Source organism: Ascaphus truei, chromosome 11 (assembly GCF_040206685.1).
Source record: "Ascaphus truei isolate aAscTru1 chromosome 11, aAscTru1.hap1, whole genome shotgun sequence".
In the NCBI taxonomy this organism is placed as follows: Eukaryota; Metazoa; Chordata; class Amphibia; order Anura; family Ascaphidae; genus Ascaphus; species Ascaphus truei.
In genome coordinates this window covers 25,021,378-25,309,735 of record NC_134493.1, presented here as the reverse complement: position 1 = coordinate 25,309,735, position 288,358 = coordinate 25,021,378, and the positions used below count along the sequence as shown (strand labels likewise).

The following is a 288,358-nucleotide window of genomic DNA, read 5'->3' as shown; positions in this document are numbered from 1 at the left end:
GGCCATTTGGAATTTTCCACAGATTTAGTTCCCTTCAAAGGAGTCATTGTCTTGAAAAATTACCATCCTGTAACGCCCAACGTCTCCATCATATCACCCATTTTCCTGAGATTCTGTAGAATAACTTTTAAGGCTTTTACATGTTAAGCTGTATGCTATTTCCACTCCTATGTCCCACTGGAGTTGTGACCGGTCGCTGAACATAGGTAAGGTCTCACCAATGATATGCGAAACCAATGCCATGAGTGACAACACTACCGCCTCAATTCTGCTGGTAATAGATCTCCGTAAACAACCTAAAATCCTACTCACGCTATTGCCTTAATACATTACTTGGGCATTTTATCATCAGATAGGATCCTTGGGTTTTTATCCTTGTTAGTATTTGTCAAAACTGTACCTTGCACCAAAAAAAAAAAAAAAAGGTGTGTGCGCTGAGCAGCACATTTTAAGTGAAACGTCGTTGTCTTTGGTCACTGTTTTGTCACAGACATTGTATTTGTGATGGTGATATTTTTAATTAAAATTCAAAACACAAGGTCAGTAGCAAAACGCAAAGAAGTTTGACTTAGAACGCGCATGCTCGGCACACACCTCTGTTTTAGCTATTTGCACTTATATAGTTATACTAACGGTCTCTGTGTGTGTGTCTCTCCCAAGCGCAGAGCCCGGCCGCCACTGCGCATGCGCGACAGAGCCAATGTAACCTCCCCCGCAGCAGCAGAATGGACATCAGTTTGAAACTCTTACATCAATATGTAGTATAATCCTCTTGTATCATTCAAGAACATGCAAAGAAAAAGGCTCTCATAGTGTAGTATGTTTCCAAGATGTATTGTATCACAACATATAAATGTTAATACACTTACATTTTAGACATGAGAACCGGGTATTGTACGAAATCAGGCGGGTGTTTGGCGTCTCGGTCTCCAGCGTGCGTCTCTGCTCCGAATCCCCACGTCACTTCCGGTGACGGCTCGAGTATGGGCGGAAGCGGGTCCCGTTCGCCAGCACTCCCCGTTCCGTAGTCAGCCTTGACGGGACAGATTCAACGCGTTTCGCTCGTGGCTTCTTCAGGAATCGTATCCTGTCTATCACTCAACTTTATATTTATAGGCTAATAGCTCTTAACTAAGATAGGCATCTGATTGGACATTACTCTGAGCCAAAGTCATGAATACGTAATGCTCATCCACAAAATACATGCCTTAATTATATGTCACTCAATACATAGCGACACTCCAAAAATTGAAAAAATTAAATTGCAAACTCAATGGGGCAGGGACTTATTGTGCCTACAAAATTCTATGTATGTACACTGTCAGTGCTACATAGAAAATATATATATATATTATTAAAGCATAATGATGCCATGACAGAAAACAAACTCCTTCAAGTAACCTCCATTTATTTAAATCTTACCTGAACCCCAGAGCTTACCGGTCATCCCGCAATGTACAGAAACCCCCTTCTTTCAGACATATTTGTAGTATTTACGAGCCGCTATTTGACAAACGAATACGGCAGTGGATTACAAACATGACCACCAGAGTCACCAAGAGCGATCTATACAGTGGCGAGAAAAAGTTTGTGAACCCCTTAGGATTCTCATGTACTGTATTTCAAACCTAAAATGTTATTAGATCCTAATAATAGATAAAGACAACCTGAACAGATGACATCAAAAACATGATACTTTTCAAACATTTATTTATCCACAAATGATTCAACATTCAATATCCATTGGTGAAAAAGTATGTGAACCTTTAGATTCAGTACCTAGTGGCGCCCCCATGAGCAGCAATGACTTCAACCAAGCGTTTCCTGTAACTGCTGGTCTCACATCTGCAAGGAGGAATGGGACAATATTTCTCAATACAGAACTGCTTCAACTCCGTGACATTTGAGGGCTTCCTTGCATGGACAGCTCACTTCAGGTCCTGCCACAACATTTCAATGGGGTATAGGTCCGAACTTTGACTAGGCTATTCTAAACACAGAATTTCTTCTTCTGCAGCCATTCTTTTGTAGATCTGCTTGTATGCTTAGGATCATTGTCTTGCTGCATGACCCACTTTTGCTTCAGCTCACTGACGGATGGACTGACATTCTCCTCTAGAATCTTCTGATACAATGCAGAATTCATAGTTTGGTCTCATTTGAAATAAATTATCAAAAATAATTCATTTTAGAAAGGCAGATTTTAGTAAACGAAGGAAGAATCTACAAAGAATAAATAAGGACGAAGTTCTTGCAGAGAAAAATACAGAAGATAAATGGGCAGTCTAAAATATTGTTAGAGAAGTACATCTATCAGTGTTTACCCTTTGGTAATAAATATAGTAGTAAGTCTAAACCAATGTGGCTAAATAAATAGGTAGGGGAAGGAATGGAAAGGAAGAGGCAGGCGTTTCAGAATAAGGAATGTAATAAAGGGGCATTCAGATTAGCAAAAAAAGGTAAAACTAAAAAAGGATATAAAAAGAAAGCCCTAAAAGTTCTTTAATTATACCAACAACAAAAACATAAGAAGAGAGACTATGGGGCCCTTTTAGTGTGAGGTGGGCAGGCAAATTAATGGAAATAAGAAGATGGTGGAGGTATTAAATACATTTTGCACCATGAGGAAGCCACAACCTCAATATTAACAAACATTTCATTAACAGAGGAAGAATGATAAAATGATAAACATGATAAAATGAAAGTAAATAAAGTACCTGGCTCCGTTGGCGTACATCCAATGGTTCTTAAAGAGCCAAGTTCATTAATGGCCCAACCATTACATTTAATATTCAAGGACTCCATTTCCACAGGCTCAGTACCACAAGATTGGCATAAATCAGACGTGGTGCCCATATTTAAAAAGCGAGCTAGATCACAACCAGGGAATTCTAGACCTGTAAGTTGCACATCAATAGTGGGGAAGCTACTTGAAGGTTATTAAGTGATAATATTCACGAATAACTATTGGATAACAAAATTAGTAGTAATAGTAATTGTAATAGTAAGCATGTATTTATGACCACATAAGCTTTTTTGAGGAGGCAAATAGGAATTTAGACCAGGGTAATGCAGTGCCATGCAAGAGGTTATTGTACAAAATAACAAATTTGTCTGGGTAAAAAATATTTACACCTGATAGAAAACACATTATTATTATTTATTAACACATTTATACCGGGATCATATGATTGAGCAAAGGAGGTAAAATAAATTGTAATTTGTTTCACGAAAAGACACAATGTTCCACAATTACAGTCAAAATACACTTATTGGGACGGGGCAAATGAAATAATCTCTAAAATAAAATCTGTAGGAGTAATTTCCCAGGAGCAGGAATTACTCGTGAAATCCTTGGTCCGTTCTCAAATCTGCCGCTGCTGTAATGGCACTGGGAATCTTGATGAAACTTAAGATGAATCGGATTCCCGATGGGCTGCAGGAGTTCTTATAGGGTTCAGAACGCTATACCGAACAAGTGCAGCCAATCTCTCCGTGGGAATATCGTTTCCCACCTATCCCGGAGTTGCCAATACTTCACAAACTTGGCAGAAGTGGCTTCCTATTCTGCTATGGGCATGCGCCAACCTAGCACCTTTGCCTCTTAGCATATGGGACCCAACCCCTTTACCTGGCGACAGTAAGTCTGGCCTGGGCAACCATTTGCCAACGGTCAGGACTTCACATTAGGATGGGGGTACTTGGGCTACCCCTCCCAACCTGACACCTCAGAGACACTGAGCCCTTTCAATTGCGGACTCTTGCAGACATTGTGGCATTAAGCCAGCGGGATGCCTTAGAAGTCCGGAGCTGCACATCCTCAGCTCATTTACAGTGAGTCACTACACGCATACTAAGTGGGGTGCTATAATAAATTAGTGTTTCCCTGTCTCGAGAGTCCTGAAAGAAAGTCCAATTATTCCTATCATGTTTAATACACTAATTTAGGGGGACTTTCATTCAATTTTTATGAAACGTTATAAAAATTGAGTTAGGGTCGTTTTATATGTTTCTACCTGAACTACAGTATGCACACGGCCAATTTCAGAGCACTAGGAGCTTCCTAACAGAAGTTAGCAAAAAAGCCGCTTTTTATTCTCCAAGCGCTGGACTTGGAAACATTTTCACTCTCGCCACCTTATACCTGGTGGGAGAGACTCCGAACACATATACTGGGTTCTGGGGGTTTGGGCATATACCGGGGGACCCTTGAATGTGATTTATCCCCCTGCCCCGTCTTACTGTTCTTGACTGTGCTGAAGCAGGGAGACCTGGCGGTGAGCCGCCTAACTGCTTCCTAGGGAGGATTTTGTCCGGTGGTCTGTGTCTTCCTGTCCCCAGGAATCTGGAAGGATTCCGGGGTACTTTGCCAGGATAGCCAGCAACTCTGGTCCCCTTCTTCCCAAACACACCCTGACAACATCATACCGTAAAATCCTCCCTGAAACTCACGCCCTGCGAATCTCCACTGGTTGGCACTCGGGGTACAGTAAAACACACATCTTTTATTACAATGCAGTTCACATGCCATAGCTGGGTTGAGGAGCTGACATTTCAAACTCCCCAATATGGCTCAGGGGCACCCAGCCAGGAATAATACCTTTATTATTGGCCATGGTACCCCCTCACCATCACACTGACTTATGAGCGAAGGCTAGGTAAATTATATTTATTTACATTAGAAAAAACGGCGTCCAAGCGGGGATATCAAAACTATTTATAAATATATTCAGAGTCAATAAAAGGAATTTAAGCGAACTATTCATCCCAAGGACAGTACAAATGAAACAGGGTAGGCAATCCCTTAAGGTTGGAGGAAAGGAGATTTCACCAGCAATAAATGAAAAGATTCTTTAAAGTAAGGGCAGTTACAATATGGAACTCATTACCCATGGAGACTGTGATGGCAAATACATTAGATATCTTTAAGAAAAGGTTATACCTCTTTTTAGAGAAGGTATACAGTACCACATTTTTCGTTTTTGCCTTCCTCTAGATCAAAATACTGTATAGACAAATATAGGATAACCATCTATCGTCTAAATTTAACTTAGGTTGTACTCGACAGAAATGTCTTTTCTCAACGTCATCTACTATGTAAGTATATACTGTATGTAAGTATGTAAGTATATATGTAAGTATGTAAGTATGTAAGTATATATGCAAGTATGTAAGTATATATGTAAGTATGTAAGTATATATGTAAGTATGTAAGTATATATGCAAGTATGTAAGTATATATGTAAGTATATGTAAGAAGGTGTTTGCTAGGATTTGTGCTCTTATTGCTAAATAAACATAGAACAGAAAAAGCGCTACTTGCCAGTATTAAGATAAACTTTTGCTGGATGATGTGAAGTGTGAAAGTCTGTCACACACACAACCACGTGGAGTGGAGACTCCAGTCCAGCAGTGTTTTCCTTTCATGTGGTGCATGCAATATCATTGCCATTCACACCCCAGCATGCTTAACTTGCCATTTTAGATGTGTTGTGTATTTCCCACGCAGGGGAATGGTGACTTGTAATGAAACTATGTATAGGAAATGTGAACCAATTTACCCAATTACACTTATATACCTCCCTTTCCAATGTAATGGCTCAAATACGTGAAATCTATAATTAGATTAATTTTTTTTTAGCACTTGTATAATAATGATACCGGAACCTTCTCTGAGAGAGAAAGAAAAAAAAGGTGCAGTGCGTGTGTGGGAAGCGCCTCAAAAATGAATAGGCCACTATATAAAGCAAGACTCAGAATGACTATAGGTCTCCACCTACCTAATGCAAACTGTAAATGCAGAACAGACAAAAAGAACAATGACGCTCCAAACCATAGAAGGGTTTGTCATTTTACTGCGATAGTGCCGATCAGTACCGAAACTCCCATCGCAGTCAATGGGAGTTTGTCTGCTTTAGTGTCCCGACTGGAATTATCGCAGTTCAATGAATAACTGCCCATGACTGACCTACTACGACCTACAGCATTTCAAATACAAAGAATTCTGTGGGCGACCTTTGAAATGGGATTATAATGCAAGTTTGAGCCACTTTTCCTTCGTGCAATAAGTAGCGCGACCCCCACACACCTTGAAGCGATGGCAAAACGAAGGCCAATAACGCATCTGTATCACAAAGACCGTCAAAATTGCGTCACTGGGCAAATTGCATCTATATGTCCCTCGTTTATATACTCCTCTTAGTTGAGGGATAGTACTCTAATGAGTGTGCAGTATGTCAACAGTGCGCCGTATATCACCCATATCCGAGTTGCCTCATGCTCCGTCCTCAAGCTCCACGAAAAAAGCCGGCTGACGTCATCGGTCTGCGCGTCGCCTAACACCCGACGATCGTTTCACGCCTCATGGCGCTTCTTCTAGGGGGGAGGAGTGTAACGTATCTCCTCTATGGTGTGTATTTATACACCTCCTGGGGGCGGTTCAAGGGGCGTTTTAGTATGAACGTGAAGACCCTATTAGGTAGTCCGCCTCAGTTTAATTAAACTGATTTGGTGGCTATTGATTGTGTAGCCAAATTATGTAATTTTTTGTTTTGTGTTTTAACCTCCTGGTACCCATATGGTTGAAAATATATATATAACCACACTCAGAGTTATATTTTAGTTGAGTGCAAACCTACGAGAAGATATTTAACCTACATAATGAAAGGCATCTGGTGTTCACTAGTCTCAACTTTTTGGCAATAGAATTGCCATGTATGAACATAGTCTGTATGTATAAAATGTAAATGTTAGGTTTAATGTAGATAAGATTTCCACTTACCCGTAGTTACAAAACAGAAACTTTAATTCAAGCTTCCCTTCATTCAATTTCATGGAAGAAAGTGACCTTTTCCTACCAAATCACTCTAAAGAGAAACTGGCCACATCTTGGCTAGTTTGCATGCAGATGCCAACGGGTGGAGTAGTCTTTAGGGCCTGCAAACCCCCACACACATATCACCATTCAACACTACATAATGCCCAAGTAAATACTGTAGGTTGCCCATTAAAAAAAACTTTGCAATGACTTTTTTTTCTCAATTCGATTTCCACAGCTTCATTTCTTCTTGCTGTATTGTAAAATGCTATTTGTAACCTTTTGCTTCTTTTCTCTAATCTGTTCATCATTTCACGCCAAACCCTTTCTTTACATCCTCTCTGCAGTTTTGGTTTGAACATCTGCAATTTGTGCTAGTAAGTCAATGCAATACCAGTAATTCTTCTTCATGTTACGGGAAGGAGAAAGTAGGTTAAAAGACTGACAGAGCCCTAGGCAGGTGTAATCGAACCACATCTGTATTGCGCAGGAACTAAATGGGAACCTCGCTCACCCAACAGGAAGGAAGATGAACCCTCAGTGACTGCTGCTATATAAACATAAGCTTTTATTTATATACTGGCACCCTACAAAGAATGAATAGTGGTCATTTTGAAGGGCACAGTTTCACACGATCCGCATGCAGCAATGACATGGCATTCAGTCACACGGATGCTGATGTTTAAGTGTAATCCTTAGCCTTCTTTTTCTTGACTTAAATTATAGGTCCGGGTAACCTACTGTATTCACTAGCCAGAAAAAAGATGTAAGAACAGTTGATAAACTTCCAGGAAACGTGCACTGCAGTTTGTGGTCTTCTGAGAACTGTTTACCACAAGGTAAAACTTGCATTGTATTTTATCAGCTCAGAGGAACTGCACTGCTTCTGGTCCTTTAGAAGAAGTGGAGTCCTTTCACAAGTTTGGGCGAGACGAATTACGAAGTTGTTTCTACAGAATTATACTAGGCAGGAAGCACATGATATGAGGGTGGGAGAAGCACATAGCACACTCTGTTCCTGCCACTTAGAAATCACCAGCCCAGATAATGTTAACATAGCATGTTCTTCATTTATCAATAGATCCCTGAACTGGAGAGTCGTGACTGTGATGCACATATTTTTATAAAGGGAGAGAGCAGTGAAACCAGCGCTAATGCAATATAATAAAACTGTGACAATATAAATGACAGAAGTAAATACAATAAACTTTAAACTTAAAGTTGGGGCTGCCTAAGGAAAATAGGGTTTACACAGACCGATACAGATTAATGTCAGGAGCCAAAGAAAATGGGTGTTTTTTTCTTTGGCTCCTGACATTAATCATCTACCCCCGGTTGCACGCTGTCCCTATCAGACCTGCCTCTCAGCTCTCCGAGCTACACTGCCTGTGACGTCACCGGCACATCACACGACCCGCTGGTCTGTGTGTACGGCGTCGCCGACTCTCCCAGCGGAGTGGAGACCTGGTTCCTTTCACCTACCTTGAAGGTTTGCGTGTATGGCAGCAGTGATCGTCCTGGCAGTGTGGATCCTCAGAGTTCGTGTGGTTCCATCTCCTTGCAGAGGCTCCGGTCTGACTTCCAGGACAGTTGTTCTAAGGGTCTTTTTTATTCAGCTTTGCTGCAAGTAGGATTTTAATTTTACCCCTACCGGATGATTTAGCTTTATTGGCGTCTCTAGCCCAATGGACATGTGTTTATTGTTTTATTTATATTTTATACAATTGCATTAAATTTGTAATTTATCTTTTTGCCAATCTTTTCAGTGTTTTGTTTTTAGATTTTTTGTTTTGTTATTTGAGTTGCACTATGATCTTTCTCTTTTGTGTATTTTTGTTTTTGTCTTACATGTTTGTGTGTCTTTCTATGAGGCTTCATTGAAGATTCCACTCAGGATTGCCTGCCACTCGTATTAGACTATACAATTAGTTGGACTTATATATATATATATTTTTTTCTGGAGGCGCCGGTTATTTATATTCTTTGCACATATTTTTATACTACTTCAAATGTTAACAATAGTGTGGTGAACCACCAGTCTGACTTAGCTTGGTATGTATTTGTGTGTGATTGTGTTATTGCGATTGTGTGTGATTACCTGTACACATGTGCGAGTGTGATTAATTATATGCACACACACACACGTGCATATAATAACAAACACATATGCACGTGTATATGTACATGTAACACACACACACACACACACACACACACACACTAAGGTGTGTTATAACAAATATACTGTATAAAGTGATGTGACCAGTGAAAAGATATAGCTATAGATATATAAAACTTGGAAGCGTGCCAAGAATGTATACACAGGGAAACAGATTGTAAGTGATTGAATAGTGTGTGTAAAGATAATAACATACTGTATATTGTATTGCCTATAGATGGGGATACTTGTATACCAATAGGGAAGATGCACAAAAGGGAGATACACCGCGTGCGCGCTCTCTCGCTTTCTCCTTTATGTCCTCAATATCCGTTGCTCATCTCATTCCTTTGCCAGAGTCGTTATTAAAGTTCTCATTTGTATCCTTAATTTCCCCTTCAGATGAGGAATGCTCAATCCGAAAAAAAAAAAGCATCCTGAACATCTAAGGCTGCGCTTATAGTGCCGGCGACGGCAGGCTGCGGTCACTGGCAAAATCAAACTGACTTTACTTCCAGCGATCGCGAACAAGCCATCGCTCCGCTTCTACTATAAGCGCACGCCACGGCAGCAATACATTTGTTTTGCCGCGACGTTGCGACACCGGCACTCTAAGCGCAGCCTAAATCACTCGAAGAGGACATGGAAAGTTTCAACCCTCTTTGCCTCAATTCCGGCTGCTTCGAAGGTCTCCGTTACAGAACTTTTAAACCATGAAAAGAGCGTATTCATTTGGGATGGAGCTTCTTCTGAAGCACTATTTTTCACACATTCGGGACACGCTTTCATAGAGGAATTAGGGGGCAATTTCCTATTACAAAGTGCACAAGATGCTGTGCAATGTTTTGTCTTAGCTACAGCTTGTATGGGCTTAGTAGCCACTGAATCAGTAGCCCCATACTTCATTTTGTGCTCAAGGGAGACACCTGGAGCAGACATAATAAAGCAGGTAGATACACACTGACCGGTTTTCCTACTGGAAGACAATGGATCAACAATACCTTTAAAAATCAGCAGACCGGGAGGGTTTGGCTTTATCTTGGTGCCATCCCCTGTCAACCAAGCCCCCGGGAGGGGGAGGAAACTACGACAATTCCTATGCTGCCAAAAACAGACCTACCAGCACACCCTGCAACTGTGAGGAAGCCACCTCCGGGTTGGCTAAGCAGAAGCCCCAGCCTCAGACTGCTGTGGTGACCCGCAGGAGAGGACACCTTTCCGCCATGAACGCGGCAGTGTTCCCCTGGCTAGCAGCTATAAGTGTGCTGCTCCGGGGCACTCCAGGTCAAACCGCAGCGAAGTAGCTGTATAAGCGGCTGGTTAAATATATATCTGGCATCCGAGAGCATCCATGTTACCCGGAGGCAGGGACGACCAAAAATAACTGGAGGTGTTAGAGTAGAACAAGCCTTTTTAAAAATGTGTGGGTTGGGCCTACCTCGAAGTAGGAGGGGATAAACTCACATTGGTGTGCATGGTCATGGTAAAGCTAGAGAATTTTTACTTGCCGATAAATTCATTGTCAGTCTCTCCATGACACTGCATCACCATAGATTACCAAGCCACTCCAAGTCAGAGGGGAATCGCAGTGGCTGGGCAGTTACATGGCGGTAACTTGCGGTCCGAGTCCCTGCCAAAGTGCGCCACAGGTTGCCCAAAACAAAACAAAAAACAAACCTGAAATTAAAAAAATCACAACATAGGGGAGAGTACCGCCAGCTTGGTAGGACACAAAACTGAAGAAATGGGATAGAGGCACCTTATGTGGTCTGATTCAATCAGCCGACTCATGTTCTACCCCAGGCTGGGTGTGGCCTAAACCCAATGGTGATGCAAACCTTGAGCTGAGGTGGCTCCTAAAGACATGGTCAAGTCAAAAACGTCTGGAAAATGCAGTCAAAGTCATACATTGAATATAACAATCTGCAAGTGGTAATAGTCAGTCCATAATCATATGAGTATGCATAGCATCAGAGTCAAAAACAAACATATCTATCTAGAATCAGGGTGTCCTGCCAAGCACTCCCACACGTTTTGACCCTTGTCTTCAATAACGCCAGAGCTTGGTAGGACACAAGACTAAGGAAATGGGAGAAAGGAGACACCTTATGTGGTCTGATCCAATCAGCCGACTCGTGTCCTACCTCTGGCTGGACGTGGCCTAATACCCAATGGTGATGTACTGTCATGGAGACCAAATAGAAGTATGTATCCGACGCTCACTGAAATCTGTGCCCTTCATGTGAACAACTGGAAACTCACCATTGTCGTGCCCTGCCCCTCTCCATTTATTACCAGTCCCGCATGCACTCTTTCTCTCATCTCACTACTGACCATCATGCAACTAATTTACTCTGACTTCTTCCACAACTGGAGAGTATTTTTTTTATTTTCTTGTAAGTCCCTCTTAGAACCAAAAACGAACCAATGGCATTGAACTGGTAGAGAGGGTTGAATAGTGTTTTTTATCAAATCAAACAACTATAAAGTGGTTTGATGCTCCAAATCTGGGATGCCGTGATAATTATAAATGTTCTCCTCTCTAGACCTGTCCTTACTGCCCTATAAGTCCCCATTTAATATTTAATTGTAAAGTTGTTCCTACAAGGGCTACAGGAAAGCAAGACAAGGCAGAAAGCCAAAACTGGATGGAGGTTTTGGCAGAGATTCTCTTGCAAACCAGGATTCTTTGACTGAACACTGCTTCAAAACGGCAGTCCGTCCTGGGACCAATGTGAACGAATAGCAGCAGCATGTTTAACCCCTAGGAGTGCCACAGTCCCTCCGGCACATCGCGATCACATGATTGCAGAGTCACTCAGGGCAAATGAAAAAGGAGTCCTCTTCTGGCCTAGTCTGAGTGCTGAATGCAGTTTCCATTTTAAAAAGCTAGTCGAGAGCCAATCACGTAACCACTAGGTCATGGGGTCCCTGGAATGCCAGACCCCATGATGAGGTGCTTTGGTCGAGGGGAACTCAATGGGTTGAAGGAGAAAGGCACGCACTTTTTTTTTATAGGTTTGAAGCAGGGGGTCTCCAGAGCTGAACCCCATTAATTTCAGATCCAGGGACCTACTACTTCCCGAGATACAGACCTCCAAAGGGGGTGCCGGTATGTCGGAAAACTTTAAACCCGAGCCTGATGTCACGGCTTCCTATTGGCCCGCAAGGCGCAGGAGCTTTGCAACTCCATCATTGCGTGAACCCTGCTAGCCAAGCGGGGTCTGTATCTCCGGGAAGCTAAAGGCTAAACGCTCCAAATGTATTTATTTATTTTATGTCGCATACCTCTGTAATAGGCTGTGTGTAGATGAAGAACTTAAGCTTTTAATGTTCTCAGGGTAAATCACATGGCTTGGAGGGTTTTCACAATTTTAAAGTAATCTTTTAGCGATAACATTCCATCGATGGGGAAAAAAATGACATGCAGATTTGGCAATCTTTGTTGCACTAATGATAGCATCACAATCAGTTTACAAGCAGCGAAATATAAAAAAATGTAAAAAAGTAACAAGCCTATATTGGGCAGATTACACGTTTCTAAGGAAACCCCATTAATGGGGGAACCCCCCTTAAGTTATTTTATCACTTTAAATATGGAAGGATGAGCATGAACTGGACTGAAATGACTGCCCGACTGTACACGTTTGCAGAGATAGTGTCAGGACTTGCAGAGAGAGAGGGCAAACCTTGATGTGGTCTGCAAGCTTTCAAATGCTTTGGCCAAAGAATTTAACCAAGTGACCCTCACTTATCTGTTTTTCTCATAAGTATTTAACTATGCGCTTTTGTCATGTTGGGTGTAGCATTGGGGCTTTCTGTATTTTGCTTGAATGTTTAATTTGAAATAACACATGTTTACATTTAATCAACAAATGCCCCAGCACTCACAGCTAAACCATTTTGCAAGCAAAACGTTAGTCACTGCTTACCAAATCTTACATCTTAGATGTAGGTGGCCTCTTATAACCACAGTGACAGCAACAGAGATCTTGATCACGAGTCTTTGAAAGGGAGCAATGACTAGTGAGTAATTCCATCGAATTACAAATCACTGAAAATGATATTACAATGAACTAAAGATTCTTGGTAAAGTTCAACCGTTCATGTAAGCTTACACAATTATACCCTGTGTCACGAGACCGTCGCAACTCTTACGGCTAAGGCCGTGATTATACCGAAAAATGTGCGCGGCGTCGTATGGAGCAGCGCCAAAACAACAAGCACAACTACAATTAAAGTGCTCATACCACTGGCGACATCCCCCGTGCGCCGTACTGCAAAGCGGACAGCCGGGGAAGAGACTTCCAAATTTGTTTTTCTCTGGCGACGGCAGTGTCACGTGAACGGTTCAGCCAATGAGGGCAAACTGCTCACAGCCACGCCTAAAACATCAACATCTACTGAGTCCTATGGCATCAGGTGAGGCATGTGCCTAATAGTAACAAGCAATATGTAGTGAATCAGACTCTGTGCAATTTGCGAATAACCATTGACAACACATAAGGGAACATATAAAGCAGTAAAATCAGTGTGGCTCTGATGAGGAAATGGATGCTTCCAATAAAAAAAATCCAAATTGTTACACTAGTAGTATTGGTGCAACAGCCAGCCTAAGGCTGAGTCCCCAGTCTTCACTGTGGCACGTGCGCCCGGCGGGGCGGCGGTGCGTGCACAGCGCTACACCGCGATCTGCGGTCTGGGGGGAGAGGGAAGGTTTGCGACGGGAGGGGGCGTGCCTGTAGGTTTGCGGGGGCGTGGCCATGACATCCCGTGGCTGGTTCGCCCTTATTGGCCGAACCGCCGGTGGGGGCGTGGCCACGCCCCTGTCGCAGATGTCGAGGTCAAATTCTCCTGCCTCCCTGAAAACCTGTCGTGCACGGCTGGGGAAAGGTGCGCGACAAGGTAGGGACTGGGACCGGCCGGACTGTGGGGGCGTGCCTTGATAGCGCACGCCGAGCCGTGCGCTGTGGCGGTGACTGGGACCGCAGCCTGAGCCACAGTACATGCAGGCACATTTGTAATTACAATGGCAGTACTACTTAGCTGAGGCTGGAATACGAGAGAGTGTCCCCGTGTAGACTGAGGTCACTGTGCCCACGTACCCAACGTACGTTTCGCTGGGGCAGCTGTGTCAAGGGTGTAATTAGGTCAGGGAGTACTGATTGTTGCAGCCCATTGCTATCACTCATAATAGGGTGCATCGGTTGTACATATTTCATTAGTCTGTCAGTGCTTTGTTGGCTATACCTGATCCCCCCCTATTGATAGGGAAGCACAAGAGAGGGTTTTTCTTCCTTACTCTTAATATTAGGCACATACTGTACTACATCTATTATCTTAGGGTACTTTAGCAGACCAGTATAGCCCATAGACACCACTCCAATTAGCTTCATTCTACTCTAGGGTTTTCTAATTGGCTGTTGTCATGGACACTCTAACTACAGGTTTGCCCACTCGGCTATCAAAACCGATTTATGATGCTCTGATCATCCGATTCCCATAGGGTGAACACCTTATATTTTAATATAAAAACATTGCAGCTTCATTTTTTTTCTTCCAATTAAGAGTATTAACAATAAGGTTTAGAGTTATCCTATGATAGCATAATTGGAAGCTTCCACTACCCAACTTCTGCAATAGACAGTGTCCTTTCTAATAACAAGTATACACAACAGAAATCTTTTTAGAGCAAACTGCTACAAACAAGTGGACAACAGTTCAAAAAGGTTATTATAATAATCAAGCTTCTAACAGCAGTAAATAAAATATGATTTAGCTACAGACTTGCTGTCCCTGGGGCCTCTGCCACGTGCGGTCGCAGCCCCTGAAGGAGTAACGCTGCAGGGGGTCCCATTCAGAACTGAATATAGAACTGCGGGACCCTGCATCATTATGCGAGTCCTTTGCATTTATAGCCGTACAAACGTAAGCAAGGTTCTGATCCCTTAGATTGCACACGCCATCTTTCTTCTGGACACAAGGATGTGTTTGTATCCTCACTACTGCATGTGGGATCTTTCCAGTTAGGCGTGTTGATGGGGGCATCAACCTGCTCAAGAACACTATACCAGTTACCTGAAAGGTACCATGCATTGAGTAGATCAAGTGGTGTTAACATGATCTAATCTAAGTTCTCTGAGCATCGCACCCATTTGTTGATCATGGTCCCATTCAGAAGCATGGAGCACCGGCAGCTCCATCACGGCAGACACTGTCTGCAGTCCCGTGGACTTTTGCTTGTACGGCCACGGCGCCGAGGGCAGTACGTTTGGGGAGTAACATTTCGGCGAGTGTGTGTTTAATTGCAACTACTTTAAGTCGAGAAGAAAAATGCTTTTCACTATAAAATGAATAAAACATTGAGGTTATTACTTACAGAACTTCTTGGGACGCTGTGTTCTACTTTAGTTGAAAACATCGAGAGGTCGCCATTTAATATTACGTCCGCCAAAGAGTTGACCAAAGGCGCATAATGTATAATTAAAAAAACCTACATGGAAGAAAGAAAGAAAGAAAGTTAGCACGTGAAAAAAAGGCAGAAAGAGCAAAACGAGTGATTCAATTATTTGTAATATTTTGCCAATATCCAAGAAAAAGTTGCACTAACCTATGACGTATGTGGAGGGTAAAGGCTTTTTAATAGGAAAAACAGTTAGGAATTGCTCAATATTACTAAAGGGCAAAGTTTGTGTTGCTGAGATCTAAAACAATAGCTATAGATCTACTTAATTTCATAGACAGTGGTTCTAAACCTTATATCCCAAAGGAATCCTAGAGACATGAAGGTCTGGGAATAGCAATTATATGCAAATATTTAGTGGGCTTGGTTATGAATGCAATACAGAGCTGTCAAGGGCTTAAAGCTGCAGTTCAGTCTTTTTTTTTTTTACTTCAATAGTTTCATGTGGGCAATCTCTAATTCTAATCGTTGCTATAGGAACAAGCATGCTTTTAAAATATAATACAAGAAAATTGGCCTTTCAAAGTTGTTTTTTTCAAAACAGAAAATGCTAAAAGTATTTTTTCTTACTACAGAACTGATTTATTAAAAAAAACCACACATGCAGGATATTGCCTGAACTGCAGCTTTAAGCATAGGACTCACACAGCCGTGACCACTGATCTGGAGTCATACAAGCATGAACAGTGGCTGTAAAAGTTTGGTGGAATTCAAGCAAAAAAAACCCAACAAAACAAATTGATGACCCTTATCCTGTTATGGAATTATTTTTTTTTTTTACATTCTGTAGATGGTGCAGTTCCATAAGACGCCTTTCGCTGGTGTCAGAAGACCACTTATGGCCCATTCAAGTGCAAGTGTCTTTACTGTGTCTAATGTAATGGAACCCCTTATGGCCCCATATCACTTGCTGGCGACACTAGTAGGATCTTACAGGTTCAATTATGCAGTGTAAGGCCGCGGCCAGGCTGGGAGCAAGCGTGCTCAGCGCCACCCTGGACGAGGCCTAAGATCAAAGATGATGGGTGGGGAGGGGGGGGGGGGGGTATTTGTGCTGTTGACAGCAGTACAGTTATTAATGATGAATCACAAGACACTGAAGCCTTGTTTATATTTCAAGTCACAAATCCAAATTAACTACTTTCTAGCTCATGAGGACAAACTAAGGACATTGCAGTAATTTTATTTTTGATTTTATTTTCTTGAGGCTTCATTTTATTTATATATATATATAAAAATAAAATAAAAAGGAAGGCTTAGGATGCCTCTAAGTGCATTTTTCAGCGGATCTATTGAAATGCCCTTAATTTGCCAGCAAGCTTTGCTTCTTCAGGGGTTTATTAGGTCAATTCGTGTATAAACTTAAATGCCTGGAGGGCGTCAGGATGATACACATTTATTTATTTTAAAGCAAAGCTCTGAATGGGACGAACTCCAAGTGCTGAAAGCCATTCCAGTAATCCAGAGATCAATAAAGCCCCATGTGTTAAGGGTTAAGGGTTAAGGCGTTAGCATGAATAATGGAAAAATATATACCTGATTTGGTGGGGAGCAGTTTATTCTTTGAAACTGTTTATTTCTACAAGGGCATTAACCTCTTATGTGGCGTAAGACTGTAGGTCCCTCAAGCACAGTAGCAGCTAAAGTGGTCTAAATTTCAAGGTCAAATTACGATAAAGGGACATCAGAAATTGTATAAATAAACTTGTTTATTTATTATTTTAACTCCTGCAATTAGATTTTGTATTTTATTTTTTTTGAGTATTAAAAAAAAAATACAAAAAGGAGGTTACATATCCTACTGCAGCCTTTTCCATGGCACGGAGGAATGCCAGCTTACATTTATTGTCTCCCCTCAAAACAGGTCTCCTGCCCGGTTTCCTCTTTGTTCACCAAAAGAAATTCAAATATTTATACTATAGGGTAGCTCAAGTGGAGTTGCTGGGGAGACTTCGCAAGCCATGTGGGTTATCATTTGACATCACCCACCGAGGTACAAAATACATACTTTGTGCAAAACCTGAAAACATCTCTAAGATAAATCAGTTCAATTGCAATGAAGGGATACATGTTTTTATTTATTTAAAAGCCCTGCTAGATTAATTGTAAATGGAGATTTAATGCAACATTGTACATTCCATTTGGGAAGTCTAGATATTGCCCAGAAAACAAACAAGTTAAAGGAGCAAGTCAAGTCATTGATTTCTCTTTTTCGGCAAAGTGTTTTTATTTTTGGTTTTTATAAAACATCCGATTGAAGCAGATGAAGCAGCTGAACCCCATTAATTTATTTCAGCTCTGGGGACACCCCGACTCCAGAGATACTTACCTCTGAAGGGACTGTCAGTATCCCGCTGCTTTTTAAAGCTACCATGTCACATCGGCCAATAGGAAGCTGCAACGATGAGGTCACGGCTTTCAATTGGCCCGCAGGGCGCGAAAGCGTTGAAAATCAGCGATTACGTGATCTATGGAAGCTGAGCAGAGTGGCTACCGGCACATACTACGGAGGTAAGTATCTCCAGGAGCAGGGGGTGCGGAAATTAAACGGGGTTCAGCTGTGGAGACCCCCTGCTCTGACACAATGTAAAGCAACAAAAAACTTAATATATACATATACCAAAAATAAATAAATCAGGGGCTTGGATTGCCGTTTTAAATGGTAGTATAGCTATACATTAAATGATATAGATATAGATATCCTACAAAGCAGCTTCTCCTCCGAGATGATTAAGATCACTATATGGATTCTTTAGTTCGTGTGATGTCCTGTCCTCCCTGGAAAATCTGTCCCGTCAGTAAAGGTATCACTATTAAGGTTTGATCAACATGACAAAGTTAGATAGGTACTCGAAAAATCAGGTAGGTGGAAAAATGTAGACGAGGCCAGAGTTTATCAAATGGGGTTATTAAAGGAATAGAAACCGTGTAATTCCAAGTAGCTATAGCCAGGTTGTTCGCTCAGATAATGCGGGTGTAAGAAAGAAGCCTATAGTCAGGTCCAACAAGACTATCAGATTACAAGCACAAGCTTCAAAATGTAACTCCTGTCCCCGAGGCCAGAGTAATACAATGAGCTCTGTGTTCTAACACTGTGGTCATCCAAATCAGGGGTGCACAATCTTTTCCCCCTGCACCCCCTGACCGCTCTCCTCCCCGGCTCCGGTGTCAAATGATGCTGCAGGGCCATGTGATGTCACGTTGCCACCGCACGCCGGGTTACCATGGAAGCCAAAGTATGTTAGTTACAGAGGCATCGCGCTGTCCATCGGCATTTAATTTAAATACCTTGGGGGAGAGCGTGGGCCCTCTGTAACTGCCGCACCCAAACAACCCCCCCACCCCCCCCCCCCCCAGAACATCTCCAGTTTGCGCATCCCTGATCCAAGTAATTAATGGTAATCCCCAAAAGCCTTCCACGTTTCACGCCGGCAGCTCTTCAACAGTCTGTGGCTTTTCTACGGCGGTCAGGAAATAGGTTTCTGTAGCAGTCTAAGATCAGTTGAAATTGTGCAATACGGGCATACCCCACATTAACATACGCAATGGGACCGGAGCATGTATGTAAAGCGAAAATGTACTTAAAGTGAAGCACGACCTTTTTTCACTTATTGATGCATGTACTGTACTGCAATCCTCATTTACGTGCATAACTGATGTAAATAACGCATTTGTAACAGGCTCTATAGACTCCCCGCTTGCGCACAGCTTCGGTACAGGTAGGGAGCCGGTATTGCTGTTCGGGACGTGCTTGCTTGAGCTGCCGTTTGCCTATTGAGCGAGATGTACTTACTCGCGAGTGTACTTAAAGTGAGTGTACTTAAACCGGGGTATGCCTGTAATAAAGGACTAGTTGAAAAGTAGGAGATACCTTTTTTAATTGGATTAATAAAATTTCTCTTGAAAGCATGTCTGAAATATATGCCCTCAGTTTAGTACTGATCATTAAAATATATTTTGCTTTTCCAAAAAAAGGTATTGCCTACTACTCACTCATTTCAGCGAAAGTGATTTTTACACCCAGTTGCACCGTTTCAAATTCACACTATACTTGCCTCCACTGCCTCCGCTGGGCAGACATGCCATGAATCCACCACCCTTTTTAACGGAGCACCACTTCCTCACATTTTTCTCGAGCCGGTCACCCTATAGTTTGAGCATGACCTCTTGTTCTAGTACTCCTCTTTCTAAAATATGCTACCCTTCTCCACCTTATTGATAACCATTTTGACATTCCTCAAGGGTAACATATCCCGCTCTTCTTTATATCCTTACACCTCAACATGCTGAATAGTATAGCTAATAAAGTATTGTAGTCTTTCAGACTATTATGGACCTTGAAATGGTTCACAATTAGGCAAGATTAAATCATAATAATAAAAAAAATAGCGTTTTTTTTTTGTTGGTTTTTTTACATTGGACGCTTTGCTCCTACTAAAAATGAAAACTAGAGATACCACTCGAAAAACAAAATTCATATACAAATCTCATTGTACACATTGGGCTAGAGTCAAACTTGTCTCAAACATTCATATCGAAACCGTATTCCTACGAAATCTTCTGGCTGGGCTCCTCCAAAACCAAACCATCTCAAACTGTTCCTTCACAAATACACAGGCGCAGATGTGGCCAACTGTATATCACTCGCATGGTTATTCAAGGAACAAACAGATCATTGACAAAACAGGGTCTTTGCCTGAAGCTGGTTTATTCCATGGCCTGCATGCACTTTGGAGAAAGTCCTTACATTATCTTTTTATACGGGGGATTTTACACTGAAGGGACATTTTAACCGTGTGTTACAACTGCATCTTCCCAGCAAATAACAGAATACATCTAACACCTTTTTAATTTAAATGTTTTTAATCTCCTTAGTTTTGTTTCCACAATGGACTGTTTTTGTGGGGTATGTACGAGGCCTTTATTTGTCCCAGGGAAAATAAAAAATGTTTATTTCTAATACGGCTATTCCAACAAGTACGGAAAAGAACGAAGCTTTAGCCAATATTAACCATGTTGCATGACTTTCTCCATCACTTCCCAAACAAGTTTTACAGGCTGTACTTTGGAATGGAACAACGGTCACAGCTTACATCCGGTCCATCATTTTTTCCAGTAACTCAATCTGTGCTTTAAAATGTAGAATATACCATGCTAAGTATATGACTTCACCCCTCCACCCACCCATCGTGTTACTCACTTTGCACTCATGTTGAACATTGCGAGTTTATTTTATTTATAAAATGTTTTACCAGGAAGTAATACACTGAGAGTTACCTCTTGTTTTTAAGTATGTCCTAGCCAGAGTTATGATGACAAATACATGGTTACATTAAGTGAGCAGGGTTATACATTATATACAAGACATTGCATGCACAGTGAGAGATAATATATATTATAGGCGTATGAAACTGTTACAGACCAGATTAAAATTAGAGACCGCTTTAGTTTAGAAAGAACTTAGACTGGTGGTGGCTGTGAGAGTCTCCGGTAGATTGTTCCAGTTGTGGGGTGCACGGCAAGAGTGGCGGCCAGAAACTTTGCTGAACTTTGGGACCATGAACAGTCTTTTGGAGTCAGATCTCAAATGATAAGTGCTGCATGTGGTAGGGGTGAGGAGCTTGTTCAGATGGATGGGTAGCTTACCCAGAAAGTATTTGAAGGCAAGACAGGAAAGATGAACTTTGCGCCTAGACTCAAGTGATGACCAATCTAATTTTTGAGCATTTCGCAGTGATGTGTGTTAGTTGCATTGGAGGACAAAGCGGCATATTGAGTTGTAGAGGGTATCAAGTTTGCCAAGTTGAGTTTGGGGTGCCGTGCTATATACTATATCCCCATAGTCTATAATTGGCATCAGAATCCGTTGTGCGATGCACTTCCTGACCAGCTGGCTTAGGGAGGATGTGTTAACTTTTACTCTCAGAACTCATGCCCAAGTAGTTGATTGCAGCTACTATATAATAACAGCACACACACATATATATATATATATATATATATATATATATATATTTTTTTTTTTAAATTAACACCAAGTCAGGCCTTGACACCTACAGTGCCTTATTAAAGACTCTTGAAGGCCTAAAATTGTCAACTCCTGCATGCACCATCAATAAATGGCACAACCTTTGCACCGAACTGGAAAGTTTAATCTACTCATTTGGACTGTGGGTCCTATCTAAGAGAGCGGCCTTCCATTTTTTTTTTTAATGCTGGTGCAATATTCTGCAGTTTGGCCATAATGCTGATGGATATGGACCTTCTCCGATGCTTATATTTTTACCCTTCATTCTAGCTCAATTTGTGTTCTGGCTACTGGATAATAGAATTACCAATAAATGTATAGCATTGACATGTCATTCTTATTATGGGCATCGTATAGAAATACAACATTATCTCACGTGTGGTAAATGAAAGGTTTAAGTACATACCTGGGACAACAGATACAGGGACACTTGAGGACTTATTCGTGGGTGGTCTTCTGGCTAAAGCAAGAAATACATACAGTATTAGAATATATAAATGATTGAGAAGTACAAAAGTAAAGAAAGCAGAGAGTTTGCACAGCACACTTGAAAACAGAAATATGCTACGTGTTTATTATTGTTATTATTAAGTCCAAGTGTAGGTCCACTAAGGAAATAAATGTCCCTACATTGGATTCCAGGTGAATTACTTTATATTAAAAGAGCAACTGTCTGCTCTTAAACTATATTCAACTTCCAGTTGCCAAACAGATCAATAATTGATGTTATTAGCCATTTGCGATTAGATCCCTGGCAAGAAGCTGTTGCCAATATTTGCCCATTATGGAAAATCTCTGGAGTAGGCCGTTTTCAGGAACAGATGTGTGAGCAACACACACACACACACACTAAAAATAGATCATTTGCAAACCTAAAACAGTATACATCTATGAATATCATTTATTCAGATAAACAAATGTTAAGCAAAATAATTATTCAGATTTGATCCTGCAGGAACAAAATTTTTATCAGAGGGGGATCTGTAAGGCCTGCTGAAGATCCATTTTGAACACAACCTTTATTTCACAGTATTAAAGCAACAATCCTCCCAAAAACCTATGTTTTTTAGTGTGACATTATTATTTGTTTTTTAATAAAATCATGATTATCTTAATCTCCAACTTCTAAGGTTACAATGTACAGTGGTAATGTTTAGACTGCACTGGGCCCAGGGGAGAGCTCTATTGTAACCTCACGAATACGTAATATTTCAAATACTTCGATCTAGGCTGAACGAGCAGCTCAGTGAGTCAAGACTGATAATGACACTGAGTGTGAAGCAGGAGAGTCTGGTTCTAAACCCGGTGTCAGCTCCTTGTGACCTTGGGCAAGTCACTTTATCTCCCTGTGCCGCAGGCACTAAAAACAGATTGTAAGCTCTACAGGACAGCAGCTCGCATCTGCAAAAATTATATGTATAGCGTGGTCAGCACAACTACTACTAAAAACAATTAGTATTCTCCCGAACATCTGGTATTCTTTTTATCTTTATTTGGAAAGGTCAAGGTTTAAGGACGTCTTAAAAAGTACAAAAATACAAATCCAAAAAGTGGCATACAAACCAGACTATAGCATGTGCCAGCAACTTACGGCACCCATATCTTAGCAAGATCCTACTCATTTCAATGTTTATTATCGTTTGCGCTACACATCGATTTTCTGCTGTGAATTCGAAGACTGTATGTGTTGGCGACAAAGGCCCAGATCGGCTAAGCTTTAGCACGCCTCTGCTCCGATTCATTGGAAATGGGAATAAAGGCGTGCCAAGGCTTAGCACCCTTCTGTGGCTCACGGTCAAAGAGTGACAATACATTGAACCACCAAGAGTGATTTGTTAAGCTAATCTCTTTCTTGATGGATGAATTAGAATGCCTCATGCCTGACAATGCCGAGTTATGTGATTACCATTACATTGTACAGATAAAATACTATTGAGGTCAACTACAAAGGAAGGAATTCAAACATCGCAAAAAGGAAATGTATTTTCGCCTTACCTGTTCTTGATTTACCAACGAATATACATAAAGAGGGAGCAGTAGTCTATTTAGCAGATGGTCTGTGAGGACATCGTTTAAGAATTCACAGTTGATGGTTAGGATATCGTTCAGGTAGTGCAAGTGATCCAGATGTTCCGTTACTAAATTGCTTAGCTTTGCCCGGTTCTTGTGCCTGGAAGAGAGCATTACGGACAATGAAACAATGAACAAGATACTGCGTTTCTATTTATTCTCTTGAATGTACTTTCGTTAAAGTGAAAAAGTTCAAGAGAACAACCCTTAAAAAACCATTTATTTTTAATTTGTTATAGATACACACTCTGTTGTCCCTCTCCTTCATATTCTATGCGAATCATGGAGATAAGACATGGAACTGAAAGAAAAAAGTCAGTATTTTTTTCAACAGTATCATTGCTCATAATGTAATTTTTTTCTTCTGCTGCAATACATTTGATGCACTAAACCGTGTTTTTTCTCTTCTGATTGCACAAGCCATGTGCCCAAGTCTGCTGCTCCACGTAACAATGGTTTTTCAGACAAAAGGTGACACATTGTGTGCTCATTTGCATGTCATTTCCCAGAATCCCTTGCTGCAGTGGGTGCACTGTATGCTGGGGATAACGGTGAAAGACAGGGTTGCAGACGTGCCTAAGGCCTGGGACATGGTGCAGGGAGCGGTGCTGGGCAGCGCTGACGCTCATGCTCAGCTGCTCACGCAGGAGATTTTTCTTGTCCCTGCATGAGCGTCAACGAGCGCGCTTGTGTGCAGGGTGGGAGCCGGGCGGGAGGCGGGCCTGGAGGCGGATCGGGAGGTGGGGCTAGGGCACCACGTCACGGCGCCGACGTCACGGGCTGCCACTGGCTTGTGGCAGTCACGTGACCGGCCCTGCGCTTGCATGAGCGGCAAAATTTAAACTTGCCTGTCGCCTGCATTTCCACATTTCGCCTGCGGAAGCGCCGTCTAAAGCCGCGCTGATAGGGATAATGTTTCCCCTCAGCGCACCTCAGCACGGTCTTATTGACCATGTCCGAGGCCTAAGACATGTGAATGTGCTCACAAGTGATCTTTTTATTTGAGAAATATCTATATCTATATCAAAACTGAAAAATTGTCTGTCTGTGGGTTGTTTCCGATTGGCCTGCGGGGTGGGGTAACGTCACAAACAGTGCTAAGCACGCCCTCACACGCTCAGCCTCCTCACACCGAGTGCCCCTCTGACCGAGAGAGACACGCCGTGCAGCCCGATAATTTACCCTCCTCAGAGATGTCTCCTCATCCGAGCCGCTCCTCACCTCAAAAGCCCCGCCGCCTCACACCCTCCACAACCGCCGCTCCTCTGCTCAAGCCCCCCCCACCCCTCACACAGCACCGCTCCTCTGCTCAAGCCCCCTCCCCCACCGCCGCTCCTCTGCTCAAGGCCCCCCCGCCTCACACACCGCCGCTCCTCTCATCAAGCCCCCCCGACTCACACCGCCACTCCTCTGCTCAAGCCCTCCCCACCCCTCACACACCACCGCTCATCAAGCCGCCCCACACACCGCCGCTCCTCTCAACAAGCTCCCCGCCCTGCCTCTCACACCGCCGCTCCTCTGATCACCCACCCAGTCACTGCCTCTCACCCAACCACCCAGTCACTGCCTCTCACCCAACCACCCAGTCACTGCCTCTCACCCAACCACCCAGTCAGTGCCTCTCACCCAACCACCCAGTCACTGCCTCTCACCCAACCACCCAGTCACTGCCTCTCACCCAACCACCCAGTCACGGCCTCTCACCCAACCATCCAGTCACGGCCTCTCACCCAACCACCCAGTCACGGCCTCTCACCCAACCACCCAGTCACGGCCTCTCACCACCCACCCAGTCACGGCCTCTCACCCACCCAGTCACTGCCTCTCACCCAACCACCCAGTCACGGCCTCTCACCCAACCACCCAGTCACGGCCTCTCACCCAACCACCCAGTCACGGCCTCTCACCCAACCACCCAGTCACGGCCTCTCACCCACCGTCACGCACCCACCCAGTCACTGCCTGCTTCCCACCCAGTCACTGCCTAACCCACACAACGCCTCCCATACCCGGGACGCATTATCCGACACCGGGACGCATTATCCGACACCGGGACGCATTATCCGACACCCGGGACGCATTATCCGACACCGGGACGCATTATCCGACACCGGGACGCATTATCCGACACCGGGACGCATTATCCGACACCGGGACGCATTATCCGACACCGGGACGCATTATCCGACACCGGGGGCGCATTATCCGACACCGGGACGCATTATCCGACACCGGGATGCATTATCCGACACCGGGACGCATTATCCGACACCGGGACGCATTATCCGACAACGGGACGCATTATCCGACACCGGGACGCATTATCCGACACCGGGACGCATTATCCGACACCGGGACGCATTATCCGACACTGGGACGCATTATCCGACACCGGGGGCGCATTATTCAACACCGGGACGCGTCCCAACACCGGGACGCATTATCCGACACCGGGACGCATTATCCGACACCGGGACGCATTATCCGACACTGGGACGCATTATCCGACACGGGGACGCATTATCCGACACCGGGGTGCATTATCCGACACCGGGGGCGCATTATTCGACACCGGGGGCGCATTATCCGACACCGGGGGCGCATTATCCGACACCGGGACGCATTATCCGACACCGGGACGCATTATCCGACACCGGGACGCATTATCCGACGTTCATTAACATGGGATTGGCATTCTGACTTTTTACTACCTGCCGGCAGTTTGCGGAACGGATTCTGTCGGATAACTGAGGACCGCCTGTACTAGAGTGACAACAAAAAAAAACACTCCCCCATTAAAAGTCCCTTAAGGATTGCAATTTGTAATTAATAGCAAAAGTAACAAAAGCCGTTAAATGTTTGCCTTTAGCATCGTTAGAATCGTTTAAGGCAGCCAATTAGATTGTTACCGTAAATTATTTACAAACTGTTGTTTTTATGTCCGGCTATGTGAGATTGCACCTTTAAGTCCCAGGACATTTTCCACTTACTCTATGATATCAAACACACCAGAAGCGGTTTCACATCCTTTCGCACTATCCTTTCCCACTCGACCGCATCGCCTATTAATTTAACCAAATTACATTCACTTTAATGGATTGTTTCAGAATATGGATTACGCTACCACTCCAATCACTCAAGCACAACAAGCAAAGTTTCAATTAGTGCATTAGAAGGCTCCGACAGAGGCCAGTGACCCTGGAGAAGCTGTGAATAATTCATGCAATCCAATTAAGAGGCAGTCATACGGTCATTCAGAATGTAAGCGTTTAAAGGCATCAGGATTAAGTACTTGTTTATAAAGTACAAAATCAACACGATGGGGGGGGGGGGGGGGTGATTTAAAACTGACTGCAAATAAAACAAAATTGAAAGCTCCCTGCATGCAGAGGGCATTTGACACGAAAGATAAACAAAGATATTCATTGATAAATTATTATAGCTCAACACTGCTGCAAAAATTCAGCAGCCTATGTACAGACTACGGTATTAATGGCCCATCTATTAGAGAACCTTATTAGCCTGCATTTTTCCAGATGCATCAATTATAAAAAGCATTCAGCTTTTATGCCTATTTATGGTTATATGGTGAAATTCACTGTAAGTAAATAGGACTGGGCAAGAATAGTGTTATGAATTGGCATACGACCTCAAAAAGTACTGCTATTAAATATGGTTAACTGTGGGTACAAATACTGTAATTCTAAGCAGTATCTCCCAGTGAAATGTTAATTGCTCACTAAATAATTTAACTGGTGTTAAAACTCAGAGCCAGAAATTTTTATAGCAATACAAATTCTGAAGTCTAAAATATATACGAGTTTGATGAAGTGTAGGAAATACAGACATTGCTATGTAAAAGTTATTTCTTAGAATAATACATTAGACATTAATATGTGCCCCCCCGCCCCCCCCCCCCCCCCCCACAAGTAAGATGATGGGCCTCTATATGAAGCTCAGCAAGACAAAAGTGATGTTGAAAAAAAAATGTGCCAACTCTACAAAGATAGAAATAAATGGAATAGAAAACAAAGTCTACCATGGCCAATAAGTATCAAACGGATGGAAACCTTTTGAATGAAATAAAACAGGAGAATGGAGATGGGATGGATCTCATTTGGAGGAAACAAGACAATATTGAAAGGGAGCCTTTTGCTGTGGCTCAAAAGGAAAGTGTTTTACTAGTAGAGTATATCCTGCAAGTGTTCACATCCGGCTAGGAAACTTGGGCCCTAAATGCATAGATAATTCACTAGCTTCAGACAAATACTGTACAGTACAGAGTTGTAGGCAGGGTATTACCTGAAGAGACAGGAAAAAGAATGTATGGGTCTGTCACAAAGGTCTGTCACATCTTTTTACACGGGTGAATAAATTTAAATAGCAGAGGGCAGGATGTATAGCAAAAAATATATATAAATAAATTTAGAAAAAGGCCATTTCTGGAAAAGTATGCTACTCTACTGGATTCCAAGGATATCAAAAGACCAAGGTGACGACCAAAAGTAAGATGGGACAATGAAATCAGAAAATGTGTGGGAGCAATATGGAAACAGAGAAGCTTGCAACCACAATACCAGGAAAAAGGGAGACCAAAAAGCGCACCAGCACAAACGGAGCAGGAAGAAACCAGGACAAAAAAATGATTAAAAGGGCACTTTAATGTGGCAAAAGACCCATCCAATACATTTCGAACGCCCTTTTAATCATTTTTTTGTCCTGGTTTCTTCCTGCTCCGTTTGTGCTGGTGCGCTTTTTGGTCTCCCTTTTCCCTGTATTGCATTGAGTAGCTGCACAGCCTGCCTGCCTGCCCTACCAGGATGTGAGTATTTGCATATTTTTCAGGGGAACCTGCCAATGAGACTGATGGTGAGTGGGTTGCACCACACACCACCTGTCTTCAGGAGGATAGTACCCATTATATGACACAATAGGTACTATATCAATTGTTAGTACCCTGGTACAGTGGTCTGGCTTATTATCATTTTGAGATATACCTGCATTTGAGCGCTTCAGCTATTTTCCATACAACCACAATACCAGCAAGATATTTAGGGAGGTCCTCATCCAACAGTGGCTCGACATGAGGATTAGATGTACAGGCATACCCCGCATTAACGTACGCAATGGGACCGAGCATGTATGTAAAGCGAAAATGTATTTAAAGTGAAGCACTACCTTTTTTCCACTTATTGAGGCATGTACTGTACTGCAATCATCATATAGATGCAGAATTGATGTAAATAACGCATGTGTAACAGGCTCTATAATCTCCCCGCTTGAGCACAGCTTCGATGCTGGTATTATTGTTCAGGACGTGCTGACAGGCGCATGCGCAAGCTGCCATTTGCCTATTGGGCGATGTGTCCTTACTCGCGAGTGTACTTAAAGTGAGTGTCCTTAAACCGGGGTATGTATGTTGAATTAGGTTATATAAAAATATCACTGTATAATACACTGATCATGGAACATACAGATGTTACTGTAAAGACGTAGAAATGTATTATGAAAGAACAGTAAGATATGCAACACCAGAAACATTTGTTGAGAGGCATAGAGGTGAGCGCGGTTTGAATACCATGTCTTTGTGACCTTGGACCATGGAGATGAGACATGGAACTGAAAGAAGAGACAGTATTTTCTGCCTTTACTTTTACCTCTATTGCCCTGTGCTTCAGGTACCAAACACTAGACTAAGGTCCATGGGCCCGAATCTATGCCTATGCACAGCACAGAATATGTAGTATTCTAACAATTGTATACAGTTTTAGATCATATACTATATGTGTAGTGAAATCAGATGTGATAAAGTAATTTAACAGTACTTACTCTTCATCAGTCTCCACACACTTATCAAGCTCGATCACGTGGATCCCAATGAACCAAACCAGGTTGGAGAAATAGGGGACAGCGGTTTTATCTCTAATATAGTGCAACATAGGTTGGTTGTCCACTAAGAAAACAAAGGAAAGGCGTTAGCAAATCAAAAACGTGACAACACAAACAGAAATCCAGCACTTTACAAAGGAAAACTATCTTTACAAACCATGCAAAAGCACAGAGTTCCACGGGGTTTATTTCACCAATTCCATTAAACTAATGGGATGTGCATTTGTGTGCATTTGTAAGGTCAGCAGCATGTTTAATGTTTACGGCTTACCCGTAAATGTCTACCAATATCTCTTCATTTTATTGGCTTCCTCCAATTAAAATGTTACGGTCACATCATTGAGACGAGGCAGCGTGTGTGCATTTTGGGAAAGTTTAACAATATTAACCAGGTAATGGGGATCTTGCAATTCAACCTTTCTGGCACCAAACATGCACATATTACAATCCAGTACACATGTGCATGTATATACACTAAATCATTTCTATTAACAGGGATTTGTGTTACCAATTTACTGCCACAAGTCATTTACAGTGTAAGGAAGACATGTATTTTACCCCTCATGAAATATTATCCAATGCTGTCTCACTGGAGGTTTTTGTTTGCTTTTCTTTGGATCAACGTAAATAGAAATATAGGGATGAGTATCTCATGCGACTAAAATGAACATGGGTTGAGCTTGTTTGACATATGGGCTATTTTCCATCCCCATTTACTATGTAAACTATATTACTTCCATGGACCAAAACAAATCTACTGAAATAGGAAAAGAGGGACAGAAGGAAGAATTATTTGTCTAGTACAGTATACAACTACTTGCTGCTCATAGACATAAGACTTCTATGTGCACAGTTGTAATTTGGAAAGGAGTAACTAAGAAAAGGTGTAAGACACAGAAAGATGAATTTATACACTGATAGGTCTTAAGCGGAGATAAATGTGCAATCTCTAATGGGTGCATCATTTAACCCAGCTATACTGTGGTTGACAAACTGAATAACTGGATCATAAACCATCTTCTCCTAGGAGTGTGTGCAGGCTGTTTTGTAATCTATTGTACCTCGTTTTCAAGCTCTACTACCTGTATCCCAATAAACCTAACTTAATTGCAGAAATAAGGGGCGGCTGTTTTATCTTAATGTATGAATATGGGCACTTCATATACAACAAAATCTTAAACCCCAATCATTTTCCCACAGCTCATGGTCTGCCACCCCCTACAGTTCTCCTCCAATTTACTTCCCAGAAAAGAGAGAAAGCTGTTCTTCCCGATAAATTATTTTGTCATAGCCTCTCCATGACAGTACATCGCCATTGGGTAATAGGACGCTCTCAGCTGGAGGTAGGACACAATCAGCTGACTGGACAGGACAGTATAATGGTGACACCTCTCTCGTATTCCTTCAATTGTACGTGTAAGCAAGCCTTTGCAATATAAAAGTATAGGAGAGAAACAAAAAGACAGAGACCCACAGACCGTAACCAATTATGCACGGTCATGGAGAAGCTACAAGAAAGACAAAAAAAATTCTCCTTTTTCTTAGGTCTCCATGACAGTGCATCCATCACATTAAGGGCATCCCAAAGCAGTCCCAAGACAAGGAGAGGTGAAGAAGATTATTGCAGAACTGCCTGAATGACTTTCCTCCTGAAGCTGGCTTACTCTAAAGACAATACATCCAATTTGTAGTGTTAATAAGTGTGTGTAGGGTGACCGCCTTTCATAACTGTTAAGATGTGGCTTGCTCTTTCAAATGTCTATGATGCCCTCATTGCCCATGTAGAGTGGGCCCTAATCGATATTGGAATGTCTTCATTCTTACTCAGATAACATTCCTGGATCGTTGTCCTAATCAACTTCTGCTGGGTTGGAATGCCGAATCCCTCCCCCACCCCCACAATTAGGTTCAGAAAGGAGAACAAACAAGCTTCTGGACTTTCATACTTTAGTTCTTTGAATATACATTTTTAGTGGTCTTGCCACATAAACCGTTTGGAACTTCCAAATGAATTTTTGGATTTGAGCAGAATTAAGGAACTATTATTTCTTGGTTTAGATGGAAACTTAAGGACGAAAAAGAACGGTTCTACTCACTATTTTATCTTTGTAAATCACAAATAAAAGGTGGATCACATGATAAAGCTCAGAGCTCGCTCACTCTCCTTTTTTTATGTAACGGCTGCTTCAAGGAGAGCCACTGCATCTCACAGGAGTTGTATTACTTAAACTGGGATGACCATACCACAACTTGACTGTTTGCTAGCTGGCCAATGGTAGCTACTACTCAATGCATTACAGGGATCAACTCAGGAGAGTGGAGATTGACAGCTCTGCCTCAGACAGGATTGCAAGAACACAGTTTATTTCTCCAGTGGATGGAAGCTACATGCAGACAAATACGCATGGGGTGAATTTGGAGGGGAATTTTATAGGCATTCAAGGCGCCTAAATATACAGTATATTTAAAAAAAAAAAAAAATCCACACACACGTAAAAGGGAAGACGCTGTCCTACCTAAACCCCTTGTTTTTACCATTAAACCAACTTCTTTGTGCTAAGGCAGGGGTCCCAAGTACCATTCCCTGTTATGACCACTTGCTGGGCGCGTGGCTGATGGTCAGACAATAGGACATAACACAGGGCTTTGAACAAGAATGTATTTAATAAACCCTTAAACATAGGTATCATTTTGGGTGTGATCCTCTAGGGGAGGATCATATACAAACACAATACAGTACAAGTCACTGCGCAGTTCTGTGCTATGGTCTATCCCAAGTTCCCACGACCCTGAGGGGCCCGTGTTTGGGTGGCAGAACAATGTTGGAGCACTTTATGATCAGTGTGATAACTGTAGCAGGCCTGTCTCTTCAGAAAAACTTCGATATCCTTTACTTGTGGTGAGGATTCCTTCTGTTGCTACTCACGCCTCCCTTAGATTGGGCGGGGTCAGCTCTGCTCCTCACTCCAAAAGGGTTCATAGGTGACCTCTTCAGCTAGCTCAGCTGAGTCGCTCACCTCAGAATCTGGTTCACAGGGTAGTCCTGAATCAGCCCGAATTCTCATCTGGTCTCGGCAGCTAGGCCAATGTGCTCTGCCAGGGGCAGTAAAAGACTCCCCTTTAAGTCCCTACCTCAAGTCAAATGTTATTGGCTGGGGGCCATGGTTATCAGAGAATCACATTCTGCACATCCTGGGCATATCACAGAGGAGCCAGCTGGGGGCAGTGTGCATCGTGGCTGTGTACTTAACTATGGGTTACGCCAATAAGCCAGGGATCAATCTCCATCGCTAGTTAAAAAAAAAAAAATACAGCTGAACCCAGTTATAACGCAGTGTTCGGGGTCCACCCGATGCGACCGCGTTATAACTGGATTGCGGGGAAAATGTCCGCAATCCGGGGTTCTGCGTCCACCAAGAACTGTACCCTGCATCCTCCAGCTCTCAGCTTGGCGCTCTCCCTCACTCCTGACATCACAGAGTTCACGGCTCAATCACGCCCCGGGGAGAGGTCAGGGGGCGGGACAGTCCACAACGATGCGCTCTGAATGTTGCTGCACACGCTGAAGCAGAGAAGGATAGGGGGGATACCAGAGGAGAGTCGCAGAGGAGGGAGGGGGGAGGCCCGCTCACCGCGGGCAGCACTAGCCCAGGTAGGAGAGGCAGTCACTGCTGTTTGTTTTGTGCTAAGGGGGGATCGTGGGGGGGGGGAGAACAGGAGCCCCACTCAGACTGCGTTATAAGCGGATCGCACTATAACGGGGTTGAGCTGTATAATTAAAAAAAAAAAAAAAAAATCTTCCCCAATGGAAGTGATGTACAGCCAATCACCACCTTGCTTGGTGGGAGGGGAAAATTTACACCCCTCTGAAGTAAAAACGTCCCCCCAATTACGACTAAACTATAGGAGGCTGGTCTCACTCCCCCTCTAATTTCGGTGCACGGCCACAATCATGCTCAATGGGACGTTGTCATCTCTATCTATTGTACAGTACCTCACCGGAATCCCAGCCGCTGCCACACATCCAACTCTTACCATGACGGAAAAACATGTGAGGATACCAGTAACAGGGGAGAGTGGGCAGGGAAAAACATGTGAGGATACCAGTAACAGGGGAGAGTGGGCAGGGAAAAAACATGTGAGGATACCAGTATCAGGGGAGAGTGGGCAGGGAAAAAACATGGGAGGATACCAGTAACAGGGGAGAGTGGGCAGGGAAAAAACATGTGAGGATACCAGTAACAGGGGAGAGTGGGCAGGGAAAAAACATGTGAGGATACCAGTAACAGGGGAGAGTGGGCAGGGAAAAAACATGTGAGGATACCAGTAACAGGGGAGAGTGGGCAGGGAAAAAACATGTGAGGATACCAGTAACAGGGGAGAGTGGGCAGGGAAAAAACATGTGAGGATACCAATAACAGGGGAGAGTGGGCAGGGAAAAAACATGTGAGGATACCAGTAACAGGTGAAAGTGGGCAGGGAAAAAACATGTGAGGATACCAGTAACAGGGGAGAGTGGGCAGGGAAAAAACATCCGTTCCCGTCAGTCTTCTGTTGAGTGGCAGTAACAGAATGGGATGACTGGGGTGGTGTACCTTCCCTAATCCCTCCCATCCCTCTGAAATGACAAGTGAAAACAGTGTGTGTCCTCCTGCTGACAGCACACAAAACAAGTTCTAAAATAAGAGAAAGCAGTCCCCTTTATGTGGTGGTGTTCAATCAGCTGATTGTGTCCTACCTCCAACTGGGAGTGGTCCACTACCATATCGTAATGCACGGTCATAGAGACGCAAGAGAAAAGATGAATCCTCAAAATACTCTTGCTCAAGATACAGTATCCTTTATTTGGACTAAATAAGATGTATTTTTATGACTTTTGGGAGTCAACCACCCCTCCTACTTCAGATTAAAAAGAAAGTGCCTGGATAACTTTCTCTTTTCCCCAGGTAAGCGGTTGACCTCGCCTTCGGCAAGTCAATAGTTGATATCCAAGTCGCAGGACAACGTGTGACTTCCTTTGGCAGGTCAAAATATTACTTCTCCCTGTGGCAGCCTTCTCCTATCATCAGTAAAAAAACAAAAAAGCCCAGAGCTACATCCAATATGACAAAAATACACAGTGAAATATCTATATATGCATCTATTGAAAAAGGGTCATTTAGTTAGACCCTTTGGCCAAAGCATTTTAAGCCTGCGAGCCACATCAAGACTTGACCAAATATCACAGGTCCTCACACTAACTGATTAAAATTCTTAGTTACCACTATAGTTAGAGGGAACATTATCACATTGGACCTGTCACAACCTTGATGTGGCTCGCAGGCTTAAAATGCTTTGGCCAAAGGGTTTAACTAAATTACCCTTTTTCAAGAGATATACAGCTCAACCCCTTTATAACGCTGTGTTTGGGGTCCAAAGAATCACATTGCGTTATAAGCGGATCGCGTTAGAAATAATGTACAATTGTATGCATTGTACAATAAAGTATTTAAGAGACGCCAATAATCGTGTTGTAAAGTATTCATAAATACGAAAATTGGGAGCCACGCTTGCATCGCGTTATCAGCGAATTCGCGTTGTAACGGATCGCGTTATAACGGGGTTGAGCTGTATAGGTATTTCACTGTGTATTTTTGTCATATTGGATGTAGCTCTGAGCTTCTTTGTTTGTTGTTGTATATATTTAGCCACGCCCAGTAGCACTCCTTTTGACACATATACACACATTTATATATTATGTGGTAATTTTGGGGGTTCATCAGAGCTTGCTGGGTATCTGTGTGTTTATTCTCCTATCATTAGGTTTGGTATGTGCCAGACTTGACGAATGAAGAATAGATGATCCCAAAATGATCAAAAACTTCAATTCAGCCAATAGAAAAGGTAGAACATTGTTTTTTTTTTTACATATTTAAACTGAACTTACAGGCTACAACATATCCACATAGGCTTACTAATTTACAAGACAAATGCATAGATAAAACTAAATTAAATTAATCAATAAACTTACATGACACTGCATTAAGGCACACGTGAATCAGCGATGAAGGGTAAAAAAAAAAAAAAAAATAGTTAAAAGGATTCAGAACTGGCATAGTAAGACATCCTTCTGAGGGTTAGAGAACTAATGCAAACATGAGAAATAACTGTGCAAGTCAAAGCGTCACAAAACGGAAAAACAGAGCGATGCGAAGATAAAAACAATGACACTTTTATACAATCCTTAGTTTGAGCACGTGTTACTTTTTATTCTGTTGACCTAGATTTTACACCATTATTATGCATCAAAAAGGATTGAAAAATCAGCTCATGCTTGATTCCCAAACCTAAAAATGAACAAGTTAAGGCATAGGGAGATGTCAAGTAAGATTAGAAATGTAGCATACCCCCTAAAGCGTCTCCGTGGGGGGAGGGGGAGAGAGAGAATGCTGCGCTATTAACCAAAATATTTAGTTTGACAAACTAAGTGGTTTAAATAAGAAGCAAGAGAGCACCATGAAAAGAACAATGCAGGATGTACTAGTACCTACAAATACTGTACATTGTACATACAACACGGCAGCTCTACTTTGCCTGTTAATTTTTACTTTACAGATACATGAAGTTATATTGCCTGCCGGCGTGGGCGCGAGGAGCTACGTCCAAACGCCTGCCAATAATTTATGTTTTGTGGGGTGATCGCAACTGACTGGCGCGTGCGACCGGAAACTGTCTGTAACTGTTTCATACGCTCATAATATATATTTTCTTTAACTGTGCACGCAATGTCTTGTATATAATGTATACCCTGTTCATTTATGTAACTGTGCTTGTAACCATGTATTTGTTTTACTCTGTGCCCAGGACATACTTGAAAACGAGAGGTAACTCTCAATGTATTACTTCCTGGTAAAATATTTTATAAATAAATAAATAAATTAGTGTTGGCCGCTATACTCTGCAGTAATGATAGGTGGCGCTTTTACATTTAATTAAATGTAACCCACCACTTATTCCCCTACAAATTCTAGAGGGCTAAAATATATTTTTAAAGTATGACTTTTTTCTTTATTAGATTACAATATTTGACAGATTAGAGATAAATAACAGACTTAGCGGAAGGAAGAAGATTGTATTATTTCGCAAAGTGTTCACGCGCAGGCGTCACGTCGTAACCTCAGTCATGATCCCAACAACGGTTAAAATAGTTGCTGCATTCTCTGCTCAGTTACTACAAAAGCAATCAGTCCTAAACACAAGCGGGATCTCCAGCTAATGCAGATCTAGTGAGGGTTAAAATCTACACAGAGCACAACAAGAAACGTCTTAAAATTACAACCATGCTTCATAAAATAACAACATATTTCATATATATTTTAATGAAATGGCGGCATGCACTGTATTATAAGTAATTCAGTTCTAAAACTAATACAGATTATATATTATAGATTATTCTACATGAAACTGGCGTCTATTTGTCACTGCAATGAAATGCAGCACTTTAGAGCGGGAGTGGCCTACTCTGGTGCTCAATGGCCACCAACAGGTTCGGTTTTAAGGATATCCATGCTTCAGCACAAGTGGCTCAATCAGTGGCTCAGTTGTTGGCTGAGCCAATTGTGCTGAAGCAGGGATATCCTCAAAACCAGACCCGTTGGTGGCCCTTGAGCACTAGAGTCGGCCGCCTCTGCTTTAGAGCAGTCCGTGCCCTTATCAGAATGCACCATCCTTTATAGTACCTGCGGAAATTACCATTATACAGGGCGAGGACGCGTTAGGAACAAAAGCACATTGCGATGGCTGTCAGGGCCACAGTAAGACAGTATGAAAGCTCCTCCGCTTCCTGCAACACGTACACGTTTCTATTGAACTTTTAGATTAAGAAAAGTTGAATCATATTAAAATGCCAGCTCCATCAAATTAGAAGCGTGAGGCTAGAATTTCTAGTCGATATACTAAAGCTTCAACCATCCCCATCCCCCCCCCCAGCACCCTTCTCCCCAAACCTCCCCCCCATATTTATATTTATTTATTTATACACACACACGATTGACACAGAGGGGGGGGGGGGGGGTGTCTTCTTGAGTGTAACTGCACTACTTTTAACTCTGAGGGTTTCCCAGTGTTCCCAAGATACTCAACAGTGGAGTTATTGGTATTACTTGGAGGTTTTTAAAAGGGCATTTAAATGGTCATCCAAAAGGAAACCGCAACCGGTGATGTTGCAGCTTCCTATAGGCTCGAGATTATGCAGCCATTGTGTTTCCAATAGAGGGAGATTTAAACCCGGTAACAAACTGCGAGGGAACTATTTTCACAGACGCCTGCTTTATTTAAACAGGCCTGACAGTGCAGGCACCAGCAGTGACAGCTACAGAACCACAGTTATCTTTAATGTAACAGCGCCATCCACTGTACCATTTTGTGATAACAGTCTAATCTCATTATCCATGGAAGATACAGACCCTCAAATGCAGTCTCGCGATGTAGAAAATAATTGAGGGTTGACATATCTAAGCGTCTAACTAAAATCTGAGATATTACTCCAATTCAGTCAACAGTGTCAGACTTTACTAGTAAAAGTTTCTCCATTACAATTTCTGCCAGCCCCCCTTCAGACAAGACACGATACCTGAACGCTTAAAATCACCATGTCTACATGAAGGTGCTTGAACCCTATGAAAAGGAAGCTGCATTTCAGCCCCCCTCCCCCCTTCATAGCAAAATCCATTTTGAGCTCACCTCTTGGGTAGTAACGAAGAGGTTCACCATATCATTGTGCATAGCAGATCACCAGTGACTACAAAGTTAAAAACCCTGTTTTCGTCAGTGCAGCAAAATAAGCTGAGCAAAACAGTCACCTGTGTGCTAGGATCCATACAGGGAGTGCTTTGCAGGGTACAGATTTTAGGGTGGTGACCTGTGCATGCACAGAAGAGAACAAGAATCCCTAGGGACGGCGCACACCTCACAAAATGATTATTAGAGTGTAAAAAGTCACTTTTATTGGTACGTGAACAGATATAATAGCCCAACACCCACGTGAACATTGAATTTAAAAGCCAAGCATCATCTTCAAGGTACTGTGTACCAGAGGATAGAGAAACCCAATATATAATATAATACATATACACGCTAAGTTATGGTGGGTAAAACAAGTGACAAAATCCCTCCACAGTAAAGCATATAGCAAATGGAAATATTACTGTATGCTCATTTGCATGTCTTAGACAGGTCTGCAACACCGCCTTTCACCATTATCATGTAGCACAAAGAATAAGCGCAAACCCAAATCACCAAAAAAGTGTGTGAAATATAATTAAAGTGTCAAATACATCTTAATATATAAAATCGAATGGTTAGTGAGGTTAGTGCTATCTGCGGTGAATCTCATTGGTCCGTGACTGTCATTGCCCAAGAGGTACGCCCGGTGAATCTCATTGGTCCAAGAGGTACGCCCCACTGTGACATCACCTCCTTCACTCTCACACACTTGCAGTCACACCACACGGCCAGAACCTCTGACGACTCCTTGGTAAGTTGACATGTCACACTCTCACCCCCCACACTCACACACAACCCCCCACACTCTCACCCCCCACACTCACACACAACCCCCCACACTCACACCCCCCACACTCACTCGCCCCCCACACTCACACACAACCCTGTACACACAGTCACCCCCTCACACTCACACTCACTCAGTGTCACTCACCCCCCACACTCACACAACCCCCCACACTCACACACAACCCTGTACACACAGTCACCCCCTCACACTCAGTGTCACTGAACACTGTACACACACCCACTGTCACACACACACTGTCACCCCACACACACTCAGTGTCACTCACCCCCCACACTCACACTCACACTCACACACACTCAGTGTCACTCACCCCCCACACTCACACACAACCCCCCACACTCACACACAACCCTGTACACACAGTCACCCCCTCACACTCAGTGTCACTTAACACTGTACACACACTCACTGTCACACACACACTGTCACCCCTGTGCACACACACACACATCTTACACACATCTTACACATTACACACATTTACAATTCTCCCTCCGCAACGACAATCGCCCATTACCTTCATTCTCCCTCCGCAACGACCCGCTCATATTACAGCGGACCTTACACCGCCCGCTCTCTGCCCACCTCATATATGGGCGCCTCTCCCTCCGCAACGAAACCGCACATATTACAGCGGCCCATTACCCTTACTAAACTGCCGCCCATTACCTTCATTCTCCCTCCGCCACGAACCGCTCATATTACAGCGCCCGTTACACCGCCCGCTCTCTGCCCACCTCATATATGCCCGCCGCCGCGCACATTACACCGCCCGCACGCGTCCATTAACTCGCGCGCACATTACACCGGCCTGTGCAAATACCCCTATAAACCGCCACCCACAACGCACTCTTTCTACATTTTTACTAATGCCCCACAAACTCTGGTACTAATTCAAATGTATTTCTCTTTCTACAATGCCGTGCACCTACGCAGTGTAAATTCTATTTGTAAAATGGCCGACACACTTAACATTCTACATCATTCACACATCAACTACATTAATTTACCAAACTTTTGCCTTTACAACTACTAAATACAAAGATTTGCCTCTACAAACACATGGACGCCGCTCACCGCCTACTCTTTATCAACTTCAATTTCTTCTCAAACTACTCACTTACAATTACAATAAATTTCTATCACTACAATGCCGTACGTTTGGCGTGCACCTACGCAGTGTCAATTAAATGTCTAAAATGGCCGACACTAATTTTCTTTTCCTATTATCCATTTATACCATCTTTTCATTTATTTTCTCTTTATTTCATAGCCGCTATAATACATTTTCTTTACACTTTGCTAATGTATTTTTTTTATCCATTCTTATAATTTAGTCCTTTATTTTTTTTTTTCCATAGCCGCTATATCATTATTTATTCCTTTCTTTATTTGTTTGCATAGCCGCTATATCATACTTTCACTTTTACTCAACTTTCCTTCATTCACACATCGCCACACATATTACATTAATACATTCAACATCATTCACACATCAACTACATACATTTAAATCTTCCAATGCCCTCCGCACGCCAATCTCTGGATGCGCTCCGCAGAAACTTTTTTTTTTCAACATTTTTTTTTTCTGCCAAAATGTAAAACTTTATTAACACAAATTTCTACAAACATTTTACATCTACCAATGACCTCCGAACGGCGCTCCGAATTTCTACAATGGCGTGCACCTACGCAGTGTCAATTCAATTTATAAAATGGCCGACACACTACATTTCTTTTACTATTATCCATTTATATTATATTTTGTTTTATTTTCTTTCTTTCATAGCCGCTATAATACTTTTTATTTACATTACCCCCGCTTTGCTAATTTTTTTTTTATCCATTCTTATAATTTCTTCCTTGCCGCTATATCATACTTTCATTTTTAATCAACTTTGATTCATTCACACATCACCACACATATTACATTCATACATTCAACATTATTCACACTTCAACTACATACATTTCAATCTTCCAATGCCCTCCGCACGCCAATCTCTGGATGCGCTCCGCACACACCACTTTCACCAACAACTCATTTCAAAATAATTTTTTTTTTTTTTTTTCTGACAACATTTTTAACTTTATTAACAAACATTTGTACAAACATTTGACATCTAACAATGCCCTCCGAACGCCAATCTCTGGATGCTCTACGCTCGCAAACTTTTATTTTAAAATATTCTTTTTATTTGTACCAACATTTTTTTCTTTATTAAATGCTCTTTTTAACTACTTTTAATAAAAATACATCATATTTACTCTTCTTTACTGCTATTTCACAACACCCACCCACACTTCCTCTTCCCACACCCCCACCCACCCTTCCTCTTCCCACCCCCACCCACCCACCCTTCCTCTTCCCACACACCCCCACCCACCCTTCCTCTTCCCACACACCCCCACCCACCCACCCTTCCTCTTCCCACACACCCCCACCCACCCTTCCTCTTCCCACACACCCCCACCCACCCTTCCTCTTCCACAACCCCACCCACCCACCCTTCCTCTTCCCACACACCCCCACCCACCCACCCTTCCTCTTCCCACACACCCCCACCCACCCACCCTTCCTCTTCCCACACACCCCCACCCACCCACCCTTCCTCTTCCCACACACCCCCACCCACCCACCCTTCCTCTTCCCACACACCCCCACCCACCCACCCTTCCTCTTCCCACACACCCCCACCCACCCACCCTTCCTCTTCCCACACACCCCCACCCACCCACCCTTCCTCTTCCCACACACCCCCACCCACCCACCCTTCCTCTTCCCACACACCCCCACCCACCCACCCTTCCTCTTCCCACACACCCCCACCCACCCACCCTTCCTCTTCCCACACACCCCCACCCACCCACCCTTCCTCTTCCCACACACCCCCACCCACCCACCCTTCCTCTTCCCACACACCCCCACCCACCCACCCTTCCTCTTCCCACACACCCCCACCCACCCACCCTTCCTCTTCCCACACACCCCCACCCACCCACCCTTCCTCTTCCCACACACCCCCACCCACCCACCCTTCCTCTTCCCACACACCCCCACCCACCCACCCTTCCTCTTCCCACACACCCCCACCCACCCACCCTTCCTCTTCCCACACACCCCCACCCACCCACCCTTCCTCTTCCCACACACCCCCACCCACCCACCCTTCCTCTTCCCACACACCCCCACCCACCCACCCTTCCTCTTCCCACACACCCCCACCCACCCACCCTTCCTCTTCCCACACACCCCCACCCACCCACCCTTCCTCTTCCCACACACCCCCACCCACCCACCCTTCCTCTTCCCACACACCCCCACCCACCCACCCTTCCTCTTCCCACACACCCCCACCCACCCACCCTTCCTCTTCCCACACACCCCCACCCACCCACCCTTCCTCTTCCCACACACCCCCACCCACCCACCCTTCCTCTTCCCACACACCCCCACCCACCCACCCTTCCTCTTCCCACACACCCCCACCCACCCACCCTTCCTCTTCCCACACACCCCCACCCACCCACCCTTCCTCTTCCCACACACCCCCACCCACCCACCCTTCCTCTTCCCACACACCCCCACCCACCCACCCTTCCTCTTCCCACACACCCCCACCCACCCACCCTTCCTCTTCCCACACACCCCCACCCACCCACCCTTCCTCTTCCCACACACCCCCACCCACCCTTCCTCTTCCCACACACCCCCACCCACCCTTCCTCTTCCCACACACCCCCACCCACCCTTCCTCTTCCCACACACCCCCACCCACCCTTCCTCTTCCCACACACCCCCACCCACCCTTCCTCTTCCCACACACCCCCACCCACCCACCCTTCCTCTTCCCACACACCCCCACCCACCCTTCCTCTTCCCACACACCCCCACCCACCCACCCTTCCTCTTCCCACACACCCCACCCACCCACCCTTCCTCTTCCCACACACCCCACCCACCCCACCCTTCCTCTTCCCACACACCCCATCCACCCACCCTTCCTCTTCCCACACACCCCACCCACCCACCCTTCCTCTTCCCACACACCCCACCCTTCCTCTTCCCACACACCCCACCCACCCACCCTTCCTCTTCCTACACACCCCACCCACCCACCCTTCCTCTTCCTACACACCCCACCCACCCACCCTTCCTCTTCCTACACACCCCACCCACCCTTCCTCTTCCCACAACCCCACCCACCCTTCCTCTTCCCACAACCCCACCCACCCTTCCTCTTCCACAACCCCACCCTTCCTCTTCCCACAACCCCACCCACCCTTCCTCTTCCCACACACCCCCACCCACCCTTCCTCTTCCCACACACCCCCACCCACCCTTCCTCTTCCCACACACCCCCACCCACCCTTCCTCTTCCCACAACCCCACCCACCCACCCTTCCTCTTCCCACACACCCCATCCACCCACCCTTCCTCTTCCCACACACCCCACCCACCCACCCTTCCTCTTCCCACACACCCCACCCTTCCTCTTCCCACACACCCCACCCACCCACCCTTCCTCTTCCTACACACCCCACCCACCCACCCTTCCTCTTCCTACACACCCCACCCACCCACCCTTCCTCTTCCTACACACCCCACCCACACCCTTCCTCTTCCCACAACCCCACCCCACCCTTCCTCTTCCCACAACCCCACCCACCCTTCCTCTTCCCACAACCCCACCCTTCCTCTTCCCACAACCCCACCCACCCTTCCTCTTCCCACACACCCCCACCCACCCTTCCTCTTCCCACACACCCCCACCCACCCTTCCTCTTCCCACACACCCCCACCCACCCTTCCTCTTCCACAACCCCACCCACCCACCCTTCCTCTTCCCACACACCCCCACCCACCCACCCTTCCTCTTCCCACACACCCCCACCCACCCACCCTTCCTCTTCCCACACACCCCCACCCACCCACCCTTCCTCTTCCCACACACCCCCACCCACCCACCCTTCCTCTTCCCACACACCCCCACCCACCCACCCTTCCTCTTCCCACACACCCCCACCCACCCACCCTTCCTCTTCCCACACACCCCCACCCACCCACCCTTCCTCTTCCCACACACCCCCACCCACCCACCCTTCCTCTTCCCACACACCCCCACCCACCCACCCTTCCTCTTCCCACACACCCCCACCCACCCACCCTTCCTCTTCCCACACACCCCCACCCACCCACCCTTCCCACACACCCCCACCCACCCACCCTTCCCACACACCCCCACCCACCCACCCTTCCTCTTCCCACACACCCCCACCCACCCACCCTTCCTCTTCCCACACACCCCCACCCACCCACCCTTCCTCTTCCCACACACCCCCACCCACCCACCCTTCCTCTTCCCACACACCCCCACCCACCCACCCTTCCTCTTCCCACACACCCCACCCACCCACCCTTCCTCTTCCCACACACCCCCACCCACCCACCCTTCCTCTTCCCACACACCCCCACCCACCCACCCTTCCTCTTCCCACACACCCCCACCCACCCACCCTTCCTCTTCCCACACACCCCCACCCACCCACCCTTCCTCTTCCCACACACCCCCACCCACCCACCCTTCCTCTTCCCACACACCCCCACCCACCCACCCTTCCTCTTCCCACACACCCCCACCCACCCACCCTTCCTCTTCCCACACACCCCCACCCACCCACCCTTCCTCTTCCCACACACCCCCACCCACCCACCTTCCTCTTCCCACACACCCCCCACCCACCCACCCTTCCTCTTCCCACACACCCCCACCCACCCACCCTTCCTCTTCCCACACACCCCCACCCACCCACCCTTCCTCTTCCCACACACCCCCACCCACCCTTCCTCTTCCCACACACTTCCTCTTCCCACACACCCCCACCCACCCTTCCTCTTCCCACACACCCCACCCACCCTTCCTCTTCCCACACACCCCCACCCACCCTTCCTCTTCCCACACACCCCCACCCACCCACCCTTCCTCTTCCCACACACCCCCACCCACCCACCCTTCCTCTTCCCACACACCCCACCCACCCACCCTTCCTCTTCCCACACACCCCACCCACCCACCCTTCCTCTTCCCACACACCCCACCCACCCTTCCTCTTCCACACACCCCACCCACCCACCCTTCCTCTTCCCACACACCCCATCCACCCACCCTTCCTCTTCCCACACACCCCACCCACCCACCCTTCCTCTTCCCACACACCCCACCCTTCCTCTTCCCACACACCCACCCACCCACCCTTCCTCTTCCTACACACCCCACCCACCCTTCCTCTTCCCACAACCCCACCCACCCTTCCTCTTCCCACAACCCCACCCACCCTTCCTCTTCCCACAACCCCACCCACCCTTCCTCTTCCCACAACCCCACCCACCTCCTCTTCCCACAACCCCACCCACCCTTCCTCTTCCCACAACCCCACCCACCCTTCCTCTTCCCACAACCCCACCCACCCACCCTTACTCTTCCCACAACCCCACCCACCCACCCTTACTCTTCCCACAACCCCACCCACCCACCCTTACTCTTCCCACAACCCCACCCACACACCCTTACTCTTCCCACAACCCCACCCACCCACCCTTCCTCTTCCCACACACCCCCACCCACCCACCCTTCCTCTTCCCACACACCCCCACCCACCCTTCCTCTTCCCACACACCCCACCCACCCACCCTTCCTCTTCCCACACACCCCCACCCACCCTTCCTCTTCCCACACACCCCCACCCACCCACCCTTCCTCTTCCCACACACCCCCACCCACCCACCCTTCCTCTTCCACACACCCCCACCCACCCACCCTTCCTCTTCCCACACACCCCACCCACCCACCCTTCCTCTTCCCACACACCCCACCCACCCACCCTTCCTCTTCCCACACACCCCACCCACCCACCCTTCCTCTTCCCACACACCCCACCCACCCTTCCTCTTCCCACACACCCCACCCACCCACCCTTCCTCTTCCCACACACCCCATCCACCCACCCTTCCTCTTCCCACACACCCCACCCACCCACCCTTCCTCTTCCCACACACCCCACCCTTCCTCTTCCCACACACCCCACCCACCCACCCTTCCTCTTCCTACACACCCCACCCACCCTTCCTCTTCCCACAACCCCACCCACCCTTCCTCTTCCCACAACCCCACCCACCCTTCCTCTTCCCACAACCCCACCCACCCTTCCTCTTCCCACAACCCCACCCACCCTTCCTCTTCCCACAACCCCACCCACCCTTCCTCTTCCCACAACCCCACCCACCCTTCCTCTTCCCACAACCCCACCCACCCACACTCTTCCCACAACCCCACCCACCCACCCTTACTCTTCCCACAACCCCACCCACCCACCCTTACTCTTCCCACAACCCCACCCACACACCCTTACTCTTCCCACAACCCCACCCACCCACCCTTCCTCTTCCCACACACCCCCACCCACCCACCCTCCTCTTCCCACACACCCCCACCCACCCTTCCTCTTCCCACACACCCCACCCACCCACCCTTCCTCTTCCCACACACCCCACCCACCCACCCTCTTCCCACACACCCCACCCACCCACCCTTCCTCTTCCCACACACCCCACCCACCCTTCCTCTTCCCACACACCCCACCCACCCACCCTTCCTCTTCCCACACACCCCACCCACCCACCCTTCCTCTTCCCACACACCCACCCACCCTCTTCCCACACACCCACCCACCCTTCCTCTTCCCACACACCCTTCCTCTTCCCACACACCACCCACCCACCCTTCCTCATTCCACACACCCCACCCACCCTTCCTCTTCCCACACACCCACCCACCCTTCCTCTTCCCACACACCCACCCAGCCCTTCCTCTTCCCACACACCCACCCTTCCTCTTCCCACAACCCCACCACCCACCCTTCCTCTTCCCACACACCCACCCACCCACCCTTCCTCTTCCCACACACCCACCCACCCATCCTCTTCCCACACACCCACCCACCCACCCTTCCTCTTCCCACACACCCACCCTTCCTCTTCCCACACACCCACCCACCCACCCTTCCTCTTCCCACACCCTTCCTCTTCCCACACACCCTTCCTCTTCCCACCCACCCACCCTTCCTCTTCCCACACACCCTTCCTCTTCCCACACACCCTTCCTCTTCCCACACACCCACCCACCCTTCCTCTTCCCACACACCCTTCCTCTTCCCACACACCCACCCACCCTTCCTCTTCCCACACACCCTTCCTCTTCCCACACACCCACCCACCCTTCCTCTTCCACACACCCACTCACCCTTCCTCTTCCCACACAGCCTTCCTCTTCCCACACACCCACCCACCCTTCCTCTTCCCACCCACCCTTCCTCTTCCCACACACCCACCCACCCTTCCTCTTCCCACCCACCCTTCCTCTTCCCACACACCCACCCACCCTTCCTCTTCCCACACACCCACCCACCCTTCCTCTTCCCACACACCCACCCTTCATTTATGTTCCCACACCCCCACCCAACCACCCTTCCTCTTCACACACCCCCACCCACCCACCCTTGCTCTTCACACACCCCCACCCACCCACCCTTGCTCTTCACACACCCCCACCCACCCACCCTTGCTCTTCACACCCCCCCACCCACCCAGCCTTACTCTTCACACCCACCCACCCTTACTCTTCCCACACCACCACCCACCCACCCTTCCTCTTCCCACCCACCCACCCTTCATTTATGTTCCCACACCCCCACCCACCCACCCTTCCTCTTCCCACACCCCCACCCACCCTTTCTCTTAGCACACCCCCACCCACACCCTTGCATTTCATAACAATCATTTATTACTATACCAATTATTATCACATGGACTCTTACATATGTTTATTACAAATGTATATACCAGTTTTTATTCTTCATCAACGACAATAAAATATTTTTACAAATTTTATATATTAATCTTTCTTTTCATTCTATTTCATTCATATACTTTTTATTACAAACATTATTTTTTATTTTATCCATTCACATTCCGGGCAACGCCGGGTCTATCAGCTAGTATAAAATAAAAATATACCACCACTAGGGAGATGCAGCTGGTATGAGGGTGTTTCCCAACACCCTTAGACAAGGTAAGAAGAACACTCCCAAACACAAGAGAGACTCATTTCAGGTACATTAAAAAAAAAGGAAAAAACACAACATAGTGCAATAAATACTGCAAACAAAAGAATAAATGCAATTTAAACTAATGAGTGCCCACTCATGTGGTAGAAGATTAATTCAGGCGTTTCCAGATTGCTGATCTGGAGCAGTGTGATAAGAACGCTCCCGAACTATATAAAAATAAAAGAAATATATATAGTGTAATACAATTTTAATAAAAACACATAAGAACATTGAGCCCATTCAACTCACATGTTCCCAAAAGGACACGAGCAATTTGACCACTCAGTCTCAGGCTGATCTCTAGCAGGGTCTGTAACTTTTGGCTTCAGAGTCTGTGTGTTCCTGCCTCTCAACCAACAGCCAGCACAGTGGAGCAGCTGACAGCATCAGGTGACGTCACGGCAGAGGGGGAGTTCTCCGTGATGCAACAGCGTCCGTTCGCAACCGCGCCTCGCAGCAGACAGGACAGATGGCTCTGTATTCTCCACGTCAAAAGGGGGACCAACCTACGCGTTTCAATCGTGATACGATCTTCAGGGGTGCTGTTGCTGTCGGATCACGGAGAACTCCCCCTCTGCCGTGACGTCACCTGATGCGCTCAGCTGTCCACTGTGCTGGCTGTTCGTTGAGAGGCAGAAACACACAGACTCTGAAGCCAAAAGCTACAGACACTGCTAGAGATCAGCCTGAGACTGCTGCAGGACCCTGAGTGGTCAAATTGCTCATGTCCTTTTGGGAACATGCGAGTTGAATGGGCTCAATGTTCGTATACAGGCATACCCCGTATTAACGTACGCAATGGGACCGGAGCATGTATGTAAAGCGAAAATGTACTTAAAGTGAAGCACTACCTTTTTCCACTTATTGATGCATGTACTGTACTGAAATCGTCATATACATGCATAACTGATGTAAATAAGGCATTTGTAACAGGCTCTATAGTCTCCCCGCTTGCGCACAGCTTCGGTACAGGTAGGGAGCCGGTATTGCTGTTCAGGACGTGCTGACAGGCGCAGGCGCGAGCTGCCGTTTGCCTATTGGGCGATATGTCCTTACTCGTGAGTGTACTTAAAGTGAGTGTCCTTAAACCGGTATATGTTTAATTAAAATTGTATTACACTATATATATTTATTTTATTTATATATAGTTCGGGAGCGTTCTTAACACACTGCTCCAGATCAGCAATCTGGAAACGCCTGAATTAATCTTCTACCACGTGAGGGGGCACTCAGTTTAAATTGCATTTATTCTTTTGTTTGCAGTATTGCACTATGTTGTGTTTTTTCCTTTTTTTATGTACCTAAGGGGCGTCTTTTGCGCTCCGGAGTGTTCTTTTCACCATTATCACCCAGCGCTTCCGCAGCAAGGGATTCTGGGAAATTACATGGAAATGCCAACACCTTTTGCTTTAAAGCCATATGACATGGTCCCCTATAAGCTTATGCTTGCTGCATTGCACAGCCTGGGTTAAGATTCAGTGGGGGAAAAAATCTCTCCACCCCCCCTTTTCTCTTCTCTCCCCTCCCTCTCCTCTTTATACTATCATCCATGCTTAATTTAATAGAGCAAAAAGATGCAAAACACAAGAAAAGTGAATAGGAGAAAGTGGCACAACTAAACCCTAACCTTTTTACTTTTTAAAGTTATTTCGACCTGATGTCTCCATGTTTCCAGGAGTTTGGAAAAAAATGTTAAAAGTGGCATTTACTGTGCTGTTGTGTAGATAAATCCTATAACGTCTATGTTGCTTTCACCAAAAAATAATAAAAACATTTGAAATAACACACACACACACACACACACACACACACACACACACACCTCTGGTAAATGGCCCTTCCAGGGTCTATAACCACTAGAGAAACCCCCAGGGGGTAATTTAGAGTGCCCTATTGGTAAGTACAGAGAGTTGATGGGGGAGGGGAGTGGAGAGAGGTGTATATGTAGTTAATATCCTCCTGATATCCCAACATCCTGTATCCCCTTAGTGATCAGACATCATGGGTATGAGGCGAGGGGGAGAGAGAGATCTGGCTGCTGCTATTTGAAGTTTACAGCTATGCAGAGCCAGCCTGGCTAAGTGTGAGGACTCTTGTAGTGAGAATAGGAGGACACGGAAAGCCCAAATACTGAGAATAGTTTCAACTATATACCTCTTATCCTGACCCCTGTGAGTCCCCGAGCGCACGTCTGAGCAGTATTTCTCACTGCCTGTAACTCTCCCTGCAACGCCCCCATAGCCCAGCATTCTGTGCAAACTCCTATCGAATTTAAACAATAGGCCTACACAGATGACTTATCACTAAGGGGATACAGGGTTTAGGATATCAGGCGAATTAATGAGAGGATATTAACTACAGATGATACACCTTTTCTCCTTCCCCTCCCCACAACTCATTGTATTTACCTATAGGGCACTCTAAATCACCCCCTGGGTGTTTCTCCACTGGTTATAGACGCTGGAATGGGCCATTCATCAGACAAGTGTGGGAAATAGATACATACATATATTTATATCCGCAGGTACACATTACATTACAGTTATACCGTGGCTTTTTAGAAACTCCATGTTGGGCTATTAGATCTGTTCACTGTGACAGTATCGCTATATACGGTCTGCGCACTTTTTTTAGCGACCAATGAGATAGTTAGTTGTCTATCCAAACCGTCCCTGTATTTTACTACAATACCAATAAAAAAGTTACTTTTTACACTCTAATAATAGTTTTGTGAGGTGTACGCCGTCCGTTGGGATTCTTGTTCTCAGTGCATGCACAGGTCAACATGTATATGATACACTCATCCCAGGCAGCACCCTCCCACATTCACTACCAAGTGGTTGAGCAGGGTTCCCTATACCCACGTTTCTGTAAAGATTTTAGGGTTTTAATCTCCAGTCAGCACCATGGACGGTAGCAATCTTGTAGGTCTTTGGTTCCCAACCTCTTTACATTGTGCACACCCCACTAGAAAATATTTGATCCCAAATTAATAAATCTTATTGCCTACTCAAATTATTTCCAACAAAACAGTATGACCGATTCCAGTCTGTATTGTGTCCTAAGCTTGTGAGGGCATGCAGACAGCATATGGGGGGGGGGGGATTATAGCTGTAAATTACAGCACGTGCTTCCAAAGTCACTCCCCACAATGCCTTGCTGCTGTGGATGCAAAGTATTGTGGAGAGCAACCTTAAAAGCTCCTGATGTCTTCCATTTTCCTGCTGCGGCCTTACCAAGTGTGCACAGGCTCAGGAACCCACCATACTGCCTGGGATAAGCCATTAGATATTTTTGGGAGACGAACCCCTTGGAGACGCCTCACAGACCCCTAGGGGTTCCCCTGTTGGGAATCACTTATGGGTGGAGTTCAGTTCCAGGCAAATTTAAAAAAAAAAAAAAACTCCCCAACATAGGGAAACCTGTTTCACGGCACTGAAAAAGGGACAGATATTCTTGTCACGAACCAAAACGTGCATGACTTAGTAACCCAAATACATGAATAGACCCCATGTATCGCCATTAATACTGTACAATATAGAACTGTATGAATATTATATGTGACTTGCCATAAAACAGAACATAACTAAAATATCTACCTGCTAGTCAGGTAATAAGTTGATTTGGATGGTAGATTGTTAAAGCAATGATGCTTACCTTGGTAAACATTCAATGTGATGGATCGCACCGCGACCCTAACCATATGCTCAGGGTGGTTAAAGAATTTGATTGCCTCAGTGTAAAGCGCAAAATCATTGGTGTGCTGAAAATGGGAGTAAAAAAAGAAAAATGGCTTTATTGACAATAAAATGTTCTGTTACCACAAAATAATAAAAGGCAAAGTCTAGTGTGAAAGCAACGTGGTGGGGTGGGGGAGAGGGGGGAGAGAAACAGAAAAGTAAAATTATATATACATATACTTATTCTACATACAGTACGCCAAAGCAGTTGATTGGGTCACAATTTCCCATCAACTTTAATGGGGAGTTTTGGCCAATAACGGCCCAATCAGCAAATATAGAAACCCCGCAGAGTCAGACACCTTTAGGTCAATTTATTGTTACGGTTTCATTTAAGGAGAACATTTTATTTTCCAATAAGGGGACTGTTTCAGGGCCTTCTCTTCAGATGCCACACGGAGCACATTTACACACTCGGACCCTCCTCTGCGCTCTGCCACGCTTGCGTATAGAACAGCGACATTTGTACATATTCACATACATGCAAAGATAAACAAAAACAGTAAAGATATACACTCAATTTGCCATCACTACAGCAGTCTCTTAGGTTACATGAAACACTGTAACGATAATCAAATAAAGACAGAAAACACATTATCAGAATATCCTGTATTACACATGTAACGTGTTACTGCCCTCTCATGGTAGAAATAGGTACACCTGTACCCAAAGATTTGTTAAGTTAATTTAATACAGTAATGTTAAAGGAACTCACTGAATTGAGGATAATATTGTAATTTGTGTATAGTTGACCGTGTCAGATTACAGTAGTGTGGTATAGACAGGCACTTCTATGTACATTATGATTCACTGACAATTTCCCGAAACTCAGTCCTGGGTAATGAAAGAAAGTATATTATATAGGGCTAAAGACTGGGCCGCTGTCAGGGGGAGGAAGAGCAGCGATAAGTCTTTATGGCACAGCGGCTGAGGGGGGCCAGGCTGACCGATACCAGAAGTTGGGCTTGTTTATATCAGAATACGGGAGGAACTTCCATGACTAGCCAGCTGGGACCCACTCTGCCTGCACCCACCCCCTCAACAACCTGGCCACGCCCGTGCCCCAACAGTCAGAACCCTGCCTGCATGCACCCCCCACCACACTCAAAATCCTGATAAACCCCCCTCCCCCCCCCCACAACCTGTCTGCACCCCCACCACGGCAACCTGTCTGCACCCAGTCTCCCCGCTCAACAACTTGCACGCACCCCCCGCCCCCTCCACACTAACAAAGTCCGCCCTTGTTTACAATTGTCCCCGTACTCGTTTATCGGAGCTGAATAAAGAGAAAAAGGGTACAATATTATGGTTAGCACAAAGACAAGAACAGAAATGTAAAACCAATAGTTGTCTCAATAGACTCAGTTGGAGAATGGGGAGGGTGGGGACCGGGGAAGGGGAGGGACTGGGGAGCGATAGATGTGAATGAAAATATAATGTTAACACTCACACGGCCATGTGTGAGCGACAGCCCATAAATGGATGTGTCTCCTCTGCAATCTTCTTTTCCTTTGCTCCTCCGACCAAGACCGTTATATTCTTTATCGTGGCGGAGTTGCTGGATCTGTGCTGGTAAAGATAAAGAATACAACGGTCTCGGTCGGAGGAGAAAAGGAGAAGAAGACTCTGCAGAGGAGACACATCCATTTATGGGCCGTCGCTCACACATGGCCGTGTGAGTGTTAACATTATATTTTCATTCACATCTATCGCTCCCCAGTCCCTCCCCTTCCCCGGTCCCCACCCTCCCCATTCTCCAACTGAGTCTATTGAGACAACTATTGGTTTTACATTTCTGTTCTTATCTTTGCGCTCAGTCAGTAACTCAGCAGCTACCATGTATTCTTATATTACAATGGTAACTAGTGTTAGTGTTATACCGAGTCCTAAATTATACCGGGTACCCGGGCAAAATGAGATTTTGCCGGGATGGGTACTGTGTACCCGGCCGGATAGCATGAACTTACCTGCAGCGGAGGGTGAGGAAGACCTTTGCAGAGGACCGCAGCGACATTGTGAGAGCAGCAGCAGCAGCAGCAGCAGCAGACGTCCTGGTGTCGGTGGCAGCAGCCGACGTCCTGGTGTCGGTGGCAGCAGTGGAACACAGCCCAGCTGATGCCGGTGGGAGCCGGGGAACCATGTTACCGGAGCGGTCCTATTGGACAGCCGGAACGATCCTGCTCTTGTCACATGGTTCCCTAGCTCCCACCCGCATAATCTGTGCTGTGTTGCACTGCTCCCACCGGCTCTGCAAGGATGTCTTCTGCTGCTGCTCCCACGACGTCACCGGTGACCTCTGCAGCGGTCTTCCTCACCCTCCGCTGCCAACAAGCCTTCACCTGCTCCGAAACTACCCGGCGCCGGTTCCAGCCCCCTGCTGCGGGGTCCGGGAACATCACTAATGGTAACATTATCTAATCTTACAGTTAACAGCACAAACCGCTGGGAGTATTAGCAACAAATTATCACAAACAGGAAAGTCGTGCGAAGATCTTTTGCGCTGCTTGGGAGAAATACCTGCTATGGAAATCAAAAGGATGTTTTAAAACTCATTCAAAAATGGCATTAAGAGTTGAAAAAATTAAAAAAAAAAAAAAATCTAATATTACAGAACAGATTTTTTTAACCCCATATAAGATTCCACATGTTTTGCCGCTTTAAACCATAGATTTATAGCCTATAGCAGAGGTGGGCGGGGGGGCGCGGTGGTTGCAGAAGTGGGCAGGGGGGGGGAACGCGGCGGTTGCAGAGGTGGGCGGGGGGGCGCGGCGGTTGCAGAGGTGGGCGGGGGGGCGCGGCGGTTGCAGAGGTGGGCGGGGGGGCGCGGCGGTTGCAGAGGTGGGCGGGGGGGCGCGGCGGTTGCAGAGGTGGGCGGGGGGGCGCGGTGGTTGCAGAGGTGGGCGGGGGGGGCGCGGCGGTTGCAGAGGTGGGCGGGGGGGCGCGGTGGTTGCAGAAGTGGACAGGGGGGGGAACGCGGCGGTTGCAGAGGTGGGCGGGGGGCGCGGCGGTTGCAGAGGTGGGCGGGGGGGCGCGGCGGTTGCAGAGGTGGGCGGGGGGGCGCGGCGGTTGCAGAGGTGGGCGGGGGGGCGCGGCGGTTGCAGAGGTGGGCGGGGGGGCGCGGCGGTTGCAGAGGTGGGCGGGGGGGCGCGGCGGTTGCAGAGGTGGGCGGGGGGGCGCGGTGGTTGCAGAAGTGGGCAGGGGGGGGGGAACGCGGCGGTTGCAGAGGTGGGCGGGGGGGCGCGGCGGTTGCAGAGGTGGGCGGGGGGGGGGCGGCGGTTGCAGAGGTGGGCGGGGGGGCGCGGTGGTTGCAGAAGTGGGCAGGGGGGGGGGCGCGGCGGTTGCAGAGGTGGGCGGGGGGGGGGCGCGGCGGTTGCAGAGGTGGGCGGGGGGGCGCGGCGGTTGCAGAGGTGGGCGGGGGGGCGCGGTGGTTGCAGAAGTGGGCAGGGGGGGGGCGCGGCGGTTGCAGAGGTGGGCGGGGGGGCGCGGCGGTTGCAGAGGTGGGCGCGCGGCGGTTGCAGAGGTGGGCGGGGGGGCGCGGCGGTTGCAGAGGTGGGCGGGGGGGGGCGCGGCGGTTGCAGAGGTGGGCGGGGGGGGGGGCGCGGCGGTTACAGAGGTGGGCGGGGGGGCGCGGCGGTTGCAGAGGTGGGCGGGGGGGCGCGGCGGTTGCAGAGGTGGGCGGGGGGGGGGCGCGGCGGTTGCAGAGGTGGGCGGGGGGGGGGCGCGGCGGTTGCAGAGGTGGGCGGGGGGGGGCGCGGCGGTTGCAGAGGTGGGCGGGGGGGCGCGGCGGTTGCAGAGGTGGGCGGGGGGGCGCGGCGGTTGCAGAGGTGGGCAGGGGGGGGGCGCGGCGGTTGCAGAGGTGGGCGCGCGGCGGTTGCAGAGGTGGGCGGGGGGGGCGCGGCGGTTGCAGAGGTGGGCGGGGGGGCGCGGTGGTTGCAGAAGTGGGCAGGGGGGGGGCGCGGCGGTTGCAGAGGTGGGCGCGCGGCGGTTGCAGAGGTGGGCGGGGGGGGCGCGGCGGTTGCAGAGGTGGGCGGGGGGGCGCGGCGGTTGCAGAGGTGGGCGGGGGGGGCGCGGCGGTTGCAGAGGTGGGCGGGGGGGCGCGGCGGTTGCAGAGGTGGGCGGGGGGGCGCGGCGGTTGCAGAGGTGGGCGGGGGGGCGCGGCGGTTGCAGAGGTGGGCGGGGGGGCGCGGCGGTTGCAGAGGTGGGCGGGGGGGCGCGGCGGTTGCAGAGGTGGGCGGGGGGGCGCGGCGGTTGCAGAGGTGGGCGGGGGGGCGCGGCGGTTGCAGAGGTGGGCGGGGGGGCGCGGCGGTTGCAGAGGTGGGCGGGCGGGGGGCGCGGCGGTTGCAGAGGTGGGCGGGGGGGCGCGGCGGTTGCAGAGGTGGGCGGGGGGCGCGGCGGTTGCAGAGGTGGGCGGGGGGGCGCGGCGTTTGCAGAGGTGGGCGGGGGGGCGCGGCGGTTGCAGAGGTGGGCGGGGGGGGGGCGCGGCGGTTGCAGAGGTGGGCGGGGGGGCGCGGCGGTTGCAGAGGTGGGCGGGGGGGGGCGCGGCGGTTGCAGAGGTGGGCGGGGGGCGCGGCGGTTGCAGAGGTGGGCGGGGGGGCGCGGCGGTTGCAGAGGTGGGCGGGGGGGCGCGGCGGTTGCAGAGGTGGGCGGGGGGGCGCGGCGGTTGCAGAGGTGGGCGGGGGGGGGCGCGGCGGTTGCAGAGGTGGGCGGGGGGGCGCGGCGGTTGCAGAGGTGGGCGGGGGGGGCGCGGCGGTTGCAGAGGTGGGCGGGGGGGGCGCGGCGGTTGCAGAGGTGGGCGGGGGGCGCGGCGGTTGCAGAGGTGGGCGGGGGGGGCGCGGCGGTTGCAGAGGTGGGCGGGGGGGCGCGGCGGTTGCAGAGGTGGGCGGGAGGGGGCGCGGCGGTTGCAGAGGTGGGCGGGGGGGCGCGGCGGTTGCAGAGGTGGGCGGGGGGGCGCGGCGGTTGCAGAGGTGGGCGGGGGGGCGCGGCGGTTGCAGAGGTGGGCGGGGGGGGCGCGGCGGTTGCAGAGGTGGGCGGGGGGGGGGGGCGCGGCGGTTGCAGAGGTGGGCGGGGGGCGCGGCGGTTGCAGAGGTGGGCGGGGGGGCGCGGCGGTTGCAGAGGTGGGCGGGGGGGCGCGGCGGTTGCAGAGGTGGGCGGGGGGGCGCGGCGGTTGCAGAGGTGGGCGGGGGGGGGGGCGCGGCGGTTGCAGAGGTGGGCGGGGGGCGCGGCGGTTGCAGAGGTGGGCGGGGGGCGCGGCGGTTGCAGAGGTGGGCGGGGGGGCGCGGCGGTTGCAGAGGTGGGCGGGGGGGCGCGGCGGTTGCAGAGGTGGGTGGGGGGGCGCGGCGGTTGCAGAGGTGGGCGGGGGGGCGCGGCGGTTGCAGAGGTCCCGTGCTCTTCCCCCAAGGCATTTAAATTAAATGCCGGGGGATCGCGGGAGGCGTCTGCAACGTCCCTTACCTTGTCTTCAGCACGTGTCGCCATGGCAATGCGGCATCATTGATGTCACACTGCCATGGCAACAAACGTCACGTGACCCTGCGGCGTCATTTAACGCCAAAGACAAGGCAAGGAGGGGGCGCAGCGGGGAGAGTTTGTGCAGCGAGGAGGGGGCGCAGCGGGGAGAGTTTGTGCAGCGAGGAGGGGGCGCAGCGGGGAGAGTTTGTGCAGCCCCGGCCCCCAGGTTCTACTGAAAAACAATGGGAACCATTCTGTCTGGGTTTATTTAAGAATATTAATGGTATTCTGGTTTGAACATTGCCAAAAAACGCCACGATTTCTTCAGCCCTCGGGTACAAACACTGTATGCACTGAAAGCAGATAACGTTCATTTTTCACCGTTATCCAACTATATTTTGAAATATTGGAGGAGACGTGGTCATTAAACTTGCCCGTGGCAGAGGTTAGCCCAGCAGGGCCTCAACATCTTACCAACTTCGTTATTTCATTCCAACATAGCGGCACATTTGGGTAATTAAAATGGCCAGCAACAGGAAGCTGGCAGAGAACCGGTAAAGATCACCTCTGTGGTTGCCTTTGACACATTTGTTCTCCAACATGAATTTGCTTGGCAGCAATCTGGGAAGAGGAGCTCACTTAATAAAAAGTAACCTGCAGCTATACCTGGTGTGTCAGAGGCTGCCAGCAGCATACATCCGCTTCCACGTGTGTTATCCTATCTAGACCTCGCCAGTGGCAAACTAGCCCCTTACACTGCAGTGCCTCGGGCCTACACATCACACTAAGCGCTCACAGACTTATTGTGCCGAGAAGAATCTGTGCTCATCTCTGCAAACACCAGGGGTGGCCTACTCCAGTCCCAAAGAGCCACCAACAGGTCAGGTTTTAAGAATATCCCTGTTTCAGCACAGGTGGCTCAGTCAGTGATTGATCCCCGTGCTGAAGCAGGGATTTCTGTAATATCTGACCTGTTGGCGGCCGTTGAGGACTGGAGTTGCCGCCCTCTGGGGTAATAGAGTTATAGAAGAAAAATACATTATTATTAGGACAACCTGTAAATTCATGCGGACAGGTTAATTTACTTGGTAGCAAAGTGGCTTGAGAACCTGATTCATACATAATTCTGGGGAGACTTACCTCGTTGTAAAAGAAGTGTACTGTGTGATTGTTCAGTTTCATAGAGAGAATCTTCAGGAAATATATGTAATAAGCCATAATTTCCTCATCAGAAAAGTCAAACTTGTGAACAATAATTGAATTCACATGGTTGTTAGACAACAAATAATCTGTTGGGAGAAAAAATAAAAAAGACAAGTGTGAGTTATATGCCGCTATCAGCACTAATTATCTATGTTGTCATATCTGAAGATTAACTTCTCAGGAACTAGCGCATACATCCTCTCTAGATGCTGGAGTGAGATTTGCTGAATTTTGCCACGTGAATGTAAGTCCTTATGGGAATACAGAGCATTAATATATGGATATTTGTTTGCTTTCTGGGGCAGGGACTTGCTCTCACACGGACTCATCTGTTCCCTTGTTTAACCAATGTTGAAAGGAGTTCTCTTCAACCAAAAGACTTGGAGCCCCGAGCTAGATAACTTAATTTTGTAGGCCTACAAAGTTTTAGTGTAGATGGTGCATTGACCAAACCTCATTCCTTCACAAATCTCCATTCACATTTGGGTTTATGGTGCAGAGGAAGCAGGTCACCTGTTCTGAGCAATGGAATATTATGTGTAACCAGGGCTTTACACAAGATCTAGCATGGCAGTTACTCACAAAGTCAGTGGGAAACATATTACAGGAACATGCACACAGATACAACCCGGAATGGGACATGTGGTCGCTCCATTTCACCCAGACAAAATGACTGCCGACGCTCGGCTGCATACTGTCTCTCCGCCGCAGCCGAAACGCCTCTCGAACCTCCACCCGCTTGTAAAAGGTTAGTTTCAGCGGTTCGGATCTGGGGTCAGATTTAAGGGTTTTAGCGGTAAAGGGCTTAGGGTAGGGTGTTTAGGGTAACGGTTAAGCTCCGGCAAAGCTGCCGTCGGCGACAGCTCCCAGCGGCGGGGTGAGTTGCTGCAAAGTGCCGCCGGTCATTTGGTCACGACCCAATGTCCTAGTCTGGATACCAGCTGGCCCATACATAGTTGAAACCGTGTGTTTTGTGTTTTTTTTACCCTCCTTTATAGGCCCGACTAATTTATTTATTTTTGTACATTTCATACAATGTCGTTTTTCTTCCGCTTCATCTCTAAATGAACAGGTACTTACACAAGGACGTCTCGTGACGAATATTCTCAAATAGGATGTTCAATGTCTGAAGGAGCTGAACGCAGACGTAACGTCCCGACTTCTGCCGCAGTATGTTCAAGAAGAAGACAAACATGTTCTTTTCCAGGAAAAAGCTAAAACAGGCAAAAAGGGGGGGGGGGGGGACTTAAAAACAGCTCGCAAATGAATACAAGTTTGTCAAGTGCTCATAATGATGAGAGAAATAGGTCTGATTTTTTTATATGTTCATAAACTACTGGCTTGTCAATGCTAAAATAGGAGTGATATGACGACATCAGCGGTTCAAAGGGCCCATGGGGATAGAAAAGGAAAGAAGCTCTCTTTCTTTATACAGACTCGGCTCTAAAGAAATACCTGCAAATTCCAATTAATGTTAAACAAAACCAGAAATCACGGTATATAAAATATTCCGTGCGCTACTTAAAGTCACACTAGGAAAAATATAGTATATAAAAATACTTTGAAAAAGGTCACAGGGCTTAATCTTCTTACGGCCGGGTGCCTCGGCTCTTCCAAGGTCCTGCCAGGGCATCTCCAACAACATGCAACGACAGGAAAAAGAGACACGCACGACCTTGTTTCAGAAAAGTGCAATAGATATATCTTGGGCCACAAGCCCCAATTCTCGCATACATATAAAGTAATTCAAGTGCAGATCAGAGGGTGCATAGGATAGGAGTTCTTATCATCACCGCTCTGCTGCGAATGTGCGAGGAATGTCCCGTGGGGTATAGTGCCACTGGAGCGCTGCAGCACTGCAGCTGCCGCCGACAGCGGGGCTCTCGCGTCCTCGCGTACTTCAGCACTTCCGGGTTCCTCACGTCGGCGTCTGACCTCAAGCATCAAAGATGGCAATTTGGCAAAAAATATAACTCCAGTCTCCTCAAGTATGAAGAAACAGCGCCGTCTTGCGAACCGTATGCGGTTCGCTTGTCCATTAAGCTTAGTCAGGGGCCGCCGACGCGAGGAATCCTGAAGTACGCGAGGATGTCAGGAGCCCTGCTGTTGCCGGCAGCTGCCGCGCTCCAGTGGCACTATACCCCACGGGACACCACTCACACATTGGCAACAGAGCGGTGCTTATTAGAACTCTTATCCTATGCACCCTCTGATGCTGCACTTGAATTACTTTATATTTATGTGAGAATTGGGGCTTGTTGCCCAAAATATATCTACTGCACTTTTCTGAAACAAGGTCGTACGTGTCTTTTTCTGTCATTGCATGCAGAATTCACGGTAACCTCATACACTTTAATTTACCTGAATAGGGGGCGTCACGAATGGCACACCTGAGAGCATGTGACAAGCGTATGTGACAGTGGTTAATACACACAGCTACCTAGCTCACTCACTTTTCAACCCCGCAGGGTCCCTCAAATGGAGTAATATCTACCCTCAATCTGTCACAATATAGATCATAAATCGCTGCCACCACCAAAAATGAATGGTAACTTGTATGGCTTGTAGGGTTTCAAGAAAAATATGTACTTCACGCACAAAAATCTATTGTAGGAAAATGTGTCTGAAAATGTAATCCCTCTTCAAAACGTAAAGTTCAATTAAAGCCCAAAGACAAAACTTATTAACCTTTACATTTAAATTTACAAAAATTGCAGTGTTTAAGATTACAGGGAAAAAAAGGTGCAATAAACATAAGCACAATATATGCAGACAAATTCCTAAAATAAAAAGGGTAAAGCAGGATTCCAATTCGTTACCACATATTGGATTCCTTCCAACGATAATGGCCATTTTAAAATAAGAGACTTAATGCATTATTATCAAATGTATAATAGTGTCACTTACTCAAAGACAGAGCTGTCATTTTGATCTCCCCAGATAAGAATCTCTGTGATTGAACGAATGGTCTCCACTAACAGATTACGATTATGTTCAGTAACAGTTGTGTTCTTCGTCAAAACATGATACATGTATCTAAAAACAGAGAAGAGGAGAAGTGAACATGTCAATTAAATATCAATGTGAGGGGACGATCATAGAGTGGTAACATACTGCTAGCATATTTATGAACCAAACTTGATTGATGACACATTTTATTCATTTTCATTTAACAATAAGCAAAGCGGTTTGTTTGGTTACAAAATAAATATTCTACACAGGTTCCACATAACAGTTAATATACATTATAAATGCCTTTATGATGTACCTTATATGGAACATCACAAGCCCCGGCTGCCAGAAACCCTATGGACGGACCAGGAACATTATAGGGAAATGCTGCTCTTCTTCCAGAGTTAATCAGGCTAACTGCTCCCACGGAGAGGTCAGCCCGATCAAAATGGACATGGAACGCCTCCACTTCCATCTCTGTTAGCCAGTAGGGCAATGTGATTGCTGCTGAAGTGATCACATGATTGCAAACGCCGGAGGTGTGGTGGCACTCGCAAAGCTCAGATAACCGGTATCGGAGCTTGATCTGTGTAAACTGTCATTGACGTGAATCAAAATCAACCAACCAAGCAGTGGTACCCGTTATCAGAGCTTCATGAAGCCCCCTCCAGTTTCATAATGCAGAACCAGCAATCAAACCGATGAGCCCTAAAGGGTGGAAGAGCTGCTAAACATCAAAATAATTGCGGTATAAAGGCGATTGTGATCGTCACAGTGAAAACATCTTTTCCACACACTTTTTTTTTTTTTTTGTAAGAAACTGGAGAGGAAAAAAAATGGTGGGTAAGCTGGCATATGAAAAAACACTTCTGGTGGGTTTTTTTTACTTATCAGTCAACGAACATACAGAGATGTTGTTAACTTGTGAGATCTTGACTGGTAAATACGAACGAACACCTGTTACTTCTCCCAACACATAGTAGAAAGGAACCCAAGAAATGATCCAGAACAGAACTAAAAATACATTTACTCACTAGCATGGACAGGTGACCTTTTAATAGCAATTTGGCTGACACATTGAGTGACGCTTGACGCTACGCGGTGACATCTCTGCATCCAATCGACAGTCACATCAGGTGACGTTCGACGCTACGCAATGATGTCACAAGCCCTTTAACCACCGGTCCTGCGATCAGTTACACCCCAGGCTGCATTTTGTGCGGGCGTTTTTCCTGTGACTCGCATTGCAGTGTCCGCCTGCTTAACTTAATGCTTCTATTTTGCCTCACAACGCAGCACCTTTTTTTTTGGCTTAAATTGACCTCCCCCTTGGCTGGAGTCTGGTATTTATGTTATTGGGTACGCTCATAGGCAATTGGATAAGGGAAGTACTGCGGTGGGTTAGAATCTTTGGGAACTGCGTTGAGCCAGTCTTAGTATACTCTTTATAGGCCATACCTATCTCTGTGCTCTTTGTAGATATCTGAGCTGACGCTACCCACGTGTTTGTATGCACCATGTATGGTGTCTTTTCCCATTGCTGATTTACAGTAAATGACTTACTCAGAATCACTTGGTCCAGTAGGATATATAATACCACCAATACTGGACCAAGTGTTATACTCCGCCCCACTATAGGGGGCTGTATATGAGTCAACAGCAAGTATGTGATCCAATTTCTGTCTATACCGGCAGCGCGAGAGTATTGGCTATAGCAGCTATCGCTCTTCAGACATTTACACTGTTAGACCACAAGAGGGAGCCATATCCTCTCATTTTAAGCATTACATTGGAGATTCAAAGAATATATGCAGAGATATTAAATGCAGCTGGCAATCGGGTGGCACATACTGGTTTAGCTACAGTAATTATATATTCACACTAATTAGTCACTATCACTTAGAGTAATTTATTTCACAATTGTATACACTCACCTTTACTTCACGTGCACACATGTTTATGATAAGTAGCTACTCTAGGTGTGTTCACTTGCCTAGCCAGGTATTTATAACTAGGTATATTCTTACAGTCATGAATTACAATTCTATATGGTAGGACCACTTTACCTACCGAGAGCATAAACATAGCCAGCACTATGAGCCTTGATTGTAATTCTTTTGTTTCAATATGTAAATACATTTTCTCCTATTAGTGGAGGTGGCATATACCACCTCTTACCACTTATTGTGAAAAGATTCACCTTGGAGGAGTGCATGATTCTAGTGGGATCCTCTCTCTTTTTCTGCATCATACGCCTATCCCCATGTGCACCCCCATAGGTTTAGCTGAAGCAGAAGCCCCTCTCTCTTCTACACACATTTCATACAGCTCATTCAGGCTTTGGTCCCGCTGCGTCCGGCGGCGCGCGCCACCAGCCCCTTTCCTCCAGTGTGGAGGTCCCCGCTGGCTCCTTCCGACTTGGCTGACTGCGTGCTGTGACGCATCAGCCGGCCGATGCTGCAAGCTCCTAGTAATTTGCAGCTCTGATGTGTCACATGATGCGGCAGTCAGCCAATGAGGGAAGGAGCTACGGGAGGGATGCGGCTTGGGGGGGAAGGAGCTGCGGGGGAAAAGTGTGTGTGTGTGGGGAGGGGGGTGTGGTGTGGGGGGGGGGGGACGAACGGACCCTCCGCTCAAACCACGCCCCCCCCCCAGCTCCCGTTCCCTACAGACCGCAGGTAGCGGGTCAATTGCCTCTCAGATCACCGCCTTCATGCAGTGCGGGCTGACTGAGGCAGCGGGGCCTTAGCCTCAGACGGTGCTCACTAATGTAGAAAATGACCTACATGAAACCAAATCCCATGGTTACTTTCCAAAACTAATCCTGCTCAATCTCTCTGCTCCTCAATACTAATCCTGCTCAGTCTCTCCGCTCCCCAAAACTAATCCTGCTCAATCTCTCTGCTCCTCAATACTAATCCTGCTCAGTCTCTCCGCTCCACAAAAATAATCCTGCTCAATCTCTCCGCTCCCCAAAACTAATCCTGCTCAATCTCTCTGCTCCCCAAAACTAATCCTGCTCAATCTCTCTGCTCCTCAATACTAATCCTGCTCAGTCTCTCCGCTCCCCAAAACTAATCCTGCTCAATCTCTCTGCTCCCCAATACTAATCCTGCTCAATCTCTCTGCTCCCCAATACTAATCCTGCTCAATCTCTCTGCTCCCCAATACTAATCCTGCTCAGTCTCTCCGCTCCCCAAAACTAATCCTGCTCAATCTCTCTGCTCCCCAATACTAATCCTGCTCAGTCTCTCCGCTCCCCAAAACTAATCCTGCTCAGTCTCTCCGCTCCCCAAAACTAATCCTGCTCAATCTCTCTGCTCCCCAATACTAATCCTGCTCAGTCTCTCCGCTCCCCAAAACTAATCCTGCTCAATCTCTCTGCTCCCCAATACTAATCTTGCTCAGCCTCCGCTTCCTTTGATACAGTCTTTCACCCTCCATATTCTGAACTTCTTTGGTATCCGCGAGAAAGCTCTATCCTGACACACACACACACACACACACACACACACACACACACACACACACCTTTTTTGGCCTTGGGTATCATCTCCATGCAGATATATTTATATTTATCCACCCCTACCCTTACACCTGCAATCCAGTCCAAAGTCTCTGATTGCGTCCTGGCTATATCCTAGTGCAGCTGTGTGCAAACTGGGGGGCGTGCTCCCCCACCGACTGACTGCGGGGGGTGCTTGGTTTACAGAGGTCACTCGCGCTTCCCGAAGGCACTTAAATGAAGTGCCGGGGAAGCACGAAGGCCTCTGTAAACCTCACTTACCTTGGCCCCGACGGCATCTTAGACGCGTCGCCATGGCAATGTGACGTCATGATGCCGGAGCTGAGGTAAGAGGGGGGCGCGGAGAGAGGGGAACTGCCGTCAGGGGGGCACAGGAAAAAAAAAGTTTGCACTCCCTTGTCCTAGTGCAGGGGTGCGCAAACTGAGGTGCACGCCCCCCAGGGGGGCGGGAGATTTAGCTGGGGGGGCGTGGGCGGTTGCAGAGGCCCCGCGCTCTTCCCCATGGCATTTAAATTAAATGCTGGGGGATTGCGTGAGGCCCCTGCAACACTTACTGGGATTCAGCCTGCTGTGACGCGTCGCCATGGCAACGCGGCTTCAAATGACGCCGCGGGGCCATGCGACGTGTGTGACGGGAGCTTTATGACAGGCTATTAATAATACACCAAAATATATATAACTGGGTTGAACTGGGACGAGACTTAGATATGATAAAATATAATTTATTCCTTGATAAAGGTGAACACACAAGATATACAAATAACAGGCAAAATATAGACACTTACTTAAAGATTATGACAAGAAAGCCATCAGGATACAGGATGGACCATTTCTTTCATATTTCAGTTGACATCACAGCAAGACAAGCAGATCATGAAGACCATACATGAAGATCATGAAGACCATACATGAAGACAATAGCCCTAGGCTGAGCCTGGTTCTTATACAATTATTTCCCTTTGAACACAACCTAAACCCAGCCCCTCTCATAAATCAGCGGTGACGTTGACAGTTTCTCAGAGTAAAACTCCTCCCACCCCACGACGTTTAAAAACTGCTTTTCCCTATCTAAATAACTTCATAACTTCAGTTCAGTAGTACTTACTGGCACGCGAGTACATATTAATGCATTCCGTCACGCATGACGCTCCCAATGAGACTACATATTACCGTGTAATATTAAAATTGAGAGATATTAATATCTGGCTCTTAGTATCTGTTAGATATCAAGTGTATAGAATCATTAGTTGGGGCTCGGCCCCACGAATACACATATGTAATGTTTAGCATGTTCCGCCGAGGACATCTCATAAGATTCTTATATTTACTAAGGTCACCCATTCTGATTTTCTCCTTGGGTAGCCGCACCCCTGGCCCCCATCAAAAAATCCTTTGAAGCAGGGACCCCTGGGTGGTGGACATTTGTCACCTGGTGCTAAATGTCACACCCAATGTCCCAGCCTGCGTCTAGCTTTCCCTTGGCCTGCAAATTAGGTATTAACATACTGTGCACCAAAAACCCCTTCTGCTTTTCACACCCAACTTCAATCAAGCCTTTTGAAGTCCAGATTTTCTGAAAAGACACCCCACAGTTGTATTTTCTTAAACTGTATCTTATTAACCCCTTAAGCCCCAGTGTGTGTGGTGCAGACACTGGCCCAGAATCAATACATTTTTTACAGGGGATTAAGCATTTGGATATTGAAGCGAGGTAAAAACACATTACTGGACCTCAGTCCAGTTAACCCCTTGCTTCCCAGGCGAGGGTAGAGGGTGGCCAATTGGGGTGTAACCCCTTTAATCCCGGGCCAAATTCTCTCGATCGTCACAACGTGACACGCGTCAAATGACCCCGCGGGTCACGTGACGTCACGACCCCGCAGTGTAATTTGACGCAGATACCAGGTGGGGGGGGGAGGTCGAGAGCTGACAAGGAAGACAGGGGGGCGCAGCAGGAAAAGTTTGTGCTCCCCTGTCCTAGTGGATGTCACTCCAAAACTGAACTCCTCATATTTCCCCCTAAACCTGGCCCAATATCCCCTTTTTCTATCACCGTAAACAGTTCTACCATCTATCCTGTCGCCAAAGCTTGTTGCCTGGGAGTGACATCCGACTCCACCCTTTCCTTCTCCATTCAGATTCACGGCATATCTAACACTTGCCGCTTCTTTCTATGTAATATTGCTAAGCTCCGCCCTTGCCCCTGTCAACCTACTGCAAAAACTCTAATGCATGCCCTTATCCTCTCCATCTGGATTATTGTAACAATGCCAACAGGCCTCCCTGCCTCAACTTTCTCCTTTGCAAGATATCCAAAATTCTGCAACTAGAATCATTTCACTCTCTCCCAAAACAGAGTCTGCTCCTCTCCTCATTAAATCCCTTCCCATCAAATTGCAGATCAACCACAAAGTTCTCCTCCTTACCTTCAAGAAAGGTTCTCCCCTCATCTGCTCCTTCCTACATATCAGCTTTGCTATCACCCAACGCCCCCGCTAGTCTCCTGTATTCTACCCATAACTGTCTCCTTTCCATCCCTTTCACCTCTACTGCTCTCTTGCCTTAAACCTATTTCCCTCACTGCGAATAAGTTTTATTTGGATCTTTTTGGGGTAATCAGCATGATATAATTCAGAACTAAAGAGAAATGTGACAATTACAAAGAAACGATGTCGTACTTACACTGGGAAATGATATATGAAAAAAAAAAATATATATATATATTTCAAGTTCCTGCAGGCCAGATAGAATATTGTGGGGCGCCTGTGGCCCCCGGGCCGTAGTTCGGAGACCCCTGGCCTAGCCTCATGGCTAATGTCCCACACCCACCGCACTTATTCCCTCACCTGCTGTCTGTAAATGTCCCCCTCATACCACTTAGATTGTAAGCTCTCTGGGCAGAAATTCCCCTTCCTGATCCGTATGTAGTACCAACCAATGTTTTTGCAAGACACTGCAAATTTTGATATTCCCTGTGTTACAATGTGGATATGAATCGTAGTATATTTTGTGTTTCCAAATCGTTTCTTTTAGATTTTTGGGTAGTAGAGGTTTGCGTTTAGAATTCTTACATCTAAGATATGCTTTTCCAACGCCTCTTTTACTGAAACCTCCATCAGTAAACATCGTTTCCTGTGCCTTTGCCCTTAGTGAAAAGGTTCCAACCCTTGAGCAGTTCCTCTGAAGGCAGAGCAGTTCCTCTGAAGGCAGAGCAGTTCCTCTGAAGGCAGAGCAGTTGCGGTAAACCCTTCTTTAACGGTTCTGGTTGGAAGCTACTGAAATGTGGCAAGTTAATTGTAGCCATGCTTTCCAGTTAATATCAGTCTCGATTCTCTCTCCTAGACTCACATAATATATTGTGTAACGGGAACAATGCCTGTGAGTGATGGATGTTACTTCTTATAGATGTCTTGCATTTAGTCTATATATTTACTGGTCATTTTAGTACCCGGGTATTGCGATTACTCCACGAGGATCCATTTGGTTTCCCTCAGGGTGGATTTATTGCTGCTGCACTACTTACTATATCCCATCCAATGTGTAGGGTTTGCTGCACAGTGCTGTATTTCTGATACTCATTAGCACATTTTGGCAGTTTTCTGTCTCTCTCCTTGGGATGCGCTCTCCGTTTCTCCGTTTGTTTTTTTTTGTTTTTACATATTCTTGTTATGGCTTCCAGTGTTGTGCCCCTTTTGGATATTATGTGGGTTTTTTTTATATTGTATATTGTAGCGCCCCCTTGCTTTTATATTGTATATTGCAGCGCCCCCTTTGCTTTTATATTGTATATTGTAGTGCCCCCTTTGCTTTTATATTGTATATTGTATATTGTAGTGCCCCCTTTGCTTTTATACTGTATATTGTAGTGCCCCCTTTGCTTTTATATTGTATATTGTATATTGTATATTGTAGTGCCCCCTTTGCTTTTATACTGTATATTGTAGTGCCCCCTTTGCTTTTATATTGTATATTGTATATTGTATATTGTAGTGCCCCCTTTGCTTTTATACTGTATATTGTAGTGCCCCCTTTGCTTTTATACTGTATATTGTAGTGCCCCCTTTGCTTTTATATTGTATATTGTATATTGTAGTGCCCCCTTTGCTCTTTTTTCACCGTAATGATGGTAGCTGGTGTTTTGTTTCCAAAAAAAGTAAGGCAACGAACGGGTTCCTCACTTTTTAAGTCTCTCAGTGCTAGTCCGAATGAGGAGCAATGTGCCATGCTTTCCCCAAATATGCGTTCAGTTATTCCTACATAATACCTATTACAGGGGTAAATAATAAAGTACACAACATACGGACTCAAATAGGTCCAATGTTTCTTAATCAGAATCTTAGAGCATTTATGTGGATGCTTAAAAGTCATCCCCGTGACCATAAACAGGCCAGTAGCGCAGTTCCTAAATATACAGCAACCTGGCTTAGGCCTCAATTATACCAAAAACTGCAGCGCTGCAAAGCGATCCGGTGACGTCGCGTGCATTAACAACAGATGAAACAAAACCAAGCAGAGTGCACATGCCAAGAGCGACGTAAGCGGCGCTACGTACTGCAGAGCGTTTGTCTCGAGGAGATTTGAGATTGTTTTTTTCCACACTACGGCCGCATCACATGATTTGCACGGCCAATCACAGCACATCTTCCAACAAACCAGGAAGTGAAGAACTGGTCATGTCTCCCTGCAGTCGCGCTACAAATCCCTTCTGCGTGTGCACTTGTAGCACGGCTACGATGGCGGCACCGGATCGCTCTGCAGCCCGGAAAGGCCGACTTTCAACAAGTCACCCTACACATGTATTTCCCGTCAGTAACAAAACATTGCTTTATTTTAGAGTATCGTTGGTAGGCAGGTTTCCCAGGGGAAATGATCAAACTGTTCACAAACAGTATTACGGATCAAATTAGATCCTGTAGTAAAAGAAGTATAATTACCTAAAGAGAAACCCTTCCCTATGTGGTACAGGCTGCTTGTTTCATGTCATAGGGCAGGGGTGCGCAAAGTGGGGGGCGCGGCTGTTAGAGGCCCTTCGCTTCTCCGAAGGCATTCAAATAAATGCTGGGGATTGCGAGAGGCCTCTGTAACTTTTCACTTACCTGGAGTTCCAGTGACGCGTCTCCATGGTAACTGGCGTCAAATGACGCCACGTGGGTCATGTGACATCACGTTGCCAACGTCACAGGACCCCCGCGGCATCATTTGACGCCGGAGCCGTGCAGGTAGGGGGGCGCAAGCCGGAGGGGAGAGGAGACAGGGGGGCGCATGGAGGCAAATTTGCGCATCCCTGTCATAGAGCATAGACTTACAATACTGTTCTATATTTCTCTCAAGGTCATATACTCTTTCCAAAAAGGGTTTCCCAATAGCAGTGATTTCAGATTGGAATTTGAAGGAGAGAAGAAGGAGAGAAGAAGGAGATTCATTTCAGCTCCAGGGCCATCCCTGCAGCCAGGGAAACAGTGTGCCTAATGAAATGGCAACGTTTTAACTGTCTCGCGTCACACGGGCCAATAAAAAGCCATGAGATTATCCCTTGCCGCTGAGCGCGCTTGGCACGTTTACTTCAGTGAATGTTAATCTGCTCGGCCACACTCACTCGGTGCGCTCCTGCACAGGCACGTACGCTCTCCCAAGCTCGGCGCTTGGGAGACAAAGAAAATAGATTTTGAAGCGCGCTCAGCAGCAGTCAATGCACACAGCCACACACACACAAATAGCCCCGATCCATGCCCCCCCCACTCGCGCAGGCAAAATTATTGCAGGACAGCGAGCGCTCATGCTTGGAGAGTTGGTGATGTCACCACTCAAGCATGAGCGCGCTCAGCGGCAGCGTGGCCGCAGCCTTAAGCTGCATCCATAGCACAGGAAGCCGTGCTGAGCCGTGGACGCTCCGCGCTGAGCCCCTGCATCCTCAATGAGGATGCCTTGAGAGGGGGCCACGCGAGCGTCCGCAGGTGTGCTGACGCATTGGATTTTTCAGCCGACAGGCGAAGCTGTTTTTCAGAGCGCTGTCGGCTGAAAACATCCAATCAGCGCGAGGCAGTGTCAACGTCACGGCGCCGTGACGTCGGTGCGTTGCGGGCGATTGGCCCAGCGACGTCACTGCCCCGCCTCCCGATCGCGCCCGCTGGCTCGCCAGCATGTGCATGAAATCGCACAGATTTCAGCAGGCGAGCGTCAGCGTGCCTCAGCACTGCTACCCCCTCTATGGACGTGGCCTAAGGCCATGCTTATTGTCCCAGCGACGTGAAGTCAAAACAAATGTATCGACTCTGTTGCGTGCGCTTATAGTAAGAGCGATGCAACGGCTTGGTCGCGATCGCTGGAAGTCACTTCAATTTTATTTTTTTAGCGACCGCAACGTGATGTCAGCATCGCTGGCACTATAAGCGCGGCCTTAAACAGCAAAGATACTGGCACTGCTGCAGAGGTAAGTATCTCTGGAAGCAGAAGATTCCCAGAGCCCCCTGCTTCAATCCTAACATAAAAAAGGCTAAGCAACCTGAAGCAGAAACGGTGAGGCAAAGGAGCACAGCATAGCATGCATCCGTGAAGCAGAAATGGTGAGGCAAAGGAGCACAGCATAGCATGCATCCGTGAGGTAGAAATTAATTCAGGGCAACTCCATGTTAAAGGGTATTTAATCTGTATACCATGATACAGAGAGAGCTAACGCACCAACGCGTTTCATCCCATAGGGACTTTATGGACTGCTATATACCATGATGGGTTCCTGTCTGGCCGTCTCTATATAAACTTTTATATACTTCATGTTACACATCTATATTTGAGCACCAAACACCTATACATCCTCTATATGCAACTTGAAGAGCTGCATTAACATGCTCACTCCCGAATCTGTGTACCCTAAGAATCTGGAAATAAGGTAGGCTAAAATACGGACGGGTGAAAAAAATGGAGATTGCTTCCGAGGTTCACAGCACCTTCACTCAGCCAGTTGTATGAATATAAAAAACTTTATTAGTAACCAGCAATGTATAACAGCATGAACACTCTTACGCGTTTCGTCCAAGCCAGGACTTTTTCAAAAACTTTTTGAAAATGTCCTGGCTTGGACGAAACGCGTAAGAGTGTTCATGCTGTTGTACATTGCTGGTTACTAATAAAGTTTTTTATATTCAAACAACTGGCTGAGTGAAGGTGCTGTGAACCTCGGAAGCAATCTCCATTTTTTTCACCTGTGACGTCATATCCGGTTGGGGCACGCAGACGCCAGCAAGCAGAATCCCAGCACACAGAGCCTCCAGGATCAAGCTTGCAGCCGCAAACAGGAACGGCTTTCAAGGGACCTCCACGCGATACACAGGGGAGACAGGTGAGGATATTTTGGTAGCCGGGCCGTGATTTACTTGGGGGCGCCCCCTTGGGAGGTGTCCCCTTGTACCTCTAACCGGTTTTCCAGTACCCCACTCCCCTTGTTAGTATCGGAGATACCCCAATATTACCTTATTACCTGCATCACCTGTATACCGGCGTCAAACCTTCTTTCCTAAAACACACTCCATAGTGCCTGGTAGTGGCCTCGATAATTGGGGTTACCCTATTTTTCCATTAAAATACGGACGGGCAGGCTGAATTTGCTTGGCAAACAGTAATGTATTCCGATCTGTTGGTTACCTGAAAATATGTTGATCCCCATACGATCACCAAAATTATAGATTGTTATAATCGAAAAAATTGATAGTCCCCCGGTCATAAAAGTCAGTGTGTGAGCTTGAAGGGAGATGATTCATACGATCAATCACTTCAATTGTAATCTCTTCGGGCAGGAACTCCTTTTCCTTTAGGCCGCGCTCACACAGGGGGCTTCGCGACGCTGCGTGTGCGCGCCACCGTCTGCTGGGCGATGTGTGATCATCCCCAGCAGACGGAATGATACGACATCCAGGAAGTGTGAGAGCGAGGGGGGGGGGGGGAGAGCGGGGGTGGAGGGCTGTGTCACGGGCGGCTTTGCGATGCATCATATGACTGAATGTCAAAATCACAGAAACGATTGTTTGAACAATTCTAGAAGGGTCATTGAAAATGTACTGGTTTCTCATTACCTATAAAACATAAAAGAAAAGCATAAATCGTGTGTGTGTGTCTATGAGCTTGTGTGTCTAAAGAGTCAATCATCTTCTATTCCACACTGGGCAGGAGCAGGGAGCTGCCGAGTCTCTGGTCAATTTCAGCAGCCAATCAATGAAAACGTCTGGGCATTGATTGGCTGCTGAAATTGACGTCACGCTGCTGCAGCCGGAGATCACAGATTGAAAAGACACCCGCGACTGCAGCAGCGTCAACGCCGCACTTTGCAGCCAATGGTAGTTTCAATACTTAACACTACCATTGGCCGCCAGGAGTCTGTCGCGAACACACACACGTCGTGTAGTGTGCTGTGTGAGCGGGGCCTTAGGTCTGAAGCGCTTAGTCCCATTGCGTGCATTATAAAGCGCTATGTACCTTCATGGCGCTATATAAAGATATACATACATCAGTCACTGTCTCCTTTCCGAATTAAAAAAAAAAAAAAAATACTGTTTATGCAGCGATAAAAGATGAGTCACGAATGTCAGGATTACAAATAATACAATTAAAAAAAGGTGTAGGATCTCAAAACGGAAAAAAAAAAGAGAAGGTGCTGGCATACACCAAGGCCGTACTGGACCATATAGTTGTACACATGTGGTAATGTTGATCTCCAAACCTAAAATAATTGCGTCATTTTGTAGGACAATCGCCCCTCGTTTATCCGAGACACGGAATAAAAGGTATGTGTTGGATGCAGGCGTTTGTCATTCAAGCAGGACAGAACGAACTGATAAACCAAAGGAACACATGCTGTGATCAATGGATTAGTGTTAATTGGATCACAATTGTTTTTGTCTTAAATCTAATTGGGGAGGTTTGTCTTTAAATAAATCTGCTATCTTTAAAATGTCTTTGTATTTAGAATTTCCATTGAAAGGGCAATAGAGAACAAGATGGTACAAATGACAATTCTTTTCTCTGATTTCCAAGTAATTAAAAGGACATATGAAGATAGGCTCCTGATCAGGCAGCCAGAAAAACAGGGTGGTTTTGTGACCTATCGGTCTGTCCTTGACTGATTTGGGAACGGCGTCTTTTACAGGAGTTTTTTTTTTCCCTAACATGTTATCCCTAAAACAGCACTGGATGTAGATACAGCCCCAGGGGCTCAGTAGGGGAATCTGTCACTGATGGACTAGAGCTGTGAGACGTCTTTAGGTGGGAGCCTTATTGTTCTATAGTGAGTGCTGGGTGGAGTGGAACTAAAAGCAAAGTTATTGGTGTAACGTGTATGTATGTCTTTATATAACGCCATTAATGTACATAGCGCTTCACAGCAGTAATACACGTGACAATCATATTGTATTGTATGTCTTTATTTATATAGCGCCATTAGTGTACATAGCGCTTCACAGTAGTAATACATGTGGTAATCAAATAAATAACAGATAATATAAATAACAGATCATGGGAATAAGTGCTTCAGACGAAAGTAACATTTAGGAAAAGGAGTCCCTGCTCCGAAGAAGAATTGGTTGGAAGAATGTACAGAGACAGTAGGAGGGCGTTCTGCTAAGTGCGTCTGCAAGGGGCCAAGGTTTATGTATGAGGTGTATAGTATCAGCCATGGAGCTACTCATATCCTTCATTAAGGAGATGTGTTTTAAGGTGGGTTTTAAAGGTGGATATGTGTTTTAAGGTGGGTTTTAAAGGTGGATAGAGAGGGTGCTAGTCGGATATTGAGGGGAAGGGCATTCCAGAGGTGTGGGGCAGTCAGTGAGCAGGGTTTAAGGCGGGAGAGGGCTTTGGATACAAAAAGGGGTAGAGAGAAGACATCCTTGAGCAGAACGCAAGAGTCAGGATGGTGCATAGCGAGAAATTAGGGCTGAAGGAGGGGCAGAAGAGTGTAAGGCTAAGGCCCCGGTAACTCAGCTGCAACGCGCGCCCGCGAGATTGGCGGCGCGTGCAGCCAATTCCCCGGTCTGCAGCTCACTGCAGGAAGAGAGAAGGGGGGGGGCGGGGCGGGGGGCGTGACGGGGCGCGGCCATGACGTCACCCGGCAGGTTCGTCCTCATTGGCTGAACCGTCGGGGGGCGTGCCTTATCGCTCATCGCGAGTCCTGCTCTCAATTCTATTGAGAGCAGGAGCAACTATCGCCCCAGCGCTGCGGCCCCCCCTCGCAGCGGGCCCGGCGCCATTGAGGGGAGGGCTCTCGTCCGTGCAGTAGGCAGCGGGGGCAAGGCCTAAAGCTTTAAAAGTGAGAATTGAGTGTGTGATAAGGAATTTTGTAGGAAGCCAAGAGAGGAATTTGAGCAGGGGAAACGCCGAGACAGATTTAGGAAAGTGTAGAGTGATTCTGGCAGCAGCGTTTAGGATAGATTGTAGGGGAGACAGGTGAGAGGCAGGAAGGCCGGACAGCAGGAGGTTACAGTAATCGAGACGGGAGAGAATGAGGGCCTGAGTCAGAGTTTTAGCAGTCAAACAAAATCTTTGTAATATTGTGAAGGAAAAAGCAACAGGTTTTAGATACCTTTTGAATGTGAGAGGATACAAAAGAATGCAGGAAGAGGCAGAGCACAACTCAAGGCATCCAAACTTAAGAAAAAAAGTCATGAGGGAAAGTGCGTTTTCCATAGAAAAATATATTTAATTATTGGTCATAGGATGAAAAATAGCAATAGTGTTGCCCTACCAACGCGTTTCTCGCTAAAAGAAGCGCTTTCTCAAGGTATATATTTACTGTCATTTTAGTACATTACGTACTAGCTAGGGTGATTCAATTGCTTTGGTTTCTGGATAGATTGTGTATCATACCTACATCTTCATTATTTGTTGGTTGACCAACCAGGATGCCACACCCAGGGCCCGTCTTTGTATAGCAATATATTATCCAGGGTTCACCTCAAGAGTATCCATTTACATATATTATATTTGTTTTGTATATGGTCTTTAGCATTACGCATCTATTTTTTTATCAGTGAATGTGAGAGGAGAATGTAAGAGAGGAGTTGAGTCTGACCCCTGGGTAACGTGCTTGTGCTACGTATGTGTATAAGCCAACGGTAAACACCTCAGCCAGCAGTAATTTTGTAAAATTTCTCTTTTTTATACTTCAGAAGGTTGTCACAGTATCGGTTGATCTAAGATTTAAGTCTGGTAAGGCAACGTCCATGGTATGGGAGACCGCGCGGGGGCGTGATCAGATTGCCTTAAGGCATTGATTGCGCCAATAGACCGTGCGGGCGGAGGCAGGAGGGGGCGCGCATTGCACAAGAAATCAGTTGAAACGGATTTCTTGGCGCGACATGCAGGTCACGTGAGCGGTTCGCCCAATGAGGGCGAACCGGCTTCGTGACACCCCTAGGAATGCCCCCCAAGGCCCGTCCACCATGGATAGGGAAAGCACCCGCTTCACGCGGCTGACTTCACAGCCTCCAGCCGGCGAAAGCACCATGGCCCGGGCCTAAGCCAGTCTTGAGAAGAATCTTGTCCAACTACTAAATTTGCAGCTCTCAAATTGTGTAATCTCATATCCATCTAGATGGCGCTCTACTTCCTTAACAGCCCAAAATACTAAGTCTAAAGAGCATTTGTTCAATATAGCACACCATCCAGAATCCAGTATTCGTTTTACCAAAAGTAGATATATTATGGCTACGGAACCCAGGGGGATAGGACGTGCATCTACACTGTATTTCTCTATTTAAAAGGATTTCGTGGAAGAGATCTGTCAGTAAGAAATATATACATACACAAAAATTACACAGCTTCAGACTTTAAAGGATCAGTCCACGAATATTTTTCTTACCTTCGCCTTTGTCAGGCACTGCGGTTCTCTCTCAAGCCCGACACTACAACAGGTGCGGGTGGCCAATTTCAGTCCTCAAGGGCCACCAACAGGTCAGGTTCTCAGGATATCCCTGCATCAGCACAGGGGGCTCAGTCAATGACTGAGTCACAGATTGCGTCAACTATGCTGAAACAGGGATATCTTGAAAACCTTTCCTGTTGAGACCTGGAATTGTCCACTAATGCTCTACAAGACAACAACATGTAGTGCAGGGGAGCGAAAACTTTCTCCCATGCACCCCCTGCCGGCTGTCCTGCACTCCACGCGACACCCTCCCGCCCCCTTACTGTGGTTCCCGGCGTCGGTCGTCATAACGTCACGTTGTCATAGCAACTGGACGTCACATGACCTCGCGGCATCATTTGATACCACGTTGCCATGGTGACGCGTCTCCAGATCCCGGCTGAACCACGGTAAGGTTTACAGAGGCATTCGCTGCTTCCCCGGCACTTAATTTAAGGGCCTTCGGGAAGCGCGCAGGGCCTCTGTAAACCCTGCGCCCCCCTGATGTATTGCATGCAGTTGTATAGCGGGAGTCGGGCATTGTCTTTGGCTGGAAACCGGATGCACATTCAGAGCAGAACTTGGCATTGCCACCGCAAAGGTGGCGAAATATCTGAGCAGCTTTCCCTGACAACAGCCAGACATCAGATGTTGCTCTGCTCCCCAATGTGATGCCATTATACTTCATTGTTATTGTTTATTTCCCCGTCTACTTCATCATTGACGGATCTACGGAATCCCCATAGAAACACCTGGAAAATCTCAGGTCCTGAAAAAGTACGCTTGTAATCTAACGGAACCCATCTGTCGTCAAGAAGCAATTTGGCTGTCGAGGTAAGCTTCATTTCAGCAGCAAAAAGAAAGGCGTGACATCACTAGGAGTTGCGATTTTCTACTGGTGACGCTGAGGCCACCTGATTATTATTATTATACAATATTAGCTTATTAATTTGCAGGTATTAAACTAGATACAATTATGCATTATGGATTCCGGAAAGGCGTATTTATTCATTTAAAAGATTTGTGACTTTTAAGAGCACGGGCTCTTAACCTGTTGTACCTCAATCACCCCAAAGGGACCATCAAGGTCCCCAATCACCACATACTGTACCAATAATGTTATATATATGACGTACTGGTACCATTTCAATATTTTTATTTCATATGAATGACAGAGTGCAAACCGTGCCAGTAGCTCGACTGAAACGTTTAGTATATGGCCCTTGTATGTGTAACAAAAACAGAGACAGAAAATAATGGGTGGATCCCTATCGACAACGCATTTCTGTGGTGGCAGATAAAGAAGCTGTCACACAATGTATCAGCCACGTGTTATTTTCAACAGAATAAAAGTAATACCACGTTACAAACGAAGAATGGAAACAAATGTTTGATGTGTTGAGCTTAGATCGTTAATATTCAATAAATTTAATTTTTTGAAAATCCCAGCACCTTCTCAATCAACCCCTGAACCCCCTTCCATCACCACGGTTAAGAACCCCAGTTGTAGTGGTTGTTGAAGTTGAGATCTTAAATAGGGTGATACTGCTGAAGCCCAAACAAGGTACAATGTCTGTAAAAATGTAAGCGAGATGAAAATGAGGGTTAGCCGAGGTGGGTGTATAGCTACAGGCATAGATTTCATTGCTTTATTTTGATAGTAAAACACTTTGCAATTGAATTGTGTGCTTGAACTGTAATTAGATGGGATTGCAGGAAAATATATCAAAATGCTGATGTAATCAAAGCCATGCTGAACATACCATGTCATAGGCTTGGTTAACACAAAGCAATGACCACCCATTGGGACTAGTGATACATCCATAATTAAACACACTTTTGTCAACCAGTTATTTTATGAGCTGCCACTACACAGGTGAAGGGATTGAGAAAGCAAATGCTAAATATTCAAGAACCACAAATTAGAAAAGGCTGATTACAAACACTACAGTCTTTGTATTACAACTTGAAAGGAGATAAAAAACAATATGTTATACCCTTGAACATTCCTGCAGCAGTTTATCAGAAATAGGAAATATTACATATTGGCAAATAGTCAATGGTGAGTGGCTTTATCTTAACAAAATAACATTGCGAGTGGCCATAGAGGACCAAGAGGAATATCTGCATGTTGTATTTTCAGATACAAATAACGGAAACATAAATTAAACATTCTGTCCACGAAGGTCCCCACGGAACACTTTGCACTTAATGTTCAACGTTAAAGGTCAAACATACAAATAAATGAGACAAAATAAAAACACAATGGCCATCAAGAGATACGAAGCAGGTTTAATCTATTCTGCATTCCTGTAAGATCTGTGCTTTACTTTTCAAATTGGAACACTCATTTGTTTTAGGATTCGGGTTCCCTGATGTTCTTAAGGACTGTTAAAATGTAGCTTCTGTAGATCTGTTGCAGGTAATACTTTCTACTAGACCAGAGGTCGGCAACCTGCGGCTCTTTCTGCTCCTACTTGTGGCTCCCTGCAGGTCGCAGACCCACATCTGCTGCCTCTCTCCCTCACTATCCTTGCGGTGGGCGCTGACCTGGCCTCTTGTTGCCGCAAGACCCGGCGTCTCCCCAGCAGCTTGCCTGCCTCTCTCCTGTACTGTCCCACGCCGGGCTCTTATGCTGGTGCGCGCCAGAAGTGCGTGTCGCAACTTCTGGCGCAAGCCAACATCACAGAGGCCGGCGTGGGACACTACAGGAGAGGCAGGCAAGCAGCTGGGGATTTTGGGGAGGGTCATGAATGTATGTATGTATGAAGTATTTGAAAATGACACTGTTCTGCACAGAACAATGAAAACAAACTAATTTAATTTTATTCCCCCACATATTTTGTCATGTTAATGCTTATACAGTAAATACTTAGTGTGTACAGTGTATGTGTTTGTGGGGGTGTAATATTCATGCATGTGCTCCGGCTCTCGGAATATTTTGGAGAAAGACTTTTTTTTATAAAATGACTTCTTCCTAGAGAGGTTGCAGACCCTTGGGCTAGACCAACATCAAAGGTCTTCATAGATATAGTTAGTGTACAGACCTTTGAACTCTCACAGATCTCTTCCTCATCTATTGACAGTACAAATGATTAAGACATCTGTGATGTTTCAAAACGTCTGCACATGATCATTTCACCTATGGCGAACTCTTAAGTTGGTCCATGAAAATGCATCACAGCCAACAAGAAATGTACATATGACTGACCAATAGGCCTACTAGAACTTTGAACCGAGTGTCTATGAAAACAAGTAATTAGCCCAATGGATGACCACAAGACAACATGAGAAGGTGCTTTGGAAGGTATTCTTCAGGCCAATGACCACCCAACAGTTGGGTCAGCAAGACAGCAACATCCCAATGAACAGGTTTGAAAACTATTATTAGGAGCAGCCATTGAAGTTTGTACGTTATCAAGACAGTATTCAGACTTTAAGTTAACATCAAGGCCTTGTAAGCCATCGATACAGGCAACAAATAAATTAAAAAATAATAGGTACTCCAGGACAGCATAACGTGTTTACATCTGTCCTCCCACCAGAAGCTGGATAGCGACAAATCCAGTAACAAACTCCAGTACCAAGTAGAATATTTAGAATGTTTATTTGTACATCAAATGTATTTATATTTTGTGCTCGAGTATGTTTTGTTTCAGAGTAAACGAGTCTCAATTAGTAACGAGACGTCACTATTAATCAGAATAAGGACCACCAAGCAGTTGAGTTAACCTGTTATGACACTATGGTACCAGTCAACTTTTTTTCAATCAACCAGTTTTTAGACATCTCAGTATAATTAGACATTGCCTTATTTACCATCTTTTAGCTTTAAACAAGATTGTTGGAGGGGGGGTAGTTGAATAACTTACTAAGTAATATTACACTCACATGGTCAAGTTATCAATTGGGGAGGGAAATGTCATACCGGCAATAGGTTATTGTAATATTAATTAAGACCACTTTTATTCTCCCGTTACTTGGTGGTAATATTTTCTACATTATATAGGACAGCAGCTACAAAAAAAAGGAGTTTGGTTACCATTACGATGATGAAAGACAGACCTAATCATCAGGAATACTGTGTCACAAATTGCGCTACAACTCGCCACTGCAATTGCGATGATGGGTTTGAAACCTAGAAGTCAGGATTATGGTCACCAAGAGGTTGGGTTACCTCCCAGTCATATGAGAGCCATTACGTGCGAGAGATGCTCTTATCCGGTAACACTAGTGTCCTAATTGTAACCCAACTCGTGTGTGTGGGTGATATATATATATATATATATATATATATATATAGAGAGAGAGAGAGAGAGAGAGAGATATTATACACACACATATACATGCAGACACACACCATGCATTATAACTAGAAGATTACCACAAACAAGTCCTTGTTACAGATATATACACACATACACACCACAAACAAGTCCTTGTTACAGATATATACACACATACACACCACAAACAAGTCCCTGTTACAGATATATAGATATATACACACATACCACAAACAAGTCTTTATTGCAGCATAGTATATATGATGTATTTTTTTTAAAATAGGAAATGACAAACTCCCGCACAAAGCATACCCAGGGAGACTCGACCGGCCACGGTCCCCAGCCCCCGCCACACACGGACCCTCACTCCCATCACTGTACAGTACGTTCCCAGCGAACACTTACTTTAACCGGTCCAAGTAGTGAATGCTGCGGGAGGACCGGCCGGAGCCGCCGCTCACCCAGCTTCTGGACCTGCCGAACATGTCTCAGGACTTCCGCTCACCCCCGGTCAGTTCATCCCCCGCAGCTCGAGCCCTCCTCCCCCGCACCGGCCAGAACACCGTCACAAACAACAACACCGCCAGCGAGAAGCACCGAGAGCGCTGCTCTACGGAAGGGGAATGCTGGGGGATGTAGTTCTTCCCACGGCGTAAAGGGGATCACACATTAAGCGCTCGTCGTGCCGGCGTAAACTACATGCCCCGGCATGCAACGCGGAGGGAACGCGACGCTTCAGCCATAGTGACGTCATAGTGATCGCTTCCTTCCGAGCGGAGGCTGGGGGGGGGGGTGGGAGCTGGTGCGCCCCCCAGTGGTGGGACTGGGTTATATATATCAAATAACAACTATTAATGATATATAATGTTTACTTATTGTGTATGCCCATTGGTCTTTGTTTTATGTCTTATGTTTTTTTTAGTCAATAAACTTTATATATATTTAAAAAATATATAATCAAAAATGAATAGTCGATACCGTTCTGTGGCAAACAAAATGCTTTTATTTATGAGAGCTTCCGGCGATGTTACATTGAATAAAGCAGGCAAGGGGTTTACTCATAAACAGTGCATCTTGGAATGTGACTAGAGCCCATCCCTCCCCCTGTGCAGTGTGCGATTTATAACTACAGGTGTTAAAGTGTGTGTGTGAGTCACAGCACTTTACACAAGGTGTGTGTGGAGTGGGAGTGTATATCAATGGTGTGGGTAAGTGTGGAAATGTGAGAGGGTGTTGCATTACTAAAAGTGTGTGTACATATTATGTATATCTTTGATATATATATATATATATATATATATATATATATATATATATTTTTTTTCCTGGACTTTGGCCTGGTAAATATGTTATATATAACTCAAAATCTGTTTGTCTGTGGGTTTGTGCGCGCTCTCATTGGCTGCCATTGGCTATCAAGCTCTCCCATTGGCTGACTGTGGGGCGGGGCTTGGCTGTCATTGGCTCTCATTGCCTAACTACAGTGCGGGCCTTGGCTCTCATTGGCTCTCACGGTCTCTGAGTGCAAGGCAAGGTGATGTCACACACGTTCGGAGCTGGGGGGGAACCAGAGCCAGACGCCGCGCAACCCTCCCATCCGCCACCGCAATTAACAGCCCGCCCCACAGTAAGTCACCTGCCGCCAACCAACCAGCCCACCCCCCTCACCAACCGCCGACACACCCTCCCACCTGCACCCCGCCTGAGCCGGCGCCAACAAAACCTCCCGCCTGCCCCCCCAATGAGACAACGCCGACGAACAACCCAAACCACCCGCACCCACACTGAGCCGCCGTCCACCGTTGTTAACGGGGGGGAACAGAGCTGTGATGGGGGGGGGGAATCGGAGATGTGAAGGGGGGGGAACGGAGCTGTGACCGACGGGGGGGGGGGGGGGGAAAGCTGTGAAGGCTGGGGGGAAGGCTGGGGGGAACGGAGCAGTGAAGGTGGGGGGGGACCGGAGGCGTGAACGGGTGGGGGGGGGGGGGATGGAGCTGTGAACGGGGGAGGGGACCGCAGTTGTGAACCGGGGGGGGGGGGGGACCGGAGCTGTGAAGGGAGGGGGGCCACATTCATGTGCAGGGGGGGGGACCGGAGTGCTGTGAACGGGGGAGAAAGAGAGAGGGAAGAAGAGAGGGGAAGGGGGAGAGAGAGAGAGAGAGGGGGCAGCGGAGAGAGAGAGGGGGAGCGGAGAGAGAGGGGGGAGCGGAGAGAGAGGGGGGAGCGAAAACAGAGGGTGAGCGGGAAAATTAAATCCCGGGCAACGCCGGGTATATCAGCTAGTATATATATAGATCATAAATGTTATGGATCACATACAAAGGTCAAGGAGTGACAAGTTATTATGTGTTACTTAAGTAAAGTGGCTTTGCACTTACAGCCTGCCCTATGTCCCTAATGGCTCCTATGCAATGAGATATGACGCCACCTTCCCCTTGCTTGGGAAGATGGAAGTCCAATTTATTCGAATAGAGCTGAACTAAGCAAGTAAAGGCAGCTTGAAAGGTTCAGGCAAAGCAGCATTTTTTATGTTGCAATAGGTTTTAAGCAAAGGGTTCTCCAGAGCTGAACCGTGTTAAATTCAGCTCCGGGAACCCCCTGTTTCCCGAGATACCTCCATGGGGGGGTCCCGGTATCTCTCAAGTTTAAATGTCCGGGTCACACGGGCCAATAGGAAGCCGCAAGGGATGATGTCACGGCTTCCTAAGCCACCATTACAAGAACCCAAACATAAATAAAGACATACAATACAATACAGTAGGAGCGGCTACCAGCACCCCCTACGGAGGTAAGTACCTCGAGAAGCAGGGGGGTCCTCTGAGCTTAAATCAACGTGGTTCAGCTCTGGAAACTTCAATACTATTACAAAAATATATATATATTATTAAATGCCTTTAAGGCATATTGAATAGGAGCAATTGAGTACCTGCACTTACTGTAAGAGATATCTTCTTGCCATTTCCAAAGCGGATTTTTTTTTTTTAAATCTGATACTTCGCTTAGGAGAAATGTGTTGGAAATATTGAGGTTAAAATGGAGTTCTCCCCGGAGCCCGTTGCCATCTAAGATTATGAACATGGTGTTATAGAAAACATTTTTTTTTAATAGTAGGACACTGGGGGCAAGAAATAAAAATATTATGCAATAAACTCATTTAGACATCCAGAGGGGGTAGCTCAATCAAAAAGGCCACAAGAAAACATAGCTGTCAAACCTATCACTGCGGGTCTCACTGATTTGGAGTCAAAGGACTCTGATGAAAATCCGTAATTCTCCTTCAAAATTATTTTTTTTGCCCACAATTCCCAAATGTCACTGAATTTGGTCTGCAACAGCCCTGCTATCCCACAGCCCTTTAAATAACCCACTGAAGGGCTACTTGTGAGAGGGTCACCACACACCACCAATCATTCAAATGAACCAAAGTAAAAAGTCCTTTGTATATAATTAAGCAATAGGGACAATTTCTCCCCATCCCCATTAAAGAAGTTACCCTCCCCATATTCTATAAGAGTTTCACCCATATGTGAGTATCCCCCCTCCCCCTCTCCTCGAGCATGTTCAGCTCTTTTAAAAAAAATGTTTAAAACATTAGGTATAGAGTATAGGCAGCACTCAATGTGATTCTTTATATAGGAAACGGTGGTGCAACGGTAACAAGAGAGGGGCCCTAATAAAACCCTCAAAAATATCCACACACAAAACAACTATGATCCCAGCACTCAAGGGTAAAATCATTATTTACTGTTGAGTGCTGGGAACCTAGTTGGGTTTAGTGTTAAAAATCATGATTTTATTTATCTCTAGAACAGTGTTTTTTAACCTTGGGTTCCCCAGCCACCCCTAAAGTGTTCCTTGCAATTTTCTGGTCATTTGAAAATTGCATAAAATACAGAATAATTTACACTGCATCTGATCTCAGACGCGCTATTAGAGAGGGTTGGGGTTCCTTACAATGCATCTGATCTCAGACGCGCTATTAGAGAGGGTTGGGGTTCCTTACAATGCATCTGATCTCAGACGCGCTATTAGAGAGGGTTGGGGTTCCTTACAATGCATCTGATCTCAGACGCACTATTAGAGAGGGTTGGGGTTCCTTACAATGCATCTGATCTGACACGCGCTATTAGAGAGGGTTGGGGTTCCTTACAATGCATCTGATCTCAGACGCGCTATTAGAGAGGGTTGGGGTTCCTTACAATGCATCTGATCTCAGACGCACTATTAGAGAGGGTTGGGGTTCCTTACAATGCATCTGATCTGACACGCGCTATTAGAGAGGGTTGGGGTTCCTTACAATGCATCTGATCTCAGACGCGCTATTAGAGAGGGTTGGGGTTCCTTACAATGCATCTGATCTCAGACGCACTATTAGAGAGGGTTGGGGTTCCTTACAATGCATCTGATCTCAGACGCGCTATTAGAGAGGGTTGGGGGGTTCCTCAGAATTTCACTTGGAGTTCCTTAACAAAAAAAAAGGTTGGAAACCTCTGCTGTAGCATCCGACAGAGGTAACCATGATAACAATGTACCGGCGAATAACAACAACACATGATATGGGTATCCCCCCACCCCTTAGCCTGCACAGAAAGGCAGATTGATTTGACAGCCCCTCTACCCTTCAAAGCTGCCCCTCCTCCTCCTCCTCCTCCCACCACCAGCCATGCTGTGCATTATTGACCAACCCCTCTTGTGTTTGTCCCTGATCCCGGCGCTGGCCCGTGCAGAAGCAAACATCTGGCAAGCCCCCAGCGCCGCAGTGCCCACCTCTGCCTGAGCCCCCCCCCATACTGCACATCTGGATCCCCCCCCCCCAATACTGCACATCTGGATCCCCTATCCTGCACATCTGGATTCTCTGGGTAGCGCCGCAGTGCCCACCTCTGCCTGAGACCCCCCACCCCCCAATACTGCACATCTGGATACCCCCCCCCCTGCACATCTGGATTCTCCGGGGAGCCCCCAGCGCCGCAGTGCCCCCCCCTGCACCCCTGGATCCCCCGGGGGGGCCCCCTATATGTTTTACGTGGGATTGTTCTTTGTGAACGTCCTGATCCTGTACTACGCCTTCCTGATGGAGTACATCGCCCTGAACGTGGGCATCGTGTTCCTGCCCGAGGACATGGACCAGGCGCTGCTGGAGCTGGGGGTGCTGTCCGACCCGGCCTCGCTGCTCTATGATGCGGAGCTGCTGGACGTGTTTGATGGTTACTTGGAGTGAGCGGACATGTGCTCTGGACGAGGGACCATATCTGGGGATTTGGAGCCTCATGTTGCAGAGACAAGCATTTTTTATTATTATTTAGGTGGGGGGTTCAAAATGGCCCCTGTGTCGGGGGGGGGGGGGGAGGCAGGAGGAGGGCGCACAGAAGAGGGGGCAGGTTGCTGTGAAACCTTCTTGAAGTTCAGTAAGTCTGTTCATGTCCCTCACTCATACTCAGGGCAGGGAGGGGGGCAGTGTGATTCAGGCCACTCACTGCACCAGCACAGGCGGGGGGGGGGGGGGGCGGGGGGGAATGTCATAAAATGATTTTGACCAGCACAAAGGCCCTGGGTGTCAGGGGCCCTGTCTCAGTGTCTCACTCAGTGGGGTGCATGTCTCAGTGTCTCACTCAGTGGGGTGCATGTCTCACTTAGTGTCTCACTCAGTGGGGTGCATGTCTCACTTAGTGCCTCACTCAGTGGGGTGCATGTCTCACTTAGTGTCTCACTCAGTGGGGTTCATGCCTCACTTAGATGGAGTCTCACTCTCGGGGGTATGTCACTTACATGGAGTCTCACTCATTGAGGTGCATGTCTCACTTTGATGGAATCTCACTCAGTGGGGTGTGTCACTTACACGGAGTCTCACTCAGTGGGGTGTATGTCACTTACATGGAGTCTCACTCAGTGGGGTGTATGTCACTTACATGGAGTCTCACTCAGTGAGGTGTATGTCACTTACATGGAGTCTCACTCAGTGGGGGGGTATGTTACTTACATGGAGTCTCACTCAGTGGGGGGTATGTTACTTACATGGAGTCTCACTCAGTGGGGGGTATGTCACTTACATGGAGTCTCACTCAGTGGGGTGTATATCACTTACATGGAGTCTCACTCAGAGGGGTGTATGTAATTTACATGGAGTCTCACTCAGTGGGGTGTATGTCACTTACATGGAGTCTCACCCAGTGGGGTGTATGTCACTTACATGGAGTCTCACTCTCTGGGGTATGTCACTTACATGGAGTCTCACTCAGTGAGGTGTATGTCACTTACATGGAGTCTCACTCAGTGGGGTGTATGTCACTTACATGGAGTCTCACTCAGTGGGATGTATGTCACTTACATGGAGTCTCAGTGGGGTGTATGTCACTTACATCGAGTCTCACTCAGTGGGGTGTATGTAACTTACATCGAGTCTCACTCAGTGGGGTGTATGTCACTTACATCGAGTCTCACTCAGTGGGGTGTATGTCACTTACATGGAGTCTCACTCAGTGGGGTGTATGTCACTTACATGGAGTCTCACTCAGTGGGGTGTATGTCACTTACATGGAGTCTCACTCAGTGGGGTGTATGTCACTTACATGGAGTCTCACTCAGTGGGGTGTATGTCACTTACATGGAGTCTCACTCAGTGGGGTGTATGTCACTTACATGGAGTCTCACTCAGTGGGGTGTATGTCACTTACATGGAGTCTCACTCAGTGGGGTGTATGTCACTTACATGGAGTCTCACTCCGTGGGGTGTATGTCACTTACATGGAGTCTCACTCAGTGGGGGGTATGTCACTTACATGGAGTCTCACTCAGTGGGGTGTATGTCACTTACATGGAGTCTCACTCAGTGGGGTGTATGTCACTTACATGGAGTCTCACTCAGTGGGGTGTATGTCACTTACATGGAGTCTCACTCAGTGGGGTGTATGTCACTTACATGGAGTCTCACTCAGTGGGGTGTATGTCACTTACATGGAGTCTCACTCAGTGGGGTGTATGTCACTGACATGGAGTCTCACTCAGTGGGGTGTATGTCTCACTCATTGCCACTGCTTGACCTCAGTCTTCAGTGGAGCTCATTCATGTATATCCATAAGCAGCAGATCTAACTTATTATTGATCCATGAACCTCATTGATACCTCTTTATTTTAGAGCGATAGATAGATAGATAGACATATATAGTGTATGTATAAATATATATACATATACGCACTACTCATGGATAAGTGGTCAAATGGGGAACATTATGAACATGGAAAATGTTTCTTAATATAAATCTATATTTTTTTTAATCTATATTAATAAGCATTTTTCACATTCATAAAGTCTTCAGGAGTATATATATAATATATGTTTTCTAAGAGATAATGGGGAAAGACAAGCTTGCACACCTGTCTGTGGCATGCAAATGCACCACAAGGGGAATTTGTATTTATAATATATATAGACAGAGATTTAACTCATCTGCAAAAATGAGACTTAATATCCAACAGACTGCAGCAGCTTGTTTCTCCCTCCAGCAGCCGTGATTACCTGCACGTTACCGCAGTAACCTGGTTCCTCTGCTGGGAGGCCGTTCTATGGGTGTCCTACTACTCTTTCAGTAACGAAGTATAGAAAATATTCAATCTGAGAAAATCCTCATTTATTCTAATTAGTCAGGACGGAAGCCATCTATGTTCAAATTATGAAATCAAACAAAAATGACCAACTCTTGTAATATCTGTTGGTGGATATATATATTCTAGCTGAGAGACCCGGCGCTGCTCGGGACCAAAACTTCCGCTCCTTCCTCTCGCCACCCCCCCCCCCCCCCCCGTTCCCCTCGTCTCTCTCTGCCTCCCCCCACCCATGCGCAGCTGTGGTCCTCCCCCCCCCCCCTCTGCGCTGGTCCGGTCCCCCCCCCTGTGCTGCTCCGGTCCTCCCCCCCCCCCGCGCAGCACACAGTGCCACACACACCGTGAGACACACAGTGCCACACACACAAACCCAGTGAGAGACACACACAGTGTCAGACACATACACACACACAGTGTCAGACACATACACACACACAGTGTCCGACACATACACACACACAGTGTCCGACACATACACACACACAGTGTCAGACACATACACACACACAGTGTCACACACATACACACACACAGTGTCAGACACATAAACACACACAGTGTCAGACACATACACACACAGTGTCACACACATACACACACACAGTGTCAGACACATACACACACAGTGTCAGACACATACACACACACAGTGTCACACACATACACACACACAGTGTCCGACACATACACACACACACAGTGCCAGACACATACACACACACAGTGTCAGACACATACACACACACAGTGTCACACACATACACACACACAGTGTCACACACATACACACACACAGTGTCAGACACATACACACACACAGTGTCACACACATACACACACACACAGTGTCACACACAAACACATAGTGTCACACACACACAGTGTCACACACACATACAGTGACACATACACACACAGTGTCACACACACACACACACAGTGTCACACACATACTCACACACACACACACAGTGTCACACACACATACACCCAGTGTCACACACATACACACACACAGTGTCACACACACACACAGTGTCACACACACACACAGTGTCACACACACACACACACAGTGTCACACACACATACACCCAGTGTCACACACATACTCACACACACACAAATGTCCTCGGGCACCCACATCAATTGCAGTGAGGACCCGCCCGTTCCCCCCACCGGTGGACACCAGCCACCTCCGTTCAGTCTCCACGCTCCCACCAGTCCAGAAGGCGCCTCTCTCCTGTCCGGGCGCTCTGACCGGTGGGGGCGGAGCATGCAGCGTAGCGCGCGGCAACCCGGAGCGGGCGCGAGGGAGGAGGCTGAAGTGCCCGATGAGCGGGAGCAGCCGCAGCGTGCGCGCACCGCCAGGCCGCTGGAGCACACGTGCAATTGACAGGGGGGCACCGGGGAAAGGGGTGGGGGGGCAGGGTCCGGGGTGGACCGACACAGGGGGCAGTAGGGGGGGTGACACCTGGGGGGCATGGGGGTGCGCTACCCAGTGGGCGGGGGCAGGTGGAGGTGATACCCGGGGGCAGGGGGCCTCAGCGGGAGACAGGGACACAGAGTGGTGTGACCGGGGGGGGGGGGTTGGTGGTGGGGGAGAGGTGAGGCCGGCGCCGAGGAGCGGCGGGTGGTAGTGGTGTGGATGGTCCTGCTAAGTGAGATTCCTAATCCAAGTGAGGGCAAGAGGTGCAATGTGAGGGGTGGGGTGAGGGGGGCGGGGGGTGCGTCCGTGGCCAATGACACAGGGGGAACACAGGGCCAATCACACAGGGAGAAGACATACACACACAAACATTATTTCAGACATATAGATAAATAAAGGCAGTCACTGGCACTCCAATAGCAATAGGTATCAGTCCTTATGTCCATAAAGGCAAATAGTGAATACTTTACTATCAGGGGTGATGATAAAAATAAAGGCAGCACTCAGTAGCAAGGTCCAAAAAAACCTGTATTCAGCAATGGTAGAAAGGGGGGGGGGGGGGTAATAGACAGCACTCTGACACAATGACTCAGCAAGGTTGCAGGGTGCACGGAACAGGAAGGGACCCTCATTCCCTTCAGAAGTACTAACAAACCTAAAGATAGTACCAGTACTCTGTCTCACAGCTACAGATATAAGCGAATACCAGTGTAGGGAATATGAATAATTTAATGACACTAATAATAAACTGAAAATATAGCAACAATAGCCAATACGCCAATGCAAGAATAAATATCACCATAGAGCAAAAATAAAAGGGGGTGGAGGGGAAAGAAGAAGGGGAAAAAACATGAAACAAAAGGAAAAAATCACAATAATGGAAAAAGGAAAGCAAACTACCCTAGTTTGCTTTCCTTTTTCCATTATTGTGATTTTTTCCTTTTGTTTCATGTTTTTTCCCCTTCTCCTTCTTTCCCCTGCACCCCCTTTTATTTTTGCTCTATGGTGATATTTATTCTTGCATTGGCGTATTGGCTATTGTTGCTATATTTTCAGTTTATTATTAGTGTCATTAAATTATTCATATTCCCTACACTGGTATTCGCTTATATCTGTAGCTGTGAGACAGAGAGTACTGGTACTATCTTTTGGTTTGTATTCAGCAATAAGTCACACAAATCCAATGTTTCAATCCACCAAATGGGATCTTTCTCAGGGGGGGTGGGGTGTGCAATACAGTGGAGGTTTCTTGTTGCCTTTTTCACCCACCATAACTTAAAACGTGATGGTAAACCCTACAGTCTTGAAAATGCAAAGCCAGCAGTACAACCAACTTCACACTGATGATCCCCATTAATGCTGAAACATGTCTGTGAGTGGTTTCTCTGGCTTTGCATCTGATTCCCATGCTGTGCTTTTAAAGCTGTGTTAACAGCGAGCATTAGCTTATATGGGCTCCATGTAACAATGTTTTTTCAGACAAGAGGTGACACATTGTGTACTCATTTGTATGTCATTTCCCAGAATCCCTTGCTGCAGTGGATGCACTGTATGCTGGGGATAATGGTGAAAGGCAGGGGTGCAGACCTGCCTCAGACATGTGAATGTGCTCACAGGTGATCTTTTTATTTGCTAATATGCAATACGGTGGAGGTTTCTTGTTGCCTTTTTCACCCACCATAACTAAAAAACGTATATATATATATATAATATATATAAAAGAGAAAAAAGCGCCCTATCCTAGTGTGATATCCGAGTATACAGGTTTAATAATTTGGACTTTAACAATTAAAAACTCACAATATAGCCATAAGATAAAAGTGTGGTATGACCGAACTCATGCGCCAACATGAATCTCCAAACCGCCGTTCCGCCAGCTCCGTCGTGGGATGTATCCCTTTGGAACTCCACTGCTGGTGTCACCGTCTGTGTGGTCCTCCAGCAACCCGAATGTGCAGTAGAGATGTTCCTAGCTCATAGGTTCCCAATTCACGAGCAGCAGCTTATGGCTGCGGCCAGGCAGGGAGCGGACGCGCTGGTGCTCATGCGCGGTGACGTCACGCTCCCTGCTCGGCCGGGAGATTTGTGGCTGGCCAGGTGCGCACGCGGGGGATTCGGGGTGTGCGGCCATGACGTCACAGAGCTGGTTTGCCCTCATTGGGCGAAGCGCTCACGTGACTCGCGAGCGAGAGACAGATTCAAATTTGCTTGCTTCGGCAAGCAGGTAAGCGCCGCACATGCTCAGGCGCTTGCTCACGTTGGCCACACACATTGCCGCAATGTTTTTTTATCGCGGCCAGCGTGAGCGCCCGCTCATTACCACCCTGGTCGAGGCCTTACTCTCCGGCGTCAGGATTGGCACTCGCTCAGCCTAGCCCTTCTCTGCTATCCCTCCTCCTGTCCGGGGAGCGGTGCGCATGCGCCCCCTCTCTGCACCTGTGAGTGCGAGCCACCGGGAAGCTTGCAGCAGGGAAGGTGCGGGGCCTGTCCGGCTGAGGGGGAAGAGTGACGGCCACCAGGAGGGGGGAAGGTGAGCTGCGGTCCGGCTGAGGGGGTAGGTAAGCTGCGGTCCGGCTGAGGGGGAAGAGTGACGGCCACCGGGAGGGGGGAAGGTGAGCTGCGGTCCGACTGACGGGGGAGAGTGACGGCCACCGGAGGGGGGTGGGGTGAGTGTGTGTGGTGTTGGTCAGAGGCGCATGCGGTCACAGTGTGAGGAGAGTGTGCGTGTGTGTTCCTTCTCCCTGCCTGGCTCCTGGAGATGAGTAGCGGGCGTTCGGAGTGCAGACGGACATGAGGTGATTTTGTAGTGTTGATGGTGACATGTTTTTAATGCGAACATTTTGAGTAGGTGAAGGCGGGAAGGGAGTGTTCATGGTGCGGGAAGGCGGACATTTTGTGAAGGGTGTAATTTTTTTAAGCAGACGGTGTGTGTGTGTGTGTGTGTGTGTGTGTGTGTGTGTGTGTGTGTGTGTGTGTGTGTGTGTGTGTGTGTGTGTGTGTGTGGCCGGCCGAGGGGGGAAGAGAGTGGCAGTTGGGTGACGTCAGACCCACCAATCTGATTGGCCAGAGGCTGAGGCTATGGCAGAGTGTTCATAAAGGTTTTTGGCTGCCTCCCATCGCGTGGCTGGCACTTACTGAAATAAACTACATTTTTGCGGGGGAGGGGGTATTTTAGGAATGGCCAAATAGAAACCCACATCCCACTTAGACAATGTATTGTGTTTGACTTTGCCTTCACCCTCCTAACCACCAACCACATGTCAAACACTGCTATAGTTTTCTCCTCCTTCCCTGATTGGGGGTTTGACACACAGGGATGAGGCCTTTCCATTGAATATCCATTCCCAGGCCTAGTTGAAGAAAAAAAGCCTACTTGATTACCAAAGAAAGTATAACAAGCAAATGTTTAAGTTACATTTGTTTAAAAAAAAGTCAATTGCTTTGCCTCTAAGACCAAGTGAACTAATGGCATCAGCATGTTTCATAGGCTAAACTCGCTAATCAATGCTTTAAAAATAAATAAAATCAGACTAGTATTTTATTTTCAAACAAAATGCATTTGGAATGTTTTTTACGACCTTTATTTAATTTCTTTCATGATAAGACTTTGTGAACCTTTAGAATTTACAGCAGAAAGGGGGGCGATAGAATTTACAGGTAGATTTTCAGATCTCTTTTCTGCTCTTAGTTTGTTTTTAGGAGGCGATCATTGCCAGATACAATTAGAAATATAGAGAAACCCAGTGAAAATAAAATAGTTTTCACTGTAAATCAAATCATTTTTACTATAAGGGGGCAGTCCCTCCTAAGACCAAAGCAGTGATATATTTAGTAGTTAAAATATTGGTGGCTGACACCATTTTTCACCAAAACAGACAAGTACTCTTAAATAACGCGTTTTTACAATCTGCTCATAATCTCTTGTGTGATGAGACTAATTTATAACCTCGTATACACAAGTCAGCTATTGATCCAGACCTTTTGTTGTTTTGTTTTACTAAAAGCATTAACATAATGAGAACATTAATTACCAGATAAGATTACAGTAAAAGGAGAAAGAAGAAAGTAGAAATGCACAATAATTTTTTTGCACATGAATCAAACAAGTAGAAATTACTTTATTGGTGATTTGGCCCCCACCAGACGGTTTTCCAATGAAGTAATAAAATCACACAGAGACTGCGAAAAGACGGGCTTTTGTCACCACGCCGGGTCGGCAAAGCTTGACGACACATTTCGCGTCACCCCGTCTGGTAAGATGGGTTTGTGATGTCGCGTTTTGTGACATCCCGCCGGGTGGGCCGAGCTTGTCATGACGTGAAACGCGTCATTACAAGAGGGTGTAGCATCGCACAAAAGGAGCAATTGTTGGCAGGTCTACGTTGATATATATATTTTTTTTTTAAGAAAACCATTTTTTTATTTTTTTTCGATTTAGAGACTTGCATTAAATGTTTAACACTTAAATGAGTAAAATGGTTCCCTGCATTCAGTGCAGAAGCTATAGAAATACAGTAGGTTTATTTACTACCAAACTGCAGGTTCTGTTGAGTCTAACAGTGTCCTTGATAAATATGCTCAGTAAGGCATTCTTTCCAAAAGTGGAATTAAAAAGCACAACAACAACCATCATTAATAATTCAGTCTCTTTATTGCTGAAGCGCTGGTTTCACAAAATCTTTATCAGCTGTTTGGTGGCGTTAACCCCTCTGTGACTGTACACGGGTCGATGGCAGGCAAGGCCTAGCATTATCTAGCACTAAATAAGCTTTGGGTTCTGGACATGACACGAACAGGGAATGCAGTGTAATAATTAATAGGAGAACTATTCACATGGCTCTGTGAATGTAATGGCATGTTGGCAGCTCAATAAACTATTTATATTTAGTTACTAATTACACCATAGCAGCATATGCCAATGTGTATATAGCTGACATCCAGTATTTGCAATCATACGGTATAATGGAACACTCCCGCTGACACGGTTTAATTTATTTTTGTAATGGGATGGACGCAGAGGGGTTCTCTAGAGCTGAGCCGTGCTAATTTCAGGTCCAGGGAGCCCCTGCTTGCCCAGATATTTACCCCGGAAGGCGTGCCGGTAGTAGCTCCAGCTGGGCTAGTTGGGGTTAACATAATGGCGGCTTAAAAGTCCTGCGGGCCAACAGGAATCTGTGATGTCATCCCTTGCGGCTTCCCAATGGTCCACATAATGTGGGGCATTTAAACTGGGACCGCCCCGCCCCTTCCGAGGTAAGTATCTCGGGAAGCAGGGGGTCGCTGGAGCTGTAATTAACAAAGCGGTTCTGCTTTTAAAGGCGCATTGCATGTCTGGGTAAAAAAATGCTTCGCACTTCCCTGAGTTATGTCACCTTAAGCAGTACTGTGCATCACCTTTTCTTTTTCTAAGTGTCTAAAGGTTTCTAACATTAACCCTTTGGGTGCCGCGGTCACGTGATCGCTCTGTCACCGAAGACGGAGCAGAACGGGAGGAGTCGTGCCCCTTTCCGTCCGCCATCGTTGCAGGTCGCGCCCTGAGCTCCATACGTCATGTGGCAGCCAGGGTGCCTCCACCCAGGACATGTAGTAGCGAAGTCGTGGGGCACTCAAAGGGTTAACGCAGCTATCCCCCCTACTTTTTAACCCCCACCCCCCCCCCCGTTTTTTAAACAGGATAGGAACCTGGGAGCCTCTTAGAGCCGGGGTGAGCAAGACGTCAAGCCCCCCTTTACATCCATGATATTAGTCGGAGCCCCCTGCCTGATGTAATCCAAATCCCCTGCCTGATGTAATCCAAATCACAGGTAAAAAAACTTTATTCATCTGTATACAGTATACATGTGAATACAAATACATAAAAATAGTTCAACATTTTTAAAACAGCAAAACATGACAAATTTTATATGGATTTTTAAAATAAATCTGTGTAGTAGTCTAATAAGATAATACTGACTGCACTCATTTTTTATATATATATATATATATATATATTTCAACTCCTAATTGAGACTTCCTATTAAATCCTCTTTAAAAGCCCATAAGTAATACCAGTAACTTTACTAGTAAAAATCCTGGGAAAACAGGTGGTCCCGGAGTGGAGAATAGCAATGTCTCAGCTCTGAGGGATCCCCCAATTCCAATCCTGTCAAAGAGGGGGTGGGTTAAGGGGAATTGCTGCTTTAATGCTAGATCCCTATATACCCTTAAAAAAACATTTAGACATAGGGCTTTACCATTACAAATAATTATTTCCATTCTCTTGGTTATTGAAGGCTGCTATAATCTAATGCCAAGCAACTGTTCAGCCAGTCAGTGTTACTATATGGCGCCAAGCCTTGAGGCACATGGCGGCCGCCGATTCAAACATATCCCAGAATGAATAAGCTTAGTACTGTAGTAATTATGGCCCATTACATGGTCTAACCCCTAGTACTGCCGATAAAAGTGGCACACGTGGCATGATGACTGTACATAATGCAGCTGTCAGGTACAGCTTCCCACTTTCTAGACAACTGATTTGGGTCATAAGATGCTGTTAGACTTTATCACGCGTATTAACATGAAATAGACTTTCTTAGACCACGCAATCATACATTATATATGAATGAACAAATATATCTACAAATACCCTCACTAAGACCCAGATTCACAAAGGGTGCTAAACTTTAGCACGCCTTTACTCCCTTTCATATGAACGAGGGCCTGCGGTGTGCTTAAGCTTAGCACCCTTCTGTGGAACTGGGCCGAAGTGATTTTAACACAAACTGCATTGTTGGAAAACCCAAGAGGGAAATATTGTTGGCTGTACACGAGGTTAGGAACAATTAGGAAGCTGCTCTGTGATCTTGCTTGGTATTGATACACCGTTTCTCTTGCTAATAGGCTTCTCAGGCATCACTTTGCGACACGAAGGGATACGCTGAAGAGAAGGGAAGAAGCGGTGAGCGGGGAGGAAGGCCATGAACGCTGAAACACGCAAGCAGCATGCTAACAGAATGGAATCCGTGGAACTGTTTTACTAATATATGCTCTCAACACAGGCTGAGCTCTGACTGTATCTGTGACTGTTTGCAGATTTCTTATGAATACGGCACTGAGATCTCGCTGCCAAGGAAACTTCTTTCTCTCCAAGTGTTAAGGTTCCTAAGGCAATCTTGGGTAATTGATCATTACTTTTTCATTAATGTTGACCTGTTTTCATAGTTGGGAACCTGTCCTGAAACAAATGGCAATACTCTGTGTCACTTTAAACACTTTAGGCCATGATTACCAAGTGGTTCTATTAAATAGGCCACCTTATAGCCCAATAACTTGATTGGGCCTTAAAGTGTCTTATAGTTAGCATTGTAAATATGGCTTTCTAAGCACGCACGTATCACTGGGTTATTATAAACGTCTTCTGGATCTCCCTGGTCGCACTAATAGCAATTATACTGTTATTCGGGATTGGGTTACCCAATCCTTATGCTCTGTTCTGAAGTTCTTTAAACCCCATGATTTTTTTAGGAATGGAGCATGGGGGCTGGCGACACTTTCGTCCTGGACACACCCCTCTTCCCATGAAACTCTAACCAGCTCTTCCACTCACCCGCAATGTATATGGCGATACATCTTTTATCCTAAGGGGATACACACAACAGAGGCTTTGATTTCTCAGAAGTTGAAGGGTTTGTGAAACTTACCCTTATGTTAAAAGGAAAAAAATCCTGAAATTGGATACATTCAGCTGCACCCCTCCTCACTTATACAACATCTAGCTCATGAGATGCCATATTACCTCAGACATGGGCCTAGATCCAAAAAAAGGGTGCTAAGCTGAAGTGTTTAACAATATTGGCACTATTCAATATATATTGTGAAGACGCCTTCACTGGAGAAGAGTTAAGTCCCATTCTAATGAATAGAGATGAACTCTTCTCCAGAGCAGGCAAGACATCTTCATAGAATATTAAATAGGCGCCATAGTGCAAGCATGTTAAGTGTAGTGAGGGGAATTCATGCTCAGACCCTTCTCCTTAAAGTAAATATGCAGCATGTGTGCTTTATCCATACACAAGGGGATCTGCGTGCCACGCTTGGAAACTGGCTGATGTGCTGTTGAAATGGAAGAAGAATCCATGTCTCGATGTGTTTGTTCTCCTCGATACATGGAGACGCTTTCCCTCATGTCAGTGAGCAATATGGGCAGTGGTTGGAGAGGGGTTTTAGAGAAAGGACTTCCGGGGGAGGAGAATGGAGATGAACACCTGAACTTGGTTCTTGTTGCTGGGTGCTCGGTCCGAGCAGAGGCTGCCGACACGTGTACACCGTTCCAAAGACCAGGTCATGGCAGACTTATAGAAAACGAAAGATTCTTTATTGTAGCTTATCGCTGCTTCTGGGTCGTTACAACACCTTCATCAGGACAATATGTCTGGTGTGTCCTGCTCTTTTGAACAGTGTAAAGGTCTATGGCAAGGGCGGCCAACTCCAGTCCTCAAGGGCTATCAACAGTTCAACAGCCCTGCTTCAGCACAAGTGGTTAAATCAGTGGCTCAGTCATAATGATTGAGCCACTTGTGCTGAAGCAGGGCTATCCTGAAAACGACCTGTTGGTTGCCCTTGAGGACTGGAGTTGGCAACCCTTGGCGTACGGGGTGCAATATTATGAAACATACTGCAGCAATGTTTGCGCTGCTAACACACTCTGTCTCTTGTCTTCGTTCGATGCTTGAGGTCCACTTGTCCTTCTGGCATTTGACTACGTCACACATTGACGCTAGAACATTTCTTGCAGGGATGTCAAAGATTGAATAACGGCAGCTTGATACATAGCCCAAAACCTCAATAAAGCCAATAAATGGTCTCCCTGAATGCTCTGGGGTTCTATATCTGCTGCTCTTATCTATTCTACTCTATACCTTCTCAAACCCACTTGTCACACCGGTGGGCCTATTTATTAAAGTCTCTGCGCTTCACAACAGGGGCAGAACACAGCACCATTTAGCAAACATCGGATGCTATTCTCCTGTGCTGGTTGTGCCTCACTGCTGCAGCCAGGAGACTTCTGTTAAAACAAAACAAGAATCCCAGCGTTCCTTCACTGCCAGAGTTGAGGGCGACGTGTTGGCATGCACTGCAGGCCCTCCCACCAGGACAGGGAAACCCTATTATAAGGCGGGAACCCTCCACTTTGGGTCAAGATAGGTAAAGCCTGGTCGAGTCACATAACGTGACATTAACCTAACGTAGCGTCACGTTTACACTCGCAGTGTATCTTCTAGGGACAATACCGCGCTAAGTCGCATTTTCTCCCGTAAAGAGCATAGCGCTTACTATAATGGTCGTTATAAGGACTCAATTATACCAGAAACTGCAGAGCGATCCGGTTACAGCGACGTAGCGACGCTACATGTGCACATGCAGAAGCGATTTGTAGCACTACTGTAAGGAGACATGGCCAGATCACACCTCTCTCTCTATATATATAAATATATATATATAGGTTATGGTGGGTAAAAAAAAGTAACAAAAACCCTCCACAGTAAAGCATATAGCAACTGTAAATATTCCTGTATATTCATTTGCATGTCTTAGACAGGTCTGCAACCCTGTCTTTCACCATTATCGCCCAGCATACAGCGCTTCCACTGCAGCAAGGGATTCTGGGAAATGACATGCAAATGAGCACTCAGTACCACCTTTTGTCTCAAGCTCGTATTACACAAGCAAATCCTCAAGCCAATGCATACTGTTTTAAACACAGCTTTTAGACAGAGGCTGGGATGAGATGCAAAGCACCATAACCTTAATAATTGTGGTGATTACCTAGTCTATAGTCTCAAAACCAGCTTAGTGAACTTAAAGTGATTTGTTACCGGCGCTAACCACACGCAATCTGTGATAAAATAGTGCACAAAATTAAAATTCAAAATAAAATGTGTCAAGGTGATCACTGATCAAATTCTCAACCTTCCAGGAATGTGTACAGATTCCTTTCAATAGTAGCTTGTCCGGGATGGGAAGGGAGCGAAGATAGCAGGGATACACCATGAAAAATAAAAAATAAATGCATACAATAGTGTAATAAGTTCTTTTCAATCTGGATAAAACATGTATGTCTTGGCTCTATAGCAATGCCTACTTACAGCAGGTCAAAAGGTAAAAAGCATTGATCTACACAGCAGGTCTAAAGGTAAAAAGCATTGATCTACACAGCAGGTGTAGATCAATGCTTTTTACCTTTTGACCTGCTGTAAGTAGGCATTGCTATAGAGCCAAGACATACATGTTTTATCCAGATTGAAAAGAACTTAAACGTATGCATTTATTTTTTATTTTTCATGGTGTATCCCTGCTATCTTCGCTCCCTTCCCATCCCGGACAAGCTCAAAACCAGTTTAGCCATTACAACTAACCTCACACTGATGATACCCATCAAGGTTGAAACATGTCTGTGAGTGGGTTTAATGGCTTTGCATCTCATCCCTTGCTGCAGTGGAAGCGCTGTATGCTGGGCGATAATGGGGAAAGACAGGGTTGCAGACCTGTCTAAGACATGCAAATGAACATACAGTAATATTTACAGTTGCTATATATATATAGCACAAAAAACAGCAGGCACTCCACTGGAAAGTCCATCAATATAGGTGCTTGTCCCATAAAGTAATAACAAGACATACAATACCGTTTTTGAGACGAAATGAAAGGGCAGCACTCCGGTAAGTGTACACCACCTTGAGAAAGGTCCCATTGGGGGACCGAAACGTCGGATTTTGTGTTATTTTCAAATATAATTAATTATTTTGCCTAATTACCTGAGTGCTGCCCTTTGATTTCGTCTCAAAAACTGTATCGTAAGTTATATATATATATATATATATATATGTATTTATGTGTGTGTATATATGTATATGTGTGGATATATATATATGTGTGTGTGTATGTGTATATATATATATATATATATATATATGTATATGTGTGTTAGGTTTGTTTAAGATGTGTGTATGTATCTGTATGTCTTTATTTATAAAGCGTCAAAAGTGTACTCGGCGCTTCACAAAGAATACAGTACAGGGAATTATAATAATACAATAAGTGCAGCAAAATCAGACAATAGGGAAGGAAATCCCTGCCCCGAAGAGCTTACAATCTAAGAGGTTTGATGGGGAACTTACAGAGACAGCAGGTGAGGGAATAATTGCTGTAGATGGCAGTGCTTGGTCACAATGGGTGGGTAGGAGTGATGCTTGATTTGTGGGACGAATTTTAAGGTTAGTCAGTATTAAAATGAGAGGGATAGCACAATTTAGGCCACGTCCATACTTTATACTTTCTTGCTCAGGCGCGCTGACGCTTAGCTGCGACAGCCGTCAGCGCTCATTTTTCGTGGCCTTGCCTCAGAGACAGCGAGTGTACTCGCGAGGCTGGTTGGAGGCGGGATTCCTGCGGTGGCTATGTCGCGTCATCGCGCATGCGCGGTGAGCACGGCAACGGCAAGTTCCTGCATTGCTGCCCAGCCCGGGGACAGCGGCTGTGCTGCTTGGGGACACACATGTAGCTATGCTGGGGGAGAGAGTAGGACTTTACATGATGAGGAGGAGGAGGTGGGCGAGCAGAGAGAGAGGATACCCCTTTTGAATTATTATCCCCGCTGGCGCCACACACTCAGTAGCCCGTCCACATATCCCTGCTCTCCTTTCATTGGTTGCTGAGGCGTCACGTGAGCGGAGTCAGCGCGTGAATTTTAAATTTCAGTGTCGGCTCTGTTCAAGCGCGCCTCAGCAAGCAACTGAAAGCATGCGCGAGCCCCTACTAAAACCGCTTTAATTGCGACTGTAGGGGCTCAACGGGAAGCATCAGCAAGCGAGAGCAAGCAAGCAGTAAGCATGCCCTGGGCCTTACAGGGGAAGAGATGGCAGGGAGGCGTGGGTGAAATCAGGTGTGTATATGTCAGGCTTAGGGGAGATCCCCAGCAGCAGGAAGGAGCAGATAGACGGTGGGAATAGAGCATTTGTGGGGGTGCTTTTTATTGAGGGGTAAAGAAGTTGGTGGGAGAGAGGTGTATAAATAATGGTGCAGTGGGGAGTGTGGAAGTTTGAGAGAACAGAGACGCTCACAAAGGAGTGAGGAAACAGTAAACAGACAAAGCAATAGGGAGGGCATAGTGAGATGCAGGGGGAGAGACTTCCCAGGTACTGGAGGATAGAAAGAGTACACAGAATCACAGCTTTTAGAAAGTAAAGTTCTCACCATTGCAAAGTTGTTGGTCAGAGTCCAGCTCTTCCTCCAATCTTCACCTCCAATTTGAAATCCAAAATTAACTGCCCCACACTTTAAATGTGACACTTTGGATGTTACACAGCCATGCACTGTGATTGGCTGGGGAAAAACAACATAGTGCAAATGTGCGATAAAACTATTTACATTAACAGCACATGGATGAGGAACTCTCCCAGATCGTAAATAAAAGAAAGGGTAGAATATAGTGTAACAGTTTAATTAAAAAACACATACACGAGGAAGGAGCTCATTACACTCACATGCTCCCACAAGAACACAGGCAGTTTGACCACAATGGGTACAGTAGAAGTCCCGATCGAGCCTCCCTGCAATGCTGGTAGCTGGATACTGGAAGGTAGTCGGTTCCTCCTCTGGATCGCACAGCGGCTGACGTCACGGATGTGCTTGACCAATGGTATCGCCCGCCTTCGGTTGCTCCGGTCTTTCAGCTGTATCAGCAAGCGGCAGGGCAAACGGGCAAACGGGCAAACGGGCAGCATGGTGCTCCAACACATTAAAGGGACCACCCTACGCGTTTCAATCGGTACTCCGATCTTCATCGGGGTGCAATAATATGACAAGGTGCACAGTCCCATATAATTAGTTCCTAGTAAAGACATCACGGTGTGAAATTATTGGTGAATCATATGGGGGAGGGGAGGGGGGCGTGCGCGAACCAATCAGCAAATCACAATGTATACAAACAGCAATAAAGAGACATATAGTAATACAGATGGCAAAAAAAAAAAATATATATATATACTTGATGTTGTGAAGTGTAGGATACATAAGCTATGGAAAGAGCACACATAGATTAGAACACAGCAGTGGTATAATCCATAAATAATTTAAGATTTAGCAAATAAAAATGCCGAAAATAAAATTCACACATAAAAAGAGACCAGAAACTCAAAGCATACATTTGAGTATAAAGAACAGAAATGCACAGAGGTGTAGATCAAAAAGGAATTTAGGTCTATGTCTATGTTAAGGGGTTTCAAAGTACGCAGTTTGTGTATCCAGAATGTTTCTTGTTGTGAAACATCCTGTATGCGATTACCCCCTCTCCAATGAGATTTGGCCACATCAATGCCTTGGTATAACAAGCCTGCCGGATTGGACTGGTGAAATGATTTGAAATGTAATGAGATATTGTGACTTTTTAGTCCTAAAGTAATGTTTCTAATGTGCTCCAATATTCTTACACGTAAAGGTCGTATCGTGCGGCCTACATAATGTAGCTCACATGGACAGCACAATAGATAGATCACTGAAGTACTTTTGCAATTAATAAGGTCCTTTATTTTAAATGCCTCCTTAGTTGCATTAGATGCAAAACAATCTGTTTTTCCTTTGCTGTATTTGCAGGCTTTGCACTTCAGGCATTTAAAGAACACTTTGGGTTTTTCTCCCAACCAAAAATGAGTTGGTACAGCAGTTGGTAATAGACTAGGTGCCAATTAATGTTAAGATTCTCAGCCTTCATGTATACGATTTGTGCCCTATCTTGCAAAAAAATATTTTAAAAACCTGGTCATTTTTTTAAAACATGCCAATGTTTATTCAAAATTCTGTTAACTTTAGACTGATCTCTATTGAACTAGATGACAAACGGAATAAAAGAATTGCCTACTGTTTTTTGGGGGGGGTTGGGAGGGGGGGTGGGTTAGAGTAAGACTTCTCTCTAGTTCCCCTGCTTTTCTCTTAGCCTGTGCTACCTCCAGTGGTTGATAATGTCTCAGTGCATAAATCAGGGTTATATGGCTGAAAGGAATGAATTCTCCAATTGTAAATATATTTTTTCTGATGACTCAGCATCTTATAATAAAATAGTAACGAGAATAGTTCTCGTATTGACCCAATCAGTGCACAGTAAGTGAATGTTTTTTTAAAAAAAAGACTAAAACAAGCAACGCAGTTAGGTAGCTATAAGGTCACTTTATGGCTCTATTAATATGGGTGATTAATTCACACAGTACAGATTAATATAGTAATGTGCCCCTTTAATTGGGCTGTAGTTAGGACCCAAGGTTAGCAAGAGCCACTCACAGAGACCCAAACACAATAAGTGTCACAAATCTCTAAGCACCTTGATGATGCAATCCATGAGTATGCATAACTAAACAGATAGGTGTGTGCATATAAAGCTGATTGTGTGTGCATATAAAGCTGATTGTGTGTGCATATAAAGCTGATTGTGTGTGCATATAAAGCTGATTGTGTGTGCATATAAAGCTGATTGTGTGCTCAGCTTGGGGTACTAATAAACACCTCATGCTGGACCACCCACAGACAAACAGTTTAGCACACGTGGAGGATTTCATGCAGAAACAGTACTAGTGATGTATATTATAACACCACTATTTAGATATTTAATACACTATCCTACTCAGCGTGGTGTATTAATGAACACCACCGAAGTTACAGAGCTGAGAGGACTGATAGCCACAGTTACTATGTTTCCTCAGCAAGGAAACAGATTTAACATTTCCGCTACCAGAGGGGCAGTTAATTATCATTAACCTGAAACACTGTATTAGAAAATGTCCTAATACAAAACGTGTATGATATGTTACTTGTTTCAAATTCTAGTTCCTATGTTTCATCTGTGAAAGCAATATGTTAAAGCCAACCGCTTTAATAAAATACATATGGTAATAAAAAAGGAAGATAAATTCAATTTTAGTGTCATGTTTTCACTTTAACGTGTGGTTACTTAAAAAAAAATGTTCCTTTAATTTTGAAAAGCATCTAATATATATATATATATATATATATATATATATATATATATATATATATATATATATATATAAAACAAAACAAAGGACAGTGCTATTGCGTTGCTGTTAGAGCTGAGTATAATAACTCAGGAATAAGTGTTAACGTCTGCTAATGAGAACTTAAATAAAAACCTTAGTCAGACTAGAAACCAATCAAACTGACCAGATAGCTAGAAGATATTAAGATCATGAAATATCTAAACAACATGAAAGTCTGTGCAATAATAATAAAAACCACAGTTGGCCGTTAGGAGTTGCAGGCTGCTTTCTCCTGAACTACTCCCAAAGTAAATCTAGGAAAAGTAAAAAAGAAAGAGAAGGCGCCCTCTCCTAGTGAAATATTGCATGAACAGTTTAATAAAAAAGAGGTTAAAATCTGCAATGGTCACACTCACAAACATAGAATGATAACGTGCATGTATGAGTCTAAGGCCTGGGACATAGTAGGTTTGTCAGTGCGGAGGCGCGCAGAGGCTCAGGGAAAGCGGTGCTTTCCCTGGCCTTACACAGCGCGCCGTCCGTGGGCGTGTCCGGGGCGGGTTGGGGGGCGGGCCAGTGACGTCACGGAGCTGGTTCGCCCTCATTGGGCGAACCGCTTACATGACCGGCCTTGCGCTCCGGCGAGCGCCAAATTTCAAAACTCCGTCAGACGCACGCTTCCCCAAGCGTGCGGACGCGTGCGCGAGCCCCTGCTAAAGCCGCTCTCATTGCGGCTGCAGGGGCTCAGTGCCGAGCAGCAGCACGCCTAGGCCATGCCCCAGGCCTAATACCCCATCTCCGTCTCAGCTTTTCGGGTCCGCACAGTCTCCCTCATGCATCAGCCATGGTGTTGGACGCCTTCCGCAGACCGGAAACCGGAAGGGAAGTTGGCGCCCTCCGTAATTCGTCCTCCGGCAATCATTGGCACTAGCATGGGATTCCGTCTTCGCTAGAGTCTTTAGTGGAAGTCTTGTTCGTAGTGTGGAACGTCTTCAGCATAAGTCGGAGATCAATTCAACCGTATGCGTTTTATTGCGTTTACGCAACTTCGTCAGAGGCTGAGGTTGCTTTGGATCTTCCCATATTAATATAAAGAGAGTCCCGCTGGTATTAATAAGATGGTAATTGGCATTGTGAAGCCTCATAGTACCTTTGATGTTTAAAGCTACAATACTAGACCATATGGGATAATACATAAAACAACCTTTAAAGTATTTGTACAACATGGATACATAATGAGACATTCAATTTAAAAATATATTATATACAAAGTATCATATAAAAAAAAGAGAGAAAAAAGGAACTGTCAATTAGTTAAACTGGTGTGAATATGAAAAAGTCATTTATTGATAAATATATCAGACTCTAAAATATAAACCGATTAAGGTTATAAACGCCATGATTAATGCTCTGAATAATTAGTGAATAATTAAGGAATAAAGCTGGATAGCTAAAGGATAAGTTCTCTAAACTATTAGTACTAAATGTAAATTACAAAAATGGAGACTGCTGATCCAGTGCTTACCTTTTTACTCTGTCTGGCCAGCGCGTGCAGAGACAGAACACAACCAATAGGTATTATTCACAGCATAGTATAACCACGCTGTATCTAGAAAGGAGAAGGCCAGCGGAGTGAGAAAAAAACAATCCTTAATATGACCAAAGGAATTATACGTGTTCATAATATCCCTGATTTATTTAGATGAATAAATATCATGAATAGGGACATATGGGGGTGCTTAAAGACAATTACAGGCATACCCCGGTTTAAGGACACTCACTTTAAGTATACTCGCGAGTAAGTACATATTGCCCAATAGGCAAACAGCAGCTCACGCATGCACCTGTCAGCACGTCCTGAACAGCAGTACCGGCTCCCTACCTGTACCGAAGCTGTGCGCAAGCGGGGAGACTATAGAGCCTGTTACAAATACATTATTTACATCAGTTATGCACGTACATGACGATTGCAGTACAGTACGTGCATCAATAAGTGGAAAAAAGGCAGTGCTTCACTTTAAGTACATTTTCACTTTACATACATGCTCCGGTCCCATTGAGTACGTTAATGCGGGGTATGCCTGTATATGACCCAAATTATTGAGGAATCAACCAGGAGAGGGGCAATACTGGATTTGGTAATATCAAACAATGTAGAAGTAATAACAAATATTCAAGTTCTGGAATATTTGTGTAACCGTGATCATAACATGGTCTCATTTGACATAAATTATCAAAAAAACAGATTACTTGGGTTCAACAAAGACCTTAATCTTTAGAAAGGTTTAATAAACTGGGGACTAATCTATAAGTAATACATTGGCATGATGTTTTTGCAGGGAAAATGTAGAAGATAAATGGGCAGTCTTTAATACATTGTTTGAAAAGCACACTTATCAGTGTATACCCTTGGGTAATAAGTATAAAAGAAATAAGTCAAAACCAATGTGGCTAAATAAACAGGAAGGGGAGGAAATGGACAAGAAGAGGAGGGCGTTTAGATTCTTTAAGTCAGAAGGGACAGAGACATCGTATCAGAATTATAAGGAATGTAACAAAAATTGCAAAAGGGCAATCAAATTAGCAAAAATGGATAATGAAAAAAGGATTGCAATAGAAAGTAAGGTCAACCCTAAAAGTAAGTTCAGTAATAGCCAAACCATTACATTAAATATTCAAGGACTCCATTTCCACAGGTTCAGTACCACAAGATTGGTGTAAAGCAGATTTAATGCCTATATTTAAAAAGGAGCTAGATCACAACCAGGGAATTACAGTCCTGTAAGCCTGACTTCAATAGTGGGGAAACTACTTGAAGGTTTAATACAGGATAATATTCAGGAATACCTAATGGAAAACAAAATTATTAGTAATAGTCAGCATGGATTTATGAAGGATAGATCATGCCAAACAAACCTTATTTGTTTCTTTGAGGAGGTAAGTAGGAATTTAGACCAGGGTAATGCAGTTGACGTGGTCTACTTAGATTTTGAAAAGGCTTTTGATACGGTTCCACACAAGAGGGTGGTGTACAAAATAAAGCAAATTGCACTCAGTAATAATATATGCACCTGGATTGAAAACTGGTTGAAGGATAGACAACAGAGGGTTATCATAAATGGATCTTTTTCAGGTTGGGCTAAGGTTGCGAGTGGAGTACCTCAGGGATCGGTACTGGGACCCCTGCTTTTTAACTTGTTTATTAATGTCCTTGAGGTTGGCATTGAGAGCAAAGTCTCCATCTTTTGCTGATGATACTAAATTGTGTAAGGTAGTAGAATCAGAGCAGGATGTAATTTCTCTCCAGAAGGACTAGGAGAGACTGGAAACTAGGGCAGGTAAATAGCAGATGAGGTTTAATACAGATAAATGAAAGGTTATGCATTTGGGGAGCAAGAATAAACAGACGACTTACAAATGAAATGGGGATAAATTGGGGGAATCCTTGATGGAGAAGGATTTAGGAGTGCTTGAAGACAGCAAACTTAGCAATAGTGCCCAGAGTCATGCAGTAGCTGCAAAGGCAAACAAGATATTATCTTGCATTAAACAGGCAATGGATGGCAGGGAAGTACACATAATTATGTCCCTTTACAAAGCATTAGTAAGACCACACCTTGAATATGGAGTACAATTTTGGGCACCAATCCTAAGAAAAGACATTCTGGAACTAGAGAGAGTGCAGAGAAGAGCCACCAAATTAATAAAGGGGGTGGACAATCTAACTTATGAGGAGAGGCTAGCTAAATTAGATTTATTTACATTAGAAAAGAGGTGTGTAAGAGGGGATATGATAAGTATATACAAATATATTCAGGGACAATACAAGGAGCTTTCAAAAGAACTATTCATCCCAAGGGCAGTACAAAGGACTCGGGGCCATCCCTTTAGGTTGGAGGAAATTAGATTTCACCAGCAACAAAGGAAAGGGTTCTTTACATTAAGGGCAGTTAAAATGTGGAATTCATAACCCATGGAGACTGTGATGGCAGATACAACAGATTTGTTCAAAAAAAGGTTGGACAGCGTTTTAGAAAGGAATGGTATACAGGGATATACCAAATAAGTATACAATGGAAGAATGTTGATCCAGGGAGTAATCCGATTGCCATTTCTTATTTTTCCCCTTATGAGATAGCATTGGATGATATGCCACTGGGGTTTTTTGTTTGCCTTCCTCTGGATCAGTAAGTAAGTATAGATATAGGATAAAGTATCTGTTTTCTAAATTTAGCATAGGTTGAACTTGATGAACGTATGTCTTTTTTCAACCTCATCAACTATGTAACTATATTCATGTAATAAAGAACTTCTAATGTTTTCAATAATTGACTATTTCATAGCTGTTACTATATATGAACTGTATTGTTACCAAAGTTAGATCCAATTGTAAAACAATGTTATTATAATATTGTGCTAATGAATACGTGTATGTCAGCAGATATGACTGCACAAGACCCTTATCTCTGCAGTAGTACGGCATCACAGGTTTACCGGCGGCCTGATTACCAGCGAAACAAACTGGCTGCTTTGGTCGCCGCACTGAAAAGGATGACCACAAGAGGGAGCCATAGCTGCAGTAGAGCTCTATTAGCCTCTGTTCATTCCTCACCTGGTCCCCCCTTTTTTATACACAGCTGGGGAGCAGGGAGTTGTCGGAGCTGAACCGCGTTAATTACAGCTCCGGGGACCACCTGGTCTACAAGATACTGCCTGTTACTTCCTGGTATTTAGATCCGTAGGCCAATAGGAAGCTGCGATGGATGAGTTGCTTGAAGAGAAGAAAAAGGAGCGCTGACATGCAATTCCAGAAAGTAAGTACAAGTGATAGAAAGATTTATAATGAAACCTGTATTTTACGTAGGTTGTGCGTACGATATTAGAATACATACAGTAGGTGTCCCAATCTATATACGTGGGGAAAATATTTTGTCCTGCTGCCGGAGCTTTCCAGGTCCCCTTAAAACATAGGGCCTCATGCAGTAAGCGCCGATAAGGCTTTTATCTGCATTTTCCCGCCAAATTTGCATTTGCTATTCAGTAAGCGCCGATAATTGGCCAAAATCGGCATTTTTTCTTCCCGATAAGAATTTATCGGCAGGCGGCTGCCGATAACCCACTTATCGGCACTTATCGCCACTTTTTCAAATCGGCTGTATTCTAGTAGCCCCGATCAGCTTATCGGTGCTGATCGGCACTCTAAAATTGAGATTTCTACGGCAATCTGTCCCGCCAACTAAAGTTGGCAAGTTGGAGGGGAGAAGGATCGGCAAGGTTGCCGGGACGGCACTTAGAAAAAATAGCTCATCTCTACATCAATGGAGTCAATGGAGCCAATGGAGCGGGGACTTATAACATTATAGGAGTGTTTACGTTCTATTGCTCATAATAAAAATGTGCTTGGCATTACAGTGTCGATGTGATTCACTTCATCGTGTCACCACTTACGTTTATTATTGGCAGAACATTGTACTTGTCTATGTTATGATGTTTTGCATGTCACATTAGTCTTAATGTTATGATGTGTCAAGGGAAACTCCTATAGTAAACTCTTAAAGGAAGAGGTCAAATAATATGAAACATGTTACTTAAGTGTGCTTCAATTTATTATATGATGTTACAGATTTCACCCATCTAACAGATCCAGCGTATAGTAATGTTGGTATACATTATAGAATGCTTTGAATGTGTAACGCATGATCAAATGTAAATGTAGCGTTTTTTTCATGTTTACATGTAGTTTGTGACCTCCCTCTTTTTATGACGTCCGCAATTGGACACTCAATAACGTTGCATGTTTACATTGTACACGATGCATTACAATCACTTCATGCTAAGTTATACACAGATCTATAATAGTTACTCATTTTTAGACGATTGAAACATAATTAATAGCAAGTATCCTGATGGCATTAAATTATGCATATGCACATTAGAATTAGTTCATGTGAACATGTGACAATAACATGCGAAATTAGACATGTTGCAACGTAGTTTTTCAATGTCAATGTCATGGTTGTATCCTAATGAGATGACTGAGTGTTGCGTTCAGAAGTGGTAAATGCATTACACATTCCATAAATACATGCGAATAAATGGTTGTACAAAGCTTAACGTTACATCATTGTCAAATATCATGATTGCCTGGTGAACACACATAAATAATCCGTTTAATTCGTACTGTATACCCGTTTGGAGTGAACAACTTGGATATGTTAATGTAACACCTTGCACTTCATCAAGTCACGTGACATCATCACATAGGTATTTAAAGGAGGGCAATTACCTGCGCATTGACAGCTACAGACCTGAAGATGATACGATTGTTCATGAGACGGAGGAGGATTCTATTGGAGGAGAGGCTAGCTGACGGACAGGATGTCACAGAGCAAGGAAGGGACAGGGACAGAGACAGGGACGCGGAGAGGAGAGGGAGAGGGCGAGGGCAAGGAGATGAGAGGAGAAGAGAGAGGAGAGAAGTTGTGCCTCGTCCACGTTTGTACAGGGAGAGAACCATGTTAGATGGGATGAGTGAGGAGGAGCTCATAAGTCGGTATCGTTTGAGTTCAGCAGCAATCCTATTTCTTTATGAAGAGATATGGGTAGATTTAGATTTTGTGACAGCCAGAGGTCGTGCAGTCCCTGGGCTTGTTAAAATGCTGTGCTCATTACATTATCTTGCTTCCGCGTCATTCCAGACAACTGTGGGCATAGTGGGCGGGGTCTCGCAATCTACATTCTCGCGGGCCTTTACCCAGTTTCTATGTGCACTCAATAGACACGCTAGGAATTATATTCATTTTCCTACAGAGCAGACAGAGTAGCTGGAAGTCAGGAATGGCTTTTTTGCCATAGCCGGGATACCATGTGTGATGGGTGCAAAACGATGGTGAAATATATGATTGTGAGTTCCATACAACAATATGTTATCCTTACTGTAAGAGGCAGGTGCAGACACACACACAAGGAGACAGTTTGGGGAAATTAAAACATGGCTTTATTAGCCTGTCTATTTCAACACAAATATACAAAGAAAAAATTCTCAGACCACTAGAGGCTTTTATTTAAACTGGGATAAGTCTTGTTACACTTACGTATATATATATAAATCTGGGAAAATATCAATGAACAGTCTTAATCTGTTCAGATCTAGTTCTAGTATCAGAATCTTATACCGAGATCCTCAAAGGACAAAAGAAAAAAATATAATAGCAAAATTGCACATTTATTACTTAAAAAATTTAAAAACACGTATAGCAAGTTTACCGGCAGCCTGATTACCGGCGAAAGAAAGTGGCTGCTGTGGTCGCCGCACTGAAAAGGATGACCACAAGAGGGAGCCATTGCAGCAGTAGAGTTCTATGTCAGGTGTGCGCAAACTTCCTGCGCTGCGCCCCCTGCCTTCTCTCCCCGTGTGGCACCCCACCTTACCTCTAATGCTGCATCAAATGATGCTGCGGGTTCATCTGACGTCACGTGACCCCGTGGTGTCATTTGACGCCGCGTTGCCATGGAGACGCGTGGACGGAAGCAGGGACTGAAGCCGGGTAAGTGAGCCGCGCCCCCCAGTTTGTTAACCGCGTTAATTACAGCTCCGGGGACCACCTGGTCTACAAGATACTGCCTGTTACTTCCTGGTATTTAGATCCGTGGGCCAATAGGAAGCTGCGATGGATGAGCTGCGGATTCCTATTAGTCCACTTAACGCAAAGAATATATTTTAAGATGTGTGACCCATTTAAATATGCTTTGCATAGACATTAGCATATCTCCCATGGTACCTCAGGTATGTTAATTTTTCAGCACAGGAATTTCTCCCTAATGATTTGGAGGGAGGTTTGAGGAGACATACATACATACATACCTCTGGAGATATCTATTAGGTTTGGAACTCCCTCCTCAACAAGTGTTAAAGTCACTTGTCAAATTTTAGCGAATAGGCCCCTCCCTATGAGTGTGTATTTGCATGTCATTACCCAGAATCCCTTGCTGCAGTTGAAGCGCTGTATGCTAGGAGATAGTGGGGCAGGGCAGGGTTACAAACCTGTCTGAGACACGTGAATGTGCTCACAAGTTATATTTTGTATTTGCTGTACACTACTGGGGATGTTTTGTGTCACTTTATTACTCGCATAACTTAATTAGCGCCTGATGATATCCAGAAGAAGGGATATAGCCCCCAGGTCTCACTCCGGTCAGCCTGTAGAAACCGGCAGTATCACAGGTTAACAGGAGGAATATATCCTTTTATTTAAATGATCTGTGTCCATGTGCTACTTTTACATCCAGAACAGACTCCCCCTCTTTCAGTAAGCAGACCTCCTCTCACCACCCTATGCAAAATATAGAATACCGTTACACCTCAAGCATATAAAGAACCATCAGACAATTTTAGTTTTTTTTTATTTAAAAAGCATGAACATGTACAACATACAACACATACATTCACATCACAAATGCCAAACAATTTACAATCAATACAAATCATTGTCACATCAGAAACTAATTCATGACTTATTTAAACAAGATATCATTTCTATGACAAGATTAACAGTGTTACGAAAGGCACACCTGAAAGCACGCGAGTAGTGTGTGTGACGAGGGTTAATACACACAGCTATCCCGCTGATCCACTTTTCACCTCCGCAAGGTCCCTCAAATTAGTAATATCCCCCCCTCAATCCGTCACAATATATATCTTTAATCGCTGCCACCACCACCACCACAGAGGTGTCAAGATGTACTTGCAGAGTCTTTGGTCTCTGTACCAAGAAAAATGCGCACTCAACACACAAATCTATTGTAGCAAAAATATGTCTGAAAATGGAATCACTCTTCAAAAAGTGCAAAGTTCAATCAGAACCCAAAGCATTGCTTATTAAAATGTAGATTTAGTATACAAAAATAGCATAGTGCTTAGGTTACAGAAAAGGTTTATTACAAAAACATACAATGCAATAAATGCAGGTACAGTAGTTTCTTAAAATAAAATGATAAACAAACAGAAGTCCCTAACATACATCACCCTATATTTGGGTTCTGTCAAAGGGTCTTGAGTGGAAAATATGAGATTTCATGTGTCATAGCATTGACACTCCCTAGGTTGAAATTCTGATTTCTTATCTCAATGGCATGGCTTAAATCCTAAACTTCCTGCATTAGGACACAGTCCCCCTTCTGGGCGTATACTTACCCCCCCCCCCCCACACCCCCCCTCCGCTTATAATGACACTTTTATGGCTAAAGGAAACAAAACTCTTCCTTTCGAATAAAAAAAATGTCTGACTATATACAATGTCCCATATCTTTATCCCCGCGTCTCCTAGAATGACGCCACATTCGCCGTCACGTTTGTATATTTAATATACACATGTAGACGCCACTTTTGCCAACGCAACGTATACTTTTGCATGAGGACACAGTTATCAGGGATATAACATACGGCCGACCTGTCCTTCTTGGTATTACTTTAATCAGCGAATCGCAACGGTTACATTTGTAATTCTGTCATTCTCGTGAATCATTGTTAGACCCATGATATCTTTATATTTAGTAAATGTACACAATTCTGGGACACCTTCCTGGCCACACCCTCTGGTGTTTGCAGACCCCTTAAAGAATGTCTTTCAAGTAGCTATAACAGGTTACTTTGTTTAATTCCACTGTCGGAAGAAGTTGTGATACCATATTTCAATCACCCAATTTTTAATACCTGGTGTTGACCTTAGATAACCACATTTCTGGACAAACACATAAAATTAGGCATGGTCAGTGGCTTGACCTGCTATAAAAATAATACACGTATTTCTAAGCTGTAACTGATAAGTCAAATGAATCTCTGGTGTCCCCAATTTATGAAAATACTGAATATCTTCTGGAATGAGCAACAATTATGTATATATTTAATTTCATCAAAGACACAGGATCCCATTTTGCAGATCACATGATATTGGGGGAAATGAAAGAATGCTTTTCCTGAAAAGTCATTTTCATCATTGGATCGTGCAAGATTAGCATTAAACAGTAAGATTTAAAAAACAAAAAACATTCTGTATATAAAACGTTCACATATTCTCCGGCAATATGCTATGAAGCTAGAAAACACCAGTGCAGAAGAGATTATCACTAAACACAAAGCAGCTAATAAGAGATACGAAATCTAGTTCTTAATCTCTTTAAAAAAAATTAAAAAAGAAGATTCTCAAATATATACATCTGATTTGTAGTGCTCAAATTACAACTCTATGGATTTATAGGGTGATTTTTCACAAGGAACCCTCTTTAAAATATATGCTGAAAATGATCAGAAATATACACCCACACATGTATACATTTATATACCTTTTCCCCCCCCACACTGGGTCACACACACACACACACACACACACACACACACACACACACACACACACACACACACACACACACACACACACACACACACACACACACACACACACACACACACACACACACACACACACACACACAGTGTTGAGTTTTATGCAGCTGGGCGTTTGAAGCACAGTTAGCAGACATCCTCAAAGTCTAAAAATAATAAACTTTTAAGCACAGTGCAGAAGGTTTAACATACAGTATTTTCACTAGTGCAAGTCAAATATGTTCAAGTGAGCAGCTTCCAACTCCTTCTATAACAATCTCTCAGCAAACTCAGGGGATTGGGTACCGCTCGTCAGGAGTAAGTGAATTCAGTAAGAAAACACATAATTTTCAAGCTCGTCTCCAGCTCTTAGCAGCTTTGTCTCCGTCAATTTATCTACAAGCTGGCGGTAGTACAATTTTACATTGCGTCTTAAGTAATGCAAATAAGTGCAGATTCCTAGTGCTAGTCGAAAGAAGACCGCTCAGAGGTAAGCAAGTTCATAGAAAACTCCCATTCGGTTCTTCCATGAAAAACAGGCGCCCGTCGCAGAATAAGGGGGTGCATTGATTCAGTAGATGTCCATCTGTTCTTATTTCGGAGCAGATGCAGCGAAAACGTTCCTTTTACAATAATGCTCTGTGACTTTTTTTGTTCACGCCTGTAACAAACACAACAAGATAAGCTGGATTCTCATTCTATACGTCACATTGTTTTCCAATTTGAGGTTAAAGGGGTTGTTTTCGCCTAGGGCGCCTTTTCTTTTTAGATAGGTATGAAGCAGGGGGTCTCTGGGGCGGAACCCCCGTAATTTCAGCTCCAGAACCAATAGGAAGCCCCAGAAGTAGGCAGCATGAGCTTCACCAGTATCTCGGGAAGCAGGGGGTTCCCAAAGCTGAAATTAAAGGGGCTCCACTCCGGTGACCCCCTGCTTCATACCTATATTAAAAATAAAACATTTTTTCAGGAAATGCTGCTTTAACACAGAAGATGCATTCTGCAGGCGGAGCGTCAGGTTAGAAAGAACGATAGATTGCAGGACAGGCCAATCACAATGAAATTCTAGCCCAGAAAAGCCTACAATACATTATTATTATTAAATGACAGAAACATAATTCACCCTAAGGCTGCGCTTATAGTGCCGGCGACAACGCCGCGATGTCACGTCAAAACAAATGCATTGCCGCCATCGCGTGCGCTTATAGTAAGCGCGTCGTGACAGCGCGACAGAGTCATCTCAATTTGATTTTTCCAGTGACCGCAGCGTGACGTCGCCGCCTAAGCCACAAACCTGCAGCATACCCCACCATAGAGAACAATGAAGTCTGCTACTGTACTGCAGTCTGTGTGTTTGTTTGTGTATACAATGACAGACAGAGGCAGATAGCTAGATACAGATATAGAGATGATAGATGGAATATACAGATGCAGCGGCCGTTATCCGACCATTTCTCGGGTTGAATCACGCACTATAATGCGAGGTGGTCCGAGATGGTCTTCTGCAGACTAATGCCCATCGAATTAACACAGCGGGGGTCCCTGCTGTGTTAATCCTACCGGGGTCTACCTGTCTGTGAGAGACGTGAAGTAAGAGATAGGCTGAATCAGTCACTATAACTGCGCGACTCTCACAGACAATCGTGGGGGGGGTTTATTTCATTTTAATACTTTGGTATTGTAGCAGGGGGTCTCTGGAGCATTTATTTCAGGTCCGGGGACCCCCTACTTCCCGAGTTACAGGCCCCGTTATGAGTTTACGGTATCCCCGCCATGTTAAAATCCTGTGGGTCAAGTGACCATGGGGTTTTAACATTGCAGCAGATAGCGGCACCCCATAACGGGCCTGTATCTCGGGAAGTAGGGGGTCCCCGAGGCTGAAATCAACTTTGTTCAGCCCAAAAGACCCCCTGTTCCTGCACACTAGTATCAAACACCCCACACACTCCCCGAAAGAAAAAAAATCATTTACATAGCGGGTAGCATCTAAGGTGATGAAGCTGCTTACATTTTATTTTCATTCATAGTGTGCGTGAGCAGGGGGTCTCCTGAGCTGAACAAAGTTGATTTCAGCCTTGGGGTCCCCCTACTTCCCGAGATACAGGCCCCGTTATAGTTGTGAAACTAGGTATATGTTATTCATATCGCGCCAACAGTGCACACAGCGCCGTACAAAAGAGTCAACACAGTACAGGGAATTAGAATACAATAAGTGCAACAAATATAAAATCAATTAATAGAAAAGGAAATCCCTGTCCCGGAGAGCTTACAGTCAGAGTTATAGCTGCTTACAGCTAACGCGATAATAACAAATATCACCTTCATCCAGTTGACAGACTCCTGATCCTTGAATCCTTCTGCTGCAGGTGTTGCAGGACTGCATGGGGAATCGTCATACTGTACATCCTGCACAAATAGACCAGCAGATGGGACATTCAGCATATTCCACAAAAGCCTTAACAACATCTTCACAAGGATATCGTGCAATAAACAGTACTAGAAATGACGTTTACCAGGCAAATGCTAGGATCGCCAGACACTGACGTCTGCGTATAAAATACGGAAAATACGGTTGGGGTACTAACTTCCAGACAAACAATTTCTTCACAGTGTCGGTCTCCTCTAGGACAGAGATACAAAGCAGAGTTCCACCCACACGTTCATAATCAGGCTCTCCATTTAATGTGACAGCCAAGAACAGTGGGAAGCCAACGTGTCAGGTCCCATATGGACTTTTCATCACCTGATGTAAGGTCCATATGGGACCTGATACATTGTCTTCCCACTGGTTTTGGCAATAACATTAAGTGTAGAATTGCATCTGCTTTGTACCTCTGTCCTAGAGGAGACCGGCACTTTCTTTGCCTGTGTTGTGTTGGCTGCACTCGCCGGATTCTCCTCGCCTGAGGCTGTTTCCCCGCACTTTGGAACTGTACTAACTTCCAGTCTTCCATTTCTCAACCCCCCCCCGAAAACTACACATCCTAGAGATGTTTTATTCTAATGACAAGGGTGGAAAGTAGACTAGAATACATTCAATATATAATAGATCACTAATACATTGTGATTCTAACAAGAATGATAACAATGCCAACATATATCAACTGTAAAATATGGCGATATAGGAATCTTGTACAATAGGTCTTCATTTGCATTATGCATTGGTAACACTAGAGGGCGCATTACCACTGCATAACACGCAATGTATCCCTGTACTCTGGCAATTCTGCAAATTATTACTCCCAAATACTGATTCTCATCAAGAGTTCAAGACCTATTAGCATTGTGAGTCTATTTATTGAAGGAACATGATTGTGTAAAAGTAAAGCACTGCGTGCCATGACGGGTCAAGGTTACAGCATAAACCTCCTACACAAAGGGTATTCCCTAAAGTTTAGGAGGTTCATGCTGTAACCGTGACCCGTCTTGGCATGCAGTGCTTTAGGGCCTAAACCATTACCATCAACACTATTGGTTTCCTATTTTATGGTGTTTCCATTAATAGATGCATTTCATCATTTAGCCTCCATCTATAATTGGCTGTTGGAGTGTGTTATTATTTTTCACTAGCTGATACTATACACTGTTTTTCCTTGGTTTTTGTATTTCAGTTTACATACTGCACTGAGCACGGATCGGTGGAGATCAGGATAAAGATAAACAGCAAAGGATCTGGACAATCCGGGTGACCTCCAGGACCTCAGAATTAGAGGGGGTCATTCAGCACTTCTTCAAGTATACACGCACCAATGGTGTTAATATTGCTATAGATCATTTATAGATTCACTTTGGGTATAGCGCTGGGGTTGTGTAATATCCTACTAAATATCTACCTGATAATGTCTAAACCAGGGCTTTTCAAAGTTTTTTTTGGTTAAGGAATCCTATAAATTATTTTGTGCAATTCCGGGGAGCCCCAACCCTCTCTAATAGCCAGCAGCGGATTTCCAAATGTGCCGCTCTTAGGCACTTGCCTGTGTCGGCCGCCTGCTCTCTGCCGCCCTCCTCCTCCTTTGGAATCCCAGCGTCAAATGAAGCCGCGGACGTCACCAACGTGATGGGTATATGGGCATATGGGCATATGGTTTGACTCCCACTTAACATTCGGGATGCACATTGATACCTTGACAACCAAGACCTATGCCAAACTAGGGGTACTTTACAGGAACAAATCCTCCCTAAGTCTCCTGGTCAGAAAGCGTATTGCACAGCAGATGCTAATGCCAATTATTGACTATGGAGACATAGTATATGGCTCGGCACCTCAAACCCACCTTAGCAAACTTGACACCCTCTACAACTCAATTTGTCGTTTTGTTCTCCAATGCAACTACAACACACATCACTGCGAAATACTCAAAGAACTAGATTGGTCATCACTAGAGTCTAGGCGCAAAGTTCACCTTTCCTGTCTTGCCTTCAAATTCTTTATGGGCAAGCTACCCAGCTATCTGATCAAGCTCCTCACCCCTACCCCATGCAGCACTTATCATCTGAGATCTGACTCCAAAAGACAGTTCATGGTCCCAAGGCTCAATAAAGTATCCGGCCGTTCCTCCTTCTCTTACCGTGCACCCCAAAACTGGAACAACCTACCAGAGACTCTTACATCCACCACCAGTCTAAGTTCTTTCAAATCTAAGGCTGTCACACATTTTAATCTGGTCTGTAACTGTTTCATACGCCCATAATACAAATTATCTTTAACTGTGCATGCAATGTCTTGTATATAATGTATACCCTGCTCATTATGTAACTGTATTTGTAACCATGTATTATTTGTCTTAACTCTATGCCCAGGACATACGTGAAAACGAGAGGTAACTCTCAATGTATTACTTCCTGGCAAAATATTTTATAAATAAATAATAAATAAAATGTCGCACGGCACCGTGTTGCCATGGAAGTCACGTTGACGCTGGGATTCCAAAAAAGCAGGAGCGTGGCAGAAAGGAGGCGGCCAACACAGGCAAGTGCCTTCCCATTAGGTCCGATAAGCCCAAGAGTGCGGCAATTTCTTAGCAATCATGTAATGCACATTCAACTGAGATAAAGATTTGTGTTGTAAAGCACTTAAGTGAATGTGTTACTCAATAGATATGAAAAATTATGTATATTTGTAGATTGTGATACTTGTTACAGTCCTGTGAAAACCCAACAGGTTTGGTGTGAAAACCTCACAGGGTTGGTTCATGTGTACAGTAGTAGCGAAGGTAGTATACAGATATATCCTTTGCATAAGTGAGAACCAAGTTTAGATAAACCTCTACTGGGGTTCTTCAACTTGAGTATGAATTAGCAGGCGCTAAGTGGGTTAGATGTCAGAGGTGCAATAGGTGAATTGAAGTGGTTCTTAGGCTCTTGGGTAGACCCCGTCTCTGGAAAGGGTAGAGTGACGTGCATGACAGATTGCTGATAATGACACGCAAAGCCAGAAAAGGATTATACACAAAACTATCATTTCCTATCAGGACTTTTACAGAGTTCCTATAAAACAATAAAGAAAAGCGTCACGAGGGAGACTCCAGCAGCAGCTAGGACTTTGATGGCCGGAACGGCAGGGGAGGCAAGAATGGTCTGGGTCACGGGATGAGGTCGGTGGCAGGCAAGGATCGTCAGGGTCACAGGCAGGGTTCGGTGGCAGGCAAGGATCGTCGGGGTCCAGGCAGGGGTCAGAAGCAGAAAGGTAGGAACAGGGCAAGGGAGCAGGAACTGAGACCAGGAACTCATAAGCAGGAAGCAGACAGGGGATAAGCCAGTACATAGGCAAGGACCTTTAATAAGTAAATCAGGACTCCACACGGAACAGAAGCAGAAGCATGGGCATTGGCATAAGGATTCAGGACACAAAACAAAGGCAAGGGAGGAACAGGAAACTATAAGGACAGAGGACAGGAGCAACAAGAGGAGACAGACAGAAAGACAGACAGACAGAGGAACCCCAGAGCAGACAGAAACAGCAGCACACCCGGTGGACAGACAAGGGAACTGTGGCTGGGAGCAAGATGTCTATGAAGATTCTAACAAAAAGATTTCACACAGAAAGTATTCAATGGCTTGTTAAACCAAGAAAAGGTGTCACATTTGCATTACCACGGATTGCGTCTTCACAGCGGAGTAGAGTATCATTACCCCACTGGTAGGAAAATTATCAGAATAAACTGTCTGTATTTAATATCCCCAGACATACACGAAATAGCTAGGTAGAAGAATCTGAACCATGTAGTGAGGGCAGGTAAAAATTCTGTAACATTTTATGGATCAACGGTGCGATCTCTGATACTCAATATTAAATAAAGAAAAATGTTTTGGTTACCGTTAAAAAAATAAAATAAATATACATATGTATATATATTTTTTTTTTTTTGGCAATTAGCACCCAAATCCATTTATGTTGATGGGAATAGTTTGCCTACAAAGTTTGAAACTGAAAAGCTAAATAGCAAATGTTGCTTCATATTTTTCAATTGCAATGTTTACATCAACATAATGAGTAAATAACCCATACAGTACATACATCAAGCTCTTCATTTTAGGACAGATTCTCAGACTCTCCGTTAGCTTCTGCGCTCCGATGGCAGTGACCAGGTTGCATTCCAAGCTAAAGACAAAAGAACAGTGCACTTGTTAGCACCCTCTGGCAGTGAAAGGGGAAATCGCATGTGTGGTTGAGGTGCGGAACAGTTCATTTCGTTTTAACCAAACTGAACATGCAGCATAATATAACAGTGCAGAGTCTCTGTACCCATTCATCTGTATATTTCAATCTATTTTTCCTTTGAATAAATTAAAGTTAACAGAAAGTAAGTATATTCTACAAACCCTACGCTGTGGCCGAAATGTTGAGTTTGTGCTGATCCGGCCCCTACTGCCCTAGTTCACCCCACAGTAAAGTTGCTTCACAATTGGTGTTTCTCTATTTTTCAGAGTTCATCAGAGGACACAAGCGTTTTGGTATATGGGCAACAAACACTCTTGGAGACACAATCATTTTGTTTTGGGTCACCCCCCTATATCACATGATGCTGTTTATCACTTGCTTGGAAACATGTACACACTATTCATTGGAAGCATATTGAATAGGTGTCTAGATTTAACAACAAATACATATTTGGTAAGTTAAGTCCACGATTCACAGAACAGAACGTCCCATATTTACTAAGTGCTGCTCCGCCAGAAGTCACCTTTTGCCACCAGGGCACAGATTATAGTCTCCTACAAGTAAATATGGGCCAATATATTTTCCATAGGTAGCAGTGGAGGATGCTGCAACACATTATATAAGTTTGGTTCCCTGCAAGAAGTTTACCCGATATATGCAGGGGCTCTGCCAAATGTATATTGTAAATAGTAAACATACATTTTTGGTACGGTATGGTTATATTTTAGCCAGGTTCCCAAAGTGGAAATGTACCTTCAGCATGCCCTAAATTGTGCATACTCGAGAATGCCCACCTCTGGACACACAGCATTCCCAAGTGACCAGAGCAGTGAGAATAGCGTATGCTTGGAGAGAGTTTGAGTCATTGTATACACATGATATAAAAACACCTGGGAATAACAGCAGGTGAGTGTTACTCTCACAGCCAGTCATTAGAATGCCAGCAAACTGGCCCCATTGCCCCAGGTTTAATGTGGGACAGAGAGGCTTTGCAGCTCTTGGTGTGTTGCTATCTACGTAGACGCAAACAACCAATAGAAGGAAAGCAGAGGTAGAAATATCCCATGGAAGCAGAGTCAACGTACAACTGGATGGCAGAGCCGGGAGGGCACAGGGGAAAGGAGAGAGCCGTAATGTCTCATAACGTGGCTGTACCTAGTCTGCCTTCATTAAAAAACATGTTAGGCTCAATACTACTTTACACTGTAGCTTGATCTTTTTTTTTGAGGGGGGGGGACGGGGTTCCTAAAGTCATATTGCACCTCTAAAGTACACTCTGTACTGCTTGTTTTATTAGGGGGCAGGGGTTGTTATTTTTTTTACCTTAGTGGCTTCGGAGCGTCCAGTGGAGTTCAACCGCATTGCTCCTGTTTCCAGGCCCCCCCCCCCGATTGTGGCATATTAACCCTTACATTTCCCAGGTTAAAACACTTGCCTGGGCTCCGGCGGCCAATAGAGAGCTGCAACGCTGTCGTGAGATTTTGTTGCTGCTTTCTACACGTGCCACCTGCGGCCTTTTTCGTAGGGTTTTTTGGCCACAAGCTAGCAGCATTTAAGAGTCACATTTACTGGCAACCAGGGTCCCCGGAGCTGGGATTGAGCTCTGTGGGATCCCACTCCCCTCGTCTGGTTAGACTGGTGGGCGGGTGGGATGATTGCGATTTTAAAACAAAAGCCAATAGAAAAACTGAGGTTGTCTGTGAGATACACGAACTGCATCCTAAACCGACCAGAGTGGTATTAATAGTAAATGTATCTGAATAAGAGCAGAGGATTCACCTGCCCAGTGACTCCTGGTTACCCGTCTAGCAAAACGTTCTCAATATATTTTGATGTTTCATTACCCCAAAGTTGCCGACGCCATCAAGAGGGAATACGAAAATAGGACAGGAACACCATCACCGCCACATAGGCGACATGACGTCAGATGGCAGGGATGAAGATGATGGATTATTGACTATATTGGAAATCCGCCACCCCTAGGTACTTAGCTGTGCTGCCGCTCTCCTTCTCCTGAATCACACCATCAAATGACTCTGCGGACGTCACCAACGTGATGTTGCACGGTATCATATTGCCATGGTAACTACGACGTCATTACATCATTTGCCGCCGTGACTCCATGGCAACGAGACGCGGTGTGTGACGTCTCGTGTGACCTCAGAGGTACGTATCTCTGGTAACAGGGGGTCCCCGGATTCCTGAGATTAACAGGATTCGGTTCTGGAGATGCCCTGCTTCAATCCAGTGTTAAAAATAAGAAAATAAACCAGGCTTGAGTGGCTCCTTTAACAATAACTGGGTGTTATTATGGTTGCCACCCATTCTGAGTTTTACTAGTTTTAGATTGCCAGTAAATAATGGACAAAGGCCAGCACACTTGAACCAATTTACAATCATGTTTAACATTAAACCCCATCGGAAATGTAGGAAACCATCTGGATTTTTGTTTTTTCGGCGCGGCGGCCGAGCATTGGCCACATCGCTGCGGCGGTTCAGCCAGTGACGGCGAACCTGACGTGTGAGATCATGGCCGCGCCCCCGCCCCGCTTCCTTGTCGGATCTCCTGCTCTCCACTGCAAGCACAACCGCAGACCATAGGTCGCGGCTGAACCGGGTGCACGCTCCGCCAGACGCTCCGGCGCTCGTGCAGCTGTGACCACTGGGGTCGTAGCCTTAATATCCCCTATTACTGAAATACTCATTTATTTTGCAACTGAACCAACACGGCAACTTCTATTTAATTTACACGTTGACTAACCATCAACTCTTCCACCAGTGTGGGGTTTCCACTTAATGCGAGATGACCTCAGTAAGACTGGTTTTATACTTAAGCTGGATCTACTACAAGGCAGCAGACAAGTTACTGAGAACATGTGATATACTACATGATTTTTGGGGGCCATGTCTACTTACTGTAGTTCTTCCAGTGATGACATTTTAGGAAGGATCTCTGCAAGATGTACAGCTCCAGTGTCACAGACAAAATTATTGTACAAGCTGAAGAAGACAAATCAGGCAGATGATTACAGCATTGTGCGGGCAGAAACGCAGTGTGTATCAGACTAATACATGTGAACACCAGGAGATAATATAAATCCCCAGCTGGGAGTTGAACTCTAAGATGCTCATAATATAAGTTGTCATTCGTGTGTGTGTGTGTGTGCGTGTGCGTGTGCGTGTGCGTGTGTGTGTATAATTAATTGGTAACGAATGATGTTAGGAACTTTGGCTTTTTTACCCTGACGTAGTGATAATAACAGTGATAATAACTTTATTTCGTATACTTAAGCATTTTTCTCCCAATGGGACTCAAAGTGCTTCACTATTACAGTATAGTGGGGGTACGCAGCACATAGGATTGTTACAGACACAGTCCCTGCAGAGCTTACAATCTATGTTTTTGGTGCCGGAGGCACAGGGAGATAAAGTGACTTGCCCAAGGTCACAAGGAGCTGTCAATGGGAATTGAATCAGGTTCCGCTGCTTCAAACTCAGTGTTGTTGTTGACAGAGTCAGTGTCTTTACTCACTGAGCTGCTCCTTCACTGAGTCACATACAGTAGGTGTAGGGCTGAAGGTAAGACTCCCACACCAAGGAGAAGGGCGTATGCAAAGTGGGTGGAATGACTTTTGAGCTAGCAATGGAGACTGGGAAGTATCTGATATTTAACGGCATAGCTCAGATGGGATTAATTAATGAGTCTATAATGGATTGGTAATGATTGTAATTAATCCCTTTCCAAAACACTTTACAATACAATTTTTAGTGCCTCATGGGACTGGCAGGTGGTTCTTCCACTTTCCGCTACCATCTCAGAGGCCATTGGGTAAACCTTTCAAATTGAATGTTGCTGAAAGATTTTCAACAACATCTTGGATTTTCTTGCTAAACCATAACTCTTAGGTCAACGCAAGACATCCTGAAATGAATTGTGATAATGCTTGTATGCTTTATAAAACCAGTCCTTCATATTAGCAAACTTACACAAGAATATTCAGCTAATTTATTTCCCACTTCACTGTTATAAGGACCTACAGTATGGATTTGAATAGCTAAGCACGGTCTAATACAGATGTCCCTTCGTCCTGTACATATAACAGAAAGTTCAGGCTATCATACACTTACCTAAGTGTCTGCAATGAGCTTAAGCAAGGGAGAGCTGCTGCTAATTTCTCTGCACCCTTATCAGTAATTTTGTTTTGTGACAGGCTGTATTGAAAAGATAATAGAGTATTAGTACGTTGTGTAAATCAAATGTAGCTTACTGCAGATAAGTCTTCCTCCGAACTAGTGGAAGTACCAAGAGTCACTGGCGGTATTTGTCTTAGTGAAAGAACGTTAGGAAATGCAGAAGTGTGTCGTTATAAATGCATAAGAGTGTAATTATAAATGCATAAGTGTGTCATTATAAATGCATAAGTGTGTCGTTATAAATGCATAAGTGTGTAGTTATAAATGCATAAGTGTGTCATTATAAATGCATAAGTGTGTCGTTATAAATGCATAAGTGTGTCGTTATAAATGCATAAGTGTGTCGTTATAAATGCATAAGTGTGTCGTTATAAATGCAGAAGTGTGTCGTTATAAATGCATAATTGTGTCGTTATAAATGCATAAGTGTGTCGTTATAAATGCATAAGTGTGTCGTTATAAATGCATAAGTGTGTCGTTATAAATGCATAAGTGTGTCGTTATAAATGCATAAGTGTGTCGTTATAAATGCATAAGTGTGTCGATATAAATGCATAAGTGTGTCGTTATAAATGCATAAGTGTGTCGTTTATAAATGCAGGAGTGTGTTGTTATAAATGCATAAGTGTGTCGTTATAAATGCATAAGTGTGTCGTTATAAATGCATAAGTGTGTCGTTATAAATGCATAAGTGTGTCGTTATAAATGCATAAGTGTGTCGTTATAAATGCATAAGTGTGTCGATATAAATGCATAAGTGTGTCGTTATAAATGCATAAGTGTGTCGTTTATAAATGCAGGAGTGTGTTGTTATAAATGCATAAGTGTGTCGTTATAAATGCAGAAGTGTGTCGTTATAAATGTACTATAGACTATCGGGTCAAATAGAATTTGTAGTATGGCAAGTTTTGAAAGAAATTGCTTCACTCCATACATATAAGACTTAGGGGCATATTCTAGGACTGTAGCTGCACACTGTGCATATCTGTGCGGAAAGGGCCCTTCAGCCTCTTGCACTAAATGGAAGTTTCAGCCTTTTTGGTTATTCTGCTCGGATCTGCAGAGCCGGAGTGAACCCGCTTCTAACAAAGCCTTTTCCGCACGGTTTGGACAGGCGAGAAGTGCTTGCAGAATGGCAAGACCAGCGAATCCAAGCGGGAAGGAGCTCTTTCCACATGGATATGCACAACTCGCAGCTACTAGCATATGCCCCATCGTGCTCTCAATCCAGCAACAGAGGAACATAGAAAATAAGTAGCACTGGAGATAAAGCCTTCCAGTTATGGTACCGATCGTAGAACTATATTCCCTATTTTTGTGAAACCGTGGGGCTGCTTTTCTGCAGCATTTCCCAATACTCACTCTAGTGTTTCAAGCGACTGCAGCTCTGGAAGTATCTCTGCCAGTTTTCCGGCTCCTTTGTCCCCGATGTGATTCTCACTCAGTGCGTGTAAGCTGCGGGTTTCAAACAAGTACAGATTTATATCATGGTCAGTACATTTAATATGTACCCGTATACATTTGAATGTGGCACTATTCCCTTTTGCCTGTGTCTACTTCAGGACCTATCCCCACACTGGTGGCGCTGTATGAATGGAATGATACATACACTATACACTCGGATGGAATAAATAATGATGCAGCAGTGATTACAGTGGCTTAAAAAAATGTCGTTGCCTGACGTCAAAAACTTCTACATTTATTAACCCTTTGAGTGCACCAAGATGTAGTCCCTATGTCATGCCCAAAGGGTCTGTTTTTTTTCCTGCTTAGATCGCACCCTGCGTTCCCATGGAGCGCAGAACGCGATCTTCCCAGTAGGAAAACAAAAATGGAGGAGTCCTCTTCCGTTTCCCACCCCAAAAATGGCCCCCCACGGCCATGTGGCCGCGCTGTGCTGGAGGGGACATGGCACTCAGGTGCCATGACCCCTCCGCCCCCCAAAGGGTTAAACATCGAGGCAAAGCTCTTCAGCCGCGATACAGCTAGCCGCGGTAAGCGGTGTCGTACCCCAATCCAGTGGTAAGTAGAAAAAAAATGGTGAAAAATTTGCTGCTATAAAATAAATTTATATTGTAAAAAAAAAAAGTAACGGAGACAAGTTTTGTAAAATAAACCCATATTTCTATAAAAAGTAAGTAGTACTGTGAGTATGAAAATCTAATCTAAATATCGTCTTTCTTACTGTTTGGGTCCAGCCATTATTTGCTGTCTCTAGTGTCAGCTAATGAAAGGTCATGGGAAACTTCCTGAAAATAACATTAAAACCAGAGACAGAACATAAAACACAGACAAAGCTCAGTTTTTAGCACATCCAGTGAGACTCATACACGGTACAGTGCCTAAATATATATGTATAAATATCTAATAAGTAAAATGGTCTTTTAGTTTGACATTTTTGGCCAAAATTGTTGTAAGCCCCTGAGCCAACGCCAAGGCAGACCACATATCAGGGGTCCCTAACGCTAATATAAATTCTTAATAACCTGTGTAATAACAGGAAGAATGATTTATAGTAAATCTGTCAATAATAGTTGCAAAGTTCTAAGTCTGACTGAAGCTTTTATTAACCTGTACATTACCAGGAAAAGCACTCTGTATTAGAGATGTCACAGCCAAACTGCAAGCAGGCAAGTTCCCCTGAGTGGAAGATGCTATGGAGTGAGCCCATAACCATTTAAATGTGGGAGGGGGTGAGCTTAAATTAGGAAGGAGGTTGCCACCCTCCAATCAGCCATGACTAGCTGGACAACAATTGTAAAACATTTCAATAGGAGCTTGTTAGGTGTCCAGTATGTTTTGAAAATAACATTAGTTGGATTATAACTAAAGTTATACAGGCGGTCCTCGTTTTACGATGCTTCGTTTTACGACGAACGGCTTATCCGACGCTATGCAATGCATACCTATGGCCGGTTTTACGACGAACGGCTTATCCGACGTTATGCAATGCATACCTATGGCCGGTTTTACGACGAACGGCTTATCCGACGCTATGCAATGCATACCTATGGCCGGTTTTACGACGCCCGAACGGCTTATCCGACGCTTTACAAAATTGCTACAATTGCCCAATCAGAAGGCTGCAGGTTAGGGAAATCATTCTGAACAGTCTGTGTGAAGGTTTAGTGGTGTGTTTTAGGCCCTAACCATGTCTGATAAAAGCAAAAAGCAAAGTGCTGTTGCTCCAAAGGATTAGAAAATCTATTACTTTGGAGACCAAACAAAACATAATAAAGCGCTCTGAGAAAGGAGAGACGAACACAGAAATTGGACGTGCCTTGGATATACCTCGCATAATTATTGTGACAATAATAAAAGATAAGGCAAGAATCTTGGAACAGATTAAGGGCTCAGCACCTATGCAAGGTACAACAATAAGGCAACGTGCTGGGCATATTTCTGAGGTAGAAAAACTCCTCATCATATGGCTGGAAGATCAATCCCAGCGTCACGTGCCCATTAGTTTAGCCTTTATTCAGGCCAAGGTGTTGAGTCTGTATGAGGACATTAAGCACCAGCACGGAGAAGGGACCACTGAGGAAACGTTCACTGCAAGTACGGGCTGGTTTATGCGGTTTAAAGAGAGGGCAAACTTGCATAACATTAAAGTGACCAGTGAAGCTGTTAGTGCGGATGAGGAGGCAGCTAAAACCTTCCCTGTTACATTGGCCAAAATTATAGACGACGGTGGCTATTGCGCACGTCAAGTTTTCAATGTTGATGAGACTGGGCTCTACTGGAAGAAAATGCCCAGTAGAAGCTACATTGCAAAAGAGGAAAAAACTATGTCTGGTTTTAAAGTTGCAAAGGACAGGCTGACTCTTCTGCTTGGATCAAAGGCTGCAGGTGATTTCAAGCTAAAACCTTTGCTTGTTTATCATGCAGAAAACCCTAGGGCATTCAAGAGTTATGCAAAGAGCACACTTCCAGTGATTTGGAAGTCCAACCGTAAGGCATGGGTAACAGGGAGCCTTTTTGAGGACTGGTTCCAGCATAAATTTATCCCAGCTGTGCAATTATATTGCATAAGCCAGAACCTTGATTTTAAAGCATTGCTGCTCCTGGACAATGCTCCTGGCCACCCCGTGTACCGGGATGACCATCATCCTAACGTCATGGTGGTGTTCATGCCCCCCAACACCACCTCATTGATACAGCCGATGGACCAGGGGGTTATCGCTTCCTTCAAGGCCTACTATCTTAGGCGAACATTTGCCCAGGCCATCAGAGCAACTGATGTGGAAGGAGGTCCAACCTTGAAAGAATTTTGGAAGTGTTACAACATTCTCCTTGCAGTAAGAAACATCGGAGAGGCATGGAATGAGGTCAACCAATCCAATTTAAATGGAGTTTGGCGTAATTTGTGCCCTGATTTGATGTCTGATGTCCAAGGCATTACAGAGACTGTTGCAGAGGTTACAGAAACTGTTGTGCAAATGGCCAGAGATCACAACTTGGAGGTGGAAACCAAGGATATTGAGGAGTTGCTGGCCTCACATTCTAACGAGTTGAGCAATGAAGACCTGATGCAATTAGAAGAGCAAAACATTGCTGAAGAGGAGGCCCACCAATCTGCGGAAGTGGCACAGCCACGTAAATCTTTGTCAACCAAAATGTTGGCTGCGGCATTCAAGCACATTGATAGCGCGCTGACCATATTTGAGGAAAATTACCCTAACATTGAACGGAGTTCAACAGCCAGTCGTGGGGTGTCCAACCAAATCAGCTGCAATAGAGAGATCTACACGCAGAAAAGGAAAGGATCTGTCCAGACTTCAATGAAGAGATTCTTCAAGAGGCCGAAACCTTCAAGTCCACCTACATCACCTCCAAGAAGTCCGTTGTCCGTTGAAGATCCACCCCCCCCCCATCATCTTCCTCCAATAATTGATGTTTTTTTTGCTCATGTACATTACTGTACAGAATACAGCATAGTATTATTTTACAGTTCTGGAATCAATAAATATAATGTTTCCATCATAATCTATGTGTGTGCTGCATATCTTATTGCTTGAGTAAAATATTTTGTGTATTTTAGCATTAAAAATGCCTTCAGGAATGGAACGTTTGATTTAAACAGTGTTTAAAAATGGGATTCGCTTTACGACGCTTCGCTATCCGACGCCATTTTGAGTAACGCATTGCGTCATAAAACCGAGGACCGTCTGTACTTTAATGATTGGGGGGAAACTAAACTACTACCAACTGGGACCTCTCACGGGCTCTGTGCTTCACTTAAAGGCGTCCTACAATATTGTCTCAATATTAGTCTAATGCATGGGTGCACAAACGTTTCAGTCTGCGCCCCGCTGCCTGCTCTCCCTCCTCCTCGCGGTCACCCTCTTGTCTCCAACGTCAAATGACGTCACGTTGCCAAAGACGAGGTAAGTTCAGTTGCAGAGGCCTCACGCGATCCCCTGGCGCTAAATTTAAATGCCTTGGGGAAGAGGGCGGAGCCTCTGTAACCGCCGCGCCCCTGGTCTAAAATATGTCAATGTATATTTAATGAGTTACATCAGGGGCGCTCAACTCTAATCCTCAAGTTCCCCCCCCCCCGCCCCCCCTCTCGGTCAGGTTTTAGGGATATATGTATATATTTATTAACAGAGTCAAGGAAAGGGAATATATATAAATATATATATATATATATATATAAAAAAGAAAAAGAAAGAAACAGGCGCACACCTAGTGCATTACCATAATAAAAATGTATTAAAGGAACATAAAATCTATAAAATGCCCACTCACAAAGGTACAGCAATAAAAAGCGTGTATGAGATAGGCTCTCATGTGCCAGCAGCTCCAGCAACAGCGTCCAGCTTAGATCAGTGGCGTCGTCACGTGGACCTCCTCCATACAGCAGGAACCGGAATCAGAATTCCTTGCCTTTGGTGTTCAGCGTGTATTGCGAAAACGCTGAAGAAGTCGTCATTGATGACGAAACGCGTAGGGTGTGGCTAGATTGTGGCCGCCATTCGCCCACGAACATTGCTGGTACTTGCACAGAGACTTTGGGCTCCCGTGTACGCTCGTTGCGGCCATTGCACAGCTGAATTGAGGACTCTCAAAACTTTGTTTCCTGGTGGGACCCGTTTTCGCTATACACGCTGAACACCAAAGGCAAGGAATTCTGATTCCGGTTCCTGCTGTATGGAGGAGGTCCACGTGACGACGCCACTGATCTAAGCTGGACGCTGTTGCTGGAGCTGCTGGCACATGAGAGCCTATCTCATACACGCTTATTATTGCTGTACCTTTGTGAGTGGGCATTTTATAGATTTTATGTTCCTTTAATACATTTTTATTATGGTAATGCACTAGGTGTGCGCCTGTTTCTTTCTTTTCTTTTTTCTAGATATCTATAGGGACTGGTGATCCCTTCGAAACGGGCTGCAAGAACCTGGAGTTTGTGCCATTGGAACAGGACTTTATGTACTAAAGGTTTTTTTCATTTTTATTTTTTGACAATTTTTTACATTTTTTACATATTAAATTCATTTTTTTTGATTTTTCCATATATATTTTTTACAGGGTTATATTGTGAGAAGATTGCACTAATATTATATTAATTAAATGTCTGTATCATAGTGTACTAGTCTATATCTAGCCACTCCGCTAAGCACATTCATTGGCTACTAGTTCTTCTACAACTATATATATTCTTATCAGGATATTTAGAGGCGCTACTTCTATTTCTGCTTGTTTTGATATATATATATATATATATATATATATATATATATATATAGTCCCTTCCCTTGACTCCATTAGCTTCTGCCATGGCAACGTGACGTCACATTACGTTGCAACGTCAGAACGCCGAAGACGTTAAGGAGGGGGGCGCGAGCAGGGGGGAGTGCAGGCAGGGGGGGCCAAGGGGAAAAAGTTTGTGCACCCCTGACGTTGCCAATACATTGTAAGGGCCACTGGATTGCTGGCTCATCATGACGCACCTAGTACATCCATAGAGAACTCAAGTGGTTAAAGTACCAATATACTTCCGTTTCAGCTAAAACAGGGCCATTTGGTAAACCATTGAAATTGAACATTGCTTACTCTAAATGCAGAAGAGTTGGGAATTGTGGAAGAATTTCAACCAGCTTCAGGAATCCCTCTTGTCCCTGGCTCTTCCCAAGTCTAGAACACGGATAAACGAGAAAGGAATTGAGTGAAATGCTTATTGTTCTAATAATTCCAGAATTACACAGTCACCATAATAATTAGGGAATTGGATTTATGTGTTTAGGCTGATGTTACAAATTAGCCTTTCAGGGCAGGATCCAGAAATCTCCATTAAATGAGGTCTCTTTATGTGACGTTACCTAAAACGGGAGCGGACCGTATGTTCCATGAGGTAACGTGGTATTCTTAAAGCTAATTATATACAAACATAACGTCCAAACTACATGTGATTTGCATAGGCTTAACATCCTGTTATTGTAGCATAGCACTGGTATCTTCCAAGAGAGTGACGTTATGCCAGTCTTGGTGTTACTCTTATCTTGACCCCAAATAGGGCTCGTGCTGAAGGAGAGAGCGAGAGGAGAGGGAAATAATTCTGAGATATAACAATATGTTATTTAAATAATGCGTAACGGTGGCGTTACACGCATCCAGACACTGCAAAGGCCTTATTTCAGTGTCTAGATAGGAATAATGCCACGTTTAGGTATAACTTAAATGATATTAAGTTAAGTCCGTGTTAAAGCCGGCGGATTTTTTTTGTCAATTGTTTTTTAATTATTTTTCTATAGGATTGAAGTAGGGGGTCTCCGGAGCTGATCCCCATTAATTTCAGCTCCGGGGACACTCTGCTTCTGGAGATACTTACCTCCGAATTAGGTGCCGGGAGCAGCTCTCCTCGGCTACCAGGTTTGGCAATATGTCCGCTCTTCAAAAATTTCCCGCTCTGTGGACCAATAGGATGCTGTGACATCATCAGTGCGGCTTCCTTTTGGCCCATGTGACGCGGGACCTTTCAAACGTTAAAGCATTGCTTGCAGAGCCGGAACAGCTACCGGCACCTACTTCGAAGGTAAGTATCTCTGAAAGCAGGGGGTCCCCAGAGCAGAAAATAATGGAGTTCAGCTCTGGAGACCCCCTGCTTCAATTATATGTGTATGTGTGTATTGTGTATTGTGTATATGTGTATTGTGTAGTGTGTATATGTGTATGTGTGTATTGTGTAGTGTGTATATGTGTATGTGTGTATTGTGTAGTGTGTATGTGTGTTAGCCACATGGATTGGTCCTTTAACCTTAATTGACTTTTGTGGATAAGCAATGTTATTATAATTACTCATTTGCATGTAATTATCCATAAGGTCCTTTATAGGCAACGCTATGCTCTTTGTGGGAGAGAATATGGCTTAACATTGATATTGTCTGTTGAATGTACCGTTAGTGTTAATGTGACTTTAAGTTAGATTAACGCCATGTTTGTAAGTGACTAAGCGGAGCTTTGGGGATCTGGCATTAGGGGGCAAATGTATATATGTCGCAGCGGCTGTTTGGGCCGTTTTGATGACGGACACTTTGGCATATATAGAATACAGCCCTTAAATGTCGAAATGTCTCCCCACCACATTTCCTAAGAGCCTTAAGAATTACAAACAAGACTTACGCAAATTCGATTTTTTTAAGGTTTTGGACTGCAGGGATATCACCAATATCATCTGTTGACTCTGGAAAGCTGGAAAAATAATAAAATATTGAAAAGAACTCTATAGAAACCATAATTAGTATTGTGGTGGCTATTTATTAACCCCTCTAAGATGAGACTTAGCGTGCTAAGCTTACTATGCCTCAACTCTCATTCACATGAATGGCAGTAAAAGTGTGCTACCGCTTAGCATCCTTTTGTGGATCTGGGCCTTAAGTGGTTAAATGAACCCTAGGAGAATATTTTGCAACACATATTTTATCATCAGTGTATCAAAGAATTCGACAAATGTTCTGCATAAGGAAGCGATTTCGATTGTGTGCGATGGAACAACAGGATGAATTGTGAAGTGCTCGCGCAATACATATATCTCGAACACGACCATTAAGTTTATGGTATAAACTCTACGGCTAACAGATGTTAATCAAAGAAACTTGGACCATGACATGGGCTGAAGCAAAAAGTACAATAACATGTGGAGCATTTCTAAAGCTTGGTAACATGGCTCCGAATCCGTAGCATTTTAAAGGCACATAACTAAAAGTTACTTACCAGCTACAAAAATGCTTCTGGGTATTTACAAGGTCTAAAAGGTCAATGACATCTTTCATACTCTCTGCCTTGAATGGATTGATCGTGAATTTCTTAATAGACAGTTTTAAAAGACCATAGTCCTCATTTGCTTGTAAGGACTTCCAGAGTCTGACGGTGTCACTGAGAGAGGCTCTGGAAGGACAACATATTTAATTAATAAGTATAATCAATAAAAAATATAGAGAATTACACATATAATACAGAGATATGAAATGAGTGAGGCAGGGGAGATGGAATCCCGATTCCAAAGAATCCAAGTCTAAGTGATGAAAGGAGTCTAAGTACAGAAATAGAAGGATTTAATAAAAGAGTATGAAGTATCCCAGGGGATGGCAAAGAGTGCATTTTGTGAGGGTGGTGTTTGCAAGCTATTACATGGTCACTTTAAACATGTGTATTTTTAAATTAAGACTCCGGTGAGAGTAGGAGGTCCGGTTGTGCTGATGGGGAGAAGGTTTTAGGTGCAGTGGAAGAGAAAGGACACAAAGTCGAGACTGGTCAAGACTGTTAGAAAGAAGACGGCTTTAGAGACTGGTTAAGACTGTTAGAAAGAAGACGGCTTTCACTAGATTGCAAGAGATGAGCAGAAGTGTACGGAGAGTCTATAGCTGAGAAGTAAAAAAAGGCAGAAGGGAAGAAGTTTGTAATTAACACTGTCAAATTGGAGGTCAGAAGAGTGATTCCATACACGAAAGGCAGAGAATGATCTAAGTAACACAAAGGTATACGCAATTTGAATAGTTGTAGGCATGAAATGTAACAGTTAAGGAGGCCAGTAACTAGGAGATTGTAACAGTTACGATATGAACGCGCGAACGCAGGCATTTTGGTTTGCATTGTAGCGTGACAGAAGGAAGGGAGGATTCGACTTTTACTAAGCAGAAACTTTAAAAATATCAGTAGCTGATACTGGTTAGTAAATATGAGCCTAATGTTTTTAAAGAGGAAAGAGAAAGAACAATAGTTTGGGTTTGTCTATGAAGTAATACTGTAATACTAATTATAAACTAACCTGAATAATTTGACATTTTCCAAACCCATCAATTCTCTCAATCCTTCTTGGTCAATGCCGGTTTTCCTCAGATCCAAGGATATTTTGGATTTTGATTCTTTCAAAATGTGTAGTATCACGTGAACATCAGGTGGTGTAAGTCGCGTGCCCATGAATGAAAGTTGATCCCCGAGTTCCATAGCTGTGTGCTGGACAAGAACAGTGTCACGTGTTTCATACACACAATGAAAAAGTTCAAGAAGTCTATGTGGACAAAGCTCACTGAGCTGTAATGTCCTGAAGTAGTCAGACATTTGTCTTTGTTTCTTGGCAATGACTTTCAAACCCGTAGTCAAATTTAGGGCACGTTTTATATTTTTGTGGAATAAAAGTCCAAGCAAGAACCTTCGTACCATGTCTGGGCAACTATCTTGAGTCCTTCTCTTTTTAAGCTCCAGTGAAACATATTTTACAAAGATCTTGTCCTTTACATCTTTAGACAACATTAAATTCTTGGCTGTCTTCAAGTTTTGAATCATAACATTAGAGAACAAAGAGGCCAAAGCTTTACCAGTGTTGACACTCGACAGTTTTTCTAAACCACATTTTCCATGAAACTCCTTTGTAGAAGAAAACGGTTTGTTCTTTGAAACATTTTGGTGTTTTGGACCAAGTTCAAGATAGCCAGAAATGGTAACTGATTTTGCTTGTTTTTTCTGAAGAACATACAAGAAGAAATCAGCTAGGGACAGGTTTAATGCTGTGTTCCCTTCCTTAAAATTTGCTTCACAAAACAAACACAGAAGTCTACACATAAAAGGCATATAAGAGTAACTAAACAAATACTGACAATCTTTAATCCATTTTAGTGCATCCGTGAACTCTGGCGATGTCTTAAAATATTCTTTGATGTACCATTCCACTTGTTGGGGAGAAAACCCGATCATTTCAATGATTTTGTCCACCTTTGCCAAGTACTGGTTAAATTTATCTCTGGGCCTGGCAGTTATTAGCATGGTGCATCCCCGAAGCAACTTCTTCTGAAAAAGGCCAGTAAATAGATCCTTGATGCTACTTATCCTTGCAGGTAAAGTAGTGTTGGATCCATGCATTAGACCCTCAGGGTCCTGGAACTCATCAAAACCATCAAAGATGAGGAGGACTTTTTCAGGATTCCTGACGATGTACTGGAAGATTTTAATGTTTTTTTCTTTTGGACACGAAGATAGTTCAAAAAGGAAGTCTTTAAGGCTGCACTGCTTTTTATGTGAATTAAGTGAGCTGCACTCAAAATAAAACACGAAGCTGAATTGTTCAAACTTCCCATCTGACCAGTCCTGGCAGATCTTCTTCACGAGGACAGTTTTCCCCATTCCACTTTGCCCCAGCAGTGCAATGACTTTGGTTTCCATTTGCTTTCGTTCTTTATCTTCAAAGAGGTTAGTTATTTCAACTGCTGCTTGTTCTCTTTCAGCCAAATCGTAAATGATCAGCTCTTTCTCTGTTGCTTTGCTGGGAACCTTTCCAGTTTTGGTGTCAATCTTGCTATGTACCAGACCAACATCGGTGTATTGTACACCACTCCCCAGTGCCAGCGATTTCCTGGACTGCTCCATCAGCGCAGCTTTAAATGATTCCACACATTCTGAGAAGAAGACAAATGTTCCAGTCATAAAAATGGAACTGACTAATGTCACTAATGTCAAACATCACTAACTACTAACTTGGAGCAATAGCCCTGCTTCATAACTAGCTTTTGCAGGCCACATTATGGCCCATATTCACTAAGTGATGCTATCTGGATTCAGAAGACTCCTTAGGCTACGCTTATAGTGCTGGCGTCGGCGACGCTACGGTCGCTGGAAAATCAAATAGAGATGACTTCCAGAGATTGTGCCAATCCGTCGCTCCGTCGGGTCGCGCTTTCTATAAGCGCACGCGACAGCTGCAATGCATTGTTTTGTCGCGAAGTTGCGTCGCTGGCACTATAAGCGCAGCCAAACAGCTCATTCACTTGAAGGGACTGTAAGTTTACTTCCACTACTAGAAGGTGACTTATGGGATAGCTCTGGCCTATATCTGCTGAGATCTATAATTGTTTTAAAACCAGAGACAGAACATGAAACACAGACAGAGCTCAGTGCACATCCAGGGAAACGTATACACGGTACAGTGCCTAAATATATACAGCTAAACCCCGTTATAACGCGGTCCTTGGGGTCCACAACCCCAAGACCGCGTTACAACCGGGGTCGCGTTAAAATTTCACCGGCATCAGCGAGCTTCCTCATTACAGATTTAAATCTCCTCAAGCTCATTACAGATTTAAATCTCCTCAATTTTGCCGCCTTACCAGTGCTCTCCTCTTCCTGCTGTCCACGTGCTCATATCTCTCTGCTCTGCTCATCTCTCTGCTGTCTTGCCGTCGTGTGCCATTGTTTTTTTCAAACATTCAATTCAATGCTTTATTGACTACCAGACACAGACACAAATAAACAGTAATACATTTTGTACAAAACACATGCAGGGATTGAACTCGGGACCTTCTGATACCAATGCCTTGCCTCTTACCTCTACACCATAGGCTTGGTGTGACAAGACATAACCTACATGTCAATGTTAAATCTTAAGTTTATTTCTAGCTGTCTATGACATCACACAGCTCCTGTGGTCTAGTGGTAGAACTCTTGCCAACATATGAAAGCGTCCTGGGTTCAATTCCTGTATGAAATGGTATAATTAACTTTTTTAATAAATTATTATTTTAATTATATTGTTTAATTTATAAATATATAATTCTTTATTATTCTTTATTAAGTAATAATTATTCATTAATCAATAATGATGTATTAATAATAATTCATTATTAATCATTCTTTATGATTAATTATGTATTATTAATAAGTATGATTATTAATTATTATTATTAACAGTTAATTAACTAATTAATAATTAATTAATAATTATGTATTAAGTATTAGTAATAATTATTTATTAATAATTATTAATTAATAATACTATTATTATTAATTATATTATGATTAATAAGTATGATTATTAATTATCATTAGCAATTAATAATTTTTATTAATTAATAAGTATTACTAATACCTAATAATTATTAATAACCAATTACTAATAATAATTATTAATAATTAATTATTAATAAAACTTATTAATACTTAATAATTATTAATAATTAGTAAGTATTAATAATTGTTGTTAATAATTAAGTATTAATTATTATTACTAATTGGGTGTTAATAATTATTAAGTAATTATTAATACATAATTATTAATAACAATTATTAATACTTACTAATTATGAATAATTATTAAGTATTAATACGTTTTATTAATAAGTAAGTATTAATAATAATTATTATTAAGTATTTAGTAATAATTATTAATTAGTTAATTAACTGTTAATAATAATTAATAATCATACTTATTAATAATACATAACTAATCATAAAGAATGATTAATAATGAATTATTATTAATACATCATTATTGATTAATGAATAATTATTACTTAATAAAGAATAATAAAGAATTATATATTTATAAATTAAACAATATATTTAAAATAATAATTTATTAAAAAAGTTAATTATACCATTTCATACAGGAATTGAACCCAGGACCCTTTCATATGTTGGCAAGAGTTCTACCACGAGACCACAGGAGCTGTGTGATGTCATAGACAGCTAGAAATAGACTTAAGATTTAACATTGACATGTAACCTGTGGCACTGTGTTGTAGAGGATAAATATATTTATAGGTTATGTTTAGTCACACCAAGCCTATGGTGTAGAGGTAAGAGGCAAGGCATTGGTATCAGAAGGTCCCGAGTTCAATCCCTGCATGTGTTTTGTACAAAATGTATTACTGTTTATTTGTGTCTGTGTCTGGTAGTCAATAAAGCATTGAATTGAATGTTTGAAAAAAAAAAAAAAACCCGATGGCACGCGAGGGCAGAGAGAGAGATGAGCACGTGGACAGCAGGAAGAGGAGAGAGAGATGAGCATGTGGACAGGACAGCTGGAAGAGGAGAGCGAAAGGCGGCAAAATGGAGGATTTGAGATGCAGGTAAGCTGGCAAAATTAGGCTTTCAATTCGGGAGCAATGCTCAGACCGCGTTATAATGGGTCGCGCTATAACGGGGTTTTGCTGTATGTATAGATATCTATTAAATAAAATGGTCTTTTAGTTTAACATTTTGGCCAAATTGTTGTAAGCCCCTGAGCCACTGCATGGCAGACAACATCTCAAGGGTCCCTAACACTAATATAAATTCTTAATAACCTGTGAATTACCAGGAAGAATGATTTATAATAAATCTATCAAAATTAGTTGCAAAGTTCTAAGTCTGATTGAAGCTTTTATTAACCTGTACATTACCAGGAAAAGCACTCTGTATTAGATTTGTCACAATCATACTGCAAGCAAGCAAGTTCCCCTGAGAGTGGGAGATGCTATGGAGTGAGCTTTTAACCATTTAAATGTGGGAGGGGGTGAGCTTAAATTAGGTAGGAGGTTGCCACCCTCCAATCAGCTAAGACCAGCTGAACAAGAATTGTAAAACATACAGGACACCTACAAGCTCATATTGGAACCCCCAAATAACCACAAGATATATATAAGCATATAAGTGTCATAGAGGAGTGCTACTGAGCATGGCAATATATATTTTAAAACCAGAGACAGAACATGAAACACAGGCAGAGCTCAGTGCACATCCAGTGAAACTTATACACGGTACAGTGCCTAAATATATATATATAGATATCTATTAACTAAAATGGTCTTTTAGTTTAACATTTTGGCAAAATTGTTGTAAGCCCCTGAGCCACTGCACGGCAGACCACATCTCAAGGGTCCCTAACACTAATATAAATTCATAATAACCTGTGTATTACCAGGAAGAATGATTTATAATAAATCTGTAAAAATTAGTTGCAAAGTTCTAAGTCTGATTGAAGCTTTTATTAACCTGTACATTACCAGGAAAAGCACTCTGTATTAGATTTGTCACAATCATACGGCAAGCAAGCAAGTTCCCCTGAGAGTGGGAGTACAAGAATTGTAAAACATACAGGACACCTACAAGCTCATATTGAACCCCCCCAAAATAACCACAACATATATATAAGCATATAAGTGTCACAGAGGAGTGCTACTGAGCATGGCAATATATATGTTGTGGTTATTTTGGGGGTCCAATATGAGCTTGTAGGTGTCCTGTATGTTTTACAATTCTTGTTCAGCTGGTCTTAGCTGATTGGAGGGTGGCAACCTCATACCTAATTTAAGCTCACCCCCTCCCACATTAAAATGGTTAAAAGCTCACTCCATAGCATCTCCCACTCTCAGGGGAACTTGCTTGCTTGCAGTATGATTGTGACAAATCTAATACAGAATGCTTTTCCTGGTAATGTACAGGTTAATAAAAGCTTCAATCAGACTTAGAACTTTGCAACTAATTTTGACAGATTTATTATAAATCATTCTTCCTGGTAATGCACAGGTTATTAAGAATTTATATTAGTGTTAGGGACCTTTGAGATGTGATCTGCCGTGCAGTGGCTCAGGGGCTTACAACAATTTGGCCAAAATGTTAAACTAAAAGACCATTTTATTTAATAGATATCTATACATATATATTTAGGCACTGTACCGTGTATAAGTTTCGCTGGATGTGCACTGAGCTCTGTTTGTGTTTCATGTTCTGTCTCTGGTTTTAAAATATATATTGCCATGCTCAGTAGCACTCCTCTGTGACACTTATATGCTTATATATATGTTTTTGTTATTTTGGGGGTCCAATATGAGCTTGTAGGTGTCCTGTATGAGATCTATAATTGCCAAGACACCCCAAAGCAGGACACATTTTAAAATATTTAACAACATGAAAATATCTAGCCTAAATGGGTCATATTTACTAGGTGACTGGCGCTGGAAGATACCTTGTGGCCCGTTCACTTGGGTGGGATATAAAGTGTTGTCCAGTGCCGGAAGGTGTCTTATGGCATAGCACTGCTTAGTAAACCTGGTCCTGTGGCTCTGTTCCCTTTGACTAGGCAAACCACTGATTGTTTGCAATGTATAAGCATTGCAAATGAAAGTCCAAATGAACAAACAACAAATACACAACATATACAAGATGTTTTAAAGCAGCAGTCCAAGCTGCCGTTATTGTTTTTTACATTTTATTTCCCCCCCTTTAATATGTGCATCAATACAGCCCACATCATAAGTAATTAGTGTCAGTTGCCGATCGATTCGTTCTCCTGTGATCGATCGGTGAAGATTCGGGCTCGGGGGTTCACTAAATGGCCATCAGTGTACCAGACGAGGACCAAAGATGCAAAGTTCTGTGGGGAAGATCATGTGACCAGGCAGTCACTGGAAACAATTGGTGCACTAGTAGAGAGAGGGCAGGGCTCAAAAAGGGGTGTAACAGAGCCTGATTCAGAAGAGGAAGGGAATCTGACTTTGTACATGGTTGCTATAGAAACAACAAATGCTTGTTACATTATAATACATTACAAATGTCATTCAGAGTGGTTTAAAAAAAATGCTACAAGTATTTTCTCATAGTGAAAATCTGATTTATTATTTAATAATAATAAGGAATAGGAATAAGGAAGTTGAACCGGCATAAACAAAGCTCATTTAACTTACTGTTTTCTGCTTCCTCCTGTTGTAAAATCTCAGTACATGTTTGTGTCTGGCAACAAGTTTCCTTTTCTGGCCAAAGAAAAGCATGTTTAAAACGCCATTAAATATTTATAGAGCATATTTATTATGAATATATGATAATACACAAAGGGAAAGGAGGCAGGCAGGAACACAACTGCAAACATGAACTTACAGGGGGTAATTAAATATACTCCAAAGCGACTGTTCATTGGATGAAAAACTCCTACTTCAGATGTTAATGGTCGCTTGACCTCTCTTCATCTTACATTAAGGAAGCTACTAAGGGAGATGGAGGAACAACAAAAGAACAAGGCGCACAACGCACATAGTGAAGCACAATTATTAAAGTGAATTTTACTAAAGGATAATAAGTTCTGCGTACATCAAAATAAATACAATCAAGCAATGGATCAGTGGGGTTACCACACAGAGGGACAGCTGGAAACGTCGCTCTTCACCCAATGCAGGGGAGGAAGCAGAGGATCAGCGGTCATTTATCCAGACAGGAGGGTCCTCTAAGTCCGTAGATACCACTCACTCCGTCTCAGGGTGATAAGAGGGTAAGTCCACAGTGTATAGTCCCGCACACCAGTCCCGTAACAAGGTACAGCAGCCTCCGTCAGTGCCACCACTACCAGATCCCGACAGCACGCCGCTTCTCCTCGTGGGGGCGCCTGCCGATGACGTCACGGACTTCTCCTCTCCTGCAGTACACAGGGAAGCGTCCGCAGCAGCGCACAGCACACAGGGCGGCACAGAGTGTAAAAAACGGGAAAGGCGGTCACAGGGGACAGGGGGAAATAAACCAAGGATGATCTTGGCCACAAATGGGTATAAAAAATGAGCAATAACACATTCCAACGCGTTTCGTAACACACAGTTACTTCTTCAGGGAGTACAAGCAGCTGGGGGAGTGTACATACTTATATACCAAACAAACCACAATCCGAAATAAGGTGTCATATTGCTGCACCAATCCATGAAGGTGCATCAAACTGCTCATTAAGGTTCTGCAAATACAGTGTCAATTAAAAGAAACAGAACATATACAGAATACAAAATACAATAAAAACAATACAAATATAAAATATTTAGGCGTCAGAATTCTGAAAGAGAGAAGCCACAATTAGAGCCATACAGGTGCAAAATAAAGACAGACGTATATATGTATATGGTTGCTTAAAGATTAATACAGGGACCAAATATCTATATCTTCATTTAACCCCTTAGGGGTCAACGAACTCATTTGGTAAATCCAAAAGGTTTATTGGTAGGAGAGGCTTTTGATTCTATCGCCTCCCCTCCTTTCTTTAGGAACCACTTTAATGCCCTTAAACATTAGTTTTGAAGGGTCTTTATTATGATATAGTGCATAGTGGCGGGAAAGGCTGTGTTTTTCATAACCAATTTTGATATTCCTGATATGTTCCTGTATGCGGATCTTTAAGCATCTTTTTGTGCGGCCTATATATTGAAGGCCGCATTCACAGTTAACCAAATAAACCACATGGGTTGAATTGCAATTAATAAAGGAATCAACGGCGAAGCTCTCACCAGTAACGAACAATTTGAATGTTTTCCTCTCAGGGTGTAGGTGCTTACATATTGAACACCTCCCACACTGGAAGTTACCAATTGGTCTATCACCAATCCAAGTGATTGGGGCAGGTTTAACACGAACATTACCCACATCACTGGGGGCCAATGAATTTTTCAGATTTTTTGCCCTCCTATATATAAATTTGGGGCATCCGGAAGGCGGTCACCTAAAACTGGGTCATTACATAAAATTGCCCAATGTCTCTGAATATTTTTTTCGATTTTCTTATTAACCGAGTTGAAAGTTGTAATGAAAGGTACCTCTAATATACTACTCTGGTTATTTATTTGTTCCTTAATTTTTGGGACTAACATTGTTTGTCTATCCATACAACGTACTATATCAAGATCTTTAGACAAGCTGGCACTCGAATATCCTCTTTCAAGGAATTTGTCAAACAACAATTTGGACTGCTCCTCGAAATCATGTTCCCCGCTACAGTTTCGTTTAATTCTAATGAATTGACCTCTGGGAATATTAGTAATCCACGATTTTTTGTGGTTGCTTCTTTCCATTAACAAGTTGTTGGCATCGATTTCTTTAAAGAAAACTTTGGTGGATATGGTCCCATTGTCTAGTGCTGTCAATTGCAAATCCAAAAAGTTAATACTGATAGGGTCAGAAACATGTGTAAAAACAAAGTTTTTATCATTGGTGTTCAAGTAGGTGAGGAAAGAGCAAATGGACAAATCATCCCCTCCCAGACACAGAGGATGTCGTCGATATAGCGACGCCAAATGATGATATGTTGTCTGAAAGGGTTGTTGTTCCAAATGCTCTGTAACTCCCACTGACCCATATACAGGTTTGCAAAACTGGAAGCAAATCTTGTGCCCATTGCAGTTCCGCAAACCTGTATAAAGAACTCTGCAAGAAACATAAAATAATTATGGGTAAGTATAAAATCAATGGATTTCAAAATAAATTCGGTGTTAAGGTGATGTAGTGTCGTATCTGCCTCCAAGAAAAATTTGACTGCCTGGAATCCCTTGTCATGTGGAATATGAGTGTAGAGCGCCTGCACATCACAAGTGATCCATTTGTAGGTACTCTTCCATTCAAAGTCCTGAAAGGTGTGTAGGACAGAGGATGTATCTTTTAGATAAGATGGCAAAAGACTTGCATAAACTTGTAAGAAGAAATCCACATACTGCGAAAGGTTCGCAGTATGGGAATCAATTCCCGAAATTATGAGACGGCCAGGTGGGTTAGAGATGGATTTATGGACTTTGGGCAAATGATAAAATATTGGAATTTTGGGAGAAGCAGTAAACAAAAAATAGAACTCAGCTTGCGTAATGACAGTGTTAGTCATAGCTTCATCTAATAGTTCTTTCAAAAGGATGGTGAACTCACCAGTTGGATCCTTAGTGAGTAACCTATAGAAGGAGGTATCATATAGGTATCATATAGGCGACAAGACAACTATCAAAATAGATCCAAAAATAGAAGAGAGGAGCATAGGTATATTGACCATGCCTCAAATAATAAACAGAATTATTATGATAGAAGTAGGTATCAAAATCAAAAACCTCTATCCTCTACCAATAAATTTGGCCCGAGAAGAGAAAAACCTCTAAAGAAGTATATACCAGTAACCCAGCCAATGAGTCCCCGTCTGGTTCTCGTTTTTTAGAATTACTAAGGAGCAGATTTTCCCCAACTTTAGAGAAAAAGAAGGAGAAGAGACAGGAGCGTTTAGACAGCCCTGTAGGGAAAACAAAAACAAAAAGATCATTACCAGACGAGGAACGAGAGCAGGATCCAGGGTCAAAGAGAAGGGACTCAAGTGTAGATCTAGGATCCCCTTAGATAAGGGAATTTTTAATTTGTCTACAGTGATTCTTACCGAAGATCAGAAAACTGTATTAAACAAAGGTCTGAATTTCTCCAGGTCTAGTGGCCCTAATGGCTTTCAATTATACACAGACCTTCACAAATTCGTGAGAAATATGACTCTTAAAAGGCATTTTATTACAAATGAAAACAAAGCTCCACAGATAACGAAAGATAAGGAGCGCATAGATAAGATAAGGACTGCAGACCCGACTATGGTTAGTTTGGTATGCAGACACACTCCATTTAAAATGAGGTTTAAATTCTACCCTGCCCAATCCAAGGGGCACCATATTGATACATTTTTCAATATGGTGCACAATGACTTTTCTAGACTGGTGAAAACAATTAAACCGGGAGACATTAGGCACATCATAAGTATTCAAGAAAATGTAGCTCTTAAATGTCTGAAAACAAATGAAAATCTTATTATCAGACAGGCGGATAAAGGGGGCGGTGTTGTCCTCCAGAATCGTAAGGATTACGAACAGGAGGACCACTGCCTGCTCTATGATACCTCCTTCTATAGGTTACTCACTAAGGATCCAACTGGTGAGTTCACCATCCTTTTGAAAGAACTATTAGATGAAGCTATGACTAACACTGTCATTACGCAAGCTGAGTTCTATTTTTTGTTTACTGCTTCTCCCAAAATTCCAATATTTTATCATTTGCCCAAAGTTCATAAGTCCATCTCTAACCCACCTGGCCGTCCCATAATTTCGGGAATTGATTCCCTTACTGCGAGCCTTTCGCAGTATGTGGATTTCTTCTTACAAGTTTATGTAAGTCTTTTGCCATCTTATCTAAAAGATACATCCTCTGTCCTACACACCTTTCAGGACTTTGAGTGGAAGAGTACCTACAAATGGATCACTTGTGATGTGCAGGCGCTCTACACTCATATTCCACATGACAAGGGACTCCAGGCAGTCAAATTTTTCTTGGAGGCAGATACGACACTACATCACCTTAACAACTAATTTATTTTGAAATCCATTGATTTTATACTTACACATAATTATTTTATGTTTCTTGCAGAGTTCTTTATACAGGTTTGCGGAACTGCAATGGGCACAAGATTTGCTCCCAGTTTTGCAAACCTGTATATGGGTCAGTGGGAGTTACAGAGCATTTGGAACAACAACCCCTTCAGACAACATATCATCATTTGGCGTCGCTATATCGACGACATCCTCTGTGTCTGGGAGGGGATGATTTGTCCATTTGCTCTTTCCTCACCTACTTGAACACCAATGATAAAAACTTTGTTTTTACACATGTTTCTGACCCTATCAGTATTAACTTTTTGGATTTGCAATTGACAGCACTAGACAATGGGACCATATCCACCAAAGTTTTCTTTAAAGAAATCGATGCCAACAACTTGTTAATGGCAAGAAGCAACCACAAAAAATCGTGGATTACTAATATTCCCAGAGGTCAATTCATTAGAATTAAACGAAACTGTAGCGGGGAACATGATTTCGAGGAGCAGTCCAAATTGTTGTTTGACAAATTCCTTGAAAGAGGATATTCGAGTGCCAGCTTGTCTAAAGATCTTGATATAGTACGTTGTATGGATAGACAAACAATGTTAGTCCCAAAAATTAAGGAACAAATAAATAACCAGAGTAGTATGCTAGAGGTACCTTTTATTACAACTTTCAACTCAGTTAATAAGAAAATCGAAAAAATTATTCAGAGACATTGGGCAATTTTATGTAATGACCCAGTTTTAGGTGACCGCCTTCTGGATGCCCCCAAATTTATATATAGGAGGGCAAAAAATCAGAAAAATTAATTGGCCCCCAGTGATGTGGGTAATGTTCGTGTTAAACCTGCCCCAATCACTTGGATTGGTGATAGACCAATTGGTAACTTCCAGTGTGGGAGGTGTTCAATATGTAAGCACCTACACCCTGAGAGGAAAACATTCAAATTGTTCGTTACTGGTGAGAGCTTCGCCGTTGATTCCTTTATTAATTGCAATTCAACCCATGTGGTTTATTTGGTTAACTGTGAATGCGGCCTTCAATATATAGGCCGCACAAAAAGATGCTTAAAGATCCGCATACAGGAACATATCAGGAATATCAAAATTGGTTATGAAAAACACAGCCTTTCCCGCCACTATGCATTATATCATAATAAAGACCCTTCAAAACTAATGTTAAAGGGCATTAAAGTGGTTCCTAAAGAAAGGAGGGGAGGCGATAGAATCAAAAGCCTCTCCTACCAAGAAACCTTTTGGATTTACCAAATGAGTTCGTTGACCCCTAAGGGGTTAAACGAAGATATAGATATTTGGTCCCTGTATTAATCTTTAAGCAACCATACACACATATACGTCTGTCTTTATTTTGCACCTTTATGGCTCTAATTGTGGCTTCTCTCTTTCAGAATTCTGACGCCTAAATATTTTATATTTGTATTGTTTTTATTGTATTTTGTATTCTGTATATGTTCTGTTTCTTTTAATTGAAACTGTATTTGCAGAACCTTAATGAGCAGTTTGATGCACCTTCATGGATTGGTGCAGCAATATGACACCTTATTTCGGATTGGGGGTTGTTTGGTATATAAGTATGTACACCCCCCCAGCTGCTTGTGCTCCCTGAAGAAGAAACTGTGTGTTACGAAACGCGTTGGAATGTGTTATTGCTCATTTTTTATACCCATTTGTGGCCAAGATCATCCTTGGTTTATTTCCCCCTGTCCCCTGTGACAGCCTTTCCTGTTTTTTACACTCTGTGTCGCCCTGTGTGCTGTGCGCTGCTGCGGACGCTTCCCTGTGTACTGCAGGAGAGCAGAAGTCCGTGACGTCATCGGCAGGCGGCCGACAAGGAGAAGCGGCGTGCTGTTGGCGTCTGGCAGTGGTGGCACCGACGGAGGCTGCTGTACCTTGTTACGGGACTGGTGTGCGGGACTATACACTGTGGACTTACCCTCTTATCACCCTGAGACGGAGTGAGTGGTATCTACGGACTTAGAGGACCCTCTGTCCGGACAGATGACCGCTGGTCTCCTGCTTCCTCCCCTGCATTGGGTGAAGAGCGACGTTTCCAGCTGTCCCTCTGTGTGGTAACCCCACTGATCCATTGCTTGATTGTATTTATTTTGATGTACGCAGAACTTATTATCCTTTAGTAAAATTCACTTTTATAATTGTGCTTCACTATGTGCGTTGTGCGCCTTGTTCTCATGTTGTTCCTCCAGTTCTAGGGGTGTCGAGCCACCCCCCAAGAAAGGCTGAAGACGCATCATTAGTGTATCTACACCTATAAGGTCCACAATATTGTTTATTTCACATTGTAATCACTTTGTGTGTCTCACCTTCTATTAGCTGCGCACTTTCACCTTTTTGTATTAAGGGAGATGTCTGTTAATAGCTTCCTTAATGTAAGATGAAGAGAGGTCAAGCCTTTCTCTTCTAATCCTCGATGGTTGGGACTATGTAGGGATTTCCCTATTTAGTGATATGTATTACACTTATAATGTATTTCCTGGATTGTGATACTGCTGTTGGTGTTGACCTTCATCCCATGATGTTTCTTGGCTCTGACATTTAATTATGAATTTGATTTGGCCTTTTCCCCTCCCTTTACCCACACTCCCTTTGTGTGTAGTACTGGTGTGAGTATGTGGTATCACTGTTTTAAATACCGGACTCTCATTGTGTTTTTTCTCTCTCCACCATGTCATACTATATGCCCATGGCCCTATCCCTACAGATTTCACGGATGGGACAAGAAGGGACTTTATTCTCATGTGCTGATAACGCATTTATTTTTGCACACATCCCTATGACGACGAATGCAGGAGATTATTTCTGCGACATCGTGGGACAGAAGGGCCTATTAGGGACCACGCCAAAGCAAGATGATGTCATCTGGGAGGATGTGGGACCGTGATGAGCGCTCGCGCATGCGCGATGATGGGATACCAAGATCCCCAGATGGGCCAATCGGAGATCACGTTATTATGTGATGACGTCATCGGGAAGGACGACGGACCATGATGAGCGCTCGCGCATGCGCATTTGAAGGGATACCAAGATCCCCAGATGTAGAGTCTGAACCACGTCCAACCAGCGGCAGCAACACTAATAACAAGCAGACTGAACCACGTCCAACCAGCAGCAGCTAGTATATATTGTGGATATTTTATTGTGTATGTTATCTTCACTTGAGAAAGACCACATTTTGATGGTTGAAACGTTGTGTATTTGATATAACGAATTCTTTGGAAATCCATAGAGCCCTGAACCCTCTGTTTTTTGCTGACTTTGGAGTTTTTCATTGACAGGGACTCCCCCTGGATCAGGAGCACCGGTAACAGCAAGTATCAGTTATAGTTATCAGTTCATGGTGTGCAGCATTTATTCTGTATTTTTCTTTATCTTTCAGAACATATATCATCGATATATTTACATAGTGTGATTATCGTTTGTCCCAGACACCAATATGTTCGTTATTAAATACTATATCAAACATGTGAACGGGTTCTCTTGACTCTTTTCGCCGAAAATTAGGCAACTAATTACAGTACTATAGAAAAATCCCCATTACCTATGTATCTATGTAACAAAGTGGTTAATCGGAAGCTCGAGCTTCCTACACTGTACACAAATCTTTTACGTCCACAGACACACCAATAAAGAAATGATAATTACAAACACATACAGTATTCCTTCTTGTTGCAAGAAATGCTAACTTAAAACATACTACCCTGGTACACTTAATTTAAAGCAACTAGGACCTGTTTGGGTAAAATAACATTCTGCAGCAAATCATTAATTATTATTATTATGGGCATTAAAAAATACAATAGGGATGTACCATAAAAGGTATTGACACATCTTTCTTGAAAAATATCCCTAATAAGAAGACACTTACCATTTTCAACACATTGACTCATACAAGCCGACTCTGGTAAACTTGGCAAGTCGCCTGGCGTGGGAGCAAAGGGACTATTCCTATCTGGAGATCCCGGGATGCTTTTACCTGTAAAGTCTGCGGGGATTCCTAATGGAAAACAGAAATGTTCATATTTACTAAGAGCTGCTATTGAGAAGACACCTTCCGAATCCGGGAGACACCTTATGGCCCATACACTTGAATGGGCAGTGAAGTGCGTTCCAGTGACAGAAGATGCCTCATGGAATAGCACCATTTAGTAAATATGGGCCAAAATCTACATCTAAAGCAAAAACCCCAATAAATATACATAAAAAAAAAAAAAAGATAACTGATAAATGTTACAGTATGCTTAGGCACGCTGCTCTGCTCACACGGAGGTTAACACATAGTGTAGAGAACAGACACAATCTTCAATGCCCCACATACCATTCCATTGCCCTTCCCAGTCCAGCCACTGTCTGTGGCATTTACCGTAAATACAGAAATGACTTTGGAAAAACATGCTGTCAATTGTACCTTTTTAAACAAGCATATCCTTTAAAGCAGCAGTCAAAGCTGACCTTTTTTTTATTTTAATTTTTTCCCCCTTTAATATGTACATCCACACAATAAGTAATTAGCTAAGTTGCAGATCGATCCGTTCTCCTGTGATCGATCGGCGAAGATTCGGCTATGGGGTTCACTAAATGGCTGTCAGTGCAGCAGAAGAGTAACAAAGATGCAAAGTTCTGTGGGGAAGATCATGTGACCAGGCAGTCACTAGATACAATTGTTGCATTGCTAAAGAGAGGGCAGGGCTCAAAAAGTGGTGTACCAGAGCCTGTTTCAGAAGAGGAAGGGGATGTGACTTTGTAAATGGTTACTATAGAAACAAAAAATGCTTGTTACATTATTCTACATTAAAAATGTAATTCAGAGTTGTTTAAAAAAAAATGCTACAAGTATTTCCTCATAGTACAGAACTGATTTATTTAAAAAAAAAAAACACATGTAGGATATTGCTTAGTCTGCAGCTTTAAAGCTGAAGCCATCTACACATGTACAGATGCAGCAAGACTTCCTGAGCCACGGCTGAAAAAGCTTAAAGCCACCGCTCCGGAGACAGTGCTGCCGGGGTTCCATGCCTCTGGATTGGACCCCCCCACACGCAGCGATGATCCTCTGGCACCGGGGGCAGTCACCGATCCCCTGGCTTGCCCTGCTGTCGAAAACAGCAACTCTTGCTGGGGAGGGGGAGAGGAGGAGTGGGGGAGTGGGGGAGGGGGGGGGGAGGAGGGCTACAAAGGATTGTGGGACCGAAAGAAGAGTAATTAATGTCATCGTTATTCTTACCAGATATCGTGATGGGAAATACTGGCGATAGTAGCTGCGGCGCTGATGGTGGGGACGAGGCTGCAAACCAAAGTGAAACCATTTTGATGTAAATGAAGCTGTTTAGCACAATGTACAGGCAGAAGTTTATTTTCTTTAGATCACGTCAGTGGAACAATGAACAGTAATGCTAATAATAAGTAAATGATTAACCCCTTCAGTGCTGACGGACAGCAATGCACAGGATTTGAGGCCCCCATCGCAGGGCAGGTACGGTTACCAAACAGTGGAAGGCCATTGGGACATACTCCAAAAATGTTCCTGCCCTCCTGGTCAGGAACACTGAAACCCAGACAGAGACGCCCCCCCCCCCCGGGGACCTCGCCCCCACTCATACTGCAGCGCGATCAGGACGTTGCAGTCTGAGTAGCTATAAGGTCCCTGAGGGGCGTCTCTGTCGGGGTTTGCGTTCCTGACAAAAAGGAGAAAGCATAGATTTACCAGGACAATCTTCCCCTATAGCGATGCTCACGTGTGTTCCACTGATGGGTTTATATTATTTTCATTAGATAAAACAGCAGTAATTACAAATCATTTCCCAGCAAGTAGGCTGAATTGTCCATTTAAAAGGTGCAATCCCACATAACACTTAGATTGTAAGCTCTTTGGGGCAGGATCCCTTATGTTGTCAGTGACCTGTTGCGCGCATCCTCATTATTTGTACTTTATTTACCTTGTCATTTAATTTTATAAAGCGCTGCGCAGCTTATACAGGTGGCACAATATAAATACAATTATACGTAGCCGGCTAAAAACAACCTTTTGTAAACAATTTAACAAATCAAATTGGCTTCTTTAAACAAACCTAACTGTGCTAAAAGCCAAGATGTGTCCACTTTGACTACTTGGGGAATTAACAACGCACTGCATTCCTCAGAGACCTCTGAATGGGAAGCTGTTTTCTTCGCCCCTTATTCAGCGCCGTCCTTATTAGGGAGCCAGCAGATAAGGTCTCTGCCTCCGCAAACTCTTGTTGAATACATAGGCCTAGAGCAGGGGAGCGCAAACTTTTTGAGCTGCGCCCCATTTCCTGCTCCCCCTACGTATTTCGCCCCCCTTAACTTCACTGGCGGCGTCAAATGATGCCGCGGGGTCACGTGACGTCATGTGACGTAACCCCGTTACCATGGAGCCGGGCGTGTGATGTCATTTGACACCGCGTTGCCATGGTAACAGGTCACAGTGTCAGAATGAAGGTAAGTTTAATGTAAATGCCTCGGGGGAACAGCGCGAGGCCTCTGCAAGCGCCGGCGCCCCCTCAATAAAATCTAGCGCCCCCCACTTTGCACACCGCTGGCCTAGAGTCATCAAACTCAGTGAAAAAAAAGTTACAATTGTCACCGGTAAAAAAATAAATAAATAGCAGCTGCTATCACTGCACTTGTATGTCCTAAGTCATCAAGATTTTACCGGATGCGATATTTTAATAGAGTATTACACCGGCCATTATATACATAAACCAGATCAGGCTAACACCAGCCGGGAGTACTGCTGGGGATAAAAACACAGGTGGTACTTTTGGGCGTCAGCCTGGTTCAGATAAATATCGAGACCTAATGACCGGCACCAAAATGACAACATTTTGGTGCCGATTTTTTTAATCAAATGCAGTAAAAAATGTGTTCTTTTTAGCGGTAGCACGTTGGTGACAAGCGCCTTAAAAATAACGCCCCTAACTTGGCTATTCGAAGACTATAATGATGTCGCACAAAAGGGACCAGCGGAAAATCAAACCCCTCTGAAGCCTCAGCTCACCGGGCTTACTGCCTAACTTTAAAACATTACTAAAAATACTTATAGGTGTTGGATTTTGGTAAAAAAAACGCACCAACCATTTAGATGTTACACGTTAAATAAGCCACGGTCATTAGTATCTTTCAGGCCTAGGCGTTATTGCCCCCTAAGGATAGATTTACAATTCATGACCGTGATAAAGGCGTATTGTTGTTGTGCTTTGACACAGCGGTGCGCAAACTGGGGGGCGCGCTCCCCAGACTTTATTGGGGGGGGAGGCGCGAGGGGGTTACAGAGGCCCTGTGCTGAGAGCACGAGGCCTCTGTAAATTTACTTACCGTCTTCAGTCCACGCATCTTCATGGCAACGCGACGTCAAATGACGCCCGTTACCATGGTGATGTGACGTCAAATGATGCCACGGGTCATGTGACGTGATGTCACATGACTCTGCAGCGTCATTTGACGCTTCATTGGAGGTAAGGGGCAACCGAGGAGGAGAGCAGGCGGGGGGGGGGGGGGGGGGGGGGGCGCAGCGCAGGCAGTTTGCGCACCTCTGCTTTAACATATAACTGTACGGAGCCATTTCTGAAACATACAGCAGAAACACGGAATTTGACTGCAGATAAGAACTACTTGGCCACTTCGTGTGCCCACCCAGTCAGCTGTGACACCTCCCACCCTATTAGACCCGTGGCTTTGTTCCGTATTTAGGACATCCTTACGTCTATTCCAATCATTCTGTATCTCCCTTATGGTATTAGGCCCAACCACCTCTGCTGAGCAGCTGTTTCCTGAATCCCCCAGCCCCTGCATGCAGAAGTACTTCCTCACATTTCCCCTGAGCCTCCCACCTGCCAGATTCAGGGCGTGAATTCTTGTTCTAGCACTTATCTTTCTCTGACATAGGCTGCCCTGCTGCACTTTTTAAACCCTTTATAGAAACAGAGTTTTGAAAGTCTGAAAACATGTCTTACTTATGTATTCTATGTGTTGAATAGTACAGTAGCACATGGTCCCATTCTCTTGCGGCTTTGATGGCACTGGTAAATGCTACATACAAACTTTCCAAATGCTCCTCGGTTCCAGCTACCTATTTTGTGATTGACCGTACATCAGAATTCAAATAACCTTTGCAATTTCCTCTGTCATAGAAGTCAGAAAAGTATAACTCACAATACGTTCACCATGTACCATATGGAGGCAAATGGCTTTGCAACCATGGAAGACAGCTCTCTGGTAATTCTCCGTAAGTCAATCTTCCATTTTCCCCCAATGTAAATCTTAGACAAAGTCAAGCACCGGAATTCACTAACCTACGACACGGCTATTGAACTGCGATGCTGTGTTAACTGCTGTTGGCTTGAATGGCAGTTAATCAGGATCGTGGTGTGATACATATCAAGGGATAAGAAATCTCCCCACAATGCTTTGTAATTATGTTTTATATCATTCATCACTCTACACATCATATTTGTCAAAACAAACCTGTGCATGAAAAAAGGAAATATGATAACTGCACTGACCTGTGCAGATAAATATATTGGTCCCAGGAGTAAATGGTAGGTTGATGACCTGTTGCTGGGGAAGAGTTGTAATGGCTGGAACCACTTGGAAACCACTGGTGTCAAAAGTCAGACAGTTTGCAAAGGGGATCACTGGAATGAATGGAAATAAAAGCCAAGTGTTAAAGTTCATTCCACAAGAAAGAACAAGCAAGACAGTACATTAATCTGAAGAGACCCAGACAGGTAGCCCGGATCGCTATCTGGCTTTCACAATCACCAGAGCTGCGGCAAAATACTATTTTTCCTGTGCTCCAAGGACTGGCAGTCTGGCTACATCTGGGTATCAATAGTAGCCCAAAAAGTATTGTGTCTTTTCACAAGTGTTTTTGGTTCTACCGATATTTTCAATCCCTTTTGTGTAAATAACCAACGAAAACACCTGAGAATCTCGCACAATCATATTATACATACCTGGTGTTACAAAGGATCCCTGAGGTGGACTTAAACTGGGAACAACTTGCATCTGTGACACAAAGAAGAGGTACTTTTCCCAATAGAGAGAAAGAGTATATATGTAGCGGTCATGTAAAATGCCTACAGTCATCTCTCCTGTTGGCAGTAAGGCCTGGTAAGTGTGGGCATGCCAGCAGTAATTATGGAGGTTTACCCTCACACCCTGGTGGGGTGCCCTGTGTATGGCTGGGACTGGTCACATGCTCTGACTCCATGGTTAGTGATGTCAGAGGTGTGTCAGCCTCAGAAGTTACATAAGGCACAGCACTGTGCTCTAAAGTTAGTTGCTGTACAGTTCTTAGTTCTAGTTCAAGCCCAGCAGGAGTTGCTGGAGAGTCTTGGTATGAGACCTGAGTTCTGCTGAGAGGAAGAGTTGCGGTAACTCCAGAGGAGACTGTGTCCAGGGACCTGGCACAGGATAGTGATCCCTGCGGGGATAGGGAATCCCTATTAAAGTAAAGAATCACCTTTGAGGGGAAGCAGCGTGGAGAATCATGAGAGGCTAAGTCTCAACTGCGAGGGGCAGCTAGCCCACATCATTCAATAAAGATGTGTTCATTCAGAAATCCTCTCGTGTACTTCTGTGGAATGAGTGTACAGAGAGGAGCACCACCGAGGAGTTCCTCGTCAGGATCATCCCCATGCGGACGCAGGGGCCCTGGTGAGGTGGAGGCGCTGCACTGGAACTAGGTGAGACTCAACACACTACCTCAGCTGCCTGTCTAGACGGGTTCTCCCCACACACCATCATGCGGGAGACTCAGGAGTCCTGTAGCCAGCAGGTGCACCGTCAGGCATATTCACACTGTAATGGGGTCCGGTTAGACCACAGGGGCCAATGTGAGATTGGGTGGGTCAGGCCGGGCCAGAAACACCGTTACATATAGAATACCAAGTAGCGTGCACTCTCAGGACTAACACTTATCGGAGTAACATAGGTGTAAGTACATGGGCTGTGACTAGCACAAGAGACACCATCGCATGGGGAAATTATTGGAGGGAGTAACAGAATGACCCCTAGGTATTGTGAATCATAGTCATTAATGAGTTAAAAATAATTTTATTCTAATGACAAAAAGTAATAAAGTTGGGACAAGGTAAAAACCCTTATAGAGGCGTAAAGTGTAATTTGGTGCAGTCCACCAAAGCTTGTGGCTGTAATAGCTATTCACACTCAAACAGCCTGTGGTAAAACTCTGTTGCTAAATGGGAATATTAATCCTTGTATTGCTTGGCTGTATATTGCTAGAATGACCATGTAATGATAATATCATGAGATATTATGTATTTTAATCCATCTGATGCTTCAGGGGTTAATGGTGCAATCAGTTGCACAGTTAAAAATACAATATTTGGGGTTTATGACTTGTCATGAATCTGTGGGAGCTTCAAAGGGGCTTGATCGAACTTGAGTGCTAAAAATACAAAGCAATGGTTTATGGCCTAGTAACACCCCAGTGAGGCCTAGTGTTAAAAACTGATTCAAATCTAGAAATAAGAACATATGTTTTGACAGAGCTGGGAATAAAATACTCTATCTGTGGGGAGAGGTACCTCTTCTTTGTGCTACTTATCTGCCCCTAGTGCACCCTGACTATCTCCTTCTAAAGGGTGAGCGGGTGGCCGCTTCTATATACCTTGTATGTGTGACAGCAGGTCTGAGAAAGGCTGGGCAATTCTTGGATAAGTACATATAGCGGGAGGGCTTCCAATGAATGCAGCGGTATCTGCTGACGTCCCTAATAAAGTAACAAACATAGCAAGTTAGTATTAGCCAACATCCCATAAAAGATGCTGCAGTGATATTACAAAACAACGAATATGGTGCTTCCAGCAGGTCAGGAGTCCCTCAAAACCCAACATGCTCAAACCCCAACATGATCAAACCCCAACAAGATCAAACCCCAACATGATCAAACCCCAACATGATCAAAACCCAAATGATCAAACCCCAACATGATCAAACCCCAACAAGATCAAAACCCAACAAGATCAAACCCCAACATGATCAAATCCCAACAAGATCAAACCCCAACAAGATCAAACCCCAACATGATCAAACCCCAACAAGATCAAAACCCAACAAGATCAGAACCTGGGCCCTGATGAAGGTCCTATTTTAGGACCGAAACATCGGTTTCTATTGGAGATTTGCTTTGGCATTAATACATGATATTTCAGAGTGCCCAGCAGTTTGCTGAATGTACTACTGTATATTACAATAAGAGAGGCATTCAGTAGAACAGGGGTGCGCTTCTGGCGACGCGTCGCCATGGCAACATGACGTCAAATGAAAATGCAGGAGAAAAAGTAAGTGCGAGGGGAGGGGCACGAGCAGGGGGGCGCAGACAAAAACGTTTGCACTCCCCTGCAGTAGAAGACACACAATATTTGTCTTGTTCTTGCACATGCAGTAGCATTTTTCTTTGGATAAGTATGTCCTTATAGACTCATTAGTAGGAAGTGGCTGATTTACTTTGGTCTTGTAATCTTCAATTGTTACACATAAAAACATACAATGAACCAGCACTCGCCCTGTGTAACACAATTCGGCTGGAGGTGCTGTGATCCTGCATTTACACCGCAACATGCATGCAACTATACACAAACCAAACTGGATCAGCACGCAAAAATAATAATGAAGGACTCACATTTTGCTGTTACTGTATATGTGCAACTTTCATGGCCCTCTGGCCCCTTTTTCAGGCCTGACGAAGGGGCCGGGGGGCCTTGAAACGTTGCTCTATTATGCACATGTAACCTTGTCCCCCGCGGTAATGGGCCCCCCCCCCCCCTCGCGACACTCACCGAGCTAAAGCCGCTGGTGGGGAAATGCGGGGGCTGAGGAGGGAGCAGCGCTCTTTATCCGCGAGCGGGCCGGTTGCCGGGGACGCGATCGGGCCGTCGCTAAGGCCGCGATCGCGTCTCTAAGGTCCCGGCGGCCGGCGAACAGGGCGCCGCCATTACATAGACAGCTCGCGCATGCGCAGTTAGAACAGATGCAGGAGGAAGCCAGTCAGCTCGCACATGGGCAGGATTAAGCCCGCGAAGCCCTAGCCTACCAGGGAAGGTATGAGGTAGGGACTACAGCTCCCAAGAGCATTAGGGAACCCATGTGCCGCCAGGGAGCCAATAAGGCTGCAGGAGCTCCCTGCTTGCAGGGATGGATACAATTCGCGGGGTTTTTGGACACGTTAGTTGGTGACTGGAGCATCTAGGGGAAGGAGGTAGGGTGCAGGGGTCAGTGACTCTCTGCACTAGGACAGCAATCCCCCAGGCCCCAGATAGTCCTGAGTCATCCTAGCGGAGTATTGTAGGGACAGGCCCTAGGTTAGGGAACCTGCCCCATTATATATATATTTGCTAGGAGTGTATCACGGACATTGCTCGGATTGCTAAGAGGGAGCTGGACTATCTCCACGGAGGCCAAGCTAGCGTGACTGCGGCCTGCTGGCAGCAGACAGACCCTAACTAAGGTAGAGACGGTGCGGAGCTGTACGGTGATATTATCCGCGCTGGAATTCACCCCACGCGTAGGAGGATATCCCGGAGGATCCAACCCCAGTGATATAGCGGCATCCGTGGCTGGAGCCCGGGCAGGTAACCCACCACCCACGTGCACCAACAAGGCCTATCACCAGACATAGTGGCTGCGCAGTCACACACACACGTTGGTAATTGACTTGGGGGTGCGAGACATTGGGTTTGGGGTTACTGGACACAGGGTGGGATCACTCTTTGGAAGGTTAGCGTCCGCCGTGACGCGTAAGGTTAGCGTCCGCCGTGACGCGTAAGGTTAGTGTCCGCCGTGACGCGTAAGGTTAGCGTCCGCCGTGACGCCTATGTGATAGCGTCCGCCGCGATGCATAGAGTGTGGGTTATTGCGGTAGCTCAAGTTAGCGTCCGCCCAGACGCACTGGTCAGGTTGCCCCTAGCGAGGGAGACCTGTTATTCTGTGTTGATGTGTTCATGTTGTGTATAGTAGTAAAGGTATTAGTCATTATCAATTCCGTTGTATGTGGTTATTGAATGTACAGCGAGGAACCACTCCCCCTCTGGTGGGAGCCATCGCAGGTGGAGGCGCTGCTGGATCAGCACGCAAAAATAATAATGAAGGACTCACATTTTGCTGTTATATGTGCAACGTTTCAAGGCCCCCTGGCCCCTTGTCGGGTCTAACGAAAGGGCCAGGGGGCTTTGAAACGTTGCTCTTTTGTGCACATGTAACAGTGTGTGTTTCTCCAACATTTCCTTTCCCGGTGTGTGCTGATTTTTTCTGTATTGCTCCTTTTTTTGCTACATTAAAGCAGGAGTCCAAACTGCTGTTTTTTTTATTTTTTTACTTTTCCCTTTAATATGTTCATCAATACAATCCCCACAATCTGCTATATATTTCTGAAAGCATTGTATGTATGTATGTTTCCCTGTTCCCTGTCCCTAGCGGCAATCTCATTGGTCCCTTGGCCCGCCCGCCCCCGCACACCTCTCATTGGCCTGAGGCGGAGTGACAGGCCAAAGGTCCAAACACAAACACACACACCTCCTCCTCTCCCCGGGTCTCCCGGTCTCCCGCGCTTTCCCCCCCCCCCCGCCCCTCCCTGCCATTTGGCCCCCCCTGCCCCTCCCTGCCCTTTGGCACCCCCCCAGCCCCTCCCTGCCCTTTGGCACCCCCCCGCCCCTCCCTGCCCTTTGCCACCCCCCTGCCCTTTGCCGCCCCTCCCTGCCCTTTGGCCCCCCCGCCCCTCCCTGCCCTTTGGCCCCCCCCGCCCCTCCCTGCCTTTTGGCCCCCTCCGCCCCTCCCTGCCCTTTGGCCCCCCCCGCCCCTCCCTGCCCTTTGGCTCCCCCGCCCCTCCCTGCCCTTTGGCCCCCCCCCACCCCTCTCTGCCCTTTGGCCCCCCCCTGCCCCTCCCTGCCCTTTGGCCCCCCCCGCTCCTCCCTGCCCTTTGGCCCCCCCTGCCTCTCCCTGCCCTTTGGCCCCCCCGCCCCTCCTTTCCCTTTGCCCCCCCCGCCCCTCCCTGCCCTTTGGACCCCCCCGCCCCTCCCTGCCCTTTGGCCCCCCCTGCCCCTCCCTACCCTTTGGCCCCCCCGCCCCTCCCTGCCCTTTGACCCCCCCCCCACCCCTCCCTGCCCTTGGCCCCCCCCTGCCCCTCCCTGCCCTTTGCCCCCCCCACCCCTCCCTGCCCTTTGCCCCCCCCCCCGCCCCTCCCTGCCCTTTGCCCTCCCTACCCTTCTACGCCCCTTGGCCCCCCCCCCCCCGCCCTTCGACGCCCCTCCCCCTCACCCTTCCACTCCATGCACCCTGCCCTTCCACACCCGGGCAACGCCGGGTATATCAGCTAGTGATAAATAATTAGCTAAGTTACCGATCGAAGATTGGCTCCGGGGCTCACTAAATGGCTGTCAGTGCAGCAGAAGAGGTCCAAAGATGCAAAGTTCTGTGGGGAGATCATGTGATCAGGCAGGCACTAGATACAATTGGTGCACTGCTACAGAGAGGTCAGGGCTCAAAAAGGGGTGTGTCAGAGCCTGTTTCAGAAGAAGAAGGGGATGTAACTTTGCAAATGGTTGCTATAGAACCAAAACATGCTTGTTAGATTATAATACATTAAAAATGAAGTATTTTCACATAATACAGAACTAATTCATTTTTTTTTTTAAAAACACACACATGTAAGATTTTGCTTGGTCTGCAGCTTTCAAGAAGAAACTTGCTGAGACCGAAAGCAAAACCTATGTCCTTTATTATTATTATTATTTTTGAGTGCTGATCCAGTATGGGTTTTGTATCTTCAATTGTTACCCCTGAAAACTCACCTCGTTTCTGTCGTTTTGATCTTGGGGCAGCAGTTCTTTTTCTAGGTAAAGCAGCTGGAAACAGATTATCATTGGAAATTAAAATAAAATATAAAAAATACACAGTATTTTAACTTGTTTATTAAGGAAACAGAATACGTGTCTTATTGCCCTATAAATAAGATTTAACATTTTAATACCAGGACACACCCTTCTCTCAAACGCCCGGCATGTGATGCATAAAAGCAAAAGCATTAAAGATTCAAAAGCCCTCGTTATTCACTATGTTTTCTTTTATTATTTAAGTCTTTTTCTTTATATTCTATTGCACAAAATGTATAAGAAATAAAGGGACAGCGTGATGTATCTTTTCTGAGGAGAATTAAAAGAATCAAATACAGAACTCACGTCTCTTTTTACGCTTTTGGGTTACCGGCTTCTCAACGTCTGCATTCTTTCCTCTCGCTGTTTCATCTGTAGAATTCAAATGTGATGCGGGATCCTCTGGCACTTAAAGGGTTAAATACAATAAAACCTGATTCAAAGCAGCACGCCCGCTTTGAGTCTACACACACACACATACACACACACACACACACACACACACACACACACACACACACACACACACACACACACACACACACACACACACACACACACACACTTGCCCCTTCCTCCCTGCCCCCCCAAGGGAGCTGAAAGCTCAGGGGATCCCCTGCTTTCGGAGATACTTACCAGGGGGTGTCAGTAGCAGTTCCGGCTGGGCTAGTTGGGGCTATCATAATGACAGTGTAAATGTGCCATGTCACGTGTGCCAATAGGAAGCCACGATGTCATCTCGCGCTGTTTCCTATCGTCCCACCTGACCGCGACATTTAAACCTGCGGAGCTGCTGCCACCACCCCCTACGGAGGTAAGTGTCTCGAGGAGCAGGAGGTCTCCGTAGCTGAAATTAACGCGGTTCAGCTTCGGAGAACCCCTGCTTCCCACCCCGAGGGGAAAAAATATTTTTGGGGGAGAGCATATGTGAAAAACACAGCAAATCAAAGCACTTTTGCAATTATTCTTCACTCAGTCTTCTAATATGCATTTACTTAACACACAGCAAAACTATTGCTACATAGGGGAGACAATAATAATTGTTTTATTCTCGTTTGAAACAACCTTGTACACCAACATAAATTTCTCAAGTGCTGAACCGCAAAAAGTATGCAAAGAATCACTGCAGAAAGCATAAGGCCCAAATGTACTAAACCGTGCTATACCCTAGTTCCAGCGTTGGAAGAAACCTGCTGTTCCATTCAAGTGAAAGAGCCGATGTTGTCTTTGTGGAGGGTCCTGGTATAGCACGGCCCCTTATGATGTTCCCTGTACGATATGAGGGGTGGCACATCAGGGGCCCCTCTGACGTGCAGGGAACATCATGCTATTTTTGCTGGTTTTCCAGGGCGAGATCACGTTCACGTGATAGGAACAGACGTGGACACTCTTCCACTTTCGTTCATGTCACTCGGGGGGTTTTGGCTGCGACCATGTGATTGCTACCCCCACGGTGTCACATGGTGGGCATTCGGGAAGACTGGCGGCAGCGAAAGGGTAAGAAAGTGGCTTCACCTATTTCATTCTCTGTTATCTCTGCCCCTCTGCACACTGCCTGCCGCAGAGACGCCAAATCGTGGGCTTGGCGACAAACACAACCAGGGCAAACTCCATTGACAGCAGACAACATGCCGTTGTGTTACTGTCTTTTTGTTCTGTTCCGCAAATGTCTTGGGGAAACCGTTCTTTACGTACTTGGCACAGACCTGGCAGCTTTAATGCAGTCAAAATCTCATGTCTGCGAAACTGGGGCAAAGCCACAGAATCAAATCTAACACAGAGACGGAATCCCATGAAAGCCACGGAATCAAATCTAGCACAGAGACGGAATCCCATGAAAGCCACGGAATCAAATCTAACACAGAGGCGGAATCCCATGAAAGCCACGGGATTTATTTATTTGTGACATCAGGAGATTTCTTTTTCACATTAGCTTTGACCCCTAGTTTTTGAGCCAGGAGACTTTGACATATAGATAGTGACTTTAGGGTACGTATGAGAGTAAGGTCCTGTGCATTTAGCAATGTGAAGTAGCAAATGACCTTCGCATTGCTAAATTTGCAGGACATCTCATCTCTAGACTCTCATCTCCTTCCGCTCGACCTGTCTGCAGGCTTTGATGCTGGTGTTCCCTGTTCTCTTTTACAGTCTCCACTCCCTTGGTGTTTGGGACAAAGCCCTCCCTTGGCTTGCTTCCTCCTTCTCACTTCCTGTAGTATATCTACTGCTAACGTCCCACCTTCCTCTGTTGATCTATGTGTTGATATACAGATCTAGTACGACTCTCGTGGCTGAAAGAGCAAAAAGCTGCAGCTCTGGAGACAGTGCCTACCATGCATCTGGTCCATGCTCCCAGATCGGACCCTCCCACAGCGATAATCCTCCAGCACTGAGGAAGCCGTGGTTTCCCTCATGCAGTTTGCCCTGATGCCGGACACAGTAAGGACTGCTACAGCTGTTCATGAAGGCTACGGCCCCAGTGCTCCCTGCTGCACGCGCGCCGGGCGGTGCGTACACAGACTACAGCCACGATCTGCGGTCTGTAGGGGAGTGGTGGGATGCGCAAGGGGGGTGTGGCCATGACCGGGGCGCGGCCATGGTGGGGTAAATCTGCCCTTCCATTGGCTGCCCGCCAAGCAAAATTCTTGTCTTCCCTGCCAGTGTATGCGTCACAGCGCTTTGCGCGCCGACACACACACAGCCACTCGGGCCTGCCCCATAGAGGGCTGTGTTGTGGTGTATGGCGTGCATGCTGTAGCACGCGCCGCAGCAGCCACTGGGGGCCTGGCCTAAGGCTCAGTTCTGGGGCCTCTTATCTTTTTTCTCTATACACTCTCCATTAGTAACCTAATTAATTCATTTTGGTTCAATCATCACCTATATGCAGATGACACTCAGTTGTATGTATCCACACCCAGGTCTCTAACTGTTTCATGGCAATTTAATCCTGGATTACAGCTTCACGTCTCAAGCTCAATATGTCAAGGACTGAGGGGCTCATATTTAAACCATAGTCATCATAGCTACTGATATATCTTGATGTTTCTTTCTCTACTGTATAATATTGCTAAATCCAACACTTTTGTCTGTTTCTCTAATAAAATATGAATGCCTGCCCTCGTTCTCTCCCAACTGGACTACAGCAACCTTCTTCTTACTGGCCTCCCTGCCTCGCTTTCTACCCTTCTATTCAAAATGCAGCAGCAAGGATAACCTTGCTCTCCTCTCCACAAGTCTCTGCTAACCTCCCCCTGAAACCTCTCTCTTGGCTCCCTATTAAATTCCACATTCACTTAAAAAATGATTTTCTCTCTTTCAAGACTCTCAACTTCCCTGCCCTTTCAGTCATTGACTGAGCCACTGATGGAGCCACCTGTGCTGAAGCAGGGATATCCTTAAAACCTGACCTGTTGGTGACCCTTGAAAACTGGAGTAGGCCACCTCTGAACATGGCATGTGCAGCCAGAGAAGGAGAGCAACAAAGAGGGGCCGAGAAAGAATAGAGGGGGGGGGGGGAGGGAGAGAGAAAGAGATAGATGGATAGGGAGAGGGATGGGGAGAGAGAGATGGGGAGAGAGAGAAGGGAAGAAAAGGGGGGGGGGGAGAAAGAGGGGGAGAGAGAGAGAAAGAGAGGGGGAGAAAGAGAGATGGGGGAGAGAGAGAAAGAGAGGGGGGAAAGAAAGTGAAAAAGAGAGGGGGAGAGAGCGATAGAGATGGGGGGGAGCGCGATAGAGATGGGGGGGGGGGGGAGAGAGCGATAGAGATGGGGGGGGGGGCGGGGTGTAAGAGAAATAGAGAGAAAACCCCATATTTCAGGGTTTAATGGGAATAACACCACCTCTAGATACAGTATCACCCAAATAACCTAACGTTTGGTGGATACGACATGTTTGGGGAACGCCTCTCTTGCATATGGTTAGCAATAATGGGCGAAACAATTAAATGATACCTTATTTCAAGGAGTGGCCCGGCGTTAACATTCTGTTATTCCGTTTAGTGGATACGCGTCACTATTAGCCTAACGTTAAGTCAGGTCAGCGCTAAAGAGCCAAACGGAACGAAGTGTAATAATAAATGCAATATTGTCGGCTGTAAGAGAAGGCCGACATAACATGCGCACTAAAAATATTTTAACCCCCCCCCCTCTCTGAAAAACGAAATTTCAGAATTAACCGTGATTATCAGGTCTTTTGTTCGTATCAAATGTAAACTTGGCATCAATTTAGCTTAAAAATAAATTGTCGAATTAGCATTGTAACAAACCTTTTTATGTTTTCTACAGTGATTCTTTGCCTCCTAAATATATCTGCTTGAAATATGCAGGATTTAAAACTTTTAACCCCTGTGCTGCCACAGGGGCTTAAAAAGCTGCCATTTTCACACTAAACCATACCTTCCAGTATATAAATGACATACACACCCCATACCTTCCCAGTATATACATGACATACACACCCCATACCTTCCCAGTATATAAATGACATACACACCCCATACCTTCCCAGTATATAAATGACATACACTCCCCATACCTTCCCAGTATATAAATGACATACACACCCCATACCTTCCCAGTATATAAATGACATACACACCCCATACCTTCCCAGTATATAAATGACATACACACCCCATACCTTCCCAGTATATAAATGACATACACACCCCATACCTTCCCAGTATATAAATGACATACACACCCCATACCTTCCCAGTATATACATGACATACACACCCCATACCTTCCCAGTATATAAATGACATACTGTATACATCCCATACCTTCCTAGTATGTAAATGACATACTCTATGTAGCCAGGTGTCCCCTCTGTGTTTTCCCCCTCTCTCCTGTCCCCTCCTCTACCTCCAATGCCAAGGGGATGTGCAGGGAGGGCGACGGGTTCGCCGGCGGCTCCCTTTGCAGGGCGCCACCATTGCTGGTTGCGCGCGCACCCCCGGAAGGGTGCGCATGCGCAGGAGACCCGCGACGGCTTTATGAGTCACGCATGCGCAGCACGCCATGCGCACGTGGCCCCAATGCAACATAGACTCTGCAAGGACTACAACTCCCATGCTGCATAGAGAGATGCTGCCACGTGACTCGCCATAACGAATGGGATGGCTGGGTTGCTCCTGGAAGAGTATTGCATGCTGGGACAGGAAGCTGGCAGTCAAGACCGGGACGTGAATGGTGCAGGTAGGGTCCACGGAGCTGTGCTCCAGGGACTAGGCCAGAAGTTACCCCCAAGGGCACAGTTAGTCCCCTGAGACACAGTAGAGACTTATTCTAATAGCTTTAGGGAAAGTCTTAAGACAGGGACCTTTCCACCATTAGCGTGAGAGGTGCTGCAGGACACTGCCTGAAGGACAGTGCAGCTTGCTATCTGAGAGCAGATCAGGACTCCATATTAGAGACTGCTTATAAGGGATCATCTGGCCGGAGGCCCCTTCAGAGAAGTCACCCTGCGAAGCCATCCAAGCGAGGAGCAACATGCCACGGAACCACGTCGCGGAGTTACAGATTGCTGCTGGTTATCCTGGTCTGGACCACGACCAGGAAGGTATTAATAAGTGCACCACCAGGCCCCAACACAGGGAAGCGCGCTATCCCCCACACATTACACTTGCTTGTGGACACTCAGGGGTTAAGTGCCCAGGCACGTCAGTACTTGGGGTTTCCATCCGGGAGGTATTATTGTGGAGTATTACATTGAGTTATATGCTGTGGATGTGTTATGGTATACGCAAAACATGTGTCCAGTAAATACTGTTCATATACAAACGTGTGTAATTACTGTGTATGTTGGTTCCGGTGAGAGAATACTCCCACCACGCTGGGATCCCTTATCGGTGGAGGCGCTGCACCGTGAATACGTGTATCCCAGGCTCCCAGTGGCGGAGGCTCAGGCTCCCAGTGGCGGAGGCTCAGGCTCCCAGTGGCGGAGGCTCAGGCCTCCTGTTACCCACACAGGTAAAAGCAGCACGCGTAGTTTCAGTACCCAGGGGTACAAGGGCTACATGTACACACCCCATACCTTCCCAGTATATAAATGACATACTGTACACACTCCATACCTTCCCAGTATATAAATGACATACTGTACACACTCCATACCTTCCCAGTATATAAATGACATACTGTACACACTCCATACCTTCCCAGTTTATAAATGACATACTGTACACACCCCATACCTTCCCAGTATATAAATGACATACTGTACACACTCCATACCTTCCCAGTTTATAAATGACATACTGTACACACCCCATACCTTCCCAGTATATAAATGACATACTGTACACACTCCATACCTCCCAGTATATAAATGACATACTGTACACACTCCATACCTTCCCAGTTTATAAATGACATACTGTACACACCCCATACCTTCCCAGTATATAAATGACATACTGTACACACTCCATACCTTCCCAGTATATAAATGACATAGGAGTACTGTACACACTCCATACCTTCCCAGTTTATAAATGACATACTGTACACACTGCATACCTTCCCAGTATATAAATGACATACACACTCCATACCTTCCCAGTATATAAATGACATACACACTCCATACCTTCCAGTATATAAATGACATACACACCCCATACCTTCCCAGTATATAATGACATACACACCCCATACCTTCCAGTATATAAATGACATACACACTCCATACCTTCCCAGTATATAAATGACATACACACCCCATACCTTCCCAGTATATAAATGACATACTATACACACCCCATACCTTCCCAGTTTATAAATGACATACTGTACACACCCCATACCTTCCCAGTATATAAATGACATACTGTACACACTCCATACCGTCCCAGTATATAAATGACATACTGTACACACTCCATACCTTCCCAGTTTATAAATGACATACTGTACACACCCCCATACCTTCCCAGTATATAAATGACATACTGTACACACTCCATACCTTCCCAGTATATAAATGACATACTGTACACACTCCATACCTTCCCAGTTTATAAATGACATACTGTACACACTGCATACCTTCCCAGTATATAAATGACATACACACTCCATACCTTCCCAGTATATAAATGACATACACACCCCATACCTTCCCAGTATATAAATGACATACACACCCCATACCTTCCCAGTATATAAATGACATACACACTCCATACCTTCCCAGTATATAAATGACATACACACCCCATACCTTCCCAGTATATAAATGACATACTATACACACCCCATACCTTCCCAGTATATAAATGACATACTATACACACCCCATACCTTCCCAGTATATAAATGACATACTATACACACCCCATACCTTCCCAGTATATAAATGACATACTATACACACCCCATACCTTCCCAGTATATAAATGACATACTATACACACCCCATACCTTCCCAGTATATAAATGACATACTATACACACCCCATACCTTCTCAGTATATAAATGACATACTATACACACCCCATACCTTCCCTGTATATAAATGATGTACTCACCTAATAAATTCTCCAGCTGCTGATTTGTTTCAGAGTCTAGTACATAGTGTAACATTTCAGCTAAAAAAGAGACACCGGAGAAAGAGACGTTGTGCTGTCAGCTGAATATGTGATTAGTTACTTCATGCTAATATTTCTGAAACCTTGACATGAATTAGTTTTTTTCTGACGAGTAATATTTTGGGGGATTTGGTAAAGTCGCCGCTTCATGACTTTGAACCGCCTTCCCCTTTGGCAATGTAGGACATACTTAGGGATTCTGGTTGTAGTGAGGGCTGGCTTAATGGCGGTGCAGTCGGTGCCACCGCACTGCCCCCCGCGGTTACAGAGGCCCCGCACTCTTCCCCACAGCAATTAACCTGATTGCCGGGGGCGAGCGCGGGGCTTTTGTAACTTTCTTACCTTCGCCATCTCTTCCTGCAGGGTCCCTCATCACGGCGCCGCGGCGTCAAATGGTGTCGCGTTGCCTGGTACGTCACGCAACATAATGTGGTGTCCCGTTGCCATGACAACGGGACACGCTGTGGCGCTGCATCGCCATGGATGCGCAACACCATTTGGCTTTGTGGCGCCATGGTGAGGGACACCGCAGGAAGAGATGGAGAAGGTAAGAGAGTTACAGAGCCCCACACCACTTCCCTGCACCGAGTCCCCGCAATATCCACAGCCGGGCCTGGTTTTAATCGAAAAAAACATCACCTCCCACTGTCGGTTACAGCCAATAAACAAAGGACTAGAAGCCCACATCTTGTGGTAGCCCGTCCCCAGGCAGGAGACAAAGAGGAGAAGTGTGGAAACTAAGGAAGGGCTCCGATAAATACCACAATCAAACGCGCGGCAATTTGTTTTCAGTCAACTCTCATAAATACCGATTAAATAAATAAATAAAATGAACCGCAATTCCTAGACATACTGTAAGCGATAACGTGAACCGACAATTCCTGTTTGGTGGAATATGCAATGTTTACCATAGTTTTAACCCTTTGGCTGCCTTGTAGACATTCTATGACGCTATGGGTTAAACGTCATAATAAGCGCAACTAGTGTTACCAATACAACAAGTCAACTGGTGTGGTGGGGAGTTATTCTCAGAATACTGTAGCCTGCCTAATAATGGCGGGAGCCGAAATAACAGCACACTTCTAAGATTCAAAAACGCCATTTTTAACAATGGCGTGCATTTCCCTTAGTTGATAACATGAATTGTGCTGAATGTTTAAAATGATCAAATTATTTTTATTTAAAAAAAATAAAAACGTTACCTATCTTTTCATACGACTCCTCGTTTTCTTCATCTATGTTACTAATATCACAGTTTTTTATTTCTATCTCCAAATCCACATTGTTCAAGTCAGGAAAATAGTTTTCACACTCTAGAAAAGAAAACCAAAATGGTATTAAACAGCACAATATACATTGAGGCATATATATATATATAAGCAATACGATACCGTTTGGAAACGAAATCAGCAGGCAGCACTCCAGAATTGAACAAACAAGTGTATTGAAAAACTAAACACAAAACCAACGTTTCAGTCCACGAATGGGACCTTTGTCAAGGTGGTGCACCACCTTTTTTCCTTGCGCCGCCCTGCCTGCTCTCCCCCACTGCTCGAACCCCCCTTACCTAGTCTGAAGCGTCAAATGACGCGTCGCCCAATCCAACTGAGTCACGGTAAGTAAAGTTACAGAGGCCGCGAGCGGTCTCCCGGCATTTCATGTAAATGCCTTGGGGAAGAGCGCAGGGCCTCTGCAACCGCTACGCCCCCCAAGCGCGCCCCCCTGCTGTAGATGGTAGGCCCTATATTCTAAACAATATGCACATGTTGTATTGGGAAAGAGGGGGAGACAAGGAGGGGAAAGATAGAGGGGGGGAGAAAGGGAGGGGAGAGGGGGAAATAGGGGGGAAGAGAGGTCAGAAATGGGGGGGGAGAGGGGAGATGGGGGAAGAAGGAAGGGGAGGTGGGGGTTAAGAGAGAGGGGAGAGTGGGGAAGAGAGGCGATTGGAGGAAGAAAGGGGAGAAGGGGGGGGGGAGAGAGGGAGGGAAGAGTGGAGAGGGAGGGGGGAGGTGATGGGAGAAGGGGGAAGAGAGGGGTGAAAAGAGCAGGAGGGAAGGGAGGGAAGAGTGGGGAGGGAAGAGGAGGGGGGAGAGAATGGAGAAGAGAGGGGGGAAGAGAGGGGAGAAATAATCCTGGTAATAGGGCCCATTGAATTGTATACGCACTGCTCTATATAATATGTGCAGATACCTGGGGAAACACCCGAAGTACCTAGAAAATATACTAACTTAAATCATTTAAAAATACTTTGCATATTACTTATTTTTCAGGTATCTCAGGTATTTCTTCACGTGGTGTACCGAGGAGTGTTTTGGGAAGTATAGACGTCAATGGGCCTTATAGGACACTCTGTCTCTCTCTTTTTCCACTGCTTCTGGCTCTCTCTCTTTCAGCATAAGTCCTATATCAGGGTCAGTATAATGCTAAAATGTACTTAACTTCACTGTAACAGGGCCTTTCTCCTGTCTAAAAGGCTTCCAAAATAAAGCCTGTCTTTTGTTGATGAGTCCAGCAGGGAGCTGGTTAATTTCAACAAGAGTTAATTGACCAGTTTCCACTTGGCTCATCAAGCATGTTTAAAAGCCTGCTGCACAGACTGCAGGGGATCTCTAGCACAGAGAGATTGTGCTGCTAGAGAGATCCCAGGGGAAGAGAGACTCTCTGTTCCAGGTAGCATCGGTCCCTGGTACCCGGCAGAGGGATTACCCCACAGACACCACCACAGAACCTGGACTGACGTGGAGAGCACCCTGCCTACAGGTACCTCTCTGTGGACGGTGTCAAAGATTGGTAAGAGGTCTAGCCTTCCAGGCCTCAGTCAGGGACTACTGATTGTTAGTCAGTCCCCTACATGGGCTTAGGCCTGGTTGTTATTTTTGCTCTAGTGTTTGCAGAGATGAAGCTGATCTCTGTTTTAAAGCTGCTGGCTAATAAAGCCTACGTTTATTTTCTCCTAGAAACGTCTCCGGTGTTCCCCCTCTGCGCACATCTCCTACGGTCATGTTATTGGAAGATAACGCAACGTTATGCTACACCACGTGACGTTAAGCCTACGCTAATCAGATGTCATTAAGAAATGATGCTGGGAGGACAGGGCTTTACCCAGACATTAATACCTAGGCTGGGAAGTTGCGTTTAACCCAATCATACATTCATCGCCAGGTAATGCCCTGTCCTGAGGGCATTATTACTTTTATCTGCCCGCCCCCTGGATTATCTACCTACCCCTCCAGATTATCTGTGAGCCGCCGACATCACCTTCCTGCCCCCCTGCATCACTCACCTGTTCACCCGCATTAGCTGCTGGCTTCTGGTTTACTAGTCACCCCCCAGATTAGCTGCCCCCACCACTTCCTGTCCCCTGCATCATCTACAGGCCCCCCACATCATCTGTTCTCCCTACAACGGGATCATCTGCAACCCTCCCACTAAGATCTGCCCATCCGGACCCCAAATCTTCTGCAATCCCCATCTCCACCCCCCAAAATCAACCGTCTATCTGCCCCCCCCGGATCATCTGCACTTCCACCCCCCTCCCGGATCTCCCTTTAGCAAAATGTTCCAACCCCATTATTTCCATTTTACAAATGCCTAGACATGTTCGAAATGACCAACTTCAACCGGTCAGAATATTTCAATGCCGACATATGGGAATTTATAAACGTGACTATTTGTCAGACTTCTTGAGATTTTTTTTTATTACAGTGAAATTCAGTTATATGAGTGTACTTTTGCTTTCAGCAAATATAAATATCATGTGTGAGCACATTCAGACGTCTCAGACAGCTCGGCAACCCTGCTTCTCCCCATTATCTCCTAGCATAGAGCGCTTCCACTGCAGCCAGGGATTCTGGGTAGTGACATGCAAATGAGATCACAGTGCCACCTTTTGCTTTCTAAACCACCCATGTCAATATATTGCATTTTAAAATTGCACAAACCTAGTAAAGCTAAAATGCGCTCCAACTCCTGATCAGTCTGTAAAAGGCTAAGGAAACCATGTTCTGTCACGTTGAGATCCATGGCTGCTTGATTTTCACCTGAAACAGAAAATGTACAAATGAGAACAAGGCATACTGTACATATTGTAATTCGGTTTCACACCGCTTTACTGTATATGCAGATCATTGTAAATATAGCAACATGATGACACAATAAAATGTTAAGAGCATTACAAAACTAAAGCTGACTCACATTTCTGGTCTGTAACTGTTACATACGCCTATAATATATATTATCTCTAACTGTGCATGCAATGTCTTGTATATAATGTATACCCTGTTCCCTTATATAACTGTATTTGTACCATGTATTTATAACTCTGTGCCCAGGACATACTTGACACGAGAGGCAACTCTCAATGTATTACTTCCTGGTAAAAATTTTTATAAATAAAATAAAAATAAATTACTGTATAAATTAAAGTAAGCAATGTCCTTCTATGGCACAAAAACAAGCTTTAGGTACAGATGCAGCAGATTACCCCGTAAACGCAGAATGCATGAGAAAACACAGGAATTAAGCAGCGAGCTATTATTTTCACTGGCAGATGTGTTAAAGAGGCAATGCAGGCAGGCGATTTTTATTTTTAACATTGGATTAAAGCCGGGGGTCTCCGGAGCGGAATCCCATTTATTTCAGCTCCGGGGACCCCCTGCTTCCAGAGATACTTCCCTCCGTATGGGGGTGCCGATACCCGCTCGGCCAGCAGGGATCACGTAATGGCGGCGTTTCAAAGCTCCCGCGCCCTGCGAGCCAATAGGAAGCAGTGATGTCATCAGGTGTGGCTTCCTATTGGCTCGCGGGAGCTTTAAACTTTGCCAAGATACCCTTTGGAGAGCTGTATCTTGGGAAGCAGGGGATCCCCGGATGTGAAATGAATGGGGTCCAGCTCCTGAGACCCTCTGCTTCAAACCTATGTTAAAAACGAATAAATTAATAAAGTGCATGAATTGCTCCTTTAACACAATGTTAAATATCGCGTTAACTCAACACCTCGCATAAACCCTGTCACCAGCTGGAATGTTTTCTGATGTCATTAATGTCCTCCATAGGTGATATAACTTTTCGGGCTCTAGCACCAACCACAGTTTCATATTTGGAATGCACTTAAAACTGTATTTATTAAAAAAATATTTTTACAGAGGAAGATTCATGGAGATGTACACTTTCATGTTCACGTGTCCCCTCTAATGTATTAGAGCTGAGATCTAACACATACTGTTCAGTCCAACAAAAAGTTTATTACTGCAGAAAAACTTCCAAAAAATATGACGTTGCTCAAAGCAATTAAAGGTGTGTTGGCAAGTTCCACGTAAAATATGAATTGCAACATTGGCAGTGAAGTTAAGAGACCTCATTCACTGAGGGAGATCACAGATGGACAGAAAAATGCCCAATAAGGTCGTGTAACTACAAATAAGACTCTTTGATGGGATGATTCTTATTATGTTCAGCTATTCAATTGTGGTCGACCCAAATCTAACTAAAGCACACAGGAATATACAAGTAGACACTAATGGACATGAGGTGACGCCAACACAAAAGGTTGGACTTGCCATGATATCTGCTCAATTCTGTGTTGGGCGGCAGAGTAGTTGGTAATTTATTTATTTATTTATAAAATATTTTACCAGGAAGTAATACATTGAGAGTTACCTCTTGTTTTCAAGTATGTCCTGGGCACAGAGTTAAGACAAATAATACATGGTTACAAATACAGTTACATAAATGAACAGGGTATACATTATATACAAGACATTGCATGCACAGTTAAAGAAAATATATATTATGGGCGAATGAAACAGTTACAGACCAGATTAAAATGTGAGACAGCCTTAAATTTGAAAGAACTTAAACTGGTGGCGGATGTGAGAATCTCCGGTAGGTTGTTCCAGTTTTGGGGTGCACGGTAAGAGAAGGAGGAACAGCCGGATACTTTGTTGAGCCTTGGGACCATGAACAGTCTTTTGGAGTCTGATCTCAGATGATAAATGACGCATGTGGTAGGGGTGAGGAGCTTGCTCAGATAGCTGTGTAGCTTGCCCATAAAGAATTTAATTCTTAAATTGGGTAGTTGGGTAGACCAGCAGTACAATTCTGCGTATGTTCCTTTGGCTATTACACAAAATATACAGGTGTACGGTAGAACAACTCGTTGCTGCCAGGGCCACGGCAGATCAAGCAAAAAGCTGCAGCTCCAGAGATAATGCCTGCCGCGTCATTACTGAGGAGGTCCATGCTTCTGGATCGGACTATCAACAGCGATAATCCTCCAGTGTAGCCGCGGTCATTTATGAAGGGAATTCTGATGGTCTTAAACTCAAGTTCAATCCACAATAATTTCTCCAGAGTGGTGAGGTGAGGTTGTGGCATTCTGCCAAACAGTCACAGCTCTACCAAGAATTGTCCATGCCATGTTTCTGCTGCTAGCATTTGCATAACAAAAAGGATGATTTATTTCTGTTTAAAGGTCTTGTCTGATACTTCCCTGGACAGCACGTCAAGAACCAAATAATATCGGATTAGTAAACAAGGGAAAAACAGCAAGAAAGTAAAGACTTGCTAAGGAGATATCGAGCTGAGGAAGACAATCTTATTAATGTCACCCAAGATTTTTGGGTAAACATACAGTACTGTACGTCAAACCCACAATACATGCTACAAAAATGAGAACAAGTAAAGGGGAAGTAGCAACAACTTAGTTCATCTTTTTATACGATTGGTTGTGCATCCTTATTGAACAGCTCCATCTTAAACTGTAACTACTACAATGCGGACACTTTCCTAAACATTTTTTTAATTTAATTTTTAACTCCTTATGAAAAGAAAGATTACACAATTATCTTCATCTTGGCTAGAGTAATAGTCCAGTAACTGTTACTCTACAGATTTTAGTATCTTATATTTTGTAAGGTTTAGTTCTTGTACAGACTGGGAAAACATAAAACAAAAAATGCCAGTTTTTCTTATAATGTATTGGTATGACATAAAACATTTATTTTTGTAATATTGTCCCTACAGTAGCAGTACCAGCTTCAGGGTAAACAGAATTGACCCAACCTGCACTTTATTATACATGGAAACTAGAAAAATGGCATTTATTTGCACAAGACAGAAAATTAAATATTAATATAAACATAAAATGTGAATGTGTATAAACAATTATTTGGTTTTGGTTTATAACATGTGAATGTTCGTGTGACAATATTACATAACGGTGCAGGCTGTGCAGTACTGTATACCAGGCATTGTAATGCTGAAAGCCTTGTGATGCTGCGACATTTAAATATGGGAACCCTATTTCTGTCTTGGCCAGTAAAAAGTACATCAGACAAAAGGAAGGGAACGTAATGCTGTGGAAAGTTGTGAATGACACTAGTGAAAGTGTCTGCCCCCCGAGAGTATCCTATACTCTAAGGCCGAGGGCATGGTCAGCGCTTACCCGCTGACCCGCGCTCACGCTTACCAGTGAGCCTCTGCAGCCGCAATGAGAGCGGCGTTAGTAGGGGCGCGCTCACACTTCCGCAGGCGTGCGAAGGTGGAGCTCTTAAATTTTTTTTAGTTTGCGCGCTGAGGGGAGCGATGAGGGCAAACCAGCTCCGTGACATCACTGGCCCGCCCCCAGACACGCCCCCGGACGGCGCGTGGACTAAGGCCAGGGAAAGCACCCGCTTTCCCTCAGCCTCCGCGCGCCTCCGCACGGCTGAAGTCCCTAAGAAAGCAGCCTAAGAAAGCAGCAATTGTAATAATTTACCTTTGATGTGCCAGAAATTGGGCACAAAGAATACCATTACAAGGTGAATATACAGTAGAAAAAGACTTTGGGGCTTATTCTATACCCACTGAAGCATCTGATCAGGATGTTTGCTGCTGAAATTCCCTTTCAACTTTAATGTGGATTTTCATACAGAAACAGCCCGATCAGGGGCTACAGACTAACTCCTTTTAATCTTCAGCCAACCTGGGGCTGCATTTCATAGGATCAATGTCCCAGTAAACACAATTGTAGTATATCAAACCCACTGGTTTCTGAATATCTTCTTTGGCTTATGTTCGCAGATGGTATATTAACCCAACTCATTTGTGTAATCCGCCTATTACTCACAAATGTACTCCGGATGTCTTGGGTGTTAACTGACAAGTAAATTCAAATATTTCCGAGGAAATATAATGACATGAAAACGATTTGTATTAGTAGGTGCATGTTTGAGATACCTAAAAAGCCCCTTTCGACACCAGGAAGCATGTGATACAAGACAGAGGGCAGAGACTAGAAAAAAACAGTTATAGCAGTTTTATTTCTGTCACCATGATTCCGGTTCTGAGCAAAAGTGAAAGTCTTTTATACAGTATGGCTGAGCCAGCGACAGTTTCTATTGAAAGACTTTGCAGTAAGCGTTCATAAGCCACTTATCGAGCACTTATCGGCCAAAATGCCTACTGCTATTCAGTAAGCGGTGATAAGTGGGTGACTGAATGGCCCCCCAAAAATTGCTCATAAAAAAATTACCACTTATCGACGCTTTTCGATATGTTCATAAACTCGCGCAATTCTCGTAGCAGTGATTAGGCTATGAATGCCTATCACTGCTCTAGAATGGTGATTTTATCACAAAATACTCACGCCAGAAAAAGTTGGCGTGAAGGTGTTTATCCTGCAGAGAAGCATTTTTCCTGCATAGGATTGATGCCGGGAATCTCTGGAGCTGATATCCATTAATATTAGCACCAGAGACCCCTGGCATGAATCCTAAGCAATAAAGATGCATTTACAGTAAACTTCATTACCATAGCGCAGCAGTGCGCAAACTGGGGGGGCCCGACCCCCAGGGGGAGCACAAGACTGCCTGCGTGACGTCATGATGCTGGAGCCGAGGTAAGTGGGGGTGAGGTGACCGCCAGCAGGGGGGCGCAGGGAAAAAAGTTTGCACCCTCCTGCCATAGCGGATACCTCAGAGAACCCCTACTTCCTGAGATACAGACCCCGTTATGGGGTGCCGGTATCTCCTATGCATTTAAATGTCCGCGTCACGTGACCATGGGAATAAAATGCATAGGAGATATCGGCACCCCATAACGGGGCCTGTATCCCGGGAAGTAGGGGGTCTCCGAGGCTGAAACCAATGCGGTTCAGCTCAGGAGACCCCCTGCTCATCTACACTATTAACAAAATAAAAATCACCCGTTTTTGTGAATTCAGTAATCAAGGCTTTCTGAATACCGTGATAGCAACGCAGCTGCCACTTCTGTACTTATTCCGGGCACCTGGTATCACGGCGCACGCAGAAGAAAATAGCCTTTTTTTTTTAACTGAACAGACTTTGTTTTGTCCCTTCGCCATAAGAGATCTCAAGTAACCCAAAAATGCAGATGTTGTTGTCTTAGGAAAGAATGCTGCTATTTTTACAATAACTTCATACAAAAGAGGAACAGGTTTTCGGTTTCTGGCTGTTGCGCCAAACTTAAAAAAAATAATGGAATACTTCTTCTTATCATTAGAACCCCTAACACTGAGGGATACTGTACAGACATTATCATTAGAACCCCTAACACTGAGGGATACTGTACATACGTATTATCATTAGAACCCCTAACACTGAGGGATACTGTACATACATATTATCATTAGAACCCCTAACACTGAGGGATACTATACAGACGTATTATCATTAGAACCCTTAACACTGAGGGATACGGTACATACATATTATCATTAGAACCCCTAACACTGAGGGATACTATACAGACGTATTATCATTAGAACCCTTAACACTGAGGGATACGGTACTTACATATTATCATTAGAACCCCTAACACTGGGGGATACTGTACTTACATATTATCATTAGAACCCCTAACACTGAGGGATACTGTACTTACATATTATCATTAGAACCCCTAACACTGAGGGATACTGTACTTACATATTATCATTAGAACCCCTAACACTGAGGGATACTGTACTTACATATTATCATTAGAACCCCTAACACTGAGGGATACTGTACTTACATATTATCATTAGAACCCCTAACACTGAGGGATACTGTACATACGTATTATCATTAGAACCCCTAACACTGAGGGATACTGTACTTACATATTATCATTAGAACCCCTAACACTGAGGGATACTGTACATACATATTATCATTAGAACCCCTAACACTGAGGGATACTGTACATACATATTATCATTAGAACCCCTAACACTGAGGGATACTGTACATACATATTATCATTAGAACCCCTAACACTGAGGGATACTGTACTTACATATTATCATTAGAACCCCTAACACTGAGGGATACTGTACATACATATTATCATTAGAACCCCTAACACTGAGGGATACTGTACATACATATTATCATTAGAACCCCTAACACTGAGGGATACTGTACATACATATTATCATTAGAACCCCTAACACTGAGGGATACTATACAGACGTATTATCATTAGAACCCTTAACACTGAGGGATACGGTACTTACATATTATCATTAGAACCCCTAACACTGAGGGATACTGTACTTACATATTATCATTAGAACCCCTAACACTGAGGGATACTGTACTTACATATTATCATTAGAACCCCTAACACTGAGGGATACTGTACATACACATTATCATTAGAACCCCTAACACTGAGGGATACGGTACTTACATATTATCATTAGAACCCCTAACACTGAGGGATACGGTACATATTTTCATGGAGTATGAGATGTGCACACTTGTTTTTCTATAATAAAAATTGTGGTTAAGTTAATTTCAAGTGTAATGGAAAAGTACAAGTAGTTTTTTTTATTTACAAATCCACACTACCACAGCGGTTTCCCACTCACAGCTCACCTTTCTTTTGAAAGAAACATTAACATACTGTAAAGGTAATTTAAAAAAAACTCCTATTCTGTTGTTTAGCCCAAATGTGTTACAAAACACAGTCTACCGATGCCTCAATGTTGATTTTTTTTTTTAAATCAGGCTCAGTACCACTCATTTGTTAACCACTTTGATCACTATTAAGTCCTTAAGGTGACATGATCAGCACTATTTGCCGTGCTGGCGTGACTATGCTACTAAATTATCTTCCTCATACGTCACAGGCAGGTGTGTTTTTCCTTTGTACATTATGAAAAGCACCAGACAATACTGAACAATGCAATATCTGCAGCATGAGCAAGAAAATTTAAATCAATCCTTCAGCCAGTGTAACTCAGCAGCTACAATGTATTCTTATATTACTACGGTAACATTATCTATTGTTACAGTTTGCAGCTCAAACTGCTGGGAATATTGGCAACAAATTATCACAAACGGGAAAGTGTTACAATGATCTTGCACTGCTGGGGAAGTGTGATAAAATCTGCTGTAGAAATCAAAGACTGACAAGTATACAAAAACTCATGAAAAATGTCATTAAGAATTAAATAATAATAAAAAAAAATCTAATTCTACAGAACCGATTTATAAAAATCCCCCATACATGTAGGAGGATATTGCTTGGGTTGTATCTTTAAGGGTATAGCCAGGTAAAAAGATACATGATGGACATAAACACGGATTCTTGAACCTTTACATTGCTGGAGGATTGGCAGTTCCAGTGATCGATTCAGCAGCAAATCACATGACCGTCCCCGCCCCCGGCTGACGGAAATGGAAGTGGAGGGGGCTTCACTTCTGTTTACATCACGCAGGTCGCTCCATTGGAGCGTTTAGCCCGATTATCCCCTAGAGCCTGTGGCGTGTCTGTCAGTGCAGCAGAAGTGGAACAAAGATGCAAAGCTCTGTGGGGAAGATCATGTGACCAGGCAGACACTAGATACAATTGGTGCACTGCTAGAGAGGACAGGGCTCAAAAAGGGGTGTGTCAGGGCCTGTTTCAGAAGAGTTTCTAAATTATTAAACAAAAACACACATATTATTAAGATATGGCTTGGCCTGCAGCTTTAATACATACAACACACAGTTGATGAAGGTTTGTATTACATTTAGCACTGATTGTTGACGCCATGTAAATATGAATAAATGTTAATGCATAGGCTCCTATCCGTCCTAAGTTTGCAATCGATGCAGACATGGGGTCTCTTTGCTAAAGCCTCCCGACTGGCAAACCGGTGCAAAAAACAGCACCAGATTCATGAAAGAAACGGAATCCCATTGAACGCAATTGGCGTTCTCCCTGGTAACTGCGGTGCGATTGATTTTGTTCTGGTTTTGTCCCAGTTTTCCAGCTGTGTGATTATAGTAAGAACCCATAAAGATTTTATGCACGGAGCATCACAAATGCCCTTCTAAGCATAACATTGGCGCAGGGAAATCACATTTGAAATTGCGCTTGTGGCTCCCACGTACTAACCTGAAATGTCTCCAGCTGCGCTAACAGCGAGAAAAATTACGCACAGAAATGGGCGTTGGGCGTGCAGATATTGATGGTATGCGCAAAATGATTGTTTCTGTGCGTCAATATCATCCGCCGAGTTCGACTGCTGACGCCAAGAAGATTGTTAACAGTGTAAGCGACGAAGTTGCGGTGTACCAGCCGAAAATGGATTTGACGCAACATGGAGGTTTCATTATATGTGAACAAAATGTATTATTTAATCAGAATAATATTATTATTAATAATAATTCATAAAAATTATTATTAATATTATAATAATATTAACATAACATTATTATTTTATAATAATATTACACTAATATTTACTAATACTAGTTGTAAATAAAAACTACCCACAATTATGTTTTGTTTCAATTGTATCAATAATTCATTCAACATGATGAGAAAAATCACGTGAAACAGCAAAACGTGTTACAGTATGTGAATGCATTGTTCATACATACAACACCTTTTATGAAGATTGTGTTACTTTTTTGCACTGAAATTTTGACACAACATGTTTTTAAATATATAATCTTAGGACATAGGCGCTTATGTGTCCTAAACAGCCTTTATTCATCTATGCACACACAGATTTCTATTTACTAAAATCTCCCGGCTGCAAAACTGGGCCAAAAGCAGTGCAAAAAACAGCAGCAAAGTTATGGAAGAAAAGGAATCCCATTTAAATCAGTGGGGCAGGGGGGCTCAACTCCAGGCCTCAAGACCTCCCACAGATCAAGTTTTAAGGATATCCCTGCTTCAGCACAGGTGGCTCAATCAGAGGCTCAGTTTAGGCCTGGAGATGAGAACCCCTGAATCGGGACGTTTCCTTTGACACTGGTTTTGCAGCCGGGAGACTTTTGTAAGACCCGCGCTGGTTTGGTATTATGCAATTACTGAACATTTTATTTTGAGGTTAAATACACAAGACAAAACAAATAAATGAAAAATCCCCAACCACAGTGTGTTCGCTTAGCTTGTTGATACTTAGAAACAGTTTGGAATCTCCCTTTAGACTAATAAAAGAGAAACTGAACTGGCTGCAACGGGAATCTGCTGTGAAAATGGGTAAAAAGTAAAGACTCAATTAATTACCGAATCTCCCCTCTGATTAGATTATGATCGTTAGGTTTCAGAGGCCTCCTTTTCACTATGTTGTGAAGCAGGGTAACACACTGTACAGGTAACAGTGCATTTATTCTGACGGCAGCAAGATGTTTGATCTCAGTTTATTGGATCAGAATCAGAATACTCCCCCAAGACGTATGATTGAGAGGAGAATAACGAGGATATGAGGATGGGGAGGCCGGCAGCCCTCCTCCGCCAAAGAATTAATTCCTTTTTTTAAATTTGGGAGCCTTGGATAAAATGTCTAAACGTCTGGAGTCCTAGAATATGAATTCTTATTTGCCCTTCAGACAAATCCTCAGGGAATAGCCAACTAGAGATTATGGTTAAAAAGCAGCCCCCTAAAGCCACTTCTATTCATATGCAAAAGTGTAGAGATTATCCAATGATGTTGATTTTGAAGATATTAACTATGCTGTTTTTTGTCATTTTAATTTATAAACCAGTATTTTGTGAGTGATGTGATCTTTCTGTATCCTCTCCCCTATTGAAAACTCAATAAAACTAATTGTACAAAAAAACCCCAAATGCATATACTTCCATTTAAGTGAATGGCCGTGAAAATGTTATTGTCTTCTCCTTGTATTGAGTATATGAGGAAGCAATACAGTGCTTTAGGTCAGGGGTTCTCAATCCCCTGTCCCCCAACAGGTCAGGTTTTCAGGATATCCCAGCTTCAGCACAGGTGGCTCAATCAGAGGCTCAGTCTTTGACTGAGCCACCTGTGCTGAAGCTGGGATATCCTGAAAACCTGACCTGTTAGGCGGGCTTGAGGACTGGAGTTGAGCCCCCTCCCAGCTTTAGGTTACAACAGTAACTTTAATCAGATTATTACCCATAATCCCCTGGCTGTGTGATGCTGGTGGGATTGGTAATTAAGGTTGGAAAACAAAGTCCATATAATCTGCAAATCAGCAAGTGCACTTACAGTATCTTGCTGAAATGTAATTCATTAGAATAAACCTAACTGCAATGGTTTTCAAACCACAGGGGAATTCCAGCCACCCAAGATTTTAAAAATGACCAAAGAATTAACAAACATTATATCGCACTTATCAGATAAGCAGAGAGTTGCTTGATATTCCTCAAAATATAGCCTAGATAAATTTTCCGTGAGGTGTAAAAAACACAATAAAAGACAAGACAAAAAAGAAAATGTCTTATGGTAAAAACGCAAGCAAATCTTTTATATAAAAAAATATTGTTTACATGTATTCTACTTCCATTTAATATGGATCTGGTTAAACCACTCCAATTTTTTGATCATTTGCATTTAACTAAAACGGGTACAGCTCAGGGCACGCAAACTGCAAGAGAAGACAGTAATTCTACCCCTACCATAGGACCAACTACCAACAGCAGACTTTCTAAGCACCCGTCTTTTGAAGTTGGGTCAAACAAGTGGGAGGGGCTGAGGGATCTTTTGGTTTCAACCTGCATCCCTGTGAGTCCACTTAAAAAACACACCATGGTGCGTATTAAATAAGTAAGAGGGCAAAGTATATTAAATAGCAGTGTCATTGTAGCAAGAATAACAAATATTCACTGGAGAACACAGTTAAATTAATCTCAAATATGATCAAACCCATAGTTCTTTTATTTTGTATTTGGATTGTAAGCTCTGTGGGAGCAGCACATCACTTTGCCTTATTTTATTATTTTCTCGCAGCTCTTATCCAAATACTTTGCACCGTATTTCCCCCGTATTGTACAGTGCTATGTACACTGTTGGCACTTTGTAAATAAAATGATACATACAGTTGTGTGAAAAAGAAAGTACACCCTCTTTGAATTCTATGGTTTTACATATCAGGACATAATAACAATCATCTGTTCCTTAACAGGTCTTAAAATGAGGTAAATACAACCTCAGCTGAACAACAACACATGACATATTACACCGTGTCATGATTTATTTAACAAAAATGAAGCCAAAATGGAGAAGCTATGTGTTAAAAACTAAGTACAGTACACCCTTACTGCTTCCATAGGAATTAAGATGCTAAGTAGCAGACGGGTGCTGCTAATCAAATGCCCTTGATTAATTGATCATCAGCAAGTGTGACCACCTCTATAAAAGTCCTTTTATAACTGGAGAGGGGGTGACTGGGTAAAACAATTGGCGAGAAGGGAGCTATACTGGATCTACGAGCTGAAGACACTGGCCCCTCAGGGGTTAAACGTGGAGTTCAGTATAGCTCCCTTCCCAGTGGAATAACCTTATTTTGTTTATATATTTTTCCTGTGAAACCTCAAAGATCTGTTTTCCTTTGAAATAATAATTGCAGCCATGTTCCCATGTAGATTTTTTAGGAAAATATGTTTTTTCCATTAGCTTTATTGCATCCCAGATTGCTAAATCTATCCATGTTTCTTTGTACCACTGGAACTGGGTTAGGTTTATGTATATATAGTGTGTTTGATTAAATCTACACATAGTTACGTTTATGTAATGGTAATGATGGTAATGTGCCTTCTATTCAGGTATCACTATCTTTAAGATGTAGTGAAGGCTGATATTTGATATTTGAACAATTATAATTATATTACTATCATTAATTGTAAGAACAAGAATATTACTATCATTACCATGGATTTTGTCTATTATGAATTTCACCAATATATGTACCTATTAATTACCAATTTATTTTTTGAATGACATTATGACCTATATATGGTTCCAAAATCAATATGTCCTTATGACATTAAGTGTTGAGCAGGCCAGTTGTAATTATAATGAATGATTCCACATGATTTTTAATGTTGTGGACTCTCTTGGGACTATTTAACCAGAGGCGTAGGGACTATTTTCGCACATCTTACCCCTGAAGAAGCGGATCAATCCGAGAAACGCATAGGGTGACATCACACACCCCGCGTCTTAGCTATCTGCGCACACATCGCTATGCCGATCCTGATCGTGAATCTCCAGTGCCAAACAGCAGCACCAGCCCCTTCCGATGGTGGATTCTCTCACGAGAGAGAGAGGCGGAGCAGTGAGTTGGAGACTACGGACAAGAAAGGTCTGACGGCTAGTGGAACCAGCTCCTCAGCAGACGGTGGTCTTTTCCACATACCCAGCTGGTCTGGGTGGGAGAGAGGACATCCCGGCAGCACATCTGTAGCAGAGGAGCAGCCTGTCAGAACGTATTATACTGCGCTTGACCTACTTACAGTTTGTAAGTAGGATTCTTATAGTTTGCCGGACGCAGGAGTAGTGGAAGTTTTTTAATGCTGTTATGTACTTTTATTTTTTTGTCTTAATTAAATAGTTATTTTATATTCTAGTGCTTGCTCAATCACTTTTTAACTTCTTGTGTTACATTGAAAATGTCAGAATAGGTGCATTATATCCTTACAATATCACACTATGTTGTTTTATTTTCTCATTTTCATGTGCTGAGTTAAGGATGGTTCCAGTTACCTGCATTCTCGGATATCTTTGGGACTTTCTCAGCATCCAGATATTTATCCACGGTTGTATTTGTGCACATTTATTGTAGGACTAATTGTATTTTTAGCTCATTATTTGTATTAAGTCATATATTTAGACTAAGGGCGCCCCTAATGTTTGTTTTTTGGATTGTTATGTCACCTCTATAAAAGCCAAAGTTTTAGCAGTTTGCTGGTCTGGAGCATTCAGGTGTGTTAACACAATATCAATGAGGAAAGACATCAGCAATGATCTTAGAGAAGCAATTGTTGCTGCCCATCATTCTGGGAAGGGTTATAAGGCTATTTCCAAACAATTTAAAGTCCATCATTCTACAGTGAGAAAGATTATTCAAAAGTGGAAAACATTCAAGACAATTGCCAATCTTCCCAGGAGTGGACGTCCCAGCAAATTCATCCCAAGTTCAGACCGTGCAATGCTCAGAGAAATTGCAAAAAACCCAAGAGTTACATCTCACACTTTACAGGCCTCAGCATGTTAAATGTTAAAGTTCATGACAGTACAATTAGAAAAAGACTGAACAATTATGGTTTGTTTGGAAGGGCTGCCAGGAGAAAGCCTCTTCTCTCTAAAAAGAACATGGCAGCACGGCTTAGGTTAGCAAAGTTACATCTGAACAAACCACAAGGTATCTGGAACAATGTGCTTTGGACAGACGAGACCAAAGTGGAGATGTTTGGCCATAATGCACAGCGCCACATTTGGTGAAAACCAAACACAGCATATCAGCACAAACACCTCATACCAACTGTCAAGCACAGTGGTAGAGCGGTGATGATTTGGGCTTGTTTTGCAGCCACAGAACCTGGGAACCTTCCAGTCATTGAGTCGACCATGAACTCCTTTGTATACCAGAGTCTTCTAGAGTCAAATGTGCGGCCATCTGTCCGGCAGCTAAAGCTTGGTCGAAAGTGGGTCATGCAACAGGACAAGGATCCCAAGCACACCAGCAAATCTACAACAGAATGGCTGAAAAAGAAAAGAATCAAGGTGTTGCAATGGACCAGTCAAAGTCCAGACCTCAACCCGATTGAAAAGCTGTGGCGGGACCTTAAGAGAGCTGTGCATAAACAAATACCCACAAACCTCAATGAACTGAAGCAACGTTGTAAAGAAGAGTGGGCCAAAATTCCTCCACAACGATGTGAGAGACTGATACAGTCATATAGAAAACGATTACTTCAAGTTATTGCTGCTAAAGGTGGTTCTACAAGCTATTGAATTATAAGGTATACAGGCATACCCCGCATTAACGTACGCAATGGGACCGGAGCATGTATGTAAAGCGAAAATGTACTTAAAGTGAAGCACTACCTTTTCCCCACTTATCGATGCATGTACTGTACTGCAATCGTCATATACGTGCATAACTGATGTAAATAAGGCATTTGTAACAGGCTCTATAGTCTCCCCGCTTGCAACACCTTTGGTACAGGTAGGTAGCCGGTATTGCTGTTCAGGACGTGCAGACAGGCGCATGCGTGAGCTGCCGTTTGCCTATTGAGCGAGATGTACTTACTCGCGAGTGTACTTAAAGTGAGTGTACTTAAACCGGGGTATGCCTGTACTTAGTTTTTCACACATGGCTTCTCCATTTTGGCTTTCTTTTTGTTAAATAAATCATGACACAGTGTAATGTCATGTGTTGTTGTTCATCTGAGGTTATATTTACCTAATTTTAAGACCTGCTATGGAACAGATGATTGTTATTATGTCCTGATATGTAAAACCATAGAATTCAAAGAGGGTGTACTTTCTTTTTCACACCACTGTATATAATATCCCATCACAAGTATTTCGCTACGTCAAATATTACTTGCAATTTTGGCGCTTTTCAACAAATCTGCATCCGTCGCCAGAGAGTAATATAAACATTTAAGTTATTTGTTTATTCTCTGTGTAATTATTAATCATACTTAAAATGTCATAACTTTAAAAAAAATACCTACAATTGTTTCACTGTATTATGAAATAACTACCTCTCCACGTGCAATAATAACTACATGCAATGCCTACAAGGCAAACCTGTATGAAATGTGACCTGATTGCACCTGAGTCACGTGTCTTGGCACAGTTTTGCACAACATGATTGTTTTGGGGCTGGCTATGCTATAAATATGCTTGTCTTGAGAATACAAATATCCGTTGCAAAGTATTATACTGTATTATTCTAAACAGATTCTTGTAATGCCCTCAAAAAAACCCCCATAGAAATGAAGGCTTTCAGTATTACCGAAGGCACCTCAGAAAAGGGAAGAACTACAGTAAGTAGCCAATTTAAGAAAATGATGATCAGTGGCACTTCATCATGTATTAGTTTTGTATCTTAATTCTGCATGGTGCGCTGTATGCCTTATCCTGACAGCCAATGAGAGCTCTGCAGGATGCTTCCACCTGATAAGATGAGTATGGAAGTGTAAGGAATCCGCTCCGCGGTTTACTGGTTGCCTTACCTTGCAGACCGGTGCAGTTCTGGAACTCTTCACCTGATATTACTGCAGCCTTGATTCACTCACCAAAGCTATACTGCCACACACTCCCTCTGGTATCTACTGCAGCTGTGCAATCTATCACTGCAATCCAGCCTTGTATTCACTTATTGGAGCAGGACCTTCACACCCCCCGCCGGGGATTGGTCCGCTGGCCTTTAAGTACTATGTTCCCACAATGCTCCCTGCCGAGCATAGTCCTTACCGGATGTCACTACCTGTTCTGCCACAAGCTCCTGCTTGTTCTCCTGTGCTGAAGCGGAGGTTCCGTCCTGCGTCCTTCAGCTTCCTTCAAGCTCCCGCTTGTTCTCCTGTGCTGAAGCGGAGGTTCCGCCCTGCGTCCTTCAGCTTCCTTCAAGCTCCCGCTTGTTCTTCTGTGCTGAAGCGGAGGTTCCGTCCTGCGTCCTTCAGCTTCCTGTTCTCCTGTGCTGAAGCAGAGGTTTCGTCCCTGCGTCCTTCAGCCTCCTGGATTCCTGCACTGAAGCGGAGGTTTCGCCCCTGCGTCCTTCAGTCTCCTGGATTCCTGCACTGAAGCGGAGGTTTCCCTGTGTATCTACAGCTTCCTGGTTCCTGGGGCCTACTCTTTCCCTAATCTAGAGAGGCCGTGTCCTGGTTCCTGCGCTGCTACATAGGATTCCCTAGCCCGCTCAGGACTCTTGCGCTGTGGCACTGGTTTAACCGTGCAGCTAGGCTGTGTGTAAATCTGGTCTGTCTTCCACCTCCTGAGACCAGTACCATGGGCCATGGTCGCTGCACGCGCAGAGGCCACCCCCGCGCTCCTAAGCTGAAGCGGGTCTTTCCTGACTCCCTGTTGCCGAACTGCTGCTTGGACAATGTTTATTCTGACGTCTCCTGTCCTGACCCTGGCTTGTACAACGACGATGCTGTCTTCTCCTATCCTGATCCTGCTACGTATGACTACGAACTTCGCAATCCGGATCAGCCTGCGCGGTCTAAGGTCGGTGCTTTTACAACCCCACCTCAGCCTCGCGGTCCGACCCTGGTTTGTGGCGAGCACAACCGTGACAGGAAGCCAACTCCAGAGAATGAAGGTATGGAAAGTCTAGAGCTCCAAATTGTCATACGTTCTTGGTCTTCAACAGATTATGAACAGCTGATGCCGAGATAAAGCTGGTTGAAGATCTATCCATGAAATATACATATTTGTTATTGTGCAGTGGTTCTGAAACTGTGTCCCTGAAGAGTTTAATGTTTGTCCCTAAACCTTTTGGAAATGTGGTTCTTATCTGCATTTTGTGACAATTATTTTACTGTCACTATATGAGTTCTGCATTTCTGCTAAACTGCTCTAGAGATCCAGGTGAAGTACTGTTAACATAGATTAATCATTATATAGAAATCTAAGGCTGCAGAGAATTGGGGGACAATATGTTCACTCTTTTTCTCGTCATTGCAACTTTAATTTTTAACATTACAGCATGAGCAACATCACATTGTGTCAATCGAAAAAGAATGATCTCCACAAATTCAGGTGGCCGAAGGTGATGAAGGATACTGTTGTCATTTGTGACTAAATTAAATAGTTGCAACCTGTAACTCTAAGAACATAATCATCAAATAAAAGAATTCCTTTCCACTAAACTTTGTACTAAATAAAATGTTTTAGTCTAACCCAACATGACTCTAAAAAGCTAAGTCTACTAGAAAATGGGGGTGTATAATATTTAGAAAACTGAAGGGGAAAAGATAAGTGTGGTATTACTAAGGCCGTGATTATTGTGCCGGCACATGACAGCGTGACATCACATGCGCATGGCGCACATGTGAAACCTGCACTGCAGGCTGGAGGCATCGGGAGGTGACAGGGAGGCATGGTGGAGGCGTGGCCGTGACATCACGTGAGCGGTTCGCCCTCATTAGCTGAACCGCTCAAGTGACGAGGCCGTCGCGCGAAGAAAATAATTTGGATTGTCTTTTCAATATTCGCGCGGTCGCTCGGCACGCTCACGCGCAATATGGGTGGCCACATTGAGGAACACACATTTGCATTTGCTCAGCACGTCTGCACTATAATTGCGGCCTAATGCCTTATAGAGGGGCATAATTATCTTTACTTCCCTTCCAACCATTCCCCGTTGAATGCAATTGATTCTTCCCTGGTAAGTACAGAGGCAAAGAATTGTTTAATACCTCTGCTTTTTCCTTATACCCAATAATCTGCCTGCCCATCTCACACTGAAAGGGTCCTATATTTTCTTTTCTAATTTTTGTTAAGGTAATTAATTAAATAACTTAAGGGTAGTTCTTACTTTCTATATCAATCCTTTTTTCATTTTAAATTATTGCTAATCTGACAGCCCTTTTGCAACTTTTGTTACCTTCCTTATAATTCTGATACGATGTCTCCGTCCCTTCTGACTTTAAGAATCTAAATGCCTTCCTCTTCTTATCCATTTCCTCCTCTACCTGTTTATTTAGCCACATTGGTTTAAACTTTTTTCTTTTATATTTATTACCCAAGGTTATAGACTGATAACTGTGCTTTTCGAACAATGTTTTTAAGACTGCTCATTTATCTTCCACATCTTTCCCATCAAAAACATCAAGCCAGAGGAACTGGAGTGACGACTGGGAGGAAATCTTTGAGTCAGTAACTAAAAGCTTTGTTCGACATTCCGAGAAAACGACTACAAAGTTATGACTCGTTGGTACAACACCCCGAAAATATCGCTAAATACTTTATGAACCAGACAATTCCCCTCTGTGCCCTAAGGGTTGCGGTGAAGTCATCAGGAATAAGCTAAGGTTCATATGTATGATGGAAAAACTAACTTGTTTCCTGAACGACACATGCCATAACGTCCAAAAAGTCTGGCAACACTGGATCTCATATGGAGTTAGTCCATATGTAGATTTAGGCTCTCTATGTCTATAATCTATTGCTCCCAGTCACCTGAAACAGGTTGGGACATGCCATTGGCCCACCTGGCATTAATTCAAACTGTCATCTAAACTGAGGGTATACGAAGAACAAGGCTCCTTAGAAAGGGGCCCAGAGGCAAGAGCAGGGGTCTCCTCAGACTGCCATCCCAAACTAAGTTATATATATGTAAAGTATCGTAATTCGTTGCTCTACTGATATGCTGTTACATCCCCACCACCTCTCCCTATTTTTTTGTGTCTCTACCTTGCTCCTCCTCCTCCCCTCCCAATACCCATTCACTGATGTTTTAATTCTGTATTTCTGTATATCTCTGTTTGAAAACATTTCAATAAAAAAAATGTAAGTTGAATAAAATAAAAACATCAGCCCAATTTATTCCTTGTAGGATATTCCTCAATTACTTAAAATCTGACTTCCTAAAATTTTGTTGAAGACATGGAATATGGCTTTTGAAAATTTATTCCAAATGAGACCATATTATAATCACTGTTTCCCAAATGTTCCCAACTTGAATACAGCTCAACCCCATTACAGCGCGATCCGCTACAACACGGATCCACTTATAACGCGGTCTCAGCGTGGCTATTTAAAAAAAAAAAAAAAATAGCCATCTTGATCAGGGGTTCCGCGAGGACTTACATCTTCAGCTCTCTCCCTGCTTCATCTCGATGCCTGAGAGAGCCTCGTGATGTGTTATTAAAGTTTGCCCCCCCGCCCAATTTTTTTGGGGGGGCAAACTTTAATAATACATCGCCAGGCTCTGTCAGGCATCGAGCATGCTGGGAGATGTAGCCTTTGGGTGTCAACAAGAGTCCTATTTAAACAAAACACACACACCCTCACCCGAAGTTGATGAAGCAGGGAGAGCGTTTCAGATGCCGGGTAAGTCCTCGCGGAACCCCTGATTGTGGCAGCCATTTTGTTAAAAAAAATGTTTTTATGATATCCCGGTTATAACGTGGTCTAATTATGTGGACCCAGAGTACCACGTTATAACAGGGTTCAGCTGTATTTATTATTACTTCTACAGTATTTGATATGACCAAATCCAGTATTGCCCCTCTCCTGGTTGGTTCCTCGATAATTACAGTCATGGAATTGTCTTTAAGCACCCCCCTAAAACCTGTTTCCTTTTGTTGTAATGTTAATCTCTTTGCTCTATTCTATGTCAGGATAATTAAAATCACCCATAATGCAAATATGACCTAGTTTTGATGCCTTCTACATTTGCAAAAGTATTTTGGTTTTCTCTATCTCACAGATATTTGGTGGTTTATAGCAAATCCCTAAAAACATTATCTTTATACTTTTACCTCCACTGCTACTTTCTAGCCACAAGGTCTCTACATTTTCATAATTTCCTTATTAACCATCTTCCCTTATAATAGGTTTTAGATCTGGATTAACATATAAACATACTCCACCTCCTCTTTTATTTGCTTGATTCTTCCGAAAAAGGGAATAACCCTCTAAATTAACTACCCAGTCGTGAGTTTCATCCCAACATGATTGAGTAATTCCTATATCATCATTCTGCTGCCATGTAGCTATTAATATAAGCTCTCTCATTTTATCTGCCAGGCTTCTTGCATTAGCAATATGTATATACGTAGAGATTGACGCTCATATACGTGTTTGGACTCACAAACTGTATTTCAGCATATAAGTAGATGGGAACTTCCATAAATCATTCCAACATATGTATAATAAAAGGGTCAAGGGGGGGGCATAAACATGGGACCTAGCGGTCAGTCAGCACGACTACCGCAAATGTGGTTTACCCCGCTCTCCCCCCTTAACATATACACTTCCCTTAATAGGGACCAAGGTAACAAAATGAGGGCTACTGCCCATTACCTTTCCATTGAGTGTATAGGAATCCGAATTCCATCCATAACGAAGTTCCACTGCGTGCAATCCTGATAGAATGAACCAGAGAATAGAGAAGCAAGGAGCACAGCCAGTGTAGAAATCTGCAGGAAGAGTCCTGTAGAAAAAAATGAAGGACACAACTCCACGCTAAAACTGAGGGTGGTTTATTGAATAAGTGCACAGGGACAGAAACACAGCCCACACACCAACATGTTTCGTCCCACAGGACTTTATCAAGGTGTACACCTTGTGCTCCTTGCTTCTCTATTCTCTGGTTCTTGCATTAGCAAGCATGATTTTTTTTTTTCAAGCCTGTACTATTATCTTATCTGCTCCGGCCTTTCTACTCCAATTGGATTTAGTCTTTAGAAGTTTCTAGTATTATATGTATTTAATATGGGTGCATCCTTGCTTGCCAAACTCCCACTTGCTCCCATAACCCCTTGCTTTTGCCCATCGTTATCTACCTCCATAACCCCTTGCTTTTGCCCATCGTTATCTAGTCTATTTAGTTCATTATCTGTTTCTTGTCTCTTCCCCTCCATCCTAGTTGAAAATCTCCTCCAAACTTTTTAACATTCTACCCCATAACACAGAAGACCTCTCTTCATTGAGGTGCAATCCATCACTACCATAAAGATTGCACCTCTCAGAAAAGGAGTCCCAGTGCTCTAAAAACCCAAACCCTCCTTCCTACACCACTTTCTTAGCCATACATGAACCTCCCAAATCTTCGACCTGTCTCACAGTCAGAAAATACTACCTTCGAGGTCCTTGTTTTAAACTTGCGGCCTAGATCCGTGAAATCATTTTTTAGGACCCTCCGTCTTTCTCTGAACTTTGTCATTGGTGCCAACGTGTACCAAGACCGCCCAGTCAGTCCCAGCCCCTCCCAAAATTCCATCTACCCGATCCGCAATGTTACGAACTCGAGCCCCCGGGAGACAACAAACTGTTCGGTTCATGTGGTTATGGCAACAGATTGCCCTATTTAGCTTCCTAATAATGGAGTCCCCTAGTACCACAATCTTTCTTGGTCTCTGAGTATCCCGAGTCCCCTCTGTGCTGGAGGAACTATTCCCCTGGCTGCTAGAGGAATCAGTCTCCCCCATCGACGCTGCGGGGGTACAGTATGTAACATTGCATCATCATGATGACACGACATCACGTCGCAGCGACGTTACATGGCGACGCGGTGCCATGACAGCATGCCGTCATATGACGCAGTGACATCATGACACTTCAACATCGTGGGACAAGGGCCAGCGGGTGAGTGAAATACCCAGGGGTTCCTTACGCTGGAGTTATGCCACTAAATAAGAGGCATTTTAAAAAACCCTGTGGAAGTCCAGAGTTACTTTATTTATATACAATACAGTATGTTTTACCAGGAAGTAATACATTGAGAGTTACCGCTTGTTTTCACGTATGTCCTGGGCACAGAGTTATGATAATACAACATGGTTACATTAAATTAATAGAGGTTATACATTCAATTTACAGACTTTTCCTGGACAGTTAGAGATAATCTATATTTTTGGGAATTGTAACAGAGCATCTCAAACGGAAGCAAATGGCTGACACCCTTTGGGGAGACTCGTGTGGTCTCATATCAAAGAGAGTCCTGACTGAAGTGATTGTTTCCGGCTGGTAACAGACCCACCCAGCAAAAATGCCCATGGAGGAGAAGGTAACGAAATCCAGGTTTATCTAAGCAGTGTCTTTCCTTTCTTAATGAAACGAACCCTGTCCATGCTGGCTTAGTGGACAGGAGAAGTGAAGCGTGGCTGGGAGACCTCTTTGGAGAACCGCCATTGGTAAGACTTGTGTGGTCTCGTATCAAAGAGATATATCTCTGTCTCTGTGCAAAACATGGCCCAAAATGAATTTCATGGTTCATTCAAGTGACTCATAGAGGCCAAGTGTTGGCTCAAATATAGGGTATTGCTTACAATAACAAACAATAGTAGGGCTAAGAGCATTTTTGCGGCATGCCTTCAATGCTTTGGGGTCTCTTTGCTCAATATACAGTAAATTTAACTTTACCCAGAGAAGTCCACAGTCATACGTAATACTAATTCATGCAATCCCTCTTAAAGATGGCTATACAGCCATATTAGAAAAAAAAACTTGTGTTCATTTATCCTAAGAAAATGTACATTTTCACAGCCCCAATTCAATTATAGGATCATGAGCCTATCAAGCAAAGGTGGCACGGTGCGTAAGTACAGTAGGGGTGATTTTGTACTGTATGTACAACCACCTCACCCAGAAAAATGGGTGCACTACTGTTCAAGCTGTTTCTATGACCCCACTGAGAGCATCTGAACCAAGAAATTAGTCATTTATTAATTTTAGTTCTGAAGGTGGATCCAGGACAATAACATATAATTGAACAAGTGTAACCCAGAGATTCAGAAACAGAACTCTCCCTCAAACATCTACAATGCAGAATTCCTATAATACCCAATGCAGAATTCCTATAATACCCAATGCAGAATTCCTATAATACACAATGCAGAATTCCTATAATACACAATGCAGAATTCCTATAATACACAATGCAGAATTCCTATAATACACAGTGCAGAATTCCTATAATACACAGTGCAGAATTCCTATAATACACAATGCAGAATTCCTATAATACACAATGCAAAATTCCTATAATACACAATGCAGAATTCCTATAATACACAATGCAAAATTCCTATAATACACAATGCAGAATTCCTATAATACACAATGCAGAATTCCTATAATACACAATGCAGAATTCCTATAATACACAATGGAGAATTCCTATAATACAGACTCATTCCGGGAAACAAATAGATGAATGAATGAGCTCCTTCTCTGGGATTCCCCGGATCTTATTGCCAACTGCTATAAAGATATAATGATCTTCTTATATTTGTTACCAGACAAGTGGGCTCAGCCTACTTTCACTTTCACTTGAGTCCGTGCCAGCGCAGCACAGCGAGTGAAGCTAACTATAGCATGTGTTAATTACAGTACATGGCAACATCAGCTTCCAAACCTTATTCACCAAGAAAACAAAAATATACAGAAACTTAATACATCAACTGGAAACGCATCTTGATGCACACAATGCTTTGCATCACTACAAGTTTGGGAACATGCATTAAGTTGGTGCATCTAGGAGATCACTCCCCAAACCCACGGGGAGCTGCCTTTATTGCTACTGTATATTCCCATCATTTGGAGCCATTGTAACAGGTTGCAAACCAAGCTGCAGATATTTAAAGTAAAACACGTGCGTGTGCAACTCCATGTACATACAGAGCAGCAATGATTGCATCTATCTAGACATCTGCCAGAAGAATAGATCAAAGAAAGAACTAAAAAAACAAAAGGATCCATCACAAACAGAATAACTCTCCCCTTAAAGTTGGGGAGGGTTGCAATGGATTGTTCTGCAATGCGTTGCAGTTCCCTCAAGCACTGAAAAGGTTAAAAACCTAAAATGCATCCCTAACAGAAAAATCAGTTGTTTAATCCAGAGTTTATTCATGCTGTAGGTAATAGAGATACTCCCACACTTTAAACTCACCCTTTATGCATAGTGTTGTTTTACAATCCAATAAAGCATATGGTCAAAAGTCTATATTATTGTTATAAATAATAATGCAATTTGTGATGCAGAGGTTTTAGCAAAAAAAAAGAAATAAAAGAGATGGAAATTCCATAACTTACCTTGCAGGCTGCACTGAGCACTGAGGTAGTTGCTCTGCTTGTAACTTGTATCTCCAGTATAATTGGGGAGGAGAGATTGCAGTGAGCATGCTCAGAGCTGCAGCCAGAGAAACTCATACAGTGTGTATCGTACAGAACATCACTTTCTATCATATCCCTTTCATAAAGTCACAAAGGGGCCTCTATCATTTCAAGACTACATTTCTCCTTTTTTTTCTTATTTGTATATGTAAAGCGTGTGACAACGTATAATTCTACATTATTACCTAAACTGGCAACCGTTTGGTGCTCCTGTTCTACATCTGTAACAATCCTGATTGTGTGACTAACATAATGGCTGCTACAGTCAGTGTTAGGCTACAGCCCCAGTCCCTGCGTGTACGCGCGCTCAGCAGTTTAAGCCGTGGTCTGCGGTTCTGGGGTTGCGATGGGACGCACGCCTTTAGTAGAGCAGGGGGAGGTGCGGTGGGGCGCGGCCATGACGTCACGGGGGTGGTTTGCCCTCATTGGCTGAACCGCTGCTGTGATGTGGCGTACGTTCAGCCGCCACGCCAAAAGACAAAAATCTTGTCTTTTGGCAAAGGCGCTCGCGCATCATGCTTTGTACGCGCGTGCACACATGCCGGCTGGGGCCTGCCCCATAGAAGGCTGTACTTTGTGTGCTGCGGGCACGCCGTGGTGCGCACAGCCGCGGCGACTAGGGACGAAGCCTGAGGCCTCGTCCATGCTGGCAAAGATTCAGCAGCTGCACTGTATCCTTATATCATGAAGGTAACATTACATATTGTTACAGCTCAAAAAGCTGGGAATATTGGCAACAAATGATCACAAACAGGAAAGTGCTGCAATGATTTTGATTGGGAGGTGGGCTAAAACCTGCTATAAAAATCAAAGGATGCTTAAAACTCATTAAAAAGAGCATTACATGTTTGAATAATAATAATAATATATTTTTTAAAAACACAGTAAGTATTATCTAATACTACAGAACCGTTTTTTTTTATATATATAAAAACTCATCTAAGATTTCACGTTTTGCTGCTTTGATTAGAATCTTTTTCTGCTCCATAATTTCAGCGCAACAAGTTATATAAACGTTGGTAATACAGAATGTGCATCCTATCTATAAAAGCTTTATACATACAATGCAAAGGTTGTTTGAAATGGTTTTTGAGGCATCCTGGTAAATCAGAGCTATCAAAGGCCCCCACTGCTGAGCATGAGATGTGATTTAGACCTTCTTACCTCCAAGGCGGGGGATCAGGCATCTACGTGGGGTTATGTGATGGGTGGAGTTACAGTATGAGCACAGGTGGCGTTATGACACAAGCGGTTGTTGCACGAGGGGTTAGGGCTTAGGGTCTCCCGTCAGGGTGAGATTTACCGCATGCTGCACGAGACCATGAGGCGTTAGACTCACGCAGGTTTTGTGTGGACTGAGCTGGTTGAATTCCAGATTGATAAAATTGAAATTAAAACAGGAATGTATATTTTTTTCTTTAGATCTAGTATTAGTAGACACTGTAGAATTTATTGATGTAATATTATTTATTATAGCACAGGGGCTAGAACTTCAGGTGTGGGGGGGGGGGCTGTTTATAGATTTTTACATTATGGCAATGTATACTGTACATGTTAGTGATTTTGTATGTACAAACCCCCCCCCCCCACTCCCAAAAAATGTTCCTGCACTAATGTATTATATACATACCGTAAAAATAATACATGTTGTTAACCTATATAATGAAACCACCATGCTGTGTCAAATAAATGTTTGTGTAGATACATTGATGCCCACACCATGTTGCAGTCTCTTTTAGTCCCAGATTAAGGCAGGAAACATAGTATTTCTCTATACAGGGTTTATTTACAGGGTTAAATTATACGCTAACAGGCCCACTGTTCCTTTAAGTCAAAACAAATCATAAAATAAACGCCTACTCCTCTTAGGAGACTAACTAAACATGCAGCTTCAGCCCTTACTGAAGTGGTAAAGTGAACACAGGCGCAAACAAATAAAAAGGAAACACTAATAATAAGTGACTTAATGGATACTTAAATAAGTGAATATATAATAATAATAATGATGTAAATACAGTTTCACCCCCTGCTCAGAACCCACTGGAAGGGGCAGTCTTCACTCTTCCCCCACAGTAACAGCAGAAAACACAAAATCCAAGGGGAGCATGGGGAGGAAACAAAAATAAATTTAAGTGTAGCAGAATAGCAAAGTGGAAAAAAAAAGCCTCCAAACGACTTGGCTCTAATAGAATGACTACTTACAAGATGTAAGAGTCAAAACAACAGGGTTGACTCATACAGTCAGTGGTTGGTAGATGGTAAAGTTGTCATCTGGGTGGATCAGGTTCTCAGGAGGATGTGGCTCAATGTTAAGAGAAAGAAACTGGCATAGCGCAGATCAACCAAGGTAAAAAAAGTTTATAGCAATAAAAGTAATATACTCACAATCTAACAATAAAAAACGGGCATATCACACTGCAATAGTGTAAGAGAGGATAACTGCAGCCAGCTGGCTCACCATCCCGCAACGCTCCCCACTTCTCTGTCTCTGCCTCCGGTCAGCTGTGACACTGCTCCTTCTGGCGTCTGACGTCAGATCCGGGTTCGTCGCTAGGTAAGGGCTGGATCTTCCGAGACTCCTCTGCTGATGGCTCCGTTCTGAATAAGACTCCCACTCTACGCGTTTCGCCACGTGTTAGCGTCAGCTTCGTCAGGAGTGTGGAGTCTCATAATACAGGGCTAACTTAAATAGCTTGGTGGTCTAATTAATGATCAGGAACATACTGTTCCTTAAAGCGCTGATGGGGTGACTAATGCTGTTATAATCACTTATACAAAGAACACAGAAATTGATGGGGTTAAAATCTCAATGCAGCAGACATATGTGTTTAGAACATAAGATCAAAATCAGCTTATCATAAATTGAAAAAACTCTTTAAAGGGATACTATATCAATCTATGACATACTGAAAACCTAAATTACACAGAATACAAAGGCTATTACTAAAGGAAAGAGGACTTGGAGTGTATCTAAGCATACATTCGTATATGTATATCTGCACATTTGTGCATCTATAGGAACCATGCTTTATATTTTTCATCTGTGTATATCCCCGCAATCAGCTGTTTGTTGTCCATTGAGACATTATTTCCCCATTGTCTGCACTACCATACACACACACATCATAGATTGATATAGTATCCCTTTAAACTTTAAAGAGTTTTTTCAATTTATGAGAATCTGATTTTGATCTTATGTTCTAAACATATATGTCTGCTGCATTGACATTTTAACCCCATAAATGTCTGTGTTCTTTGTATAAGTGATTATAACAGCATTATTTATTTATTTATTTATAAAATATTTTACCAGGAAGTAATACATTGAGAGTTACCTCTGGTTTTCAAGTATGTCCTGGGCACAGAGTTAAGACAAATAATACATGGTTACAAATACAGTTACATAAATGAACAGGGTGTACATTATATACAAGACATTGCATGCACAGTTAAAGAAAATATATATTATAGGCGTATGAAACAGTTACAGACCAGATTAAAATGTGAGACAGCCTTAGATTTGAAAGAACTTAAACTGGTGGTGGATGTGAGAGTCTCTGGTAGGTTGTTCCAGTTTTGGGGTGCACGGTAGGAGAAGGAGGAACGTCCGGATACTTTGTTGAGCCTTGGGACCATGAACAGTCTTTTGGAGTTTGATCTCAGGTGATAAGTGCTGCATGTGGTAGGGGTGAGGAGCTTGTTCAGATAGCTGGGTAGCTTGCCCATGAAGAATTTAAAGGCAAGACAGGAAAGGTGAACTTTGCGCCTACACTCTAGTGATGACCAATCTAGTTCTTTGAGCATATCGCAGTGATGTGTGTTGTAGTTGCATTGGAGAACAAAACGACAAATTGAATTGTAGAGGGTGTCAAGTTTGCTAAGGTGGGTTTGAGGTGCCGAGCCATATACTATGTCTCCATAGTCAATAATTGGCATTAGCATCTGCAGTGCGATACGCTTTCTGACCAGGAGACTTAGGGAGGATTTGTTCCTGTAAAGTACCCCTAGTTTGGCATAGGTCTTCATTGTCAGGGTATCAATGTGCATCCCGAATGTTAAGTGGGAGTCAAACCATAAGCCCAGGTATTTAAAACTAGTGACAGGGGTTAGGGTGGTGTTAGCGTTGGTTCTAATCAGGAGCTCAGTCACTGGAAGCTTTAAAAATTTAGTCTTGGTCCCAAATACCATTGTTACAGTCTTGTCAGTGTTTAAAAACAGGTTATTTTGGGAAATCCAGTTTTCGAGTCTCAAAAAGTCAGACTGAAGTATGTGTTGAAGGTCGGAGACGCTATGGCTGTGTGCATATAGGGTTGTGTCGTCTGCATACATGTGTATTGAGGCTTCCTTACAAGCTGTGGGAAGATCATTAATGAACACTGAGAAGAGTAGGGGCCCCAGAATAGAGCCTTGCAGGACACCACAGGTGATATCCAGGGGGTTGGAGTTAGAGCCTGAGATGGACACATGTTGGGATCTTCCTGATAGGTAGGACTGAAAACAGTTTAAAGCATGTTTCCCTATTCCAGAGCTCTGGAGTTTGTTAAGCAGGATAGCATGATCAACTGTGTCAAAAGCCTTTGCAAAATCTAGGAATACTGCACCAGTGCGTTGTCCCTGTTCCATTCCACACTGGATTTCATTGCAAACTTTTAGCAGGGTAGTTACGGTGGAGTGTTTGGGACGAAACCCAGATTGGAATTGGCTAGGGAAATTTGTCTTGGTATAGAAATCGCTTAATTGGGAGTGTACACATTTTTCCATGACTTTGGATAGAATTGGGAGAAGTGAGATTGGCCTGTAGTTTGAGACAGTGTTTCTGTCTCCACTTTTGAAGATTGGGACAACTCTGGCAGTTTTCCAGGTCTTAGGGATATGGCCTGCAGACAGGATAGAGTTGACTATGGACGCAATTAGTTTGGCAATGGCTGGGGCACCAAGTCGTAGGAACCTAGATTGTAGTAAGTCAGGTCCACATTGGCTGCTTAGTTTTAGTATGAGGAGCGCTTGTATAATCTCCTCTTCAGATACTGGGCCAAATTGAAAATTGTGGGCAGTGTTGGGAGGGGTGGGACTATAGGGGTACTCCCAGGATGAGATTCAGGTTTTTGGTTTGGGCTGCTTTTTGCTAATAAGTTAGTGGCACACCCCACAAAGTAATCATTGAATGCATTTGCAATGTCAGTGGGGTTTGTCAGAGTAATATCCCCTTTAGTGATATTACTTGGTTGTTGATGGTTAGGAGGCTGGAATATATTGTTGATAACCTTCCAGAAGTTAACTGGGTTTGTTGTATTTTGGTGAAGATTGTCAGAGTAATATTGTGCTTTTGCATGCCTTGTTTGCCTTGTGCACATGTTCCGCGTGCATCTGTAGTGATTGAGATCCTTGGTAGTGCCAGTTACTTTGTAGCTTTTCCACAAAGTATCCCTGAGCTGGTAGAGTGCAATAAGGTCAGGTGTAACCCATGGAAGGTGGGCCCCCAATACCCTTATTTTTCGTAGTGGAGCATGGGTATCACAGAGTTTTAAGAACTCGGATTGGAAATAGTCGAGCGCAGAATCAGGGTCGGGAATTAAATCGATTCTGTGCCATGGGCAGTTGGTAAGGTCATCCAGAAACTGTTGTGGGTTAAAGTTTTTAAATGTTCTAGTGAGGAGAACTTTAGGGCTTGATTGGGGCGGTTTAGTTTTCCTTACACAGTACACTATTGCATGGTCACTGAAAATATCAGGAAGGATGCCAGAGGATTGGATTCTGCTGGGGTTTGAGGAGAGAATCCAGTCTAGCAAGGAATGGTTGTGCGATTTCAGGTTTATCCGTGTGCGTTGGGAAATGAGTTGCGATAGGTTAAGTGACTTGAGTTGTATCTGGATTTTGTGGTTTTTAGGGTCAAGCCAATTAAAGTTGAAATCCCCAAGAACTAGCAGCTCACTCTTCTCATTCAGAGAAGAAATGGAGCCAAGAAATTGGGTGATATCAGTCAGGTATTGTAGAGGGGCTTTAGGGGGGCGGTAGATGCCAGCAAGCAAGATGGGCTTAGAAAAGGGAAGGCAGATTTTGCCAACTAGGATTTCAAAAGAGGGTGGGCTTGGTGGGCAATTTAACAGTGTAAATTGTAAGGTGTCTGCAATATAAAATAATACCCCTCCTCCTCTCTTTGACCTATCTCTCCTAAAAATGGAGTATCCCTGAATGGCGATATTTGCATCAGGGGTTTTAGGGGATAGCCATGTTTCTGTAAGAATGATGGCTTTGGGTTTATGCATAAGGCATCATGCCCTTAGTTCGTCCAGTTTGGGCAGCAGGCTCCGGATATTTATATGGGCGACAGATAGCCCTTTTTGGAATTTAAAGGTGGAATTCTCAGGGCCATGGGACAGAGTTGAAATGGGAGGACCTGGGTTAGGTTCAATATCACCTGCTAAAGAGAGTAACAGTACGAGTAGGAATTTGGGTAGTTGTTTGCAGGTTGTAAATTTGTGGTGTTTGCCATTAGAGTGAGCAGTGGTTGGTGTGCTGGTTTTTAGAGTTCTCCACCAACATTCAGTAGATAGTGCAAGGCTTTTGAGTAGTCCAGGGTGTATGGTGATGTTGGGTGTGGACAATATAAGAGAAATGCTGCACACCTCAAAAAGAAAAATAATGATACAGTTACCGGTGCTCCAGTGTTTGCACAAAAGCCTGCAATCAGTCCTGAACAGATGAACAAAGGAACATAGGGCACAACGGGTTTAGCAAATCAAACTCATTTATTGAGCCAACACATGTTGGGTGTGGGCCAGGATGGAGAAGTTTGTAGTGTATAGAGAGAGTAACATCTCCATGAGGCCAGGAGAAAGAAAAATGTTAAGATACAGAGCAGGTTCATTTTGCCAGAGGTAGGCAGTGCTGCAAGGAGCTGTTGTGAGCAAAGTGAGTCTGTGCAGACTAAACAGCAGTGGTGTGCCTGTTCCTTGTCAAATGTTTTGCTGCATTGCAATGCTAGAGTCAGTTCAGGGTTTCAGTGTATTGTGCAGTAAGTTTTGGGAGAGGCTGCAGTGAAAGAAGTTGTAAAGGGGTGGGGGGTTAAAATATGCAGGTTAGCAAGAATGGGATCATAGTGTGATCTGAATAGCTTACCGCTTGTTGTCGTGAGTAAAAGAGTTTGCAGAAAGATGCAGTCACCAGTCACCTCTAGTCAAACTATAGTCTAACTATAACTTGCCACTTAAAAGCTCACTTTAAATGGCTCACTATATCATGGCAATGCAGTTCCTGCAAATGCAGGAAGAGTATTAGATTTATACAGCTAAAGCAGTCACATGACCCTCCCTCTCCCCAATAAATCAGCTTGTTCCAGTTGGTCAATTAACAGCACTGAGTTAAGAGGGGAAAAAAAAAAAACACCTTTTGATATTCAAACATACTAACTTATATCAATGCTAGAGGCCAGACTCAATCTTTTAAACAGGGCTTGCACATCAGGAACATACTTATATCAATGCTAGAGGCCAGAGTCAATCTTTTAAACAGATTAGTCACCCCATTAGTGCTTTAAGGAACAGTATGTTCCTGATCATTGATTAGACCACCAAGCTATTTAAGTTAGCCCTGTATTATGAGACTCCACACTCCTGACGAAGCCGACGCTAACACGTGGTGAAACGCGTAGAGTGGGAGTCTTATTCAGAATGGAGCCATCAGCAGAGGAGTCTCGGAAGATCCAGCCCTTACCTAGCGACGGACCCGGATCTGACGTCAGACGCCAGACGGAGCAGTGTCACAGCTGACCGGAGGCAGAGACAGAGAAGTGGGGAGCGTTGCGGGATGGTGAGCCAGCTGGCTGCAGTTATCCTCTCTTACACTATTGCAGTGTGACATGCCCGTTTTTTATTGTTAGATTGTGAGTATATTACTTTTATTGCTATAAACTTTTTTACATTGGTTGATCTGCGCTATGCCAGTTTCTTTCTCTTAACATTGGGCCACATCCTCCTGAGAACCTGATCCACCCAGATGACAACTTTACCATCTACCAACCACTGACTGTATGAGTCAACCCTGTTGCTTTGACTCTTACATCTTGTAAGTAGTCATTCTATTAGAGCCAAGTCGTTTGGAGGCTTTTTTCGTCCCACATTGCTATTCTGCTGCACTTAAATTTATTTTTGTTTCCTCCTCATGCTCCCCTTGGGTTTTGTGTTTTCTGCTTCAGCCCTTACTAACTGAATGGACAGCTAAGCTGGTTACCACCCCAAAACAGGTACTATTATAGCTAAACATACACAGTCTCTGCACTCAGCAATATAGTGTTTCTCTTATCTGTTTCTGTTGGGGCTCAAAGTTGTTCCCTCTGGACCCTGCAAGAGTTCAGAGAATCCCTCCTCTGTAATTCCAAGGTTAGGGACTGGATGTCCCCGCTTCAGTGCTGTCTTGCGTCCTTCATTCTTAGGGGAGCTCAGCCCCATGAGAGCTCAGAGAATCTCTCCTCTGTAAGTCCAATGTTAAGGACAGAACATCCCTGCTTCAGCACGGTCTTGCGTCCTTCCTTCCTCTTCCTGGGATTAAACCCAGGTAGTTTCTGCTACTCTAAGGGAAATTAACACTCTGTAGGCTGGAAAGTCCCATAGCTGCCCTATTCAAGCGCCTAAAGACAGTGATTATATCACATATACCCCTCTTCAGCGTAACATTGTCCTCTGAGCGGCCCGTGCACTATTCCCATGCACCAGCCTTTTTGTCAGAGACATCTGACATCCATCTCTTCTTTTTCCTTGCCTTCCAGTTGAAGACTTTTTTTCATTCGGGGCAAGTACTTGGTCCCCAGATTTCAATGGATCAATCTCAAAAAAGGGGAATTGACGCGGATTGCTGGAGCCGCAGATTGGATTCTTAAAATCCGTCAGCGGATTGGGGAATCCGCGGAATGTATTGTTGCAATTTACCAGAGGATTGCATCCAATGGCGGTTTTGGATTAATCCATGCGGATTGAAACTGTAATAATACGTCAGTGAATTTTACTCCGTGTAACAGATTTGTAATGGCAAATTCTGTAAATTCCCGGGAAACAGATTTTGACTGGTTCACCCATCTCTAATCATAAGGTATTAAAGGAAAGTGATGTTAGGGAGAGAGATGAGGAGGGGGGGGGGGGGAGAAATGAGACGGTAGAGGGAGATGAGGGGGAGAGAGAAGGGGTGTAGGGTGAGCAGTGGGGGTGAGAGCAGGGAAAGAAAGAGAAGGTGGGGAAGAGAGTGAGAAGGTGGGGAAGAGAGTGAGAAGGTGGGAAGAGAGAGAGATAGAGAAGGTGGAGAAAGGAAAAAGTAATGGAGGTGATGCATGTTAATAGTGAAGTTTTTAATACAAAAAACATCAACCTGTCAATTTAACACAGTGTTGAAGCCGTGCGGCTCTGTGAGGTGGGTTCTGGGCTCAGGACACCACCAAAGACCCTGCGACAAGGAGTGACATTGTTCGCGCTGGACATTCAACCCACGCGGTGTGGAGGACCACGTCGGATCGTGCGGATTTATATCGCGGTACCCGTGGCTGGAGCCCGGGCAGGTAACCTGCAACTCACGTGCACCAACCAGGCCTATCACCCAACATAGTGGCTGCGCAGTCACACATACACATGTACAGTGATATTTGACTTCGGGAGCACGAGACATTTGGGTGGGGGTTACTGGACACAGGGTGGGGTCACATTGTGGGTGGTTAGCGTCCACCGTGACGCCTAGAGGTGATAGCGTCCGCCGTGACGCCTAGAGGGTATAGCGTCCGCCGTGACGCCTAAAGGTGGTAGCGTCCACCGTGACGCCTAAGTGTGGTTAGTGTCCGCTTTGACACCCAGAGTGGTTAGCGCCAGCCGTGGCGCATGATGAGGTTATGTTGTTATGCTGTTATGATGTTATGATGTTACGTGATATGTGTGTTTCCATGCAGTAAAGCCAGTCCTGTTTTATATTCGGTAGTGTTGTGTGGTTGTTCCTGTGAGGGCCTCCTCCCACTCCGTTGGGATCCCTCCCAGGTGGAGGCGTTGCACCTAGAGAGGTATGATATGTATGTACCCCAGGTTCCCCAAGCGGAGGCTTAGGCTCCTGAGAGCCACACAGGTTGCACAGCAAGTAGTAGCGGCGGTATTCATAGGGAGCACCCGTTACATAAGCCCTAGAGCAGGTGATGACAATTAGAGTCAGAGAGAGGCTGACTTCTTGGTTCAGTGGACATCTTAGTTGGAGCAAGAACATCCTGGTCTGTCGACCATCTTGGCTGCAGAGCGAATCCTCACAGCAGTTTAGCTAGTAATATAATATTAACAGCAATTAATAAGATTATTCTATCTATTTGAGGGTTGGTGCTACGACTCTTCTGGGAAAAATTAATTAGAAATTACTACATGCAGAATTTACTTTAATACAAACACCGCTAATAGTATATTTTTTACTGCTTATGGTTCAATCTAGATGTCATGTTAAAGTGCATCATTTTTCTCATTATATAAATTAACATGCTGATTATTGATACGCTGAACACGGTTCATCATTTTAATTTAGCCCTCACAAAAAGATGGATGTATGACCCTTGCTACTGTATGTCCGTATAAACTGTTATTTGTGTGGACCTTAACTGGTGTTTGTAAGGTGATAAGGGTGATCATGGTGGGTAGAGTGGGTAGAGTGAAGTTCAGCCTCTATAATAACTGGCTGAGGGTCTTCTTTCTATAAGCAGAAGAAATGTTAAAAACAGTAATTACTGCATGGAGATAATGCACAAACCGTTCCTTTATGCTTTGGGTGCCCAAAACGTAGCTACCACGCCATGGAGTCTGGCACTCCAGGGTTCGCCGTCATTGTAGCCACGTTATAAACAACATGCAAGCTGCTTCATTAAATCCTCCTCTTCCGGTCTGTCGTCAGTGACGCCGCGATCATGTGATCGCGAGTGCAGGACGGGCTGTGGAACACTGTTGCCGCGGCCCCACCGGCACCCAGAGGTTTAAACCGAGTTATGTACACGGCTCTATAATATAAAAAACAGACGCCATTCTTGGTTGTGGTAAGGCCGCCTCACAATTTTATTAAACGGAATGAAAAGTCAACAAATTTGGACTTAACATATATAATTTACTCCCGCCTCCCAGCCAAGAGATCACTAAAAACTGTAATGAATTAACCCCTCACTCTATCCAGTTGCCAGGAACATGAGTGGTACAATCAAACATCTTTACCAGTCCCAATCCACCCGTGGCCTTCTCTACCTGTCAACCCAAAGCTACCCAGAGCCTAGCCCCTGCCCTAGCAACAACAAACATCTATGGCTGGTGGCCATCACCTGGAGGCAACCAGGGCCACCAACAGAAATCATGGGGCCCAGGACAAATGAAAGGAGCAGGGCCCCCCGGTCACCCAAACGCACTGCGCACCTACCACTAAATTATTATTTTTAGCGTGGAACTTTTATTTAACTGTTTTCTTCTTATTGTGATACAGAAAAAAAAACATTATAATGCAGTCTGTTTATTTTGATATTTTCAAGAAAAGACAGGTTACTGCCGGACTGGGTGGGTGAGTGACTGGGTGGGTGACTGGGTGGGTGAGTAACTGGGTGGGTAACTGAGTGACTGGGTGGGTAGGTGACACTTGACTGGGTATGTGGGTTACTGAGTGACTGGGTGGGTTACTGAGTGACTGGGTGGGTTACTGAGTGACTGGGTGGGTGAGTGACTGAGTGACTGAGTTGACAGAGTGACGACTGAATGACTCGGTGGGTGGTTGACTGATTGGTGGGTGGGTGAGTGGTTGACTGAGTGACTGGGTGGGTGAGTGACTGGGTGGGTGGGGTGAGTGGGTGGGTGAGTGCAAGGAATCCGCTCCTTGGTTTTGCTGAAACCTTTTCCTTACAGAACCTTGCAGCTTCTAGACAACTCCCCCATTGTTTCTGCAATCAGCAGCACCTGCTTCTGCAATTAGACTGCAGCCTGCTTCTTGTGCCTCCTATGCAGCTCTGCCACATTGGCTGCCTGTTCTGTTTAACTCCTGCCCCGCCCACCAGTAAGTTGCTAAACATAGACTTTCTAGTACTGTGTGCTTTCCACAGCACCTCTGTTTGGCCTTCTTGCCATTGCTTCTTGTTACTGGCAGACTCTGCCGCCGCGGTTACTCCTGCATATCCCTCCTGCAGAGGCCTGCATCGGTGTTCCTGTTACCTGCTGCAATCTCCTGCTTCCAGTGGCCTCCACTACTCACAGCTGTACCCGGCTAAGGAGTGCTGTTTTGTGCTGAAGCACTAGATCCCCTGTTCCTGTTCCTTTTTACGTTGAAGCACCTTCGTTCAAGCGTCCTCTTTCCGAACCCCAGCATGGATATCATTTACCCAGTCTTCTCTAATCCTGACTCCGGCTTGCCCACGGATTATCCTACCTTCTCCAGTCCTGACCCGGCTATGTTTGACCACGGAATTCGCAACCCAGTTCCGGCTTCGTGGTCTAAGGTCAGTGTTTATCTATCCCCACCTCAGCCCCGTGGTCCGGTCCAGGTTTGTGGTGAGCACGTACATTACAGTGACTGCCTGGATAGGTGACTGACCTTGACCGGGTGGGTGCTGTTTACTGCCCCGCCCTGCCCCTGATATCCCCGCGGCTCCTGCCCAGGGTGGAAGGTAGGCTCGGGGGGCGCGGGAGTTGGGTGGCTGGGGGCACGGGAGGTGGGCAGCTGGTGAGGGGCGCGGGAGGTGGGCGTCTGGGGGAAGCTGGGTTGGCACGCAGGAAGCTGGGTTGGCACTCGCGGGCCCGCCATGGCGCTTCCTCTCCGTCCCACATTTGGAGCAGGGCGCTGGGACCTTGGCTCTGCGCATGCGCACGGGGGCGTCACCACCATTTTTTAAAATAAAACGGGCACGGTCGTGCAGGGGGCTGCCGCACCAGCTGTCCCCCCCTGTTGGCGGCCCTGGAGGCATCCACGAGTCCCATGTTGCTATGTCCCTTTGCTATGTCCCTTTGCTATGTCCCTTTGCTATATCCCTATGCTATGTCCCTATGCTATGTCCCTTTGCTATGTCCCTTTGCTATATCCCTATGCAACGTGCTCCTGGGGCTTTCAGAGCCCTCTAAATTACTGTATGTTATACTTGGGCTTCCTGGGAAATGTAAACCACACATGAACTCTTCTTTTAGCAGTAAGATATAAAAATGCAAAAGTCCCCTTTCTGAACAGAAGAAATACAGTAGTTTAAGTGAAAACAAGGTGTATATCAATATTGATATGCTTCTTACAAAAATTCTCTAGTTTGATTGTTGCTGTGGCCTCCATCCCTTGTTCAATATTATCTAGGAAATCATGACAGAGAGGGGTCGGTCAAACTCAGTTTGATTAATGCCTCTGATCCTTGGCTATTACTAACTTTGATGATTTACATAATATTTTTAAGGGATGAACATAGCTGTTGGTTTGACCAGATTAACAGTCTGTCACTCATTTCTAGCCCACTATAGGACATTATCATCCGGCTGGATAGATTCCAGGTGGGTTCTACCCCTGCACCGCCATTGCTGGCAGCGTCTCCAGCAACAGCTCTGTCATCCCCTACGCCCAGGCAACCATGGATCCCGACGCCTCTACGTTATGGAGGGGACTCTACGATGTGTAGAGGATTTTTGAATCAGTGTTCAATCCAGTTAGAACTCTAGCCCTCCATGTTCTGCACTCATCGATCCAGGGTAGCATATGTCATTTCCCTGTGGTAAAATAATAAGTGCAAATAGCGCTCGTGCAAACAAAATACAGTGGCAAACAAAAAATAAACCTGTGATACAGATTATGGTGAAGGTAGTCCTTGAGTTGCCTGAAAGGTTAATCTGGTATCTCCCAACCAGATAAGAAGTCTGCGTGAAGAAACCTCCTATGGCGCTGAGGAAAGAATGGAAGTAGAATCTTGTGCAAAAGTTCTTTTCTTGTGCTGAAAACCTCAGAAAAGGAAGACAAAGAAAGGCAAAAAACACTGCAATAGTGTATTACCCAGGGACATGTGATGGTATATAATAATAAAGAGCATTTATTAAATAAAACAATTGATATTGCAATTGGTATAAAACAATTAATAAAAAACAGTTGATCAATCAGATATATATAAGTGTAAAACTTCCAAGCGCTTGTGCTAAAGGAAGCTGTGCTGCTCCGCCATGGTAAAATTGAAATCCTACTCACCGGACATGAGTAGGACATGTGCAATGGTTTAGGGTCTTTAATTCCAGAAGACACCGCTCGCCGTGGGGTGCAGACGTCTGTTGTTGCGGGAGGATCTCCTGCAATCCTCGTGAACTCGTTGCCGACAGAGTTTTTTTCGATCGTCTCCTCCGCTGACGTCACCGCCTGGATAGCACTGCTACGGTGTCCCTGAATGGCCAAAAACCTTTCCAACGCGTTTCGAAACTCCAATTGATGGGTTTCTTCCCATCAATTGGAGTTTCAAAACGCGTTGGAAAGGTTTTTGGCCATTCAGGGACACCATAGCAGTGCTATCCAGGCGGTGACATCAGCGGAGGAGACGATCGAAAAAACTCTGTCGGCAACGAGTCCACGGGGATTGCAGGAGATCCCCCCGCAACAACAGACGTCTGCACCGCACGGCGAGCGGTGTCTTCTGGAATTAAAGACCCTAAACCATTGCACATGTCCTACTCATGTCCGGTGAGTAGGATTTCAATTTTACCACGGCGGAGCAGCACAGCTTCCTTTAGCACAAGCGCTTGGAAGTTTTACACTTATATATCTGATTGATCAACTGTTTTTTTATTAATTGTTTTATACCAATTGAAATATCAATTGTTTTATTTAATAAATGCTCTTTATTATTATATACCATCACATGTCCCTGGGTAATACACTATTGCAGTGTTTTTTGCCTTTCTTTGTCTTCCTTTTCTGAGGTTTTCAGCACAAGAAAAAAACTTTGGCACAAGATTCTACTTCCATTCTTTCCTCAGCACCATAGGAGGTTTCTTCACGCATATGTCATTTCCCTATTGACAGACGAGGCTTTGGCCTGGGCCTCCCCTCTCTGGGAAAAGGAATCCCCACTGATTGACAATGCCGCAGACTTTCTCCAAGCATTTCAAAGAGTTTTTGACGCTCCTCTGCTTATGCTGCGCTCTTTCGAATCTGGCAAGGAACCCGCTGTCACGCTGTCCTCACCACAAACAAGACGAGACCCCGGTACTGAGATGGGAATAGTAACAAATAACAGCCACAGGCACGGGGGCCACGTCCGGAGTGTAGGATTGTCTTGGTAGCTGGATTAGGGATATAGAGGATAGAGTTGTCGTGATACTTGCCGGGTTCAACGAAGGAGAGATCCGGAGTACAGAAGGAACTTTGCCAAGGTCAGGATAGGAGAGGAGCGAAGAATCATTGGATAGCCAAGATCAGGAGCCAGAGGTCAGAGTAGTCAGACAAGCCGGTTCGGTACAGAAGGGGTAAATCTAGAATAAGCAGCAGGACAGGAACAAGGCAGGAACAGCAAAGGTAAACACAGAGTAACATAAATCTATGCTCAGCCAATGTACCTGTGACATTGGTGAGCATATATAAGCAGGATCAGCCAACCCCTAATGGGGGGGGAGCGGGGGCGGGGCTCCCGTGGCAGCTGTGATAGGTCCAAGCCTTCCAAGAACAGGTGTAGCTGTTGTGCAGCTAATGAATGCTTCTATGAGCAGGTGCAGCTGTTTGTGCAGCTAATGAATGCTTCTATGAGCAGGTATAGCTGTTTGGCAGCTAGTGGATCTTGACACGGGGCTTGGGAGCGTGGCGCGCGTTTCACGTGCGAGCGCTGCGTGCAGTTAGTGTGCAGCACGATTCGGGGGCAAAGCCTGAGTACGCGGCGTTGGATGATGGCATTTTGGTGCGTATGCGTGCTGGCCGCGTCTGGTAAGGAATATGGTCCATAGGCACCCCGAGCGTGCATGGGTGGTGGTGCTCGAGAGGATGCGCGGAGCGGCTGTAATTCGGTAATCCGTACATCCGCACTGTGGGCCAGTATGCTATTGAATTCCGTACCCTTGCTGCGGAGATGGACTGGAACAATGAAGCTCTGCTGGCAGTATTTTGGCAGGGCCATTCTGAGTGTTTAAAGGATGAACTGACTTGCCGGGACACCCCCAAGGACCTGGAGGAATTAATTGCCCTCTGTATTGGAATGGATCTCAGGATGCCAGAATGACAGACCAAGCGAGACCGCCCCTCAAAAACCCCAATAATTCGGCATGCCCCCCACTTTCAGACTCCTCTTACTACAACTTTCTCAGAGGAGGAACCGATGCAATTAGGTGATACCAAATTACCTGAACAGGAGAGAACTAGGAGAGACGTGTGACGGGCTGTGTCTGTACTGTGGATTCAAAGGTCATCTTGCCTGAAATTGTCCTAAATCGGGAAACTCCAGGCCCAGCAGAGATAGAGGAATATTCTCTGGGCATTTCTTCTATTCCATCTCCGTCACAACCTTCACGGCTGCTTCTGCCTGTTTCATTCTCATGAAGACCAGCCTCCATCTTCACTCAGGCTTTTGTGGATTCAGGGGCCACAGGGAATTTCATTGACCACACATTTGCGGAACTCCACTCCATTCCTCTCTGTACTAGGGAGATTCTGTTACCTGTTGTGGCCATTGATGGAAGACCTCTGATACCTGGGACCATCACCCTCAAGACTAAGCCTTTCCTGGTTACGGTTGGAGCACTTCACAAAGAGACACTGTAATTCTATGTTATTTGCTTTCCTTCGACTCCAGTGGTCCTACAACATCCCTGGTTGCCGCACCACAACCCTAACATCGATTGGGCGACCAATCATGTAACAGCCTGGTGCCAAAATTGCCATGGATCCTGTCTCCCGCTGTCTCGCACTAACCCCAAGGTTCGGCTACCTACAGAGATTTCTTCATCATGCCTGTCAGTTTCTTACCAGGATTTTGCCGATATATTCGACAAACAGGCAGAGGAGTTACCGCCACATCGACCTTGTGATTGTGCAATCGACCTGCTCCCAGGGGCCATCCCTCCTGGAGGCCGCACTTACCCCCTTTCTGAACCAGAAACCGAGGCTGTGCGAGAATACATTTCGGAGAACCTTCAGCGTGGGTTTATCTGCAAATCAAGCTTTTCGGCAGGTGTGGGTTTCTTCTTTGTTTCCAAAAAAGGCGGTTCTCTCAGGCCATGTATTGATTACAGAGGCCTAAATTAAATTACCATAAAGTCGGTATCCTCTACCCCTCATTCCTGAACTGTTCGACCACTTACGTAAGGCCACTATCTTCACCATAATGGATCTCCGAGGAGCTTACAATTTAATTCGGATCAGAGAGGTGGATGAGTTGAAGACAGCCTTTAATACCCGTGACGGCCACTATGAATATCTAGTCATGCCATTCGGCCTATGCAACTCACCGGCCATATTTCAAATTTTATCAATGAGATCTTCCGGGATTTACTTGACCAATTTCTCGTAGTGCATCTGGACGATATCCTTATTTTTTAAAATTCTTTGTCCAAACATCGGGCACAGGTTAGACTTGTCCTCCAAAGACTTCGGGATCACTCCCTCTTTACCAAGCTCAAAAAATGTCAGTTTGAACAAAAGAAGATTTCCTTCCTTGGGTATTTCATTTCTTCCCGTGGGATTGATTTGGATCGTTCAAAAGTATCGGCAGTACTGAATTGGCTTTTACCGATAGGCCTTAAACCAACTCAAAGATTTATTGGGTTCACCTGCTACTACCAACATTTTATCAGGAACTTCTCCAAGGCAGTTGCACCCATTACGACTCTTACAAAGAAAAGGCCGAACCCTAAGGTATGGACCTCTGAGGCTCTTCTAGCTTTCGAGAAGCTCAAGTCCGCCTTTTCGTCCGCACCTGTGCTGATCCAGATCCTACAAAACCTTCAGACGCATCTGATCTGGAAGCCAGAGCCTTCCTTTCTCGAGGAAAGGATTTTCAGTGGAAACTCAACCCCTGTGCCTTCTTTTCTAAGAATTTTTTTGCCGCAGAAAGAAATTATGATGTTTGGAATCGAAAACTTCTGGCCATGAAAATGGCTCTAGAAGAATGGAGACATTTGCTTGAGGGGTCAACTTCTCCGATCACAATCTTTACAGATCACAAGAACCTTGAATATATTGAAGGAGCAAAGAGACTTGGGACGTGTCAGGCGAGGCGGGCTCTCTTTTTCCCTCTGTTCAACTTTGTGATCTCTTATCGTCCAGGATCCAAGAATGTCAAGGCAGATGCGCTATCCAGGAAATTCTCTCCTGGCGGTTCCGAGGAGATAGTGCAGGGACCCATCATTCCATCTTCACAGATTATCTCTGCCGTATCATCTTCACTAATGCAACAAATTTCATAGGCTCAGGCAGAGGATCCTAGGTCCACATCCACACGTTCTTCTAAACTATTTGTTTCCCCCCAATTTCACAGTGAGGTTTTGCAATGGGGTCATAACTCCAAGAGGGCAGGTCACCTGGGGGTAAGGAAGACATGTGATTTCCTCGAAGGAATCTTTTGGTGGCCAGAGATCCGCAAAGACATGAAGGACTTTTTGGCAGCCTGTGTTACATGCGCCCAGACTAAGGTGCCGAGGACATTACCCTGTGGGCTACTCCAACTCTTACCAGTTCCCACCCATCCGTGGTCCCACTTATTGATGGATTTTATCATGGAACTACCACCCTCCAGGGATATGACTACCATATTGGTAGTAGTTGATCGCTTCACATGCCAAGCCCATTTTGTTGCCCTTAAGAAGCTACCACAGCTTCAGACGATCTGAAATCTTTATTAAAGAGATATTTCGCCTTCATGGATTCCCGACTGCGGATTAGTTTCAAGATTTTGGAAGGCCTTTTGTCAAAGAATTGGCATCTCCCTTCATTTTTCTTCTTAGTACCATCCCCAGTCCAACGGACTCACGGAAAGGACCAATTAGTCCTTAGAACAATTCCTGCAATGTTTTGTATCTGAACTACAGGTCCCACAGGTCTGAACTACAGGACAACTGGGTTGATCTGCTCCCGTGGGCCGAGCTTTGCCGCAACTCTATGAAGCACGATTCCACACTGGAATATCCGTTCTTTTGTGCCTACGGGTACCATCCTGCTCTCTTTCCTTCTTCCGGTCCTCTCTCCGGAGTCCCTGCAGTGGATGATAAGATCCAAGAACTGCAATTACTCTGGAAGAAGATCCAGACCAATCTGACCAAAGCCGCCCTCCAGCAAGAAACCCGGGCGGATATACGTGGCCGACCACCTCCCCTGTTTCAAGTGGGAGATCAGATTGGCTGGCTACAAAAAAATATCTGACTGAAACTGCCGTCTTCCAAACTCGGGCCCAAGTTCATTGGACCTTACAAAATTCTGAAACAGGTCAATCCGGTGGCATTCAAACTGGAACTTCCAGATAACTTAAGAATACCCCCAGTGTTCCACGTCTCCCTCCTCAAACCGTTCATCCAGAACGCTTTCTCTCTTCCTATTCTCCTTCCTCCTAGGCCATTTCTTGTGGATGGCCAAGAGGAATTTGAAGTACGCCAGATACTGGATTCCCGTAGATCCCGTGCTGGCCTACAATACTTGGTCCATTGTGTCATGCCTGTATGCCCGCAGACGTGGCTAGACCCCAGTACCGAGGTGGGAACGGTATGATACCACACACCCACAGCAGTGGGAGCAAGCCCGGAGTGTGGTATAGCGTTGCTGGGCCTGTTGAAAGAGTTGTTAGAGTATACTTGCAACGCTTGGGATAGTCCGAAAGAATAGTCGTGTCCGTGTGCCAGATTCAGGGAAGAAGTGGACAGACAGGGTAAAGGAAGAGTTAGCAATGGGAGACAGGGGAGGAGTAGAGAGAGAAGTGGGAGACAACAGGGATTGGACAGGGAGAGAAGAGGAGGAGACAGCAGGGGCAGACAGGGGAAAGGCCTGTAAAGATTGGGAGGCGGAGACCTGAGAAACAAGACAAGAGGAACCTGTGCGCGCGCCCTCTGTAAGGTGGGAGTGCGCGTGCACCGGTTGCAACACAGAGAGGGATGGCATGGAGCAAGGGAAGACCGCAGGGGGCGAACGGAGTTCAGAGAAGGGGATCATGCGCACGACCTGAGACGGCGAGATGGCATACAGCGGCAGAGCGGAGGAGGCAGGTGATATTGGAGAGCCGTGGTGGAGCGTGTGCATGTGCTCTCCGAGGGCTGGGGGAGTGCACACACCGGACGCGTCACCAGGCGCGCAGAGCGCCGCGCCACGGGCACCACGCCAGGAGGAGGCAACGGATTGGGTGGCACCACAGGGGCAGGTACCGCTGTGACCGCGTGAGCGAGGGAGCAGGGAGGATCAAAGCAGGGGCTCGGAACGCATGGGTATATGGGACCTGCGGGGAACGCACTGCTGCAGGGGGAGAGAGGTAGAAGGTAAGGGAGCTGAGTGGGAAGGAGTAACAGGAGACGGGAGAGAGGGACAAGGAATCTCCTGAGTCGTCACAGTATCCCCCCTTGAGGATAAATCTCCGAGTGATCCAACCACGGCTTAAGGGGAAACTTCTGGTGAAACTGGGAGAGTAGCCTTGGGGCATGAACGTGATGTGCAGGTACCCAGGACCGTTCCTCAGGACCGTAACCCTTCCAATGTACCAAAAACTGAAGTCCCTTTTTGGACAAACGCGAGTCGATGAGAGACTGTATTTCATACTCCTGTTGGCCCAGGGTGGACACTGGCTTGGGTCTTTGAGAGGGGACCGGAAAATGAGGACTGAACACGAATTCCTTAAGGAGGGAAACAGGGAATACTGACGGAATTTTCATAGAGGGAGGAAGATCAAGATGGTAGGCTACTGGATTAACCTTCTCCAAGATTTTAAATGGTCCCAAGAATCTAAGGGACAGTTTGGGTGAAGGAGTCTTGAGCCTTATATTTTTGGACGACAGCCAGACCAGATCACCTGGTTTGAAAGAAGGCCCCTTTTGGCGGTGACGATCAGCCTTGGTTTTCTGTTTGGCAACCGCAGACTGTAAGGATTTGAGAATCTTTTTCCAGGATTCTTGTAAGTTGGTGATATGGGAGTCAGCTGCAGGAACACCTGAAGGAGAAGGGGAGAGAGGGAGACTACTGGGGTGAAAGCCAAAGTTGATAAAGAAAGGAGACTCCTGAGTAGACTCGTTCCTCAAAGAATTAATGGCAAATTCGGCCCATGGTAGGAGGTCCACCCAGTTATCCTGTGAGTCAGAAATGAAGCATCTTAGATACTGTTCAAGAGTTTGGTTAATCCTTTCCGTTTGACCGTTGGTTTGTGGATGATATCCTGATGAGAACAAGAGGGATATACCCAATCTTTGAGAGAAGGCACGCCAGAATTTTGAAATGAACTGAGACCCACGGTCAGAGACGATAGAAGTGGGAACGCCATACAACCTAAAGATCTCTTTGGAGAAGACGTCTGCTCGGGTGGCAGAGTTGGGAAGACCCTTGAGGGGAATAAAGTGAGCCTGCTTTGAAAATCTATCAACCACGACTAAAATAGTGTTCATCCCCTTGGAAATAGGTAGTTCAACAATAAAGTCCATCGAGATGTGTTTCCAGGGTTGTTCAGGGATGGGAAGAGGTAGAAGCAGTCCAGAAGGTTTATGATGGAGGGTTTTACTCTGGGCACATACAGGACAGGCGGACGTAAATTCGAGAATGTCTTGATTCATCTTAGGCCACCAAAAAGTCTGTTTAATGAGATCTGCGGTTCTCTTGAAGCCTGGATGACCAACTGCTCTAGAGGAGTGACCCCAAAGAAGGACTTTATGGCGGAAACGTGGAGCTGTGTAGAGACGTCCTTCTGGTACCCTGAACCTGCTGGGAATGTGTGCTTGTGCTTTGCGAATCTCATCTCATATATCTAAGTTATTGGCAGCAATAATGCACTTGGCTGGAAGAATAGGTTCCGAGATTTCCTTAGCTTCGGTCTCAGAGGCAAACTGACGGGAAAGAGCGTCCGCTTTAACATTTTTGGTCCCGGAATGTAGGATATGGTGTAGTTGAAGCGGGAAAAGAAAAGTGACCAGCGAGCCTGGCGGGAGCCCAGGCGGCGATCCCCTCAATATATAACAAGTTTTTGTGGTCGGTAAGAATAGCGATTGGTTTCTTGGAATTTCTAACAGATGTCTCCACTCCTGGAGCGCCATTTTAATGGCCAAAAGTTCACGATTACCGACATCATAATTTTTCTCTGCTGCTGAGAATTTCCGTGCAAAAAAACCACAAGGATGGAGTTTCTCTTGAGGAGAAGTCCTCTGTGAAAGGACTGCACCGGGTCCTACGTGTGAGGCATCTACCTCTAAAGTAAAGGGGAGGCAGGTATCCGGGTGACGAAGGATGGGGGCAGAAACGAACGCCTTCTTGAGAGTCTCAAAGGCTGCAATGGCCTCAGGTGACCAGGAAGAGATGTCGGCGCCCTTTTTGGTCAAGGCGGTGATGGGAAGCGCAATAGAAGAATTTTTTTAAATAAACTTCCTGTAGTAATTGGCAAAGCCAAGAAAATGTTGCACAGCCTTGAGCGAATTAGGGAGTGGCCAGTAGAGAACCGCCTTCAGTTTCTCTGGGTCCATGGAAAAACCTTGGCTGGAGATAATATAGCCTAAGAAGGACGTGGAGGCCTGGTGGAACAAACATTTCTCCATCTTGGCATAAAGACGGTTAGAACGAAGCCTGGAGAGTACAAGTTTGGTATGTTGAATGTGTTCCTCCAAATTTTTAGAAAAAATCAGAATGTCGTCAGATAGACAATGCCAAAAGTTCCCAATATATCACGGAAGATGTCGTTCATAAATTCCTGAAACACGGCTGGGGCGTTGCACAGCCCAAACGGCATAACAAGATATTCATAGTGACCCGAACGGGTGTTAAATGCTGTTTTCCACTCGTCTGCTTCTTTTATACGAATGAGGTTATAAGCACCCCTTAAGTCAAGTTTTGAGAAGATAGAGGCTCCTTGGAGACGATCGAACAGTTCAGAAATGAGCGGAAGCGGATACCAGTTTTTCACTGTGATCTTATTGAGGCCGCGGAAGTCGATGCATGGCCTCAATGATCCATCCTTTTAAAAAAAAAAAAAAATAACAGCCCCGGCAGGAGAGGTGGAGTTGCGGATGAATCCTTTTTCCAGATTTTCCTGAATATAAGCAGTCATGGCTTCAGTCTCCGGAATGGAGAGTGGGTAGGACAGTCCCTGGGATGAGGTCGACCGGGCAATCGTACGGGCGATGAGGAGGGAGGACCTCTGCTTGTACCTTGTTGAAGACGTCCAAGTATTCATGGTACACGACAGGCAGGTAAAAACGATCGGCGGGTACCGAGTTGAGTCCAGCAACCACAACCACGGGAGGATCCGCTGCCGTAGTATCTGCGGGCGAGGACCACTGGATAGGCAGAGTACCGGACCAATCAATTTGCGGATTGTGGAGTTGAAGCCAAGGCAATCCTAATATAATCCCTACGGAGGGAGATTGGAAAATGTCAAAAACAATTACCTCCTTGTGACCATCAGCCAGGGTCAAGGTAAGGGGAATAGACTCCCAAATGATTAAAGCCGGTTGAAGTGGTCGTCCGTCGATGGCTTCAAGGCCAACTGGGCTCTTCCTTCTGACCATGGGGATTTGATTCTCCAATGCGAACTGTTGGTCCAGGAAATTACCACCCGATCCAGAATCGATTAATGCTTCGACCTTTACGGCAAGGTTGGGACCCTCCAGCGTGGCTGATAGTACAAACCTCTTAGTAAGAGTGTTGGGAGGAGAGGGGTTAGGAGAGACAGTACCCAGTAGAAGCCCCTCTACCTTTACTCGGTGTGCCCGTTTCCCAGCTTCAAGGGACAATTCTGGAGTCGATGTTCCGAGGAAGCACAGTAGAAACACAGCCTGTTCTGGTGCTGGCGCGTTCTCTCAATTGCCTGGAGTTGTTGGCTGCCAACCTGCATAGGTTCTGATGCCTCCAGGGCCAGGAGAGGCGTAGCGGCTGACCTGTGAGAAAGAACAGGGGAAGAAGAAAGGGAACATTGTCTCATGTCGTTGTTCCTGCGTACGCTGGTCCATGCGTACGCTTAGGTTGATGAGTTCCTCCAGGGACGCAGGTCGGACGTGAGTAGCCAGATCGTCCTTAAGCGTATCGGAGAGTCCGTGCCAGTACACAGCGGTGAGAGCTTCCATTGTACTTCGGCGGCCAGAGTACGGAACCCGATAGCTTATTTGGTGGCAGATTTGCGACCCTGAGAAATATGAAAAAGAGCAAATGCAGCTGTCTCGCGCCGTGCAGGGGTGTCAAGCACAAGTTGGAATTTACGTCTGAATAGAGTATAATCCTGTGTTATTTCGCATCTACGCTCCCAAAGGGGAGAGGCCCAGGCAAGAGCGTCTCCGGTAAGCAGGGCGTAAATATAAGCGATTTTGGCATGGCCAGTAGGAAACAGAGAGGGAGACATTTCGAACTGCACCTCACATTGGTTTAGAAAACCGCGGCAGTTAAGGGGGTTCCCATCATAGCGATTTGGAGAAGGAATTCGTGGGCCAGGACTAGCGTAGGTAGTGGCCATTGTTGGTGCAGGGGCCGTAGAACCGTTCTGTTGGGCAAAGGTGCCAATTGCTGGGTGACAGTGGACAGCTGATCGCTAACAAAGCGTAAGGCCTCTATGGTAATACTTGTACCCACCTCGGGGGGGGTCTGCGTTTGTTGGGCTCTGCATAATGTCACACCTGTATGCCCGCAGACCTGGCTAGACCCCAGTACAGAGGTGGGAACGGTATGATACCACACACCCACAGCAGTGGGAGCAAGCCCGGAGTGTGGTATAGCGTTGCTGGGCCTGTTGGAAGAGTTGTTAGAGTATACTTGCAACGCTTGGGATAGTCCGAAAGAATAGTCGTGTCCGTGTGCCAGATTCAGGAGTCCAGAGGTTAACGTAGTAGAAGGCGTAGCAGTGTTCACAGGGATACCAGAGAGCAGAGTAGTCCAGGACGAGCAGGGGTCAAAACCAAGGAGATCCAAGATAACACAGGAGCAGGATACAGGGAGTACACGGAGAGAGCAAAGCATAGGTCAGGTACACACAGGGAAACAGGAACTATGCAGAGCAGGGAAGAAGTGGACAGACAGGGATTATAAAGGAGGAGTTACCAATGGGAGACAGGGGAGGAGTAGAGAGAGAAGTGGGAGACAACAGGGATTGGACAGGGAGAGAAGAGGAGGAGACAGCAGGGGCAGACAGGGGAAAGGCCTGTAAAGATTGGGAGGTGGAGACCTGAGAAACAGGACAAGAGGAACCTGTGCGCGCGCCCTCTGTAAGGTGGGAGTGCACGTGCACTGGTTGCAACACAGAGAGGGATGGCATGGAGCAAGGGAAAACCGCAGGGGACGGACGGAGTTCAGAGAAGGGGATCATGCGCGCGACCTGAGACCGCGAGATGGCATGCAGCGGCAGAGCGGAGGAGGCAGGTGATTCAGGGAGAGCCGTGGCGGAGCGTGTGCGCATGCCCTCCGAGGGCTGGGGGAGTGCACGCACCGGACGCGTCACCAGGTGCACGGAGCACCACGCTGCGGGCACCACGCCAGGAGGAGGCAACAGATCGGGTGGCACCACAGGGGCAGGTAACGCTATGACTGCGGGAGCAGGGAGGATCAAAGCAGGGGCTCAGGGAACGCATGGGTATACGGGACCTGCGGGGAACGTGCTGCGGCAGGGGGAGAGAAGTAGAAGGTAAGGGAGCTGAGTGGGAAGGAGTAACAGGAGATGGGAGAGAGGGACAAGGAATCTCCTGAGTGGTCACACATTGGAAGGGTTATGGACTTGAAGAGAATTCATGAATTAAATCTAGGGCTGTCCATGCACCCAGACTGGTCCAGGCGTTTCATTGGAGATTCCCTGCCAAATCGACTTAGATCGCCCTGAGGTCTCTCCTAGAGAGTACTGTTAGGATTCTGCTCGATCCGTGCCGGGTTTTTCTGGCAGTTCAGGTTTTCCAGACTGCCTGCTCTTTCTGCTCAAACTGGCTATTTTGGGTACTGGCAGCCTGCTATATAAGGCTGCAGTTCCTGGTGGGAGTCGCCGAGCAAAGTTCCTACATTTGGAAGCTCTTGTTGGTCTTTGCAGTCACCCTTTACCCTTTTGCATATTTTGATTCCCCTGTTGCTGACCCCCAACCGTGACCGCAACCTCGCTGCTTTCTGCCTGCCCTGACCTGCCTGTCTCCTGGACTTTGCAACTTTACAGCCAGCCCTGACCCCTGCCTGCTTACCGACCACGGATACTCTTACAGGACTCTGTCCCTGGGCTCTGGTCGGTTTATTTACATCCCTACCTCAGCCCCGCGGGTCCGCTTCCTGATTTGGGATGAGCACCATCACAAAATGTTTCTTTAGCATAGCACTATGGGGGAGATTCACTGAGCTCCTTTAATAGTTATGGGAGCTCGATCCTGCATTACCGGCAATTCAAGTCAGTGGCAGATTACGCGAAATGGAGCTCTGATAGTCCTTATTGCAACGTAGGGAATCCCAGCCCCTGGGGCTGCTTTGAATTATAATTTTTAAAAAAAAAGTGTTTTTAATACAAGGTGTTGACAGGATTTTCATCACGTTGTAGTTCTAGTAGTCGTATTGGTTCTGGAGAAACGTAGACTCGATGTAGGTTGTAATACCTTTTTGGGGGCCAACATTACACATTTTCATGAAGTTATTCACTTGAAGAAGAAACCTATGAGATTTCGAAAGCTCTACACACTATGGGGCATATGTATCAAGGCAGAAGCGGGGCAATTTGGGGATTATCTTTCTCGTATGTAATAAAGAAAATAATCCCATTGAAATGTTTAGGATTTTTCTTCTTTGATACATCTTGTGCAGTTTTTTTGCCCCAGAATTGGTTTTCTTTTGCCTTCACACATACTGTAGGGCAAATTCCAGTACAAAGACGTTATTTTGTTGCAACTCGCAGGCAACATTAGCATTTTGTTTTGTGAGGCGTTTCTCATAAATCGTCAAGCTTTGCCAAAACATTTTTTGTCAACATGCAAGGTCACATGCTCCTTTTACATTCCACCACTTACTGTTATTCTGGCAAACATTGTGATAATGGCAACATTTCGTTCATTTTTTACCTTTACTGAAAATTTACAAAAGTGCAAAGCCCTTTTGAAGACATTTGCACACCTCGAACCCAAGTATCTGAAGTTGAAACGGAACATGTATGGTATAAGTTCATATGGCGACAAAGTGATAGTGTAAAAACAGGCGCTGAAACAATACTAGTGATCACCAATTTATAAGTGAATAAATATTAGTTTAGAATAATACTAATAAAGTGCGTGAATTTAAGTGACAAATAATAGTGCAAAAAACACGTGTATATAAGAAGTTGTAACCCCTGCTCAAACCCTCTGGAAGGGACTGTCTTCACTGGTCCCAGATGATCGATATATGTTCTCACAACCCAGGGGGAGCATAAAGGAAAAAACAACAGAGAAAACACAAACTAAGTGCAGACTGTATGCTACAGTGTAACAATGTGTGAGGAAACTTGGCTCTCGTGTGCAGCCTAGTCACAGGATAGCAGTAAGGTAAGGGCAATAACAGGATCTGTGGAATCTTGTAGTGTCGTCTAGGTATAGACAGGATACCTCTCACGTTCATGAATCAGGTAGATGGTAACATGGAAGGGTAAAAAGAAATCTCCATGGTGCAGGTCAATATAAAAAGGTAACTTTATAATGTAGTTAAAAATTGCGCACTTACAATGTAAAAATCAAACACAAGCATTTGGCACTATAACAAGTGACTCAGGAGTGTAAGGATGTGGCCACCGCTCACCGCTCACCGCTCACCGCACCGCAGCTGCTTATCCGCTCTATACCGTGGTACTGTTGGGATCACCTCCAGAGACAGGCTCGATCACCGCGCCCCCGTTGTTCGTCCGCTATACACCGTAGTGCTATCGGTATCGCCTCCGATGCATTCTCCGGTGCGATACGTCACTTCCGGTTCGCGCACTGAGCTCCGTCACGTCACTTCCGGTGCTGCTGTTTGACGGACGGCTAGCAGGACCAATCAGTGCACTTCCTGGGTGGGTACTCTACGCGTTTCACCCAATAGGACAAAGCCTATTGTCCTATTGGGCGAAACGCGTAGAGAGGACCCACCCAGGAAATGCACTGATTGGTCCTGCTAGCCGTCCGTCAAACAGCAGCACCGGAAGTGACGTGACGGAGCTCAGTGCGCGAACCGGAAGTGACGTATCGCACCGGAGAATGCATCGGAGGCGATACCGATAGCACTACGGTGTATAGCGGACACACAACGGGGGCGCGGTGATCGAGCCTGTCTCTGGAGGTGATCCCAACAGTACCACGGTATTGAGTGGACGAACAACGGCATTGCGGTGAGCGAGCCAGTCTCTGGAGGTGATCCCAACAGTACCACGGTATAGAGCGGATAAGCAGCTGCGGTGCGGTGAGCGGTGAGCGGTGAGCGGTGAGCGGTGGCCACATCCTTACACTCCTGAGTCACTTGTTATAGTGCCAAATGCTTGTGTTTGATTTTTACATTGTAAGTGCGCAATTTTTAACTACATTATAAAGTTACCTTTTTATATTGACCTGCACCATGGAGATTTCTTTTTACCCTTCCATGTTACCATCTACCTGATTCATGAACGTGAGAGGTATCCTGTCTATACCTAGACGACACTACAAGATTCCACAGATCCTGTTATTGCCCTTACCTTACTGCTATCCTGTGACTAGGCTGCACACGAGAGCCAAGTTTCCTCACACATTGTTACACTGTAGCATACAGTCTGCACTTAGTTTGTGTTTTCTCTGTTGTGTTTTCCTTTATGCTCCCCCTGGGTTGTGAGAACATATTAGTTCATATGGCAACATCTTGCCTCCGAATTTTCTGGCATCAATAGAATAGTGATTATTTTGCCAGGATTACTAGTGCCGGACACTTTAGGCAGAAGTTGCAGTAAGTCAAAGGAAAGACGCTATCCTGTCTGGCCATGATCCTCTGTGAGTAATGTCGCCTTGAGAGCATAATTACAATTTCTGTGAAATTAAATGTCCCATCTAATAATTGGATAGTCAACAGCAGCAGTAAAATCAATCACATTATTTATTCTTCCTAACGTATACATTCTAGACCTGAAATTTAATTTCTTAATAATAACCACAATTATATTCCTAATTAAAATCGGACAACAATATATTGTACAATAATACAGAAACAATGCCCTAGGTATATCAAGCTGTGATAGATCAAAAATGTGGTGTTAATGGGGAAGAATATTGGTGACTATTGGTGACTTTTAGCAGGCACGTCATCTACATGTTTCTGGTTCAAATAATGCATATTTTAAAGTGCGCTTTAAAAATATAGGAACCAGGCACAAGATGAGTAAATAACGCCAATTTACTAATGTTGATGCTAATAGAGCACTCTAATACCCCTGAGTGAAGTAAGGAGATATGAATTAATTTAAACTTCATTTTAATATTAATCAAATTAAAATAAAGGTGGTATGTATATAAACAACAGGTGGTAACTACTTCACTCAGGGGTATTAGAGTGCTCTATTAGCTGGGTTTCTTTATTCTTGACACACATTCCCAGCTAGCTCAAACTCCTACACCCACCACATCATGAATACATATACGTATATATTTATGTCAAAAAAGAGTGCTACTGGGCGTGGCAAATGTATACAACAAAAGACAGGGGTGCCCATTGCTACATCCAATTGACAAAACATATATGGGAATAAGTACAAAGTTCAAATACTTCAATAATAATAATAATTACTTGGTTATTTAGTTAAACCCTTTGGCCAAAGCGTTATAAGCCTGCATACCAAACGTCAAGGTATAACCAAAAATGCAGGCCCTACACTACACTGTGACCTGTTACCTCTGTATGAGGGGAAAGAACCATAGTAGGTCCTGTTCTTGGGGGCACCTCCCCCCCAGAGCTCACTCCTCCTCACCTTTTTAACTTAGGGGGTCTTTCACTTTGCTGCAAGAACAGGACCTACTATGGTTCTTTCCCCTCATACAGAGGTAACAGGAAGGGTTCACAGTGTAGTGTAGGACCTGCACTATTGGTTATACCTTGACGTTTGGTATGCAGGCTTATAACGCTTTGGCCAAAGGGTTTAACAAATAACCAAGTCATTATTATTATTATTGAAGTATTTGAACATTGTACATATTACCATATATGTTTTGTCAATTTGATGTAGCATTGGGCACCTCTGTCTTTTCTTTATTCTTGGGTATATTATTGGTCATTCTATCCCGGTAGTAGCACCATACCCCAACAACACCTTTTACCTATACCGAACCAGCCGAGATGGGGTTCTTTATATATACATATACCGTATATATAAATTCTAACAATAACTTTGTTAATTGTATACACAATGTTTTGATAGGGCGAACACCCAGACAAGTTGTACAGACTGCATGAGTGTTCATAGAATACATATTATAAAGTGTACAGTGAATTAACAAATATGATGATAAGTGATGTGTGTGAATGAAGTGAATGTCATTGAAATAATGTATATGTAGAAGTGTAAATATATATGTAGATATATGTTAAGTTCTATAAGGATTTTAAACGGGATTAAATTACGTGGAGTGCCACCTCCTCCTCCCCCCCCGCTGGTGCATGGTGCCACCTCCTCCTCCTCCTCTCCCCCTGCTGGTGCATGGTGCGACCTCCACCTCCTCCTCTCCCTGGCTGGTGCACGTCGCCACCTCCTCTCCCCCCGCTTGTGCATGGCGGCTCCTCCTCCTCCACTGGTGCACAGTGCCACCTCCTCCTCTCCCCCCGCTGGTGCATGGCATCTCCTCCTCCTCTCCCTCCGCTGGTGCACGGTGCCACCGCCACCTCCACCTCCTCCTCTCCCCCTGCTGGTGCATGGCGCCTCTTCCTCCTCTTCCCCCGCTGGTGCATGGCACCTCCTCCTCTCCCTCCACTGGTGCACAGTGCCACTTCCACCTCCTCCTCTCCCCCTTCTGGTGCACAGCGCCTCCTCCTACTCTCCCTCCTCCTCCTCTCCCCCTGCTGGGGCATGACGCCTCTTCCTCCTCTTCCCCCGCTGGTGCATGGCACCTCCTCTCCCTCCACTGGTGCACAGTGCCACTTCCACCTCCTCCTCTCCCCCTGCTGGTGCACAGCGCCTCCTCCTACTCTCCCTCCTCCTCTCCTATCGCTGGTGCATGACGCCTCTTCTTCCTCCTCTCTCATCGCTGGTGCACAGTGCCACCTCCTCCTCTCCCTCCGCTGGTGCATGGTGCCACCTACTCCTCCTCTCCCCCGCTGGTACACAGTGCCTCCTTCTCCTCTCCCCCCACTGGTGCATGGCGCCTCCTCCTCCTCTATCCTGCTGGTGAACGGTGCCTCCTCCTCTCTCCTTGCTGCGCTGTCTCCTCCTTCTCTTCACCCGCTGGTGCTTGGTGCCACCTCCTCTCCTCCTGCTGGCATGCACTGGAAGAAGGCAGGGTGGCACCAGTGGCTCCCCGAAGATAAGATGTGCGGCTATCATAGGGGAGGGGAGCTTATGTAGGGGACTGGGTATTTTGTGTGTGTATATTGTGGGGCAAAGGGGTATTGTGTATTTGTGTGTGTGTGTGTGTGTATTGTGGGGCAGGGGGTATTGTGTGCGTGTGTGTGTGGTGGGGGACAGACCATGAGTGAGAGAGAGGGGGGAAAGAATGATGGAGGAAGTAGAGCGAGAGAAGGGAAGGGAGAGAGGGAATGAGGGGAAGGAGGAGAGAAAAGGGAGGGATGAGATAGAGAAGGGACGGGGGAGGAGATGGGGGAAAGGGAGAGAGAGGGAAGAGAAGGAATGGGGGGAAGAGAGAGAGATACCAGCGTTTATGTATTTTTTATAAGGTAAACGCAAGAATAAATTATATGCGTAGGTTATAGTGACTGTTTATAAATGAAAAATTCTGGTGCAGCCCAAGTCTTGCAATCTGACTTAAGAATTGACAACCGGGCTATTCTGCCTTTGACGGGCCTGTCTTAAAGCATTATAGTAGTTTCATTTTACACAGATTATAAAAAGAACCGAAAGCAGAGTGCAATTACAGGTGCAGCCGACGTGCTGCAACGGGACATACACAATGCACCAGAAGGGGAACCGGTCAATGCGTACAATCAGCCGCACGCAAGATGGTGGCCGGACTACCATGTTACTTCCCCTGTAATAACCCTGATTACATCTCTATGTCAGCAACATTGTTAATGTGCTTTTAGAGGGAGATGCAAATGAATTGATTGGACTTCAACTGAGTCATTCACTTCTGTCACAGGTGGAACTTGAAACCAGGGGGTCGTTTATTAGATTCTCCTGGCTGAGTAACTGGATCAAAGCCGATGCGGAAACACTGCACTCGATTTATCCAAGAAGAACATCGCACTGAGTTTAATGCTTTTCATTAGTTACTGTGGGGCCGTCTTTTGTCCCCCTGAGCAGCCGGGAGACTTAAGTAAATACACCCCCAGATCTTTTAATGTAACACAATGGGGCATATGTACTTTATCAAGGTAAAAGCAGTACAATACTGGGGCACTACATCTGCACCATATGAAAGAAAGAAAAAATCCTATTGGTTTCTTTAATATATCTGGAGCAGTTTGGTTTGCCCCAGTATTGCAGCACTTTTGCCTTAATACATAAGCCCCTATGGCATGCGTGTATGTTTAGTATATTGCTGTATATTTCTGGTGATACCTTGTAGGAGAACAAAATAAGAGCTCTTCATAGATTAAATTAGAGTGGACAGAGCTTTCAAAACCTCACCGGTCTCTTCTTCAATTATACTGCGATTGATATGTGATTGATATGCACAGTAATATAGATGTCATACCTTTGCTTTGGAAAGTTGTACGTGTGTTAGATGTACCCTTATCTTTCAGTCTCACTCATTTCATATGTTTTGGTTATAGCTGTTCACATGACCTCGGCGTAACCCCTCCCCCCCCCCAAAAAAATATCCCCTTCAGCATTAATATAAAATAATAAAATAATAAATAATAAACCCCTTCAGCGTACCCATGAATGACATACAGCCAATGTTCTGGAAATTAATAGCACACAGTGCCATCTTTATAGGATGTTTGTTGTGTAGACCAGGGGAGCGCAAACTTTTTTCCCTGCACCCCCCTGCCGGCAGTTCCCCTCTCTCCGCGCCCCCCACCACCCTCTTGCCGCGGCTCCGGCATCGGCATCGTGACATCATGTTGCCATGGCAACGTGACGTCACATGACTGTGCAGCGTCATCTGATGCCGCGTTGCCATGGCGACCCGTCTAATCCGCCGCCGGAGCCAAGGTAATTTAAGTGCCTTCGGGAAGCGCGCGGGGCCTCTGTAAACCCTGCGCCCCCCGCAGTCAGTCTCAGTCCCCCAGTTTGCGCACTGCTGGTGTAGACCACACTTTTCACCACAAGTAAAGTGAAGATACTGTACCTTACATTTATTATATTTGTGCCTTTTTTTGTGTTTTTACTTTGAACCAGCCTTGGAAACCACAATATCTATTTGTCTCAGTTTTCTGCAGTTATAAGGCATACAATAGGACACAAGGACGGTAATATTTACAGAAACATTTCCCATAGACATCTCCAGTAGTACGATATCTACTACATATATTTAGAGTGAGGATCCTCCATAGTTATTATTTTTGTGCCTGCGTCTGATTGGCTACCATTGTCTTTACCAAATCATTACCCATTTTTACCCATTTTCTATTAAGTCATTTGAACTAATTTCATTGTTTTCGTCCTCATGTACAGAGTGCAACTTAGTAGGGATCTTGTTCTTTTCAGTGTCCTCATTGATATATTATTGATATATTTACTTACTGTATGTGTTTACTCTTAAGGGATCAAAGTCTTCTGGCTGCAAAACATTATATGTAATGTTTTTGCAGACCATTGTGGCAGCAAAAGGGTTAAAAGAAGAAAAAAAACATTATTTTAAGCAAGATTAATTTTCTTTCAGATATCTGTTGCTTTTTTGTGCCCCTGTTTTGCAAGTAGGGAAACGGAGAAATAGACCCATTTTGTGTACAGTATTTATTTAGTATGTACCAATGGATTGTTTCACAATATAACATGTTCTATAGCTGTATTGGTCCTGGAGAAGAGAAACTTAATTGTCAGTTGTGATAACTTTTAGCGGACCAACATCAGAGTTTATCATAGATGAGATTACAATGTGCAGAGATTTCGAAACCTCGTAGGTTTCTTCTTCAAGTGAACTTCTTCAACAAGTACGCTTAAAGAAGAAAGCTGCAGCCGCAATGGCTAGAATGCAAAACAGCATACAGCGATGGCAACCTCCACACACCCAAGGTTAGAGATTCCAGACCAAGATTGTTTACATTTCATGGATAAGTACTGAAAGGTATCTGTGAGACTATTACAGTTTATATGACTACTGTACTGATGCTACAAATCAGTGCGACAGACTCCAAATCAATGATACTCAAAGTAACATTAAATTTGAAGGCAGATTAGAACCACTTAGCCTACCCAGTCTGTTCATTTTCCAATGGGTTGGAAAATCAGAGTTGACAGGGCTCGGCATATTTTTGAGAACTCCCTCTGCTTGCCCCGCCTGGTCTACAGTGGCGCACTTTGGTAAATTGAAAAGAAAATGGGATATATAATATTTTGTCAGGTGGGAAATGTCTGCATTACTTGTTGTACAGTACATGTTGAAGCAAAAGACGCTGAACTTACTGGTTGAAGACCATTCTAGAGAAGAGTCGTTCTCCACACGCTCATAGAAAGGTGATACAACTTTATGGTATATTTCAGGTTTCTCTACAACAGTTAAAGCTATCTTCCGTGCCAGATCATCCATGTCATTTTCACTGAGCAAGTTGTGATGGTATTCCTTGGATATCACTTCCTTTTCAACAAGCTGATCCAAAAATATCCTGATGTCAAAAGACGTGTCGCTGGAGACCGTTCTTCTTACAAATGGCAGGACCTCCTCAAACAGATTCATATCTGTAAATAAAGACAGTGGGATAGGGTATGAACTCCAAGTCGTCCTTTAATCAAGTTATCTTTGCCTTCAAAACTAATGTAGTGGCAAGAGAAAAATAAAGATTTCTTTATACACTATAGTTTCCTCATTTTTCTGTAGCAACAAATATCTCTTTTTTTTTTTCTCCAGATGTAAATACTTCATACGAAACCACAAGGAGAACTATTTGCTTCCTAAATTTTTGTATAACATTTTAGGAAGCTGACATTTTAAGTGTATTAAAAGGTATTCGTCTTAACTTTTCACATGAGGCGTGACTGGCTTTCACGCAGTGGGTTTTAACTTCAACTTTTTAGTCGCTCTATTTCCTTAAGTTATGAAATATCTAAAAATGTTTCTCAGGGCCAGATTTACTAAATGGTGCTATGTCTTGGCATACCTTATCATCCATACAGGTCCAAATAATTGTGATGTAACCCCTATATGTGCGCTATGGACCATGTGTGCTCTGTTTTGAAGTATACAGTATTACATTTACAGTATTTACAGTAACTTTAGTATTTCCCCTTTGTACAAAATGACCAGAAAGGCAATGAAAAAATAGTCTATTCAATATTCTGATTTTTAAACTACTGACTTCTGGCCTTTAATTCCCCAATGCCAAACAGGAATGTGAAACATTGTGACTGTATCAATGCTTTTAGTTACAATTAGTGGCAATAACATGATACTGTAGTTAACAAGAGTAAAAAGGAATTTGACTTATTTTCACTATATACAGTACTAGGGGGGTTTATACAAGTCTCCCAGTTGTACATTCATTTTTAAATACCACAATTTCCAGCATTTGAAAATCTGGCTTCTTAACACAATAATAGAAAAGTCTACTGTCTCGCGCTCTGGAAGAGGCTGAATAGTGATTCGTTCATAAAGTCTTGAATATCACGTAGGGATAATAAGTGTATTAAAATTCCATCCAACTCTAAAACACTCAGACGGGTTCTGCTGGAAGATGTGGAATAATCTTACCTCCTATTATAAACCTGAAATTGATAGTGCTTAGGTGGTAACCCGTGCAGTGGCGTCTGCTTGGTCCGCAGTGGTCTGGACTGCTAGTGGTGTCGCTCAGTGCATGCCTCCTGGATAGGTAATGACGTGAAGAAACAAGGAAGGGATCCGGAGAAACAGCGGAGTGAAGCAAGTCAAAATTAGCACGGGAACCCAGGAAAGTGAAAAAATATGAAAAGCTTTATTCGGACATACAGTACACAGAAGTGGTCTCAAAAAGAGAAATTCCCACGCGTTTCGCACCTAGGTGGCACTTTCTCAAGGAGCTCACTCCTTGAGGAAGCACCTCTTAGGTGCGAAACGCGTGAGTTTTTCTCTTTTTGAGACCACTTCTGTGTACTGTATGTCCGAATAAAGCTTTTCATATTTTTTCACTGACCTGCTTTTACTCCGCTGTTTCTTCGGATCTCTTCCTCATTTCTTCTTAACACAATAACCTGAAGGTTTGTTTCAAAACAAATGTGGTTCTTGTACACAATGCGAATATGTGTCATCGACTGCAGAATGTTCTAACGTTTAAAAAACAAAACGGCTTGGATATATAATAGTCATTATTTAATTAATTGTCATTCCAAATATGTAGTGTACATGGCACTATGTACATGTGTAAATGTTGAATGCACTATTAGCACTTTTAGATAGTGAATCTATGAAAACATGCATGTCCCTGAAAAAAGGAAATTGACTTACAGTATGCCACTGTTTTATGTGTGTTAGAAACATATGATGGTCAATAGTGATGTTTACATTTTGCTGCTGTAGAACAGGTTACATGTAGTCCAAGAGGAAATCACTGAGACAATAATCTTTTTGTATAGTCAACCTACGACTAAACGAAGAGGTGGATGGTCAGGTATTTTTTTTAAAGAATCTTATTTGCGTGCATGCGCTTGTCATGGATTGCTGAATGAAACGCAGAGTTTCTCTATTTGTGTAATTTGATCAGGTGATTTAATGTAAGCTATATATATCTGTCGGTTTTATCATGCGCCCTTGAGAAACGCCTAGGGGCGAAATGAGTTGGGTGTCGCCTCTCTTTATCTTTGTATCTCTGAGCATTTGTTTGTACGTTTTTTTTAACATTTCTTTTGCATGAAAGTATATTTTATTTTTGACCTAATGCTCTTTCTTTTTTTTCTGTTTAAATGTACAGTACCAGGTCACTCTGTAGAGTGCTGGTTCAATGTTTGTATTCACATTTGTTATATACAGTACTCTTATCCATCAATTATTTATTATTTAGCAGAGCCTGCTGATTACCTGATTAAGTACTATGTGGAAATTCATGAAACGTGTGATCGTTCCAAAAGTAAAACAGCACGGAAATGCCATTGACTGGAACAGGGATTTTGTTTTTTGCCCGATTGGCACTACTGTACCTTAAATACTAAGCCCCTTGGGGAGTTTATGCCCCTTCAGACCTGGCAAATATTTTAACATAAAGAAAACGATAAAAGCTAGACGCAGAAGTTGATACATCGCATTACGACTCAGTACATGCACCAGTTTGCTGTCCGAATTTCAGGTGTACATAGAGCAAAGTACCTTTGTATATTGATGCAAATGGATGCGAGATTAAAATGTCTCGCTCCAATGTTGTCTTGACACATCTTCCCCCATATTCCGAAAAATAGTCCCTAAGATTCATTTTAATCTTGAAATGCAAATTACAAGACTTTTTAATGCAGGATATCTAAAATGTTTCTAAATGATATTTTCACCAAGAGTTTGGGTTTATTGATAAGATTATTACAAGTACAAGTACAATAACAAACTTCAGGGTTCAAGTCCTGTCTGTGCACCTGGTATTCTCAGAAATGTAACCCTTTCACTGTCAGAGGGGCCTGCAAAGCCTTGTACGTTGAATTTGAGGATTTTGTGCCAACATGCATAAAAGATGAATGGAATATTTCTGAATTCAGCATTTAAAAATGTGTCATGGTGCACTAGGCTGTTGGTTACTGTAGGAGGGAGGTGCAGACTTACACAAAAGGAGACAGTTTTAGGGAAATTAAAACATGGCTTTATTTCGCCTGTCCCTTTAAACACTGCACAACAGACAAATACAAAACAAACAAAGACCTACTCCACTTTAGAGAATAGCTAAACTGTATGCCCTAACTATGTGTGACTGGCTGGGTAGGCCAGTTCCCAGTTACAAAAACATATACTATTTCTCAGGGAGCAAGATATAAAAAGTCTTATCTGGTTCTCCAGCTGAAGGCTTTGCAATCCAGCCGCTCCCAGGAATATCAGTCTGATCTTTCCTCTCCTTTGTCAGCACCCTTGTGTGCTAAGGAAATCTGTCTCTCCTGTGTCTTGCAATCAGCACAAAGTAACGCTGTATGCTCAAGAATCTCCTGGTTAGTTCACAGTAGGAGGTTTTTAAGCTGGTCTGATTAGCCAGGGGGAGCCCGGTTAATTGCCTGGCTGCAATCAACCAGCTCCTTGCTGGATTCCTCAGAGTATTTAGAGGCAGATTTACTTAAAAATGGATATGTCCCTGTTACAGTTACTAATTGTACTTCTGACTTGGCTGCACATTCTTTAAAACAGTAACACAATTACCCAGATTCACTAAGTGCTAACCCTTAGCACACTTTTAAAGTCCTTTCAAATGAACGTTATCTACAATCAAACCAGAACAAATAAAGTTATTAGTATCCAGTTGTTCATTCCGTCTGACACATTTGTATGATCCAAGACACATTTTCGTCCTTTTAGTAATAATGTATCAAAGTGCTTTTGCCCTCTGTATTTTCTTTTTATTTGGGGAATGTCGATTGGAGGAGATAGGGAAGAGGAAATGTAAATATTATATTGGGATGTATTATACTGTGTAAGTTATTCATGAAAGAGCAGTAGTTTTGGCGCTACCGCACATAAACTCAGAATTAAGTTAATAGAAGTTTCTGTATGGTAGTGCCAGATCGGCACTATTGCACCTTAATGAATAACCCCCGGTGTTTGTGTGTGTTTATATTTTTCCCTTTTACTAGCATCAAAAAAACTCTACCATAGAAGAAATTGGTCTAAAGAAAGACCAAAATATCCGGAGCTCAAAAACAGTAATAGTGGTGTCACGCTGGAATCAAATGCTGTAATATAAAGACATATGTCCAGTACTTGAAGGGTCTATGATGAAAGTCTGCAAGTGCGTGGTTTGTAAGTGCTTTTTTCAAGTGCTTTTTTCAATGTCTCAAGCAAAATGGCAATAAAGGGTTAAATTCAATAACCACTCGTTTACAGCAGGCAATGGTTGCTTTACTCAATCAACTTCAGACCGGTAAGACCCAATCAAACCGGAGCCCCGATCCTTCACATTTGGTGGCGGTTCCCCTGCGGAGATCCGGGAGGTAGGTAAGCGCGGCGTCACTCATGGTAGTATTCACTGGTTGTTGGTCAGGCGATCACGCTGACTCCATGGCAACCTGCGTGATGTCGTCGCCGTCCATATGCGCGTCCTCCTCAGTTCAGGAATCACCGAAATCCTCGAAGGGGTAGGTGGCCGTGCACAAAAGCAGCTGGAGCGGGGCGTGAACAATAAGGCAGGAAAAGCCTCTGCACAGCGTATTCAGACTGGCGTGCATCCAGGCAGGTAATCAGCAAGAGAGTGTATCCACGTAGGAGCCGAAGCACAGCCACACCAATGGAGAACTGGACACGAAAGTTCTTTCAAGAATTTATTAGCTAAAAAAGCATAAGGACAGACATCCTAATAGCACTGTGACATGTTTCACGCACAGGGCGCTTTATCAAAGATAAAAAAACTCTCTCAAAAAACTCTACCAGCCTGAAGTGGTTATAATGTATTTGGTTAATGATCAGTGCAGTATGTAAAAGAATTAGGTTTACTTGTGTCGCACATTGCTTCGGAATGACCTCTTCTACCATATACAAAGTATGTTAAGCTAGCGGCTAGCCGTCCAAAGTGAAAAGACCTTCATCCAAATCAATGTACAGAACAAGCAGAGTATAAACAAGCACAAACACTGGGGGAGAGAAAGAACCCCAAAGGAGAGCACTCAAACAGGAGCGCAACACACGATAAATGGAAGGGGAATGGTAGCAATGATATGAGGAGTGGGAAAATATAATTAGCCAGTGCTCCAGGGACTTAATGAAGCATCTGATTGACTATAAGACCACTCAATTACAACTACAGAGTGATAAACTTGATGTACTTTTGATTGAGGTAGAGAAGTGGAATAAAGAGACTGAATTCCAAAATTTAGAAACCCTCCTATAAACTAATATCAATAAATTTAAAAAGGAATTAAAGGAACGAAAACACCGAAAATACCTCAGAGATAGAAAAGATTTTGATGAGGGCAAAATATATAAGTTTCACCTTAGAAAACCGAACCCACAACAGGAGGTTATTGAGTCTTCAACAGAGTATGAAAACTCAGACTTAGAGGAGGAACAGACAAAAACTCACAAGAAACATCACATGCTTACGCGCACTCAGGGACCCCCACTTCCTTTTTTAGAGGAGCAAAGGACAACATATTATCAGAGAGGAGGAGGCCGACCAGAAGGGGCAAAAAGAGGTCAGGGCAGAGGGAGAAGTGCTGGGGCGTTCAGGAGATCGAGAGGGTACAAATGCTATTAACCCCTACTCATCCATCTGATACCGCTATTACTATGACAGGCGGCATGAACCAAGGCCAGATTATTAATCTATCCAATCGTCTATTAAACCCTAATCACATTAGTGTACTGTTAAAAGGTCTGTCGTTCTCCCCCACATCGAAATTAGATATCTTCGAATGGGTTAAGGATCTGAACCTATTCGCAAGAAAACTATTACTACACAAACTTTTCAAGAGAAGGGATCTTAGGATAACAACTAACTTGGGCATAGACCCCTTGAATGAACTTGATGTGGAAAATTTAAGATTACTCACAGACCTAGCAGAAGAATCAGACAGGATAGAGGGGGAGGGGCCCTTTACCTCCCTCAGACCAAGATCTAGATTCATGCCACCTTTAGAAGCTAATTCTAACATAGCGGTATTCGTCAATTTAGTGACGAGAGAATTAGAGTCATTCAGACATCCCCAAAAAACTGACAACCGCAATTTGACACAAGATGAGGAAACAGCCCTCAAGGAACTTGAACAGGACAGGGAAATAACAATCAAACCCTCGGACAAGGGGGGTAACCTTGTTATCCTGAGGAGTGTGGACTATGTGGCAGAAAACATACGTCTTCTCTCCGATAGGACCTGTTATGAGGTCCTCATGAGTGATCCCACTCTAGAGTATCAGAAAACTCTACATAGTACTCTGTCAGATGCTTTCCATAGTAACCTTATCACCAAAAGTGGGATGGACTTTATCTATGTTCAATTTCCTAAAATTGCGACCTTCTACTCGCTACCCAAAATACACAAAAATAAGATACCCCCCCGGGACGTCCCATTGTCTCTGGCATTGGGAACCTTACAGAAAATGCCAGTGATTATATTGATCAAATATTAAGACCATTTGTAACAGCCCTCCCATCTCACCTTAGGGATACAAAGGATATCCTGAACAAACTCAATGATATTACGGTGACGGCTGACACTATTTTAGTGTCACTCGATGTGGAAGGATTATACACCTCGATTCCACACTCAAAAGGTCTAGAGGCTGTATCGTACTTTCTGAGAGCAAGGGGGGGATCATGTAAGGATCACAGCACCTTTCTGGTCAAACTCCTTGATTTTGTACTCACCAAAAATTACTTCCTATTCAACAACAAACTGTACCACCAGACCCAGGGCACAGCGATGGGGACCAAATGTGCCCCATCCTATGCCAATCTGTACCTGGGATAGTGGGAGGCAGAAGTGGTTTTTGGTGAGTCCAATGAGGCATTCACGGACCATATTGAGATGTGGTACAGATTCATCGATGATGTGTTCTTGATGTGGAGGGGATCCACTAACCTCCTCAAGACCTTCATCGATGGACTGAACCAGAACTCAAACAACTTGAAACTCACTTACGAGATAGGTCCAGATAAAATTAATTTTCTCGACCTCACTGTACAAATCAGAGAAACAGGAATGATTAGTAGCACCATCTACAGAAAGAGCACTGCGACAAACAGTATTCTGAGGGCTACTAGTCACCACCCACCTAACCTTATCAAAGGTATCCCTGTAGGACAGTTCTTACAGATCAAACGGAACTGCACAGACAATACAGAGTTCGAGAAACAAGCCTCGCTGATGAAAGAAAGATTCTTGGAACGTGGGTACTCAAGAAACACGGTTAAAAAAGCTTACAAGAGAGCCAGAAATACACTTAGGCTGGACCTACTAAAAGATAAAATGGAGAACAGACCCACTCACACTATTAGGTTCATAGGCACATATAACGAGCAATGGAACCAAGCAAGGAGTGCCTTTAACAAACATTGGCACATCCTTAGGGCTGACGAGGACCTCAAAGAAGTGCTTAAACCGTACCCCGAAATGACCAGCCGTAGGTCTAAGAACCTACGAGATCGGCTGGTAAGGAGCCATTTTGAGGCCCCCGTCAACAAAACCTGGCTTCCCCAGAAACCATCAGGCAGCTTTAGCTGCAAAAACTGCAAAGCATGCTCTGTCATAGTAAACGCAAAAACGTTTAATAACTGGGACAATACACGCACGTTTAATATACGAAAGTTTATTAACTGCAAAACCCCACGAGTTATCTACATGGCAGAATGTGTATGCACAAAAAAGTACATAGGGAAAACCAGGCGAGCCTTTAGGGTTCGTGTCCTTGAACACTTGGGAAACATTAGGAATGGTGTGGACACTCCGGTGGCTAGGCATGTCAACGAGCATCACCGGGGTGACCACACAGTACTTACCTTCAAGGGCATAGACCAGCTTTCCATGGGCATCAGGAAGGGTAACTGGGACCAGGAATTACTAAAAATAGAGTCCCGGTGGATATATACACTACAAACCCTGAGCCCAAAGGGTCTAAATGAAGGCTTCATCTTCAGTCCCTTTATTTAGCTCGCTATCGTAGCACTACTACCTACCTCAGCCAAGCATACATCTCATTCTTGGGTTTACCCACTCCATGTACAGCTATTCACATTCTACCTCTCTGAACGTTCATCCCTAGTGTGCACTCACCATAAGTGCCTTGCTACCTTTCGGCGCTATTTATGCAGCCCAATGGAACTTAATTATTTAACTAGATCTATTGTAGCACTGTGATGGGTATACTCACCACCTGCCCATCTCTAAAAATAAAAATATCTATTATTACCAGTGCTGTGCCACATCTATGTGCTGGGTATGAAGTCTACTGTGGCCTGCATTTACCTCTATTATCCACAGCACTTAGACTAGGCACCAGGGGCTCAGGCACGCCTTTACTTAGCATTGTGATCGCATCCTACACTATACGCACGTTAATCACTTAGCCAGAGTACTAGAATAGGGAACTGACTAACCTATCAGAGCTCAGGCTCCTTCATAAAAGGTGGGGGCAGTACACATGCCCCGCCCAGCCTTGAGAAAGCTTTGCCATAGCGAAACGTACGTCGGCAAGTGACGTCATCACGTCAAGGGGGCGGGACCAACGCTCGTGATCGGAGCGCGTCCAAGCCCATACTAGCTACCCTACACGGAGTTAGATACAAGTATTAAGCTTATAACTTATATCTCGAACAGTAACTGTGGCAATATCTGTTATACAGGCACTGGCAAGTTGGTGCTGGGCTATCAAGCACCAGTTATTAAGCACCACCACGGTTCCTGATATACATTTTTTATTCTACCAGAGTTTCATGTCGTTTTTAATATATTTTTTCAAGTGTAAGTAGACACTACCTGTGTACTACTGTTCTATTTTTTCAATTTACTGGACTAGTAGACGCTTGACTTGTGCATGCAGAGTAGATATATCCCTCCAGGATACCTACTATACTGCCATGCTGATAGAATGTGTATAACCTGTTCACTGCTGTAACGGTGTCCTTCCATAGCAGCAGTCCCCTCTACATCGGGGATACTAGCAGTGACCAACTTACCTGCCTTGCCTTACTACTGGCTACTGACAATATTGTTTGTCTTATGGTCCTATGCTGGTACATCACTGCGGATACTTACCTTGATTATATAACTTGTTATCCTATATGAGCAGGCAATACCCACACTCACCTGTCCTTGTGATGCTATACCTGCGACAGGTGTAACATCTGTAGTTTTACAATAGCTTACACAGATTTGGCTTTACCCTGCATATATCATCAAGGGTATTAGCAAACACTGTACACATGAGACCTGGTACATTTTATATTTCGCTGCGCTTTTGGCTCATTACGAGTCTAATTTACTCTGGCAGAAAGGAAAAAAGCTGTGTGGTGCTCTTTAACATAGACCCAACAACTTGAGAAAGAGCGGAAGCTCGAAACATGTCGGTGGGGGCCTGAGGGCTCATTTTTTCTTTGTTACCATGCTCTGACCTATTAAACCTTAATTTGGGACACACTCTCTAGCAATTTATTTTTTCTGTAGTAGTGCTCTAACTCTCCTTCGTGGAACCTGTAATTTACTCTGGCAACCTAGCGTTCCATTTATTTTAGTTAAGACTCCAAATAAAGATATTTTAATATAATCACTCCTCATATCATTGCTACCACTCCCCTTCCATTTATCGTGTGTTGCGCTCCTGTTTGAGTGCTCTCCTTTGGGGTTCTTTCTCTCCCCCAGTGTTAGTTCTTGCTCACCCCTGATAGTAGCACCACAGCATATATTGCTTAGCAGTCGCGAGGGTACATTCCTCCTTTTCCCCTCCCCCCCATTCCCTCCTTCCCTGTTTTCCCTTGAGTTCGTTATAAACAAGCACAACCTTATTCCCTCAGTCTGCTCCAAATATCATAGAAAGTACTTACAGATGCAGCGGCCATTATTTTAAGAAATCACGGCTCCGTTTTCGTGTGCGCTGCTGTACCCCACGCAGCATGAACGCGGCCAATCGCCCCAGGCACACATGTTTATTGCGGTTGCTTTGTTTGAATTTCATGGATTGTGTGCAATTAAATGCAATGAAATGAATGAATGTGTGCTACTGTGCTACTGTGTCAATGTCAGGTGTTTAAAAGCCAGAACACTAAAATGCAATTTTCTGCACTTGCGTCTTAGGGCGGGAATGTTGGTAGAAATCCTGCGCCATGACATGGGTATTCCGAGGTATACACCGCGTGATTTTGTAAAATTATGGCCGCTGCATCTGTACAACTTTTTTCTTTTCTTCCTATTTCAATAAATAAAATGCAAACTGCAGGGAATGGCAGTGCGCCAAAACACTTTTTCCGATGATAATCTCCCGTTTTATTTTCCACCATTGCCTGCAGATGGAAATAAAACAAGTACACTGCCAATAAAGGAGAGTCTGTCTGATTTATCTTTTATCTGTTTATGATTTGCATAACTTTCATTTATAACCAGACAAATCAGAGTGCAGGTTTTCGTGAGCAATCCAACCTGTTCTCCTCATGCCTTAATAATGAAGAAAGAAACCCTGCCATTGTTATTAAGTTTAGGCAATGCCACTGATTAACAGCTCAGTAACTAAGCATTAACTATATATTATCTGCACATGGAGTGGCGAACTCCAGTAGTCACGGGCTACCAACACGTCATTTTTTAAGGCTAACCCTGATTAAGCACATGTGGCTCAATCAGTGGCTCAGTTGTTGACGTCTACACAAAATATGATTGATACATTGTGTCAGTAATGATTCATGAAACTTCGGGCTCGGTTTACGCCACCGCTAAGTGTCCCAAACAGTTGCATAAATTTGTATTCATGCAACTGTCTCTCTTTCGGTGTTCTAAGATTACCTGTGAGTATGGCCACATTCAGATCGTTCAATATATATATATATATATATATATATTTGAAGAGAGAGGGGGGGCTAGATACCATACACACTACGTATTGTATAGGTACCCTTGTAGACTGGCTAATTATAAAGTAAAAATTATTATGCCAGTGGTGCTACGGGATAATGGGTAATAGAGACACAAACAGAAAAGTATCCCATACGAGCACACGGGTGTACCAAAATATAACAATTTATTTCACATCTTTTAAAGACAATACAAAAGGTTAAAAATTGACAAGGACTACCTCTAGATACTGACTAGCTCAAAACAGCTATGTTGCATGAGTTAATAGCTGATGAGTGTGCAATACACATGTATTCTAGTGTATGGACCATAAGGTAGAAAAAAATCATACCATGCCTTGAGACAAAGTCAGTCTCTGTGTCCAAACAGGTGATACTAAGAGTCAAAACCAGGTAAAGCATGCTATGGTATAAGCATATGTAGCCATGCATAACAATGTCTACAGTCATTTCTCCTGCTGGCAGCAAAACCTGGTAAGTTACAGGAATGCCAGCAGTAATTATGGAGGTTTGCCCTCACACCCTGGTGAGGTGCCCTATGTATGGATGGGAGTGGCTACATGCTCTGAGTCCCTAGTTAGTGACATCAGAGATGTGCCTGCTTCCTGAGGTATATAAGGCACCGCACTGCCTAAAGTTAGTGTGGTTGCTGCGGGTTGATGTTACAAGGTGAAGGTGAAGCAGCAAGTTCAATGTGCCCACTAGTGCAGTAACTAGTGGCACCATTCTAAAGCCAGCCAGAGAAGGCCAACTGTGTCCAGGGACCTGGCACAAGGGTGATCTCCCTGCGGGGAGAGGGAATCCCACTCCATTGGGAGGACGTTCTTTTTAAAGGGGATCACAGAGCAATGTGCGGCTGAGGCAATGACTGTGAGGGGCAGCTGGCCCTTATCACCACGCACAATAAATATGGCTTGTTCAACGAGAACCCCAAGGTGTGAGTCTGCAATTACTCTCCAGGGGCCCTCACCACCAAGAAGGAGTTCCTCATCAGGACCATCTACCTGCGTATGCATAGATTCTGATGAGGTGGAGGCGCTGCACGTGATGTAAGTAGGACTCGCACACACTATCTCAGATGCCTGTCTGGCTTGACATCCCCGAATACCATCATGCGGGAGACTCAGGAGTCCTGTTGCCTACAGGTGCACCACCAGACACGAACATGTAATGAGGGCTGGATAGACCACAGGGGCCAATGTGAGATTGGGTGGGTCAGACCAGACACGAACACCCGTTACAGTTGGAGGCGCTGCTGAGAGACCTGTCAACAGGACAGGTTTTTGCTAGGCTCACCAGGAATGGGGAGAGTGTCTGCTGCCACTTTGTGCTGTATGGAAGGGAGCCAGGGGTAGTCAGGGGAGCTGCATGCGACACGGACCGCACGGACGCCCTGGGATTCTGCAAGGAGTTAGCTGGGTCTGGAGCCGGGCTATAGCTGTCATCGAAACCTTGAGGTAGTGCTAGTGGTATGACGCCTAAAGGGATAAACTGGTAACTTAGAGCAGGAATCCTGGAGAGGGTCTGCGCTAGACTGACCAACAGTAGGTAGACCCCAAAGTATTGCATGGACGAACCAGAGTACTCTAGTCCATTCCAGACCACTCAACGCAGGGAGCACAGACTGGGAGGAAGGAGATACAGAAGACACAGCAAGAGTGAGCCTAGCCTGAGGTAGTGCAAACACGAGTCAGATCAACATTAGGTACACAAGGTGGTGCACAAGGCATTTTTATTGTATCGGTGTGGCAGCTGCCCCGCAGAGTGGAGCTCCATGTACAATAATTCAAGACACAGTAGTCGAATGGCGTCAGACAGAATGGAGAATCCGCGCGGTGCGGAAGCTCAAATATGGCTGACGGAGGCCGAAGGAGAGAACGAATATGTTATGATGTGTGAAGAAGAGGAGCCAGCTACAGAGGAGACTTTTGTGAGCCTGTTGTGGAATGGTGTGAAAACAGTGGTGGTGCTGTGTATGGCCAGCTTAGGGCCTTGGGGTACCATCATGCGGGAGACTCAGGAGTCCTGTTGTCTACAGGTGCACCACCAGACACGAACATGTAATGAGGGCTGGATAGACCACAGGGGCCAATGTGAGATTGGGTGGGTCAGACCAGACACGAACACCCGTTACACATGTAATCACTCATGCTCTAATGAGTATATATATATATATAGACACAAACAGAAAGTATCCCATACGAGCACACGGGTGTACCAAAAGATAACAATTTATTTCACATCTTTTATATGACAATAGAAAAGGTTAAAATTGACAAGGACTACCTCTAGATACTGACTAGCTCAAAACAGCTATGTGTTATATCATGATATTTCAAAATCTCTCTCTTACCAACTTTATCAAAGATAAAAAAGGGTTGCCATAACGACGATGCCAACGTGTGATCACATCACTACCAGCCCGATATCCAATTGGTTTCCTTGATCGAAGGGGAGGAGACTGTGGTACATACGTGAAACCAGGAGTATACGATCTGCCCTGACCCTACCATGTGACTGTCTACGTTACCAGGACAACGACGTCGCATACGCATCTGATTGGACAGAGCCATCTCATACACCCTGAGGGGCAGACATTTAGAAATAACACAGCTGATAGTGTCCTTTTCAAGGCTTTTTTTATGTTACTCTAACAACGACGTCGCGCACGCGGTGACGTCACGAACAACACATTCACTGATTGGACATAGCCTTAAAACACATCCTTTTGGGCGGACTACTATGCAATTACACAGATGTTTCTAATAATGATAATTTAAATGCTCATTTTTCGCGCGATTTTGACCTATTTAAATGTCAACTACTTCCAGTGTAATTTACCACTCCCCAAGGAAGATGCAAGTCGAAACGCGTAGGAGCGGGAAGCCAAAGAAAGGACACCTCCTCCCATATCTTGGGACTCATGTGGATATACTGACCTTGTGCAAACCTTCTTTCATTATTTGGTTACCAGACTTTTTTCTCTCCACACTTTATGGTTGCATAATGCTGTCTGCTAGTGTTTTAGAGAGAGTGACTCAATCACATCAGTCTGAGCTACTTAGTGTTTGGTGTTTACCCAGCAGTCATATTCCAGCACACTCATTACAGCATGAGTGATTACATGCTTATACCATAGCATGCTTTATCTGGTTTTGACACAGAGACTGACTTTGTTCTCTAGGCATGGTATGATTTTTTCTACCTTATGGTCCATACACTAGAATACATGTGTGTTGCACACTCATCAGCTATTAACTCATGCAACATAGCACATAGCTGTTTTGAGCTAGTCAGTATCTAGAGGTAGTCCTTGTCAATTTTAACCTTTTGTATTGTCTTTAAAAGATGTGAAGTAAATTGTTATCTTTTGGTACACCCGTGTGCTCGTATGGGATACTTTTCTGTTTGTGTCTATATATATATATATATATATATATATATATGTGTGTGTGTGTGTGTGTGTGTGTGTGTGTGTGTGTGTGTGTGTGTGTGTGTGTGTGTGTGTGTGTGTGTGTATGTATATATATATATGTATATGCCCTATTTCCTTGATTCTAAGACGCACATTTTGTCCAATTTTCACATGTCTGAAATCAGGGTGCGTCTTAGAATCGATGTATTAAAAATAATAATAATAAAAAAAAGTGTATATAGTACTAACACCCTCTTTTCACTTACCATGTTTCAGGAGAGGTCCCATGTCGGCGGGAGTGCGGCGGTTGCGTGGCGGGAGTGCCACAGCAGTACAAGGCCCAAGTCTGCAGGTGAATGAAGATAAAAAGACAGCAGGTGTGCAGTGGTGGCGGCGGCAGCAAGAGATCATAATAGCAGGAGAGCTGAGCAGGAGCAGAGTGGCATAGGGGAACGGCTTGGGAGGTGTACACTGTAACCGGAAGTCAGCCACCGATCAACTTCCGGTGTTACAGTTTGCACCTCCCAAGCCGTTCCCCTCTGCTCCTGCTCAGCTCTCCTGCTATTATGATCTCCTAACGCCACCACCACACACCCGCCCGCTGTCTTCTTATCTTCATTCATCTGCAGACTTGGGACCTCCCCTGCCGCCGCCGCCCGATTCATCCTACGCTGATATGGGACTTCTCCTGAAACATGGCAAGTGAAAAAGTAATTTTCCTCGATTGTAAAGGCCAAATTAATGCTGCGTCTTACAATCGAGGAAATACGGTATATGTGTGTGTGTGTGTGTGTGTGTATATATATATATATATATACAAACTATTTTTTCATTGACTATATTTTTATATATATATATATATATATATATATATATATATATATATATATATATATATATATATATATATATATATATAGTCAATGAAAAAATAGTTTGCACTCACGGTTTCTCAAATGAAGGCAGATGCTCGTCCCATATAGAAACATGTAGGGTAACCAGGGAAATCCAAGTAACAAAGAGACAGCACACCGCAATATAATAAAGTAAATAAAGTGTATTAACAACACAGGGCAGCCAACGTTTCGGTCCTCAGAGTGGGACCTTCCTCAGGGCTTTATATATATATGAAAAAAAGAGGAGAGAGCGCACGCCCCATAGTGTAATATAGTACATTTAATAGTAAAAAAGGAAGGGAGGGGAGGGGGGGGGGAAAGAAATACACTCACAAGATAAAAAACAATTCGAGCAATTTGTGATAAAATCACCACCATCCGGCTTGTCTGCAATAGAAGTCCACAGATCGAAGCTCCCTCAGGGCTGTGGAACTGCTACCAGGAAACCGGAGATGTCATCACTGGAAAGATTGATCTGTTAAAGTCCAAGAGATTTCCTCCAACACTTCAATGGCCACAATACTGACTCGCGCTCAAGGCGGCTTCCTCGTGCGCATGCGTGGAGTCGTAATGACGTGATGAAGCGTTGACGTTCCCTGATGCGTTTCGTCACCAGACGGCGACTTTCTCAAAGGGCTTGCGCACGAGGAGGCCGCCTTGAGCGCGAGTCAGTATTGTGGCCATTGAAGTGTTGGAGGCAATCTCCGGTTTCCTGGTAGCAGTTCCACAGCCCTGAGGGAGCCTCGATCGGTGGACTTTTGTTGCAGACAAGCCGGATGGTGGTGATTTTATCACAAATTGCTCGAATTGTTTTTTATCTTGTGAGTGTATTTCTTCCCCCCACCCTCCCTCCCTTCCTTTTTTTACTATTAAATATACTATATTACGCTATGGGGCGTGCGCTCTCTCTTCTTTTTTTCTTTTAGATTTCCTTTGGATGTGGTTCATCCATTTTGAGAGCAGCCAGAGACCCCCATAACAGCACCAATTGTCTACTATTCATGGACTGATCTAAAAGGCCTGGTTGGACGTCATTCTTTTTCTTTCTTTTTTAAGCACATTTTTTTCACATTAGTGCACATATTTTTATTGGGTTTGTGGTATTTACTGTGTTGTATGTTTTCATATTACTTGTTTATTGCACAATATTTAAATTTATGTATATTCTATATACATTTATACATGGTACAATTTCCACATTATACACTTTAGTCACTATTAGGGTTTTTATTCACCAATACTCTGGCGCTACTTTATTTGCTATATATATATATATATATATATATATATATATATATATATATATATATATATATATATATATATATATATTCTGTACATACTATACACACACACACGCCAGGATCACTTTAGCCCTAAGTTACATGTAGGAAAAAGAATTCCGCAGCACTCGCCTAAAGATGATCAAAAGTAAATGTATTTATACCATCTGGCAAACAATGTATAAAATACCCTACTTTATTTGACTGCTGTCTATTTAGTTCAATTTAAAACATAAATTTTTAGGTAAAAACATATCTCAAATTGTCTGTCTGTCCTGCAATCATCATACCTTGGTGTGTCTTAATTTCATTCATCTTCCGCACCATTTGCTTTAACGTCCCTCACATGTGCTAATTAAGTTGGTTAGGCCAACCAGGTGACTTTGGAAAAGTATATAAGTAAACTCACAACAGCCATTGCTGCCTGCAGCCATGCTCCTAAGCAGAAATGCTTTTAAGTAGAAATATTTAAAGTAGTGAGGAAGTTTAAAAAGGAAGTTCAAAAAGAAGTGGAAAAGTGGACAACACCTTCTGCTTCTGATTGCTGCATTTGAACTACACTGGAAAGGAGGATATCATCTATCCCAGACTGCACATCTCAGCACTTAACGATTGCTGTGATGCCACCTTTATTTTTTATATTTGCTGTGACCTCACTTCTTTTCAAATTATGCACTTCCTTCCACCAGCCTCATCATGTCTCTAACTCTATTCATATATCATTCATTATTTCTACTTGCTCTCATACTCGCCTTCCACATGTAACTTCTACTCCTTCTGGTGAAAACCCCTCCAACCTCATACCCATCCCCTGCCACCCTTCCTCTTCCCTTCCTTTCTCCTGTGCCCTTTGGAATGCCCGCTCCCTCTCCAACAAGTTCCTCTCTGTGCATGACTTCTTTCTCTCTCACACTCTGCTCCTATTTGCTATAACTGAGACCTGACTCACTCAGTCTGACTCTGCTCTGGAAGCTGCCCTCTCTTAGGGTGGCCTTTCCTTCTCCCACACTCTGCGCCCTGATGGCAGGTCTTTTCTCCTCTCCCTGTCCATGTGGCAGTCATCTATCGCTCACCTTCCTCTACTCATCCCCCTTCTATCTTTCTCTCTCACTTTGAATCCTGGCTCTCTTTCTTCCTCTCCTCAGACTCCCCTGTTCTTCTCCTTGGGGACTTCAAATGCCACATTGATGACCCCTCTCTCCCTTGGGCTTCCCGCTTTCTCTCTCTAACCTCTTCTTTTGGCCTTCAACAGTGGACTGAAGCCAGCACCCACAATGATGGACACTACCTAGACCTGGTTTTCACTAAAAACATCTCTCTCTCCGATTTCTCCATTTCCCCTTTGCCTCTCTCTGACCATCACCTCATCATCACCTCATCTCCTTTTCTCTCTCTCGCTTCTCTCTCTCTCGCTTCTCTCCATCTCCATCTCGCCCTTGTTTTTGTAGAAACCTGTGCTTTATTAACCTTCCAGCTCTTGATTCCACTTTACGCTCCTCCCTCTCCTCTCTCAGTTCTGTTTCAGACCCTGACAACCTGGTCAGGAACTACAACTCTGCCTTATCTTCCTCTCTTGATCTTCATGCCCTGCTTTCTCTCTGCCGTCCTCGCCCTTCTAACCCCAGACCCTGGCTAAAGTCCCACACACGCATGCTGCATTCCTCCACTCGTTCCTCTGAACGCCTCTGGAGGAAATCTCATACGCTCGCAGACTTCATTCACTACAAATTTATGCTGTGCTGTTTCAACTCTGCCCTCTCTCAGGCTAAACAAACCTACTTTTCAACACGAATCATCACACACAAGTCTAACCCACGCCGACTCTTTTCTGTCTCTACTCAGACCACCCTTGGCTGCCTCCTCTTCTTCCTCCATCTCACCTCAGGAGTTTGCTCACTTTTTTAAGGAAAAGGTGGAATCCATACGTCAGAACATCCCATCTGTTGCCTTCTCCCATCCCACACTGCTTCCCAACTCTCCTCCTGCCTTTCTTGACTCTTTTTCCGCTATCTCAGAGGAGGATGTGTCACTGCTGATCTCCTCTTCTCCCTCTACCACTTGCCCTCTTGATCCTATTCCCTCCCATCTCCTAAAACCTCTTGCTCCTTCTATAATCCCTATGCTCACACAGATCTTTAACTCTTCCCTCTACTCTGGTACCTTTCCATCCTCCTTCAAGCATGCAACCGTTATACCATTACTCAAAAACAGCAAGCTTGACCCTACCTGTCCTTTTAACTATCGACCTGTCTCCCTCCTGCCTTTTGCCTCCAAACTCCTTGAACGTCTTGTATTCTCTCGATTGCTACACTTTCTCAACACCTATTCTCTTCTAGACCCTCTACAATCTGGCTTCCGCACTGCTTACTCAGCCCTCACTAAACAGCCCTCACTAAAATAACTGACGACCTCCATGCTGCCAAAGACAGAGGTCATTACACTCAGCTCATATTACACGACCTCTCTGCAGCATTCGACACAGTGGACCACCCTCTTCTCCTTCACATTCTCCATACTTTTGGTATTCGGAATAAAGCTCTATCCTGGATCTCCTCTTACCTCTCCCATCGTACTTTCAGTGTCTCTTTTGCTAACACCTCCTCCTTTGATCTCTCTGTGGGGGTACCCCAGGGCTCTGTCCTGGGACCCATTCTCTTTTCTCTTTACACACTCTCTCTAGGTGACCTAATCACATCTTTGGGTTTAAATATCACCTCAATGCTGACGACACACAAATTTACCTTTCAACCCCTGACCTTACACCTGCTATACAGATCAAAGTTTCTGAATGCCTCTCTGGAATATCATCCTGGATGGCCATCCGCCGACTGAAACTTAATATGGCAAAAACAGAGCTCCTTATACTTCCTCCCAAACCTGGCCCTACTACTGTACCTCCTTCCATATTACTATTGGAAATATGATCATTCACCCAGTAGTTCAAACACGCTGCCTAGGGGTCACACTTGATTCCTCTCTCTCGTTCTCCTTTCATATTCAAAATGTTTCTAAAACTTGTCGCTTTTTCCTCCGCAATATCACAAAGATACGCCCTTTCCTCTGTTACTTGACTGCTAAAACTCTGACTCAGGCCCTAATTCTCTCACGTCTTGATTACTGCAACCTCCTGCTGTCTGGCCTTCCTGCCTCTCACCTGTCTCCCCTACAATCTATCCTAAACGCTGCTGCCAGAATCACTCTACTCTTTCCTAAATCTGTCTCCGCATCTCCCCTCCTGAAATCCCTCTCCTGGCTTCCGATTAAATCCCGCATCTCACACTCAATTCTCCTCCTCACTTTTAAAGCTTTACATTCTTCTGCTCCTCCTTACATCTCAGCCCTAATTTCTCGCTATGCACCATCACGACTCTTGCGTTCTTCTCAAGGATGTCTTCTTTCTACCCCCTTTGTATCTAAAGCTCTCTCCTACCTTAAACCGTTCTCACTTTCTGCCCTGCACCTCTGGAATGCCCTTCCCCTCAATACCCGACTAGCACCGTCTCTATCCACCTTTAAGACCCACCTTAAGACACATCTAACATGCATATGAATAGCACTGGATAATCCTGGACACATGACACATAAAGCTTGGCCCCCTGCAGACGCACTTACTAGAATTCCCTCCTACTGTTTCTGTACGTTCTCCCTACCTACCAATTAGATTGTAAGCTCCTCAGAGCAGGGACTCCTCTTCCTTAATGTTACTTTTATTTCTGAAGCACTTATTCCCATGACCTGATTTATATTATCTGTTATTTATATGATATGTATTACTACTGTGAAGCGCTATGTACATTTATGGCGCTATATAAATAAAGACATACAATATACACAATTCAATAAAATGGGCGATGTTTCGGACTATAAATTCCATTGTCAAACTTGACAAACCTTGCTGGTCCTGGCCCCTCTGTGTGCATGCACCCCATGGGAAGCCTAGTATCTTCTCCCCTCTCACCCCTCCCTCCTCTCTCTCTCTCTCATCCTCTCTCTCTCTCTCCGCTCCCTTCTCTCTCTCTTTCCCCTCCCTTCTCTCTCTCCTCTCCCCTCCCTCCCCTCTCTCCTCTCCCTCTCTCCTCTTCCCTCCCCCTATCTCCCCTTTCTCTTCTCTCCCCTTTCACTTCTCTCCCCTTTCACTTCTCTCCCCTTTCACTTCTCTCCCCTTTCAATTCCCTCCCCTTTCAATTCCCTCCCCTTTCACTTCTCTCCGCTTTCACTTCTCTCCCCTCACTCTCATTTCTCCCCTCTCGTCTCTCTCTTCTCTCCCCTCATTCCCCTCACTCCCCTCTCGTCTCTCTCTTCTCTCCCCTCACTCCCCTTTCTCCCCTCTCGTTTCTCTCTTCTGTCCCCTCTCTCTTCTGTCCCCTCTCTTTTCTCTCTCCTCTTTCCTCATATACTGTATCTATATCTATATCACTGCTTCACACTAACTGAAACATTGACACATTAAATAAATACAAATAATATAAATAAATACAAATAATATAAATAAATACAAATAATATAAATAAATAGTACCTTTTTTAGTGCCATGCTGGATTTCTTTGACTCAAAGCATACAGTTGGAAACGGCTGTTTGCGTAAGTACCCAGCATTCATTATTTTGTTGCAACTCGCGCTGAAATATGAAATATACGTGTGCCAGGCAGCACCTACGCGTTAAGCTAAGTTGCGCCATTATTGCGTATGTCTTCCTGCAAAGATATGAAGGATTTATGGCGCAAGTGGGAGGAGTTAGGGCAGGGTCACAGCTGCATATTGGCGCCAGACTATGTATTCAAAACTGTGCGCATAGCATAACTTTTCTTGATGGTTTTCTGCATTGGTTGTCTCCGTTACCTTAAAGGTGGCGCAAGTCTTCTATTTTAGTGCAGAATACGCCAAATTCTAAAGCAGTAGAAATACACATGATTAATATGTTGCATTTCTGACAGAACTGTCAGTGCAGACGTACCTCTCCGTACTTAGAGCCCGCAGTTCGTATATGGTGACTTTGCTATTCAAACAACCTTGGTGAAGGGCATGCATAATTCCCTGCCAACTACACATATAATGATGTTAATAAAACAAACACTCTGTCTGCACAGATCAAAAACAAGGAAGTAAAGGCACCAGGGGATTTCCCCAAAGTGAATGTTTAATCCAAACTGTTTTAAAAGCTTCCCACAGAAGCATTACTTTAAAAATAATACTACTGTCGCTGTTGATTCATGTAACAAAAACAACAACATACTATTAAAATACACACAGTACTGATGCTCTATACTACAATACATTGCAATTACTAACCCTTTCATGCTTCTCAGTTTAACATAAAATAGGGCTGTTTTAGTTACATCCATTAGACAAAAACATATTAAAAAGCCTGCCGTCACGTTAGGCAGGTCATCCACATTTGTATCTATACACAATTAACGTAAAATTAAACCCCCCAAAAAACTGTGTTGTATTAAATCAATACTACTATTCGAAGTGCTTTACTATCTTGTGTGATACTTGTCTATTTGGAATGTATTGATAAGAGGTGTTACCGGAAGAGTTAAAAGACACGGGACCATATTTACTATGCAGTGTTATTCCATAAGACACCTTCCGCCTATTCAGATGAATGGACCGTAAGTTATCTTCTGGACCCGATCATTTTCTTTTGGAATCGTCCTGCTTAGTAAATATGGCCCATAGTATCCTAATGGATCGTATAAAGATCTGGATCTTGGGTCCATTATTTTGTTTCTCTTTTATAGCCTTTGGAAATTATACCAGGTCTTGTGGCGTTAACCTTCCAATCTAACCATCGTTGTCTAATGGAAGAAACTGGATACTTCCAATCTAACCATCGTTGTCTAATGGAAGAAACTGGATACTTCCAATCTACCCATCGTTGTCTAATGGAAGAAACTGGATACTTCCAATCTAACCATCGTTGTCTAATGGAAGAAACTGGATACTTCCAATCTAACCATCGGTGTCTAATGGAAGAAACTGGATACTTCCAATCTAGCCACCAGTGTCTAATGGAAGAAACTGGATCCTTCTGTCAGGATCCGTAATCAGTGACGCACTCGGCGCACCCGCTACGTACCTCAACCCGTGATCGGGCCTCCTATTCCTTCCTCCACCCGCGACACTTCTCTCCCTCTTCCCGGTACCAGCCACCATCCTAGGGGCGTGACCGCGCGTCCCGCGTGGCTTTAAGTACAGCTTCCTCTGGTCTTGCCTCCAGGTTGCGGTAACGTCACGGCGTGCGGTGCGTGGTCAGCACGCAAGCATTGTATCCTGTCCTCATCAGGGAGCTTCCCCACACCAGTCTCCAGCATCGGAACAGCCTATCACAGTCAAACTTACTGACGTCTTCTCACAGCCTGTAACCTCATTGGTCCTTACTCCCTATATGTGCTCAGCCTGCCATGTAGCAAAAAGACTGAGTATAAACCTTTACTACATGCGAAGTGTTCACTCCTATTCTTGCCTCCAAGTCTTGTCTTGTACTCCGGTTCCTGGCTCCTCTGTTTTGTGACCTTGGCTATTCTTCTGGACTCCGCTCTTGTAAACTCCTGACCCCGGCTACCAACTACAATCCTCACCTCTCCAACCCTCGGCAAGTACCTCTGACTATTCTTACCTCTCCAATCCTGACCTGGCTACTTTGACCAAACTACACTCCAGACGCGTCCACGCGGCTGGAGGTTGGTGTTTTATATCAATCCTCACCTCGGCCCCGTGCTCATGCCTTTTGTGTGGTGAGCACTCCGTTACATCTTCCAATCTAACCATCATGTCTAATGGAAGAACCTGGATACTTCCAATGTAACCATCAGTGTCTAATGGAGGAAACTGGATACTTCCAATCTAACCATCAGTGTCTAATGGAAGAAACTGGATGAAAAAGTTTCTTACATGTATTTATTGTTTTGCTGGAACTTGATGCATAACATCCCATTTGTTGACCATGTATATTGACCATTACTTTTCCGATTAATGATTCCTTCATGTGCATAGTGTGCCTTGATTAAGCAGTAATTAATGCGTACAGCACACTGCTGTAAAGTGCTATGTACATTGATGGCGCTATATAAATAAAGATCTACATAGATACAGTATCAATCGATGTTTCAAGAGGAACTGAAACCAATAAGAATGGCCACATTCTTCAAACACAATACAGTGTCTATACATTATGATAAACTAACACACCATATAGAGTATGTAACCCTGCTTCCTCCCTTCCCCCAGACTCTACGGTGGTGTCTAGGGTGCATGAGGGCAGATTACATGCGGTGTGGTGCGTACCTGTGAGGAACAGGAGGGCCTGAGCTTCCCGCGATGTTGTGGGGGAGCCAGGACCGGGCTTCTGGGGTGGTAGCCTCCATGATCTCTTAGTGGTGCAGCGCCTCCATCTTCTATACTCCCAGGAATATGGGACAGGACCGGTATAGAAGAACCCCTTGGGTCCCAGGGTAATACTTTCCAATTCACACACAGTCTTTAGTAATAACGAATAGTCTCTTTTATTGACAGAGCAGAAATCTCCCAACGATGGTGGCTTCCAGCAGCCGCAACAACAACAGCAAAGACGTGTTATTACGCCGCTCGCCTTCCGCACAGATAATTCCTCCTCTCCTTCCCTCCAAGTCTCTCCTCTGACAGGATGGTCTGGGCTAGGGCTTCAATACCCCGTGGCCCACCCCCGAGGTTATCCTCGAGGTGGGTCTTGGATTCTCCCCTTCACCCCTGGCAGTGGGGTGAGGGCATTGGTCCACCAAGTCTATAATTCTATCAGCTCTACTAAAGGATGCTGAATCTTTTCACTCTTCTCTCTCTCTGCTCCTGCACTCTGCGCAGGGGAGACCGCAGTCTCCTCCAACTCCTCGGACCGATCCGCAGGATTCTTGACTCACAGCATACTAACTGAACTGCATACTCTCGGCATAACTAACCGGCAACTCCAGACTCTCAATAGCACTATCAAATCTAACTCTTCTCACCGGAGTTGACTGCTAAATATAGAGCTAGCCCCGCCCCTTGTGATGTCAGCAGAACCTCCCCTCTTGCTCACGCCTGCAGCAGAGTCCAGGCCTGCGTCTACCACTCAGGATACGGCTATGAAGGGGGAAAACCCATGATGATTACTGGTTCCTGATCTTAACAGGACTTACCACAGTAGAAGGAAGATAGGAATAGCCTGTGCTGTTTACAGGGGGCTACAAGTACTTTATATTTCATAATACTATCAGGAGTGCTACTTTCTCTGACTAGTGCATACAAAATCAAGAACCAAATACCAGCATATATCTTGACTTTCTGTTATCTGGAACACAAATGAAAAAACCTGTTTGCTTACATAACTTGTGGTTGCTAAAAAATGAAATTCACACCAAACTGTGTGTATATATAAAAGCATTTCGTTAGCCACAGAACGGTATCATCTATTTATTTTTTGATTATTGAAGCTCGGCTAACACGGTACTGATACCTCTACATGTATATATATATATATAGTGAGAGAAGGAAAGGGCCCCAAACAAAAGCACTCTAGTGTGCCTGTAAAGTACAAATTCACATAATCTTTATTAGAAGGTTGTCACAGAACAATAGTTAAAAAAAAGCACAGAAAGTATAAAATTGGGCATGGATCCCCTGTACGTAGCAAAACATGACAAATCCTCCAGCAGTTAAATCCCAATGGGAACAAAACCAATATCAAAATTGACAACAATTGCACTCTAAAGTACCTGACAAGGTTAACAGAGTAAAGCAGACAACAGACCAAACTGGGGTGGCTATGGCTAAGTGGTCAAATCACGTTGTAACAACACACTCTTGTCCCCATAAATCTCTAGGGTATGTCTAAAGTGACACAGTGTGTGAGGAAAGTAAGAAAGAGACACACAATATAAAGCCAAAGGGAGCACACCTAAGCCCACATCTGCAGGTTGTAATACATCACCTAATGTCAGGTACACTGCAAAATGATGGAGGAGACAAGGAGCAACAGCTCAGAGCATGATAACGTGTCCCAAGGGGGGGACAGACCAGGGGGTCCTGCCTACTAAACCTGCTCCTACGCGTTTCGGCCAAGAGCATTTCCTTTACAGGACGTTTGCCTGTAAACTAGAGTTAACACCCACTATAGCAGTGCATGCGACAGCCACGCTATGGACGCCCCCTGTGACGTCACGCACATGCGCACTATGCATTAGTGGGACTAATTTGCCAGTACTGCCCTCTTTCATGGGGGTAGGAGCACACAATATACAGCCTCATTATTGGCTCTTCTACTATGACGCCCACAAGACTCTCACAGTAAGTCTACTATGAATACACCTGTTTGCCCTTTGCATATTGTGCTATTGATTAACTTTACCAGGTGATGGTACTCATTGGCCCAATTAGACTCCCTTTTTAAGCATGCATGTTACCCTGCCTACATCACCACTCCCAGTAGAAGGCTCTTGGCCGAAACGCGTAGGAGCAGGTTTAGTAGGCAGGACCCCCTGGTCTGTCCCCCCCTTGGGACACGTTATCATTCTCTGAGCTGTTGCTCCTTGTCTCCTCCATCATTTTGCAGTGTACCTGACATTAGGTGATGTATTACAACCTGCAGATGTGGGATTAGGTGTGCTCCCTTTGGCTTTATATTGTGTGTCTCTTTCTTACTTTCCTCGCACACTGTGTCACTTTAGACATACCCTAGAGATTTATGGGGACAAGAGTGTGTTGTTACAACGTGATTTGACCACTTAGCCATAGCCACCCCAGTTTGGTCTGTTGTCTGCTTTACTCTGTTAACCTTGTCAGGTACTTTAGAGTGCAATTGTTGTCAATTTTGATATTGGTTTTGTTCCCATTGGGATTTAACTGCTGGAGGACTTGTCAAGTTTTGCTACGTACAGGGGATCCATGCCCAATTTTATACTTTCTGTGCTTTTTTTAACTATTGTTCTGTGACAACCTTCTAATAAAGATTATGTGAATTTGTACTTTACAGGCATACTAGAGTGCTTTTGTTTGGGGCCCTTTCCTTCTCTCACCGTATTTACTTGCCCTTATAGCACCACCGACTTATCACTGTATATTGATGAAATTCTAGTGTCGGTATTTAGTCGCCATTATTTATCTTGTGGATGCGGGGTCCTCCTTTTCTCCCACAAAAAAAAAATATATATATAATATTTATATATGGCTTATAATTATGCTCTATCACATATTAATGAAGGGGCATTGCACTTATACAATTATCGTTCTGAATATCTATATGTATCTTGTACTGATGATGCATTAAAAACATTTTTTAAATAATACAACTATACCCTCGTCACGATAACGTGATGAATCTGTTAAAATGTGTGAGCAGTACAGCAACCAAGGGCTTAACGCTAGTTTTAAAATATTTTTTTTTCCTGTCTCTGTGGGGGAACCATTGATGGTCATGGGACCTACCTTTATTGGTCAATAAAATAATTAAGGGAGAACCAGGCTTACATGGCAGAATGGTTTTATCAGGCAGAGTAAGGCTTCAACCCAACCTCTACATTCCTGATATCTTCTCTGGCCTGTGAAAGTAAACGGTCGTAGCGATATTAAATATGGGCTGGTGCATTTGTTACAAATGTCAGATAATGTGTTTCCCTCTCAACATTAAAGCTGGGACTATCAAAATTGGCAAAATTATCCAAACGCAATAACATGGGTAGGATTATTCTAGTACTGTAGTTACAGGGAGACAGTTATAAGGTCTTTTATTAAAATCATTCTTTCCTTGTGACATCAGCCATAAATATCACAAAAGGTTGATGAGAGTGAGTTAAAACACAACCAGAAAAGGTTGATGAGAATGAGTTAAAACATAAAGGCAAAGCTTGGGGTTTAAAAAGAATGATTTTGAATGCCTAAAGGAAAATTCATCTATGAGGGGTGTTATTTCGATAACGTTAATTTTTTATCTCTAATCTCAAGACCTCTTGAGGAGAAATGGGCAAAACTTTTTCTGGGATTTCCCTTCAAAATCTGTTCCATGGGGTAAATCCGTAGCCTGATTGTTTCAATTTCAATCCGCACGGATTAGTAAAAATCCCCCAAAGTGGGTCGGTTATGTGGCTTTAAAATAAGCCACTTGGCAGGTTCACCGTAAATCCGTTCCACGGATTGTATTTATTTCTAATCCATCATTGTATTGTAAGAAAAAGTATGATGAATTAATCCGCCGTGAGAAATAACACAACGCCTGTGGATTAATCGTTCGTTAAAAATTACACTATTAGTAACATGATACAATGCAGTCGTTGTTTAATGGTTCAGCTAGGTCCCACTTGTCTTGCGTAAATAAGGTATACATTTTTTTTACAGTAGAGTGATTTTTTATTAGTGTAACTAAGCATTGAAGCTGCGCCCTTCATCGCCATTAGGTACAAGTAGAGGATGATAGAAAATCAAGCTTGAGAACAGCGCCGGATATATATTATCCCTGGACCCTGGCTGTCCTTTTTATCCAAACATTGTCAGTGTTACAATTAAACTGTTAGGGAGAAAGAGCGGCTCAGTGAGTAAAGACACTGACTGGCACTGAGTTTGAAGCAGGGGAGTCTGGTTTAATTCCCGGTGTCGGCTCCTTGTGACCTTGGGCAAGATTGTAAACTCCACGGGGCAGGGACCTGTGCCTGCAAAATGTCTCTGTAAAGCGCTTCGTAATACTAGCAGCGCTATACAAGAACATGCTATTATTATTATTTGTGGTAGTTTAATTATTTTGGGGATTATTTCTCACAGTTATATTGATACTCATAATAATAACTGCTGCTATATAGTCACGTTGATATAGTACAATCACAGAAACAAGGTAACACTACACAGCCACGTTCTCCATACCTCGCATTGAGAGAGAGATGAGAATACGGAAAATAAGAGAGATACGTGGAACATTATAACAACTTGGCAAAGTAACAATTTGTCTAAATAGACATAACGGTTAAATGATACATAAAGAATTTCAACTCTTTTTCTTCACTTGACCCAAAATATCAAGGCAAATATATAAGAAAAAGCAACCAGTCAAGAGGACTCCTTTATTAAAAGAAGATATCAAAACATATTGCAATACTATAAAAATTCAACTTTGGCCTCCTTGTACCAACAGAGAACTACTTAAGGACATTATCTGTCATTCAGGTAGATTTTGCTCGGACACAAAAGAGACTCAAGGTTTATTGTTCCACTTTATTTTATTCATTTTTTTAAAATAAATTGTACATGTTTTTAACATTTTTGATCAACATCATTGTAACAGGGGAGTAATCCCTGTTCAAGTAATGTGCCTTTAATCTAGCAGTGTGGTAGTTAACTGCTGGTAGTCAATTAATGAACACCACCTGCCTGATTTAGATTGCTTACAAAAGCCTGTCTGTTGAGACAGCAAGTGACTCCTTAGCTCACTTGTGAGCTGACCTTTGGAGACAGAGCAGTGGTTCTTGAGTCTCCCAGGAGAGACTGACCAAGAGAACACAGATCTCTGGGGCTAACCTGTCTTGAGCTCTGCCAGAAGGCGCAGCATAGCTGATTTCAAGACACAGGGAAAACTACTAAACCTGGAGCTGACACACCCTGAGGGAAGGGAGCTGAACCAGGAACTGAGAAGATTTTCCCTCCAAGGAACAGATAAGACTATCATTCTTAAGAGACTTCTTATATCTGCTTATTTCATGCTATGTGTTTGGGGCTGGGAGAAATGCTTGACTAAGGGAGATGTGAATTAATTGCATAGCGTTTCACTAGAAATACTCCCAAGTGAATATAATCTTTGTTACCCCCTCCCCCCCTGTGTTTGGATGGATTTCCTGATAAAAAGGAAAAGGCACAATAAAGCCTTATTATAATTTCACCTTATAAAAGTCTCCAATTGTGTACCTCTGTGAACGTCCGTCTACCTATGGTGTTAGAAGTGGGATGAGAGGTGTCTTTGAAGTTAAAAAGGACCAGAGATTTTAATGTGACATTTTTTTATGCTTTTTGCCTACAAACAAGTCTGAGCAACTTTGAAAAAACCTCATGCAGCAGAGATCAGAGTTAAAGGGATATACACCACTGAAATTTACAAAACCACAGATGGACTCTTTGCCCCAATCCCAAGAGGAGAGAGACTGCTGAAACAGCTAAAACTTATTTGCCTATCACAAAGTGTAATATGGTCATTGAAATAGGGGTTTTGCCTTGCAGCCATAGTCAGGGTTCAAGAAGTGAGTCAGCCCTTAGAAAGAGATAGGTGTTTGTTGTTTTCAAAAAGTTTCGCTGAAGCAGTGAATACAGATGGTGACCCATGAGTGGTACTGATTTTGCAAATAAAGGTTGCCACACCGCATAGGGCTACCAGCTGTGAATGGAGAATATGCAGAAAAGTGTGAAAATTGATACAATACTGTGCTGAAGCAGAGGAATTTTTTAGCAAACAAATGCTGAGTGTAAAACTGCCCTATTGGGGAAAAAGGGATTACTGAACTGTGTAAAAGGTATTTCAAAAGCCAATTGCTGAGTGTTGAGTTACCCTGCCGGGAATGAAAGAAATAGTCCACTGCAAAGAATGTTTTTTTTTCTGCAAGTAAAAAAGTCTGCCTATATATCTTGGGAGCAAAACCCAAAGTGTGAAGTGTGAATGCCATAATACCCAAAGATGAGACTGAAAATTACTGAACTCAGGCAGAAAACCAAATTCTGTTGCTGAAGCGGAGAAATTGTACCTAGCAAGTAAATGGTGTAAAGCAAATAGACTTTTTTACCTAGCAACTGCACATCTTGTATACCTGATAAGAGAAAATACATGCACAGTACTGCTGATATTGAAGAAAAAATAAATAAATTACCCAAGAAAAAAAAGTCTACAGAGATGCCTGTGAGAGCTACGACCTCTACAAGCAAAATATGCCCATCTGTAGGACTTACTGGACACCTAACAAGCTTCTATTGAACCCCCAAAATGACCACAACATATATATAAGCATATGAGTGTCACAGAGGAGTGCTACTGAGCATGGCAATATATATTTTTAAAACCAGAGACAGAACATAAAACACAGACAAAGCTCAGTTTTTAGCACATCCAGTGAGACTCATACACGGTACGGTGCCTAAATATATATGTATAAATATCTAATAAGTAAAATGGTCTTTTAGTTTGACATTTTTGGCCAAAATTGTTGTAAGCCCCTGAGCCAACGCCAAGGCAGACCACATATCAGGGGTCCCTAACGCTAATATAAATTCTTAATAACCTGTGTAATAACAGGAAGAATGATTTATAGTAAATCTGTCAATATTAGTTGCAAAGTTCTGAGTCTGACTGAAGCTTTTATTAACCTGTACATTACCAGGAAAAGCACTCTGTATTAGAGATGTCACAGCCAAACTGCAAGCAGGCAAGTTCCCCTGAGTGGAAGATGCTATGGAGTGAGCCCATAACCATTTAAATGTGGGAGGGGGTGAGCTTAAATTAGGAAGGAGGTTGCCACCCTCCAATCAGCCATGACTAGCTGGACAAGAATTGTAAAACATACTGGACACCTAACAAGCTCCTATTGAACCCCCAAAATGACCACAACATATATATAAGCATATGAGTGTCACAGAGGAGTGCTACTGAGCATGGCAATATATATTTTTAAAACCAGAGACAGAACATAAAACACAGACAAAGCTCAGTTTTTAGCACATCCAGTGAGACTCATACACGGTACAGTGCCTAAATATATATGTATAAATATCTAATAAGTAAAATGGTCTTTTAGTTTGACATTTTTGGCCAAAATTGTTGTAAGCCCCTGAGCCAACGCCAAGGCAGACCACATATCAGGGGTCCCTAACGCTAATATAAATTCTTAATAACCTGTGTAATAACAGGAAGAATGATTTATAGTAAATCTGTCAATATTAGTTGCAAAGTTCTGAGTCTGACTGAAGCTTTTATTAACCTGTACATTACCAGGAAAAGCACTCTGTATTAGAGATGTCACAGCCAAACTGCAAGCAGGCAAGTTCCCCTGAGTGGAAGATGCTATGGAGTGAGCCCATAACCATTTAAATGTGGGAGGGGGTGAGCTTAAATTAGGAAGGAGGTTGCCACCCTCCAATCAGCCATGACTAGCTGGACAAGAATTGTAAAACATACTGGACACCTAACAAGCTCCTATTGAACCCCCAAAATGACCACAACATATATATAAGCATATGAGTGTCACAGAGGAGTGCTACTGAGCATGGCAATATATATTTTTAAAACCAGAGACAGAACATAAAACACAGACAAAGCTCAGTTTTTAGCACATCCAGTGAGACTCATACTGTACATCTGTAGGACTACCACAATAAAGCCTTATTATAATTTCACCTTATAAAAGTCTCCAATTGTGTACCTCTGTGAACGTCCGTCTACAATCATCTAAGGAGTTTATTATGTTATATGTTTGCATTCTCAAATAACAGTTAGTTTTCCCACATAACGCCTAAGGTTTTTTATTACATTTTCCTTTCCCCCCTCACCCCCTTTTCCTGTTTAAATTCTCCCATTCCCCTATCCACCTGAAAAATTTGTGCCACCAGATCTACCTTTCTAGATATTACTTAAATATTTATCATTCCTTTTGATGTGCACATACATATATATATTATATTTAATTGTATTCACATATTGTGACAAAGTACCTTCTTGCTCTGTACCTTTTGTCCAGGGATCAGCACTTTCACACAGCCTTCCAGGTAGAGGAGACAGTCTTCTGACACAGAGGTGAAAAGCTTGGCCTGTTTATTTTGCCATACAAATGCTACAGCAGATAACAGGAGTAAATCAAACAAACAAAACAAGTCTTTTTCTCAGCATAACACATCTTTTCAGCACACCCTCCTCTTGAGTGTAAAACAGCCCTGTCTTGCTCTGTTTAGAGCAACCTTTTAATCACCTCCCTGCTCAATCAGCTGCTCCAGTCCTGTGAAAGCTAGAAGTCCCGGTCTGGATTCCCCTAGGTAAATCTCCAAACCGTGGAGTGGAGCAGTGTTACGCCGGTGCTGCCCGCAGACCAGACCCGTTCCTTTCACTGAGGTGAGGAACGTATAGAAGCACGCACCCGCAGCAAAGGGAGCGTGTCCGGAGTGTGGTGATTTTGGCGTTGCCAGGCCAGGTGTATTTCGCTAGCAATACTTGCCGGTACCGGTGTAGAAATGCCGTTGTCGTTGCCGTTAGCCAAGGTCTGGGATTGGAGAATTCTGGAAGGTCGTTTGTCCAAGCAGGGGTCTAGAGCCAGAGAGAGACGTCCGCCAAGCCAAGTCGTAACCTGAGTGAATGAGAGAGAAAACGCCAGAGTAGTAATCCAAGTGAAAACTATGTCGAGCAATGAATGATAGGAAGGACTGGCATTATAAAGTGTGGCTGACCAATCAGAAGTGAAGGCAGACCTGGAAGACTGCGTGGAGCCATCCTGGATAGGTTCCCTTGATTGGCAGGCAGGTGAGGACTCTTGTCTTGACAGGAGATCATATTCCTGTATTGGGGGCGGGTCTTCACTGCCAGAGCAGTGAATAAATTAACTTCGCCCGGCGCGCGCTGTTCAGGCGCGCACCCGAGCAACATGGCGGCCGCGTGAGGTACTGCTGGAAACCGGGGACGCCGAGGACGACGGGGAACCCCCAGAACCGACGGAGGTGAGTGGCGCTGGCGAGGGGTGCGCGCCACGGCAGCAGGAGGGAATATATCAGCAGATGAACCAGGGCGCGGGCGCCGCGATCCCTGATTCCTCACAGTACCTCCCCTTCAGGATCGGCCTCAGGACGATCCTTCCATGGTTTTGATGGAAACTTCTTACGAAAGCGTTTGAGGAGTCCTGGAGCATGAATATCTTTCAGGGGTACCTATGACCTCTCTCCTCGGGTCCAAAACCTCTCCAGTGGACCAAGAAGTGGACTTTACCTCTTGAAAGACGGGAATCCAGTAGAGCCTGTATTTCATACTCTTCGTTACCCTGTACCATCACAGGATATGGTTTCGAAGTGTGATCCAGAAAGAGGCTACTGGAGATAAAAGGTTTGAGAAGTGAGGTGTGAAAGACATTCGGAATTCTCATGCTTTGAGGAAGTTGGAGTCGAAAAGAAACCGGATTAACCTGCTCCAAAATTGAAAAGGGACCCAGGAACCTAGGAGCCAATTTGAGGGAAGGCGTTTTAAGACGGATGTTCTTGGAAGATAGCCAAACCTTGTCCCCGGGTTTGTATTCGGGTGCCGGACGATGGTGACGATCAGCCTGATTTTTAGATGTCAAGGATGCTTTTTGTAATGCAGATTGTATTCTGGACCAAGAGTCTTGTAGGAGAGCAATATGTTCATCCACGGCTGGTACCCCAGAGGATTCTTTAGTAATAGGTAGGCGAGCCGGATGGAATCCGTAGTTGATAAAGAAGGGAGTCTCGTGGGTGGACTCATTCCTGGAAGAATTGAATGCGTACTCAGCCCAGATAAGTAATTCTGCCCAGTCATCCTGAGAATTAGAGACGAAGCACCTTAAGTATTTCTCGAGGGATTGATTAACCCTCTCGGTCTGTCCGTTGGATTGAGGGTGATATCCAGAAGAAAAGGAAGACGAGATACCTAGTCTCTTGGTGAAATTTCTCCAGAACTTGGAGACGAACTGGGAACCCCGATCGGACACGATGGATGTAGGAATCCCATGGATCCGGAAAATCTCTTTGGCAAAAATATCCGCAAGGGCGGGTGAGGAGGGTAATCCTTTGAGAGGGATAAAGTGTGCCATCTTGGAAAACCGATCTACTACCACAAGAATGGTATTCATGCCATTCGACCTAGGCAACTCCACAATAAAATCCATCGAAATGTGGGACCAGGGACGCTCCGGAATAGGTAAAGGTAAGAGAAGACCCTGAGGTTTCTGACGAGGAATCTTGTTACGCGCACATACCGGACAGGACCGTGTAAATTCCAGAATGGTTTTAGCCATATTGGGCCACCAAAAGGTACGACGGATGAGGTCCAAGGTTTTCTTGAATCCAGGATGCCCTGCCGAACGGACGGCGTGTCCCCAGTCCAGTATTTCAGGGATAAATTTGGGTTCCACATACAAAGAGTCTTTAGGAACCACAAGACCGGACGGGAGGTTCTCTTGAGACTTGATGATCCTCTCCAGATTCTTGAATGCCACAGCTGCTAAGATTCTTTGTTTAGGGAGGATGGACTCAGTGGTTTTCTCTGATCTCTCTTCAGAAGAGTATTGCCGGGAGAGAGCATCCGCCTTGACGTTCTTAGTGCCGGGAATGTATGAGAGAACAAAATTGAATCTAGAGAAAAATAACGACCAGCGAGCTTGGCGAGGACCTAAGCGACGGGCATTCTCAATGTACAATAAGTTCTTATGGTCCGTAAGGATGGTGAATGGCTCTTTTGACCCCTCCAGAAGATGTCTCCATTCTTGAAGAGCCATTTTGACTGCCAAAAGTTCCCTATTGCCCACGTCATAATTCCTCTCTGCCGATGAAAATCTTTTGGAGAAAAACCCGCAAGGATGAAGTTTATCCTGGGAAGAAAATTTCTGCGACAGAACCGCCCCAGCCCCACAGTCCGAAGCGTCAACCTCTAAGGTGAAGGGGAAATTCGTGTTAGGGTGTCGAAGAATGGGAGCAGAGACAAAAGTTTGTTTCAGTGTCTCGAATGCCGTGACAGCTTCTGGAGACCAAGATGAAGGGTCTGCACCTTTTTTGGTCAGTGCCGTGATAGGAGCGACAATGGTGGAAAAGTTGCGGATAAACTTCCGGTAATAATTAGAAAAACCCAAAAACCGTTGAACAGATTTGAGGGAATTGGGTTGTGGCCAATCCACGACGGCCTTTAGCTTCTCTGGGTCCATGGCCAAACCTTTGTTGGAGATGATGTATCCGAGAAAAGAAGTGGTAGACTGATGAAAAATGCATTTCTCCATTTTAGCAAACAACCGGTTCTCGCGGAAGCGTGAAAGCACAAACTTCGTATGGATGATATATGGATAGATGGATGAAAATAAGGATGTCATCCAGGTATACAATGACAAATATATTAAGAACGTCTCGAAAGATGTCATTGATGAAGTCCTGAAAAACTGCCGGTGCGTTGCATAACCCGAAGGGCATCACTAGATATTCGTAGTGTCCGCTACGGGTGTTGAAGGCAGTCTTCCATTCATCGCCCTCCCGGATGCGGATGAGGTTGTATGCCCCACGGAGATCCAGTTTAGTAAAGAGATTTGCCCCCTGAAGTCTATCAAAGAGTTCGGAGATGAGTGGGAGTGGATAACGATTCTTCACCGTGATATGGTTCAGACCCCGGTAATCAATACATGGTCTGAGAGTACCATCTTTCTTTTTGACAAAGAAGAATCCAGCCCCCGCAGAAGAATTGGAATGACGTATGAAGCCCCGCTTAAGATTCTCACGAATATATTCGTCCATAGCTTTGGTCTCGGGCAACGAGAGAGGATAAGATTTGGCTTTCGGCAAGGTATAACCAGGTACCAGATCAATCGGACAATCGTAGGAACGATGAGGAGGTAGAAGTTCAGACTGAGCCTTGCTGAAAACGTCCAAGAATTCGGCGTATGGAGAAGGCAACTCCCTCAGAGAACTTGATGTATTGGCTAATAGAAAGGATGGTTGCTTGATAGAGGAAAAAGGTTTCTCTGACCTTGACCTCCAGTTAATAGGGTTAGGAGACACCCAATCGATGAGTGGATTATGCTTCTGTAACCAGGGCAAGCCAAGCGTGATAGGTGTTCCTGGGGCATGAATAACATCAAAACCCAGAGTCTCTTTGTGAGAATGAGTAGAAAGGGTGATAGGTCCGGTCTCTAAGGAGATATAAGCCGGGGTGAGAGGTCGATTATCAATCCCGACCAAGGCAACGGGAGAGTCCTTCCTGGAAAGCGGAATTTGATTTTGCTCAGAAAAGGTTTGATCTATGAAATTCCCTCCTGCGCCGGAATCGATAAATGCAGCAGTGGAGGTGCGGAAAGTCGGTCCTGAAAGGGAGACGGGAATAGTCAATCTTTTGGGAAGTTCCCTTCTTAGAGGGGGACAAGGAGATTCAGTACCCAGAGAGCGCCCCTTCGTACTCACTGGGCTTAGTCGTTTCCCGGAGATGGAGGATGGTTACGGGTACGCTGCTCAGAAGCTCCGCAATGATGGCACGATTCCCCAGTAGAGCGAAGTTGTCGTGACGGTACCCGAGGTTGCTGAACTCCAAGTTGCATCGGCTCTGGAGCCTCCAGCGCTGGTAACGGGGATACGACGGGTCTCTGGTTAGTAGAGAACCTGGAAAAGGAAGCACGGAAAGGCGTAGCCCGGGGAAGCTGACGCTGAGCGCGGCGTACCTGAAGGCGCTGATCCATACGAGTAGCCAGGGTGATGAGATCCTCCAGTAACTCTGGCCTGGTGTGGGAAGCAAGTTCATCCTTCAGAGACTCCGATAGACCTTTCCAGAAGGCGGCGACTAAAGCCTCCTGACCCCAATGAGTCTCAGCTGCTACGGTTCTGAATTCCAAGGCGTATTGACCCACAGGCCGACGTCCCTGTGTAAGCTCTTGCAGGGTATCAGAAGCAGTCTCTTGACGTGCGGGGATATCAAAAACCTGTCGAAAGTCCCGTCTGAAGGCCGCGTAATCGCGGGTAATATCAGGGCGTAGTTCCCAGATCGGAGAGGCCCATGCCAGTGCATTACCTGTGAGCAGACTATATACGTAGGCTACCTTTTTCCGGCCAGTAGCATACAGCTGGGGAGCCATCTCGAACTGGATCTCGCACTGGTTGAGAAAGCCACGACAGGTGTGTGGATCTCCTGCGTAGGGCCTTGGAGCCGGAATCTTCGGAACTGAAAATGAAGTGGAAGATAAGTCAGGCTGCGCCAGGGGTGCAGCCGCAGGAGGAGCCTGTAAAGAGCGGTCCGATACCTGTTGGGAGAGGAGAGCCACTTGATCCGTTAAGGCCTGTATTTGTTGGTACATGGCCGTCATCATAGAGTCCACAGTCTGGTCTGCGTCTTGTGGGCTCGACATAATGTTACGCCGGTGCTGCCCGCAGACCAGACCCGTTCCTTTCACTGAGGTGAGGAACGTATAGAAGCACGCACCCGCAGCAAAGCGAGCGTGTCCGGAGTGTGGTGATTTTGGCGTTGCCAGGCCAGGTGTATTTCGCTAGCAATACTTGCCGGTACCGGTGTAGAAATGCCGTTGTCGTTGCCGTTAGCCAAGGTCTGGGATTGGAGAATTCTGGAAGGTCGTTTGTCCAAGCAGGGGTCTAGAGCCAGAGAGAGACGTCCGCCAAGCCAAGTCGTAACCTGAGTGAATGAGAGAGAAAACGCCAGAGTAGTAATCCAAGTGAAAACTATGTCGAGCAATGAATGATAGGAAGGACTGGCATTATAAAGTGTGGCTGACCAATCAGAAGTGAAGGCAGACCTGGAGGACTGCGTGGAGCCATCCTGGATAGGTTCCCTTGATTGGCAGGCAGGTGAGGACTCTTGTCTTGACAGGAGATCATATTCCTGTATTGGGGGCGGGTCTTCACTGCCAGAGCAGTGAATAAATTAACTTCGCCCGGCGCGCGCTGTTCAGGCGCGCGCCCGAGCAACATGGCGGCCGCGTGAGGTACTGCTGGAAACCGGGGACGCCGAGGATGACGGGGAACCCCCAGAACCGACGGAGGTGAGTGGCGCTGGCGAGGGGTGCGCACCACGGCAGCAGGAGGGAATATATCAGCAGAGGAACCAGGGCGCGGGCGCCGCGATCCCTGATTCCTCACAAGCAGAAACCCTGCACTAATTTAGGACCGTAATATCCTCTTTTCACTACTGTTACCTCATATCTGTCGCAATATATTTATTAGTGCACATCACCACATAATTCCCTTAATGTTGATGGTGCTTTTCTTTTCCTTTTTCTCAGAAACATGTGCAGCATGAGGGCCAGCCAGAGCCCACTTCATTGGAAGTACAGCCGATACCAGCAATTTAATGCAAAAACTATTAAGTAAATATTTTTTTAATTTTTAAAAGATAGTAGTACAGCAGCAACACACAACCTTTTACAAACCACAGCTAAACCCTGCACAAATGGTTTCAGCTTGAGACTGCACCTCTATTTATACAACAAAAGACAAAAGACCAAATGCCACATCCAAGATGATAAATTATATAGTTAAATACTTATCTGTTTTTCTTCTCATAAGTAAAGGTCATTTAGTTAAATTATTTGAACAAAGCATTATAAGCCAGAAACCACACCAAGGTATGCCCCCTTTGCAGGTCCTAACACTAGCTGCAAATGTTCTCTTTAGTATACCAAGGTATACCAGATAGGTAGGTGGGTGGGCTGAAGTGTGGGCCTGCATTCCTATTTATTCTTAAGATGCCACATGTGGCTTATGGTCAGACAGCTCTCGCATGGTGGTACAACAGCTTTATGTACGCCTTGGGTCAACCTCAATACCCAGTGATCCTCAGCAGAGGACCCCTATGCATAACATGCACATTCATAAAACATTACATTCAACAGTAATGCTGAGCGGTTGTAAATCAGGGATAGAAGTGAATGAGCCACCCAATGGGTATGTTGGCTTTGTAATGGTGCCAGAACACCATGGGAGCTCGTTGTGTACCAACATGTTACTGGCCTGTACTTCGCAAAGGGTGCTTTGATACCGCTGTACTTGGTAGCTATTGAGGGTCCCCTCTGATGGTGCTCGATCACATGATCACATCCTGACATGGATACGCTGATCTTCTCAACATGTTCACTCATGATCACATGACAACTCTAGACTGAGCCTGATTGCAGATCTGATCTCTATCATGGATGCCCCCTCTTTAACGGCTCCTGTCCCTCTTAGTTCCACCTCTTCCACAGCCCTTGTCATGCTCCGATCATGTTTATTAACATTCACATGTCCATATCCACATGGGGTTAAAAATAGCCGCGGACGGCGCGTGGCTATCTTCGGCTGTTTTCGGCCCTTAGCGCTTATCTATTGAAGCAGCCGCCGCGCGGGAAACTCCGATTCAAATCGGAGAAAAGCCCCGCGGTTGGCCCGCATTTAACCCGGCAAGCTTTAGAATAAAGCAGGCTGGGACAGTATGTTGTGTTTGGGGAGGTATACTGTATATGTGTCTTGGTACTTTGCAAACATTCTCTCTCTCTCCCTTATCCTAATGATATTTTTGCATATATTTAGCTTTGTGTCCGCTACTATTTTAGGTAACCCCACATTATTTGCCCCGGTTTAAAGGCACAGCGTATCTGGGTCTAACAGAGATCGAAGTAGATTGACAGCTAAAGATTCTCCATAGAAATTACATATTCAAACCAATGTCTAAAACACTACACTAGTTCCCAAAATGTACACACAGCACAACATTTTTGGCATGGAACTATGCACAAACATAGCATTCAAACTCAATTGTTTAACTCCAAAGCTGTTCACCATTGAAGGTTAATGTCCTGAAATACAATCAGATCTCTGAGGGATATAGATCAAGGATCGCAGATGTGCAATATGATGCCGCCAAATAAAGGTAAATCTTGTGTTTCCAGTACGGCAACCAATGGATTAACCAACAAAAAGTCACCTGTCCTGCTCCAGAAGAGATGAGGTTACATGAATGATGGGGTTACATAAATTACAATAATTTGAGTTTTATACAATCTTCCACTTCTAAGAATGTATAACCTGAACGGAACCAGTTGTCAAAGTCTAAAAAAATAAATGAAAAAAACAACCATGGACAATGACCCAAAACATACTGCGAAAGCAACCCAGGAGTTTTTTTAAGGCAAAGAAGTGGAATATTCTGCAATGGCCGAGTCAATCACCTGATCTCAACCCGATCGAGCATGCATTTCACTTGCTGAAGACAAAACGTAAGGCAGAAAGACCCACGAACAAACAATAACTGAAGACAGCTGCAGTAAAGGTCTGGCAAAGCATCACAAAGGAGGAAACCCAGCGTTTGGTGATGTCCATGCGCTCCAGACTTCAAGCAGTCATTGCCTGCAAAGGATTCTTGACAAAGTATTAAAAATGAACATTTTATTTATGATTATGTTAATTTGTCCAATTACATTTGAGCCCCTGAAATAAGGGGACTATGTATGAAAATGGTTGCAATTCCTAAAAGTTTCATACGATATTTTTGTTCAACCCCTTGAATTAAAGCTGAAAGTCTGCACTTCTATTGCATCTCCGCTGTTTCATTTCAAATCCATTGTGGTGGCGTACAGAGCCAAAATGATGAAAATTGTGTCAGTGTCCATTTATTTCCGGAGCTAACTGTAACTTTCTTATTTTATTGTTACAGCATGTTATTTTGTTCTACTTGAACCTATGTACCTGGGAAGAGACTGTCCTCTTTTTCATACATCTTTTACCATTCTGTTTCCTAAATTTATATTTTGTTTCATTTGTATATTATATTTTAATAAGAGGGGCCAAAGATCCCGTAGGTATGAGACATTTAATTAATCCTGGTGGTGGCCACATAATTGGGGATGTACATGCTCAATGTAGTGCCCTATGGGAAGGTTAGAACCAAAGTGGGCAGTGCGTATATGGTTAACTCCTTACACACACACACACACACACACACACACACACACACACACACACACACACACACACACACACACACACACACACACACACACACACACACACACACACACACACACACACACACACACACACACACACACACATTACCACAGAAGTAGATAGTATGAACAAATTGTGTCATCTTAATGTGTAACATATTCTTCATTGTCTTTTTTTGCCTAGTGCTAGTACTATAAAAAAATTAGTTTTTTTTCTTTACTAATTTTGCTCCTAAGGCATTAAACTTTCTCCATTTCTCCAGTTTCAAGTAAGTCTTCAGTGGTGCTAACATCCATATACACGCGACCGCGGTCGTCGCGGCCCCAAAGGATTAACGCTGCCGGGGTTCCATTAGGAAGCATAGACTCCCGCAGCGAGATCGTGGCAGGCACTGTATCCTGCGCCGAGGAGTCTTGCTACATCGGTAATGTCTTTCATTGAGAAGTACTTTGGCTCTGTAGCTATTGTGACAGTGTCACTGGCTCTGTAGCTATTGTGACAGTGTCACTGGCTCAGTAGGCTGGAACAGTGAATTGAGAGACGCTGCAGCCGGTTCCCATTATGTTTGTTTGTGGTTAATAAACCACTACAGTTAAAACTTTACACAGCATCTAGCGTCTTACTGACCCTGCCGCGAGGCCGTCCTGCCACACTATATAGATAAACCAATGACATATACAACATTTGGGGATTTGCTGACGTAGCAATGTTGCCATGAAATGTTTACTGAGAAAAGAGAAGTACAGTTAGATGGAAACTAATTAACTTCCTTTTCTTAGTATTCAGTTTTTTACTATTGGTGTGCCGGTTCCTAAATTTTGTCCCTGCGCAGTGCTCCACTTTCCTCCCTAGAGGTTTTTCCTGCTGTTGATCTTCTATCAAGTTGGATGCACGCTTTGACGGAGTTCCTGCTGTTCACCTTCACTTCCTACAATAGTGAGTGTACTCTGGTATTGTCCTGCTGCATACTGTTAGTGTAACCTATATGCTCTGTGGCTTTATCTGAGTGTGGTCGGTTAAAAGGTGACACTCTACCTTTGGTAATTGTGTCTCCCTAGTACCCTATAAATCTCACTTTATGATTTAAGCCGGTTAAGATGGCAGCCACTTATTCATGAGCTATAGGATCCAACTACACTGTATACCAGTATTTTCATTATGTATATTTGAGCAGCTATATAAGGATTTATATACCCAGGATCAAGATTGTTATTATCCAGTCTATATGGGATCTATTGGATGAACTACTATGTGACTGTGATTTGTTTCTGCTGCACCGTGGATGGACTTTATGTCCTTTGTTTCTCTGACTCTAGAATACTTTGGTATATAGAGGAGTTCATGGTCGACTCAATGACTGCAAGGTTCCCAGGTCTTGTGGCTGCAAAACAAGCCCAAATCATCACCCCTCCACCACCGTGCTTGACAGTTGGAATGAGGTGTTTGTGCTGATATGCTGTGTGGTTTTCGCCAAACGTGGCGCTGTGCATTATGGCCAAACACCTCCACTTTGGTCTCGTCTGTCCAAAGGACATTGTTCCAGAAGTTTTGCGGTTTGTTCAGATGCAACTTTGCAAACCTAAGCCGTGCTGCCATGTTCTTTTTAGAGAGAAGAAACTTTCTCCTGGCAACCCTTCCAAACAAACTATACTTGTTCAGTCTTTTTCTAATTGTATTGTCATGAACTTTAACATTTAACATGCTAACTGAGGCCTGTAGAGTCTGAGATGTAACTCTTGTTTTTTTGCAATTTCTCTGAGCATTGCACGGTCTGACCTTGGGGTGAATTTGCTGGGATGTCCACTCCTGGGAAGATTGGCAATTGTCTTGAATGTTTTTCACTTTTGAATAATCTTTCTCACTGTAGAATGATGGACTTTAAATTGTTTGGAAATGGCCTTATAACCCTTCCCAGATTGATGGGCAGCAACAATTGCTTCTCTAAGATCATTGCTGATGTCTTTCCTCCTTGGCATTGTGTTAACACACACCTGGATGCTCCAGACCAACAAACTGCTAAAACTTCAGCTTTTATAGTGGTTGTCACACTTGCTGATGATCAATTAATCAAGGGCATTTGATTAGCAGCACCTGTGTCATATTCTCTAGCCTGCTGTTCCCATGCTTGGCCACCGGGACTGCTGCCACTCTCAATGTCTGGTTCTAGCCTGCAGTACCTATACTTGCCCACCGGGAGTGCTGCTGCTAAACTAAGGAACATTCCAGACTCTGATACCTGACACCTCTGCACCTGTGCTCCACCTCTCAGCCTGCCTATATAAACCTCCCTTTCCTGTTCCTCCATGTTTGTCCTTCGCGCATGCGCAGTGTAGAGAATGCGGCGGGAGGCCCCTGTTAGTTCGCGCATGCGCAGTACAAGCGCGTGAACCTCCACCAATAAGGAGAGGCTATGGGCAGGGACTACATGTCCCATGAGCCTCAGGAGTGCCCCACCTGACGACAGGGAGCCAATAGGGCTGCAGTATCTCCCTGCTCTAGGAGATAGATACATTTCGCGTGCTGAGCCCACGCAAGTCAGGACCAGGAAGAGCTAGGGGTAGGAGGTGAGTGCAGGGGTCTGTGACCCGCTGCATTAGGCCAGCAGCCCCCTAGGCCCCATTGAGGTCCTCAGTCACCCATTACAGCTTGTTGTGCTTCAGGGACAGGCCCTAGGTTAGGGACCGTCCCCCTTAGTAATATATATATTGTCAGTGAGGGACACAGCGGACGCTGCGCTTCCCACAAAGAGGCTTGGGATCAAGCCTACGATACCGATAGAGCAGGACTATCTCCAGGGTGGGATCGCCCCTAACGGATCACCGCGCTGGTGAAATCAGGACATTGCACCGGAGTTCGGCGGATCCTTTTTGAAGATCTTTTAAAGCCCAGGTGCCGTCGCACTGGGCAGGTATCGTTATATAAGTGCACCAACAGAGTACTCACACATAGTGGCAGCGCTGACCACGGGACAAGGGGTATACTGTGGACACAGTGTGGGGGTACACTGTGGTGGGCATGAGGTATACACTCCTAAGTGAAAGTGAAGGATATTGGGGACTGTGGACACGGTGTAGGGTTATCATCCGGGGAAGTAGTGTTACAGGGTGACACTGAGGTTATACACTGTGGAGGTAATATGGTTGATGCACGTGTATTGTGTGATGTTATCTGCATATAGTAAACCTGTGTTATATTAACCACATACACCAAAGGTATATATATATGTGGGTCCTGTGTGGGGTACATTCTACACTCCTAGAATCCTACATAGGTGGAGGCGCTGTAAGGAAAATCGTTCCAGAGGAGTCACCCCAGGCTCTCACTGGCGGAGGCTCAGGCCTCCTGTGAGCCTGACAGGTATAAAGCACCACACACCTCATAACATATAGGTACCCTCTCACATGCACTCTATATGCGATTGGGGTAGGGGGAATACCCATTACAATTATATCGACAAAAAGAGGATCCCCAGGGGCCTAGGGACAAGAAATTGCCAACATTTGGTTTTCAAAGTAAAGACTTTAAGGATCAATGGATTATCGTCCTCAATAATTGTTCATTTAAACTAATGGAACTCATAATTCAAGAAAAAATGAAAGAAAAGGAACCATTGGAGACTAAAATTAAAAATTTACAAGATCAATTATTCAACTTTAAGGACATTGAGGGATTCAATAATTTTGATCGGATTCTATCTAAAACAATGGAAGATGTAGATATGAGTTCCATTAGTTCAAAGGAACAATTATTGAGGACGATCATCCATTGATCCTCAAAGTCTTTACTTTGAAAACCAAATGTTTCAGGGGGGAGGAAGAGGGGGCAGGGGGTGAGCATGGATGTGTCAGAGGCATCTGGAGAGGTCTGAGTCTCATTATTTCTCTTGTCAACAAGTTCAACATTCCACATTGATCACCCTTCTGAGCTGTGTAAGATTCTGGGGGTGATGCTCATCTCTCCTCCTGACCGGAGTGGATTAATTCTAGCGGCGATCATACCTGCAATGGCGGGAGTTAGCAGTGGGTGTATGGTGGTCATGGTAGTTCTCCGGACCCTGCCACTTTTGGATCCAGTGGCCCCCAGCCGGGGAAAGTCCAGGAGCTGATGATCTCCAGGTTCACATCCTTGGGAAGGAGGGGGGATGAAGAGGGGGAGGTCCAGAGGGAGGGAGGGAGGGATTTTCTTTGAGGTCTTTATATCTACAAAGCATCTACCACATCCTAGCCGACATCACCAGCGTCTGATCTCTCCAGCTCCCAGGTGACTGGGGTCAGGACCCACTGCGGTAGGACCCACCGGTCTCTCGGTTGAAATTAGTCAGCCTCCATCAGCATCAGGGCGAGGTCTCCCTGGGGTCCCCTGGTGGGGGATCAGTAGCAGCAGGCCAAAAATGTACATTCTGAAGCTCGAGGGGGGCCGGTGTTATTGGCCACTCTTTGGTCTTTTGGTTGTTCTTCTTGCATCTCTGGTACTGCGATACCAGAGATCTCAGGAACAATGAGGATTCCTCAGGTCGTGAAATAGACCTATATCTGCCATTCTTGAGAACCACTAATTTAAATGGGAAACCACATCTATAGCGCACACCATGGTCTTTTAATGTTGCAAGGAGGGGTTTCATCTCTCTGCGTCGATTGTGACTCTTGAGAGGTCACTGAATATTTGAACTGTTTCATTTTCATATTGTAGGTCTCCTTTTTCTCCTTCTCCACTTACCCCACGATGGGTCACCAACAGGGGGATCTCCGTTTTGTTCCCCCAACCCAGCAGGAGATGCAGTCGCTGGTACAACGGGGGATGCAAGCTTCGGCCGCAATCCGGTGACGTGCCAGAAGAAAACTGCCGCCGCGACTCTCCTCCCGGCCGCTCCACAAGTAGGTACCTCACCCACTGCTTACCCGCGACCACACTTTGACAGTCGGGGTCCCCGCTCAATTCACCCGGCTCAATGGAGGATGCAATCGTAGGTTTAATGAGTAAGCAAGTGCGGCTGCGGTCTGGCGATGTGCCAGGGCAAAAATCTTTTTTTATATATTGTTATTTCCGGGTGTGAGAAAGCAGGGAGCGATGGTCTCAAATTCACTGTATTAATGTCCTACCTCACGATCACGATGCCGATGTTTGGGCCTCAGCTAGGAGTAGGATGCGCACATATGCAGTTCTGACAGAGCCTCCGTGTCTCAGGATTAGCGTGTGGCCCTAGCCACCAGGCCTCAAGATTGATTTTTCATTTTCTTCACCTATATTAGATCAATTTGTATCTTTTTTGGATAAAGATGTATTTTGTCGTTTCAGGTTTTGTTATTTGCAATTTTTTACAGTGGATTGGATGGTTAAACCCCTGGATGTCTACAGATTGGTGATTACTTATCAGGGAGCTTCAGCTCCACACAACCATCTTGGTTGAGATCCAGAGCAGCAGGTTTAAGTAATCCAAAGAGGAAGCAAAACAGCATCAGTTCTAGACCCACATTTTTCTACCCCTTATAATATTGTGCTGGATAGATATTTCCCTAACTCCTGTTATATTCAAACCCCAAAACACTCATTGGCACAAGCATAGCAAATGATGCTAACTAGATGCAGAAGTAAAAAAAACAGCACATTTTGCACAATTATAGGAGCTACATGTATTCTCCAGTTTGCAGGATGTGATACTTTATACACATAGTCCAAGGTTTCAGTAATACAATAACCGAGTGACATCAGTCGCATGCTATGCACTGTTGTTAAAACGGAATATAAATCACAGTTCCTTATCATACTTGTAGGACTATTACCTTCATCATGATTTGGATGATCAGCAACAAGATACTACAGTATTCTCCTCAACACTCACAGAATGTCTTTCTAGAAGCAATACTACTGCATTGTTGACTTACTGTCTTACATGATGAGTTGTCTATGCCTCTTAACTGTGTTGTTGCCCTAGAACAGAGGTTCTAAACTCCAGTCTTCAAGGACCACTAGCAGTGCCGGATTTAAGTATATCCCGTTGCTGGAGCACTGGTGGTGCAGTCAAAATGATTGGGTCACCTGTGCTAATGAGAAGCTATCCTTAAAACACAGACTGATAGTGGTCCTTGAGGACTGGTGTTGGGAACCTCTGCCGTAGAAGACCAAATTAATCAACAAATAACTCACCTCAGCAATTTGTGTTAGGGGCGCTTAGAAGCCACTTGAGGCAACAGTTTACAGTAATGTAGCTTCATCATCCAGCTCTACTTCTTCTGAGTGTGTTCAATGGATGCCATTCTTCTACACTTACCAAAAAATACTGCATGGCGCTCTAACACTCTTTTAAAACCTAATGATAAAGGTGTAAATAAAACTGAAAATATTGTGAAAAATGGGCATGAAATAAAAAAGTGCAAACGTACTAAGTCTACACCACCAAATAAAGTGTAATAATGCAATAAGTAATAAAATAAGAGGCGAGGACCTACACTCAACCCTTGAAAAAGACTGTTTCAAAAGTCTTGCCATACGAATATTCTCCAAACCATAGGGGAGCGGTGGTGGAAGCCGTGTAAATGAAAAAAATCACATAGTGTAATAATGCAAACGCAATGCATAAAAAGTGGGGGGGAAAAAGACTATACATTTCCTACTCACAATGGAGCAGAAATATTAGGGCAGAATCCCAAACAGTGGCAATGCTGTCTCTGACAGGTACGGTGCAGGTGGTCCAGTGAATCTCAAAGATAGAAAGACAGATCCATGGTGCAGATCAAACTTACAAATACAATTTATCAACAAACTCACAAATGGAGGCTTATACACCCAAGTGTTGCTCATTGTGTGATACAGAGGGAGGAGAGAGAAGCACCCTCTGACACGTGGATGGACGAATCAGTGGAACTGGAAGTGACGTCAGAGGCTGTGACGTATGCGGATACGATCGAGGCTCAGGCGGACTAGGAGGTGGTGAGATCGTGACTCACCACGTAGAGATACTCTCTGCTATATCATGCCTTTTGATCACAAATGTAAGCCTCCATTTGTGAGTTTGTTGATAAATTGTATCTGTAAGGTTTTTGTTTTTTTTCTCAAATGTTTTTATTATTTTGGTGAAAACAACAAAGGAGTTATATGAAATTATCTATACTACAGCACAGTAAATGCCACTTTTAACATTTTTATTTTTCAAACTTCTGGAAACATACAGTGATATTAGATCAAAATAACTTTCAAAAGGAAAAGATTAGAACTTATTTGTGCCATTTTCTCCTATTCACTTTGTTCTTGTGAATTGCGTATTTTTCCTCTATTAAATTAAACATGGATGATATTATAAAAAGAAAGGAAGTAAGAAAGGACAGAGGAGAGGGGAAGAAGAGAGAGGGGAGAAAAAAAAATTGGGGTGAAAAGGGCTCAGATAGTAGGGAAGTGGGGACTCATCCCATCCTCCCGCCCGCATCCTGGTCCCTCGAAAGGTGTCTCCTTCATTTCCCCCCCCTTTTATTTAATTTTCATTTTAGTTTTTATGTTCTTGTGTCACGAGCCATGTCTCCCAGATCTTGTTAAACTGGTCTATTTTTTGTTTGATCTGCACCATGGATCTGCCTTTCTATCTGTGAGATTCACTGGACTGCCTGCACCGTACCTGTCAGAGACAACATTGCCACTGTTTGGGATTCTGCCTTAATATTTCTGCTCTATTGTGAGTAGGAAATGTATAATATTTTTTCACTTTTTATTCATTGTGTTGGCATTATTGATTGATAATATTGATTTATTGATTTTTTTCTTTTACATGGCTTTCACCACCGCTCCCCTATGTTTTGGAGAATATTCTACACTTATTATGTTCCAAAAATAATAATTATTTGTACAGTATATGTGTGTGTATCAAACAGTCTCTCATGGTCTGCCCCTCTGTGTCAACCAAAGTGCTTAATTTGCACAAACCTGGGACATTAACACACTGTATCCACTAAGCAGAAACCCTAGCTCCCTTAGAGTAAAAATCTAAAGTTTGCAGATCTTGTCTACTGTACAGTAGGTCATAGATATACGTTAAACCCCCTTACCAACCCTCTGCGGTTCGTAATGGGATATTTTCTGTGATATATTTTGTGTTTTGTTTGGGCCAGTTCTGTAGTTGTTTCAGAGACTTTCATAAATAACTACACTCCTCTCACCTAACACTGCACTCTACAAAAGTGGTGTTTTTTTGGAGCTTTGAAGGTTAAAAAAATCTGTTTAACTGCATATTAAACAGGACTACAGTCTCTGGCAGAGTAGGGGGTTCATTTGTGATTAAAAACAATGGGGGGGGGACGGGGGGGGGGGGGGAAACACCCTACCCATGGTAAGTTTAACAATAAGAACAGAGAAATAAAAGCAACCAAAGGTCAAAACAGGAAATCTAGTTTCAGTTTCAGAATGAGCTTTCTTGGCTGGGATCCAGTTAGGCACCGACAGGAATATTGTGCAAACAGAATTACTAGGCAACTAGCACCCTGAATCCAATACTATACAAATATGATATAGCCTCAAGGAAAAACATGAGATGAAGATATGCTGCAGTAAATATAACCATGAAAAATACCCTTCCATTGTTCTTTATTTATTTCCACTTGTGCCACGTTTTAACTAACGAATGCTGATTTTAATTACACCAGTCATACATATACAGACATCTTGAGTTGGTACTGTAAATGTGTAGTCCCATGCATGAGCAAAGTACAGGTAATCAATCTTGTTGATGAATTCTTAAAAAAAACAAAAAACAATTCGAGATATTTCAATTAATGTTGAAAGTATGCCTGTGTTTTTTATACAGTTGGGTTTCTGAGTAAGGGTGGTAATTGTTTGTCTTCTTATGATTTCAATACTGTGATTTCATCAAAATTACGCATACCATTCCCTATCAGATAGCTAACTAAGGCAGAAGAAGGAGAGGAGAAGTACTGAACATTTGGTAAAACAAAGGACTGAAGGTTAGGGAACTTTTAGGAAAGCCCAAATCTCAATTTCAATGTTTATAAACCCAGTGGCCACTGAAGGAGCCGATACTGTGATTTCTGAATGAATGTATCATTTGCAGTTAACTGGTGCATTGTTCTTCGCCAATTTATAGCTACCTCGCTGCCTACAATAATCAAACAATTTATTCCAGCTTCCACCACCAAGGCTACAATACTGTACACAAATACAGTGCAATGCAAATGGCCCAGAAAAAAATGGAATAATCTTATAGGGAACTGTTTAACTGTGTTAAGATTTCACACGTATACAGTACCTACTAAAGAATATAACGAATTTACCAGTTGCGTAGTAAGTATTTCCAAAGAAATTTGCTTGGAAATCCAGCACCTTGAGAGCTGATAAAAAAACATTTTGAGGTCACAAAAGCTGATGCATAAGGTCACCCGTACATTACTTTAATGTTGTGTCCTGATAAACAGTGTACAGTGATCAAACTAACCAGTCAGAGGATTAAACATATTCTTGGGATAATGCTCCTTTTTGAACTGTTCACAAATATGCATAAGAGAGAATAATATTGGCAGCTCTATTTGATTCTCCGTTACAAATACTGTAAATAACCAAACCCTTATTAATCAGCTAAAGTTGGCCCATCGGATTAGGCTTCAGGAAAGCTACTAATTTCTTATATAGATTCGTCAAAGTCTCTGTTTCATTTTGTTCATAGATGTAAAAGGATGTATGAAGCGTTGGACACCTCACAATTCTATACTTCATCTGCAGAGTGTTACATCGATAAAGACCTCGATTGTTACATATTCCTTTCATTAAAAAGTAACTATTAACTACAATGAATAACTTCTTGCTATTAGATCTGGACACAAAACACAGACTGATTCAGTGAGGAGGAAGGCCTTAGTACCCCGGAAATTAACAATCCAGTATGTTAGTGTTGGACTTTGAAACCCCAGGAAGAAGATACTGATCAAGTAAGAGATTGACAATTCCAACATGGGATGGGTTAAAAGATTCTTGCTAGTGCAGTATGAGGTTAACAGGTTGACACAGCATGGACTGTTGTCTGCCCAGAAATCTACAGCTGCAACAAAACAGCAGGTTCTTATCAGTGTCCTCACCCAACAACATGGACAATGTGATGTCACGACTGATGTGATGGCTGAAACGGATGACACTGATGTTGAAACTACTATATGTGCCCCCTCGTACTTCTCAGTGCCTATATATCAAAAATATATCAAGAAGAATTGACAGAAAATATGTGTGTGTGGACTGTCATGCACAGAATGTGAATGTTGCTGAATCGCTGTTTTAATAGGTATAAATATTGTACCATGAGAGCTAATACTTGTCTAGACTGGGAAGACTGTTCAAGGGTAACATGTCCCTTTCACACAAAGGGCGAGGCTGTACTACATCTGCATTATATACTGAGCCTTCTAAAAGTGAAGTTACTTCAAGGAAAATCTTCATGTCAGAATCCAAATAGAAAAGAGCGCTTGGAAAGACTGCATGAATAAAAGATATAAATCACTTTATCAGCTAAAAACCTACATTTGTTAAAAAGATGATGATAGTACATCATATTCAAATGATCTCCCTACACTAAGGACCTGCTGGTAATGACTGTGAAAAACAGGCAGTGAGATGGAATAAGCGGGACTTTACTACCACTCGGCACGAGCTGTGAGTATCGGGCTTAGGCCCCGCCTCCGTGACGTGTCTCGTGACGCACTTCGTGCTGACCGGATCGTGCGCAAGCGTCGTCCAATTGTTGTCAGATGAAGGACTCAACCACAAGTTGACACTGACAGCAGGATAGCTACTGCATTCACCTTCGGGGCTAACTCTGCCCCATGACAATCGAGTGACCTGCTGGCAATCAGCATTTACAGCCGTGCAACTCAGCGTGGATTGGCTCTTCAATCAAGAGTCAATCATTACATTCAGGCTTGTGCCTTTCATCTGATTGGCTAATAGTCCTTTATATGCTCACCAATCCATTCTCCAAATTGGCTGAGTATAGTAGTCCATACCCTGCGACAAAGGGCTACCCACAAGCACCCAGCTTGCCATATCCTGCTTTGCCTTATGCAATTCTGCTTACCTTGTCTTGTGTCCTAGTATCCTCAACCTCGGCTTGTACCTGAACTCCCACTTTCTCTTATCCACGACTTCGGTTTTGTACCTGGACTCCCACCTTCTCCATACCTCGACCTCGGCTACGAACATTGACTATTCTCATCTCCAACCCTTGACCACGGCGAGTATCAACATTAATCCTACTTCCCTATCCAGACCCAGCAACACGACTATGGATCTACACACTGGACACAGTCTTGCGGTTGTGGGTTGGTGTATTCTAATCCCCACATCAGCCTCGTTGTTTTGTCCTGTTTGTGTCAAGCACCCGTTACAGGAGCACAGAATGTCCCAGCTGAAACTGTTTGGCTGATTGCAGCGTCCTCGTGGGAGCATCAGATGTCTGTCGTCACAGTGTCTGCCGTCACATGATGACCACAATACCTCTACGCGTTTCGCATCACATACGCTTGGTCAGGTGGTTGGTCTAAGGATCTCTAAAGATATGTGTAAAGATTTGATCTATTAGTCGATTGTTGTAGATTGAAATTAGATAGGTGTATCTCACAACTAATTTATTTATATTGCCATCAATTTAGATCTAGAGTGGAAATGGGAGATATGGATTCTCCATTTCATGTATTTTCAGACATTATGAGCAGGTCTAATACATGCATTTAAGAAGAATACAGCCATCCAAACCAACCATTGTATTCCTTAATTTGAGGTAGGAATACTAACCACTCTTTAAGGTATGAATTCAAACCCTTTTCCATGATAGGGTGCAGCAGCATTTATTTTATTACATCACCCATCATTCACTGACTAGTGATAGAATTTCACACACTTAATATCTTGGATTTTAGAGTGAGTCCACACTGTGTCACTTTATAGAGTCTTAAGTTTATTGCCCACAATGTATAATATGTCTTTGTGAATTATTGTTTGGATTAATGTGTCATACTGTATGTTAGTTGTGTATTAATGTATTTTTATGTTTTAAATGTATTATATTGTCTGTGTAAGAGATGTGTGCAGAGTTACATATAATGGAGACTGATTAGGGCGAAATTATATCTTGGCTCTATTGAGCCTGTTCCTTTATCCAGGCAAAACATACAAAAATAACTAAATAACTAACCCCTATTCCTTTGTAAGGGCTAACTTACTTCCCCAGACCCTATCTGCAGGACTGGAGGGATATTCCCATTACCAGCCTATCATCCCAAAGTATCAAGGGAGAACCTTAAGCAGGTGGCCCTCCATGTCAGTCTCTGGCAGGTTCCTGGGTCTTCTGTGTCCAGGAAATATAGGTATCTGAGTGTCTGGGTGTCTTGATCTCAGCACAGCCTTTGTATCTGTGTGTAGGCTTCTCTGCTCTCCTTTTGTCAGCCCAAATGTGAGCTAAAGAATCTCTCTCCTGTTTCTCACGTCAGGATTTTCTAAAAGTCCTAATCAGCCAGGTGGATTCTGGTTGATTGCCTGTGTGCAATTAACCAGCACACTGCTGGATTTAGAGGCAGTTTCTCTCAAACAGTGATAAGTCCCTGTTACAGTCTGTCTTAACATGTTAGCTTAGTGTTATTTTATCCTTGAGCTTTAAGAGTTACATTTTACTAATTGTATCTTATAGAAAAATGGGGCAATGATTGTATATACATGACAGCCTAGAGATCCTTAGACTAACCACCTGAAGAAGCGTATGTGACTCAAAACGCGTAGAGGTATTGTGGTCATGTGACACACTGTGATGGCAGACATCTGACGCTCCCACAAGTACACTGCAAGCAGCCAAGCAATTTTTCAGCTGGGACATTCTCTGCTCCATGTTGAGCGGTAGCGAAGTCCCGCTTATTCTATCTCATTGCCCAGTTATCGCAGTCATTACCACCAGGTCCTCGGAGTGGGGAGATCATTTGAGTATGATTGTATTGTATGTCTTTATTTGTATAGCACCATTAATGTACATAGCGCTTCACAGTAGTAATACACATGGTAATCATATAAATAACAAATAATAATCAGATATAAATAACAGGTCATGGGAATAACGTAACATTTAGGAAGAGGAGTCCCTGCCCCGAGGAGCTTACAATCTAATTGGTATGTAGGAGGAACGTACAGAAACAGTAGGAGGGCATTTTGGTAAGTGCTTCTGCAGGGGGCCAAGCTTTATGTATCGTGTCTACTAATATCTATGGTGCTACTCATATGCTTCTTTAAGCAAGTGTGCCTTAAGGTGGGTCTTAAAGGTAGATAGTGTGGGTGCTAGTCAGATATCGAGGGGAAGGGCATTCTATAGGTGTGGGGCAGTCAGTGAGAAAGGTTTAAGGCGGGAGAGGGCTTTAGATACAAAGGGGGTAGAGAGAAGACATCCTTGAGCAGAACGCAAGAATCGGGATGGTGCATAGAGAGAAATTAGGGATGAGATGTAAGTAGGGGCAGAAGAGTGTAGAGCTTTAAAAGTGAGGAGGAGAATTGCATGTGTGATACGGGATTTGATAGGAAGCTAGGAGAGTGATTTGAGCAGGTGAGATGCTGAGACAGATTTAGGAAAGAGTAGAGTGATTCTGGCAGCAGCG

The 288,358-nt window shown here is 44.5% G+C and overlaps 3 protein-coding genes and 1 long non-coding RNA gene across 21 annotated transcripts in view; 2 read left to right on the top strand and 2 right to left on the bottom strand.

Moving 5' to 3' along the window:
- Positions 1-81,845, bottom strand: part of CLEC16A (C-type lectin domain containing 16A) — a 304,859-nt gene extending 223,014 nt beyond the window's left edge. For 5 of the 14 annotated variants that reach the window (XR_012787369.1, XM_075565357.1, XM_075565356.1 and 2 more), the window contains exons 1-9: positions 81,612-81,845; positions 61,463-61,591; positions 59,636-59,769; positions 58,493-58,641; positions 51,822-51,927; positions 29,366-29,489; positions 23,462-23,636; positions 21,873-21,926; positions 15,355-15,468 (exon numbers count right to left, since the gene is read on the bottom strand). Coding sequence is in view for 13 of the 14 variants with exons in the window: in XM_075565357.1 (XP_075421472.1) it covers positions 15,355-15,468; positions 21,873-21,926; positions 23,462-23,636; positions 29,366-29,489; positions 51,822-51,927; positions 58,493-58,641; positions 59,636-59,769; positions 61,463-61,591; positions 81,612-81,691 (1,065 nt within the window). In the remaining variant the exon portion in view is untranslated. Of the gene's footprint in view, positions 1-15,354; positions 15,469-21,872; positions 21,927-23,461; positions 23,637-29,365; positions 29,490-35,435; positions 35,536-51,821; positions 51,928-58,492; positions 58,642-59,635; positions 59,770-61,462; positions 61,592-81,611 lie in introns of those variants that run through there. The other 9 variants (XM_075565349.1, XM_075565353.1, XM_075565350.1 and 6 more) reach the window with 4 other exon arrangements.
- Positions 81,846-85,866: 4,021 nt separating this feature from the next.
- DEXI (Dexi homolog) lies at positions 85,867-99,082 on the top strand. Of its 3 annotated transcripts, XR_012787367.1 has the most exons (3): positions 86,564-86,614; positions 95,911-96,041; positions 97,120-99,082. XR_012787367.1 is itself a non-coding variant. In XM_075565348.1 (2 exons), the coding sequence occupies exon 1, from the start codon at positions 86,224-86,226 to the stop codon at positions 86,425-86,427; it is 204 nt and encodes a 67-aa protein (XP_075421463.1). In that variant the 5' UTR covers positions 85,867-86,223; the 3' UTR covers positions 86,428-86,512; positions 97,120-99,082. The 3 variants fall into 3 exon arrangements, 1 of the variants encoding a protein (XP_075421463.1); XM_075565348.1 differs by lacking the exons at positions 86,564-86,614; positions 95,911-96,041 and adding an exon at positions 85,867-86,512; XR_012787366.1 differs by lacking the exon at positions 95,911-96,041 and having other exon boundaries at positions 86,546-86,614.
- A 15,388-nt stretch (positions 99,083-114,470) lies between these two features.
- Positions 114,471-255,009, bottom strand: CIITA (class II major histocompatibility complex transactivator). 3 transcript variants are annotated; one of them, XM_075565345.1, is made up of 22 exons: positions 254,610-255,009; positions 233,261-233,533; positions 174,362-174,460; positions 171,623-171,733; positions 170,361-170,420; positions 163,136-163,237; positions 162,749-162,802; positions 158,572-158,673; positions 156,440-156,571; positions 153,142-153,201; positions 151,786-151,914; positions 143,434-143,499; positions 136,767-138,390; positions 135,713-135,886; positions 135,122-135,190; positions 133,556-133,636; positions 127,859-127,951; positions 126,431-126,514; positions 125,219-125,302; positions 122,159-122,242; positions 117,961-118,047; positions 114,471-116,305 (listed from the first exon to the last, which is right to left on the bottom strand). In XM_075565345.1, exons 2-21 carry the CDS (start codon positions 233,529-233,531, stop codon positions 117,963-117,965), a joined length of 3,564 nt encoding a protein of 1,187 aa, XP_075421460.1. In that variant the 5' UTR covers positions 233,532-233,533; positions 254,610-255,009; the 3' UTR covers positions 114,471-116,305; positions 117,961-117,962. The 3 variants fall into 3 exon arrangements, with proteins under 3 accessions (XP_075421460.1, XP_075421462.1, XP_075421461.1); XM_075565347.1 differs by having other exon boundaries at positions 163,136-163,201; positions 254,610-255,008; XM_075565346.1 differs by lacking the exon at positions 254,610-255,009 and having other exon boundaries at positions 233,261-233,585.
- A 20,536-nt stretch (positions 255,010-275,545) lies between these two features.
- LOC142462952 (uncharacterized) lies at positions 275,546-281,322 on the top strand. The gene is made up of 3 exons (XR_012787297.1): positions 275,546-275,678; positions 279,432-279,616; positions 280,038-281,322. It is a non-coding gene; the product is annotated as an uncharacterized LOC142462952 (long non-coding RNA).
- Positions 281,323-288,358: the final 7,036 nt, after the last annotated feature.

Coding starts and splice junctions, on each gene's coding strand:
- CIITA (XM_075565345.1), bottom strand. CDS start 233,531: ATGAATCTGTTTGAGGAGGTCCTGCCATTTGTAAGAAGAACGGTCTCC. Junction 163,238..170,360: donor GCAGCTGGAGAATTTATTAG/GTGAGTACATCA, acceptor TAACCCTTTAAG/TGCCAGAGGATCCCGCATCA. Junction 118,048..122,158: donor CCTAAAATGAAGAGCTTGAT/GTATGTACTGTA, acceptor CTATTTGTGCAG/GATGTACAGTATGACGATTC.
- DEXI (XM_075565348.1), top strand. CDS start 86,224: ATGTTTTACGTGGGATTGTTCTTTGTGAACGTCCTGATCCTGTACTAC.